At 45.7% G+C, this 288358-nt stretch overlaps 5 protein-coding genes across 6 annotated transcripts; 3 read left to right on the top strand and 2 right to left on the bottom strand.

Annotated features, from left to right (window-relative positions):
* Positions 1–26871: 26871 nt before the first annotated feature.
* Positions 26872–31785, bottom strand: LOC141271705 (posterior protein-like). The gene has a single exon (XM_073681782.1). It carries the CDS (start codon positions 28645–28647, stop codon positions 27352–27354), a length of 1296 nt encoding a protein of 431 aa, XP_073537883.1. The 5' UTR covers positions 28648–31785; the 3' UTR covers positions 26872–27351.
* A 52-nt stretch (positions 31786–31837) lies between these two features.
* Positions 31838–64519, bottom strand: LOC141271704 (uncharacterized). Its single transcript, XM_073681781.1, has 7 exons — positions 64438–64519; positions 49056–49178; positions 48747–48926; positions 48544–48664; positions 48363–48460; positions 48096–48186; positions 31838–35587 (listed from the first exon to the last, which is right to left on the bottom strand). Exons 2-7 carry the CDS (start codon positions 49131–49133, stop codon positions 34182–34184), a joined length of 1974 nt encoding a protein of 657 aa, XP_073537882.1. The 5' UTR covers positions 49134–49178; positions 64438–64519; the 3' UTR covers positions 31838–34181.
* Positions 64520–95182: 30663 nt separating this feature from the next.
* On the top strand, positions 95183–114758 carry LOC141271703 (uncharacterized). Of its 2 annotated transcripts, none has more exons than XM_073681779.1 (7): positions 95183–95264; positions 104774–104920; positions 105050–105229; positions 105368–105491; positions 105575–105672; positions 105870–105960; positions 108591–114758. In XM_073681779.1, the coding sequence occupies exons 2-7, from the start codon at positions 104828–104830 to the stop codon at positions 110120–110122; spliced, it is 2118 nt and encodes a 705-aa protein (XP_073537880.1). In that variant the 5' UTR covers positions 95183–95264; positions 104774–104827; the 3' UTR covers positions 110123–114758. The 2 variants fall into 2 exon arrangements, with proteins under 2 accessions (XP_073537880.1, XP_073537879.1); XM_073681778.1 differs by having other exon boundaries at positions 108588–114758.
* A 36892-nt stretch (positions 114759–151650) lies between these two features.
* Positions 151651–234138, top strand: LOC141271702 (uncharacterized). Its single transcript, XM_073681777.1, has 8 exons — positions 151651–151709; positions 178788–178937; positions 179067–179246; positions 179330–179453; positions 179537–179634; positions 179833–179923; positions 181505–182905; positions 230673–234138. Exons 2-8 carry the CDS (start codon positions 178860–178862, stop codon positions 231965–231967), a joined length of 3267 nt encoding a protein of 1088 aa, XP_073537878.1. The 5' UTR covers positions 151651–151709; positions 178788–178859; the 3' UTR covers positions 231968–234138.
* Positions 234139–245522: 11384 nt separating this feature from the next.
* Positions 245523–267024, top strand: LOC141270815 (uncharacterized). The gene is made up of 3 exons (XM_073680920.1): positions 245523–245547; positions 247274–247402; positions 264695–267024. Exons 1-3 carry the CDS (start codon positions 245523–245525, stop codon positions 265879–265881), a joined length of 1341 nt encoding a protein of 446 aa, XP_073537021.1. The 3' UTR covers positions 265882–267024.
* The last annotated feature ends 21334 nt before the right edge of the window (positions 267025–288358 follow it).

Raw genomic sequence — 288358 nt, 5'->3', positions numbered from 1 at the left:
AACCTTGACAAAACTGGCTCCTAAGAGCCGGGTCATTCCACTGGGTGTCAGTGGGCCACCTACGGAACTCCGAACAGAATTCCTCCGCCAGACGATCTCCCTGCTGGATCCTACGTAACTTAGATTCAGCAAGGGAGATCCGATCCGGGTCATCATATACAAGACCCAGAGCAGCAAAAAACCTATCCACTGACTGGAGAGCCGGGGAGCCCGGGGGAAGAGAGAACGCCCAAGATTGTGGGTCCCCTTGTAGGAGCGAGATGACAATTCCCACCCTTTGTTCTTCACTCCCCGATGACCGAGGCCGCAGCCGAAAGTACAACTTGCATGCCTCCCGGAAAACAAAAAACTTGTCCCGCCCCCCAGTGAACCTGTCAGGGAGAGCTACCTTAGGTTCTGGTCCGGCTTGCTCCTGGGGATACAAAACCTTGGACCTAACGTCCGCCAGCTCCATGGACAAACTCTGCAACTGCCGAGCTAGACCGGCTACTGGATCCATGGTAGCTGGAGAAAATATAAGTGGTCGGTGAAAATGTCACGCTGTCTCTGTGTACTGGAGGTAGGGGGCCTAAGCTGACCCTGAGCTGGGGCCCTGACTAATCCCTCTACCTGGAGGTACTGTTAAAGGTACAGAGGTCCAGGCCGCCAGCGTAACCCCTACCTCCTGAGGATCCCTGCACCTAAGTAATCTAGTCCTGAGAAGGACCCCGATCACAACAAAAGGGGACAGGTAATAATATGCCAACACTCAGTACTTAGACGAACGAGACAGTACAAGGGTAAAACCAAAACCACCTTGCATACAAAAACTACACAACTACAACAGAGGGAACACCAACGGGAAAGGAGATAAATGATAAAGCGAGGAAGGGAAAAATCACTCCAAATACACTTAGCTCTGAAACTCCAAATACCACGATCCGCTCTGTTAGTCTGCATGAAATGCTTTCACCGACAACTTCCCTAACAGAGCAGCAGACATATGAAGGAATCTCACTACTGCAGAATTGATTGCAGCTGGGCGAGGCTGGACCTTGTCTAGCACAGAGAGAGAGAGTTAACTCCCTCACTGCCGAAAAGCACAAAACACCAAAAACTCAGCTGCGAGAAGTCAGGCTGTGCAATCGTGACGATCTTCGTGGCGACACAACCATGACAATCTCACATTTCTCTTCCCGGACTGCTCCCATCTCTACGCTCACCCGAAAGGGAGCAAATCCTAAGGAATGGCCGTCCGAAGCGGAGGAGGCCTTCCTCTCCTTTAAACAAACCTCTTCTGTCCCTGTGCTGCACCGTCCGGATAGCAACAAACAGTTCTTTCTGGAGGTTGATGCTTCCTCTTCCGGAGCCGGAGCAGTGCTCACCCAGAAATCTCCATCCGGGAGAATGGTAACCTTCGGCTTCTTCTCCAAGCTCTTCTCCTTGTCTGAGCGCAACTACTCCACAGGAGACCGAGAACTGTTAGCCATCAAATTGGCGCTGGAGGAGTGGCGTTACCTGCTCGAGGGGACTCTGCACCCGGTGGTCATCTATACTGACCACAAAAACCTGGCATATCTACAGAATGCCCAAAGACTCAATCCGCGTCAGGCCCGGTAGTCTTTGTTCTTCGCCCGCTTTAACTTTACCCTACATTACCGCCCGGCGGACAAGAACGTTTAAGCCGACGCCTTGTCCCGATCCTTCCTGTCTTCCGATCAAGAGGAGGAGCCTATGCATATCATCGATCCCTCCAAAGTGATGAATGTGGCCCCCTTGGACTTGTCTCATCTCCCACCCGGTAAGACGTTTGTAGCGCTTACGGATCGTAAGAAGGTTCTTCACTGGGGTCATTCATCCAAACTAGCCGGCCATGCTGGCCAGAAGAAGACCTTCCTGCTCATTACCCGGCATTACTGGTGGCCTACCCTGCGCCAGGATGTGGTAGACTTCGTCACGGCCTGTTCGTCCTGTGCCTGCAACAAGGTTCCCAGACATCTTCCAGCCGGCTGTCTCCTGCCTCTTCCCGTACCTGCTGCCCCGTGGCAACACATTGCTATGGACTTTATTACTAATCTTCTTGTTTCTGCCAGTTGTACGGTCATTTGGTTGGTCGCTGACCGCTTTTCTAAAATGGCCCACTTCATCCCTCTGCCTGGTCTCCCGTCTGCATCTGTGCTGGCTAAGGATTTCATCCATCACATCTTTCGTCTCAACGGCCTACCCCTCCACATTGTGTCTGATTGAGGGGTGCAGTTAACTTCGGGCTTCTAGAGAGCTACAATGCTGGCCAAAAGTATTGGCACCCCTGCAATTCTGTCAGATAATACTCAGTTTCTTCCTGAAAATGATTGCAATCACAAATTCTTTGGTATTATTCTCTTCATTTAATTTGCTTGCAAGGAAAAAACACAAAAGGGAATGAAGCAAAAATCAAATCATTGATCATTTCACAAAAAACTCCAAAAAAGGGCCGGACAAAAGTATTGGCACCCTCAGCCTAATACTTGGTTGCACAACCTTTAGCCAAAATAACTGCGAACAACCGCTTCCGGTAACCATCAATGAGTTTCTTACAATGCTCTGCTGGAATTGTAGACCATTCTTCTTTGGCAAACTGCTCCAGGTCCCTGATATTTGAAGGGTGCCTTCTCCAAACTGCCATTTTGAGATCTCTCCACAGGTGTTCTATGGGATTTAGGTCTGGACTCATTGCTGGCCATCTTAGAAGTCTCCAGTGCTTTCTCTCAAACCATTTTATAGTGCTTTTGGAAGTGTGTTTTGGGTCATTGTCCTGCTGGAAGACCCATGACCTCTGAGGGAGACCCAGCTTTCTCACACTGGGCCCTACATTATGCTGCAAAATTTGTTGGTAGTCTTCAGACTTCATAATGCCATGCACACGGTCAAGCAGTCCAGTGCCAGAGGCAGCAAAGCAACCCCAAAACATCAGGGAACCTCTGCCATGTTTGACTGTAGGGACCGTGTTCTTTTCTTTGAATGCCTCTTTTTTTTTCCTATACACTCTACATTGATGCTTTTTCCCAAAAAGCTCTGCTTTTGTCTCATCTGTCCAGAGAACATTCTTCCAAAACGTTTTAGGCTTTCTCAGGTAAGTTTTGGCAAACTCCAGCCTTGCTTTTTTATGTCTAGGGGTAAGAAGTGGGGTCTTCCTGGGTAGCCTACCATACAGTCCCTTTTCATTCAGACACCGACGGATAATACGGGTTGACACTGCTGTACCCTCGGACTGCAGGGCAGCTTGAACTTGTTTGGATGTTAGTCGAGGTTCTTTATCCACCATCCGCACAATCTTGCATTGAAATCTCTCGTCAATTTTTCTTTTCCGTCCACATCTAGGGAGGTTAGCCACAGTGCCATGGGCTTTAAACTTCTTGATGACACTGTGCACGGAAGACACAGGAACATTCAGGTCTTTGGAGATGGACTTGTAGCCTTGAGATTGCTCATGCTTCCTCACAATTTGGTTTCTCAAGTCCTCAGACAGTTCTTTGGTCTTCTTTCTTTTCTCCATGCTCAATGTGGTACACACAAGGACACAGGACAGAGGTTGAGTCAACTTTAATCCATGTTAACTGGCTGCAAGTGTGATTTAGTTATTGACAACACCTGTTAGGTGCCACAGGTAAGTTACAGGTGCTGTTAATTACACGAATTAGAGAAGCATCACATGATTTTTCAAACAGTGCCAATACTTTTGTCCACCCCCTTTTTTAGGTTTGGTGTGGAATTATATCCAATTTGGCTTTAGGACAATTCTTTTTGTGTTTTTTCATTGAAGACAAATTAAATGAAGAGAATAATACCAAAGAATTTGTGATTGCAATCATTTTCAGGAAGAAACTGAGTATTATCTGACAGAATTGCAGGGGTGCCAATACTTTTGGCCAGCACTGTATGTGTAAGCTGCTGGATGTCACCCTGGATTTCTCCTCTGCTTACCATCCGCAGTCCAATGGCCAAGTGGAACGTATAAACCAGATCCTTACCAGCTTCCTCCTGCACTTCGTCAACGCTCACCATACCGATTGGGTGGAGCTCTTACCATGGACTGAGTTCTCCTATAACAACCATGACAGCGAATCTTCTTCCAAGTCCCCGTTCTTTGTGGTCTACGGTCAAAATCCCCGGATTCCGTTTCCGCTTCAGTGGACAACCCTGCCGCGGAGTCTCTGGTCAGCGAATTTTCCACTATTTGGGAGGACACTAGATCCGCACTTCTTCAATCCTTTGAGCGGATGAAGAAACATGCTGATAAGAGACGTCTGGATCCGCCTCAGTTCCGTCTGGGAGACAAGGTTTGGCTCTCCTCCAAACATGTTCATCTCAAAATACCCTCCTATAAGTTGGGTCCACGGTTCATCGGTCCATTTGAAGTCCTCAAGCAAATAAACCCAGTAGCCTACAAGTTAAAACTCCCGGCCACCTTACGGATTCCCAACTCCTTCATCGTATCTCTCCTCAAACCAGTTGTGCTTAATTCTTTTTCTGACAATCCAGGTACCTCCCCAGCTCCGGTCTCCGCTGAGGACGTCTATGAGGTAGCGAACATTCTGGCCACCAAGAGGGTAAGAGGACAAACCTTTTTTCTGGTGGATTGGAAGGGGTTTGGCCCAGAGGAGAGAACTTGGGAACCCAGGGAGAACATCCACGCCCCGCTTCTCCTTAAAAAATGGCCGGAGGACCTCTCATATAAAAGGCACCTCCTCCAAAATGGAGGTGCCCGTGCAAGGTTGTAGCTTCGTGTGTTAAACTCTGCTTCAGCCCTCAGGTCCCGCTGCTAGCCTGACTACCAGCCCAGTCCGCCAGCCTGACTACCAGTCCTGTCCACCAGCCTGACTACCAGTCCTGTCCGCCATCTTGTCTACTCTCCAGCCCTACAGTCTGTCTACAGTCCAGTCCGCCAGTCTGTCTATGGGCCCTGCCCACCTGCTTACCTGTAAGCACCTGCCTGTTACCTGCCGTGCCTACCAGTCAGCCTACCTGGAGGCTCCTGCTTGTTACCTGCCGTGCCTACCAGTCAGCCTACCTGGAGGCTCCTGCTTGTTACCTGCCGTGCCTACCAGCCAGCCTTCCTGGAGGCTCCAGCTTGTTACCTGCCGTGTTTGCCAGTCCGTCTAGCCAGATCACCCATCAGCCTGCCTGCCGTGCTCATCTGCTGTACCAGTCAGTCCCTGCTTTCTGACCCGTGGGAGTCACCTGCTCTCATACAAGGTTTGGCCCAGAGTAGCACCTGGTCCCTCTGCTCGGTCCTTCCCTGGTCACAGAGTCGATTGAGCCGCCGTGCAACCTTGGTCAGTCCGAGTTGATACCTAGTTACGCCCCTCTGGTCTCTCCTTGCACCGTAGCACAGAGGTTTCACCACCCGGTTCCATAACACTACCTACAGCCCTGATTTGATTTCTTTTGTTTTCATTGCCCTTGATTTCCTACTCAGACACAATTATTTTCTGTACAACAAAAAAATGTTTTTGCAGTGTAAGGCGCATCCATGGGAGCGAAATTCTCTCCTTCTTTCGCTAATTTGTGTCTTGGTGGGAGGATGCAAACATTTTCTCTGATAACAACCCATTCCTGTCAAGTATATTCAGCTATGCTAGATATATGGATGATTTGATTATTATTTGGTCTGCTGACGTTTCTGATATTTCAAAATTCATGAGTTACCTGAATAATAATAATTGTAACCTTTTTTTTACTCACACCTATAAGAAAACCAACATCTGTTTTTTGGACTTATTGATCTCTGTGGATGACAGGAATAAGGTAAATACTACAACTTTCTGCAAGGAAACTATGGGTAACACATCCCAGACATGTGAGGGTTAATATTCCAAGGGGGGATTATATACACCGCTGCAGAATTATTAGGCAAATGCGTATTTTGATCACTTCGATACTTTTTATACATGTTGTCCTACTCCAAGCTGCATAGGTTTGAGAGACAACTACCAATTAAGTAAATCTGGTGATATGCATCACTGTAATGAGGAAGGGTGTTGTCTAATGACATCAACACCCTATATAAGGTGTGCTTAATTATTAGGCAACTTCCTTTCCTTTGGCAAAATGGGTCAGAAGAGAGATTTGACAGGCTCTGAAAAGTTCAAAATTGTGAGATGTCTTGCAGAGGGAGGCAGCAGTCTTGAAATTTCCAAACTTTTGAAGCGTGATCACCGAACAATCAATTGTTTCATGGCAGATAGCCAACAGGGTCACAAGAAACGTGTTGGCCAAAAAAGACGCAAAATAACTGCCCATGAATTGAGGAAAATCAAGCGTGAAGCCGCCAAGATGCCATTCGCCACCAGTTTTGCCATATTTCAGAGGTGCAACGTTACTGGAGTATCAAAAAGCACAGGGTGTGCGATACTCAGGGACATGGCCAAGGTAAGGAAGGCTGAAAAACGACTTTTGAACAAGAAACATAAGATAAAACGTCAAGAATGGGCCAAGAAATATCTTAAGACTGATTTTCCAAAGGTTTTATGGACTGATGAAATGAGGGTGACTCTTGATGGGCCAGATGGATGGGCCAGAGGCTGGAACAATAAAGTTCAGAGAGCTCCACTCCGACTCAGACGCCAGCAAGGTGGAGGTGGGGTACTGGTATTGGCTGGTATCATCAAAGATGAACTTGCGGGACCTTTGCTGGTTGAGGATGGAGTGAAGCTCAACTCCCAGACCTACTGCCAGTTTCTGGAAGACAACTTCTTCAAGCAGTGGTATAGGAAGAAGTCGGTATCGTTCAAGAAAAACATGATTTTCATGCAGGACAATGCTCCATCACATGCATCCAACTACTCCACAGCGTGGCTGACCAGTGAAGGTCTAAAAGAAGAAAAAATAATGACATGGCCCCCTTGTTCACCTGATCTGAACCCCATAGAGAACCTGTGGTCCATCATAAAATGTGAGATCTATAGGGAGGAAAAACAATACACCTCTCGGAACAGTGTCTGGGAGGCTGTGGTGGCTGATGCACGCAATGTTGATCGAAAACAGATCAAGCAACTGACAGAATCTATGGATGGAAGGCTGTTGAGTGTCATCATAAAGAAAGGAGGCTATACTGATCACTAATTTTTTGAGTTTTTGTTTTTGCATGTCAGAAATGTTTATTTCTAAATTTTGTGCACTGATATTGGTTTACCTGGTGAAAATAAACAAGTGAGGTGGGATTATATTTGGTTTTTATTAAGTTGCCTAATAATTCTGCACAGTAATAGTTACCTGCACAAACAGATATTCTCCTAAAATAGCCAAATCTAAAAAAAAAAAACACTCCAACTTCCAAAAATATTAAGCTTCTATATTTATGAGTCTTTTGGGTTGATTGAGAACATAGTTGTTGATCAATAATAAAAATAATCCTCTAAAATACAACTTGCCTAATAATTCTGCACACAGTGTAGATCTAAAAGAAACTGCAGTGACCATGAATCCTATATATTGAAGAGAGAGGAGAAATCTGTGCACGTTTAAGGGAAAGAGGTTGTCAGAGTTGGTCTTTGGAAAAAGCAAAAAAAGCTGTGGAAAAAATCCCCAGAACAGACATGGTAAAATTCCAGAAAAAAAGACCAAAGAAACAAGAGAATCAAAACCCCATTTTTGTCACCATCTATAGCAAAGAATTTTTACCAAATGCACGGTGGTGATTTGAGCAGTTTTCAATTTTTGGAATGGAAAGCGTCAGTAAGCCCAGAAGGCAAGGAGCCTGGCGACGGAAACTGCTTAGCCGAGAAACCCACTGGATCCTGATGATGGAGACCGCCCATCCCACCGGTTTAAATAAGCGTACAGATGTAATCTTGTTTTATTAATACTTTTCACTTACCTTTTAACTGTGTATAATGTCAGCATTATATTGTTGGTTTTAAATTTGTATATTTTGTACTGGTAAAAGATTTTTAATGATTGGGTGTGGAAAAATCTGAATCATGTGACGGGGGCGATTTTTTTTTTAATACTTGGTCAATATAAAACCCTGACTCACTGGTATAAGACTAGGTTATGACTATATATTTGGCCCTGAAACGCGTAAACCGGTGTCTGGGACCTCTGCTATTTCTGCCATTTTCTCTTCTGTCGGTTGTCTATGCTTTTAATGAATATTTTGAAATTCGTTGGAGTGTAACCTTTTGGTGCTGGATTTTTTATTACTGACTGGATTATCCTGGGATGGCTGCCATGCACAAAGAGGACAGGTGAGCTGAAAAAAACCTTTTTCACTCATTTAAAGTGATATATACCAAGACACACATTTACAATATTAATCACTCTTATGATCTGAACCACTGCATAGTACTGCCTGTTAACATAGTGTATTTAGGCATTAACTGATATTCTTATATTAAGCAGTGTCCCCAATTATCTTCAATAAGGAGATCTTAAGGAGGTACTGCTGACCGGAATCTGATTGATGGGCACATATTTAAATAGACTGAGTAGATATTGTAGCACTGCCCCCTGACGAAGGTTCGCCGAAACGTGCGTTGGGGCAGGCGTGCGCCCACCCGGTCAGCAGCACCTCCTTAAGATTTCCTTATTGAAGATAATTGGGGACACTGTTTAATATATGAATATCAGTTAATGCCGAAAATACACTATGTTAGCAGGCAGTACTATGCAGTGGTTCGGATCATAGGAGTGATTAATATTGTAAATGTGTGTCTTTGTATATATGACTTTACCTTTATTGCTGTGTTCCGGGTGGACTGCATGTCCTGTCTACTGTTGCACATGGCTTTCATGCCATTCGTTCTTATATTGCCACATTACTGTTTGAATCATTTTTCTATTTTTCAATAAAGATTATATTTTTACATAAGATTCATCTTAAGGACTTCTTTGATCGTTGTTTTGGTTTGTTTCTTTGGTTTTGTCGTATTTAGCGATCTGTCCTTGTAGTAACAGTCCATAGCAGGTCTCACTGGAGACTATATGTTACAGCAGTAACTTTATGATGCTGTATATGTGTGGAAAATCACATTTATTATATCTAATCATGTAGGAGATGTAAAATACCAATGATTTGTAGAGTATCACGCCCTCAACTTCCCTTTTCAAACCAGTTTTGAGATATTTCCACTTAATCAATTTGACTATTGTTAGTTGCAGAACCGAGTGGCTTATTATAGGAACAGAAACCCTAAAAACTCACTCAACACAAACATAAAGCCATCCATGTAAGCTGGAGGGAGGAAGGCACCAGCCCACCCTGTAGCCGTGTACGAGGCAAGCAAACAACCTAAAATAAGAAAGGTAAACATTTCTGAGGGCTTGCAAGAGTAGGATGTAGTACAGGATAAGTGTGTCCACTGGGCCGTGGGTTAGATAATAAAGGATATGACCCCAACAGTCAATCAGGTACTTACCGATGGCATAAATCTTAAGTTATTCAAGTTCAACGTTGCTGACTTTGACGGATCCTCTGCTCATTTAGGTTAATCCAGTAGAGTGCATATTTCCGATGTTCAAAGAAAAAGGTCTCTCCCAGAGTCGCCACCCTAAGTTTCGCAGGGTAAAGCATGGAGTATGGTGTGTGCAAGCTACACAATCGGCGTTTTACAGCTAGAAACTGTGCCCTGCGTTTTGTAACTTCAATGGCGTAATCCAGAGAAAAGGAAATTCTTTGGCCATTGATGGAAATGTCTCCTTTATTTTGGCCAGCTTTAACGATGGCCTGTCTTTATAATGCAGCAGCTTCATTAAAACTGGACGTGGAGGAGCCCTTGGTGGCAGTGGCCAGGATGGCACTCTATGCGCCCTCTCCAAAGCAAAGAGCGGAGACAGATACTCAGTTCCAATCAGCGCAGTCATTTCTCAAAATACTCAGTAGGGTTATTGCTCTCAGTTTTTTCAGGGACACTGATCACTCTTATGTAATTTCGATTGAATCTGTTCTCCAAATCATCTGTCTTAGATAATAGGGCCAAAATTTGTTGATCATGTCTCTGGCTGTCCCAGATAATTTGAGGACGTTTATCCACCAGATCACCAATTCTGCTACTTTGGTTCGGTCATTAACTTTTTGTAGCCTTTGCCTCATATAAGAAAGTTCCTCTTTGATCTCCCCCATCTAGCTGCTGAGTGAAGATAGCGCAGATCCATACTGTGTTACAGCCATAAATACATCCTTTATCGTAGGCTCAGTTATGTGCTGATTTGTGTTATGATGGAAAGTAGCGAATTCTGACTGAGGCTGCAGGGCGCAGGAACTTTCAGTCATTTTCAGCAGTATTGTTAAATTCCTCTGAGAGTGCAGAGATGTGGTTAGACACCTCAATAATTTATATATGTGCCTCACGGCCGATGCAAACTGCTGTGCCTGGAGCTCTAGCAAAGCCAGCTAGAGCCTAAGTGCTGCGCCTGCAGCCACCGACTTTCCCGCTCTTGTACCTGCTGAAGAAGCGCCAGCACCATCTTGGATGACTCCATCCACTACTTATCCCCGGAGTTCTTCTGCCGCACGTCCACTCACATGTCCGGCCATGCCACGTCCCTGACCCACAGGGAAATTAAACCCCTTTTGGATGCAAGTTATAGCCTTTGAGGGGAAAATGTAATATCTTGTGATTATTTAAAATACAACTTCTATCTTATATGTATGGGAAGCCATGAAGGTCGACCTTAGAGGAATATTTATAACAGAAATCTCAGCAGCTAAATCCCGGAATAAGCAGCAGGATCCATTGGTGTTTCAGGAATTGGGAGATGCGGAGAATGCGATGATTACAGATCCAACGCCGGCTGCGCAAAACAGGCTGAAAGCAGCTCAGGACCTGCTGAATCAGGGAACATTGCAGCTGCAGGAAGGAAGAAGCCATTTCAAAAGATGCAATATTGTGAAGAGGGGGATAAAGCAGGTCACGTATGTTAATTATTGTAATTTACTGAGATATTGACTTTTGTGTTTTCATTGGCTGTAAGCCATAATCATCAACATTAACAGAAATAAACACTTGAAATAGATCACACTGTTTGTAATGACTCTGTATAATATATGAGTTTCACTTTTTGGATTGAAGAACTGAAATAAATTCACTTTTTGATGATATTCTAATTTAGTGAGATGCACCTGTATAATCTGTGATAGCTGCCGCCCAGAGGATCTCCACCTTTATACCTAGAATGCAGACTAGGGAGGGTAATGTGGTACAGTCCACAGTGGACATACTGAAAGTGTTGGAGGAATACTATGCAAAGCTGTACACTTCTCGGGTTCAACCCTCAGAAGAACAGACTTTCCTAGATAAAGCTCAGCTCTCTGTCCTTTCCTTAAGACTCTCGGAATTTATTAGATGAATCGCTATAGAATGGGAATGGGCACTGAGCTCAATGGCCACCGATAAAGCATCAGGAATGGACAGTGGAACTATATAAGAGATATAAGGAAGTATTACTACCAGTGTTATTGGAGGTATACAATTTATGTTTTGAGAGGGGATCATTGCCCACATCCATGCAGGAAGCCATAATTACGGTATTACCTAAACAAGGCAAGGAACCCAGCTTGCCGGCATCCCATAGACCCATCTCTCTTTTAACATTAGACATCAAACTTATTGCTAACAAACTCTCAAAAGTAATCTCAATAATACATCCCGATCAGTCTGGATTTATGCTCAATAAGTCTATTGTGATCAATCCCAGAAGGCTTTATATTAATATGCAAGGAAGGGCTGATAATATTGGTCAGAGAGTGATCCTGTCTTTGGATGCCGCTAAAGCTTTTGACAGTAGAGAATGGCAATATTTGTGGGCTACGTTGCAGAAGATGGATTTTGGTGACAAATTTATAAAATGGGTGCAATTGCTTTATTCGGACCCAAAGGCCAAAATAGGAGCAAATGGCTCTAAGTCTAAACAATTTTTGTTGCACAGAGGAACAAGACAAGAGTACACCCTGTCTCCCTTATTGATTACAATAGTGTCAGGAACTCCACAGTGACGACACCAGGGAGATCACACAATATCTTGCCGTTGCCGTCACCCTGTCAGTATTTCGTCCAGAATCGCGAGCACATGATCCAGATTATTCACTATGTGGATATCGGCAAGCGACCAGTGAGCGTATGGCGTCACACCTCTGGGTTCCAAAGCATGGAATATGTGTTTACGCCCTCGGTACGGTCATTGTCAGCTTCACGATAGCCCAATTATTATTATTCTCTGCCACCACCGGCCGAGTTTGAAATATAATGCAGGCCTGGCCGGACGCCTGAGTTTTGGTAGCGTATATGGCTTGGGGGAAGGGAACGATTACAGGACAAAAGAAACAGAACTATTATATTTTATATTTAATCCAAAATGAAGGCAGTGTTTAGGAAAAATATATACAAGGATGCTACAAAGGAGAGATTAAAATACATAAGCAGTTACATAAAATAAACAGGATAAAAGAAGATAACTTAATATACGATCACTGAGACGATTCATTATAGGTGGAGGAGGGGCTCCTCAGTTTGATTTGAGCGTTATCGAATGCGACCCGTTGCTTATAATCCTTATACCCCCTGGCAATGAATGTTCCTGTATTTTCCATGGGTTCTCTTATACCTAAGGGAAGATCTGTCCACACGGCCCTTGCGGTGACATCATGTGGGCTGGTCTCCAGCCTGCACATTTGAATTAAAAACGCTAACTTCTGCAATAACTTATTGCTCGTTGATAGCAGAAGCTTGCAAACGACACCATTTTTTCTGTTATGATTTTACCTGCATTTAGAGACCATACATCGCATAGGTGCAGTCTGCTATTCTGGTGTTTTTGCGCTACAGCTTCCTGTTCTTGCTTACAGCAATGAAAAACTATGTATATGTTCCTCGGCTGTCCCTGCCACTAAAAATATAGGTCCCGTTATTGTCGGACGTATGAAATTTACAATATTTCATATTTAGTTTCGGAGTTGAAGTGTTTATAGATTTCTGTTTGAAGCTCGGGAAACAAGCTTTCCCAGTTACACGCAAATTATGGCAATCCTGCGTTTTAATCACCCCCTGCATCATCCAGGGACAAGAGGCTCGCATTCTAAGTAGCTTCTAACACTTCTTGGCTGACAGCAGTTGGTTTAAGGCCTTACTCATGACTGTGTTAATTGGGGTTTTGTGCTGAGATTTTTATGGAGGCACCTTGGTACGGACAAAAGGGAGAAATGGTCAATATCCATGTCAGGGAAATATGGAAGAATATTTTCCTGACATCAATATCTCCCTGACATCTCCCCCTCCTTGAGGTGGCGCGGGGGCTGACTTACAGGTCACCCCTTAAGCCCATCTCCCAGCCCACCCTTCCAGCTGATTTGACCACCCTGACAGGTTTGGGATACGTTTTCCCCACACCTGACAGGCTATGGGTGCCTTCCTCCCATACTCCTAACAGATGGGGGACACACCTTCCTTTTACCTTTCCTGGTTGTGGGGCCTAACCTTCCACCCCTCATGGCTACCTGGGAGGTCAGGCTAGCTATGGAACAGCTACGACCGGCCATGTCACAGTCCGTCGTGACACTGGTCAGTGGCACAGAACCACTTTCCCTATGATTCTCGTGTTTCTCCCCATCCTTTATCATCACTTCTGGAGCCGTGCTAGTCATGGGGCAGCTACCATTGACCATCCCACTATCTGGCGTGACACTGGTCACCTGCACGGGACAACTTGCTTCCTGGTGTCTGTGCCTGCTCCCATTGCCCATAGCACTTATGCTGGCTCACTTTAGGGGATCCTCAGCCGCATCACTCCGCGGGGTGGGGTGGCTGAGTTCCCATTTACCACAACACACATTTTTATTATACATCACATTGACATTTTTGACAGTTGCATTACATGACAGATCAGATCTGGGAAAGTTGCCAGGAATGCATCGGGCAACCAACCGTCCCAGATCAGTTCCCAATAGCACATTAGTGGGGAGATTCTCCAACACCCCTACTTCCCTTACACCCCTCCCCGCACCCCAGTCCAGGAAAACTCGGGCCATCAGTATGGGATGGCGAACACCCCCAAACCTGGTGACAGTCAGGGTCTTCCCAGGAATGAATTCTTCGGGTAACACGAACTCAGGGCGGATGAGGATACATTCTGCGCCAGTGTCCTTAAGGCCAACAGTAATGGTGCTGCCCACAGTAATAGGTTGTAAGTTCTCCCGGGCCCTGCCAACCACCCCACCCACAAAAAGAATAGCTGCAGTAGACCCTGGGGCCTCAGGTGTGATGTCCATTTTCTGCCTCTCCAGGCAGACAAGACTGATGTGACCCATTTGATCACAAGTATAGCACTTACGGGAGTTAAATGCAGTCCAGGTGCTGGAAGATGGGGCAGAACCCGCTGAGGGCCGGTTGGCTGGAACACTGGGGATAGTTGTACAGTAGATTTACCCCCTTTCCCACTGGCGGCGGCTGACTTCCGCACCTCTGGAGTGCGGTTGGCCTCATAGACATCCGCGATCTGGGCTGCTTTGGTGGCTTCCTTCGGCTCCCGGTCAAACATAAACTATTGCATTTCCAGTGGGCAAAGATGAAGAAACTGGTCTTTCACCATCAGATCCTTCAGGTCCTCGAAGGTGGTGACTGACAGTCCTTGGATCCACTACTCAAAGTTGATTCTGAGCCCGTCTATCATGTCACTGTAGCTATCATGTTGTCCACGTTGGAGGGCTCTGAACTTTTTTTGGTAAACCTCTGGAGTCAGCTGGTACTTTTTTTATCAGGGCCTGCTTGACGGCCTCGTAGTCTCCATCTTGTTCTCGAGGGAGAGAAGCAAACACCTCCAGGGCTTTTCACTGAGCCCTGGAGTTAAGTACCTTGCCCACTGGTCCTTTAGCAACTGATACTGTCTGCAGGCCTTTTCAAAGCCTCGCAGAAATGTGTCCAAGTCCCCATCCATTTCCATCACAGGGAAATGCTCAGGACGGGGTTTAAAACAGTTAGCACTCTTGGATTCACAGGTCTGTGTGGAGGATGTCTGCAGTTGGATTCGGGCTAGCTCCAGCTGGTTTTGTCGGTCAGTTTCTCGGTCAGTTTTTGCCTGTTGATATGCTCGCTCCTGGAAACTTCAGGATGAGCTGCAGCAGTCCATTATGATTGTCTGCGGCGAGCGGCTCCAGGGCCATCTGCAGGTGCGGGTCCACACTACCCTGGCTGCGGGTATGGCTGGCAGTCACAGGTGGGACTCCTGCAGCAGGGGCCTTGGCTGGCCGCCCCATCACCAGGGCTCTGCTGTTGGTCAGGCTCTGCAGCACCTTGCAACAGTTCAGTAATCATTTGGTGCCTGGTTTGCCTGTGGGGTCAATCTGTCTCAGCTCACAGAGGGCAGTAAAAACGTCCTTGGACTGCTGGTGATACCAGGGCTCTCCATGTGTAGCCATTGTTGCCAAATAAAAGATAGGACAGAAAAACAAGAGAAGGGAAGGGGATGCAACAGCTACACATATAGTAATGTAGAAGAAAAGAGGAGAACAAATGAGTATTGCGGCAGTAAAAGCATCATTTTATTAAATACAAATTACATGATAAAATATACCAATAACTTCATATAAATAGGATGGGAGCTATACACTGTGTGCCGAATTATTAGGCAAATTAGTATTTCGATCACATATTTTTTATACATGTTGTCCTACTCCAAGCTGCAGAGGCTTGAGAGCCAACTAGCAATTAAGTAAATCTGGTGATGTGCATCTCTGTAATGAGGAGCGGTGTTGACTAATGACATCAACACCCTATATGATGTGTTCTTAATTATTAGGCAACTTCCTTTCCTTTGGCAAAATGGGTCAGAAGAGAGATTTGACGGGCTCTGAAAAGTCCAAAATTGTGAGATGTCTGCAGAGGGATGCAGCAGTCTTGAAATTTCCAAACTTTTGAAACGTGATCACAGAACAATCAAGCGTTTCATGGCAAATAGCCAACAGGGTCGCAAGAAGCGTGTTGGACGAAAAAGGCGCAAAATAACTGCCCATGAATTGAGGAAAATCAAGCGTGAAACGGCCAAGATGCCATTCGCCACCAGTTTTGCCATATTTCAGAGCTGCAACGTTACTGGAGTATCAAAAAGCACAAGGTGTGCGATACTCAGGGACATGGCCACTGTAAGGAAGGCTGAAAAACGACCACTTTTGAACAAGAAACATAAGATAAAATGTGAAGAATGGGCCAAGAAATATCTTAAGACTGATCTTTCAAAGGTTTTATGGACTGATGAAATGAGAGTGACTCTTGATGGGCCAGATGGATGGGCCAGAGGCTGGATCAGTAAAGGGCAGAGAGCTCCACTCCAGTGGAGTACTGGTATGGGCTGGTATCATCAAAGGTGAACTTGTGGGAACTTTTCGGGTTGAGGATGGAGTGAAGCTCAACTCCCAGACCTACTGCTAGTTTCTGGAAGACAACTTCTTCAAGCAGTGGTACAGGAAGAAGTCGGTATCGTTCAAGAAAAACATGATTTTCATGCAGGACATTGCTCCATCACATGCATCCGACTACTCCACGGCGTGGCTGGCCAGTAAAGGTCTAAAAGAAGAAAAAATAATGACGGCCCCCTTGTTCACCTGATCTGAACCCCATAGAGAACCTGTGGTCCATCATAAAATGTGAGATGTACAGGGAGGGAAAACAGTACACCTCTCAGAACAGTGTCTGGGAGGCTGTGGTGGCTGCTGCACACAATGTTGATCGAAAACAGATCAAGCAACTGGCAGAATCTATGGATGGAGGCTGCTGAGTGTCATCATATAAAGATGGCTATATTGATCACTAATTTTTTGGATTTTTGTTTTTGCATGTCAGAAATGTTTATTTCTAAATTTTGTGCACTGATATTGGTTTACCTGGTGAAAATAAACAAGTGAGATGGGATTATATTTGGTATTTATTAAGTTCCCTAATAATTCTGCACAGTAATAGTTACCTGCACAAACAGATATCCTCCTAAGATAGCCAAATCTAAAAAAAAAAACATTCCAACTTCCAAAAATATTAAGCTTGGATATTTATGAGTCTTTTGGGTTGATTGAGAACATAGTTGTTGATCAATAATAAAAATAATCCTCTAAAATACAACTTTCCTAATAATTCGGCACACAGTGTAAAATGCAGGGTTTCTAGCCCAGGGTTCCCCAACTCCAGTCCTCAAGGCCCACCAACAGGTCATGTTTTCAGGATTTCCTTAGTATTGCACAGGTGATAATTCCATCATCAGCACAGGCAATAATTCCATCACCTGTGCAATACTAAGGAAATCCTGAAAACATGACCTGTTGGTGGGCCTTGAGGACTGGAGTTGGGGAACCCTGTTCTAGCCGACCAGGGACACACAACCTGAGGTTTCAGAGATGTGTGGCAATAATTATAAATCAGTGAGGTTGTTACTGATGCAGCATCACTGGCAGGAGAATTTCCTGAAGTTGGAAAGGTCCAAATGGACCAGGGCAAATGGAAGATTCTGTTCCTTATTCTACTACTCCCAGCGCTGCCACTCACCTAAATGGTTCAAAATGTAAAGCCCTCTGATCCAGAAGGATCCCTGGTGTGCAGGTGGTGGTTGAACAGACGTGCGTTTTGTCTGCCTTCTTCAAGGTACGCGTGTGCTAGAGTGCCACAAGGACATTCCTAATGTGCTCCCCTACATGAGCATGTGACCACAATACTAACCACCTATTGGGGGATTAGCGGCGCGTGGGTCCGGAGTCCCGCCCCCCCGCCGCGCGAGTCCCGGCCGTCATGCCCACCGCACGCGCGTCGGCGAATGCATCAATGACACATCGCAGGAGCGCACTGGCAGCATTGAGACAGCCGGGCCCGGGCACAAGGGAACGGAGCACCGCCACGCACGCGCACACCCCCTCCTCCGGACACGATCGGACGTCCCGGTGGGTTGACGGTATCCTTGTGGATCTTTGGAAGCAGATAGAATGTTGCTGTCTTAGGAAAACATACGGTTAAAGCCTCAACAGTCCCTTTATCTATCGTACCCCGCTCACAGGCACGTGTCAAGATTCCCTAAAGGACAGCAGAGAAGGAGGCTGTCGGATTATAGGATAATTTAGAGTAAGTGTCTTCATCTTTGAGTTGACGCAACGCCTCTCTCTCGTACTTTTGATGAGGCCACAGAACGATGTTCCCTCCCTTGTCAGCTGGTTTTATGACGGTATTGCGGAGTGACTGTAGTTGGTATAACGCAGTCCGATGTGCATGCGACATATAGTAATGTCCCAGATAAAAAATATTAAAACACTGAGTCTGATTTCTTAAATCTTTGCACAGAATTCTCGCAAGAATCGTGCAAGTTTTTAGTGACAGGAATGATTGCTCAATCCAGCCACTGATGTTCTGTTATATCCCACCGCTTGCCACCAATTTGTCAGGAACTCCACATCGACGACACTGGGGAGATCACGCAATATTTCGCCGTTGCCGTCACGCTGTCAGTATTTCGTCCAGAATCGCGAGCACGCAATCCAGACTGCTCGCTACGTGGGTATTGGCGAGTGACCAGTGAGCATGACGTCACACCTCTGGGTTCCAAAACATGGAATACGTGTTTACGCCCTCCGTACGGTCACTATCAGCTTCACGATAGCCCAATTATTATTATTCTCTGCCACCACCGGCCGAGTTTGAAATATAATGCAGGCCTGGCCGGACGACTGTATTTTGGTAGCATATATGGCTTCGGTGAAGGGAATGATTACAGGACAAAACAAACAGAACTAATAAATTTTATATTTAATCCAAAATGGAGGCAGTGTTTAGTAAAAATATATACAAGGATTGTAGGTTGTGATTTCCCGTTCTATATCCTGTCCTGAACCTTTCCTATATAATCAATAACTCAAGTTTGGGAAAATAATACAAATGTTTAATAGCAAGAAAAATAAGATAATAATAAGGCAATTCAATCAACAATTTCACAATAGAACCTTTCTTCAATGTCCTCTAATTAGAGAAAATACAAATACAATTATAAGTATACTTAGCAATGATCCTTCATGGCAGAGAGAGAGAGATAGTCTTGACTCTACTTCATTTATACTAAAAATTTCACATCCACACCCACATACAACCCCCGACTCCGCCCTTCTTCTCCGGTATCTTCTGTGGCAAATATCCAATCATCTTCAGGGTAGTATGAGCATTGTCATTGGCTGCATTGGTCAACACCTTCCTGCAGATGGCACTCTTGTACTTCTGGAAGAAAGTCCTTGTGTAGGACAGGTTCAACTCCATTTGGGCTGGCTCCAAGATGTTCATCAAAAGCATTGTGCACCAATATACATATCCATAGGCTGGAGACAGGATGTATACCTCAGGAGCAATGGTATGCAATTCAAATCCAGAGGGGCAGTGTACATATGTAGATTACACTAGGTGACAAACAGGATCTGTATTCAAGTTCACCACAGAAGGTGTGTGTACCTGTATCATCCAAGAGGCTGGAGGGCCTATACTCATTCCATATGTAGATGCAACCTTTACTTTATCACTAAAACAAAGGACATCACACAAAGAACACCGGCCTTCTCGCCTAGCAGGTTCACAACCTTGTACCTAGTATCTCTTGATAGAGTCCTGGAAATATCCAGCACTCAAATTCAATACAGAGTTCAGTCATTCCTATGATATATATATATTGTACCTGTTGGCCTCCAACATGCCCCCCTTTGTGTCTGAATGACACATAACTTTTAAGGAGCCACAAATCCAGAATCCTCTTCGCCACTGTCGTCACTGCATTCTTGGTCTTCTATCCTTTGGATTACGATATCGGAGAGAAGAAGACACAGGACAGGATGTTTGTGTCTAAACATACTCTAAACTTTATTACAAAACACAGGGCTAATATACACCCTGAAGGCAGGAAACGGATTTGCCATATATGGTTCGATTATACAGTTTAGCTGAACAAGCGAAAAAAGCTAGTTTCTGTATGCTTTAAAATATTTAATTAGACTTATCTGGTTAGCAAGGCCATTTTATCTTCTTGCAAGAACACATTATTGCTACAAGATGAAATATCTGGCCAGGGAGTACACTTTATCTTCTTAGCAAGGACACGCTATTGATACAAGAAGGAACATTTCAGCTTGCTGTTGTTTTTACCTAAAATAACTGTCAGACTTATATAGCATAGATGGGGCCTTTAAACTTGAGAGACTCCATCTTCTGCTATAACACCACCATAGTTGATTCTTCTTCTTAGGGCAAGGAGTCTTCTAACACATTCACTCATCATTTGCCAACATTTACTCCAAAAAAAAAAAAATTAACTTTTCAATAGCTTGATTTCTAATAGGACATTGAAGGAGGCATATAAAGAAAATACACATCAAATTATACATATGATCGTCACATCACACAAAAAATCATTTAGATCAACCAACAAACAATAACATAATTTGTGATAGAATATCCATGTTTACTAGGCTTTTTCTATAGGTTTCGCTTTGGAATCAAACAATCTTTCTTACTGTGCCCTCTTCTGCCGCAGTTCTCACATATTACAATTTCTTCTAATTCAATGGGAATTTGTACATTTGTGTCACATGATGCAATTTTGACACTGGCTAGTTCTTTTATAGTTAAACTCTGTACCTTTTTATATAGGTAACGGGTTACACAGCACATGTATACTTGAAAAAGCGATAAAATTACAGAAACAACAAGTAATATGACAATTGGGTGGATTAAATAATTCAGTATGCCATTTGCCGCATTTGAATGACCAAATATTACCTCCCACCAATAACCCTTGGCATTATTTTCTAACAGATGGGTAACTTCCTTTAGTTCATTTTGGTCATGATGCAATAGAATTGTGGCATTTGCCTTTTCTTGATTAAGCTTCATCAATAAATATTCATCCTTATTGAATTTTACCAACCATTCTCCAAGTTCTTTTCCCATTCCTAGGCTTAAGGCTTGCAAATTAACTGGAGTGATATTTCAGATCAACTGACAGATTAGCAATAGTAGGAATTGCGTAAACCCAGTTGGGTGTCTTGATTTCTGTAACCCCACTAAGAGTGCACCATGCTCCCCTGGTTACAGATGTCATTACAGAACAATGTTGTGTTGTTATAGATACATTGGTGGTATTTAGGAGGAAGAAACAAACTCTTTTATGCCCTAGATAGAAGATTGGTGCTTTGTCTTTTGAGATTGATTCCTCATCTAGAATACACGTGGATGAATTACTCCAGCATTTGTCTTCAACCAACCTAAACTGTCCTGGCGTACATAGAATATTATGATTCCTTTGTATGCAAAGTGAAATGTCAACCTGTTTCCATCTTCCATTTTTCCTAATCACTTGAGGATGTTCTAATCTCGGGTGTAGTAATGTAGAATCTCCAGTTAAAATACCAATTGAACTAACTCTATGCATGAGCTCTAAAGGTGACTTAGTATATGGAATAAATTAAGCATAGCATTTCTCAAAGTCATAGTTGCTGCACCCAACCCACGTGTTCACCCACCATTTAGAATGTGTAAAGCTCATGAGTTCAGGTAACACAGTAATGGCTTGAGACAACTATTTAAATGGCTATTGTCCATCATAAATGGACTGTACCGCTAACTTGATGTTAGTTGATAAGCCATTTGTCCTTGTGAACAGACTAGAGCCCAAGACATATTTCTACCTCTAGTCAGTGTATCTTCCATTAATTCTTTAAAGTGTTGGATAAAATCTTTCGCTAACCTGATATAAGTGTTTACATGATCTTGTTGTAAATTGTTAATTATATCATTGATTTTTCTTTGTACTTCAAAACCTTTCTTGCTATTGGTTGCTATATCTACAAGTTTTGTCCTTAAACTACTGATATCAGCTTCGTTAATTACACCCATACCTGTTCCTAATCCTCCCAACAGTGTGCTGAAAGTATCCCTTTGCCCTCTGTCATTCCTCGAATTAAATAGTTTATGATGGTGTTTTATCCGATTTTCTGCATTTTTAGTAGTAAACCACCGATATAGTGCACATACATGATTTAGCGTACATCCTGCACAAATTGGATAGTAGGTCTTTATCAACCATAGAGAGATATTAACTCGCCAAGTAACAAATGCATATTGAACGTCACTAGCAATGGTTTTAGTAGAATCTAGGTTGACCTGTAAAGGGTGGCCTTCTTCTAAGTACATTGTCCGTTGATTGCTGTCAGATTCATTGGACACGCATGGTTTGATATGATCTGGAGCGGCATCAATAATGTGCATCTCACCTATTTCTATTTCTGGTGTTCCACATGCCCAATAACCAACCATTTCCCTATAGGATTTATATGGTTTAGATAGGGAACCAATTATATAATTTTGCCCTTGCTGAACTGACATCTCAACCTCTGTGGAATCTCCAATGCACGCCTTACGATATGTTAAGGTGATCCTTTTTGGCCTGAACATTGGGTGTATATTATTATGCCAATATATTCCACATACAAACAAATATTCTCCTTCTTTTAAGTTGTCACTAAAGGACCCATAATCTATCCCCTTTTGCTCATTTTTGTTGGGTAACTTAGACTCCTCCCCCAACCAGTACCCAGTTTCATTTACATATACTGTAGCCATCATAAATGGTTGCAGTGATCTTGGATCTATATTTTGTACACCTTCCATATATGTTAACCTCTGGGTACTAGAACTGTAATTGACTCTCCCAAATGAAAAGACAACACTATACTGATTGCTGGGACCCTGATAATATCTCCCAGTTACCCTTTTACCCTCTGGTATCAGTCTCACTGTCCTACTTTTAACACCATTATTTTTATAGTTAGAATCTGCATCAATGTTTATGTCTGGGTGTGTAAATATTACGTTCCCATATTTCTCGTTAGGTAATATACCCTGATCGATATCTCCAGAGTGATCAATGTGAGTTGATTCCATAGCATTGATGATCCCAATTGACAACAAAACTGCTGCAATTCTAATATCCAGAATCCAGAAATTTCCATTTTTTAATTCACGCTTCATTTAGGATCCTGGAAAACAAGAACAAGAGCGGCATCAAATTCTTATCAGTTATATCCGTTTACACTGATCTGCATGAACCCACTTTTCTATATCCCTTCTCTTCATGCATTTGACGCTTTTCTTCTCTACTCGTTTAACTTTTACCACTTGTTCACTCAGCGTCACAGTTACCACATAAGGTCCTGTCCAATTTGCATCCCATGAAGATTTGGGTACAAAATTCTTTACCATCACCCTGTCACCTAGTTGTAATTTTATTGGTGGCTTGCCTGGTTCTTCCTTTGCCTTTGGAGCCATATTGGCAGCTGCAAAATTTAAATATTTTTGCACTTGGTCCTGTAACTGAATCAGGAATTTTTCCTTCTCTGCACTTTCTCTCATGGGAGTACTAAGTTTGGGATCCGCAGGATGGCAAAGGTTCATTACTCTACCAGTCATTAATTGATATGGGGTGATTGCAGTGCTCTTTGCATCCGTGCCCCGTATTGCCAGTAGAATTGCAGGCAGGTGACTGTCACGCTGTCTCTGTGTACTGGAGGTAGGGGGCCTAAGCTGACCCTAAGCTGGGGCCCTGACTAATCCCTCTACCTGGAGGTACTGTTAAAGGTACAGAGGTCCAGGCCCCCAGCGTAACCCCTACCTCCTGAGGATCCCTGCACCTAAGTAATCTAGTCCTGAGAAGGACCCCGATCACAACAAAAGGGGGCAGGTAATAATATGCCAACACTCAGTACTTAGACGAACGAGACAGTACAAGGGTAAAACCAAAACCACCTTGCATACAAAAACTACACAACCACAACAGAGGGAACACCAACGGGAAAGGAGATAAATGATAAAGCGAGGAAGGGAAAAACCACTCCAAATACACTTAGCTCTGAAACTCCAAATACCACGATAAGCTCTGTTAGTCTGCATGAAATGCTTTCACCGACAACTTCCCTAACAGATCAGCAGACATATGAAGGAATCTCACTACTGCAGCATTGATTGCAGCTGGGCGAGGCTGGACCTTGTCTAGCACAGAGAGAGAGAGTTAACTCCCTCACTGCCGAAAAGCACAAAACACCAAAAACTCAGCTGCGAGAAGTCAGGCTGTGCAATCGTGACGATCTTCGTGGCGACACAACCATGACAGTGACACAGCCAACTATTTCCGGATTGCAACACCATTTTCTTTAATCTCTCTTTTAAAGTCCGATTCATTCTTTCTACCATCCCAGATGATTGCGGATGATATGAGACATGAAACTTCTGTTCTACATTCAACATTTCACACATATTAGTCATGATTTTGCCGGTGAAATGTGTACCTCTGTCTGATTCAATGACTTTTGGGAATCCCCATCTTGAGAAAACTTCCCTCCATAATGCAGTTGCTGTTGCGGTAGCAGTGTCCTTCCTTATGGGCAAAGCTTCCACCCATTTGGAAAAAACATCAACTATCACTAGCAGGTACCGATAACCTCCTGGAGCACTTGGCAAGGGACCAACAAAGTCAATTTGTAATCTCTCCCATGGCCCCTCAGCCAAAGGCACCCTGGAAAGCACAGGTTTTTGTCCCCTTGGCCTACGGTTCATTTGGGCACAGATTAAACATTCTTGGATAAATTTCTGTAATACTAGTTTTCATGTTCTCCCACCAGTACTTGGTTTGAATAAACTTTAAAGTGTTGTCAACCCCCATGTGTCCTGTCAATCTATGGTTTTCTTTAGCAATATCCTTTTGGTACTGAGATGGCACTACAAATTTAGGGCCTTCTGAAGTCTCTCTCAGCAATAGCTCATCTTGCAGGATATATTTTTGGGGCTTATCTGATGATTTTTCCTTAATTTTGCATTTTATTTGATTTAAAACTGGGTCTTTATCCTGCTCTGCTGCCAAACAAGATGTAGGTGTTTTAACAACAGGTAAACACTCTAATTCAACCTCATCTTTGTCCTTGTCCTCAAAATCTTGTTCTTCCCAGGCTTGCTTTCCCTCTATATCATAGGAAGTCCACTTTTCTCCTATCATTGCTACCTTTTTGGCTAATTCATCTACCTTGTTATTACCAACTGTAATTTCGTCACTGCCCTTTTGATGTGCCTTCACCTTTATTATTGCCACTCTTCGTGGTTCTGCACTAGTCCTTTCCCAAATGTTTTTCAAAACTGAACCATGTACTAGTGTCTTACCTGATGCATCACTGAATCCTCTTGTGTGCCATAAAGGCATGTACTCAGTAAGTGATCTTGTGACATATGCACTATCAGAGAAAATTGTGATAGGCCCTGTACTGAAATGCAAAATTGCTTCCCTCACAGCTTCCAGTTCAGCTCTTTGCGCTGAGAATTTCCTTGGGCATTTAATGAGAATTTGTTAATTTGCTTGAGGACACCACAGGGCATAACCTGTGTAAAATTGTCCCTCTTCCCAATACCTTGTTCCATCCACCCAAATTTTTAGATCTTCTTTTCCTGTCATTAACCTAAACACTTCCTGTGTCTTGGTCATGTGTAACTCCCCGCAGTCATGTTTTTCCCCTTTGTATTGCATCAACTGTGGCAGGATGTAGTTAGTATCGTGAGTCACTGTGATGTTCCTAGGTGTTAAATGTACAAGCCATCTTGCTACCCTTTGAGAAGATACACCACTGAGTGTTCGCTCCAAGAGCATTTTGATAGGAGTGTGGGGTGTTTGGAGTATGATTTTAGAAAATCCTACTATGTACTCTGTGGATAGTATTGCCCAATGCACTGCCAACAGATTCCTAACACAATCATCAAATCCTATTTCCACAGGACTTAACAACCTTGATAGGTATCCGAATGGAACCCATTTTCCTTGCCTCTCCTGCAGCAATACAGCCGTAATTGCTATCACAGAGGCATGAACCTGTAATGCAAAAGGTAGATCTGGGTTTGGATTGCTCAGAGCAGGTGCTTGAGTGAGGCTGATTTTAAACCTGACAAAAGCTCCTTCATGCTCTTCCATCCATTCCAGTGGGTCAGCTTCTCCCTGATCACCTTTTAGGAGTTCATAGAGGGGTTTTGCTTTCTCAGCAAATCCCTCTATGAAATCTCTGGAAAATCCGACAAGTCCCAAGAACTGTCTCATTCCTGTTTTTGTGTTTGGCCTAGGCAACTTCCTAATAGTTTCACATTTGTTGGGGTCAGGAATTCTCCCCCCTTTTGAAACTATTACTCCCAAAAATGACACAGAATCTCTCATCAGCTGGGCTTTGTTAGGATTAAGTTTGAGGCCTGCCTTCTCAAGGAGTGTTAACAGCTCATTCAACAATGTGTAGTGCTGATCTTTTGTGTCAGTTTGGAGCAGAACGTCATCTACATACTGTACAATGCAATCAGGTTCTGAAAAAGATGACAAAATTTCAACCATGCACTTATGAAAGTAAGTAGAACTGGACCTGAATCTTTGTGGTAACCGACAAAATGTTAACTGTTTCCCTTGAAATGTAAATGCAAATTTGTATTGACAGTCAGGGTGTAAAGGAATGGAGAAATATCCATTTGAGATGTCTATTGATTAATACACAGTGGAGGAGGGTTTGAGTGCTGTCATCATGTCAGGCATTTTGGCAACCACATTAGTGACAGGAGGGGTACATTTATTTAAAGCTCTGTAGTCCAATGTCGGACGCCAACCATTTGGTTTCTTAACTGGCCATAGGGGTGCATTATTAGTGGATTGGCATTCCCTGATGACATTTTGAATCAGCAAATCATCCAGTATTCTCTTAATGTAGGGGACTGACTCTGGTGGTATTTTATACTGTCTTTGGGGTGGGGGATCAGGACCCTCTACCATTACTACCATGTTGGACACCTTGCCACATTGGGTTTTTGAATTTGCCCACACATTGTTATGTTGCCACAAGATGTTGGCCAATATTTCATCATCTGTTCTCAATATCATGGCTGGATCTAAAGATTGAGCACCTTTGATGGAATCAATACCATAATTGTCAGTTACCATTTTTAAATAGCCTTTATACCGTGATCCTCTCCACAACATCCAGTTGCATAAATCAAGAATAAGTCCATATTCCTTCATAATATCTGACCCAATAATGGTACCTTCATGTGTTGGTGAAAGATATAAGCCATACTCAACACATAGATTTCCCAGGTTTATTGTCACTGGTAAAGATTGTTCTGAAGATACTAACTGTCCTCCAAATCCTCTCAGAAAAATGTGTTTACCACCAGGGTCTTTAATCAAATCCAGATTAGTCAAACTGACAGCAGCCCCTGTATCCAGTAAAATGTTTGTACGATGGCCCCCTACCGTACCCTGAATAAGGGGTCTCCCGCCCTTGTCCCTGCTAAGCTGACTCACTAGGGACAACACTGGGGCGTGACATCCCTATTGTTTTACATAAGGATTTGTTGAAGGTGGGGTCTTTAATTCCTCTGGCTTTTCTGCCATTGCCTTCCCAATCTTCCTCAGTTCATCCAGAAGTGGGCCATATAATGTAACTTCAGGAAGACTATGCTCTCCATTCCTTGCAGTATTTGGTTCTTGTCTTTGCTTCCTATTATTAAAAGGTCTATTATTGATAACTCTTTTACTACTTCTACATTCTTTCATAGTGTGACCTGTGTAACCACATTTATAACATTTTCCAATAAATCTTACTTTGCCTTCATTTTTGACTACCTCAGATATCCTCTTTTGGGGCTTGTTGTCATGACTTGTATCCTGAATCCAATCCTTTAATATATTTACAAAGGCTTGATAGGAATTTGCGTTCCTCAAGGCAACCTTTGTTGGATAATCAACAAAGGTGCAGTTGTTAGCCATTGAATATAGAAAACGGCTATCATCAGGAGACATGTCAGGGCAGTTATAGGTAGAACGATATAATGTCAAACATTCACTGCAAAAAATAATAGGATCATCTCCTCTATTTAATTTTGCATTTTCTAAGGCATTAGTACCTCTCATATCTTGTCCCCCCATAACTCTCTTTAATTCCTCCACTCTGTCACTAGCATTTCCCCAATTACATTCAAGATCTGCAGATAATCCTTTGTGAGCTCCTACAGGGGGCTGCAGTTTTTCACAAAGTTGAGATGGGAGCCATACCCGAAGTAAGGCACATGCAGCTCTATTACCCAGATTGTATTGTGTCACTACTGCCTCTAACTTATTGGAAAGACTAATGGCTGAGGCACTTGTATCAAACTTCCCTAATATCTGGCATAGATTTGTCTTATCCTGTATGGAGAGTGTTGTGGATTGGACTAAATTACTGCTGTTACTAAGCAAATTGTCTCTCCTTTGTCTGCTCCCTCCTGACTCAGGAGTAAAGAGAGAGGAACTATGATCTGGGTTATACTCAGGGTTATCAGCTGTGCACACAGGCTGCTCCTCCCCTCTTTTCCAATCTCTTTCCTCCTGATCAGCAGACTTGCACATTTGATTACAATAACTATGGTTATTCACTCTAGTACATTCTTGTGATTTCAAGGACATAATGCAATGTTCTTTTAGCTCCAATTTTACATTAGCATCATACAACTGGTTCCTAAGTATTGTCATATCATCATTATACTTCGCTTCTTTTCCTTCTAGCAAAGCAATACGCTGTTCCCTAAGTTTACATCTCTCCTTATACTCCTCCAGCTTATCTTCTAATTCACAATTTTGGTAATTCATATTGTCTACCTCATCCCTTAGATCTTCACACTCACAATTATGATCTTCAGCACTAGCAATAGCCAGACTGACTTCCTGTTCAATTTTGTCCACTTCACCTCTTAATTGAGCTTTCTCTGAATACCAGTGCAATTCCTTTCATTTTCAACAACATACACAAAACATTTGCTAACTTCTCTTTCTTTGCTTTCTTTTTCGACAATTTACTTTTGTTATCATTCTGCCCTTCACATTGTTTCATAAGGTCATTAAACTGATGTGTCAATGCATCATCTGCACAAGTACTGAACTGAGCAGAGGCATATTTTTCAATAAATTTACTGACTATTTCCATGTTAATTACTTCCAACTATTTTCACAGAAGACAACAAAAATAAACAAATCAGCTTTCCAAACAAAAATTACAAATTAACGAAACACAATACAGAAACCAGTGAATATCACTTCACTAAAACAGGGACACAGATTGAATATAATCTTTTCCCTCAGGCAATCACTGCCACAGTCTTGTCTCATGCACTTGATCAACTACAGATCCAAGATCCAGGCCAAGAGTGATCTCCTATTGAAGCATAAGGCTACTTCCCCTTAACATGAGATTTAGACTTTTAACCTCTACCTCACTTTCTTCTCAGAGATGTCTGGTTTTACCCTTTAGATCTTATGAGAACTTCAATCAACAGGGTGCTACCCTAACTTTACCGGCAACAATTCAACAAACAATCCACTAAACAAATAAGACAAACAGGCCTGAACCTAGGAGACATTAAAATACATAAGCAGTTACATAAAATAAACAGGATAAAAAAAGATAACTTACTATACGATCGCTGAAACGATTCAATATAGGTGGAGGAGTGGCTCCTCAGTTTGATTTGAGCGTTATCGAACGAGACCCGTTGCTTATAATCCTTATACCCCCCTGGAAATGAGTGGTTATGTATTTTCCATGGGTTCTCTTATACCTAAGTGGAGATCTGTCTACACACCCCTTGTGGTGACATCATGTGGGCTGGTCTCCAGCCTGCACATTTTTATTAAAAATGCTAACGTCTGCGATAACTCATTGCTCGTTGATCGCAGAAGCTTGCAAACTATGGCATTTTTTCTGTTATGATTTTACCTGCATTTAGAGACCACACATTGCATAGCTGCAGTCTGTTATTCTGGTGTTTTCGCGCTACAGCTCCCTGATCTTGCTTACAATAATGAAAAATTATGTATACGTTTCTCGGCTGTCCCTGCCACTAAAAATATAGGTCCCATTATTGTCGGAAGTATGAAACTTACAATATTTCATACTTCGTTTTGGAAGTCGAAGTGTCTATAGATTTCTGTTTGAAGCTCGGGAAACAAGCTTTCCCAGTTACACGCAAATTATGGCAATCCTGCGTTTTAATCACCCCCTGCGTCATCCAGGTACAAGAGGCTCGCATTCTAAGTAGCTTGTAACACTTCTTGGCTGACAGCAGTTGGTTTAAGGCCTTACTCATGACTGTGTTAATTGGGGCTTTGTGCTAAGATTTTTATGGAGGCAGCTTTGTACTGACAAAAGGGAGAAATGGTCAATATCCATGTCAGGGAAATATGGAAGAATATTTTCCTGATACCAATATCTCCCTGACAAATAGCAATTGAACTTCTTGTGGCAATAATTAGTAAAACCTCTGAGATTTAAATATGGGACCAAGGAAGAGAAGGCGGCATTGTATGCTTATGATTTACTTTTATTCTTAGGTGATGCTCTGGGGTTTCTAGAGAGCACGATGGTGACTATCAATAGCTGACTTATTCCATCCATAGACCATACTAAGGACTAGGGGGCACTTATTACTGGTGGAAGAATGGCCATTCCGGCAAACAGGAAAGGGTTCTTTACAGTTAGAGCAGTCAGACTGTGGAAGGCTCTACCACAAGAGGTAGTAATGGCAAACACTAACAAATTTTAAAAAAGGGCTGGATAATTTCCTCAGTACATATAACATTGTGGGTTATAGATAATTTAGTGACAAAAAATGTATAATTGGTGGAGAAGGGTTGAACTTGATGGACCTAGGTTTTTTTTTTCAACCCATGTAACATCCCCATGTTTCTCTTTGGCGTCCTCCACCTCAGTACATTCAGAACTTATCTTTGAAAATCCACCAAAATGGGGATGGAAACCATAATGAAGAAAAAACTTTTCAAGGATCCATCTTAAACCCTTCAGCTGATAAAATGAACCCCATTGTAGCATTGGCGTCTCTGCCTCCTGCCGGGCAGAGACGGCGCTCCCCTCACTGTCGTGGTCCCGGTCCGGCGCCCTCCTGCTGCTGCTGTGGCGCGCACCGCGCGCAGCTTCCCGGGCACAGTACTTAGGGTGCGCGCGCGCTTCCTTCCTCTTAAAGGGGCCGGGTGCCGTCCTAAAGAGTCCCCGGAGGACTTCCCCTTTATAAGGCACCTCCTCCAAAATGAAGGTGCCTGTGCAAGGTTGTAGTTTTGTGTGCTAACACTTTCTTCAGCCCTCAGGTCCCGCTGCGTCAGCCTTGCCCGCCAGTCTAACAATCCTGCCTGCCAGTCTATCAGCCGTGCCCGCCAGTCTGCTTATCTGGAGCACCTGCCAGTTACCTGCTGTGCCCGCCAGCCTGCCTACCTGGAGCACCTGCCAGTTACCTGACATGCCCTCCAATCTATCTACCTGGAGCACCTGCCAGTTACCTGCGTTGCCCGCCAGCTTGCCTGCCCCAAGCACCTGTCTGGCTATCTGCTGCACCCGCCTGCTTGCCTACCCGGAGCACCTGTCTGGCTATCAGCCATACCTGCCTGCTTATCTACCCGGATCACCCGCCAGCCTTCCTGCCGTGCTCATCCGCTGTACCGGTCAGCTCCTGTCATCTGACCCATGGAAGTCACCTGCTATCACACAAGGTCGGTCCTAGAGTGGCACCTGGTTCACCTGCCCGGTCCCTCCCTGGTTCACGGAGTCGACTAAGCCGCCGTGTGACTTGGGTCGGTCCGAGTAGGCACTTAGTTACGCCCCTCTGGTCCCTCCTTGCACCAAAGCACAGAGGTTCCACCACCCGGACCCGTAACACCCATGAATGAAAGTTCCTGAACAGAAAAAAAAACACATTTCTCAAGTTTAGCAAAAATTTCACAAAAAATATATATCATAGTATCGTGTTAGCCAGTAGATAGAAAAATATTAAGGTTTGAGAGTCCTCAGGGGTTGATACCCTTTAATGGCTAACTGAAAAGATGGTAACAAATTTCAAGCTTTCGAGACTACTCAGATCTCTTCATCAGGCATACTATAACACAATCTGAAGAGTCACATATTTATACGCAGCAGGGCACAGGAATAATGCAATAGATAAGACAAGTGACGTGAAGAAGAACGATCAGTATTGAAGAGGGAGAAGTCGTTGTGGCTGTAAATATTGGAACAGTTCATAGATAAGGAGTGTGAAAGTTTTACTGTCCTGTGATTGAGGTCTGGTCCATGATTGTAAAACTCCCAAAATGGTCTGAGGAGCACATTCCTTAGTTGATGTAGAAAGACATAAATCCATACGATACATTCATTGCTGCTCTGTGAGTGTGTCAAAGATTGTCATAAGCTTGTACTCCCAAATTTTTTTTGTCTTTCTGAGATTTGAAGTTACATTTTAATACAAGTAATTTCATGTCCATGATGCGGTTATCAAGGATACAAAAATGTTTGGCCATAGGTAGATCTGTTCTTTTTTCTTTTATTGTGTGGCGATGAGAATTCATCCTTGTTCTAAGTTTTTGCCCTGTTTTCCCTACATGCAGACCCCCAATTGAACATTTGGAACATATAATTAAGTACACTACATTAGATATGATGCAGCTGAAAGTACCTGGGATCTTGTGGTTGTCTCCTGATGTGAGTTGTGTATCTTCATCTTGTCTGTGTTCATTATAAATGGACAGGTTTTACATTTTTTCTGGCTGCAGGGAAAGGTACCTGAAGCTGTTGGAGAGGACAGGGAGCTTCTGACAATGAAGCTTCTTAGATTTGGTGGCTACCTAAATCACAGAAGTGGGAGGTCTCAAAATATAGATTGTAATCAGGCATCTTTTTGTAATAATAGTTGTAATTTCCGTGCAGCTCCCATTAACACCTCCAGATTTGGATTGTAAGTGACTACGAGAGGCACCCGGTTGCTCTCTTGTTTAGTTTTGAAATGTAGGACATGATTGATAGTCTGATGGCTTTTGCAATCTGGTTTTCAATTGTTGTTTGATGGTAGCCCTGCTTCAAAAAGGTGTTTCAGAGGCCACCAAGGTATTTGTCTCTGTCCATAGTATTGGAACATATCCGATTTTTTCTAATGGCTTGGCTGTAGACAGTGGAGATTGTGTGTTTTGGATGGAAACTGACCCATTTAAGGTATGTTGGAAGGTCAATTGGCTTCTGGTACACGGACGTCTCTATTTCATTGTTCTGCAACTTAATGATGGTGTCCAAAAAGTTAATTTCAGTACAGGAGTAGTTGAGTGTTAAGTTGACGGTGGGATGAAATTGATTAAATCAGATCAAGGAACATCTTTAGCTGTTGCTCAGACTCTGTCCAGATGATTAAACTATCGTCAATGTAACGGTAGTAGGCCAGAGGCCTGATGTGATGACATGAAGTCACTTTCAAGCTTGACCATGAAAATTTGCATATTGTTAAGCCATTTTACTTCCTATATCTGTACCAGTCTCATGTAGATATGTGTGGTTATCAAATTCACAGTAATTGTGGGTGAGGATGATTTTTGTAAGTTTCATCAAAGGTGAAACTATCCTCCCCATCTGTTTGCTTTCCCTCCCAGCAGCTTTTCCTTCTACCAGTTAGGCTTCTGGGAGGTTATACTTGTTCCTTTTATTTTTGATTCTCCTTAGCTTGCCTTCTTTGCCCTATATGAATGTATCTTAGTTTCTCACCCATGGTTTTTGTATCTTACTTCTCCCTTTCCTTTCCCCTTGTTGACAATGTGTTGCGACCTCTCCTCTGATTCCTCAGAAGGTACAAGAAACCCCTCAGCGGCCTATTACAGAGTTAGATCCGAGGTGGTGTTTTAAGTTGTGCAGCTAGGGCCTTTTTAGTCTATACAGAGACCAGTTGGGTGTAGTTGCGACGTTTTCCCGTGTGGGTTCTCTGGTGGCTATCAAGATGAACTTTCTGGTTAAAACATTTCCCACATTCTGAACATGAAGAAGGCTTATCCCCTATGTGAGTTCTCTGATGTCTGATAAAATTTGATTTCTCTGTAAAACATTTCCCGCATTTTAAACAAGAAAATGGCTTCTCCCCTTTGTGGCTTCTTTAGTGTATAACAACATCCTATTCATGGTAAAAACATTTTCCACATTCTGAACATGAAAAAGGCTTCTCCCTGATGTGAGTTTTCTGATGTCTGATAAGATTTGATTTCTTTGCAAAACATTTCCCACATTCTGAACATGAAAATGGCTTCTCCCCTGTGTACGTTTTCTGATGTGCGATAAGACTCGTTTTCCTTGTATAAGATTTCCCACATTCTTAACAGGAAAAAGGCTTCTCCCCTGTGTGGGTTCTCTGGTGACTGAGAAGAGATATTTTCTTCACAAAACATTTTCCACATTCTGAACATGAAAATGGCTTCTCCCCAGTGTGAGTTCTCTGGTGACTAACAAGAGATGATTTATCTACAAAACATTTCCCACATTCTGAACATGAAAAAGGCTTTTCCCCTGTGTGAGTTCTCTGATGTTTGATAAGATTTGACTTCTTTGCAAAATATTTCCCACATTCTGAACATGAAAAAGGCTTCTCCCCTGTGTGAGTTCTCTGATGTCTGATAAGATTTGACTTCTTTGCAAAATATTTCCCACATTCTGAACATGAAAAAGGCTTCTCCCCTGTGTGAGTTATCTGATGTTTGGTAAGACTTGATTTCTCTGTAAAATATTTCCCACATTCTGAACATGAAAAAGGCTTCTCCCCTGTGTGAGTTCTCTGATGTTTGATAAGACTTGATTTCTCTGTAAAACATTTCCCACATTCTGAACATGAAAAAGGCTTCTCCCCTGTGTGAGCTCTCTGATGTTTGATAAGATTTGACTTCTTTTGAAAATATTTCCCACATTCTGAACATGAAAAAGGCTTCTCCCCTGTGTGAGTTATCTGATGTTTGGTAAGACTTGATTTCTTTGTAAAACATTTCCCACATTCTGAACATGAAAAAGGCTTCTCCCCTGTGTGAGTTCTCTGATGTTTGACAAGACTTGATTTCTCTGTAAAACATTTTCTACATTCTGAACATGAAAATGGCTTCTCCCCTGTGTGAGTTCTCTGATGTGCTATAAGATTTGATTTCCTTGCAAAACATTTTCCACATTCTGAACAGGAATAAGGCTTCTCCCCTGTGTGAGTCTTCTGATGTTTGGTAAGGCTTGATTTCTCTGTAAAACATTTCCCACATTCTGAACATGAAAATGGCTTCTCCCCTGTGTGAATTCGCTGATGTGAAATAAGAGTGGATTTCTCTGTAAAACATTTCTGACACTCTGAACATGAAAATGGTTTCTCCGCTATGTGACTTCTCTGGTGACTAACAAGATTGGATTTCTGGTTAAAACATTTCCCATGCTTGAAACAAAAAAATCTATTCCCTGCTGTATACATTTTTTGATGACTATTTCCATATTCTGATAATGGCTTCTTTGCTTTAGGAGCAGTTTGTTTCTTAATGCCTCTTTTGTGGCTATGATTTTCCTTAGTAGTCAGTAATAAATCAGAAGACAGGACCTGTTTTAAAGAATCAAATGACAAATCTTTTGTGTGAAAGGATGATGGTATATCTGGAGTAATGGCATTCACTTCAGTTGTATTATGTGGGATCTCAAGATCATCTGATTTAAAAATTGAAGATGTCAGCTGTCCCTCTGATCTCTGGGTACTGTCATCTGCGAAAAATAAAACAAATTACTATTTTTGAATAAAATATCCTTGAATTTTATATTTTTGAACATATCTACTTAAAGTGTCTGTAGGAATGGCAAGTTATGTAAAAACATTGAATGATTCACCAAGACAATGACAGTTCACAGTCTAATAGAAAACCTCATAGGATGAACCAGTAGACCGTGGTGTTCAACTGTCTGTTAATTCTGCCTCCCAAATATGGAATATAAAGCCACCAAACAATGTTATGTAGGTGAAAATAACACCAATAGAAACTTCTACTCATCTCACAAAAAACAAGTCCCTACTCCGATCCATCATCTGTCAAAGGAAAAAAAGAAGTTTCCACATTATTAGGGTCTCAGACAGGGCCGTAACTACAGCCGGGGCACTGCCCCGGGGCCCCAACCTGATGGTAAAAAATTGTATTTTAATACTTTAATATCTCATAAAATACCCAGCTCCTATATTCCTGTCAGACAATGTCACCCGGAGGACAGGAGAGACTATCATTTCAATAATTTCCAGGAGCTCTGCCAGCTGTCAATGAATGGAAACCTGCACTGGCCTGGAAAGTCTCATAGCACAAGATTTGTAACAATATGTTAGTCTGGAGATCACAGAGAGTTGGCGAGGCCGGCACAGTGCACACTGACTGTAACAAACTCTCAGCATCATTGAGAGGAGACAGTCTCAGCAGACACATATCTCTGTGACAGATGTGAGAAGCCCTGCTATTTAATAAACATATACAGTTATTTTAAAATTGTGCAATATTTGGAATTATTCACCTTATTAATTTTCCAAACATATTCACTGAATATTTAACTTCTAAAACTTGCATCATAAACAACAAAATCTATTAAAGGTCTTGCGGAACGTGGTGAAGCCTGTGTGCTGTATACAGCAATGCGTAGCAGGCTTCACCACGTTACGCACAACCTCTAGTGATTGAAATGTTGAGGGACCCCACAATGAAGTTTTGCCCTGGGGCCCCGAAGTTTATAGTTACGGCACTGGTCTGAGAGGCTCTTGAAAAGCAACATGGCTTCCATAAACCAATCCAGCAATATCCACTCTCCCAAAGTCAGATCTCCCCCTTGCTTCTGAGCCTTGCAGTGTGCCCAAACCACATAGCATCCATGTATTTGGCACTACTATAGTGAGAAGAACCCACTTCATTTATGATGTCTGTGTCTCCTGGAGCACAATCTGGTATGTGTTGGGCAATAAAATAGTATATTTTCAATTTTCACGTTCCAACATCCACTGTGTGCTAATTTCCGGAAAGTGGCTGTGGAGTCAAAATAGTCACTACTCCTATAGATTATTTCACTGAGGGTTATAAAATCCAAAATGGAGTCACCTTATGGGAATTTCTACTACTCTGGTTTTCTGCCATTTTGTCATATTAGGGCGTGTGTCCCATTTCCTCTGAGATCTACTCCTGCGATGTCTACTTCTTTCACCATGTCTGTCCTCATTCATTCTGCAGAGAATCTAACGTGGTGGTATACAGTACAGACCAAAAGTTTGGACACACCTTCTCATTTAAAGATTTTTCTGTATTTTCATGACTTTGAAAATTGTACATTCACACTGAAGGCATCAAAACTATGAATTAACACATGTGGAATTATATACTTAACAAAAAAGTGTGAAACAACTGAAAATATGTCTTATATTCTTGGTTCTTCAAAGTAGCCACCTTTTGCTTTGATGACTGCTTTGCATACTCTTGGCATTCTCTTGATGAGCTTCAAGAGGTAGTCACCGGAAATGGTTTTCACTTCACAGGTGTGCCCTGTCAGGTTTAATAAGTGGGATTTCTTGCCTTTTAAATAGGGTTGGGACCATCAGTTGTGTTGTGCAGAAGTCAGGTGGATACACAGCTGATAATCATACTGAATAGACTGTTAGAATTTGTATTATGGCAAGAAAAAAGCAGCTAAGTAAAGAAAAACGAGTGGCCATCATTACTTAAAGAAATTAAGGTCAGTCCGTGTGAAAAATTGGGCAAACTTTGAAAGTGTCCCCAAGTGGAGCTTCAAAAACCTTCAAAGAAACTGGCTCACATGAGGACTGCCCCAGGAAAGGAAAACCAAGAGTCACCTCTGCTTCTGAGGATAAGTTTATCCAAGTCACCAGCCTCAGAAATCGCAGGTTAACAGCAGCTCAGATTAGAGACCAGGTCAATGCCACACAGAGTTCTAGCAGCAGACACATCTCTACAACAACTGTTAAGAGGAGACTTTGTGCAGCAGGCCTTCATGGTAAAATAGCTGCTAGGAAACCACTGCTAAGGACAGGCAACAAGCAGAAGAGACTTTTTGGGGCTAAAGAACACAAGGAATGGACATTAGACCAGTGGAAATCTGTGCTTTGGTCTGATGAGTCCAAATTTGAGATCTTTGGTTCCAACCACCGTGTCTTTGTGCGACGCAGAAAAGGTGAATGGATGGACTCTACATGCCTGGTTCCCACCGTGAAGCATGGAGGAGGAGGTTTGATGGTGTGGGGGTGCTTTGCTGGTGACACTGTTGGGGATTTATTCAAAATTGAAGGCATACTGAACCAGCATGGCTACCACAGCATCTTGCAGCGGCATGCTATTCCATCCGGTTTGCATTTAGTTGGACCATTATTTATTTTCAACAGGTCAATGACCCCAAACACACCTCCAGGCTGTGTAAGGGCTATTTGACCAAGAAGGAGAGTGATGGGGTGCTACACCAGATGACCTGGCCTCCACAGTCACCAGACCTGAACCCAATCGAGATGGTTTGGGGTGAGCTGGACCGCAGAGTGAAGGCAAAAGGGCCAACAAGTGCTAAGCATCTCTGGGAACTCCTTCAAGATTGTTGGAAGACCATTTCCGGTGACTACCTCTTGAAGCTCATCAAGAGAATGCCAAGAGTATGCAAAGCAGTCATCAAAGCAAAAGGTGGCTACTTTGAAGAACCTACAATATAAGACATATTTTCAGTTGTTTCACACTTTTTTGTTAAGTATATAATTCCACATGTGTTAATTCATAGTTTTGATGCCTTCAGTGTGAATGTACAATTTTCATAGTCATGAAAATACAGAAAAATCTTTAAATGAGAAGGTGTGTCCAAACTTTTGGTCTGTACTGTATGTAATCAAATGTTGTCTACTATACGTAGGGGAAACTACTTAACACATCAGGGACCACATTGCCAGCCATAATTCCACGATTCGTTGCGGCAAAACTTGGTTACCACTATCCCATCATTTCTCCAGCGCCAGGCATACAGTATCACAACTCAGGTTCCAGGTGATTGAAAAAGTACCCAGACGAGATGGTAACCATATCAAACACCTTAAACAACAGGAGTGGTTCTGGATACACACCCTCCAGACACTGACACAGGGACTCAACTGTGAAATAGATTGGCTAACCTGATTAATCTTTTTTCAAAACACACTAGATCAGCTCTACAACCTACTCCTATTCCTTCTCGCCAGGTGAGTTCCTCAAACCCCCTTCCCCTCTCACCTCCCCCCACCACTGATTTCCTTCTCCACCCCTTCCCTTCCTCACCTTCTCCTCACCCTCTTACACACAACTCCCATGTATTATTCTTGCAAACCTAATTACATACAAAAAAAACATGGCCTCACACTCTATAGTTTAATACAGGACTCCATACATTCCTTACACCCCCTTCCATTACTGCTTTAATCCCGGGCACCATTTGATCCAACCAGCACAAGTCGTTTTATTCTCCCACCCAGATCAACCTCCCTTTTGCCCCTCATCGATGCACCGTGATGACAACATAAAATAACTATTGCATATAACCTAGAGCTCATGCGCGGGTTTCATCTGTCGCCATGGTTACGCTACACATGTGACATGGCCCTATGGGGGACGGGCCCGCCCCAACAGACCCACTCTCCCTGCCACATCACCCGCCCTTGACGCAACTTCTGGGGGGCGGGTTTGAGCACACGCACTTCCGGTCCGGTGGTAATGGCGGAAACATACATAAACCCTTCATTCTCAACCAGAGACAGATGCACGAGCTGTTCACAGCTCCATTAAAGGTACCCACCCAGCATACTTTGTGCAGTCAAGCAAGCCACCAGGCAAGATCATACAACATGCCTCTATACTGATCTGTTTGGGCACCTGTACTCCCTATATGTCTCTAACTGTTACTTAAAAAGCTTTATTACTTATCTAAGTGGGGACCTATATTCCTCATTAGTGTTAAGCGAATTTGTTCGGCATTTCAAATTCGTGTTCGGGGTTGCGAATTATTCTCGCCAAAAAATCGGCTCCGCCCATGAACATCCCTAATTTGCCACGCTGTCACGCAGCTGTCATCTGCGTGACAGCGTGGAAAATCAGGGATGTTCATGGGTGGAGCCGATTTTTTGGCGAGAACAATTCGGAACCCCGCACACGAACACAAATTTGAAATGTCAAACAGATTCTCTCAACACTATTCCTCATATGTCTCTGCCCTATACCTAACATGCCTTTATACTCATCTATTTGGTGACCCATTTTCCTTATGTCACTGCCCTGATACCTAACTTCTTTACCATCTAAGCTCTACCATTCTACTCCTTGGTCCTCCTCCGGCTCCATTGCTCCTCCACTTAATCATTAATCTTTTTGCTTCCATTGTCCCATTTTTTACCAATGACTAACCATGCGCCCAGAATATCAGCAATACTTACCTGCAGGACGGATGTCCTAGAAGCTGCTGAAGATTGTACTTGTAACTGTCGCACATTGATGATGAACATGTGAAAGCCTTATGTATATAACTTCGGTATATAAGTAAATATGTATGCGTGTTTTGACATTTATAGATTTTTTCTCTTTTTTCACAGCGACATTATAAATAAGATTCTGGCAGGGTCAAAACATTAAAAATTATTTATTTATGTCACATGTCCCTGCACCTTTTTAGGTCAGTGCTTATGTCTGAATCAAGGAAGGAGGGGGGAGGAACGTAATTCAGCATCACCATCCAGGTAAAAATTGATTCTTTATTAGTGCATCATTAAAACCGAGTTAAAATCAAACTTCCTTATGTGTTTCTGGCACCGAGATGGGCCCTTAGTTATAGGATATCCTATGACTAAGGGCACATCTCGCTCCGTGCTTCAGCCAACTGGAAAGCACCACACCCTACTAAAGTTCGGAGTATATTGCCGGAAGCTGCCAGATACAGCCTTGTTCTCCTCTGGTTCTGTCCCCTGTGCTCATCTCCCATCTTGTGTATTTGTTTCCGGTTGTGACCTCGGCCCATTTACTGAATACTCGTGTTTTCTGATTTTTCTCTGCCCTCATGGTTCTGACCCGGCAACCTGACTATTCTTCTTGCCATCTCACAACACAGAATAGCAGGTAATACCGTGGCCCAAGCCTAGGGGTCTCTTTGTAAGTCCAGATCCATGTAAGGGGGTTAAAGAATGTTGAGCCAAGCAATCCCTGGGATCTGAAAAACGGGAGTAGATAGCACCAACCCTGTTCGTGGTAGCCATTTTCTGAGCTGTCAGGTGACCATGAACAGTGTCCCCAATACATTATGTCTGCAATCTATTCCAGCAAGATCTGCATTCAAGCAGCTAAATGGCTCTCCTCCACTTCTTAACCTGCCATGTGCCCAGACAGTAGTGTACGACCGTATATAGGGTATTGTCGGTTTCAAGAGAAGTTGGAAAAAAATTTTTAAGGTCCATTTGTTTCCTATTATCCTTTGTAAAGAATTCCAAAGTTATCACCACAAAGTGACACACGTCAGATTTGAAAAATGGAGCCTGATTAGCAACATAAAACTGTCTGCGGGAAGTGGTTAAATCAAATTATTTTGGACACTAACTACTGTAGTCAAAAAATGTGACCATAGATAATGACTAGTGTTGAGCGAGCATCCTCATTTACCCCTTTAAACAAGCACGTGCTCAGGTGCTCACCCGTGCTCAGGTGCTCTCTGAGTATTTGCAGCATGCTCGGCATCTATGTTTGAGCTGCATGTGTCACGGCTGTTAGGCAATCCCTGTGTGTGTCACAGCTGTCTAACAAACAGGAAATCCCTGCAAGTGTCACAGCTGTCTAACAGCCTCAAGACATGCAGCCGTGGCGATTCAAACATAGACGCCGAGCACGACGAAAATACTCACCGAGCACCCAAGCGTGCTCGTTTAAAGGGTTAAACAAGCATGCTCGCTTAACACTAATAATGACACGTCAACTGAAATGATCAAACTCAACAGTCTTCATCAGTAAAAATGAGTAACTAGTGGTGAAACCTCTCTGGTAATTAGAGTATGGGGCTCGGCGGCTCTTAGGAATCTAAACTATCGTAAGAGACAATATTTTCTGTCACATGGAGTTTCAAGAAGAAATGTTAGACATTTAAAGAGAACTTGTTATGATAGTGCAGAGATGAGGTGTCTTTGTAGCACCCTGAGGATTCGGCTGCTACAGGGGTATTGCACCTCAACCCAGAGGTGTGATATTCCACTCCCGGGTAAGGATGGAGTGTGGAACTGAGCTCGGTAGGCTGCATGCACTACATACATCCCATTTCCGAGGAACAGGCCGACGGTACTCCCACTTAGAAATGTGCAGGTACGACCGAGTCTGTTCCTGGCTGGAGTGGGAGGGGGGTGGTACATCCCAAGTAGTGTAGGGGCAGATAGGGGGAGCAGCCTGGGTAAAGATAGGAGCTCATTGGGTGCTGGTCACCTGAGCTCACACATAGAGGGTGTATATAAGGTGGGCACCATCAAAGAACAGGGTCAGTCAGTCAGTCTTTGCAGAGAAGTCAGAGGAAGAGGAGCAGAGCAGCCCCAGAGAGAGAGAGAGGAGAAAGCAAGAGAGACCCAGAGGGGGAAACAGAAAAGGAACTCTGAGAACCCAAAGTCCATCAGCGGGTGAAGAGTTGGCATCAGGGTACCGGAACCCAAGCTGGTGGGGGCAAAAACACACCCCAGCCAGAGACCGGAGGCCGTGGGCAGCGTCTGCCACGGCCACCCACCACATCCACCACGAAGGCAGACCACGTGGAGGGTCAGGGAACCCAAGGCCAAGGGTCTCCCAACAGAAGGCCCGAGGGAGCTGGACCTGGGTGGATCACTAGTGGGGACGGCCAGAGAAAGGACAGAAGGAGAGCTCAGGGTCACGCTCCGGACTTGCTTGGGGGTTGGCTGGATCCAGGACCTGGTGGATGCAGCACGGCTCGGGAGGTCACTTGAAGCTGGAGTGACCGGAACATCAGCAGTGAGTAAATACCCTAAACTGCATAACCCGACTCTGTCTTCATTTAACACCTATGCTGCACCACCACAACCCCCATCCTCTGCACCTGACCCCCTGAGGCTATACCCCACCCGTTGGGGGTTATACCATCAATAGCTGCACCAACACCATCAGCCTCAGCGGACCCTGCTGCAGCGGCAGCCATAGTGACCGCAATACAACGGGTGGCGTAGTCGACATTAAGAACTTATTAACATCTGTAGGACTGCCACATACAACTGAGTTTGACACCCTGGGCACGGACCGGGTCACAGCCACTCGGAAGACTACAACTCCCATCTGATCCGGCTCCGGATATCCCCCCTAAAGAATATGGCCCAGGGGGCGCGTCAACTTTGGCGTAGTCGGCAGGATTACGTGCCCGCAACACCCGGGTACTGCGTGCCTGAAGAAAAGTGCAAGTTTACCTCAAAAAGAAGTCTCCTGCCGGTTCCGGAGGGTCCCCGCCATCGGACCCCATCACCAGTCGATTCCTGCCGGTTGTCCGCCATTAACAGCGTTTTCCCGCCATCTGCAGAGTTTCCCGCCACTGGGAAGCGATTCCCGCCATTTCCAAAGGTTTCCCGCCTTGGAAGAGCGGACGCCATTATGGGCGTGCCAGAGGGTGGCAAGAGGCCACCTCCCATCGTGGGCCAGGACCGAAAATGGCGCCAAAAGTGGAAACCGCCCCCACCAACAGAGACTGTGATGCTAGAGGTGTCTGTCAGCGTGAAAGAACCGCCCCTGGAGCTGACAATCACCAAGTGGCCCCGGGACCGCCCTCGAGGTGGGAGGAGACGAAAGGAGAGAACAAAGATGGGTGCCGCCTGGAGCAGTCTAGAGCGAGCGCACCCGGAGGCAAGAAGCCTGGAGAAGAGTATCGGAGGAGCTTACCCGGAGATGGCGAGAAAGCAGAGCAGCACCGGCCCGTTGGCCAGGAGCCTGCTAGAAACCGAGGAGGGAGAGCAGAGCAGCACCGGCCCGCTGGCCAGGAGCCTGCTGGAGACGACTGTAGGAGAGCAGAGCAGCACCGACCCGTTGGTCAGGAGCCTGCTGGAAACAACGACCCCACTAGGCCTAGTGGAGGTCCTAGCACAGCTCCCCCGAGACCGGGAGTGTGCACAGACCGCTCTGGAGGGCCTCGCAAGGAGGATGGCCCGGGTGCAGCGAGAGACGTTGGCGGAGTGGAGCCGTGAGATGGCCCAGCAGACCGAGACCTGTCAGCGGAGCACGCCACCCGAGACGAGGAGACAGACCGCCTCTGAGGATGGCGCGGGAGGATTGAAGGCTGGAGACGGCGCCGAGAAGGGAGCCGAACGAGTGGAGGCAGGTAAAGGGGACGTCTATACCCCAAACCGGGAAACCGCGTACCTGCCCCAGCTCCCCGTCGCAGAGCCCGAAGTCTATCCTGCCGTGCCCGTCGCTGCAACGTCACCGCCGCCGACTAGGCCTCAAATGGGAGCCGCGACCCCTGTGACGTCACACGCCTCGACCCCGAGCGTGACCAAGCAGGAAGTACCACCAGCCTGGTCGCAAGGCCTAGTACCCCCGGGCGCCGCAATACCAACAGCGCCCCCTACCTCCGCGGAGCCCCCGGCCTGGTCGCAGGGCCAAGTAGCCCAGGGTGCCGCCGTCCTTACGGTGCCCTTTACCTTCCAGATACCCCAGGCCTGGCCGCAAGGCCCGGGCAACCCGGGCGCCACCACCACCGCGCCCATAAGACCAAGAGTGCCGCATCTGGGAGAGGATCTGTACGCCCAGCATACGTGCCCGGATGGGCAGCCATTTATATGGCCACCGGAGTTCCACCATCCCCGACTCCGGAGAGAGAGACCCCTGGATGAACCCCTGATCCCGGCTCCAAAGCCCGTAAAGAGGATCTCGCCCCCGCTAGCGGAAGCACAGTTTGAGTGGGACCCCACCGGAGAAGATCTCATGGGGTTCACTCAGGAGACTCGGGCGGCTGCAGCGGAGCGTGCAGAGTGCTGCCGCCAACAGCTCGAGGTCTTCGAGAGGGAGCGGAGAGAGAGGCGGGTCCGGGAACAGCAAGCTCAAATAAGGAGCGCGGAGCAGAAGAGCCGGGCCAGGAGAGACCCCCGTGCAGCGCATAGTCCCCGCACCACCGGGACTGTGATAAAGTTTAACCTGCAGCATGGGTGGGGCTTCATCCGAGACCATCACACCCTAGGCGACGTCTTCGTAACCAGGAGAGACGTTGAGTCCCACCTACCGGAGGGACACAGAGGTCGTGACCTTTACATCGGGGACGAGGTCACCTTCACCCGGCACAAGTGTGCCAAAGGTCCCTACGCCCTCCATGTGCATCGCCTGACGGAGGAAGAGCTGCGGTGTGAGGAGGAAGAACAAGAGGACCCGGACGGGTCTGAAGCCAAAGGTAACCATAAAGCAAGAGCAGGAGGACGCCGTCGCTAAGGACAGCGAAGCAGAAGCTGTATATAGTTGCCCGTCGGGGCACAGTAAACTGAAACCGTAAACTGAAACTGAAACTGTTGTTGTTGCTAATATAGTCCCCGTTGGGACCAGCAAGTGTGAACTGTTACCCGTATTTCCCTTAATCCCACTGACCGAGGACTGAGAGCGGTCATTCCTCCCCAATACCTGGCCGAGGACTGAGAGCGGCCATATTCCCTGTATATAGTTGCGCGTCCTAAAGCGCCCCCTACCGGTTTTATAGGAAAACCAGTTTTCCAGAGAGACTGTCGCACTTTACCCGGTCACACGTTGCACAGTGACCGGAGGAGGAGCCAGAGGCGACGAGAATGTTTTATATTGATATATATATATATATATATATATATATATATATATATAATGTTTTATATGTTTTATATGTTTATGCAAAAATTTGTATGTTTTTGGTGTTATGTCTTACAGCCCGAGGGCGTGCTGTGATTTACCAGGGGGGAATGTAGCACCCTGAGGATTCGGCTGCTACAGGGGTATTGCACCTCAACCCAGAGGTGTGATATTCCACTCCCGGGTAAGGATGGAGTGTGGAACTGAGCTCGGTAGGCTGCATGCACTACATACATCCCATTTCCGAGGAACAGGCCGACGGTACTCCCACTTAGAAATGTGCAGGTACGACCGAGTCTGTTCCTGGCTGGAGTGGGAGGGGGGTGGTACATCCCAAGTAGTGTAGGGGCAGATAGGGGGAGCAGCCTGGGTAAAGATAGGAGCTCATTGGGTGCTGGTCACCTGAGCTCACACATAGAGGGTGTATATAAGGTGGGCACCATCAAAGAACAGGGTCAGTCAGTCAGTCTTTGCAGAGAAGTCAGAGGAAGAGGAGCAGAGCAGCCCCAGAGAGAGAGAGAGGAGAAAGCAAGAGAGACCCAGAGGGGGAAACAGAAAAGGAACTCTGAGAACCCAAAGTCCATCAGCGGGTGAAGAGTTGGCATCAGGGTACCGGAACCCAAGCTGGTGGGGGCAAAAACACACCCCAGCCAGAGACCGGAGGCCGTGGGCAGCGTCTGCCACGGCCACCCACCACATCCACCACGAAGGCAGACCACGTGGAGGGTCAGGGAACCCAAGGCCAAGGGTCTCCCAACAGAAGGCCCGAGGGAGCTGGACCTGGGTGGATCACTAGTGGGGACGGCCAGAGAAAGGACAGAAGGAGAGCTCAGGGTCACGCTCCGGACTTGCTTGGGGGTTGGCTGGATCCAGGACCTGGTGGATGCAGCACGGCTCGGGAGGTCACTTGAAGCTGGAGTGACCGGAACATCAGCAGTGAGTAAATACCCTAAACTGCATAACCCGACTCTGTCTTCATTTAACACCTATGCTGCACCACCACAACCCCCATCCTCTGCACCTGACCCCCTGAGGCTATACCCCACCCGTTGGGGGTTATACCATCAATAGCTGCACCAACACCATCAGCCTCAGCGGACCCTGCTGCAGCGGCGGCCATAGTGACCGCAATACAACGGGTGGCGTAGTCGACATTAAGAACTTATTAACATCTGTAGGACTGCCACATACAACTGAGTTTGACACCCTGGGCACGGACCGGGTCACAGCCACTCGGAAGACTACAACTCCCATCTGATCCGGCTCCGGATATCCCCCCTAAAGAATATGGCCCAGGGGGCGCGTCATCTTAAATTCAGAACTCGGGCATCTGGAAGAGGTAATGGAGATCTTTTATGAAAGACTACCAGGGAGTTAAACATTAAGTGAGGCCGGCCGATCCCACTCTAAACTATCAAACAAAAGGAACCAGGGATAAAAAAGACATGAATAAAAAAATGTTACATCCTATGTATGAGGGGAGAACTCCAACACTAAACCGGAGTTGGATTCATTTATGGTGGACCATTGGCGTTACTGGGAGTCCTGACCAGAAGAGTAGAGAAAGTATTAGCGCCCCCATTTCAGGAGAGATTGTGCAGTAATCTGAATTCCTGAGGATTAAAAACATAATGGAATTTATGACGTGGAGTGAATCCATGAAACCAGGGCTGGAGCCAACACATCTCCTGCAGGCGTGAATAAATGTATATTACAGCCATCAGCCACGCACAGCTTAGAGATATATCATGGCACGGGTGTAATGTTTTTTGTATAGTTTATCACAATCCTGTTTGAAGTTAGTTGGTTTGCAATAGAAATTGTAAACTCAGGATAAAGGGAAACTCTGTTGTTATTGTACAGAAATTCACACTTGGCCCTCACTGCACATTTAATGTTGTCGATCATAAAAGTGAAGTTTGGCCAGAAAGACTGGACCTGGTCTTGTAGGGACCATATGAGCACATTCAGCAGCACAGAAGGGAGAGAAGGTAGATTCATCCAATAAGATATCAGGGATCTAGGAAGCCAACAGCATCATTACCCTCCGCTTTCTCTTACAGGCCCATCATAATATTTTTCTTCAAGTGATTTTCTCACTTGTCAGCACATTCTACGTACGCTGTCATTTGGCTTTGTAGTTCACAGATCTGGGCAGGTAACGGTCAGCGTCTTCTAAACCCAGGGGGTAGGTGGATCCTTCAGGTTGTAAGATCTATAGAAAAGGGCTTTCGCAATTTCACCAAGTAATTAGAACAATTTTTCATTTGGAGGCGAATGTTGTAGTCTAGCGGCAAAATGGTGATCACACGATTGAGATATGATTGGACTATCCGACTGATAAAGCAGCCACAGCCAGTGACTGAGAAGAATCTGTGATTTTTCTGTATTTAGTGGTTACTACTCACCTGGGTAGTCATATGTAGGAATCTCCTCTTTACACTGCTCATCATCCCTCACATATGTCTCTGTAGTATTAATATGGGTCAGATCTTCACCCTGAAACAAATAATGTAAAAGTCACAGACAGATGGAGAAGTCACATCTATGATCAGCTCTAATCCTGCCATCTCCACCGATCTCATTACACAAATATAAAAGATATAATACTGGTGGATAAAACAAGACTGAGCACAAGCATAGGGGAGATCTCATGACACCTTCTCTCCATCTACCTGATGATCCTGTGGAACATTGGGATCTTCTTGCTTACAGTCCTGTGGAAGAAGAGGACGGGGACATCTTTCTGATGTTGTCCTCTTACTGGATAGATCTGGAGGAAACACATGCAGGGACTGAATTCATTCTTTACATACAGATAATTATAGGCAGTGTGTATTTAGTCCTGTCTATTACCTGGTGATGTGAGGGGCTGGGGAACCTCCATGATGTCCTTGTACAGATCTTTGTGTCCTTCTAAATGCTCCCACTCCTCCATGGAGAAATAGACAGCAACATCCTGACACCTTATAGGAACCTGACACATACAATGATATCGTCATCCCCCCGATCCCTTCATATAATTACTAATAATGTCCCAGCATTCCCAGAAGTGTCACCTCTCCAGTCAGCAGCTCAATCATCTTGTAGGTGAGATCTAGGATCTTCTGGTCATTGATGTCCTCATGTATCAGGGGGTGAGGTGGAGGTCCCGTGATTGGGCTCAGGGGTCTTCCCCATCCCTCAGACACAGGGGCCTGGCAGCGCTCACTAGAGGTCTTCTTCACTACTGTGTAATCCTGGTTATGGAGAGACACAATAATAAATATCACTACAGACATTTCCAGAGTCCTCACCTCTCCAGTTCTGTCCATATGTTATTCCCATAGATAAGAATGATGTAATGTGACGTCATCAGAATCTCTCACCTCTCCAGTAAGCCGGAAGAGGATCTCTAGGGTGAGGTGTAATATCCTCTCCGCCATCTTGTCTCTGTCAATATCCATCCTTGATAGGTGATTCAGAAAAATTCTCTTAATATAGAAGATGTCCTAAATAGGAAAGTGATGGAACATCATAAAGAATTCTGTGTAATAATACAATTACTGGAGACAATAAGGGGAAATATATCAGGAGATAGAACGTGTAGATGTTATATTCTCTAGTCTTGTATGGATTGGAACATAAGTTGAATTGCAGAAAAGGACATCTCCTCCATGCTCCCAATCATTGGCTAAGTTGGCCACTGCTTTGGCAACTGATTAGCTGTAGGAATCACAAGTACGTTGGGATTGACCAGGAAATGAAGAGACTGGAGGAGGACCCAAGCAACCATGGTATTTTTATTAGTTTACAACATTCTACTTTTTTCCCTGTCATCTACTAATAAAACCTATATATTTTAGGCCACAGACAACAAGCAGTTTCTTCCTTGGAGTCTGCAGCTGAACACTTTTCTCATAGACTCATCTTCCATAACGCTAATTCTTGTCTCATTTACTGGCACTGGAATCGGCATTAGCAATACTGCAGGAGATATTCATTACACGTAGCTACTACCTAATTACCCAAAGGTAAATGATTCAGGGATGTGTTAAAACATGACTTTTATTTTTTCTTCTTAAAATAACTGATCAAAATTTGATAAAAACACATCAGTGTGCCAGTGCCAGTCCTATACAATGTATGATCCACTGAACTATTCAGTAAGCAATGTGCTCAGACCCTACCCTAATGAGTACTGTTTGTCACTCATTAAGTGCATGCCTCAGAGACTGCAAGCTGTTATTAAAGCCAGAGGTGGTGCAACAAAATACTAGTGATGTATTGGAGTGTTCTTTTAGGGTTTCTTAAAGCCCTAAAGTTGCCATTTGAAATGACTTTAGTTTTGTGCCATGTCTGTGATCTGCTTTTTTTTCAACAACATTAGACAACTGAATGAACATCCTCCGAGCCCGGTGATTCCATAATTTTTGCCAGGGGTTGTATATTAATGGAAAGTTGAGTGGAAGAAAAAAAGTGTGATAGAAAAAGGTGCACAAGCAACCGGGATAACCGGTTGAAAGAATTGTTAAGAAAAGGCCATTCAAAAATTTGGGGGAGATTCACAAGGAGTGGACTGCTGCTGGATTCATTGCTTCAAGAGCCACCACACAGACGTATCCAGGACATGGGCTACAAGTGTCGCATTTCTTGTCTCAAGCCACTCAAGACCAATAGACAACGCCTGAAGCGTCTTACCTGGGCCAAGGAGAAAAAGACCTGGACTGATGCTCAGTGGTCCAAGGTGTTGTTTTCAGATGAAAGTAAATTTTGCATTTCATTTGCAAATCAAGGCCCCAGAATCTGGAGGAAGAATGGAGAGGCACACAATCCAAGCTGCTTGAGGTCTAGTGTGAAGTTTCCACAATCAGTGATGTTTTGGGAAGCCATGTCATCTGCTGGTGTAGGTCCTTTGTTTTATCAAGACCAAAGTCAGCACGAAATGTTGGCCTACTGAAATGCATGTTCAGTAAATGTACTCAATACTTGGTTGGGGCTCCTTTTGCATCAATTACTGCATCAATGCGGCGTGGCATGGAGGCGATCAGACTGTGGCACTGCTGAGGTGTTATGGAAGCCCAAGTTGCTTTGATAGCAGCGTTCAGCGCATCTGCATTGTTGGGTCTGGTGTCTCTCATCTTTCTCTTCCCAATACCCCATAGATTCTCTATGGGGTTAAGGTCAGGTGAGTTTGCTGGCCAATCAAGCACAGTGATGATGTTGTTTTTAAACCAGGTATTGGTACTTTTGGCAGTGTGGACAGGTGCCAGGTCCTGCTGGAGAATGAAATTTCTTTCTCCAAAAAGCTTCTCGGCAGAGGGAAGCATGAAGTGCTTGAAGTCCACTTGACAGAGAGCGCGAGTACATATCTTGACGAAATTTTAACACCATTTGTTCATGCATTACCCTCATTTATAAGTGACACAAAAGATCTAGTCTCTAAACTAAGTGATATTACTGTATCTGATACCATCATTCTGACTAGTCTGGACGTGGAGGCCCTCTACAGTAATACCAACCATGAGCTGGGCATTGGGACAATTGCGTATTTTTTTAAATATGAAGAGTAGACAATTCTTATCACATAACTCTTGTTTTGTCACTCTTAGGATTCGTACTTACGCATTATTTTTTCACCTTTGATGATATATTTTACTACTATCAAAAGAAAGGGACCGCAATGGGAACATGTGTCCCAACCTTTGCAAATTTATTTTTGGGGTGGTGGGAGGACCAACACGTTTTCAATGAGGATTTCAGTTTTCATACTAGTCACATTTTATTTTGGGGTAAGTTCATTGACGTTTTGATTTTGTGGGATGGTGACAGATTTTTTTGGGATTTTGTATCTATTTTGAATAAGAATCGGATTGGAATGTTCTTTACCCATGAAATCGGTTTTAAGAGGATCAATTTCCTTGACCTGACAAACCAAATTGATGGGATCTGTAATATTCATATGGACATATTTCGTAAGCCGACCCCCACCAACAATCTCCTTCATTGGGATAGCTGGCACCCCAGGGTGTTGAGAGCAGGTATACCGGTAGGTCAATACCTGCGTGCGAGACATAATTGTTTGGATGAGGATACTTTTATCCAAGAGAGTAGGAATCTATTCTCAAGATTTACAGCAAGGGGATATCCGAAACAGGTGCTATACAAAGTCTTTAATAGGGCTAAGACAACTAACAGGGATTCGCTGCTATGCCCCAAGAGGAATGCACCAGAGAATAATAGAGTCTGACATATAGGAAACTATGATGATCAGACAAGCACAGTGTATAACATCATGCGGAAGTAATGGCCTATATTCTCAGCTGATGCCGATTTGAGGGCGATTGTTGGTGGACATCCGGAAATTACCTTCCATATAGGGAAAAATTTGAGGGATTTCCTCAATTACAGAAATTTTAGGAGGAGCAGGCAGTATTCTGAGTTGGCAATCGAAACATCATGGAGGCTCCGATCCTTGTAGGGGCTGCTCCTTTAGTAAATATATGACTCGGGTTACGACTTTTAAGAATCCAACTGATGGACATGAGTATTTCGTTAGGGACCAAATTAATTGCAGATCTAAGGGGATAATTTATGTAGTGAAATGTCCCTGCCCTAAATTGTATGTAGGGAAGACCATCCAGGAGGTTAGGAGGAGAATATCTAACCATCTTAGCTCTATTAATACTGGTGCAGATACGGTTCTCTCAAAGCATATGAGAGGTTTACATGCAGAAAAACCCCTGGAACTGCTATTTTGGGGCATTTGTAAAATGACCCTTGGCCCTAGGAAAGGTAACCTTGACCAATTATGTTTGAGGGAAAAAGCTAGATGGATCTATAAGCTTAATTCACGTAGTCCTATGGGGCTTAATGAAGGATTTATTTAGCTATAGTGCTTTCCTATAGGAGCATTTATATGAGTGACATGAATGAATTATGCCTATTTACACTATGAATGTTGAATAACAACATACTAGTAGATGATTAATTTATTGAGTTAATTATATATAAGTTTTTGTGATAACAAGACTTATTAGGATATATGGAAATATGTCTGATGGTTAGTGTTACAACCTTTTGAGAGTAAACCAGCAATTAATTTTTTTATGTAAATAGTAGGATTTAGACAATTTCAACTGATTAATTTATGGCTTATATGAAATTGATTTGAGTAATTAATGAGATTAGCATAGAGAATTTATTCATATTTATATAAATATTGTGTCCCTGCAACTATTCTATATAGTTCACAGACATTCGATTTGAGTAATGAATAACGCTGATAGGGAGAGATGATGATTATTTGTCTATCTCTCCTTTTCTGCATATGTGGATCATGTCTCTTTAAGAGATTTGAGGACATGCGCAGTTTGTTATTGAAACACAATGTGTCCTGAGTTTGGAATTTTGGTGAGTGCGCTGTCTGGTGATGTCACCGCATGGAGAGTGATGTCATCTGACGCGCACCTATCAGGGAGCGAGACGTGGCATGCGATGAGTGGCCGGCTCCATTACCCATGGAGAGCGATGTCATTTGACACTCACCTATCAGAGGGCGAGACATGGCATGCGATGAGTGGCTGGCTCTGTTATCCAATAGGGAAAAAGGTAAATAACCTGACATCAGCGTACACGGGCTATCGACGCTGCAAGTGGACACGGGAACACCTATCAGGTCCTAGGATATAGGTTGGTCCCCCCTTGGCATCTGATGCGGTGGTGAATCATAGGCTCTCTGAGATGAGGCATCATGGGAAAGTAATACATAACTGTCACGATTGGTCATTGTATCAGTTATGAGATTTGCTAAGCATATGCGATATATACCGTATTTTTAGGACCATAAGACGCACCTAGGTTTTAGAGGAGGAAAATAAAAAAAAATTTATAAGCAAAAAATGTGATCATGATCCACTGTTAAGGGGGAGGGGGTCTGCTGCTGACACTGTTATAGGAGTAATGTCCCCCAATTCTGTTAATATCCCCCATCCTGGTATACATGGCCCCCATCTGCATCCTGATATGCATGGCACCCCAATCCACCATCCTGGTATGCATGGCACCCCTCATCCCTCTTCCTGGTATGTATGTCACCCTTCATCCTGGCATGTATGGTCCCCCTCACACCCATCCTAGTATGTATGGCACCTTCATTCCTCTTCCTGGTATGTATGGCCCCCCTCACACCCATCCTGGTATGTATGGCACCTTCATCCCTCTTCCTGGTATGTATGGCACCCTTCATCCCTGTATGTGTGGCCCCCCTCATCCTGGTCCCTGTATGTATGGCCCCCTTCATCCCTGTATGTATGGCCCCCCTCATCCCTGTATGTATGGCCTTCTTCATCCCTGTATGTATGGCCCCCTTTATCCCGGTATGTATGGCCCCCTTCATCCCGGTATGTATGGCCCCCCTCATTCCGGTATGTACGGCCCCCCTCATTCCGCTTTGTCACGCTACACAAAAAAACCAAAAAAACAATCATACTCACCTCCTCTCTCCTCCAGCACTGCGTCCAGCTCTGTTGCCGACAGGGATCTCACTGTGTGAGCCGCGCATGGCGTAACTGCCATGCGCCCTCAAGCAGCGAGATGCTCTGCCGGAATAGTCACTGCTCCCCACACCAGGACTGTGTGCGTGGGGAGCAGTGATCATTCACTCACCTTAATAGCGCGCACACTGTAGCCGCAGCGCGGCTCCTGATGCGCTCGGTGGTCAGCGTGCCCACTATTAAAGCCCATGGATATTCATGGACTTTAATAGCAGGCACGGTGACCGCCGAGCCCAGCAGGAGCCGCGTTGTGCATACAGTGTACGCGCTATTAGGGAGAATGAATGGTCACTGCTTCCCACGCACACAGTCCCGGCATGGGGACCAGTGACTATTCCAGCAAAGAGCGGGACACAGCTCTGGACGAGAGAGGAGGGGAGTTTAATTGTTATTTTTTTTCTGTGCAGCGTGAGGGGGATCAGGGGGTGCCAAACATACCAGGATGAGGGGGGCCACACATACAGGGATGAAGGGTGCCATACATACCAGGAAGAGGGATGAAGGTGCCATACATACCAGGAGCCGCACTGCAGGCACAGTGTGACGGCTATGAAGGAAAATGAAATTCACTACTCCCCACTCCGATGAATATTCATTTCCTGTGCCCCGCTCCTCCGCCGCTGTCGCTTCCCCCACCACCCACATCCACAGTATTTATGTATATCGGACTATAACACACACCCCCCACTTTCCTACAAAATTTTGGAGGAAAAGTGCGTCTTATAGTCCGAAAAATACAGAATGTGATTGGCTGATTTGTGCTGGAAAGTCTATTGGTTCTTTGTGGACCTATGGTGCATATCCAAAGGCTTTAAAAAGGTCACAGCATATTTCTGTATTCATTATAGCTCCAGCCACCTGAGGAAGCCCTTGGGGTGGCTATGTGATTGTCTCTTAAACAGCATTGGTGGTGTCAGTGCATTAGCAACATAGGTTCAGTTCAGTTCAATAATAAGCCATGAACTGCAGTCATGATGAACAGATATATATAGCTAGGTATGATCTAAACACGTTGCTTACTGAATAGATCAGTGGATCATACATTGTATAGGACTGGCACTGGCACACCGATGTGTTTTTAAAAAATTTTGATCACAGTTATTTTAAGAAGAAAAACTAAAAGTCATGTTTCAACACATCCCTGAATTAGGGTTCATTTACCTTCGGGGAATTAGGTAGTAGCTATATGTTTTCCCTATAGGGGTGTGAACACCTTTTGTTTTTATTCATTACACATGACCCAAGAAATAACTACTTCATGATTAGGATAACATCTTCATCTTCTACTATGGCTCTAGAAACATATTTGGCCAGAGTCCTTCACTGATTACATCATCACTGGTAATCTATATGAAAGTTTTCTGTCTTACCCAGGCTGTAACCTTTTTATCACATTAGATCTCATTTATAAAAGCTTGTTAATAAGAACACCAATAAAGGAGTGACTTGATGCTAATGTCTCCAGTTACAGTGTTTGTTTTTTTTCTGGACATGTCATAGAAAATAAAAATCTCTGAAGTCAATTGTCCCCCTCCCTCCTTCCCTCTGTCATTTGCAATCTGAGTTGACACTCTTAGATGTAGGATTGAACAAATTACCTATAGTGTGAAGTGAACCAGCCTCATCAACATGCAGGCCGCCCCTTGTGAAGTAAGAGGATTAAAGCAGGCACAAGGTTTTCTAGTAAGACAAACAGCTGACAGTCTCTAAGACTTAGACAAGAAACTAATACCAGTAAAAAATTGAATGTTGCGGAACAGTGAATCAGATTAATTAACATGCAAGAGCTTCTTCTTGTAGGGGAAAGACTATGAGGGTGTGTATTGTGCATAGACAAAGAGTGCAGATTAAACTATTTGTTCAGACAGGAAAAGGTATTTTAAGGATAAAAGGGAATATCTCACACTCTTTAGAAATAGCCAAGGTCACCCAGCATACACATTCCTTTCATCAGCACAGGTTCAGCAGTCAGGATGTCTCCGAAAGAAAATATAGAATATTGGAATTTATATGAATCCAATATTAATGAGACATAATGTGAAGAAGCGGCAACGGGGTGACCCCGCAGAACCTCGCTGTTGCCGCCTCTTGTGATGGATTCACACCCCGCCTCCCACCTGACGTCACAGTTATGTCAGATGGAGCACGTGGTAAGGACCTGCCCTCTGCACCTACGTGACATTCCGCACCCCCCCGAAGGACGCGTAAGGTCAGGTTGGTACATTTTGCGCAGACACTCCCTGTCCACACGGGACAGGAAGGAACCAGGGAGTGGGTAGAGGTGGTCCACTCAGTCACTGATGTGGCACCACACTCGCCCACAACCCTGATAGGCTGAGAGGCTCCGCTCACTAGCTCCAGTGAAGCAGAGCCTAGTCAGCCTGGGAGAGCTACCATCAGTTTCTATTTGATATAATAGACTATATCGGGCTACAAACCAGTCCAGTAGCTTAAGTTTCGTGGGTCGAGATAAAAGAACAGCCCAAGATTAAGTTATATATTTAATCGCCATAAGGGCACACTAAACAATACACTATATACATAAGGGTTATACATATACAGTGGTCAGAGTTACAAGCAAAAAAGCATCGGTGCAAAAGGTATAAGGCAGTTATTACAAGTCAGTTACTGGTTTAGATGGATGACCTGTCTTTCTGGGGAAGGGCTGCCACAGGAGAGGTTTGTGGGCCTTCACTTGGTTGATGGACTTGTCCCACATGTCTTGATGGCACGACCTCCCCAGGATCAAAGACGATGATGTCAGGGTTCCAGGAGTACTTAACCCCTCTGGATCACTCCCAATCCGGCCTTGTGGCTGCGCCCAAATTTCCTCCCCTGGTCTCTCTTAGTTAAGAGACTCCCAAAACTAAAATGGGCTATACCTCCTTACTGGATAGTCCCAGGGAACCGGTTCTGGTGTCAATGGACCCAGCTAGGCCTCTGCTATACGTGGAGACCAAACACAGTGGCCCTGGGGGCTTCCGAAAGGCTGTGCTGCATATCTCTCTATCCTTGCTAGCTGGGCGGTGGAGAAAGGGCTGGTGAGATTCTCCCTTCCTTCCAGTTTCCAAAAATCTGGTTTGTTTATCACTGGGACATATCGTTCTCCCATAACTCAACATTAAATTATAGTATCTTACACAAAGAGCCTGCCTCATGGCTTGGGGGATGGGACATCCTGTGTAGCTGTCAGCTGCTGTGGGAGATCTCACTCCTCGCTTCTCAGCCCCCTCCTTTTCAAGTTGCAGTGTATTCAAAAGAGTCAGATTATACTGTGTATGGAGATCTCTGTAATCACCGTCACGTAGTACACAGTGATTGACAGGGGATTACCTTGAATATCTTCACACATACATGCTCAGCACTGGAGATAGCCAGAGAAATGATACATATTTTCTCATTACTGTAGCCCCTGCCAATGAGCCATAAATGCACACTGGCCACATAACTGACAACAGCTATGCCATGTTTGGTCTCTAAGTAAAGATAAAATCCAGATGGAAAATATGGCATCAATCTACAACTTCTGCGATCATCCGGAGTGGAATTATCACATAAGTTGGGGGTTGCATAAAATCATGAAGGACTGAGACAAGCGCACAACCTGGCCCATGTGAGGTCATCACGGGGGAGTGTATGTGTGGGATATGTTCATGTAGAGAGATACATATCGTTCACGCAGGAACCCCCGTTCACGAAACGGCCAAATTAAGTGCTCTCCTTCGGCTAAACTGAATTGTCTCTGTGATTTGGTGTAGTAAGTTTTCTTGTTTTTTTTTGTAACTGTATATGCTGTAGGTACTGTGGGAGCATTATATTTAGAAGCTTAATGACCGCAGTCACAGCTACGACTGGGCCTAGACAACGCCAGCCGTTTCAGCTAAATGTGTGTCTTCAGACTCACATTCATAGCAACATAGTAACACAGTAATGTAGGCTGACTAAAGACCTAGGTTCACCAAGTTCAACCTTCCTCCCCCAATTGTACATTTTGTCTAATTTAACTGTAACCCACAATGTTATGTGTATCGAGCAAATCATCCAGCCCTTTTTTTGAAGCTGTTATAGTGTCTGTCATTACTACCTCTTGTGGTAGGGCATTCCACAGTCTGACTGCAAAGAATCCTTTCCTGTTTAGGTGCCAAAATTGCCTTTCTTCCACCCGTAATGAGTGCCCCCTGGTCCTTAGTATGGTCTTTAGAAGGAATAGGTGATGTGGTAGTCCTTTGTACTGACCACACATATATTTATACATGTACATAAGATCCCATCTGAGGCGTTGTTTTTCTGAGCTAAACAAGCTCAACTTTTTCAACCTCTCATCATATGAGAGGCCTCCATCCCTTGTAATCTAGTTGCCCGCCTATTAACTGACTCTAACTTCTGAATATCCTTTTTAAAATGTGGAGCCCAAAACTGAATCCCATACATTGGGATCACGCAATTTTAGTTATATCTTTTATACATCCTAAAATTTTGTTTGCTTTTGCGGCTGCTTCTCGACATTGAGTATTGCTGCTCAGCTTATTTGTAGCCAGAATACCCAAGTCCTTCTCCTGTTCTGTAGTCGTGAGCATACTCCCATTTAGTGTACAGTATATGCAGCAACGGGGTTACTCCGTCCTAGGTGCATTACTCTACATTTATCTACATTAAACCTCATCTGCCAAGTGTTTGCCCTTTTAGTCACCTTATCCGTTTTGCAATATTGTAATGTCAAGATCAGATTTTAATATCCTACATAGCTTGTTGTCGTCAGCAAAGACTGACACTTTACTTACAATCCCATTCCCAAGGTCAATAATAAAGAGGTAAAAAGAATCGGTCCTAGCACAGATCCCTGCATCACACCATTGCTGACTATGTCCCAAAATGTAGTATATTCCTCTATGTTTGTCACCCAGTCATGGCTTTCATCCAGCCAGGTTTCCGTAATGCCCACCACATTGTATTCTGTGACTGATATAAGAGTTTCCAGTTCATTCATTTTGTTTGCAAGACTTCTTGCATTTGCCAGCAGACATTTAATACTATTAGCACATTTATTACTCCTACTCAGCTCCCTACTTTCTTTGCATATCCCAGCCCCCCCAGATCCTCATTAATCCCTAGTATTTCACTCACATCGGGTCCGTGTGCCACAATACACGCTGCTGACCAATCAACACTGACTTTGGCGGGCACTTGACTAGGGGCGAATGGAAGTGACATCATGCGCTCCTGTTGCATGCATGCTGAAGTCAGCTGCCAGCTCTAGAAAAATACGCTGCGCGGCGGAGTGAAGGTAATATAATGTGTTGTTTTTCAAATCAGTGAGTACATGGTACCCTAGGCCATAATACTATATGTATGACTATGGGCTGTGCATTATACTACATGTATGACTATAGGCTGTGCATTATACTACATGGATGACTATGGGCTGTGCATTATACTACATGTACGGACTACGGGCTGTGCATTATACTACATGTACGGACTATGGGTTGTGCATTATACTACATGGATGACTATGGGCTGTGCATTATACTATATGTATGATTATGGGATGTGTATTATGTGCATTATAATACATGTATGACTATGGGCTGTGCATTATACTACACGTATGACTATGGGCTGTGCATTATACTATACGTATGACTATGGGCTGTGCATTATATTACATGCATGACAATGGGCTGTACATTATACTACAGGTATGACAATGGGTTTTGAATTATACATTATGGAGGACTATGGGCTGTGCATTATACTATATGTATGACTATGGGCTGTGAATTATACTATATGGAGGACTATGGGGAGTGCCTTATACTATACGGAGGACTATGGGGAGAAACTTCTACTATATGTAGGAATTTGGGGAGTGCATTATACAACCCCTGGCAAAAATTATGGAATCACCGGGCTCGGAGGATATTCATTCGGTTGTTTAATGTTGTTGAAAAAAAGCAGATCACAGACATGGCACAAAACTAAAGTCATTTCAAATAGCAACTTTAGGGCTTTACGAAACACTAAAAGAAAACAAGATTAAAAATGTGGTACTCAGTAAGGGTAATTTTATGCAAACCAAGCAGAGGGAAAAAAATATAGAATCACTCAATTCTGAGGAAAAAATTATGGAATCACCCTGTAAATTTTCATTTCCAAAACTAACACCTGCATCAAATTAGATCTGCTCGTTAGTCTGCATCTAAAAAGGAGTGATCACACCTTGGAGAGCTGTTGCACCACGTGGACTGACATGAATCATGGCTCCAACACGAGAGATGTCAATTGAAACAAAGGAGAGGATTATCAAACTCTTCCAAGAAAGTAAATCATCATTCAATGTTGCAAAAGATGTTGGTTGTTCACAGTCAGCTGTGTCTAAAATCTGGACCAAATACAAACAACATGGGAAGGTTGTTAAAGGCAAACATACTGGTAGACCAAGGAAGACATCAAAGCGTCAAGACCGGAAACTTAAAGCAATATGTCTCCAAAACAGGAAATGCACAACAAAACAAATAAGGAAATGAGTCAATGTCTGTGACCGAACTGTAAGAAACCGCCTAAAGGAAATGGGATTTATATATAGAAAAGCTAAACATAAGCCACCATTAACACCTAAACAGTAAAAAACAAGGTTACAATGGGCTAAGGAAAAGCAATCATGGACTGTGGATGACTGGATGAAAGTCATATTCAGTGATGAATCGCGAATCTGCATTGGGCAAGGTGGTGATGCTGGAACTTTTGTTTGGTGCCGTTCCAATGAGATTTATAAAGATGACTGCATGAAGAGAACATGCAAATTTCCACAGTCATTGATGATATGGGGCTGCATGTCAGGTAAAGGCACAGGGGAGATGGCTGTCATTACATCTTCAATAAATGCCCAAGTTTACATTGATATTTTGGACAGTTTTCTTATCCCATCAATTGAAAGGATGTTTGGGGATGATGACATCATTTTTCAAGATGAAAATGCATCCTGCCATAGAGCAAAAACTGTGAAAACATTCCTTGAAAGAAGACACATAAGGTCAATGTCATGGCCTGCAAATAGTCCGGATCTCAATCCAATTGAAAATCTTTGGTGGAAGTTGAAGAAAATGGTCCATGAGAAGGCTCCAACCTGCAAAGCTGATCTGGCAACAGCAATTAGAGAAAGTTGGAGCCAGATTGATAAAGAGTACTGTTTGTCACTCATTAAGTCCATGCCTCAGAGACTGCAAGCTGTTATTAAAGCCAGAGGTGCTGCAACAAAATACTAGTGATGTATTGGCGTGTTCTTTTGTGTGTTTGTTTTTCATGATTCCATCATTTTTTCCTCAGAATTGAGTGATTCCATCATTTTTTCCCTTTGCTTGGTCTGCAAAAAATTACCCTTACTGAGTACCACATTTTTTATCTTGATTTCTTTTAGTGTTTCTTAAAGCCCTAAAGTTGCCATTTGAAATGACTTTAGTTTTGTGCCATGTCTGTGATCTACTTTTTTTCAACAACATTAAACAACTGAATGAATATCCTCCGGGGTTGTACTATACGGAGGACTATGGGGAGTTCCTTGTACTATATGGAGGACTATGGGGAGTGCCCTATACTATACGGATGACTATGGGGAGTGCCTTACACTATACGGAGGACTATGGGGAGTGCCTTATACTATACGGAGGACTATGGGGAGTGCCTTATACCACATGGAGGACTATGGGGAGTGCCTTATACCACATGGAGGACTATGGGGAGTGCCTTATACCACATGGAGGACTATGGGGAGTGCCTTATACTATATGGAGGACTATGGGCTGTGCAGTATACTATATGGACTATGGGCTGTGCAGTATACTATATGGACTATGGGCTGTGCAGTATACTATATGGAGGACTATGAGGAGTGCATTATACTATACGGAGGACTATGGGGAGCGCCTTATACTATACGGAGGACTATGGGGAGTTCCTTATACTATCTGGAGGACTATGAGGAGTGCCTTATACCATATGGAGGTCTATGGGGATATGGGGAGTGCCATATACTGTATGGAGGACTATGGGGAGTGCCTTATACTATATGGAGGAATATGGGCTGTGCAGTATACTATATGGAGGACTGTGAGGAGTGCATTATACTATATGGAGGACTATGGGGAGTGCAGTATACCATATGGAGGACTATGGATGGTATAGTATACTACATGGAGGACTATGGACGGTGAGGTATACTATATGGATGACTATAGGTTGTGCATTATACTGTATGGAGGACCTGGAGAGTGCATTATACTTCTGCTATGGGGCCCCATGACTTCTAAGTTCGCATCTGGTGAGTATAATAGTTATTTTTTTTCTATACATTAAAGAACAGCGACAGAATAAGGGGGGCATATACCTGGATAGGGCCCAGGAAAAGGGGCATACATATTTTCAACCAGATAGGGGGCGTCAGTCGAAATTTGCACAGGCGCCCATCAGATCCTAGTTTCGCAACTGATTATACTGTGTGTGGGGGGATGGTGGTACTGTGGGAACATTATACTGTGTGGGAGCATCAAACATACTGCATAAGGGGCATAATGGGGGCATTACACTGTGTGGGGGCATCATACATACTGCATAAGGGGCATAATGGGGCCATTACACTGTGTGGGGGCATCATACATCCTGCATAAGGGGCATAATGGGGGCATTACACTGTGTGGGGCATCATACATACTGCATAAGGGGCATAATGGGGGCATTACACTGTGTGGGGGCATCATACATCCTGCATAAGGGGCATAATGGAGGCATTTCACTGTGTGGGAGCATCAAACATACTGCATAAGGGGCATAATGGGGGCATTACACTGTGTGGGGGCATCATACATACTGCATAAGGGGCATAATGGGGCCATTACACTGTGTGGGGGCATCATACATCCTGCATAAGGGGCATAATGGGGGCATTACACTGTGTGGGGCATCATACATACTGCATAAGGGGCATAATGGGGGCATTACACTGTGTGGGGGCATCATACATCCTGCATAAGGGGCATAATGGAGGCATTTCACTGTGTGGGAGCATCAAACATACTGCATAAGGGGCATAATGGGGGCATTACACTGTGTGGGGGCATCATACATCCTGCATAAGGGGCATAATGGGGCCATTACACTGTGTGGGGGCATCATACATCCTGCATAAGGGGCATAATGGGGGCATTACACTGTGTGGGGCATCATACATACTGCATAAGGGGCATAATGGGGGCATTACACTGTGTGGGGGCATCATACATCCTGCATAAGGGGCATAATGGAGGCATTTCACTGTGTGGGGGCATCATACATCCTGCATAAGGGGAATAACACTGTGTGGGGGGCATCATACATCCTGCATAAGGGGCATAATGGGGGCATTACACTGTGTGGGGGCATCATACATCCTACATAAGGGGCATAATGGGGGTGTTACACTGTGGGGGGCATCATACATCCTGCATAAGGGGCATAATGGGGCCATTACACTGTGGAGGCATCATACATACTGCATAAGGGGCATAATGGGGGCATTACACTGTGGGGGGCATCATACATCCTGCATAAGGGGCATAATGGGGGCATTACACTGTGGGGGCATCATACATACTGCATAAGGGGCATAATGGGGGCATTACACTGTGTGAGGCATCATACATACAGCATAAGGGGCATAATGGGGGCATTACACTGTGTGGGGTATCATAGATCCTGCATAAGGGGCATAATGGGGGCATTACACTGTATGGGGCATCATACATACTGCATAAGAGGCATAATGGGGGCATTACACTGTGGGGGCATCATACATCCTGCATAAGGGGCATAATGGGGGCATTACACTGTGGGGGCATCATACATCCTGCATAAGGGGCATAATGGGGGCATTACACTGTGTGGGGGCATCATACATCCTGCATAAGGGGCATAATGGGGGCATTACACTGTGTGGGGGCATCATACATCCTGCATAAGGGGCATAATGGGGGCATTACACTGTGGGGCCAGTAAAGGGGTCCTGTACTATGAGAACAATACGTTTCCTCCCTTCCTGTCTCCATAGTTGGGTCGTATGTATCTATTACAGGAAACAGAACATAAACCTTATGATTTTTATAAAGGGGCAACACAAGACCCCAAAAGAGTCTCCGTGCTGAAGGGGTTAATGCCCCCTGCGCCCAGTAATGGGGTCTCCACTTACCTCCACCTGCAGAGCCGCCACCACATATATGGCTGCTCTGTGCGCACAGGAGCTGTGATGAGGTCACAGGAGGGGAGGAGTCAGGGGTCACATGATCAGGGGCCTCAGTGGATGCAGGACTCTGCTGTGCTGGTTGTCATGGTGCTGGATGAGCTGAAGTTTATGTGTGGGGTCAGGAGGGGTTTACAGTGTGGATGTAGCAGAGCCGTGTGTGTACGAGGTGTACGGAGCGGAGCCAAGTGTGTACGAGGTGTACGGAGCAGAGCCGCGTGTGTACAAGGTGTACGGAGCAGAGCCGTGTGTGTACGAGGAGTACGGAGCAGAGCCGTGTGTGTACGAGGTGTACGGAGCGGAGCCGCGTGTGTACGAGGTGTACGGAGCGGAGCCGCGTGTGTACGAGGTGTACGGAGCAGAGCCGCGTATGTACGAGGTGTACGGAGCAGAGCCGCGTGTGTACGAGGCGTACGGAGCAGAGCCGCGTGTGTACGAGGCGTACGGAGCAGAGCCGCGTGTGTACGAGGCGTACGGAGCAGAGCCGCGTGTGTACGAGGCGTACGGAGCAGAGCCGCGTGTGTACGAGGCGTACGGAGCAGAGCCGCGCGTGTACGAGGCGTACGGAGCAGAGCCGCGCGTGTACGAGGCGTACGGAGCGGAGCCGCGCGTGTACGAGGCGTACGGAGCGGAGCCGCGCGTGTACGAGGCGTACGGAGCGGAGCCGCGCGTGTACGAGGCGTACGGAGCGGAGCCGCGCGTGTACGAGGCGTACGGAGCGGAGCCGCGCGTGTACGAGGCGTACGGAGCGGAGCCGCGCGTGTACGAGGCGTACGGAGCGGAGCCGCGCGTGTACGAGGCGTACGGAGCGGAGCCGCGCGTGTACGAGGTGTACGGAGCGGAGCCGCGCATGTACGAGGTGTACGGAGCAGAGCCGCGCGTGTACGAGGTGTACAGAGCGGAGCCGCGCGTGTACGAGGTGTACGGAGCGGAGCCGCGCGTGTACGAGGTGTACGGAGCAGAGCCGTGCTTGTACGAGGCAGAGCCGCGCGTGTACGAGGTGTACGGAGCGGAGCCGCGCGTGTACGAGGTGTACGGAGCGGAGCCGCGCGTGTACGAGGTGTACGGAGCGGAGCCGCGCGTGTACGAGGTGTACAGAGCGGAGCCGCGCGTGTACGAGGTGTACAGAGCGGAGCCGCGCGTGTACGAGGTGTACGGAGCGGAGCCGCGCGTGTACGAGGTGTACGGAGCGGAGCTGTGTGTACGAGGTGTACGGAGCAGAGACGCGTGTGTACGAGGCGTATGGAGCGGAGCCGCGCGTGTACGAGGTGTACGGAGCGGAGCCGCGCGTGTACGAGGTGTACGGAGCGGAGCCGCGCGTGTACGAGGTGTACGGAGCGGAGCCGCGCGTGTACGAGGTGTACGGAGCGGAGCCGTGTGTGTACGAGGTGTACGGAGCAGAGCCATGCGTGTACGAGGTGTACGGAGCGGAGCCGCGTGTGTAAGAGGTGTACGGAGAGGAGCCGTGTGTGTACGCTGTTTATAGCTGTATACTCCCAGGTTCAGTCGCAGACACCGCGGCTCTTTATCAGACTGTAGAAGAACTGACACTGGACACTCGGTAAAGCTGCGCTCGGACGTCTCCTGTTTCTCGCACAGGTATTGATAACAAGATGGAGTCAGACGAACCCTCCTACAAAACCTGATAACAAAGTCATTACTACAGGACTGGATGAGAAAGGGATTTATTCTACAAGAAACGCTGGGGCCACAAATGAGAGAATCCGGGCCCCGTGGCTGGATACTCCGGGCCCCCGGCGTGTTAGGAGCAGACGGGGTCTTTGTCCCTGGAGCTTCTCTGCTCGGTATAATGAGACTCTGATCTTGTTCTTATAAAGAGGGTTGGAGTAAAATAGAAGCTGCCTGAATATGAGGACCTTGTCTGATCTCTATGTCCTTGTGTACAGAGCTATGGAGATAGCGCTATTCTCTGTATAATAGATGTGATGTCGCCGGAGCCCTAATATTCCTGTACAGGGGTCTCTGTAGAGATAATCTTACCCCAGCATTATGGATTGGGGGAAGGGAAAAGGGATTGGGGACATTTTATTGTAATTTCCCTGTAGTAAAAACTGTAATAAAATATAACGGATTAATAAAAAGTGGTTCGTTTTCCCACCATTTCGTCTGTAGGAGGTAAAGAGCCGAGGCTGAAGATGCTTTGTCTACAAAAGGTCACGGCCCCACTATCAGTATTTGGTCAGTATTCGGTCAGTATCTTTTCTCAAGAGTGGGAGCCAAAACCAGGAGTGGGTGATAAATGTAGAATTGGTGACTTGTTTCTATTATACCTTTTCTCTGATTGTTCCTCACCTGTTTTGGCTCCCACTCCTGAGAAAAAATACTGACCGATTACTGACCAAACACTGATAGTGGGGCCGTGGCCAAAGAGGGAGGATTGGAAACTCCGAATGTCCTTGTCTATTTGGGGATTGGGAGTTAGGAAAAGGGGAAGGAGAACATTTTGGGTTTTGTTTTGGGGGCAAGAGATGCAATATTTGTCCATATAGTGTAAATATATGAATACAGTTCGGTCCAGAAATATTTGGACAGTGAATCTTCGTGATTTCAGCTCTGCAGGCCGCTAATCTGGATTTAAAATGAAACAACTGAGATGTAATTGAAGTGGAGACTTTCAGGTTTAATTAAAAGGATTAAACAAAAATCTCCTGTGAAACGTTTAGGAATTACAACCATTTTTCTACGAAGCCTCTTCATTCCAGGGGCTGAAAAGTAATTGGAGAAATTAACTTTACCATAAATAAAATGCTCATTAATACTTTGTAGAGAATCCGTTGCAGCAATGACGGCCTGAAGTCTGGAAGCCATTGACGTCACCAAACGCCGGGTTTCCTCCTTTGTGAGGCTTTGCCGCCTTTACTGCAGTGACTTCAGTTGTTGGTTGTTTGTGGGTCTTTCTCCCTTATGTTTTGTCTTCAGCCTGTGAAATGCAGCTCGATGGGGTCGAGATCTGGTGACTGACGCGGCCATTGCGCCATTGCAGAATATTTCACTACTTTACAGTAAAAAACTCCAGGGTTGCTTTCGCACTATGTTTTGGGTCATTGTCCATCTGTATTGTGAAGAACTGATCATGTGACTGCCGTCCATGTGATCTTCTCCGCCCAGCCACATGACCGTGACTATAATGATGTGATCGTACATCACTTCCCATTCTGCCACCACATTATTCATTATCATGTGATTTTTTTTATGTGCCGAATCCGTCAGCACCTCCAGTATTGGCGCGTCACCGGTGAGATGACTGCTTCCTCTCACGTGTTGGTCGCATCACATGAAAACAGCACCATCAATCATGCGCACAGGCACCTTGTTTTCAGTGGGCGGGCCATCTGAAGATAGCGTCTGAAGTCACTACCGCTTATTGGATGATGTTCCATTGATTTTGTATGTGCAGGAATCCACATGCGTTACAACTTTTTTGATTGGGTCCTACATGTAAATAGCCTGGTTGTTCAGTCCACCATCTCCCCATGACGAAGCCAGGTGCAAAACGTGCGTCGGGTGTGTTTTTCCCTTTTGACTGGTGAGGTTACTTTATGCCACTGTGCATTTCTTACACTTTAATATTAATATAATATAATGATAGTCTGTTTTACTTCCATGAGAGCTCTTTTCCGCGTTATGGGTTCACAGCAACAGTTTCCAAATACAAATGCCACACCTGGAATCAGCTCCAGACCTTTTACCTGCTTAATTGATGATGGATTAATGAGGGAAGAGCCCATGCAGTCAATGAAAGAGCTTTTGAGATAATTGTCCAATTACTTTGGTCCCATGAAAAAGATACTGCTCCATATTAAAGAGCTGTAATTTTAAACCCTTCAATTAGGATGTGAATACCCTCAAATTAAGGCTATGGCCCCACTATCAGTTTTTGTTCAGTATTTTTTCTCAAGAATGGGAGCCAAAACCAGTTCACATGACCGTGAATCGCCAATGGGTTGGCATGACAACCTGGGGTCTGCAGGAGACCCCTGCGGTTGTCATTGCCAAGATGCTATGAACGCCGCCTAGCGGTCAGCGCTCATAGCCAGTGAGCATTTCTGCTACACACAGGTGATCTGATGATCGCAGCTTCTACTCTCCCATAGAGACTATTGAAGGAAGTGAAAAGTAAAAAAAAAATGTTTTTAAAAATATTAAAAAAATATAAAAGTTTAAATCGCCCCCTTTCACCACATTCAAAATAAAACAATAACAAAAAAAATAAAATATACAGATATTTGGTGTCGCTGCATTTAGAATCATCCAATCTATCAATATATGGGCAGCTGACCAGCGCTCAACGGCCAGTGGCGGCTGCCCCATAGTTAGCCCGGCTCCCGAAGTAACAAAGAGGGGTGGAAAGGTAGGGTAGCACGGTGGCTCAGTGGTTAGCACAGCAGCCTTGCAGCGCTGGGGTCCTGGGTTCAAATCCCACCAAGGATAACATCTGCAAGGAGTTTGTATGTTCTCCCCGTGTTTGTGTGGGTTTCTTCCTGGTTCTCCAGTTTCCTCCCACACTCCAAAAACATACTATAAAATAAGTAGAGGGGAGAGAGCGCAGATTGTAAGTGCAGTATCAAGATTCAAATATATATTAAATAAGTGCTGGTTGCACTCACCTTTATGATGTCATAATAAACTTGTCAATAATTCCAAGATAACCATAAGAAAGAAAAATGAGCTGCACTCACCAGTCCTTCAAAGCAGTATCTTTATTCCATGAGGATAAAAAGTCCGGCGAGCAGGGAGAGCGGGGAAGAAAAAAGCCGACAACAGCTGATTCACGTGAAGACGCTTCTACAGGTCTGTGTTACACACAAAACACAACATCACATCCTTTATATGCAAATACGCCGTATGCCACGCACACACACTGTATACGCCGTACGCACCACACACACTGTATACGCCGTACGCACTACACACACACTCTATACGCACCACACACACTCTATACGCACCATACGCACCACACACACTCTATACGCACCACACACACTCTATACGCACCATACGCACCACACACACTCTATACGCACCACACACACTCTATACGCACCACACACACACACACATACTGTATACACCGTACGCATCACACACACACTCTATACGCACCACACACACTCTATACGCACCACACACACTCTATACGCACCACACACACACACACATACTGTATACACCGTACGCATCACACACACACTGAATACACCGTACGCACCACACACACACTATATACGCCGTATGCCACACACACACTGTATACGCTGTACGCACCACACACACACACTGTATACACTGTAGTTTTACCCCTTAAGGACCCTGGGATTTTCCGTTTTTCATTTTCATTTTTTTGCTCCCCTTGTTCCCAGAGCCATAGCGTTTTTATTTTTTGGTCAATATGGTCGTGTGAGGGCTTATTTTTTGCGGGATGAGTTGTACTTTTGAACAACATTACTGGTTTTACCATATTGTGTACGGAAAACGGGAAAAAAAATCCAAGTACGGTGAAATTGCAAAAAAAGTGCAATACCACAGATGTTTTTTTTTTATTTTTTTTACCACGTTCACTGAAAGCTAAAACTGACCTGCCATTATTATTCTCCAGGTCATTACGAGGTTGTAGATACCAAACATGTATAGGTTCTTTTTTATTTAAGCAGTGAAAAAAAAATCTAAAAGTTTGCTAAAAAAAATAAATAAAATGGCGCCATTTTACAAGACCCGTAGCGTTTCCATTTTTCGGGATCTGGGGCCGGGTTTATTTTTTGCACGCCGAGCTGAAGTTTTCATTGATACCATTTTGGGGTAGATCCGATGTTTTGATCACCCGTTATTGCATTTTATTTCAATGTTGCGGCAACCAAAAAACATAATTCTGGCGTTTAGAATTTTTTTCTCATTACGCTGTTTACCGATCGGTTTAATTCTTTTTTTTATATTGATAGATCGGGCGATTCTGAACATGGCAATACCAAATATGTGTATGTGGGTGGTATTTTTAGAATTTTATTTTGAATGGGGCGAAAGGGGGGTGATTTAAACTTTTATATATATATTTTTTCTTTTTTTATATTTTTAAAAACATTTTTTTTTTTACACTTTTTGCTTGCTTCTATAGTCTCATTAGGAGGCTAGAAGCAGCAACTGTCCAATCACCTCTGCTACATAGAGGGAATGAGCAGATCAACTCTATGTATCAGAAATGCTCCTGTGCTATGAGCGCCGACCACTAGGTGGCGCTCATAGCGTCAGTACATGACAATCACTGGGGTCTGCTGCAGACCCAGGGTTTTCATGCCCACCCATCAGTGACCCGCGATTACATGACGGGGTCACCGATGGGCGGGGAAAGTGAAGCGCTTCCGGCGCGGTGCTGTTAAATGCCGCTGTCAGAGATTGACAGCGGCATTTAACATGTTAACAGCCGCGGGTGTATTGCGATTCCACCCGCAGCTGTTGGGGGCACATGTCAGCTGTATAAATCAGCTGACATGTGCCCGGTTCAGTGCGGGCTCAGCGCCGGAGCCCTCACTGAACCAGAGGTGATAGCCTAGTGCGTACTATTACGCCCCATGCTTTAAAGGGGTTAAATGGAGTATAATATTTGACAGCTCCCAAAAATTTCAGGATTTTTACGGCAGTGATATGGGATCACGTCTGATGACCACGGTTTTAGGCACTGGCCTTGTAGTGTGGTATTGGTCTGCGACCAAGTGTGAATAGGTTCAACAAAACACAGCTGGCAGACTTTAAATGGAGGGGAATATTTCGCACGCTCCACAAAATGTCACGATTATTAGGTAAGGTGTGTATAGGAAAATGTTATTTAAGGAAATAAAATGTACATTTTATTGGGGATTCCACCGCAGTCAGTGATTTTAGTCCAGTGTTTTCCTGTAACTCACATAGCAGTAGAAGACAAAGACAGAAACACAATACACAAATCCCCTGCAGTAAATAAACCGCAATAGTGCATGAAAATAACAAAGGGGACTTAGTTAACAGAATTTTGATCAAAATAATGCGAAAGCCATCCCGCATCATCACGACGACCCTTATGGGACAGTCCTAACTGTAATATTTAAAACCATACCGTTTGTCAAGTGGACACAGAGACAAGGGGCGCAAGATGCTTTCTGTGAGCTGGAAAGCTTATTCATCTTGCGCCCCATGTCTCCATTTCCACTGTTTTGGTTCAGTCTCTCTTACCTTATCCACATGTACGTCACTTGACAAACGGTAAAGTTTTAAATATTAGAGTTAGGACTGTCCCATAAGGGTCGCCGTGACGTGGCAGGATGGCTTTCGCATTATTTAGATCAAAATTCTGTTAACTAAGTACGCTTTATTATTTTCATGCACTATTGCGATTTATTTATTTACTGCAGGGTGTTTGTGTATTGTATTTCTGTCTTAGTTTTTTTTTCTGGTTAGTGGCCATGTGTGAACATGCTCTTACATGCTGCATGCACGACAATTTAAATTCCAGTTCAGGTCTCAAGGTTTTTTTCATATAGCAGCAGGTTATATGGATTAAAATAAAGGTTCATTTAAATAGCTGTCATGAATTATAACATGGGGCTGGGGGATATTTGCAGTCTGTGACTTTTTTGTTTAGTAATTTATTTCCTGAAGTGTAAACTTGATACATAAAACAGCAGTGTCCGTTATGATGACATCACAAAGCACATGACAGCACTGAGAACATGACATCATAGACCTCACATGAAATCATAACTGCTACAGAATGTACAAAGTTCTATTCCTGAGCCATCTTGTGTCACAGCTTGAAGAGGACCAGTCCAGGTAAGTAGCTTATCACTTAAAGGGATCACATCGGAAAGGGAGAAGGACTGGCTGCACAGCATTGTGTCACAGCACAAACAGCAGAGCAGGATCAGGAAGAGATCTGCAGTGTGCGCTGTATGGACTGTGTCCTCATCCCCATGATATTTTCACATGATTATTAGCTGCATTGTTTTCTTTCTTCCTGACCTTCCTCAAGGCAGTTCTGAGATCTGTGGAGTAACTATCATACTTCCGGCAATTATCAAGTGAGTAGACTTTTTGGGATTCAGCAAGAAGGTAGGTGTGCGTGCATGTGACTGTGTGTGTAGGCACAGCATTGAAGGTTTATGTGACCCCAGATCTAAAGGGAAGTGTGTCTGTGACCCCAGCACTAAAAAGATGTGTGTGTTAGAACCCTCCTGTTAGGTTTTTTTCTATTTTGCTGGTCACATGACCTTTTTTGCCTATTTAATCCTGCTCTGCCCTTCTGGCCTTGCTGGACTTCATTGTAATTTCTACTCTTTAGCTAGCCAGGTGCTTTGTTACCTTTCTCAGTCAGTTTAGCTTGGTCTTTTGACCTCTATGTTCTATGTTGTTTGTTTGTCTTTTTACTGCTACAATTTCTGCTAGGAGGTGTCCATCTTTCTCCCAGTCCCTAGTTCTTGTAGGGATCCCTCCCTCACATCTATAGGTCTTCGTTCAGACTAGCTGAGGACTTTAGCGGGTCTGATCGCAGGATCAGGTTCCCCGTTACATCGTAGGGATCTAGCGTAGTTCTATTGTAGGGACAGATCTCCTGTCTTTCCGTAGTGCTTGTAGCAGATCATAACAGTAAGTCCAGCCCAAAAATATCTCTAAGGAAAGACCTCTAGTTTCCATCATGGTGTCGGTTCAGGATTTGGCTCAACGCCTGCAGGGACTCTCTCTGGAGGTGGCCGAGCTCCAACAACACGTGAGTAGCTGATCTGGAGCTCATTTTGTGGAGCCAAAGGTACGATTGCCTGATTTATTTTTTGGTGAACAACAAGATTTTTTTTCCTTTAAAAATGCTTGTTTATTGTATTTTCGTTTGAGACCCAGATCCTCTGGTGATGAATCACAGCGCATAGGGTTCATAATGTCACTTTTGCGCAAAGAACCTCAGGGATGGGCCTTTTCTCTCCAACCTAGTGATCTGTGCTTTAGATTAGTGGATAGTTTTTTTTCTGCTTTGGGGATGTTGTATGATGATCCTGATCGTGTCTCATCAGCTGAGACGGAATTGAGACTTTTGAGGCAGGGATCAGGTAATGTGGAAAATTATTGTACTCACTTCCGTCGGTGGTCTGCTCAGGTGGGGTGGAACGATTCAGCTCTGAAAAGTTTGTTTCTTGCTGGGCTAGGTGAAAGGGTTAAGGATCTGCTGATTGCTTATCCTACACCTGGAAACTTGCAGGAGGCAATGCAATTAGCTATACGGGTGGACAGGAGACTGCGTGCAAGGGTTAATGAGAGTAAATCCTTTGCCATGTCAGCTCCGAGTCTTGAGAGGGTCTGTACTGACATTGGAGAGCCGATGGAGATTGGAGCGATGTCACCCCGCTCTCAGGAAAAAGACCGCAGGTTTTCTGAAGGTTTGTGCTTTTATTGCAGAAAATCTGACCATTTCATTAAGAACTGTGTGCTTCGTATGAACAAAGAAAAAAAAAAGGTCAGTTACGCCCGTATAGCCTGTTTAAACACTAAGGGGGTATTTCTTTCTGCTACTACTGCAGCTCAGGAAGAATTAATTGAATTTCGGGTATTTGTGGATTGTGGTTCTACTCTGAATGTGATTGATGGGGGATTCTTGGAAAAACCTAAATTAATACCCAAACCTTTGTCATCCCCTATTGCTGTGGTTTCTGTCGATGGCTCTCCCTTGAAATGTGTTACTCACAAGGTTTATGAATTTCCCCTCACTATTAATGGTATTCACCAAGAAAATTTAGATTTGGTGGTATTAAATAATTTGCCTTCTCTAGTAGTTTTGGGGTTACACTGGTTAAAATTGCACAATCCTGTACTGGATTGGTCAACTAATGAAATTAAGTCCTGGAGCCCTAAGTGTTATGACAAGTGTTGTAACGGGCGCATTGCTGCTGTGGATAAAGGGGAATTACCTGTACCTATTCAGGATTTTTGGAAAGTTTTTTCTGAGGAGGAGTCGCAAATTTTGCCTCCCCATAGAGACTATGATTGTACCATTGAATTTGTCCCTGGAGCGACTCTTCCTAAAAGTCGTTTATTTAATCTTACTATTCCTGAGAGAAAGGCTTTGGAGGAATACATACAGACGAGCTTGGCCGCCGGTCATATCAGACCCTCTAAGTCACCTGTGGCTGTTGGATTTTTTTTTTGTTAAAAAAAAGGACGGCGGTTTACGTCCTTGTCTGGACTTTCGCGAGATTAATAAAATTACTGTACGCAATCCCTACCCACTGCCATTGATTCCTGATTTGTTTAACTAGTTAGTGGGGGCCAAGTGGTTCTCTAAAATTGATCTCCGGGGGGCATACAATTTGTTGCGCATGAAGGAGGGTGATGAATGGAAGACTGCTTTTAACACTCCTGTGGGTCATTTTGAGAATCTGGTTATGCCTTTTGGTCTTACCAATGCACCAGCATTTTTTCAGAATCTTATAAATGACATCCTTAGACCTTTGATCGGCAAAAATGTGGGTGTGTATTTGGATGACATTTTGATTTATTCGCCTGATCTGGAGTCTCATTGGCGGAGCGTACGTGAGGTATTACAGTTATTAATTGACAATTCGCTTTTTCCTAAGCTAGAGAAATGTGAGTTCGCTGTACAGAGAATTAGTTTTTGGGCTACATTATCTCCAGCGAGGGTTTTGAGATGGACCCGGTTAAAGTTCAAGCTGTGCAGGAATGGCCTAGGCCTATTGGTTTGAAATCGATACAGAGGTTTTTGAGTTTCGCCAATTATTACAGAAAATTCATTAAAAATTTTTCTATTATTGTTAAACCACTGACCGATCTCACCAGGAAAGGTGCTAATACGGTTCAGTGGACTACTGAGGCCATTGAAGCTTTTGTGTTTCTAAAGGAGATGTTCAGCTCTGCCCCCATCCTTATGCAGCCTGATGTGACTAAGCCGTTTTTGATTGAGGTTGATGCTTCTTCTGTGGGGGTCGGTGCGGTGTTGTCTCAGGAAATCAAGGATGGAGTACATCCCTGTGCCTTTTTTTAAAAAAAAATTTCTGAGACTGAACTTAATTACGATATTGGTAATCGGGAATTGCTGGCTATTTAACTCGCATTTGAACACTGGCGTCATCTCTTGGAAGGTGCTGAATTTCCCATTCAGGTTTTCACTGATCATAAAAATCTGATCTATCTTGATGCTGCCAAGCGCTTGAATGCCCGTCAGGCTAGGTGGGCACTTTTTTTTTCGCGGTTTAATTTTTCTGTTATTTACATCCCGGGTACCAAGAATGTTAAAGCTGATGCTTTGTCTCGCAGCTTTTCTCCCATGGTCGGTGCTGAGGAGGAGAGCATTTTACAAGAAGGTGTTGTGATTGCTGCATTGGACTCCGTTTTGGAAGATGAGATTCTTAAAGTACAGGAGAATGCCCCATCTAACACTCCCCATGGGAGGTTGTTTGTGCCTAGGACCTTTAGGAGAGATTTGTTTGTTGAGTGTCATGAGTCTCGGTTGGCAGGTCATCCAGGAGTTTCTGAGACCAAGAGACTTGTGGGTCGCAGTTTTTGGTGGCCTGGATGGCAGAAGGAAGTCATTAAGTGGGTTCGTCAATGTACTGTGTGTGCTAGATCTAAGTCTTCTCATACTCCTGCTGTGGGGTTGCTTTGCCCTCTGGAGGTTCCTAGTGCACCTTGGACACATCTGGCTATGGACTTTATTACTGACCTTCCCTCCTCTGAGGGTTTCACGGTCATCTGGGTGGTCGTGAACCATTTTAGCAAGATGTGTCACTTGGTTCCCTTCATCAAACTGCCCTGCGCTAAGACACTCGCTAAGGCCTTTGTTAAGGAAATTGTCAGACTCCATGGTGTTCCTACTGACATTGTTTCTGATAGGGGACCTCAGTTGGTGGCTCGTTTTTGGCGTGCCTTTCGTGACAGGTTGGGAGTTCATTTGTCGTTTTCTTCTGGATATCATCCTGAGTCTAATGGCCAGACAGAAAGGAAGAATCAGGATGTTGAGCAGTTCTTGCGTTGTTTTGTGGCAGACAATCAAGAGGGGTGGTCTGAGTTTCTGCCGCTTGCTGAATTTGCTCTTAACAACCATACATCCTCTTCTGCTGGGTGTTCGCCTTTTTTGTTGTTCTGGGAGACATCCGTCTTTTGGGTCATTCTCCAAATTGGTATCGGCTGTGCCTGAGGAGGAGAGTTTTTCCGGTGATATGGAGAGAGTTTGGACGGATGTGCGTGTAATCTTCAGGAGGCTAACAAAAAATCTAAAAGGTACAGGAAACGTCAAGAGGTTTTGTTTACGGTTGGTGACATGGTTTGGTTGTACTCTAAGAATCTGTGGTTGAGGATTCCTTCTAAAAAATTGGGTCCCACGTTTGTAGGGCCCTTTAAGGTGCTTCAGGTAGTTAACCAATCTGCTGTTAGGTTGGAGATTCCCACCTCCTGGAAGATTAATCCGGTGTTTCATGTTTCTCTTTTGAAAAAAGCTGATGTATCAGATAGAGACGCCACTGCCACTGTTCCTCCGGTGGTGGAGCACGGGGAATATGAGATTTCCCGCATCCTTAATTCTAGACGGTATAGGGGGAGTTTGCAGTATCTCGTCGCTTGGAAGGGTTTCGGTCCCGAGGATAACTCATAGGTGAGGGCGGATGATGTTTCTGCTTCCAGACTTGTCAGAGAATTTCACAAGAGGTTTCCTGATAACCCTGGGCCTAGGGGATCTGGAGGATCCTCATAGAAGAGGGGGTACTGTTAGAACCCTCCTGTTAGTTTTTTTTCTATTTTGCTGGTCACATGACCTTTTTTGCCTATTTAATCCTGCTCCGCCCTTCTGGCCTTGCTGGCCTTCATTGTAATTTCTACTCTTTAGCTAGCCAGGTGCTTTGTTACCTTTCTCAGTCAGTTTAGCTTGGTCTTTTGACCTCTATGTTCTATGTTGTTTGTTTGTCTTTTTACTGCTACAATTTCTGCTAGGAGGTGTCCATCTTTCTCCCAGTCCCTAGTTCTTGTAGGGATCCCTCCCTCACATCTATAGGTCTTCGTTCAGACAAGCTGAGGACTTTAGCGGGTCTGATCGCAGGATCAGGTTCCCCGTTACATCGTAGGGATCTAGCATAGTTCTATTGTAGGGACAGATCTCCTGTCTTTCCTTAGTGCTTGTAGCAGATCATAACAGTGTGTCTGTGACCCCACCAATAAAGATGTGTGTCTATATGGCCCCATCAATAACAGGGAGGCTGTGTGATGGTTTGCGTGTCCCTGCACTAATGGGGTGTGGGCTTGTTTCCTCAAGACTGCAATACTGATGGGGTGTGTGCACGTGTGTTTGGCACACGTGTACATGTCCCCTGAAATGCAGCACTGAAGGGCTGTGTGTGTGGTTCCAACACTGAAGGTGTGTGTCTGTGTCTGTTTGTGTGACCTCAGCACCAAAGGGATGTGTGTCTGTGACCCCAGCAATAAAGATGTGTGTCTCTATGGCCCCATCAATAAAGGGGTGGCTGTGTGATGGTTTGTGTGTCCCTGCACTAATGGGGTGTGTGTTTGTGTCCTCAACACTGCAGCACTGAAGGGGTGTGTGCATGTGTGTTTGGCACACATGTACATGTCTCCAGAAATGCAGCACTGAAGGGCTGTGTGTGTGGTCCCAGCACTGAAAGTGTGTGTCTGTGTCTGTTTGTGTGACCTCGGCACCAAAGGGATATGTGTCTGTGACCTCAGAAATGAAGGTGTGTCTCTGTGACCCCATTAATAACGGGGTGGCAGTGTGATGGTTTGCGTGTCCCTGCACTAATGGGGTGTGTGCTTGTTTCCTCAAAACTGCAGCACTGAAGGGGTGTGTGCACGTGTGTTTGGCACACGTGTACATGTCCCATGAAATGCAGCACTGAAGGGCTGTGTGTGTGGCCCCAGCACTGAAGGTGTGTGTCTTTGTCTGTTTGTGTGACCTCAGCACCAAAGGGATGTGTGTCTGTGACCCCAGCAATGAAGGGGTTGTGTCTCTATGGCCCCATCAATAAAGGGGTGGCTGTGTGATGGTTTGTGTGTCCCTGCACTAATGGGGTGTGTGTTTGTGTCTTCAACACTGCAGCACTGAAGGGATGTGTGCACGTGTTTTTGGCACATGTGTACATGTCTCCAGAAATGCAGCACTGAAGGGCTGTGTGAGTGGCCCCAGCACTGAAAGTGTGTGTCTGTGTCTGTTTGTGTGACCTCAGCACCAAAGGGATGTGTGTCTGTGACCCCAGAAATGAAGGGGTGTCTCTGTGACCCCATCAATAAAGGGGTGGATGTGTGATGGTTTGTGTGTCCCTGCACTAATGGTGTGTGTGTTTGTGTCCTCAACACAGCAGCACTGAAGGGGTGTGTGCACGTGTGTTTGGCACACGTGTACATGTCCCCTGAAATGCAGCACTGAAGGGCTCTGTGTGTGGCCCCAGCACTGAAGGTGTGTGTCTTTCTCTGTTTGTGTGACCTCAGCAACAAAGGGATGTGTGTCTGTGACCCCAGCAATAAAGATGTGTGTCTCTATGGCCCCATCAATAACGGGGAAGCTGTGTGATGGTTTGCGTGTCCCTGCACTAATGGGGTGTGTGCTTGTTTCCTTAACACTGCAACACTGAAGGGGTGTGTGCACGTGTGTTTGGCACACGTGTACATGTCCCCTGAAATGGAGCACTGAAGGGCTGTGTGTGTGGCTCCAGCACTGAAGGTGTGTGTCTGTGTCTGTTTGTGTGACCTCAGCACCAAAGGGATGTGTGTCTGTGACCCCAGCACCAAAGGGCTGTGTCTCTATGGCCCCATCAGTAAAGGGGTGGCTGTGTGATGGTTTGTGTGTCCCTGCACTAATGGGGTGTGTGTTTGTGTCCTCAACACTGCAGCACTGAAGGGGTGTATGCACGTGTGTTTGGCACACGTGTACATGTCCCCTGAAATGCAGCACTGAAGGGCTGTGTGTGTGGTTCCAGCACTGAAGGTGTGTGTCTGTGTCTGTTTGTGTGACCTCAGCACCAAAGGGATGTGTGTCTGTGACCCCAGCACCAAAGGGCTGTGTCTCTATGGCCCCATCAATAAAGGGGTGGCTGTGTGATGGTTTGTGTGTCCCTGCACTAATGGGGTGTGTGTTTGTGTCCTCAACACTGCAGCACTGAAGGGGTGTGTGCACGTGTTTTTGTCACAGGTGTACATGTCCCCTGAAAAGCAGCACTGAAGGCTGTGTGTGTGGCCCCAGCACTGAAGGTGTGTGTCTGTGTCTGTTTGTGTGACCTCAGCACCAAAGGGATTTGTGCCTGTGACCCCAGCACTGAAGATGTGTGTTGATATGGCCCCATCAATAATGGGGTTGCTGTGTGATTGTTTGCGTGTCCCTGCACTAATCGGGTGTGTGTTTGTGTCCTCAACATTGTAGCACTGAAGGGGTGTGTGCACATGTGTTTGGCACACGTGTACATGTCCCCTGAAATGCAGCACTGAAGGGCTGTGTGTGTGGCCCCAGCACTGAAGGTGTGTGTCTGTGTCTGTTTGTGTGACCTCAGCACCAAAGGGATGTGTGTCTGTGACCCCAGCAATGAAGGGCAGTGTCTCTATGGCCCCATCAATAAAGGGGTGGCTGTGTGGTTTGTGTGTCCCTGCACTAATGGGGTGTGTGTTTGTGTCCTCAACACTGTAGCACTGAAGGGGTGTGTGCACGTGTTTTTGTCACAGGTGTACATGTCCCCTGAAATGCAGCACTGAAGGCTGTGTGTGTGGCCCCAGCACTGAAGGTGTGTGTCTGTGTCTGTTTGTGTGACCTCAGCACCAAAGGGATGTGTGTCTGTGACCCCAGAAATGAAGGGGTGTGTCTCTATGGCCTCATCAATAAAGGGGTGGCTGTGTGATGGTTTGTGTGTCCCTGCACTTATGGTGTGTGTGCTTGCTTTCTCAACACTGCAGCACTGATGGGGTGTGTGCACATGTGTTTGGCACATGTGTACATGTCCCCTGAAGTGCAGCACTGAAGGGCTCTGTGTGTGGCCCCAGCACTGAAGGTGTGTGTCTGTGTCTGTTTGTGTGACCCCAGCACCAAAGGGATGTGTGTCTATGACCCTAGCAATGAAGGGGCGTGTCTCTATGGCCCCATCAATAAAGGGGTGGCTGTGTGATGGTTTGTGTGTCCCTGCTCTAATGGGGTGTGTGTTTGTGTCTTCAACACTGCAGCACTGGAGGGGTGTGTGCACGCGTGTTTGGCACACGTGTACATGTCCCCTGAGATGCAGCACTGAAGGGCTGTGTGTGGCCTCAGCACTGAAGGTGTGTGTCTGTGTCTGTGTGACCTCAGCACCAAAGGGATGTGTGTCTGTGACCCCAGCAATGAAGGGGTGTGTCTCTATGGCCCCATCAATAAATGGGTGGCTGTGTGACGGTTTGCGTGTCCCTGCACTAATGGTGTGTGTGCTTGCTTACTCAACACTGCAGCACTGAAGGGGTGTGTGCACGTGTGTTTGGCACACGTGTACATGTCCCCTGAAATGCAGCACTGAAGCGTTCTGTGTGTGGCCCCAGCACTGAAGGTGTGTGTCGGTGTCTGTTTGTGTGACCCCAGCACCAAAGGGATGTGTGTCTATGACCCCAGCAATGAAGGGGTGTGTCTCTATGGCCCCATCAATAAAGGGGTGGTTGTGTGATGGTTTGTGTGTCCCTGCACTAATGGGGTGTGTGTTTGTGTCTTCAACACTGCAGCACTGAAGGGGTGTGTGCACGTGTGTTTGGCACAAGCGTACATGTCCCCTGAAATTCAGCACTGAAGGGCTGTGTGTGTAGCCCCATCACTGAAGGTGTGTGTCTGTGTCTGTTTGTGTGACCCCAGCACCAAAGGGTTGTGTGTCTGTGACCCCAGAAATAAAGGGGTGTGTCTCTGTGACCCCTTCAATAAAGGGTGGCTGTGTTATGGTTTGTGTGTCCCTGGACTAACGGTCTGTGTGTTTTTGTACCGAGCACTGCAGCACTGAAGGGGTGTGTGCACGTGTGTTTATTGTGTGTGTATAGAGGTGAGTATTTGAGTCTGTGTGTGTATGTATGTGTGTGTTGAAGTGAGTGTGTATGTGTGTGAATGTTCATGTATGTATTAAAGGTAACCCATCACTTCATTTCAGGCCCCTAAACCACCACCATTGTGAAATACCACTGTGTAATGAGTTTATAAAGATGCCCCTGTATAAATCATTCATTTCTGCATTGTGTAGAAAATGAGCTTATAATGAACCAACAGTTTATACAAGGACATATTTATTATTCTGTTGGTGCCTTGGTGGTGATTTCATTCCCAGTCCCCTTAAAGGGTTATTTGGGACTTAAGAATTGATGACCTATCTGTAAGATAGCTGATCAGTATGAGATCGGAGGGTCTGACACCTGGCACCCCCACGATCAGCTGAAATCTGCTCCGGCAGGTGCCAGACACATGAAAAGCATACTTGATAGGACTCTGCTTCTGGTCTATAGGACGCACCCAATACTGAGCAAGATTTTTTGTTGTTAAAAAGTGCGTCATATAGTCTAGAAAATACAGTTAATGACGGTCACTCTTTAACTAAGAAATGCATCTTAACTTATGAAGGACTATATCCGTCATAATTCTGCTCTCCGCATTTCTTGCAGGCTCACACGCCGAGTCTGCATCTTTCTCGGCAGATGATGGCTGTGTTATTCAGCAATCATATGCCTCTAACAGTTGCAGGTTGGGCGGAGCTCTGCCCACGACAGTTAGCCTATTAAATCTTGCTATCAGTGTGTGACAGCGGCATTTAATGTGCGCCAGCAGGGGGTACACCATTCCATCTCTTCATTGGCGCACCCGTGACTTGATCACTGAAGATCCCTGTGTCTGTCATCACTGGATTCCTGTGACAGCCAGCCTGTTGCTAGTGTTCATAGGAGACCGTGATTTCTGCTATATATAGCAATGCTGTATATAGCACAAGCAATCAGATGATTGCAGGTTCAAGCACCCTAAAGAGACGAACAATTACAGTGAAAAGTAAAAAAAAATGAAAAAAGTATAAAAGTTCAAATCATCCCAGTTTTCCCCCCATTAAAAATTAAGAAATATAAAACATTTAAAAAATACACATATTTGGTATCGCTGCGTTTGTAAAAGTCAGATCCATCAAAATATAAAATAAATTAATCCATTTAGTAAACGGCGTAACTAGAACATTACATAAAATGCCAGAATTACAGATTTTCAGTCGTTGCAACAAGAAAAAAATATATAATAACAGGCAATCAAAACATTGTATATACCCCAAAATGATATCAATATAACCATCAGTTTGTGGTGCAAAAAACTCGCCCTCACGCAGCCCCATTCCCGAAACATGAAAACGCCGCGGCTTTCAGATCCCGGAAAGTGGCGACACGAGCAAAATATTTTTATTATTTTTTTTTACCAATTTCTGAATTTTTTTTCATCACTTAAGTGACGATTTATAGGATTTATATTTAAGTAGAAGAGATGAAGCTTTACTACCTCCTGCTCCAGCTCCAGCACTTCACCGCTGCCGCTGATCTTTAGTCACTGGCTTCAAGGGTGACATCATGACTGCAGCTCTGCAGCCAATCACTTGGCTCAGTGGGCCACGCTGACAGAGCTTCTAAGCTCAGTGATTGGCTGCAGCAATGATGTGTGCTGAAGTTGAGCCATCACCCCTGCAGCCTGTCACAATAGAGCACAGGAAGCGCTGAAGATCCAGAGCTGGAGCAGCAGGAGAAAGTAAAGCTCTGTGTGTTTTCTCTACCACTGGGAACCTCCTATATATTACATAACAACATTCCTGAAAACCCCTTTAATCTGACTTTATAGAAAAAGTCTATATCCGGCTACTGTCCTCCCCTCATGAATCACAAAATATGCCAAGTGTGAACAACTCCTGTCCCCAAATGAGGACTTGCAGGAGATCAGTTGATAGTCGGGGGTCCGGCAGTGAACACCCTCTGCAATCAGCTGTGTTTTGCTGGACGTAGTGGCCTCTCCAGGACACATGGGGTATTACATGGTGCTCTTTCAGAATAATATGTAATATGTAATACATGATATCTTGACGTCTTCCAGAAGAAGATATTGGCAGACAGGTAATGACTTATTACCTACCAGCCATTGTCTCCTTTATCACTCGCTAGTTCTTATACACATTTGGATGATGTCACATCTTCGTTGGAAGCCGTATTAGGAACTTCCATCGCAGATTTTATCATACAGGACGAGTTCTCAGCCAACAGCTATTTGGCCATTGTTCACATGACGTAAGCCTATGTTATATACAGCAATATGCAGCAGGATACAAGAGATCCAGGGAAATATCCGATCGCCAGAAATTGGGTCAGGAAGGAATTTTTTTCCCCTCTGAATCAGAATTCTTTTGGGGGGTTTCTTTGCCTTCTTCTGGATCTTTGGGTTCCAATGACTCTCAGGTGGTCCCCAATGACCGCAGCTCGTTTTGTGGTCTCCACCGGGGCCAATCTGAGAGTGACTGTGACCATAGTTTAATTTCTTAAAGGACCAGTAATATTTTCATTACAATGTTGCTTATTGCTATTTCAATAAAAAAATTAATTATATATATATATATATTGTTTTGTGTGTTTTTCTCCTGGATTTCACCTTACTCAGTGAGAATGATAAGAGTAATCACAAAATATGGGGGCTCCAGACACAGAGAGAACTCTGGTACCAAATTCCATGACAATTGTTCTGGGGTTCAGTCTGTGATGGAGCAGTAACATTGTATCCAGGACGTCGTACACACCATGCTACAGAAAGAAGACTGAAGAACGGGACGCAGCCGCAGAATACAGGAGACACAGGGTCTTGTGTAACAGTAAAAAACAGGAAAGATGTTCAACAAGTGGCCGGGGGGCTCCAGGACCAAACCAGGAGGGAGGCCTCAGTCATCAGTGGCCAATATTCCCATGAAGTGGCCACATTTACCAACCGTTCTGCAGCCACTCGTTTACCTTTGTCCAACACCTCCGTCGCTCCTTGCAGTTATTAGGCCACCACTGAAATGCTTTTCTGACTACACACAGACACGTACATAGAAACCGTGCATGCCGCCATCACCGTCCACAACCAGAGTCCTGGTCCAGACCAGTGGCCTTTCCAATTCAAGTCTACTTGGGTTTAAACAAGGGTCCTGTCTCTAAGAGAACCATGTGCTTGCCACTTGGAACAGCAGTAATACAGTAACACCTGGTTAATATTCTTCGGGCACAGAGATGCACAGACAGTGAACCCTCTTAAAAAGAAGAATTGGACTGACATTCCCTAAGCAATAAGTACCCACACAATTGGAGGGACAGATTGCTAGCCCTTGCTGCACCATGGTGTATGCCCAGTGGTGGCCACTCTTAGTCTAAGTTGGCTCTTCAGATTGCATGGTGATAAAGAACCTGAGGGCCATATACCTTCAAGAAAAAGATCTCATAAGGACACGTTGCCTTGAATTGTGAAGAACACAATAATGTTTCCATACAATTCTATTGTGTTCTATTCAGGATATATTAAAAAAAAGTCTGGTCCTTAGAAGTTATAAAATGAGGTCAATACAACCTCAGGTGAACAACGACACATCACAAATTACACCAGGTCATCGAATATTTACCAAAAAATAGACTTAAATGCAGAAACAGTGTGTGAAAAATTAAAGGGGTTGTCCAATGAAAACAAGCTCCAATCTACAGGAACCTTCATCCCCTTTAGATTGGAACGGTGGTCCGCATGCTAAAATGCTGCTCCATTCATTCTATATGAGGCGGCCATGAAGTGCGCCCGACTTTTTTGACTGATGAGACAGAGTGGCCTTACAGAGAAGGGTCCTTGGATTGGACGCCGAGTTACGGACCCCAAAGCAGCACTGAATATGATGTACTAGTGGGAGTCACGAGTGCAAGGGTTGAAGGGCGCCAGTAGTGGAAGACATAGTGCGCGAAACCGAAGAACAAGTAAGCAGACCTGCTGATCAGCACTGCAGTGCCGAGGCCGAGTTATGGCGAAATAGGGAGCGACAGTGCGCCTCACCAGTCCTGGAGTATATTACACAGGAAGGAGACTGTGTGGAAAATGCTTCATACTGTAAAGGAAACCTCCAGAACACTTTGTGCCCATATCCCTTGTATGCCGGGACGTTGCTAGGGTCCTAAAAGATCAGGGGCCAAAGCCCCAAAGTAGGTGTTTCCCCATACAACCTCCCCGCCACTTAAAAGATTACCTATAGATATATAATTACAGTACACCATTGATGCTAACCTAAAATACACAACTGAAAGACCAATATTCCCAAAATTACTTCTATACAAGGCAATAATAATCCCGCTACACAATGCCCTCTACCATCAACACTACACAGTGAGTACATAGTATTATGATAAGACCATTGCCTCTACATAAAAAACACACTGTACAAAGACCATCTGACTTCTCACATTTCCAGCACCGTCCCCATCTATTCCCACCCTGCACAACCTCCCCATGCTGCCTGCTCCTCCGACATGGAATAGGAACCTCAATACTTCAAAAATTATGTCATTACTATGATTACCCTCCACCCATTAATGCTACAAAGACTGTGTGCCAGATAGAGGGGACCTATAAAAATAATAGCGTCCCATAGAAAGTAGTAAAGACCCCACTGTGCTACCTAGCAAGTAATAATGCCAGATATGCTCTTATGAAAGTTTCAATATCTGAAGTGTTCCCTCCAAGCAACAAATACCGTTGAGTATCCCCTTTAAGTAATAATGCCCCCTTAAAGCCACAATCAAACTACACCCAACTACAAAGTTCTTCTTCAAGTCTATGGACGATGATTTCGGGGTGGTGAAAGAAGAAATTTCTGATGATGCACCCATTTAAAAGAAATAATGTCCTGAGTGCCCCCATAGCACCCTGTATATTGTATGATAGTCCCACAGCTCACTACACACTGTATGATGGTCCCCACAGCTCCCTATGCACTGTATGATGGTCCCCACAGATCCCTATACACTGTATGATGTTCCCCACAGCTCCCTACGCACTATATGATGGTCCCCACAGATCCCTATACACTGTATGATAATCCCCATAGCTACCTATACCCTGTATGATGGTCCCCACAGCTCCGTATGCACTGCATAATGGTCCCCACAGCTCCCTATGCCCTGTATGATGGTACCCACAGTTCCATATGCACTGTATCATGGTCCCCACAGCTACCTATGCACTGTATGATGGTCCCCACAGCTATCTACGCTCTGCATGATGGAACCCACAGCTACCTATGCACTGTATGATGGTCCCCACAGCTATCTACGCTCTGTATAATGGTCCCCACAGCTCACTATGCTCTGTATGATGGTCCCCACAGCTCCTTAGATACTGTATGATGGTCCTCATACTTCCCTATACACTGTATGATGGTCCCCACAGCTCCCTACACACTGCATGATGGTCCCCACAGCTCCTTAGATACTGTATGAGGTCCCCACAGCTCCCTAGACACTGTATGATGGTCCCCACAGCTCCCTAGACACTGTATGATGGTCCCCACAGCTCCCTATGCTCTGTATGATGGTCCCCACAGCTCCCTACGCTCTGTATGATGGTCCCCACAGCTCCCTACGCTCTGTATGATGGTCCCCACAGTGCCCTATGCACTGTATGATGGTCTTCACAGCTCCCTAAGCATTGTATGATGGTCCTCATAGCTCTCTACGCACTGTATGATGGTCCCCGCAGCTCCTTAAGCACTGTATGATGGTACCCACGGCTCCTTATACACTGTATGATGGTCCCCACGGCTCTTTATGTACTGTATGATGGTCCCTGCAGCTCCCTACGCTCGGTATGATGGTCCCCACAGCTCCCTATGCACTGCATAATGGTCCCCACACCTCCCTATGCCTGTATGATGGTCCCCACATCTCCCTATGCACTGTATGATGGTCCCCACAGCTCCTTAGGCACTGTATGATGGTCCCCACAGCTATCTATGCACTGCATAATGGTCCCCACAGCTCCCTATGCACTGCATAATGGTCCCCACAGCTCCCTATGCACTGCATAATGGTCCCCACAGCTCCCTATGCCCTGTATGATGGTCCCCACATCTCCCTATGCACTGCATAATGATCCCCACAGCTCCCTATGCACTGTATGATGGTCCCCACATCTCCCTATGCACTGCATAATGGTCCCCACAGCTCCCTATGCACTGTATGACGGTCTCCACAGCTCCCTATGCATTGTCTGATGGTCCCCACAGCTCCCTATGCCCTGTATGATGGTCTCCACAGCTCCCTATGCATTGTCTGATGGTCCCCACAGCTCCCTATGCCCTGTATGATGGTCCCCACAGCTCCCTATGCACTGTATGATGGTCTCCACAGCTCCCTATGCATTGTCTGATGGTCCCCACAGCTCCCTATGCACTGTATGATGGTCTCTACAACTCTTTATAACTGGCATGATGGTCCCTACAACTCCCTATATCCTGTATAATGGCACTCACAGCCCCATATATACAGTGCTGTATGATGGCCCCCGCAGCTCAATATATACTGTATGATGGCCCCCACACCCACTTGTACACTATATTATGGCCCCTACAGCTCCCTTTATACTGTATGATGGCCCCACAGCCCCTTATAAACTGTATTCTGGCACCCACTCCCCATTTTATATAATATGATGGCCCCACTGCCCCTCATATATAGCATGATGACTCCCATAGCCCCTTATAGTATGATGGCACCCACACCCCTTATATATACAGGTGCATCTCACTAAATTACAATATCATCAAAAAGTTTATTTATTTTAGTTCTTCAATGCAGAAAATGAAACTCATATATTATATAAAGTCATTACAATCAAAGTGATCTATTTCAAGTGTTTATTTCTGTTAATGTTGATGATTATGGCCAGGGGCGCACATAGAAATCATGAGACCCCATAGCAGAAGCTCTAATTGGACCCCCCCCACCAAAAAAATAAAGAAATATTTGTCTGTGTCACAGAAGAGCCGATCTCACAACTTTCCAGCCTTTACTTCGCTTTTTCTAATTTTCCTCCTACTGAAGTCCTACATCCCTCTTTCATTGCCCCCATGAAGTATGATGCCAATAAAAGTGTCCCCCAAACACAGTATGATACCCCCATGGTGCATTCCTCCACATTAGCCTCTACATGAACAGTATAATGACCTTATTGTACCCCACTTCAACTCCCAAGGCAAAGTATGGTGACCCTAACACAGTATGATTCCTCCAACTGTGACTCCCACACAGCCCTCCATACAGTATAATGGCCTACATACAGTACAATGGCCCACACTAGCCCTCCAAACAGTATAATGGCCCCACACAGCCCTCCATACAGTATAATGGGCCTACATACAGTATAATGGCCCACACTAGCCCTCCAAACAGTATAATGACCCCACACAGCCCTCCAAATAGTATAATGACCCCACACAGCCCTCCATACAGTATAATGGGCCTACATACAGTATAATGGCCCACACTAGCCCTCCAAACAGTATAATGGCCCCACACAGCCCTCCAAACAGTATGATGGACCACACACAAACCTTCACACCGTATAATTGCTTTCATACAGTATAACGGCCCCCCCGTATAGCCCTCAAAATATCATAATGGCCCCACATAGACTTCCATATAGTATAATATGCCACCGATAATCCTCCATATTGTATAATGCACCCTCCAAAATCCTCCATATAGTATAATGCACCCCCCCATAATCCTCCATATAGTATAATGAACTTCCCATGGTCCTTGATAGAATATAATGCACTCCCCATAGTCCTCCATACAGTATATTTCACACCCCAAAGGGTAAAATGCAGCCCCCATATAGTATAATGCACCACACAGTCCTGCAGTATTATGGGAACCACGTACTCACTGATTTTAAAATACCGTATGTTTTAAATAAGACGACCCGAGTATAAGCCGAGGCCCTTAATTTTACCACAAAAAAACTGGGAAAACGTATTGAGTTGAGTATAAGCCTAGGGTGGGAAATGCAGCAGCTAGTGGAAAATTTCACCATCCTGGTATGTATGGCTCCCTCATCACCAATCCTGGTATGTATGGCACCCCTCATCCCCCAATCCTGGTACATATGGCACCCCTCATCCCCCAATCCTGGTATGCATGGCCACCCCTCATCCACCAATCGTGGTATACATAGCACCCCTCATCCCCCAATCCTGGCATGCATGGCCCCCCCCTCATCCCCCAATTCTGGTATGCATGGTCTCCTCATCCCACAATCCTAATATGAATGGTCTCCTCATCCCCCAATCCTGGTATGTATGGCCTCTTCATCCCCCAATCCTGGTATGCATGGCCTCTTCATCTCCCATTCCTGGTATATATGGCTCAGCCAACAGCTATTTGGCCATTGTTCACATGACGTAAGCCTATGTTATATACAGCAATATGCAGCAGGATACACGAGATCCAGGGAAATATCCGACCACCAAAAATGGGGTCAGGAATGGTATGTGTGGCCTTCTCATCCCCCAATCCGGGTATGTGTGGCCTCCTCATCCCCCAATCCTGGTATGCATGGCCCCCTCATCCCGCAATCCTGGTATGCATAGCCCCCTCATCCCCCAATCCTGATATGGCCTCCTCACCCCCCAATCCTGGTATGTGTGGCCTCCTCATCCCCCACTCCTGGTATGTGTGGCCTTCTCATCCCCCAATCCTGGTATGTGTGGCCCCCTAATCCCCCAATCCTGGTATGCATGGCCCCCTCATCCCCCAATCCTGGTATGTATAGCCTCCTCACCCACCAATCCTGGTATGTGTGGCCCCATCACTGCACACACAAAAAATAAACACTTATACTCACCTTCCTTCCTCACCTCTGCTCCAGAGCTGCTGTGTTCTGTCTGCCAGCAGCTCATGTTGGTATCTGAGCAGCGCAAGCTCTCTGTTGTCGAGGTGAGCTGCTGCTGCTGCCGGCATATTCACTCCTCTCCACGCCGGGACTATGAGCGTTGACAAGCGTGAATATGCATTCTCTTTAGTAGCGGGCACTGTAAGCAGGAGCCACGGCTCAGCGCTTCTCCGTGCCCGCTACTAAAGAGAATGAATATTCCCTCTTCTCCACGCCCATGGAAGTGGAGAAGAGGGAATATTCATGTCCCTTTAGCAGCGGGCACACGTGGTAGCTACAGCAGCCGCTACTGCGTGTGCCCGCTCCTCCGCCGCAACCTCCCACCCCCCCAATACTCACCTATCCTCCTCGCTCCCCCGAGGCTCACGGGCCCCATAGCAGTGGTGTGGCCTGCCACCATTGGCGGTACACCACTAATTATGGCATACAGCCAATGAAATCACAAAAGTCATTATCTCAGTAAATTAAAATACTTTATAACATCAGCTTGAAAAATGTTTTTAAAATCCGAAATGTTGTCCTCCTGAAATGTATGTTCAGTAAATGCACTCAATACTTGGTCAGGGTTCCTTTTGCATCAATTTCTGCATCAATGCGGCGTGGCATGGAGGCGATCAGCCTGTGGCTGCTGAGGAGTTATGGAAGCCCAGGTTGCTTTGATAGCAGCCTTCAGCTCGTCTGCTTTGTTGGGTCTGGTGTCTCTTATCTTCCTCTTGACAATACCCCATAGATTCTCTATAATAGATTCTCTATGGGGTTAAGGTCATGTGAGTTTGCTGACCAATTAAGCAGAGTCATACTGTTGTTTTTAAACCAGGTATTGGTACTTTTGGCAGTGTGGACAGGTGCCAAGTCCTGCTGGAGAATGAAATTTCCATCTCCAAAAAGCTTGTCGGCAGAGGGAAGCATGAAGTGCTGTAAAATGTCCTGGTAGACGGCTGCGCTGACTTTGGTGTTGATAAAACACAGTGGACCTACACCATGGCTCCCCAAACCATCACTGATTGTGGAAACTTCACACTACACCTCAAGCAGCTTGGATTGTGGCCTCTTCACTCTTCCTCCAGACTCTGGGACCTTGATTTCCAAAGGAAAATTGGAACTCTGGGACCTTGTGGATGGTGTCAATGACTGCCTTCTTGACATTTGTCAAGTCAGCAGTCTTCCCCATGATTGTGGAGCCTACTGAAACAGACTATGGGACATTTTTAAACACTTAGGAAGCCGTTGCAGGTGTTTTTTGTTAATTATTCTAATTTACTGAGATAATGACTTTTGTGTTTTCATTGGCTGTAAGCCATAATCATCAACATTAACAGAAATAAACACTTGAAATAGATCCCTCTGTCTGTAATGACTCTATATAATATATCAGTTTCACTTTTTGCATTGAAGAACTCAAATAAATTAACTTTTTGATGATATTGTAATTTAGTGAGATGCACCTGCATATGATGACTGTTGCCCCCAGTGGAATATATGCGGTGTCTATTTTGGGATATTTTAGTACACCCATGATGATACTATAGACAGCCATTATACCTGGAATGGCCTCTTCCTTGCGTGCCTTGCTTTTTGTCGCTTACATGTCTAACAATCACATATGTGTTGTGTCCCTTCCCCCATCATCCTATTGTTCTATTGCTGAATAAATAGGATAGATTTTATACTCCCTGGACTCCTTTGATGGTCTTTTACCCTGCGGGGTTTTCTTTCATATATGGACTCGCTGTGTGGTGGTGAGGGTAGAGGACATTGTGTAGCAGGATCATTTTGGCCTTGTATAGTAGTAATTTTGGGAATATTGGTCTTTGTATAGTGTATTTTAGATTAGTAACAGTGGTGTACTGTAATTATATATGTATAAATCCTCTTTTAAGTGGCAGGGAGGTTATATGGGGAAACATGTACTTTGGGGCTGGGGTCCCTGATCTCTTAGGACCCCAGCAACGCTCCTGCACTGGGGAAAAGCAGGGTCTGGAGGCCACTTTAATATGATCATTTTATGGATATGACGCCAAAGAAACTAACGAAGTGCTTTGCAAAGTGCCATAATTTTCACAATTCTGAAAAAAAATTGTAAGTTTAGTTCCACTATAAGTGATGTTAATTCTCTTATGAGAGCTAACCTGAGACAATTTATCAATGCGGTGTGTGAATTGTCACATTAAGCTTTGCTACATCTATACATAGTGAAGTTCAGGATCAAAATGCTGCAGGTCCCATCTCTTCTACAGAACAATCCCATGGAAATAAAGCCGATCATTTTATCAGATGGGATCATTAGAACTTACCTGGTTGGATCCTTTGTTTCTGGTGGTTTCTTTCCCAGGTCGTCATTAAGGCCCTTTACAATAAGCTTCAAAAACTCATCGGACTTTCTGAATCTTTCAAGCGTTTTCTCCATCACAGAAAGGACAGAAAGGAGGCGCTTATCCTGGCAGAAGAGAATCACAGATATATTGTTCTACATCTCCCAGATGTTTGGATTTATCTACAGACTAATGATTAATCTCGCATGAAGAATGAGAATATTATAACAGATCACAATTTTGGGGTAAAATTATTCAATTTAAAAAAAAAAAATATATAGTAATTACATTATTCTGACAAGACCAATTTTTTGTTTTTTTCCTCCCCTTTTTCCCAAAAAATATAACTTTGTTTCTTCATTCACAAAGACGGAGGGCTTGTGTTTTGTGGGACTAGTTGTTGTTTGGAACGACAACATTCAATTTAGCACATAAAGTATTGAAAAATGGGGAAAAAAATCAAAGTAAGGTTATTATTTTTGTTTGTTTGGGGTTTTTTTATGAACATTTAAAATAAAATGTGGTTTGTGAGACCATTTTCATCTTGCGAAGACCTAATTTTATAAAATGATCCCATTGATGGAGTTGTCGGCTTCTTCTTGTGGAGAGATCAGTAGTTACAAGTTTCTGATTGCATTTTTGGGAGGGTAGTAGAGTGACCCCAAAAACCACAACCACAACCATGGCACTTTACTGTCCTTTACAGCATTGACCCGACGTGTAATAGATTTATATATAATGAAAGATTGTACTTATGTCAATGCAGCAGAAACAAATATTGTTTCACGCTTTTTCTTTTTTATAGTTGGCCAGAAAACTGCAGAACCTTAAGCAGAAAATGACATGAATGAGAACATCTGCCCGGCTTGTACCGGATCCGGGGGTGTTACGTACAAGGCGAAGGTCCCAGAATAAGGATTTGCTTCATTTTGGTGCAGAGTTTCTAGTAGGTTCTGGTTACTACTGTTACAGGCAGATGCCGTCTGCATAATACAGCCAGCACCGCCTCAACCCCCTCCATGCATGTGGACCCCGGCACAAACACTCAGGTACATCCTTTTATGCTAAGACATTAATAATTCTACAGTTATCACACACAACTTATATACAGAAACCTCCCAACCGTCCCCGATCCAATGGGACTGTCCGGCTGTCGCTGGAGGTCGGGGCTATGTCCTGACGAGCTGTGTTCTGTCAGGACAGTTTGTGTAGTACAAGAACGTCTCATGCCGTGCTGCTGTGATCGCTCCTGGAGAGGGGCAGCATCCGCTCCGCACGCCTCGTACACGCCCGGCTCCGCACGCCTCGTACACACACGGCTCCGCTCCCTACTCCTCGCACACACGCGGCTCCGCTCCGCACGCCTCGTAAACACGCGGCTCCGCTCCATACACACACGGCTCAGCTCCGTACGCCTCGTACACGCCCGGCTCCGCTCCGTACGCCTCGTACACGCGCGGCTCCGCTCCGTACGCCTCGTACACGCGCGGCTCCGCTCGCCTCGTACACGCGCGGCTCCGCACACCTCGTACACGCGCGGCTCCGCTCCGTACACACACGGCTCTGCTCCGTACACCTCGTACACGCGCGGCTCCGCTCCGTACACCTCGTACACGCGCGGCTCCGCTCCGTACACCTCGTACACGCGCGGCTCCGCTCCGTACACCTCGTACACGCGCGGCTCCTCTCCGTACACCTCGTACACGCGCGGCTCCTCTCCGTACACCTCGTACACGCGCGGCTCCTCTCCGTACACCTCGTACACGCGCGGCTCCGCTCCGTACACCTCGTACACGCGCGGCTCCGCTCCGTACACCTCGTACACGCGCGGCTCCGCTCCGTACACCTCGTACACGCGCGGCTCCGCCCCGTACACCTCGTACACGCGCGGCTCCGCCCCGTACACCTCGTACACGCGCGGCTCCGCCCCGTACACCTCGTACACGCGCGGCTCCGCCCCGTACACCTCGTACACGCGCGGCTCCGCTCCGTACACCTCGTACATGCGCGGCTCCGCTCCGTACACCTCGTACACACGCGGCTCCGCTCCGTACACCTCGTACACACACGGCTCCGCTCCCTACGCCTCGTACACACGCGGCTCCGCTCCCTACGCCTCGTACACACGCGGCTCCGCTCCGTACACCTCGTACACGTGCGGCTCCGCTCCGTACACCTCGTACACGCATGGCTCCGCTCCGTACACCTCGTACACGCGCGGCTCCGCTCCGTACACCTCGTACACGCGTGGCTCTGCTCCGTACACCTCGTACACACGCGGCTCTGCTCCGTACACCTCGTACACACGCGGCTCTGCTACATCCACACTGTAAACCCCTCCTGACCCCACACATAAACTTCAGCTCATCCAGCACCATGACAACCAGCACAGCAGAGTCCTGCATCCACTGAGGCCCCTGATCATGTGACCCCTGACTCCTCCCCTCCTGTGACCTCATCACAGCTCCTGTGCGCACAGAGCAGCCATATATGTGGTGGCGGCTCTGCAGGTGGAGGTATGTGGAGACCCCCATTACTGGGCGCAGGGGGCATTAACCCCTTCAGCACGGAGACTCTTTTGGGGTCTTGTGTTGCCCCTTTATAAGAATCATAAGGTGTTTGTTCTGTTTCCTGTAATACATACATACGACCCAACTATGGAGACAGGAAGGGAGGAAATGTATTGTTCTCATAGTACAGGACCCCTTTACTGGCCCCACAGTGTAATGCCCCCATTATGCCCCTTATGCAGGATGTATGATGCCCCCCACAGTGTAATGCCCCCATTATGCCCCTTATGCAGGATGTATGATGCCCCCCACACAGTGTAATGCCCCCATTATGCCCCTTATGCAGGATGTATGATGACCCCACAGTGTAATTCCCCCATTATGCCCCTTATGCAGTATGTATGATGCCCCCACACAGTGTTTTGCCCCCATTATGCCCCTTATGCAGGATGTATGATCCCCCCCCCCACAGTGTAATGCCCCCATTATACCCCTTATGCAGGATGTATGATGACCCCACAGTGTAATGCCCCCATTATGCCCCTTATGCCGTATGTATGATGGCCCCACACAGTGTAATGCCCCCATTATGCCCCTTATGCAGTATGTATGATGCCCCCACACAGTGTTTTGCCCCCATTATGCCCCTTATGCAGTATGTATGATGCCCCCCACACAGTGTAATGCCCCCATTATACCCCTTATGCAGGATGCATGATCCCCCCCCCACAGTGTAATGCTCCATTATACCCCTTATGCAGGATGTATGATGCCCCCCACAGTGTAATGCCCCCATTATGGCCCTTATGCAGGATGTATGATGCCCCACACAGTGTAATGCCCCCATTATGGCCCTTATGCAGGATGTATGATGCCCCACACAGTGTAATGCCCCCATTATGCCCCTTTAGCAGTATCAAAAAAGAAGCAAGACAAAAATATATCTCATACCCTACCATAATTATATATAAATGTAAAGCAAAATTGCATAATAAATATAGGGTACTTAGTGAACTATTTTTGATCAAAAAAAGTATACAAGCCGTCCCACCAGCGGCAAGGTGACCCTAAATTGGGACGGTACCTATACTGCCTATATTAAAAACCTTACTGTATATCAAAGTTGAAGTAATGCATATAAAAGGGTAGACAAATAGGACCGGGTCCCAACTCCAGACCACCTAGGCCCGTGGTAAGCTACATATATACCAATCAGCTCAACAAAGGGCATGCCACACCCTTAAATTGCACAGAATGCAAACAAGTCAAAAAACCAGACAATGTGAACTGAGGTCTAAGATGGCAGACATACAAGAAACAGAGGCATGTTCACACTAGCAAAAAAGAAGCAAGACAAAAATATATCCCATACCCTACCATAATTATATATAAATGTAAAGCAAAATTGCATAATAAATATAGGGTACTTAGTGAACTATTTTTGATCAAAAAAAGTATACAAGCCGTCCCACCAGCGGCAAGGTGACCCTAAATTGGGACGGTACCTATACTGCCTATATTAAAAACCTTACTGTATATCAGTATACCCGGTCCTATTTGTCTACCCTTTTATATGCATTACTTCAACTTTGATATACAGTAAGGTTTTTAATATAGGCAGTATAGGTACCGTCCCAATTTAGGGTCACCTTGCCGCTGGTGGGACGGCTTGTATACTTTTTTTGATCAAAAATAGTTCACTAAGTACCCTATATTTATTATGCAATTTTGCTTTACATTTATATATAATTATGGTAGGGTATGAGATATATTTTTGTCTTGCTTCTTTTTTGCTAGTGTGAACATGCCTCTGTTTCTTGTATGTCTGCCATCTTAGACCTCAGTTCACATTGTCTGGCCCTTTAGCAGTATGTATGATGCCCCCACACAGTGTAATGCCCCCATTATACCCCTTATGCAGGATGTATGATGCCCCCCACACAGTTTAATGTTCTGGGACGTACTAAAAAGAATGAAAATCAGGAATAAATAAAAATAATGAACATAAAAACTTACAGGTCTAAACATATGGAGAGATATTATGGATTTCTTGTGTATCTTGCACATGGGATGAACATGAAATATATGAAGATTACAAGGGAATGAACACATTCCATATAAACAGGTGTATATTATATTCCTACACTACCACCATCCCCCACACACACAGTATGATGCCCCCACACACAGTATAATGTTCCCGCAGTATCACCTGAGGTCCTGTAGTTGGAATACTCCCTCCGGCAATGGTCTTCCCTTTGCCTGCTCCCCTACATGTAGACCCTCGAGCATGTATACATGCATGTAGGGGAGCAGGCCTTACTAGATATCGAGGCTTTGTACAGTAATATACCACATGAGGATGGTATCAGAGGAGTAAGACATTTCTTGAAATCGAGGTCAATAGAGTGTAGCAGACATAATGACTTCATGGAGGATCTTCTAAAACTCACTTTTACTCACAACATATATCTTTTTGACAGGAAGTACTTCCACCAGCTCAGGGGTACTGCGATGGGGAGCCCCTGTGCCCCCTCGTATGCTAAACTATTCCTGGGCTCATAGGAGGAAACCACACTATTCAGGGATGATAAGTGATGGCATCCATATATTGGGGTATGATATAGATAGTTTGACAATATTTTTATCATCTGGTCAGAGACGAGTGAGCAATTTCTTGAATTTGTCAGGGAACTCAATATCCATAGAGTCGTCCTTAGATTTATATCAGAGTTTAATTATTACCAGTTGCCTTTCCTGGATGTACCAATCAAGAAAGAACGGGATGGGACCCTAGGGACACTCATCTATCATAAACCTACAAGCACTAATAAACTATTAAATTACTAAAAAAAAAAAAACCAAGCAATATCCAAGGGCCAATGTTTACAGTTGAGTAGAAACTGCTCTAATGTCACAGATATTAATATACAGGCAATAGACACGAACACCAGATTCAAGGAAAAAGGTACCCACAGTACATTTTGGATTCCGCACAATTGTTTGCAGAAAAACAGGATAGACAGACACTCCTCCATACCTAACCAAGACACCAAGAAAAATATGGGGTAACACGAGTAATAGGAACTTGTCACAATCAGAGTGACCTTATCTTTAATATCCTCAGAAAACACTAGGATGTACTTGTGGCCGACCTGGACCTGAGGGTGCTGTCTGATTTACTCCCACAATAACTTTCAGAAAGGGTTGGTCAATTAGGGACCGTTTAGTGCATAGTTTCTATAAAAACCTGCACCCAAGTGGACTTGGCTAGATAGAAGAATCTGTGGTTTCTTTAGTTGTGGAGAATGTTGTGGACGTAATTGGATGAGACCATGTAAATCTTTCTCTAGTTCATCTACGGTTGAAGCCTTTTTCCAGAGGGATTATTCCAACTGTAAAACCTCAGGACTTGTATATGTGGCCACATGCACCTGCCCCCTAGATTATGTATGCACGACCAAGAGGATTGTGGGGGGGCATTTGGGCGAAATACGCCATGGTCGGGACAACCCATTAGTGAGACACATGAACAGTGTACATCGAGGTGAAACCGGAGACATCTCCTTTTGCATCATTTAGGTGGTTAAACCCAATGTGAGAGGAGGTGATCACAATAGATGTATCCTCAAAAAGGAAAGTGAGTGGATTTCCAGACTGGATTCACTAGGCCCTAAGGGACTCAATGAGCAAATTTCTTATGCCTGTTTTGTATGAATACAGCCCCATTCTGGATTACATTTTGGATTTTATACTCTACCCATTGCTACTCAGTTCCCTGTGAATGGGGTTCACATATTGTTTTACTTCATCAAGATATCTGAGCTTCTATATCAGAATTATTTCTTATCAGTTATATCCCACTTATACTATTAAGTAACTAACACAAGTGTGGTGATCATTGTATATCTCTAATTATGCAATAGGGGTCAAATTTGACCATTTAGGAATATACTGTGGGCCATCATCCCATATATTTTGTGATAAAGTAGATCTACATGCCTATTGCATGATGGGAGGATGTGCAATACTTGTTTTTAGTCTCCCATGACGCTGATCTCAGAGAGAGGATTTTTCTGTTGGTGGAATGCAATCCAATACCATATGCGCTCCGGCGTGGAACGCAGACATCTGGGCATGCGCATTCTTGACAATGATCCTAGATGCGCTCCAGTGTGGAATGATAACTATGGGCATGCGCAGGTACGAGTGGCGCGGCGTCAATCAGTTTATCTGGCGTTTCAGTATAATACACGTCACTTCCGGACATGCACACTAGGGGATGGACATTATCGGACTTCTAGCTCATGAGAAGTAGCGTAGGTGCAGTACATTATTGTAGACAGACTCCATTCTGTATATCCTGTGACAATTCACCTCTAGGAATGGGAATGGGCCTCCATGATGAACTGGAATATTTAACCATGGACACCTGGCTATTAGGCACACCATGCAGAACCTGTTGGGAAAACGCGTTAAGGCGAATTATTGAAACATTCTCTGCATACCATACCCTTTTCTTTATACATATTGTAGGGGTTTTACTCACTTGCATGCGATGGGAAGAAAACAGGAGACATGTTCCTTTAAAAGTTCATGTTGGTTTATTGCTTCATAAACCCAGAAGCCAAACAGAAAAGCAAATGGCCTTTAGATCAAGCAAACAAAGTAAATGTCCTTAGCAGGTCTCTGCTCAGCCAGGCCTGTGTGGCACACAAGTTGGGGTAGCGTCCAGTGTCCTGGCTTGGTCTGAAGACAAACATACACAGGAGGCCTTCTCCCTCCAAACACACAGACCATGTGCCAAACAACAGACTCCATTTTATAGGCTGATAACCACACCTAGAGATGAGTTATGTGGGTAGCTGGACTTGCCCATTCTCTCCTACCCGTAAATCGGCCCCCAGGTGCACCAAACGATCCTCTTAGTGCTTATGTGCCCTAGAGAAACACTCTGGGTTACATCACAGAGACAGGTCATCTCTGTGACACATACCTCCTATGCGACCATTAACCACCTTACAATACCTTGATACATATCTGAGTTTATGACTACCTCACGGCTGATTAAAAGGAATCTGTCATCCCCTGGATCTTATCTGACCTCGAATATAGGCATACTTGTGTTAGAAATGTTAAGCTATACATACCTGTATGCAGGGTCGGACTGGCCTGGCGGGGTACCGGCAAAATTCCCAGTGGGCCATGGCCCCGCCGCCCCAGCGACAAATAGTAAAAAAAAATTAGGGACATGGGCCCTTTAAAAGCGCGGGAGGCAGGGGCGCATGCACGCGAACCTGACCCGCCACAATGCTCATGGCCGTCGGCCGCGTCACCATCCGGCCCACCGAGGTAAGAGCCCCCTCCCCTCCTCAAATACATACCTCTCCTCGTTCCCCGCAGCTCCAGTGACATCACTACCGCTCTCTGCTCTGAGCACTGCAGAGTCAAGACTCTGACTACACCAGACCTGCCGGGAACGGGAGAGGTTAGGATTTGATTTTTTTTTTATGTATACAGCAACATGAGGGGCCATATATTGTATGGAGCAGCATGGGGGCACTGATACTGTATGGAGCAACATGGGGGCCCGTATACTGTATGAAGCAACATGGGGGCCCGTATACTGTATAGAGCAGCATGGGGGCCCGTATACTGTATAGAGCAGCATGGGGGCACTTATACTGTATGGAGCAACATGGGGGCCCATATACTGTATGAAGCAGCATGGGGGTCCATATACTGTATGGAGCAGCATCATGGGGGCTCATATGCTGTATGGAGCAACATCATGGGGGCTCATATGCTGTATGGAGCAACATCATGGGGGCTCATATGCTGTATGGAGCAACATCATGGGGGCTCATATGCTGTATGGAGCAACATCATGGGGGCTCATATGCTATATGGAGCAACATCATGGGGGCTCATATGCTATATGGAGCAACATCATGGGGGCTCATATGCTTTATGGAGCAACATCATGGGGGCCCATATGCTGTGTGGAGCAGCATCATGGGGGCTCATATGCTGTATGGAGCAACATCATGGAGGCCCATATGCTGTATGGAGCAACATCATGGGGGCCCATATGCTGTATGGAGCAACATCATGGGGGCCCATATGCTGTATGGAGCAACATCATGGGGGCCCATATGCTGTATGGAGCAACATCATGGGGGCCCATACTCTGTATGGAGCAACATCATGGGGGCCCATACGCTGTATGGAGCAACATCATGGGGGCCCATACGCTGTATGGAGCAACATCATGGGGGCCCATACGCTGTATGGAGCAACATCATGGGGGCCCATACGCTGTATGGAGCAACATCATGGGGGCCCATACGCTGTATGGAGCAACATCATGGGGGCCCATACGCTGTATGGGGCAACATAATGGGGGCCCATACGCTGTATGGGGCAACATAATGGGGGCCCATACGCTGTATGGGGCAACATCATGGGGGCCCATACGCTGTATGGGGCAACATCATGGGGGCCCATACGCTGTATGGAGCAACATCATGGGGGCCCATACGCTGTATGGACCAGCATTACATGGGGCCCATAATTCTGTATGGAGATGGTCATTGTATCACCTGTATATACCTGTATTACAGCGTTTTTGGGTACTCTGTATATGCTGTAATGTCACAGGTGATCACTGTATTACCTGTACACTATATACAGGGCTCCTGTGTATAATGTCACCGATGATCCCTGTATTACCTCTACACTGACACTATATACAGAGCTACTGTGTATGTCACCAATGATAATATTAGTGTTATTAGCATTGTGTTTTTTATTAATGATCAGTATTGTATTATTCGGTCACTGTGTGGTGGTAATATATGATCTCGTCATGATGTGACAGTATTATTCAGTCTCTATGTGGTCTGGTAATGGTGTGACGGTATTATTCAGTCACTATGTGGAGGTAATATGTGGTCTTGTCATGGTGTGACTGTATTAATCGCCTGTATGTGGTATTCGATCACTATGTGGTCTGGTCATAGTGTGACGGTATTTGTTCCTTGTATGTGGTATTATTCGGTCACAATGTGGTGTTAATATGTAGTCTGGTCACGGTGTGGCAGTATTTCTCCCTTGTATGTGGCATTATTGGTCTTGGTATAGTGGATTGTATTGTGTATGGCGGCCCTTTGTTCTCTCTGACATCAATAAGGGTAAGACTCTTGATTTCCAAAAGAGATTAAATACTTGGATGTTTAACCCCTCCCTGTCTTGTGACTATTACACAGTAGCTAATATGCACTTACAGGTGTTATATGGTGAAAACAAGTAATCGCCTATCCTATGGCCCCATTCACACATTCATTATTTGGTCAGTATTTTACATCCGTATTTGTAAGCTAAAACTAGGAGTGGGTGATAAATGCAGACATGGTGACGTGTTTCTATTATAATTTTCCTCTGATTGTTCCACTCCTGGTTTTGGGTTACTAATACTGATGTAAAATACAGACCAAATACTGAACGTGTGAACAAGGCCAAAGGATAAGTTATTGATTGGTGTGGGTCTGACTGCTGGGACCTGCACCGATCTTCAGAATGTGGAGCTTTTATCCCCATTAGTATGGAGCAGCATGTGCGACTCGACCACTGATCCATTCATTATCTAAGGGGCTGCACTTGGCTTTATCTGGAAGACCCCAAAGATGATGAATGTAGCTACGGTCAGACATCCCACCTGCTGCTGCATTTTAAAATGAGGATAAAAATTCCCCATTCTTCCAATCGGTGCGGTTTCCAATGCTTGGATTCCACCGATCAATAAGATATCACCTATCTAACCTGTGGATCGATGATGATTTGTTTTCATCAAAGAACCCTTTAAAGAACCGTAATTTTGTGTACATCCCAGTTATAGTATGCGCACAGTAGATGTGCAGGAGCCGCCTGTGCTTTACAGTCAACGCTCCACTATTACGGGAATAATGGCTAACAGGTATTTACATATAGCTGTAGGGTGGGCCCCTAGAGTAAATTTTCCCTGTGGGCCCCAGACACCCCAGTCTGACCCTGCCTGTATGCCTCATATTAGAGGTCTGTTTGCTGTGAAATGGCTTTTTATTCTTTGAAGATTACGATGCTTGCGGGCCAGGGGATGGGAAGAAATCCCCGCCTACTGTGTTGATTAAAATATTTCCCCCCTTTCCTGCATGTCACAGTGCCCTGTGACATGCAGTCGCCATGTCCAGATCCCGCGCCTACACGCTTTTTACGGTAGTAAAGCACTTGTTTTGTGTACTATACAGTTATAGTACTGAAGGGATCTTGTGCCCAGGCATCGGGAAGTCACAGTGACTCACTGGCACCTGCACACAAGATCCCTGCAGTACTATGACTGCACAGTACACAGTACAACTGTGCCTTCCATAAAAAGTGAAGTGCGCGGGACCTGGACATGGTAACTGCACGTCACAGGGCATTTCTTCCCGTCCACCGGCCCGCAAACATCGGAATCTTCACTGAATAAAAAGCTATTTCACAGCAAACAGACCTCTGATTGAGGCATACAGGTAAGTATAGATTCACATTTCTATCACCTGTATGCCCATATTAGAGGTCAGATAAGTCCCAGCGGGTGACAGGTTCCCTTTCATCAGCCGTGGAGTGGATTCCCATTAATAAATACTCACTTGGCCTCATTCCTAGTGCAGATACTAATGAATTCAGAACCTATGAGATTTGTACCTCATAATAGTTGGATAGTTAGGGGTGTATCATCCATAGCAGCAGCTCACACGGCCACTATAGTGCCCGTGAAAAAACACAGAATTTGAGCTTGGTTTAAGTTGGTATCCATGCAGCACAAAAATGCATGTTTACAATGGCCATAAATCAGAAAAAAACTATAAAAAGAAAAATGATCATAAACCCTGCTGTAAATAAATAAAAAGGAAAAGTGCATTTAAATAAAATGGGGTTCTTAGCGACACTGTTTTTGATAAAAAATAGCATGAAAGCTATCCCACCATGGCATGGTGAACCCATTCGGAATAGTCCTACTCTGTATAATAATAAAAACCTTACCATGTGTCAAAGCCTCAAACTTCTGTGTGTGAATCACACATGAGATCTAACGAGATAGAAAATTACAGTCAGGGGAAGACGGAAAACATTCATATAGACGACCAGTGAAGATGAATGTCATACTCATCATGAAGTAGTTATTTCTCATGTTACTTGTAATGAATATCTCCTGCAGTATTGCTAATACCGATTCCAGTGTTGGTAAATGAGACGAGAATTAGCTTCATGGAAGATGAGTCTATGAGAAACGTGTTCAGCTGCAGACTCCGAGGAAGAAACTGCTTGTTGTCTGTGGCCTAAAATATATAGGTTTTATTAGTAGATGTAAAGAAGAAAACTAAATACTGTAAAATAATATATCTCCTCATATGTTTCCCCTTATTATCTCCAGTAATTGTATTATTACACAGGATTTTTATGATGTTACATCGGCTCATCATCTTCTCATTCAGGTCCCTACAATATCAGATCTTCTCAGTGAAGATCTATTAAAGAGAATTTTCCTTATGGAATCATCAAAGTTGGATTTGGACAGAGACAAGATTGCGGAGAGAATATTACACCTCACCCTAGAGATCCTCTTCCGGCTTACTGGAGAGGTGAGAGATTCTGATGACGTCACATTACATCATTCTTATGTATGGGAATAACAGATGGACAGAACTGGAGAGGTGAGGACTCTGGAAATGTCTGTAGTGAGATTTATTAATGTGTCTCTCCATAACCAGGATTACACAGTAGTGAAGAAGACCTCTAGCGATCGCTGTCAGGCCCCTGTGACTGAGGGATGGGGAAGACCTCTGAGCCCAATCACAGAGCTTCCATCTCACCCCCTGATACATGAGGACATCAATGACCAGAAGATCCTAGAACTCACCTACAAGATGATTGAGCTGCTTACTGGAGAGGTGAGAGATTCTGATGACTTCACATTACATCATTCTTACCTATGGGAATAACAGATGGACAATACTGGGAATACTGGGATATTATACAGTAGCACAACGAAAGCATCTGGGGGATGACTGTATCATTGTATGTTTCAGGTTCCTATAAGGTGTCAGGATGTCGCTGTCTATTTCTCCATGGAGGAGTGGGAGTATTTAGAAGAACACAAAGATTTGTATAAAGACGTCATGATGGAGGTTCCCCAGCCCCTCACATCACCAGGTAATAGACAGGACTAAATACACATGGACTATAATTATCTGTATGTAAAGAATGAATTCAGTCCCTATATGTGTTTCCTCCAGTTCTATCCAGTAAGAGGACAACACCAGAGAGATGTCCCCGTCCTCCTCTTCCACAGGACTGTAAGCAAGAAGATCCCAATGTTCCTCAGGATCATCAGGTAGATGGAGAGAAGGTGTCATGAGATCTCGCCTATGATATGTAGAGGGCTGTGAAGGTCTTGTGTTCAGTCTTGTTTTATCCACCAGTATTATATGTTTTCTATTTGTGTAATGAGAACGGTGGAGATGGCAGGATTAGAGCTGATCATAGACGTGACTTGTCATCTATTTGTGACTTTTACAATATTTGTTTCAGGGTGAAGATCTGACCCATATTAATACTACAGAGACATATGTGAGGGGTGATGAGTGGTGTAAAGAGGAGATTCCTACAGATGACCTCCCAGGTGAGTAGTAACCACTAAATGCAGAGAAGTCACAGATTCTTCTCAGTCACCGGCTGTGGCTGTTTTATCAGTGGTGTAGTCCGGCTATATCACAATCGTGTGATCACCATTTTGCTTCTAGACCACAACATTCTCTTCCACCGAAAACTGTTCAAATGATTTTGGGCATTGAAACCCTTTTCCATAGAACTTACAACCTGGAGGCTCCACCTACCCCCTGGGATAACGAGACGATGTCCGTTACCTGCCCAAATCTGTAAACCACAAAGCCAAATGACCGCATACGTAGAATGTGCTGACAAGTTAGAAAATCACTTTAAGAAAAATATTTTGATGGGCCTGTAAGAGAAAGCGGAGGGTAATGATGTTGTTGGCTTCCTAGATCCCTGATATCTTATTGGATGAATCTACCTTCTCTCCCTTCTGTGCTGCTGAATGTCCTCATATGGTCCCTACAAGACCAGGTCCAGTCTTTTTGACCAACATTCACTCTTACTATGATTGATAACATTAAATGTGCAGTGAGGGCAAAGTGTGAATTTCTGTACAATAATAACAGAGTTTCCCTTTATCCTGACTTTTCAATTTCTTTTAAAACCAACTAACTTCAAACAGGATTGTGATAAACTATACAGAAAACATTACACCTGTGCCATGATACATCTCTAAGCTAAACACCTCAGGTCTGCACTATTATAAAAAGTTCTCTTTAAACGTCTAATATTTCTTCTTGAAACTCATCTGACAGAAAATATTGTCCCTTACGATAGTTTAGATTGCCAAGAGCCACAGAGCCCCATGCTCTAATTACCCCAGAGAGGTTTCACCGCTAGTTACTCACTTATTACTGATGGAGACTGTTGAGTTTGATCATTTCAGTAGATGTGTTATTGTCTATACTCACAGTTTTGACCACAGTAGTTAGTGCCCAAAATACTCTGATTTAACCCCTTCCTGCAGCCTATTTTGTGTTGCTAATCAGGCCCCATTTTTCAAATCTGACGTGTGTCACTTTATGTGGTGATAATTTTGGAATTTTTCACAAAGGATAATAGGAAACAAATGGACCTTACAAATTATTTTCCAACTTCTCTTGAATCCGACAATCCCCTATATACGGTTGTACACTACTGTTTGGGCACATGGAAGGAATAAGAAGGGAAGGAGCGACATTTAGCTATTTGAATACAGATCTTGCTGGAATAGTTTGCAGACACAATGTATTGGGGGCACTGTTCATAGTTACCTGGGAGCTGAAAAGATGGCCACCGCGAACAGGCTTGCACCATCTACTCCGTTTTCCACATCCCAGGGATTGCCTTGCTCATCACCCTTTAACCAATCCTTACCATGGATTTGGACTTACACAGAGATCCCTAGGCTTGGGCCACGGTGTTACCTGCTGTTCTGTGGTGTGACATGGCAAGAAGAATAGTCAGGTATATGGGTCAGAACCAGGAGGGCAGAGAAAATACAAAATCAGAAGACAGAAGAGTAGTCCGTAAATGGGTCGGAGTCACAGCAGGAAACAAATACACAAGCCGGGGGCTGAGCACAGAGGACTGAACCAGAGGAGAACAAGGCTGTATCTGGCCGCTTCCGGCAATATGCTTCCAGCTTTAGTAGGGTGTGGTGCTTTCCAAATTGCTGAAGCAGGGAGCAGATTACTCCAGCTGGACAACACACACCCATACTGTCAGACTGGATGGTACTACTGGTCCCAGCAACCCTAATCTTAGTGGCTGGACAGAGCCTGCGCCGCCCAGAGCTTCTGGTTCTATCGTCTGCTCCATCACCAGCGCCACCTGCAGAATGAATAAGGGGTCTCCTGGTGACTGAAGCAGACGTCGCAGGAGCAGATCCCAGAGGAGATGGGATACGCCATTTGCAGAAGCCCTAATATAACAAAATGGTAGAAAACCAGAGCAGTATAAATCCCCATAAAGTGACTCCATTTTGGAGATTATAGCCCTCAATGAATAGTAGTGACTATTTTGACTCCACAGCCTCTTTCCAGAAATTAGCACGCAGTGGATGTTGAAGAGGGAAAATTGCACATTTGCCATTTTATTACCCAACACATAGTGTCCAGATTGTGCTCCAGGAGACCCACACCGTAAATTAAGTGGGTTCTTCTCACTATAGTATTGCCAAATACATGGATGCTAAATGTGGTTTGAACACACTGCAAGGCTCAGAAGCGAGGGGGAGATCTGACTTTGGGAGAGCGGATATTACTGGATCGGTTTATGGAAGCCATGCTGCTTTTCAAGAGCCTTTGAGCCACTAATAATGTGGTAACGTCTGTTTTTCCACTGACAGATGATGGACCTGAGTGGGGACTTTTTTTGTGAGATGAGTAGAAGTTTTTATTGGTATTATTTTTCCTACATAACATTGTTTGGCTTTTTATTCCATAATTTGGAGGCAGAATGAACAAACAGTTGAACACCACTGGTTCATCCTTTGAGGTTTTCCATTAGACTGTGAACTGTCATTGTCTTGGTGAATAATTCAATATTTTTACATAACTTGCCATTTTTATGGAAAGTTTAAGTAGAAATGTTCAAAAATATTAATTAAAAAAATATTGTATTCAAAATAATAATAATTGGTTTTATTCTTAGCAGATGACTGTACCAGGAGATCAGAGGGACAGCCGACATCTTCAATTTTTAAATCAGATGATCTTGAGATTCCACAGGATACAATTGAAGTGAATGTCATTACTCCAGATATACTATCATTCCTTCACAGCAAAGATCTGTCATCTGATCCTTTGAAACACGTCCTGTCTTCTGATTCATTACCGACTACTAAGGAAAATCATAGTCACAAAATAAGCATTAAAAAACTAACTGCTCCTAAAGCAAAGAAGCCATTTTCATGTTCAGAATATGGAAATTGTTTTCCCCTTGAAAAGTCTTTTCTTAAACATCAAAAAATTCACACAGTAGAGAATAGATTTTCTTGTTCCAAGTGTGGGAAATGTTTTAACCAGAAATCAAATTTTGTTAGTCACCAGAGAACTCACACAGGGGAGAAGCTATTTTCATGTTCAGAATGTGGGAAATGTTTTGGGAATAAATCATCTCTTCTTAGACACCAGAGACTTCACACAGGGGAGAAGCCATATTCATGTTCTGAATGTGAGAAATGTTTTGGTAATAAATCATCTCTTCTTAGACACCAGAGCAGTCACACAGGGGAGAAGCCTTTTTCATGTTTAGAATGTGGAAAATGTTTTGTAGTGAAGTCACACCTTGTTAGACACCAGAGCCTTCACACAGGGGAGAAGCCATATTCATGTTCAGAATGTGGGAAATGTTTTGGAAATAAATCATCTCTTCTTAGACACCAGAGCAGTCACACAGGGGAGAAACCTTTTTACTGTTCGGAATGTGGGAAATATCTTACACAGAAATCAAGTTTTGTTAGGCACCAGAGAATCCACACAGGGGAGAAGCCTTTTTCATGTTCAGAATGTGGGAAATGTTTTACTCACAAAGCACATCTTGATAGCCACCAGAGAACCCACAGAGGGGAGAATCCTTTTTCATGTTCAGAATGTGGGAAATATTTTACACAGAAATCAAGTTTTGTTAAGCACCAGAAAAGTCACACAGGAAATAAGCCTTTTTCCTGTTCAGAATGTGGGAAATGTTTTAACCAAAAATGGAATCTTGTTATACACCAGAGAATCCACACAGGGGAGAAGTCTTTTTCATGTTCAGAATGTGGAAAATGTTTTCGAGCTAAATCAACTCTTTTTACACATCAAAGAACTCATACAGGGGAGAAACCTTTTTCATGTTCAGAATGTGGAAAATTCTTTAACACTGGATCGGCTCTTGTTAGGCACCAAAGAATCCACACAGGGGAGAAGCCTTTTTCGTGTTCAGAATGTGGGAAATGTTTTACTCACAAAGCACATCTTGATAGCCACCAGAGAATCCACACAGGGGAGAAGCCTTTTTCCTGTTCAGAATGTGGGAAATGTTTTAACCGGAAAGCGCATCTTGATAGCCACCAAAGAACCCACAGAGGGGAGAAGCCTTTTTCCTGTTCAGAATGTGGAAAATGTTTTGTACACAAATCATCTCTTCTTTATCACCAAAGAACTCACACAGGGGAGAAGCCTTTTTCATGTTCAGAATGTTAAAAATGTTTTAACCTAAAATTGTATCATCTTAACCCTTTCACCTCCGAGCTTGTTTTTTTCTTTCCTGACCAGGCCAAATTTTACAATTCTGACCAGTGTAATTTTCTGTGGCAATAACTCTGTAACGCTTTAACGAATTACAGTTATTCGGAGATAGTTTTTTCATGACACATTGTACTTTACGTTTCCCTTAAATTTAGGTCAGTTTGTTTATTTGTGAAAATATCAGAATTTTGGTGAAAATGTTGAAAATTTAGCAATTTATTTAACACCTTGGTTGCATAAGCGAATATCTATCATGTTTTTTTCTGTTGTTTTTTTTTAAAAGGTGCTGCTGAAGATATATCTCGCAGACAATTTTTCTATATATTAACTATCTATCATATCTATCTATCTATCATATAACTATCCACGGTATCTATGCATATCTATCTATCCATACAGCTATCTATTTTTTATGTACTTTGCCCTCACAGGGTGTTGCTGCACTTTCTTTATATACATTGTGCAGTTATTGCAGCTGGCACCTGTTCACACTTAGGAGGTGCTGGTCAGGTTTTCTTACTATTTATCACTATAGGAGGTTTGTAACTGCCTCCTCCCTGACTCGGCACTCCTCCCATTAACCAGCAGTTGATGTATAGCCAGTTCTACCAGCCCATTAAATTGTAGGCGTTTTAGCCCAGAATTGACATGTATTGTCAAAAGTTGTAGGCTTGTAGCCCAAAAGTGGCATGTAGTGTAGAGCAGGACCCATCAGATGGGAGGTCTCCTTGCTGCGGTTGATGGGCACACACGAATTGGCTAATTTATGCGCTAAGAACCTTTTGTTTTTTGTAAGTACAGCTTACTGAGTAATACAGTTTAGATCTAATGTTTCCATTGTTTTTATGTATCTTGGCCCTCACAGGGTGCTGCTGCACTTTCTTTAAATACATAGGTAGATAGATATATCTATCCTCATATCTATCTATCATATATCTATCTACAATATCTACCCATATCTATCATATATCTATCTCTGTATCTAATGAAGATAAAGGCAGCGCTCCAGTCTTCAATAGAAATCCAGTGGTTTATTGACACAGTCATGGTGGTAATCGCAGTGGAAACGTTTCGTTCCTATTGAGGAACTTGTTCGAGCAGTGCATAATCCATCTAGTGAACCATATAAAGGTGCAGCAATTAGAATTATAACAATTACATTTATCATAAAATCATGAAAAGTGCTTAGAGACAGTGCATAAATATACATAGACTCATCCACATATACATAGTAATTCATAATAGACCACTCCATTAATGTGTACCTTTTTGTATAAAGTGCCAGCAATGTCATAGTTATATTAATTGATAATGTGATTTCACCTGTGTAAGATTTAACCCCTTAGTGACCAGACCAGTTTTTTTTTTAATCTGACCAGTGTCACTTTATGTAGTAATAACTCTGGAACGCTTCTACATATCCCATTGATTTTGAGATTTTTTTTGTGACGCATGATACTTTATAATAATGGTAAATTTAGGTTGATATGTTTTGCTTTTATTTATAAAAATATCAGAAAAATGTTTTAAAAATTGCAATTTTCAAACTTTGAATGATTATCACTTTAATCCAGATAGTCAGACCACACAAAACCATTAATAAATAACATTTCCCTCATGTCTGCCTTACATCAGCACCATTTGTAAAGCGTTGTTTTACTTTGTTAGCATTTTAGAAGGTTTAAAAATGTAGCAGTAATTTTTCATTTTTTTCAAGGAAATTAAAAAAAAATTTGTTTATAGGAACCTGTCCAGTTTTGAAGTGACTTTGGGGGTCCTATATGTTGGAAACCACCCAAAAGTGATACCATTTTAAAAATTGCACCCCTCAACATATTTAAAATTGCTTTCAGGTAGTTCATTAACCCTTCTGGTTCTTTTCAGGAAGTAATGGGAAGTGGCATGACAAGAATGAAAAAATTTATTTTTACCACCTATATTTTGATAACTTCTGAACAGGCTGCTATAGCTGGCTGACTCTAAGGCCGTTATTTGACCGTTACCTGCCATGGCAAACATCAGGACCACACAATCAAGATCTCAGGGTGTCGATGAGGTTAAAGAGGGAGCCCAAACACTCTGTTAACTATTTAGATTCTGTAGTCACTATTGACAGCAGAATCTAAGGAGTTAAACGTTCATGGTCGGTACTAACACTGATCTAGGCTGATGCAGCAAGTTGTCAGCTATAGTGTACAGGTGACCGTTACAGGATTGTCACCTGTCATGGAACGCTAGTCTCTTATATCGCAGGTCAGTAAAAAGATATCTTATGGTCACTAAGGGGTTGTAGCGTCAGCGTCTCTGTCTCCTGCTCGGCAGAGACGCCGATCCCCTTACCGCTGAAGCCCCAGAACGGCTTCCACTGCTCCTCCTCCTGGCTCCCATGCTGTGATGGCCCAGGTTACGCGCACCACACGCAGATTCCCGAACACTGTGCTTAGGGCGTGCGCTCCCTGCTTCTTAAAGGGGCTGTGCGCACCGTCTTAACATGTCCCCAGCCAATGGCCGGAGGACATCTGTTGTTTAAGGCACCTCCTCCAAAATGGAGGTGCCTGTGCAATGCTGAAGTTTGTTTGCTAAAACACTCTCTCCGGCCCTCAGGTCCTTGTGCTGTTCACCAGCCTGTCTATCAGCCATGTCCACCATCCGAACTACCAGCCGTGTCTGCCTACCAGCCGTGCCCGCCTTCCATCCATGCCTATCTGCCGTGCCAGTTGGCGACCTGTCACCAGTCCTGTGGAACCCTGGGTCTTTTGAGAGGAGGACACGGGCTGCTTGGAATGGTGGAGACCCTCATCCCCTCTTTTAGTCTCCCCTGATGAATCAACGCGTTGGGAGCAGGATACCTCCAATATGTTTTGGTCATGAATAATAGGATGACATTACACCAGGATGAATCAAGCCATGATGCACTTTAGGATTGGGTGAGATTGTTTCATTTTGCTTGGTATAACAACAACCCGAAGGATTCTTTCAGTGAGGCTTTGTTGATTTTCCCTGACATAGTCCACGGTACCTTTTTGAATAGAGGTCAAGTGGGATTTTACTGTATAGTCCATGGTACCCCTTTTTTTTTGCTTAAGGGCATGTGGGATTTCATTGTATACCCTATTATCTGAGCACATACATGGTATCTCTATATGATTGTTATTAATAAATGTCAACCAATACTAGTAAGGGTAATATTTAATTGTATGATCCTCAATGCTCTGGATGAATTGAGGTTATCTTTTCTAAACCCTACATACTTGGTATTTGGCATTTTGAGGTGTGGTTTGCATGTATACACAATTCTAAACTAACTATGGTAATTCAGAAGACCCAGGGTTCATAATTTGGCCCATTAGGGTTTTTTTTACTCAAAAATATTTTTTTTTAATACATATGTAATAAATGTTATATTTTAACTATCTTGCTTAATATTAGTCCTGTGGGAATCGCCTGCTCTCACACGAGGTCGGTCCCAGAGTAGCACCTGGTCCACCTTGCCGGTCCCTCCTTGGCTCACGGAATCAACTAAGCCACTGTATTGCCAAGGTTGGTCCATGTGAGGTCCCTAGTTACGCCCCTCCGGTCCCTCCTTGTACCATGGCACAGTGGTTCCACCACCTCGCATCGTAACAGGGGTTAAACATAAAGTCTCACCCATTGATGTGACTAATATCCCCCTGACCGGCTGTATGCGGCATCACTGCAATGTCCGCAACTCTTGGAAACATGGGAGTGATGCATAAGTCTATTGCGCGTGCGGCCATATTGGAGACCATTCTCTACAATATGAAGACATACAACTACTGCGCCTGTCAATGTAATGAGACATAGGAATGACTCAAACTCATAGCACATGAGTGCAGCCATATTGAAGTCTATTCTGCATAATACAAGAACATTTAACTACTGCGCACATCTATGCAATTGAACCCATACAACTGTGCTAAAGTATGTTGTGCTACTAACTCTATCCAATCACTAGAATACTAATATTCTAAAACAAAATACATCATAAGCGCCATGTCTCTTATATTATAAATTATATTGGGCATCTAATCTTTACACATATTGGTCAATCTATTGTTTAAAGGGACAGCATACATAAAACTAACCAAAGATATACCAGTGAAAAAATCACTTCTATATATACTAAACAATCTCAGATATTAGATGTACATCATAATTTGGTGAAGTCCATTGAGTGTAAAGGCGAGTCCTATTATCTATCACTCATCTGTGAAGATAAAAATAAAGTGCAAAATAGTGTAGAAAAAATGAAGAGAAGTCTATACAGTTAATTTTGAAGAAAGTCATATATGGGACATATATACATCAAATTAAACTGTGTAACGTAAAATCCACATTGAGATCATTTGGTTTTAATGCATTCAACTTATAAATCCATTTTAATTCCTTCTTTTTCAGTATCTTTTCTCTATCTCCTCCTCTCTTTGGCATGGGGGCATGATCTAGAATACAGAATTTCAGATCCCTCTCTTTATGTCCCATTTCAAAAAAATGTTTGGAAACTGGTAGATCCATTTTTTTCTTCCTGATGGTATAGGGATGATGATTAAATCTCGTTTTAAAATCACAAGTTGTTTCGCCTACGTGTATTAATTTGAACGGACATTGTAAAGTATAGATAACGTATTCACTCTGAAGTCAGAATTTTATGTCATACTGTTTTTTAGTAATTGGATGTATAAAATATTCCAGAACTCTGTATAGAAGATTTAAATGGTCCATCTTTTTATCTTTCAAATTATTTGCTCTTTTATATGGGAATAAAGGGGATCCCTAAATTCTTCAACTTCAGTAATATATTTCCCTAACATTATCCAATGTCACTTAATTATCTTAGAAATCTCCCCACTTTCTTCACTAAGATTGGTGACCAATGAAATTCTTTTGGACTTTGTTTCATGTCTTTTTTTATCTTTTAGGAGATTACGATGAGCCATCTTCGCTCTGTTTTTGCTTTTCTCCAGAACAGCCTTTGGTTAATTTCATGTCAAAAATGTAATTTATTTAAATTTATCAAATTCTGGTTGTATCAAAAAATAATTGCTTATAATCCTCTTAAGTCTTAAATATTTACTGCAATGTAAAGATTCTACTAATTGTCTCAGGTGATGGCTCTCAAATTTTAATAAATTGTTCCTATCTGTCAATTTGGGGTATAGAGTAGTAGATAGCCTCTTTATCACCTTGGACCAAAACATCTAAAAATTGGATTTCTGTTTCATGGAATACAAGAGTAAACTTAATGTCCTCCTCTATCTGATTTAAAAAGACCTCAAACTCTAATAATCCCTCAACTTGTCCTGTCCATAGGATGAGGACGTCGTCTATGTATATCCACCACCACAGAACATACCGGAAGTGGTGGGACACATAGAAGACATCCTCCTCCAATGCCATCATCATCAAATTAGTGTAAGCGGGCACCATATTGGTGCCCATGGCCCATGACAATCTCCCTTATCTTCAGTCTCAGCTACCTCAGCCTTTACTGAATCCTCTTTTTTAGAGAGCTGGGATGTACGCTATCATTTGCGAGGCTGAACTGTAACACACAACAATTGAGTCTCCCCAATCTAGGGGCTCCTAAGAATGAGGGAGGATATGATTCAAGCAAACAAAATAATCGGATCATCAGCTTGTCTTCAGACATCTTGACAAACGTATAACGGAAAGTTTTAGGGAGTGGTTTGTCATTTGTACCCACAATCTGTTTTGATCCCTTTGTGTGGATTAAGGATATTAATCTCTTCCTCAGGAAATTCAAATGGAAATTTTTTTGCCTATACTGATAGATCTAAGTGCCAGCAGTTGGGGATATCATTGGAGGATCTTCCTGATGTAATGCACACGCCCGGGCTGAGCAGCGTGTGCGTGTGATTCCACTGGACCGTGCCGGAGAGTGAATGCCTGGAGGGGCGTAACTAGGTATTCACCCGATCCGACCAGGGTCGCACGACGGCATACGACGCCAGTGCACCAAGGAGGAACCGAGCAGAGGGACCAGGTGCTACTCCAGGACAGACCCCGGACACGGCTGTTGACCCACACAGGGGAATACAGGAACAGACTGGTTAGGCTTTCGCACAGACTGGTGGGTATAGGCAGGCACGACTGGTATGCAGGCAGGCGGGTATGCAGGCAGGGGGGTACAGGCAAGCACAGCTAGAGTGCAGACAGGGAGGCACTAGCAGGTAGGAACACAGGCGGGATAGGACCCAGTACACACTGGGACTCAGGAACAGAACCACAGATGTGGCGGACAAACACAGCAGAGTGAGGCCGCCCAGAGAGGTGAGCGAGAGCAGGGCAGGACGAGACCGCCTGGAGCGGTGAGCAAGAGTAGAGCAGGACGAGGCCGCCTGGGGCGGTGAGCAAGAGTAGAGCAGGACAAGGCCGCCTGGAGCAGTGAGCAAGAGGTCAGAGCAGAGCGAGACTGCCGGGGCAGTGAGCAAAGGAGTCAGCGGAGCGAGACTGCCGGAGCAGTGAGCAAAGGAGTCAGAGCGGAGCGATACTGCCGGAGCAGTGAGCAAAGGAGTCAGAGAGGAGCGAGACTGCCGGGGCAGTGAGCAAAGGAGTCAGAGCGGAGCGAGGCTGCCGGAGCAGTGAGCAAAAGGGTCAGAGCAGGCTAGAACCGCCGGAGCGGTGAGCAAGGCAGAGCAGGGGGGACAAGGCTCTGTTCCCACGGAACAGACAGGAAGGGAAAGGCAGAGCCAGATACCCACAGGGTACTTGCAGTGAAGTAGCGAGTGGACCACAAACTCACAAACGGGAGTACAGAGACAACAAGCAGGAGTTAGGTACGAGTTCAGACTCTGCAGAAAAAGGAAAGGAACGGACATAGAGGCAAAACAGGTAAAAGATAGGAGAGAGTTCAGACTGGAACTGAGTGTACGGAGGAGACCAACACTGCAGCGGGATACAGGAGCGGGTCTGGGAATACGGCCCCCAGAGAGGCGGGACGAACAGGCAAGGAGCGTGTTCAGACTGGCCTGGAAATACAGCCTCCAGGAAGGCAGAACGAACAGGCAAGGAACGTGTACAGACTGCAGGTTAGGGTACACAGATAGGACACAATACAGACATGGGAACAGATACTGCAAGACAGGTAACATAGACAGGACCTGGCATGTCAGAGACAAAAGCTAACAGACAGGGCAAGATGCTCAGGCAGGGATTGATTGGAGCAGCTGGGTTAAATACCAGGTGACAGACAGCAATAGGCTGAGGACGCACAAGGGGTGTGACCCACAGCAGGTACAAAAAGCAGGAAGTGATCGGGCGCCGCCCTTAAGCAGCAGAAACAGACACAAACAGACAGCATGGAGGGAAGCCAGAGAGACATTCTGGACTGGAGATCAAGTGCGCGCTCTTGCACAGTGGGAGATGGACCACTATGCAAGGACGCCGCCAGGTATGTTACAGTACCCCCCTATGCCCCCTCTTCTTCAGGCCTGCCAGAATCTTCCACAGGGAATTCGAGGGCCAATCCTTCACTTCAAGGAGATCACTTCCACTGTCCACAGGAAAAACTGGTCTCATCTGGTTAGCTAGGATGCTACCTTCTATCCAGCCATCCTCAGCAACAGACGAAACGGGTGGAGTACCAGGAACAGCACACAAGGAAATCTCTCTCCACATATTTTCAGGTGGCACCCCAGAGGGTACAGGAGACAACTGGAAGTCCTCCACCGGGTTGGAGGGGAGCAGAGACTTGGGGGTAATCTCTGCTTCGAGGTACATCTTGTCAAACTCACAGGAAGAAATAGACGGGTTATCAGGTACAGGGTGAGAAAAAGTCACTGTCTCTTTGTTATCTGGTGGTACCCCGGAGGATTCAGGAAACAACTGGAGGACCTCCGCCGGGTCAGAAAAGTGCAGAGGCTCGGGGAAAATATCTGCTTCAGAGTACACTAGGTCGGACACACTGGACGAAGCAGGCGAGGTATCGGGTGCCGAGTATAGGAAAGTCTCTGTCCATTCACCACCAGGTGGCACCCCAAAGGGTTCTGGAGACAACTGGAGGTCCTCCGCATGGTCGGAGGGGTGTAGAGACTCAAGAATAATCTCTGCTTCGGAGTACACTAGGTTAGACTCACTAGGCGAAGCGAGCGAGGTATCAGATCCAGGATATAGGAAAGTCTCCGTCCATTCACCACCAGGTGGCACCCCGAAGGGTTCTGGAGACAACTGGAGGTCCTCCGCCTGATCGGGGGGGTGTAGAGACTCGGGAGTAACCTCTGCTTCGGAGTACACTAGGTTGGACTCACTGGAAGAAGCGAGCAAGGTATCAGGTACAGAGTATAGGAGAGTCTCTGTCCTTTCGCTACCAGGTAGCACCCCGAAGGGCTCAGGAGACAACTGGAGGTCCTCCGCCAGGTCGGAGGGGTGAAGAGACTCATGGGTAACCTCTGCATCGGAGTACACTAGGTCGGACTCACTGGATGAAGCAGCCGAGGTATCAGGTACCGAGTATAGGAAAGTCTCTGTCCATTCGCTACCAGGTAGCACCCCGAAGGGTTCAGGAGACAACTGGAGATCCTCCGCCTGATCGGAGGGGTGTAGAGACTCGGGGGTAACCTCTGCTTCGGAGAACACTAGGTCGGACTCACTGGACGAAGCGGGCGAGGTATCAGGTGCAGAGTATAGGGAAGTCTCTCTCCAATTGTCATCAAGTGGTATCCCGGGGGATTCAGGAGGCAACGGGGTCCTCCGGTGTGGATTCTGGGTGGGCAGCAGTCTCTTCGGGCAGGAGAACTGGTGCACTACCCACGCACATTACCCGTTGGGGCTTCTCCGGGATACAGGGAGATGAAGCTTCAGTAGGGACTTCAAGGTTGGGGTCAGGAGGTCTCAGGGAGGACAGACCCTGGCTTGACGGCTTGCCTCTACGTCTAGCGCGTCTGGACTGCCTCTTGAGGTTGGGAGCAGTATCCCGGAGAGTGTAGTCACCCTGTGAGGATTCTGGGTGGGCAGTAGTCTCATTGGGCTGGAGGACTATTGCGCTACCCACACACATTACCCATCGGGGCTGCTCCGGGATGCTGGGAAGTGAAGCTTCAGCAGGAGCCTCCGGGTTAGGATCATCGAAGACCATTAGAAAGGCCACCAGGAAGGCCATTATGTCCAGGACGATAGGATCCTGTGCGTCCCATAGGGGGGTGATCCAATTCAAGGCATCACCCGCTAGGTAAGACTTCATGAATCCCACCTTAGCCCGATCTGTGGGAAAACATAGAGGGTAGAACTTGAAGTGTAGCATGCATTGCTCCACAAATGCACAACTCTGTCTTGGATCCCCATAGTAACGTGGCGGATCCGCAGGAACGAGAGCTGATAGATCCATCTGGACGGGTGCGTAATTCGCCTGGAACTCAGCTAAGGAAAAAAATATATATTTATTTATTTTTAATGCATGTATTCACTGGAAAACATCTCAGAGAGCGAAGGCCGTGGGGCTCAACGGGAACCATGGCCTGAGCATGCTGTAATGCACACGCCCGGGCTGAGCGGCGTGTGCGTGTGATTCCACTGGACCGTGCCGGAGAGTGAATGCCTGGAGGGGCGTAACTAGGTATTCACCCGATCCGACCAGGGTCGCACGACGGCATACGACACCAGTGCACCAAGGAGGAACCGAGCAGAGGGACCAGGTGCTACTCCAGGACAGACCCCGGACACGGCTGTTGACCCACACAGGGGAATACAGGAACAGACTGGTTAGGCTGGCGCACAGACTGGTGGGTATAGGCAGGCACGACTGGTATGCAGGCAGGCGGGTATGCAGGCAGGGGGGTACAGGCAAGCACAGCTAGAGTGCAGACAGGGAGGCACTAGCAGGTAGGAACACAGGCAGGATAGGACCCAGTACACACTGGGACTCAGGAACAGAACCACAGATGTGGCGGACAAACACAGCAGAGTGAGGCCGCACAGAGAGGTGAGCGAGAGCAGGGCAGGACGAGACCGCCTGGAGCGGTGAGCAAGAGTAGAGCAGGACGAGGCCGCCTGGGGCGGTGAGCAAGAGCAGAGCAGGACAAGGCCACCTGGAACAGTGAGCAAGAGGTCAGAGCAGAGCGAGACTGCCGGGGCAGTGAGCAAAGGAGTCAGAGCGGAGCGAGACTGCCGGAGCAGTGAGCAAAGGAGTCAGAGCGGAGCGAGACTGCCGGAGCAGTGAGCAAAGGAGTCAGAGCGCAGCGAGACTGCCGGAGCAGTGAGCAAAGGAGTCAGAGCGGAGCGAGACTGCCGGAGCAGTGAGCAAAGGAGTCAGAGCGGAGTGAGACTGCCGGAGCAGTGAGCAAAGGAGTCAGAGCGGAGCGAGACTGACGGGGCAGTGAGCAAAGGAGTCAGAGCGGAGCGAGGCTGCCGGAGCAGTGAGCAAAAGGGTCAGAGCAGGCTAGAACCGCCGGAGCGGTGAGCAAGGCAGAGCAGGGGGGACAAGGCTCTGTTCCCACGGAACAGACAGGAAGGGAAAGGCAGAGCCAGATACCCACAGGGTACTTGCAGTGAAGTAGCGAGTGGACCACAAACTCACAAACGGGAGTACAGAGACAACAAGCAGGAGTTAGGTACGAGTTCAGACTCTGCAGAAAAAGGAAAGGAACGGACATAGAGGCAAAACAGGTAAAAGATAGGAGAGAGTTTAGACTGGAACTGAGTGTACGGAGGAGACCAACACTGCAGCGGGATACAGGAGCGGGTCTGGAAATACAGCCTCCAGGAAGGCGGAACGAACAGGCAAGGAACGTGTACAGACTGCAGGTTAGGGTACACAGATAGGACACAGTACAGACATGGGAACAGATACTGCAAGACAGGTAACATAGACAGGACCTGGCATGTCAGAGACAAAAGCTAACAGACAGGGCAAGATGCTCAGGCAGGGATTGATTGGAGCAGCTGGGTTAAATACCAGGTGACAGACAGCAATAGGCTGAGGACGCACAAGGGGTGTGACCCACAGCAGGTACAAAAAGCAGGAAGTGATCGGGCGCCGCCCTTAAGCAGCAGAAACAGACACAAACAGACAGCATGGAGGGAAGCCAGAGAGACATTCTGGACTGGAGATCAAGTGCGCGCTCTTGCACAGTGGGAGATGGACCACTATGCAAGGACGCCGCCAGGTATGTTACACCTGACATCCAAGTACTTACCGACATGGCTGAGGAAGGAGCAAGACGAGTAAGGGAAGGCCCCTTCACTAACCTTAAACCTAAAAGCGTCAAAATGCCACCGATTGGCGATGTTAGTAGTGTGGATATCTTCTCTAAATTAGTAACAGAAGAGATTAAAAAGATTAATCTTAAGGTACAAACCCCCCTCTGAATTTGTCCCTCGCAGAACATAGAGCCTTAGATTGCCTCAATAAGGACCCCTCCCTGGTTATAAAACCATCGGACAAGGGGGGAATTTGGTGCTTTTAGATAGAAGCCAGTAAGTTGAAATATGCTTGGCAATTCTGTCTGATTTAACAACTTATCAGATTCTATGGGGGACCCTACTTCCGACTACAAAAGATCTCTATCAAATGTTTTATGTTATGCCAGATCATAGAATTTGATCTCAACCAGTGAGTTTAATTTCTTACTCCCCAAGCATCCTGTCATTACTACCTTTTATGCACTCCCAAAGGTGCATAAGGGGTACCCGCCATTGAAAGGGAGACTGATAGTGTCCGGGTGGATGCCCGGAGTCAAAACTAGTGTATATCTCGAACAAGTACTTCGACCATTCGTTATTGCCTTACCCTCGTACTTGAGGGACACTACAGATCTTCTCACCAAACTTGATGGCATATCAGTTGACCTGGAGAATATTTTAATGTCCATAAATGTTGAAGCATTATAGTCTAGCATCCATCATATGGTGGGCTTATTAGTGTTGAGTATTTTCTCAATTCTAGAAGTGTCCATCTTATTCCTCATAATAAGTTTATCTTACAGCTACTTGAGTTTGTCCTTTGGCACAATTATTTTTTGTTTAACGGTAAATACCACCACCAGCTCAGGGGCACAGCAATGGGGAGCCCCTATGCCCCCACCTATGTCAATTTGCTCCTGGGCTGGTGGGAGGATAATGTGGGTTTTGGGTATGGGGATTTTGTCTTTTGCCTCCAGTTCTGGGGTCGCTACATCGGCGACATCCTCGTCCTCTGGGCCGGTGATACAACTTATTTTTTTAATTTATTCAACGGTTGAACATAAATGATTTGGGCCTTAAATTTACCTCTGAAGGGGGGTGGGGTAACAAGTTAGCCTTTTTGGACGTCATGTTAACTATTGACCAGTATGGTTCTTTGAAGTCATCAATCTATCGGAAACCCATGGCGGCGAATAACCTGCTTATGTGGAAAAGTTTCCATCCTGCCCCCATTAGACAAAGGATCTCAAAGGGGCAATTCCTAAGATTAAGGAGGAATTGCTCCTCCACTCTTGATTTCCGTAAACAGGCAAACAATCTCAAAAAGAGGTTTTTAGATTGGGGATATCTGGCTACTGTGGTCAATCAGGCGTATAGACACGCATTGGGGTAAGATAGATCTAGACTCCTGATACCACGTGACGAATCTGATGCCGGTTCTATTATCAGACTTATTGGCACCTACGATGACCAACAAACAAGGATGATGGGGATCCTGCGTAAATATTGGGGAATACTAAAATCTGACGAGGACATCAATAAATGGATTTCACCATCCATACTCTTCTGTTAAATACAGGAGGGGGAAATCAGTCAAAGACTATCTTATACATAGTCCCTACACTCACGCCCCCCCCTTCCCTTCCCTCCCAAGGAGAGGGCACTTGGCTTTGACTTGACAGGAGATCTTTGGGCACATTTAGGTGTGGCCACTGTAGCTTCAGCCAATATGTTACACCATCTGATAGATTCTCCAGTGCAGTCACCAGTAGGTTCTATAAGAACAGAACATTTGCCAACTGTAAAACCACTGGTGTCATTCACATATGCGCTTGCTCTTGTCCGAAGGACTATGTTGGCAAGACGAAGTGGCAGCTACGGACTCGTATTGGGGAACATTTGGGGTACATTAGGAATGGCATCTAAACACCACTGGTAAAACATGTTAACTCGGTCCATCAAGGTGACCTTAAATCCATCATATTTAAATCAGTGGAAGTAGTCCCACCCTCTATTCATCAGGGGGATTGGGACAGGAGGATTCTCCAGCGGAAATGTAGATGGATATTTTGGCTCGAATCTATGAGCCCAGGAGGCATCAATGAGCAGCTTAACTTTTCTAGTTTTATCTAATCTACTCACTTTAGTCCATACGGCAGTTAATCATTATCGGCCTTGTTTTTGTCATTTTTTGACCATTTATTTATTGATCCTTTTTCCAAGGGATCAATATTGTGTTCCCCTGATGGTATTTTTCCAGAGAAGCTTTCCTTTTATAGATAGTGTATCTACGTATTCATAGGGAGAAGTTTTTTTCACTGTTTGCCAGTGTATTTTGTTTAATTTTATGGGTGGTCACGCTACTGTATATGTGCACATATTGGCTTACATACACTGTGTTCCAAATTATTATGCAAATAATATTTTCTCAGATTTTCCCAAATTACCTATATGAATTGCAGTCATGGTAATTTTCCAGTCAAATAACTATTAGAGTACAATTGAAAGGTTTTTGTACAAACTGTCTATGATAACAGTATATTTTTAAAAAAATAAAACACTCAAGCTGCACTCAAAATGCATGTTCCAAATTATTATGCACAGCAGAGTTTTCAACCTTTTCATTTTAATAAAGAACAAAAAAATTGTCATTTTTGAAATTATAAGCATTAGCAGGTTATTACAAACTGAAATCAAACAGTTTTCAACTCAAAACTTTATTCTAGGTGATGTTACATTTGCACATAGGACCCCTTGTTCGAAAGGAGCTTCTGAACTCTCTCGTCCATGGAATTTGTCAGGTTTTGGATGGTTTCTGCTTCAATTGTTTTGCATGAGGACAGAATACCCTCCCAGAGCTGTTGCTTAGATGTGAACTGCCTCCCGCCATCATAGACACTCCTTTTGATGATGCTCCAGAGGTTCTCAATGGGGTTGAGGTCAGGGGAGCATGGATGCTACACCATAAGTTTGTCCCCTTTTATGCCCATAGCAGCCAGAGATGCAGATGTGTTATCTGCAGCATGAGATGGGGCATTATCATGCATGAAATGATCTCGATGGTCCAGATCAATGGAGTGGAGGATGGCTGGTTGATGGACTCCCCATGCAAACACGGCTACGGCGCTAACAAGGAGGAGGTGGAGTAATGTTTTGGGCTGGAATCATGGGGAGAGAGATTGTCGGCCCTTTTAGGATCCCTGAAGGGGTAAAGATGAACTCCATAATGTATGTTGAGTTTCTCAAACAGCACTTCCTTCCATAGTTCAAGACGAAGAACCGTACATTCCGCAGCAAGATCATTTTCATGCATGATAATGCACCATCTCATGCTGCACATAACACATCTGCATCTCTGGCTGCTATGGGCATAAAAGGGGACAAACTTATGGTGTGGCCCCCATGCTCCCCTGACCTCAACCCCATTGAGAACCTCTGGAGCATCATCAAAAGGAGTGTCTATGATGGCGGGAGGCAGTTCACATCTAAGCAACAGCTCTGGGAGGGTATTCTGTCCTCATGCAAAACAATTGAAGTAGAAACAATCCAAAACCTGACAAATTCAATGGACGAGAGAGTTCAGAAGCTCCTTTCGAACAAGGGGTCCTATGTGCAAATGTAACATCACCTAGAATAAAGTTTGGAGTTGAAAACTGTTTGATTTCAGTTTGTAATAACCTGCTAATGCTTATAATTTCACAAATGACCATTTTTTTGTTCTTTATTAAAATGAAAAGGTTGAAAACTCTGCTGTGCATAATAATTTGGAACATGCATTTTGAGTGCAGTTTGAGTTTTTTATTTTTTTTTTAAATATCCTGTTATCATAGGCAGTTTGTACAAAAACCTTTCAGTTGTACTCTAATAGTTACTTGACTGGAAAATTACAATGACTGCAATTCATATAGGTAATTTGGGAAAATCTGAGAAAATATTATTTGCATAATAATTTGGAACACAGTGTATACATCTTTATATGTTTGTGTTAAACTAATGAGGGCATTCTCAGTTCTAATAAGTATGGGCATAATAGTAGCCCCACTCTCCCCGTATGTGTTTGGGCATGTATTATGTTATGCTTTATGCCTGGTTTATAATTAAGGTTTTGTGAGTGCATTACTCTTCATCATGTAACCATCATGTTACCATGTAACTCATGTGCTTGTGGATATGGAGGGCGCGTCCTACTTTGTGACACATTGGATACTTCGCCCCCTTGAGAGCATCTTGCGCTCTGTCGATGTCTGCACTGTAAGTGACCGCCCTCTGATGTGCGCGTCGGTATAGCGATATTTGGACTCTGTGGAACGACCTTGCGTTCTTCATGAACATGTGCACCGGAAGTGATGCCTTTGGAACGCTCGATGTGTGTCACGGCATTAGGTGCATCCATTTAATGAAATCCTAATCAATGATTCCACTGTCACGGGGTTATCGCAACAGTTTGGAACTCGAAGACCTCAGCGTCAGTGGGCTCCTACTTCTGCTCCAAGAATAAGCACTTCACCTTCATTTTAAATGTGTTGGTTTCTTTTAGCAGAACAGGGGTTAAGCGGCCATCTTGGATTTCCCTGTGCTCACAGATGAGCTCAGTTAACCACTCCCGCTCCCTTTATAATCTGGGCTCTGACTCGGTTCCTTCTCAGAGCTAGCATTTGTTGCATGGCTAAGGAGAGTGAGAAGATCTATGACAAGGAGTGTTGGAGGATTGTGACTGTTGCTTGGTTTGTATGCGTGGTTATTCCTTATCCTCCTCCATTTTGGTTTATCCCCCCTACATTCACACCTCGGTGCTTCCCTCTGTTATATGTGTGAGAGTATTTTGTGTGCCTGGAGTTTTCTGTTTTACCCCTGTCTGGGTTGCCCTGTTTGTGGGGTGGATGTACTTCGGTGCACAGTAGTGCCCCTCTTCCCCGTGTGGGGGAGGAGATCAATTGGAGGGCTAACTCAGGAGGTAGGGTGAGGGTGGAGGCCTTCAGAGGTAGTCCGTGGAATAGGGCGAGCTAGGGCGCACCCTAGTGTTAGGGTCAGGGTAGGAGCCCCTGACCCCTCGTAACCTGACAGCTGTGTCGCGACATCCACCTTGTTTAGCCTCCTACAAAATAATTTGAATCTTCCTCAGGATATCAAACTTTGAGTCACAAGTTCCCTGTACACCTGTCGATCTTCCAACTGTATCAAAATTTCAGAAATGTATTTCCCCATGTCCAAGACGATGATGGCACCCTTGTGTCATCGTCATGGACCAGGGACATCAAGGACTCATATTCTTCACTCTTCAGATTAAGATACTTAAATAAACTTTTGTCCATTTGTTTCAATTTAGAAATATCATTATTAACCCTGCTGTTCTGTTCGGGTCTACTATACACTCATAATGTTCCAGTCATTTTTGACCTGACCTATTAAAGTCTTGATTTTTAGCTAATTTAAGTGTTTTATTTGAATACTTGTTGCATTATTATACTGTATGTGAACATGGTTGTTCATAAACAAATGAAAAATGAAATAAAAAACTTAATTTTTATTTTTTGTATCAAAAAATGTTACATGGCCTTATTGCAATATTCATGCATATTGCACATTTGCACATAAAAAAATATTCTTTCTATAACTGTAAACTATAACTAATAACATCAAACTGTATGTAAGTATATATATTTTTTTTAAAAAAATTAAAAAAATAAAAAGCTCAGTTTTTTCTATATAAAATGGTAAATAAGGTTCACGGTGCTAAATTTACTGGTTGCATTCGTCACATGTACAATTTGCATAAATACTTTGCACAACTGCAACATATCACATTTGTTTTGTGATTACTTAATGTTGGACAGAAGGCGCATTGCTTCCGTTTTAGGCTGGTTGCGTTGTTGGTGGAGGCCGTGGGTATCGTAGCAGTGCCGTTGGAGACTGTGGGTATTGTAGCAGTGCTGGTTGAAGCCGTTGGTTCACTTTCTTTAGCATGCTGTTGGATCCTGTGGACAATGGCTACTGCTCCATCATTTCTCGGTGTTACTTTTATTTCTTCAATATATGGGCTAACCAGTGATTTTCCCAACTCCTCTATAAAAATTCTTCTTTTATATAGTTTATTTTTGTTCCAATTTGGGTGTATTTCACGCCATAACACGAATGCATTGTATGCCGACACATCAAGAATGTTGTAAAATACAACTATTGGCCACCGATTTGTTTTGCGTTTACAGGTTTAAGTGCCTATGAGTTGATCTAGAGCATCAACTGCCCCTTTTGTGGCATTGTAATGTAAAATCATGTCCAGCTTTCTGTCGTCTCGATTACTGATTGCACTTTCATGGTGCATTGTGCTCATCAGAATGACCTGTTTGTGTTTTTTGGGAACGTAAGAAACTACTGTTGTATCCTTAGTAAAATAATACATATAACTATAAACGTCTCTCTTGCTGAGGATACCTTGCGGCAGTTCTGGCTTATTTTTTCTAACCGTACCCAGCATGGTCATTTTTCTTTTCAGCAACATCTGCCCCAGTTGGTATGATGTGAAAAAATAGTCGCATTTAACATTTTGTCCTTTGAGACCATGTGTCAAATCCAAAAATACTCGCATACCTTGATTTTTTTCAGCTCTTTCTCCAGTGTTTTTCCCTATGTATACCTGAGCGTTTACAGCGTATGAACTTTTACTGTCGCAGAGTCCATATTTTGATGCAGTACTTTGCAGGCTTACTTGGAATATACTGTGTGAATAGGCTCCTACCTCTGAATGACACCAGCTGTTCATCTACAGTCACATTTTCACCAGTATTATAAAATGCTTTTCAGGTCAACATTACACAGTAACAGAACCAGCTAACACAAGGAAAATAAGAAAATCTTTTCATTTACAATGTGAAATGTTGACAACTGAATTGAACTATTTCTGTATGACATCCACAGTCATTCACATTCAGGTCCGGACCTGGCAAACGTTTTCTGACAGCCATACATTTATACCTGTCTCCCATGATCTTTAAATTACTCAGAACCCCCCACCACACAGAGGAGAGCGACAAAGCAAAATGTTCCTCCTCAGGAACACCCGAAGCCCCTCCATCACTAAAAGTACCAAAGTGTGGATAGGAACCGTATGCACCAAAGAACGGTGACCTGCCAGTGGATTGTTGATGATGATTATTAATGGCAAATACTGCCAGCGGTAAGTAGGATGCCCAATCCTACTGATTTCCGTAGATGAAACACCTGAGGTTGGTCTCCAAATTCTGAATAATGCACTCGGTCTGTCCATTCAACTGAGAGTGGAAGGCAGAGGAATAGGACAGCTGCAGCCCCAGTCGAGAACAGAATGTTTTCCAGAGCTTGGAGACAACTGGGAATCGGAGGGAACCCTGTGAAGCTTCACTATCTCATTTATAAACACCTGACGTCTTGGCATTTGGAAGTGCAGGCTATGCGACAAAGTGAACCATTTTACTGAACTTATCTACAACCACCAAAACCATCATTTTGCCTGCAGAAATGGGTAAATCAGTAATAAAATCCATGGCCAATACTACAATCAGTAACAGACTTACCCTTGAGAAAGCAAGTGTTTAACACGCGAAACGCGCTCTGCACTTTCTACTTGCACGTTCCCTGGGGGGCTGGGGGGCTTCACCTGCCAAATGGATAAGGTTTATTTTATTGAAATATTTGATGGTGGTTTTTTTACATACTTTCATTGACACATGTGTGACATAGGTGGAACCTTGACATGTATACAATCAATCTTATCAGTCAATTTAATACCCTCTACACTTGCATGCTACATGTGTTTTCCCTACCCCAGGGTTTTGCTTGTTGATATTTTGCCTGTCTTGGTTATTTGTAAGATTGAATCTTTTTAACTATAATTTAATAAAAATTTATATTTTATACACACTCCCTTTTGCTCCTCCTCTTTTCAAAAACTACAAACCGATACGTGTTCAATCACATCCCGATGCAACCCTGGCTACCTAAAACGACGAGAGAGGAGGTCCGTGGTTGCCTTACCACCTGGATGACCAGCAAGCACAGAGTTATGATGTTCCTTAATTACTTTGCAGCACAGACTAGATGGTATGAGTAACTTTCGTGAAGGGCAGGAGGCAGGAGCGTTCCCCTTATAGACGCCTCTCCATTACTAACCTGGGCTTGATGTCAGCTGTCATTATAAGCTGACATCAACCCCAGCCCTATAACCCCACTCGCCACCGCTACACGGCAGTGGGCAGAGTGAGGCTAAGTGCCAGAATTAACGCGTCCTATGGATGCGCCATTTTTGGGGTGGCTGAGCGCTGGTGTTTCTAGCCTGGGAGGGGGCCAATATTCATGGCCTTTTCTAGGCTATTAATATCAGTCCCCAGCTGTCTGCCTAGCCTTTGCTAGCTGTTAAAATAGGGGGACCCCATGTCATTTTTTGGGGGGATCCCCCACTGTAATAGCCAGTAAAGGCTAGTTATTCAGCTGGGGGTTGATATTAGTAGCCTCTGTTAAATTAAAGATTTTATTAAAAAAAAATTGGCATGGGGTCCACCGTAATTTTATAGTCTAGCAGAGGTTAAGCAGACAGCTGGGGCAGATGTTTGAAGCCTGGTAAGCTCAGTGGGTATTACCCCCTTCCCGGGGTTCAAAAATCTGCCCCAGCCGTCTGCTTAACCTATAAAATTACGGTGGACCCCATGCCAATTTTTTTTAATAAAATCTTTAATTTAACAATAAATGACAAGTACAGTAACCAACACAGTCACTGTACTAATATATATGTGACTGACATCTTTCTGTCTATCTATTCTATGTGTGTAGATCTATTCTTTCTATTCTAAATTGTCGGGTACCGCTGTGTTGTAACTCTACGGGGCTGATGAATTGCCGGCTTTTAAAGAGACGGTGCGTGAAAATCGCATAGCACTTGCATGACACTCGTCCGTTTTTTCGGTCCAGAAAACTGAACTTTTTTTTTCACACAGATGGGTATTTATTTATTTATTAATTTTACATACTTATATAGAGCCATTAATTCCACATCGCTTTACAGACATTATGGGCACTGTCCCCATTGGGGCTCACAATCTAAGTTCCCTATCAGTTTGTCTTTGGAGTGTGGGAGGAAACTGGAGAACCCGGAGGAAACCCACACAAATACGTACAATGCATACAAACTCTTTGCAGATGTTGTCCTTGGTGGGATTTGAACCCAGGACCCCAGTACTGCAAGGCTGCAGTGCCAACCACTGAGCGACCATGCGTAGCCCAAAGAGGGAGGATTGGGAACTCCCACTGTCCTTGTCTATATTGTGGGATGGGAGCAAGAGATGCAATAGTTGTCCATATAGTGTAAATATATGAATACAGTTAGGTCTAGGAATATTTGGACAGTGAATCTTTGTGATTTCAGCTCTGCAGGCCACTGATTTGGATTTAAAATGAAACAACTGAGATGCAATTGAAGTGGAGACTTTCAGGTTTAATTAAAGGGGAAGAAGAAAAACATCCTGTGAAACGTTTAGGAATTACAACCATTTTTATACCAAGCTTTCTCATTTCAGGGGCTCAAAATTAATTGGACAAATTAACTTTACCATAAATAAAATGTTCATGTTTAATACTTTGTAGAGAATCCTTTGCAGCAATAACGGCTTGAAGTCTGGAAGCCATGGACCTCACCAAACGCTGGGTTCCCTCCTTTTTGAGGGTTTGCCACCTTTACTGCATTGACTTCAGTTGTTGCTTGTTTGTGGGTCTTTCTTTTCAGCCTGTGAAATTCAGCCTGGCTCTTTGTCCCGGCATCCCTCTAACTTCCCTTATGGGCACTTCTAGACAGGTTTTTTAGGGCTCCACATCAGCCAAACTTTGGCCTTGATGCTTTGCTGCCACTGTAGGTATACCACGGGATTTCCCTACAAAACAATCCTTTTGAATTATGATTCACTAATCATTCATTGGGCAATGCCCTATTGTGTATTTGGTGGTCTCTAGGGACATTGAAGGTTTTCTTTATATGTTGTTATATGGTATTTACTTCTGCCACATAGACGTTTATTTTACGTCTTATGAGGGGTGTTTGCCATTGCTTGTTCTGTACTTACCTGCATGCTCTTATATAATTCTTTATTTAGGGGAGCTTGGATTGTGCAATATGTAGACAAGGTCTTCTGGTTTGTTGTTTTTAAATGTTTTTAAATTGTCTCCATGTGTGTGTAACAGTTTTTTTTTAATAAATTTGTAGTTGTTCTGTCATTTTTGGTGTGCATATCAATTGTGCATTGTTTCTTTTTCTCTTCTCGTCATTGTTTGATTGTTATCAATGCAGGATATAGCACCCCTACCTTGATTATATAATATAATGCATATCGGGTATTTTGGTGCACCTCACCATTTCTTGATTAAGCCTGTGAAATTCAGCGCAATGGGATTGAGATCTGGTGACTTACTAATAATGCTGTTCAAAACAGTCAGCTTGGGGCAATCAATATCAATCACAATTTGCTATAGGCAACCAAAACCACAACTAAAGACCATAAAATGTAACTTTTATTTATACTATCTAAAGGATTATAAATTTAAAATTCACAACAGTCAATAAACAACCATCAGTTGCCCCATCAAACCCTTCTTCTGCTTCTTCCTCCTCCTCTGTTACCGTGCCAAGTAGTCACGCAGCTCTCCCACCTCAGACCGGTTGCATAATCGCTCCAGTCAGGCTGAGTAAGAGCCCGTCAGCTGTAACAGATGCGGACATGCCTGCTGTGTTTGTTTCACTAAGCACACCACAAATTTCTCAATCCACCGTAACATCTCCGCCTGCACCTTACTCAGGGTCTAGCAGTTTGCCTGTTTCATCGTACTCTGTCCTCTCTCAGCACTGCAGCCAGCCCTCGGTCCCACAGTTGTGGTCATGTAAAAGATTGTTTATACCTACACATGACAAAGCTAAGAGGTTGAACTACACCATCTCCAATCTGTAGGCCACGGAAAGGGTGGTCTTAGGCCCTAATTTTTTTTTAAATGTGAACAGTTCTGATTGTGTCTCCAACTGCTGGGTTGGCTGTAGTGGAAGTGGTGTCGGTCCCCATTATACTACTTAAACTCTAGTGAAATTGATGCCACTTTTGTGGTTTTAGGCCCTAATTTATTAAAAAGTTAACACTCCTGATTGAGGCTCAATCTATTGGGTTGGCTGTAGGGGAAGAGGTTTCTGTCTCCATTATACTACTTCTACTCTGGTGAAATTGATGCCACTTTGCTGGTGTCTTCCACTAATTTTTGGAAATGTGGAGAATCCTGATTGGGTCTCCATCTATTGGGTTTAGCTGTATTGGAAGAGGTTTCTGTCTCCATTAAACTACCTCTACTCTGGGGAAATTGATGCCACTTTGCTAGTGTTAGGCCCTAATTTATTAAAATATCAACACTCCTGATTGGGGCGCTATCTACTGGGTTGGCTGTAGGGGAAGAGGTGTCGTTCCTAATTCTACAATTTTTACTGTAGTGAAATTGATGCCACTTTGTTGGTGTCTGCTACTAATTTTTGGAAATCTGGAGAATACTGATTGGGTCTCCATCTATTGGGTTTGGCTGTAGTGGAAGAGTTGTTGGTCACCATTATACTACTGTAGTTCTACTCTAGTGAAATTAATTATTTGGTGCAGATATTTTAGTCACAAGGGTACACAAGATATAATCGAAATTGGTTTTCTTAGTACCGTGGTATATAAAGCAGGCTATATTTAATCTTTTAAATTTTCGGTGCTGATATTGTTCTCCATACGGGGTACACATTAGTAATGAGAGAGCACTAAATGTGCTTAACTTAGTGGTTCAGCGGTTTCTCAAAACCTACCCAGCTCTGTCAGAGCTGCTTGAGAAAGTACAACGCGTGTGTGTCCATTTCAGAAAGTCAGCTACAGCTTCCGCCACCCTGGCAGTGCTTCAGTAGCGTTTGCAGCTCACTGACTGTTGTGCGATGTCACTACATGTTGGAACTTAACGTTGCAGATGTTGGGAAGGATTTGTGAGCAGCAGAGGGCAGTTGTTGAGTACCAGTTTCAACACGCCCGTCGGCATTCAGGTCAGCCTCCCTCCGCACATAAGAACTGATGAGTGGGCATGGATGTCTGACATCTGTGCCATCCTTCAAAACTTTGAGGACTCCACCAAGATGGTGAACGGCGATGACGCCATAATTAGCGTCACCATCCCCCTTCTCTGTCTACTGAAACGCTCAGTGCTCGCGGTTAAAGAGGAGGCATTGCAGGCGGAGCAAGGAACTATGCAACCCAGTCTCATCTCATCTCAATGCGGATTGAGTGATAATGAGGAGGATAAGGATGAGAACATAGACAGTCGTCCTCTTGGGGAGGACAGGGAGCTCTTGGCTGTCTTGGAAGTCTTGTTACCCCTCTTTCAGTCTGTGGGAAAGCTGTATGAGTTTCGCTTAATGACCTTCACTGGCCTAAACCGTGCCTTTGCTTATGCACGTTATTTCTCAAAACACATTGCAGATCAGGCCATTGTCTAACTCTGTAGTGATTAAATTCAAGGTGTAAAGAAAGATTTTTGCCTGTGACTAAGCACCACCGGGAAGTGCGAGCTGATGTTGGACTGGCTGCCATTGCTTATGCAACAAGCTGCATTAGAGGACTTCCTGGGAGAAATGACAGCCAGAGTAGATACGGTTTTCCTCTATGTCAGTCCTTTCACCGAGTTAAAGAATATGGCTGTGGTGAAATACAACTCTCACCGAGAAGCAGTATCAGACTGAAGAACATTGGGCCCATCAGAGGATTTGATTCTAAGGGACCACCTTTCTCCCCCACTAAAGAGCCCTTAGCAGCTGCACGGTTTGCGCTTTAAACTCCTGAAGGAGAAGCCAGGGCCCGACGTAGGAGTTTCTGGTTCTCTGGCCCGTCCAACCCTGCTGAGAAGCAGACCTGGCTAAGAAAAGTCTGTGGGAAGGTTCCCGGACACTTTGTCTACTTTTTTTTTTACTGTGTACTGGCTCCAGTGAGATGTATCGTCCCTGGCCACATTCACTTGTCCACATATTTGTGGTTAGGCGGTCCTTCCCACTAAGTGCACTGGGGAGGGCACGGGTAATGTTCTGGGACCCATGCTTGTGGAAGGTGGGGATGACATTGAGAGAAATAGTGGCGGCTGGGGACAGAGTATGGAGACCCAGCCACCACCATGAGGTTGTGAAAAGTTTCTGCGTCCACGAGCGTAAAAGTCAACATTTCAAGTGCAAGCAGCTTACCAGAAATGTGGCAGTTTAGTATTGCGGCCTGTGGGTGGATGGGTGGCTGGCTGCATACTTGCGCTTGCATTCCATGTAACAGAAAACTAAGGAGATAGATGGCCTCATCATCATCACAACCTGCAGAAGCCAGGACCCACAGGAGGAGTCTCCGGTTCTCTGGTAGGCGCGTCCAACCCTGCAGCCCTGGCTAAGAAAAGTCTGTGTGAAGGTTCCCGGACACTCTATGGCTGCTTTTTTATTGTGGACTGGCTCCAGCAATTTATAAGATTGCAATCTGTAAGATTCCTTCACTGGCTCCCAATTGCCCAGCGTATCCAGTTCTAACTACTAACTCTGACGTACAAAGCCATCCATAACCTTTCTTCTCTGTACATCTCTGAACTAATCTCCCGATATATTCCCTTACGTAATCTCCAGTCCTCCCAAGACCTCCTTCTCTTTACACTTATTTGTTCCTCACCCAATCGCCTCCAATACTTCTACTAAATATCCCCCATCCTCTGGAATCCTGTGCCTCAACACGTCCAATTAGCCACCACATTCGAATCCTTCAGAAACAACCTGAAAGCCCATCTCTTCAAGACAGCCTACAGCCTGCCATTGGCCTCGCTGCCACCTCAACACCACCGGAGCTAATGCAACTCCACAACCTACTGTCTCCTTCCCTACCATCCTGTAGAATGTAAGTATGCAAGTGCAGGGTCTATGAGACTTAAGATGCAATATGGCACCTTGGTAAAGCCCAGTTATGTTCTCCCTCTGATATCTAACAATGACAAACAGGTCATGCTGGAGAAACTTGCACCTACTGCCATTCAGTGTCTTCAGCTCCTTTGTGAGAAACTAATGTTTGCTCAGCCAGTCTACCAAATAAAATTCCTGAGGTATGGAAATTGTGGATGGCTTTGCTTCTGGTACTGGGTGCTAATACCAAACCGTGGCATGCCATTCACTAGATATTCCTGGCTGGTTGTAGACAAGCTCATTCCCACAGAAATGTAGGCCAGGTGCTGAATGGGCCGGCTGGCTGGAGCGCTGGGAATGGTTATCAGTTTACCCCCTCTCCAGCTGGCGACGGCTGATTTCTGCACCTCTGGTGCGAGGTTGGCCTCATATGCATCTGCTATCTGGGCCGTTTTGGCGGCCTCCTTTGTCACCGGTCCTTCACCATCAGATCCTTCAGGTCCTCGAAAGTGATGACTGACAGTCCTTGGACCCACTACTCAAAGTTGATCCTGAGCCCATCCATCACATTACCATAGCTGTCATGTGGTCCATGCTGAAGGGCTCTGAATTTTTTCCGGTAAACCTCCGGAGTAAGTTGATACTTTATCAGGGCCTGCTTGATGGCCTCATAGTCTCCATCTTGGTCTCGAGGGAGCCCACTGGTCCTCGAGCAGCTGGTACTGGCTGCAGGCTTTTTCAAATCCTCGCACAAATATGTCCAAGACCTCGTCCTTTTCCATTATAGGAAAATGCTCAGGATGGGGTTTAAAGCGGTTGGTGTTGCCGGACTCACTTGTCGATGGTGTGGATCTCTGAAGCTGGATTCGGGCTAACTCCAACTGGTACTGTCGCTCCCGCTTGGCAGCCTCTCGTTGCTCTGCTCGCTCCCGCTCGGTAGCCTTTCGGTCAGCTTGAACCCGTCACTCAGCAGTCTCTCGGTCAGCTTTTGCCTGTTGCTCTGCTCCCTCTTGGAATTTCAGGATCAGCTTCAGTCGTCCATTACGATTGTCTGTGGTGAGCTGCTCCTAGGGCATCTGCATGTGGGTTCCACACTACCCTGGCTCCGGGCATGGCTGGCAATCACAGGTGGGACCCCTGCAGCAGTGCCATCTGGGGTCTGCTGTCGGACTGGCTCTGCAGCACTTTGCAACAGTTCAGCAATCAATTGGGCCTTGATTTTGCCCGTGGGGTCAATCTGTCCCAGCTCACAGAGGGCAGTGAGAGTGTCCTTTGACTGCTGGTGATACCAGGGCTCTCCACGCATAGCCAGCATTGCCAAACAAAAGATAGGACTGAAAAACAAGAGAAGGGGGATGCAACTGCTACACGTACTGTAATGTCCCAGATAAAAATATTAAAAACTTAGTCCGATTCCTTAAAACTTTGCACAGAATTCTCGCAAGAACCGTGCAAGTTTTCAGTGACAGGAATGATTGCACAATCTAGCCACTAATGTCTGTAATATCCCACTGCTTGCCACCAATTGTGAAGGAACGACATGGGAGGGATCATACAATATCCCACTACTGCCGTCAATTTGTCAGGGATTCGCACACACATAATTTCGATTACTGACTACGTAGTTACCAACAAGCGAGCAGTGAGCATATGGCGTACACACCTCTGAATTCCAGGACATGAAATATGTGTATATGCCCCAGTACAATCACTGCCAGCTTCACGATAACCTAATTAATATTATTCACTGCCACCACCAATCCGTTTTTAAAGGCAGGCTTATTGGACGCCTGCTTTCTGGTAGCATATTGCTTCGGGGGTGGGACGATTGCAGAGCACAAGAAACAGGACTATTACATTTTATATTTAATCCAAAGGGAGGCAGTGTTTATCAAAAATATACAAAAGGTTTTACAAAGGAGGAAAATACAGTACATATACAGTTACACCAAAATAAATGGGATTAATAGAAGACTTACTAAACAGATCGCAGAGACCATTCAGTTTAGCTAGGGGGGGAGTGGAAAGGAACAGTTGTCGAATGGGACCCCTGCTTATAAAATATATAACTCCCTGCATGAGTCTAGACTAATGGGCAGCTGGATCTTTTATGCCTAAGGGGGGCCCGGCACACACACTCCCCAGTGGTGGCCTCACTGTGGGCTGGTCTCCACCCTTCATGGTTTTATTGAAATCTCTAACTTCTGCTATAACTTCTCGCTGGTTGATCGCAGAAGTTCGCAAGTGATACCATATTTTTTGTTACAAATTTATCTTTCTTTAGAGACTAGACATGTCATGGCTGCAGCCCGTTATTTTTGTACTTTTGCATTATAGCTCACCTGTAGGGCTCTCGGATAAGGAAAAATATGTTGTTTCTTAGCTAACCCTGCCGCTAAAAATGTGTCCCATCACAATCGGAGTTACAGAAACTCCAATATTCCATATTTCCTGTGGATTCCTCAAAGACTGCAAATGGGGATGTGATAGATTTCCTTTGAAGCTTAAGAGTTGTATCCTCTTCACTCAGGAGTCTATTCATCACAGGTCTCTTCTATTAAGAGCTCCATTTGTATGGTAATTAGCCTGAGGGGAATTCAGTTTGCCACCTCCTGTGTACTGCTATTTGCATAAAGCTAGCTTTCTAGAGTGTAACCTCTTATTCCATTGACAAGTGGTAGATAGGGGAGTGGGGGGGATTTCAGAGGGAGAGAGAGACTTCTTAATATTTTCTATGACACTTGGGTACTCGCCGAGTAGTTTTGGCGTACTTGGTATTTCAGTTGCAGTCGCCGCAGCTGTTAGGTAATTCCTGCATGTGTCACAGATGTGTAACAGCAGCGACACATGCAGCTGCAGCAGCTGCAACTGGAAGGCCGAGCACGCCGAAACTACGAGTACCCAAGTGTGCTTGTTTAAAGGGTTAAACGAGCCTGCTCACTCATCACTAATGTCAGATATTGAGGAAAAACATGCATATGTGTCTTTTTATATAGTATAGGCTCAGAGGGGCCACCCGGAGCTACCACTACTCTAAACTATCTTTTTGTGTGCTGTGCGCTGATACAGTTAAACTCTGCGGTGGAGCAGGGAGACATTGTCTCTCTGCATTTCCGCTTCACATTTTATAGACCGCAGTTTGATTTAACAATTAAACCTGTGGTCTACCGAAAAGCAGGGAGACATACGGACAAGGCGGACTCTGCATGCCCCAGAGCGATGATATCACCACGTTGGTCTACCCACGCCTTGGTCCTGTCTGCCGGCGGACTCCTCAGGATCCATGGTTAGGTGAGTATAAGATGTTTTCAATTTATTTTAATAGTGCTCGTGGAGGACTACTGGGGGCCATCCACGCGGCGCGATGGGACCTACTGGGGGCCATCCACGCAGCGCGAGGGGACCTACTGGGGGCCATCCACGCGGCACGAGGGGGAAGACTAGGGGTAATCCATACAGTGTAGGGGGCTACTGGACTACTGAAGGCCATCCATACAGTGTGGGAACTACTTGGGACAATCAACAAAGTGTACGGGGAACATTGGGGGACATTCGTACCGTGTGGGGGGAATACTGAAGGCCATCCATACAGTGTGGGGGGACTACTGAGGACCATCATACAGTGGGGATCCTACTGGAGGCAATCATACAGTGCAGGGGTTACTGTGGAGCCTTTCATGCTGTGTATAGGAAGCTAAGGGCCCAACATGCTGTGTATGTGGGAGCTGTGGACGTTATCATGCTGTATATATAGGGGGACTCAGGACATTAATAAATTTTAAGTGGGCACCTAAGATGCATAATTGTTATAGGGGCACTCAGGGTATTGTGACTGTCAAATAGGCCCACTGGGGGCGGGCATTATTACTTTCTAGGGGCAAAATATGTGCATTGTTTTCTAGGGCATTTGCACAGGGCATTAATGTTTTCTAGGGCACAATTTTACCATCTAAGGGCACAAAGGAGGCATTTTACTTTGTAAGAGGCACAGTGGTGGCATTATTATATGAGGCATTAAGAGGATCAGTAATAGGGACACAGCAGCGGCTCAGCATTGGGGTGAAAGCAGGATGAGGAGTTAGTGCCGGTTGGGAATAGATGGGGACTGGGCTGGAAACGTCAGAAGTCAGATGTGTCTGTGCTGGAGAAGTCGTGATATCGACCTGGACCAGATGTAAAAGGCGGGACCCTGAGCTGAACCCCCTCGCTGCGCCTCAGAATAAATGTAATATTATTATCACACTGCGAAATGGTTAAGAAATCAGTGAAACACCTGTGGGATAAGAGCGCTCAATACAACCTTAGGCCCCGGCCCCACTATCAGTATTCAGTCAGTATTTTTTCTCAGAAGTGGGAGCCAAAACCAGGAGTGGGTGATAAATGCAGAATTGGTGACTTGTTTCTATTATACCTTTTCTCTGATTTCCTCACCTGGTTTTGGCTCCCACTCCTGATAAAAAATACTGACCGAATACTGATAGTGGGGCCGTGGCCTTACACCGCTTGCCGAATTATTAGGCAAATGAGTATTTTGATCACATGATACTTTTTATACATGTTGTCCTACTCCAAGCTGCTTAGGCTTGAGAGCCAACTACCAATTAAGTAAATCTGGTGATGTGCATCTCTGTAATGAGGAGGGGTGTTGTCTAATAACATCAACACCCTATATAAGGTGTGCTTAATTATTAGGCAACTTCCTTTCCTTTGGCAAAATGGGTCAGAAGAGAGATATGACGGGCTCTGAAAAGTCCAACATTGTGAGATGTCTTGCAGAGGGATGCACCAGTCTTGAAATTTCCAAACTTTTGAAGCATGATCACCGAACAATCAAGTGTTTCATGGCAAATGGTCAACAAGGTCGCACGAAGCGTGTTGGCCAAAAAAGGCGCAAAATAACTGCTCATGAATTGAGGAAAATCAAGCGTGAAGCTGCCAAGATGCCATTCGCCACCAGTTTTGCCATATTTCAGAGCTGCAACGTTACTGGATATCAAAAAGCACAAGGTGTGCGATACTCAGGGACATGGCCTAGGTAAGGAAGGCTGAAAAACAACCACCTTTGAACAAGAAACATAAGATAAAACGTCAAGAATGGGCCAAGAAATATCTTTAGACTGATTTTTCAAAGGTTTTATGGACTGATGAAATGAGAGTGACTCTTGATGGGCCAGATGGATGGGCCAGAGGCTGGATCAGTAAAGGGCAGAGAGCTCCACGCCGACTCAGACGCCAGCAAGGTGGAGGTGGGGTACTGGTATGGGCAGGTATCATCAAAGATGAACTTGTGGGACCTTTTCGGGTTCAAGATGGAGTGAAGCTCAACTCCCAGACCTACTGCCAGTTTCTGGAAGACAACTTCTTCAAGCAGTGGTACAGGAAGAAGTCGGTATCATTCAAGAAAAACATGATTTTCATGCAGGACAATGCTCCATCACATGCATCCAACTACTGCACAGCGTGGCTGGCCAGTAAAGGTCTAAAATAAGAAAAATAATGACATGGTCCCCTTGCTCACCTGATCTGAACCCCATAGAGAACCTGTGGTCCATCATAAAATGTGAGATCTACAGGGAGTGAAAACAGTACACCTCTCGGAACAGTGTCTGGGAGGCTGTGGTGGCTGCTGCATGCAATGTTGATCGAAAACAGATCAAGCAACTGACAGAATCTATGGATGGAAGGCTGTTGAGTGTCATCCTAAAGAAAGGTGGTTATATTCATCACTAATTTTTTGGTTTTTGCATGTCAGAAATGTTTATTTCTAAATTTTGTGCACCGATATTGGTTTACCTGGTGAAAATAAACAAGTGAGAGGGGATTATATTTGTTTTTTATTAAGTTGCCTAATAATTCGGGATAGTAATAGTTACCTGCACAAACAGATATCCTCCTAAGATAGCCAAATCTAAAAAAAAAAACACTCCAACTTCCAAAAATATTAAGCTTGGATATTTATGAGTCTTTTGGGTTGATTGAGAACATAGTTGTTGATCAATAATAAAAATAATCCTCTAAAATACAACTTGCGTAATAATTCTGCACACAGTGTAGATGTCTTCCCTGATGGGTACAGTGTCCGAAATGAGGTCACTTTAGGGGGTTGTATGTTGTTTACACCTCGTACACGAGCGGCTCCGCTCCTTACACCTCGTACACTCCCTACACCTCGTACACACGCGGCTCCGCTCCGTACACCTCGTACACACGCGGCTCTGCTCCGTACACCTCGTACACACGCGGCTCTGCTCCGTACACCTCGTACACACACGGCTCCGCTCCGTACACCTCGTACACATGCGGCTCCACTCCGTACACCTCGCACACGCGCGGCTCCGCTCCGTACACCTCGTGCACACGCGGCTCCGCTCCGTACACCTCGTACACGCGTGGCTCCGCTCCGTACACCTCGTACACACGCGGCTCCGCACACCTCGTACATGCGCGGCTCCGTTCCGTACACCTCGCACATGCGGCTCTGCTCCGTACACCTCGTACACGCATGGCTCCGCTCCGTACACCTCGTACACACACGGCTCCGCTCCGTACACCTCGTACACGCGCGGCTCCGTTCCGTACACCTTGTACACACGCGGCTCTGCTCCGTACACCTCGTACACACGGCTCCGCTCCGTACACCTCGTACACACGCGGCTCCGCTCCGTACACCTCGTACACACGCGGCTCCGCTCCGTACACCTCGTACACTCGCGGCTCCGCTCCGTACACCTCGTACACACGCGGCTCTGCTCCGTACACCTCGTACACACGCGGCTCTGCTACATCCACACTGTAAACCCCTCCTGACCCCACACATAAGCTTCAGCTCATCCAGCACCATGACAACCAGCACAGCAGAGTCCTGCATCCACTGAGGCCCCTGATCATGTGACCCCTGACTCCTCCCCTCCTGTGACCTCATCACAGCTCCTGTGCGCACAGAGCAGCCATATATGTGGTGGCGGCTCTGCAGGTGGAGGTATGTGGAGACCCCATTACTGGGCGCAGGGGGCATTAACCCCTTCAGCACGGAGACTCTTTTGGGGTCTTGTGTTGCCCCTTTATAAGAATCATAAGGTTTTTGTTCTGTTTCCTGTAATAGATACATACGACCCAACTATGGAGACAGGAAGGGAGGAAACGTATTGTTCTCATAGTACAGGGTCCCTTTACTGGCCCCACAGTGTAATGCCCCCATTATGCCCCTTATGCAGTATGTATGATGCCCCCACACAGTGTAATGCCCCCATTATGCCCCTTATGTAGTATGTATGATGCCCCGACACACAGTGTAATGCCCCCATTATGCCCCTTATGTAGTATGTATGATGCCCCCACACAGTGTAATGCCCCCATTATGCCCCTTATGCAGGATGTATGATGCCCCCACACAGTGTAATGCCCCCATTATGCCACTTATGCAGGATGTATGATGCCCCCACACAGTGTAATCCCCCCATTATACCCCTTATGCAGGATGTATGATGCCCTCACACAGTGTAATGCCCCCATTATGCCACTTATGCAGGATGTATGATGCCCCTACACAGTGTAATCCCCCCATTATGCCCCTTATGCAGGATGTATGATTCTGTACCAAAAGAGCGGTTCGGCTACACAGTTATAGGGCATACAGTGAGTGCAATGCCTACCAAAAATTTCGAGGCACTCCAATGCCCCTTGGAAGTGACATGGAAGTCAGAGGGCCTTAACTAAACCGTTTTTCCATTTATAGCAATTGGGTTTCCTGTACACTGTTGGCCTAAGCAGTGAATGGAAGGTTTTCCAAAATTTATGAGGAACTGCAATGCCCCTTGAAACAGACGTGGATTACAGCGTACTAAAAACCTTCTACCCATTATTGGGGAGTGGGTTTCCCTTAGTGTTCGCCTATGCATTGAAAAGCAAAAGCTGACTAAAATTAGGAGGAAATGCAATGACCGTTGGAAGAGTCGTGAAGGTTAGAGTTAATTAAAAACAACATTTCAATGCACCTTGGAAGAGCTGTGGAGTTAAGAGTGGTTTAACAAGACGGTTTTAATGCCCCTTGGAAGAGTGGTGGAGGTCGCAGTGGAATAAAAAGACAATATCAATGCCCCTTGGAAGAGTGGTGGAGGTCGCAGTAGCTTAACAGACTGTTTTAATGCCCCTTGGAAGAGTGGTGGAGGTCGCAGTGGAATAAAAAGACAATATCAATGCCTCTTGGAAGAGTGGTGGAGGTCGCAGTGGAATAAAAAGACAATATCAATGCCCCGTGGAAGAGACGTGGAGGTCACAGTAGCTTAACAAGACGGTTTTAATGCCCCTTGGAAGAGACGTGGACGTCACAATAGCTTAACAAAATGGTTTTAATGCCCCTTGGAAGAGACGTGGAGGTCACAGTAGCTTAACAAGACAGTTTTGATGCCCCTTGGAAGAGTGGTGGAGGTCGCAGCGGAATTAAAAGACAATATCAATGCCCGTTGGAAGAGACATGGAGGTCACAGTAGCTTAACAAGACGGTTTTAATGCCCCTTGGAAGAGACGTGGAGGTCACAGTAGCTTAACAAGACGGTTTTGATGCCCCTTGGAAGAGTGGTGGAGGTTACAGTGGAATAAAAAGACAATATCAATGCCTTGTGGAAGAGACATGGAGGTCACAGTAGCTTAACAAGACGGTTTTAATGCCCCTTGGAAGAGACGTGGAGGTCACAGTAGCTAAACAAGACGGTTTTAATGCCCCTTGGAAGAGACGTGGAGGTCACGGTAGCTTAACAAGACGGTTTTAATTCCCCTTGGAAGAGTGGAGGAGGTTATAGTGGAATAAAAAGACAATATCAATGCCCCTTGGAAGAGACGTGGAGGTTGAAGTAGAATAAAAAGACAATATCAATGCCCCTTGGAAGAGTGGTGGTCGCAGTGGAATAAAAAGACAATATCAATGCCCGTTGGAAGAGACGTGGAGATCACAGTAGCTTAACAAGACGGTTTTAATGCCCCTTTGAAGAGACGTGGAGGTCACAGTAGCTTAACAAGACGGTTTTGATGCCCCTTGGAAGAGTGGTGGAGGTTACAGTGGAATAAAAAGACAATATCAATGCCCCGTGGAAGAGACATGGAAGTCACAGTAGCTTAACAAGACTGTTTTAATGCCCCTTGGAAGAGTGGTGGAGGTCACAGTAGCTTAACAAGATGGTTTTAATGCCCCTTGGAAGAGACGTGGAGGTCGCAGTAGCTTAACAAGACTGTTTTAATGCCCCTTGGAAGAGACGTGGAGGTCACAGTAGCTTAACAAGAGGCATGCAGCACAGAATATTAAAAACATTATTTCCATTATTGGGGAGTGAGTCTTCCATAGTCTTTGCCTATGCCTTCCAAGCAAAAGCTGCCAAAAATTAGGACGGAGGAACTTGCAATGCTGGCAACACGGACCACGGTCACCTTGGTGATATAGTGGTGGTGGAGGCTGAGGATAAGGAGAAGAGCAAAAAACAGCCGAAATCAGGAAGCGTATACCCATGTGTGGGTGTGAAGCGGTGCATGGGAATACACCTCCCGAAACAACACAGTGGATTTGACTTTATGTTACTCTGCTGTCATTTGGTGGTGATGAGAAGTCTGTCCCAATCCAGCCCTTGTTCATTTTGATAAGGGTCAGCTTGTCAGCATTGTCAGTTGACAGGCGAGTGCGCTTATCAGTTATAATTCCCCCAGCCGCACTAAAAATACTCTCCGATAACACGCTAGCGGCAGGGCAGGTCAGGAACTACAAGGCGTACAGAGCGAGTTCATTCCAAGTGTCCAGCTTGGATACCCAATAATTAAAAGGCACAGAGGAATCACGGAGAACGCTGGTGCGGTCGGCAAGGTACTCCCTCACCATCTTTTGAAACTTTCCACTCTTTGTGAGAGTACCCCGCGCCTCAGTAAGCTGGGCGGGTCTCAGAAAACTGTCCCAGAATGTTGACAGTGTTCCCCTGCCTCTGCTGGATTGGAGTTGTGTCTCTCTCGTGTTACGGGGCCGGGTGGTGGAACCTCTGTGCCGAGGGGCAAGGAGGGACCCAGAGGGGCGTGACTAAGTATCCACCCGAACCGACCCTGGTCGTACGGCAGCTAACGACACCGTGACCAGGGAGGATCCGGACTGAGGGACCAGGTGCTACTCTGGGGACGACCTTGTAAGAGAGCAGGTGGCTCCCACGGGTCAGATGGCTGGGACTGACCGGTATGGCGGATGGACACGGCAAGCAGGCGGAAGTCTCTGGTAGCTGGCAGGTGGACACAGTTCGAGAAAGCAGGGCAGGTAGCAGTCTATAGGTTTTACCAGGAAGGTGGTCACAACAAGTGACGGCAGGGTCTCCAGGCAGGCTGGCAGGAAACAGGCAGGTGCTTCCAGGTGAGCGGGCAGACAGACGAGGCGGGTAACTGGCAGGTAACTGGTGGGCGCTCCCAGGTGAACGGTCAGACAGACGCGGCAGGTAACAGGCAGGTAAGTGGTGGACATTCCCAGGTGAGCGATCTGACAGACGAGGCAGGTAACAGTCAGGTAACTGGTGGACGCTCCCAGGTGAGCGGTCAAACAGACAAGGCAAGTAACAGGCTGGCAGGCAGAATGAGGAGTCAGGCTAGCAGCGGAACCTGAGGGCTAAAGCACAGGTGAGACACAGTGCAAACAACTTTGCTCGGGCACCTCCATTTTGGAGGAGGTGCCTTATATATGGGAAGTCTTCCGGCAATTGACCGGCGACCCCTTAGGACGATGCGCGCGGCCCCTTTAAGAGAGGGGGAGCGAGCGCGCGCCCTAAGCACAGTGCCGGGGAAGGAGCGCGCACCGGCAGCAGCGAGGGAAGGAGCGCAGGAGGACGCCGCGCGCTGAACAGGAGGGTGAGAGGGACGGCGTCTTTGCCTAGCGGGAGGCAGAGACGCCGATGCTACATCTCGCCTGTACGCCTTGGTTGGTCAACGAACTGTAACCTCTGCCGCTATCATGTTCAGATGGGAATTTTTTTAACAGCTCTGCAGCAAGGGCCTTCTGGTACTGCCCCATTTTTGTAGACCTCTCCACCTCAGGAATAAGAGAGTGAAAGTTCTCCTTGTAGCAGGGGTCTAAAAGTGTCACCAACCAGTAATGACTGTCACCCAACATTTTGACAACGCGAGGGTCACGGTTAAGGCAGCGTAACATAAAGTCAGCCATGCGTGCCAGACTGGTAACGGGCAAGACTTCGGTGTCCTCACCAAGATGACGACTGACCATGCTCTCCTCCTCCTTCTCCTCCTCCTCCCCCCTGTCCTCAAGCCACCCACGCTGAACCGACGGTATGACAGTTGTACAGGTACTACCGTCTACAGCGCATGATATCATCTCCTGTTCTTCCTCCTCCTCTCCCTCATTGTCCCCCAATGCACGTTGGGATTGGATGAGATGAGGCTGGGCTGTGTGTAATCGCCCGCTACGGCTTCTTGATCCATCTCATCATACTCTGGCTGCAATGCCTCCTCTTTAATTCTCTGCAGAGAGCGTTGCAAAATACAGACAAGTGGGATGCTGACGCTAATGATGGCGTCATCGCCACTCACCATCTTAGTGGACTCCTCAAAGTTTGTCAGGATGGTACATATGTCAGACATCTAGGTCCACTCCTGAGGGCTTATGTGTGGAGTCTGACCTGAATATTGATGGCCTTGTTGCAGCTGGTACTCCACAACTGCTCTCTTCTGCTCACAAATCCTTTGCAACATGTGGAGGGTAGAGTTCCAACGTGTGGGGACATCACACACCAGTCAGTGTGCCGGAAGCTGCAAATGCTGCTGCAACACAGCAAGGGCGGTGGAAGCTGTAGCCGATTTCCGAAAATGAGCTGACAGGCGGCATACTTTGACGAGCAGATCTGGCAAATCGGGGTACAATTTAAGAAACCGCTGAACAACGAGGTAAAGCACATGAGCCAGGCATGGTACGTGTGTGATCTCGCCTCGCCTCAGAGCCGCCACCAGGTTACGGCCATTGTCACACACGACCATGCCTGGATGTAGGTTCAGAGGTCTCAGCCACAGATCTGCCTGCTCTTTCACAGCTGTCCACAACTCACAAGCAGTGTGAGGTTTATCACCTAAGCTTATGAGTTTCAGCACAGCCTTTTGCCGCTTGGCTGAGGCAGTACTGCAGTGCTTCCAGCTTGTAACTGATGTGGTGATATCTCAGATGGAGGCTGAACATGAGGAGGATGATGCGCAGGAGCTGTACACTGTGAGGGCAACTCTAACTGACATAGGGCCTGCAATCCTCAGTGTGGGGAGAATGTGTTCTGTCCCAAGGTCCAACTCGGTCCCGGCTTCCACTATGTTTACCCAGTGTGCCGTCAGGGAGATGTACCGTCCCTGGCCACAAGCACTTGTCCACGTGTCCTTTGTCAGGTGGACTCTCCCAATAACTGCGTTGTTGAGGGCACGGCAGATGTTTTGGGACACATGCTTTTGTAGTGCGGGATGGTGCACCGGGCAAAATAGTGTCGGCTGGGGACCAAGTACCGAGGGATGGCCACCGCCATAAGGTTGCGGAAGGATTCCGTCTCCACCAGCCTAAAAGTCGTGAAATGTGCGAATTTAGGACTGTGGCCTGTGAGGCGTTGGCTGCGAATTTGCACTTTCGTTCAAAGCTCTGGGATATGGACAATTGAATGTTGCTTTGGGACTTGGACGTTGATGCTGTTTCTTGAGAAACTGCCATAACAAGTGAAGACTGAGAGGAGGGGGCATCTTTGCATGCAGTATGGACAGGGGATAGCCTTACACGCACAACAGGGGGTTCTCTTAAACACACAGCAGCTGAAGAAGCTGTGGTGACTCCCGCTGACACTGGTCGTGGACCCTGGGGTTCGCCCCACAAAGTCAGCTGCTTTGCTGCCATGTGCCTGATCATGCTGGTGGTGGTCAGGCTGGCAGTTTTGTCACCCCTGCTGATGCTGGCCTGGCAGGTGGTACAAATGGCCTTTTTGGGGTTATCAGCAGAGTCCTACAGGTTGTACTGGCAACGTCCCTTGTGTTGGTGTTACGGGGAACTGTTGCCCGCCTTCTGTGTGCGGCCACCACACTGCTTCATCCTGCCTGTTGGGGTACTCGGCCTCCCTCCCCCTGTGTGCTGCTGGCCTCGCTCTGCATGTCCTACTGCCACGTTGGGTCAGTTACTAGATCATCCACCACCTCCTCCTCTTCCACTTCCGCACCACGGTCCTCCTCCTCACTTCGTGGCAATTGTGTCTCGTCATCGTCCACCTCTTGTGACAAATTGCCAGCGTCGCCTTCCTGTGGCCATGCCTGTTAAAACATTTGGCTATCGCTACATGGGATCTCCTCTTCCACCACTTCAAGCGGAGCAGGCGAGGGGCACAAATATGGAAATGGACCAGTGAACAGCTCTTCAGAGTGTCCAACTGGATCAGTTGCTGTCTGATGACACTCGGCATGGTGGGAGGAAGGAGCATCAGGGTGAGGAGGAGTATGCAGTCGAGACTCACGGCTACTAAGACTTGACCGTGTGGAAGACAGACCGGAGGTGGTGGCGCCCAGGTGACTGGAAGTATTAACTGCTATCCAATTAATAACCTGTTCACACTGATCAGTTCGCAATAGTGGTGCTGTTGTGTGCTTCCCTAGTAATTCGGTCAAGAACTGGCAGCGGGAAGATGTGGCTGTTGGTTGTGGCACATTTTCACCTTGGCCACGGCCCCATCCTCTGCACGCACCATCACCAGAACGTCCAGTTCCACGTCCCTTGCCACGTGCCTTGCCCATTGTAAATGAAGTAAAATAGCTTACACTCGCACTATCAATGGCAAAAGGGTAATAGAAAGGAGATTTGAACCGTGGAAGAGGCAAACCACAGTTCTATTTCTCTGGCCTACACCAGACTCTTTTAAACAGATATATTTGCGTCTGAACAGTCAGCGAGAAACTGAAAATGTTTTTTTTTATGCAAAAAAGACAAAAAAGTGGATAATACAGAGATTTGAACCATGGAACTGCAAAACCACAGTTATAATTTCATACCAGACTTGGTAAAATAGATATATTTGTGTCTGAACAGTCAGCAACACAAACTGTTTTTTTTTATGGAAAAAAGGCAAGCAGGTTGATAACACCCAGATGTGAACCTTGGAAGAGGAAAAACACAGTTATAGTTCTCTGGCCTACACCAGACTCTTTTAAACAGATATATTGTTGTCTGAACAGTCAGCGAGACACTCAATTTTTTTTTTGGGGGGGGGATACCAAAAGGTTAATAAGATGGGTATTTGTACAGTCTGACTGAGGAAAAAAAACAAAACAGGATTTAGATGAAAAAAAAAGGATTTTTCCTGGCCCCCGAGACTTGGGGATAAGTCTAGCAATTTGACCAGCAGGAGCACACAGGACTGTAATGCAGCGTTTGCTGGTATAACCACTGCGTTTCCTATACAGCCTGCCTGCCTGCCTGCCTGCCTGATAACTGGGATGGATATTAGTCCTGAGAAGGACTGTTTGTTTGATTTGGCAGGCTTTAGAGACCCTACACTAACTATTTCACAGTATAAATCTCTCCCTAGCTCTGCAGCACTGACCCTACACTGTCTGTCTGATCTGGAGCGACAGTGTCCAAGATGGCGGTGCCCGGTTTTAAATACTCGAGGTGACGCTGTGCGGCCAGCCAATCACTGTAATGCCCACAAACAACATGGCTGCGGCATTACAGTGACTGGCTGACAAACCCTGCCTGTTCATTGGCTCTGTAAAGAGCGCCAAACGTGCAGGAAATGCTCGGTGCTCGCCGAACATCCCGAGTAGTGAGATGCTCGGGCGAGTACCGAGCAGTGTCGAGCATGCTCGCTCAACACTAGCGTTCATTCAAAATGTAAATGCATGTTTACATAAGGCCATTAGACAGAAATAAAACAAAGACAATACACAAATACCCAAAGGTAAATGGATAAATCGCCAAGTGCATAAAAATAATGATAAATAATAAAGGGTATTTAGTTAAAAAATTTTGATCAAAATAATGTAAAAGCCATCCCACCACGTCACGGCAACCCTTATGGGACAGTCCTAACTCTAATATTAAAATCTTACCATTTGTCAAGTGACATACATATGGATAAGGGCTGAGAGACTGAACCCTTAGTAGAAGTATGAACCTGAGAGGCAGAATGAACCTTCCAGCTCAGAAAAAGGGCGGCCACACCCTTATATTCACTAAAGTACATTAAACTACAAAGAAAAAACCTGAGAGTCTGAACAGAAACGTAAATTGGTATGCATGCAAAATGTCATGCTGTGTAGAAGGGAGCTATATATGGTGGGGACTCGGGACATTATTACATTTTAAGTGGGCACCTAAGATGCATAATTGTTATAGGGGCACTCAGGGTATTGTGCACTTTTTTCTAGGGTATTTGCACAGGGCATTAATGTTTTCTAGGGCACAATTTTACCATCTAAGGCACAAAGGAGGCATTTTACTTTATAAGAGGCACAGTGGTGGCATTATTATATGAGGCATTAAGAGGATCAGTAATAGGGACACAGCAGCGGCTCAGCATTGGGGTGAAAGCAGGATGAGGAGTTAGTGCCGGTTGGGAATAGATGGGGACTGGGCTGGAAACGTCAGAAGTCAGATGTGTCTGTGCTGGAGAAGTCGTGATATCGACCTGGACCAGATGTAAAAGACGGGACCCTGAGCTGAACCCCCTCGCTGCGCCTCAGAATAAATGTAATATTATTATCACACAGCGAAATGGTAAAGAAATCAGTGACACACCTTTGGGATAATAATTCTCAATACACCCTCAGGCCACGACCCCACTATCAGTATTTGGTCAGTATTTTTTCTCAGGAGTGGGAGCCAAAACCAGGAGTGGGTGATAAATGCAGAATTGGTGACTTGTTTCTATTATACCTTTTCTCTGATTGTTCCTCACATGGTTCTTGTGCCCACTCCTGATAAAAATACTGACCGAATACTGACCAAATACTGATAGTGGGGCCGTGGCCTTAGATGTCTTCCCTGATGGGTAGTGTCCGAAATGAGGTCACTTTAGGGGGTTGTATGTTGTCTACATCTCATACACACGCGGCTCTGCTCCGTACGCCTCGTACACACGCTGCTCCGCTCCGTACACCTCGTACACACACGGCTCCGCTCCGTACACCTCGTACACACGCGGCTCTGCTCCGTACACCTCGTACACACTTGGCTCCGCTCCGTACACCTCGTACACACACGGCTCTGTTACATCCACACTGTAAACCCCTCCTGACCCCACACATAAACTTCAGCTCATCCAGCACCATGACAACCAGCACAGCAGAGTCCTGCATCCACTGAGGCCCCTGATCATGTGACCCCTGACTCCTCCCCTCCTGTGACCTCATCACAGGTCCTGTGCGCACAGAGCAGCCATATATGTGGTAGCGGCTCTGCAGGTGGAGGTATGTGGAGATCCCCCATTACTGGGCGCAGGGGGCTGTAACCCCTTCAGCACGGAGACTCTTTTGGGGTTTTGTGTTTCCTGTAATAGTGATATAGTGATATAGTTTTTAAGGTTGAAGGAAGACTAGGTCCATCTAGTTCAACCCATAGCCTAACATGTTGATCCAGAGGAAGGCAAAAAAAAACCATGTGGCAAACACTAAGCTCCACATTGGGGAAAAAAATTCCTTCCCGACTCCATATGACAATCAGACTAGTTCCCTGGATCAACGCCCTATCAAGGAATCTAGTATATATAACCTGTAATATTATACTTTTCAAGAAAGGCATCTATGCCCTTCTTAAATTTTAACAATGAATCACTCATTACAACATCATGCGGCAGAGAGCTCCATAGTCTCACTGCTCTTACAGTAAAGAATCCGCGTCTGTGATTATGTTTAAACCTTCTTTCCTCCAGACGTAGAAGATGCCCCCTTGTCCCCGTCTCAGGCCTCAGAGTAAAAAGATCAGTAGAAAGGTCTTTGTACTGTCCCCTCATATACTTGTACATAGTAATAAGATCACCCCTAAGCCTTCTTTTTTCCACAGTAAATAACCCCAAGTGTAATAACCTGTCTTGGTATTGCAGACCCCCCAGTCCTCTAATAACCTTGGTCGCTCTTCTCTGCACCCGCTCTAGTTCAGCTATGTCTTTCTTATACACCGGAGACCAGAACTGTACACAGTATTCTAAGTGTGGTCGCACTAGTGACTTGTATAGAGGTAAAATTATGTTCTCCTCATGAGCATCTATGCTTCTTTTAATGCATCCCATTATTTTATTTGCCTTTGCAACAGCTGCCTGACACTGGCCACCAAACGTGAGCTTGTCGTCCACCAATACACCCAGGTCTTTTTCAGTTACAGTTTTGCCCAGTGTTTTACAATTAAGCATATAATTATACATTTTATTTCCTCTGCCCAAGTGCATTACCTTACATTTATCCCCATTAAAGTTCATTTGCCATTTATCAGCCCAAGCTTCTAGTTTACATAGATCCTCCTGTAATATAAAATTGTCCTCCTTTGTATTGATTACCCTGCAGAGTTTAGTGTCATCTGCAAATATTGAAATATTACTCTTTATGCCCCCTACAAGGTCATTAATAAATATGTTAAAAAGAAGGGGGCCCAATACTGACCCCTGTGGTACCCCACTGTTAACTGAGACCCAGTCTGAGTGTTTTCCATTAATAACAACCCTTTGTTTCCTATCACTGAGCCAATTCTTAACCCACACACATATATTTTCCCCTATCCCCATTGTTCTCATTTTATGTATCAACCTTTTGTGTGGAACCGTATCAAAAGCTTTTGAAAAGTCCATATACACAACATCCACTGCATTTCCTTGGTCCAGTCCCGAACTTGCCTTCTCATAAAAGCTGATCAGATTAGTTTGACAGGAACGGTCCCTCGTAAACCCATGTTGATATTGGGTCATGAGGTTATTCTTCTTCAGATACTCTATTATAGCATCTCTTAGGAAACCCTCCAGGATTTTACCCACAGTAGAGGTTAAGCTTACCGGCCTATAATTTCCAAGTTCAGTTTTTGTCCCCTTTTTGAATATTGGCACCACATTTGCTATACGCCAGTCCTGTGGTACAGACCCTGTTATTATGGAATCTTTAAAGATTAAAAATAATGGTCTATCTATGACGTTACTTAATTTCTGCAGTACTCGCGGGTGTATCCCATCTGGGCCCGGGATTTGTCAACTTTAGTGATTTTTAGACGCCGCCGTACTTCCTGCTGGGTTAAACAAGTGACATTTAATGGAGAATTTTTGTTATCACTAATAATGTTTTCTGTCATGCGATTTTCTTGTGTAAATACGGTTGAAAAAAAATCATTTAGCATATTGGCTTTTTCCTCAGCCTCATCCACCATTTCACCCAGACTATTTTTAAGGGGGCCAACACTATCATTTTTTAGTTTTTTACTATTTATATAGTTAAAGAATATTTTGGGGTTATTTTTACTTTCTCTGGCAATGATTCTCTCTGCCTCAATCTTTGCTGCCTTGATTTGTTTTTTACAGAATGTATTTAATTTTCTATATTTATTTAATGCCTCATCACTACCTACTTGCTTTAGTTCTATGAATGCTTTCTTTTTGTCACTTATTGCGCCCCTTACAGCTCTATTTAGCCATAGTGGTTTCCTCCTATTTCTAGCATGTTTATTCCCAAAGGGTATATATTGTGCACAGGTACTATTCAGGATGTTAATAAATGTCTCCCATTTTCTCTGTGTAGCTTTATGTCTCAGGATATCGTCCCAGTTTATTGCACTAAGATCATCTCTCAACCGTTGGAAATTAGCCTTCCTGAAGTGTAATGTCCTTGTAACCCCTCTACTACACATCTTATTAAAGGTTACATGAAAACATATTATTTTGTGATCACTATTACCCAAGTGACCCCCAACTCGTATATTTGATATGCGGTCTGGCCTATTGGTTAATATTAGGTCTAGCAGTGCCCCCCTTCTTGTTGGGTCCTGAACCAGTTGTGAAAGGTAATTGTCTCTCATAGTTGTCAAAAACCTATTACCTTTGCTTGAACTACATGTTTCTGTCCCCCAATGTATTTCAGGGTAGTTGAAGTCTCCCATAATAATGACTTCTCCTACATACGACCCAACTATGGAGACAGGAAGGGAGCAAACGTATTGTTCTCATAGTACAGGGCCCCTTTACTGACCCCACAGTGTAATGCCCCCATTATGCCCCTTATGCAGGATGTATGATACCCCCACACAGTGTAATGCCCCCATTATGCCCCTTATGCAGTATGTAAGTATGTATGATGCCCCCACACAGTGTAATGCCCCCATTATGCACCTCATGCAGTATGTATGATGCCCCACACAGTTTAATACCTCCATTATGCCCCTTAAGCAGGATGTATGATGCCCCCACACAGTGTAATGCCCCCATTATGCCCCTTATGCAGGATGTATTATGCCCCCACACAGTGTAATGCCCCATTATGCCCCTGTAATCATGTGATCGGATGCAAAGCACGGACAAACACAAACCCTCTAACCGTATGTTATTTTATCTACTGACAAGGGTGTTGGTCCAGACACATATAGGCCATTATACTCTGCGGTGTGAAACACATAACTACAACCATGCACAGTCATGGGTACGAGTGGCACGGCAGCAATCAGTTTATCCGGCGTTTCAGTGTACAGCACTTCACTTCTGGACATGCACACTAGGGGATGGACATTATCGGACCTCTAGCGCATGAGAAGTAGCACAGGCACAGTACATTATTGTAGACAGACTCTAATCTGTATATCCTGTGACAATTCACCTCTAGGAATGGGAATGGGTCTCCTAGACTGGGGAGGGGTTTTGGATGAAGTGGGATATTTATACATGGACACCTGGCTATTAGGCACACTATGCTGAACATCATGAATTAACACCCCTGTAACAAGCCTCCTGTTGAAGCTGTTGGGGAAACTCGTTGAGGTGGATTATTGAAACATTCTCTGTTGAGTACCCTACCCTTTCCTTTATTCATTGAGACATACAGTGCTTTGTGAAAGTATTTGGCCCCCTTGAACTTTTTTACCTTTTGCCACATTTCTGGCTTCAAACATAACAATATAAAATTCTAATTTTTGGGGGAGAATCAACAACAAGTGGGACACAATCGTGAACAAGACAATGATCTCAAGCATAAAGCAAAATCTACAATGGAATGGTTCAAAAATAAACGTATCCAGGTGTTAGAATGGCCAAGTCAAAGTCCAGACTTGAATCCAATCGAGAATCTGTGGAAAGAGCTGAAAACTGCTGTTCACAAACGCCCTCCATCCAACCTCAATGAGCTCGAGCTGTTTTGCAAGGAAGAATGGCCAAGAATTTCAGCCTCTCGATGTGCAAAACTGATAGAGACATACCCCAAGCGACTTGCAGCTGTAATCTCAGCAAAAGGTGGCGCTATAAAGTATTAACTCAAGGGGGCCAAATAATATTGCACGCCCCACTTTTCAGTTTTAAATTTGTTAAAAAAGTTTAAAATATCTTGTAAATTTCGTTCCACTTCACGATTGTGTCCCACTTGTTGTTGATTTTTCCCCTGAAAAATAGAATTTTATATCTTTATGTTTGAAGCCAGAAATGTGGCAAAAGGTAGAAAAGTTCAAGGGGGCCAAATGCTTTCACAATGCACTGTAGTGTATTTTTCTGATATATATACCAAAGTTAACTAGGGCTTCTGAGGGACACCCACTGGTGAGCAGTGGCGCCATTATTGTCCCTTAGGGTGCTAACCTCCGCAGCTAGGCAGTATCAGCTTTGTTTAGGTACAAGGCAGGGTAAGGTAGTGACTGTATCAATTATTCAGCAGCATCATTGTTTACATCTGTTTATATACAACCACAGAACCCATTGAGCTTGTAATTTTGCTAGTATATATATATTTATATAATAATGTTGTTAGTCCAGTTTTCAATACATATATGTAAAAAAGGTTTAAGATTTCATTTAGAGGGGTTTTCCCACAGTATTGCCCCCTACACACACAATATGGTACTATCCACCCCACGGCTAATGAATGAATTCTCACTGAGCCCCATTCTTGGTGCAGATACTAATGAACCCAGGACCTATGAGATATTTGCCACACAATAGTTAGCAGGGCCATATCATCCATAGTGGCAGTCCTTGCAGCCGCTATGGTGCCCATGAATTGAGAGGACTCGGCACCGAGCACGCTCTCCCTACCCATCATCACAATTTCAGTGATATCCACATTCCCATGATGGGGATACCATTGAATAAATAGTGAATCAGGGAGTTGAAAGCTCCCCAATCCGCCATACACCCTTTTCCTGTGAGTCTGCGACTCCGTGCACTGCAGGCACAATGGCGTCACTACATCACACCTGTAGTATGGAGCCTCAGTACTCACACTGCACAGACCAGAGCAGCACACCTCCGGAACAGAGTTGGTTGAGTAATGTGTGTTTTTTTTTTTTTAACCCCTTAACAACATTTGACGTACTAATACACGTCTGTGCCCTGGGACTTAAGAGCCAGACCCGTATTAGTACATCATGGCGATCGCGCGCGCACACAGGCTGTGCGGGCGCGATCGCCACCAGGTGTCAGCTGATTGTCACAGCTGACACCCGGTACTATGTGCAGGGAGTGGTCACGCACCGCTCCCAGCACATTAACCCCCGCGATGCTGCGATCGAAGTCGATCGCAGCATTGCGGCGGCAAGGGGAGTTGATCGCAGATACTCACCTCCTCTTCCGGCTTCCAGCGCTGTCTGCCGTGGCTTCCAGGATGTTGCCATGACGACCCGATGTCGTCATGACAACATCCGGGTCACCAGACAGCAGGAAGATTTTTTGGACATGCGCAGTGCATCTCCAAACAATCTTCTCCCTGTCCAGCGCTGACAGCCTGCATGGCACAGGGATGGTGCTGCATTCCTGTGCCATGCAGGCAATCAGAGAAAAAAAAGTGAAAGGCCCATAGTGGGACAAAGTAATAAAGTATAAAAACTTTCAGAAAGTGAAAAAAAAATAAAAAAAAAATTGCAAAAATATAAAAAAAAAAATAAAAAAAATAATCCACCAAAAATAAAAATATAATGTACCCATCAATAAATATTATTATAAAAAAAAAAAAAAAAAACAATAAAAGTACACATAAGTGTCTCCACCCCATATGCTTCGCGGCCAAAAAACTTTGCGGGGATTGCCTGCCATGCACGAGCGATCCCCGCATGTTTTTTTTGGGGTGTCCAATAACCGTGAAACATGCGGAGCAGGGACTCGAGCATGTCACTCGAGCACACGCTGTATATGGTGCATACCTGAGTACCCGATGCAAACTCAAGTAGCGAGCACTTGCGCTCAAGACTAATGACAACTTATTCAATATGATGACCTAATGTTATCAAATTCTGTGTCGTACCTCTGGGTTCAAAATGTTCACTATACACCTTAATAAAATCCTTGAGGGGTATAGTTTCCAAAATGGGGTCACTTGTTGGGGAGCTCCACTGTTTAGGCACATCAGGGGCTCTCCAAATGCGACATGGTGTCCGCTAACAAATTGAATGGAAAATCAGCTCAAATTGTTAGCGGACGCCATGTTGCGTTTGGAGAGCCCCTGCGTGCCTAAACATTGGAGCTCCCCCACAAGTGACCCCATTTTGGAAACTAGACCCCCCAAGGCACCTATCTAGATGCTTAGTGAGCACTTGGAACCACCAGGTGCTTCAGAAATTGAACTGAAGATGTAGTGCCATAGAAAGGAGTGTGTGGACTTTGAGACTAATATTGAGAAGTTGTACCGATGCACCTCAGCCAGTGAGGTCCTCACAAATCAACTGGGAGCTGAGAGTAGGTCTGAGGGGCCGTAGCGACACATCTCAACCTGTATGGTCCCCACAGGGGATGATGGGCCTTCCCATAATAGTTTACTGGACTGTTGTAGCTTGTAACAAATGTTATGTACTGCTACATGTAACTGTAAAGTTCCTGACTCTGCGTAATGCAGGAGAATCGTTCATAAAGTGTTGAAAAGTTTAGTTTTGAACTTTGGTCTCCCTCATTCATCTCCATACTGTTTGGTCAGGGCCTGCCAAGTACAAAAGCAGCATGCGGTCTGCAGAGTTGGAGATATGACAAATATATATGACCTCCCTACAACGCCTGGGCATGCTCATGATGAGGTTGCGGATGGTCTCCTGTGGTATCTCCTCTCAGACCTGCACTAAAGCATCCGCCAACTCCTGGACAGTCTGTGGTGCAACGTGACGTTGTTGGATGGAGCGAGCCAAGATGTCCCAGATGTGCTCAATCGGATTCAGGTCTGGGAAACGGGTGGGCCAGTCCATAGCTTCAATGCCTTCATCTTGCAGGAACTGCTGACACATTCCAGCCACATGAGGTCTGGCATTGTCCTGCATTAGGAGAAACCCAGGGCCAACCGCACCTGCATATGGTCTCACAAGGGGTCTGAGGATGTCATCTCGGTACCTAATGGCAGTCAGGCTACCTCTGGCGAGCACATGGAGGGTTGTGCGGCCCTCCAAAGAAATGCCACCCCACACCATTACTGACCCACTGCCAAACCGGTCATGCTGAAGGATGTTGCAGGCAGCAGATCGCTCTCCACGGCATCTCCAGACTCTGTCATGTCTGTCACATGTGTATAGGATAATATAATAGTATAATAAAGTTGTTGTTATGGACGTGACTTATCATCGTGCAGTGAGTCTGTTTTCCCTATAGTGATGGATATTTCTTGTTGCTAAAAATGATATTTTTTTCACGTTAATCCTTTTTGTTTAAAAAAATTTTTTATCCCCTTAACGACCGTTGATCCGCATTAAAACGGCTGTCGTTAAGGGGCCGTATTCCCTCATTGCCGTTTTAAAACTGCAATCGGGAATAAGGGAATATTGCCGCCTGGAGGTGGCAATTCCCGCAGATATCAACTGTATGTGACAGCTCACACCCTGTAGTATCGGCCCCAGACAGTTTAGGGCCGATTAAACCCTTAAATGCCGCTGTCAATTGCAACAGCAGTATTTAAGTTGTTACAAGGGGGTCACAAGACTCCCTCTGTAACCATCGGACCCCAGTGATGAGAATTGCGGGTCCCGATGGTTACCATGGTACATTGGGGTCATGTGATGACCCCAGGGTTACGTGGCCTGTGAGCTCTAGCTATAAGCTGACTATCATTCACTGCAGTACACGAGTACTGCAGTGTATGAGACCAGTGATAAAATTAAAAATTATACATGTCCCTCAGTGAAAAAAGTAAAATTAAATATGTAAAAAAGTGAAAAAAAAACCTGCACAGTAATCACGAAAAGCCGTTTCGCCATTCAAAACACAGCATTTGTGATAACAAAACTGAAAAAAAAGTACACATAATTGGTATCGCCGCATCCGGAACTGCCTGCTCTATAAAACTGTCATGTTATTTATTGCGTTTGGTGAACACCATAAAAAAAAAAAATAAAACATTGCTTTTTCATCATACTGACTCACAAAAAAGTGAATAAAAGCTATCTAAAATGGTAAAAGTGAAAATGCCTAACCGCAAAAAACAAGCCCTAATATAGCTAATTTGGCAAAAAAAAAAAAAATAGTTACAGCTCTCAGAATATGGCGATGCAAAAACAAATTCATTTTTGTAAAATATTATTTTTAGTCTGTAAAAATAGCAAAGCACAAAAAATATAAATCTGGTATTGCTTTAATTGTACAGGCCCAACGAACAGATTGGTCTGATCACTGTTACCACATGGCGCAAAAAAAAAAAGAAAAAAATACAGTATTGCTGGTTTTTGTTCATTCTATGACTGAAAAATCTACATAAAATGCAAACAAAAAATATGTGAAAATGGTGCAAAAAAAATCTGCAGCTCGTCCCGCAAATAATAAGCTGTCATACAGCTCTGTTCACCAAAAAATAAAAAAGTTACAGCTCCCAGAATATGGCAACGAAAATAACTTTTTATAAAAAAAAAAAGCATTTTTATTGTGTGATGGCAGCAAAACCTAAAAGACCCCATATAAATATGGTATTGCTGTAATCGCACTGACCAGAAGAATAAATCCACCTTATCACTTATACCACACAGAAAACGGTGCAAAAATAAAAATAAGATCTATTCTTGTACTACTGTCTTTGTTCATTCTACCTTACAAAAATCGGAATAAGGCTCAACTCAGATTTATCCTGCGCTCTCCACTGAGACCTTATGTCGGGGTTTCCGTGTAAATTCCCCAAAACCGAGATTCAGACAAAACCCCGGACGGATCCACTCACTTATGAGGCCGATGGAGTCACTTTGGACTGGTCTCTGTTCCAGCGGTCTCCCATTATTTTAGGCATCTTTTTAGCGCACAAGTGTGGGCAACCACAGATCTGTGCATGCCTAAAAAGATGGATACCACCGTAGCAGATGCGCCAAACGGAGCCCAAAGTGTCTCCATCTGCCTCGTTATGGTGGGTGGTTCTATTGGGGGTTTCGTTTGAATCACATTTTTGTGGACTTTACATGGAAACCCCGCGGTAAGTGCTCAGCGTTGAACACAAGAATGAGATCCTAGCCTTATTCTGGAAGTGATCAAAAAATGTGTCCCAAAATGTTACCAATAAAAACCCCTAATTTTTTCCCCACAAAACCAGACCCCACTCAGGTCCGTCATGTGTCATTGGAACTTAGGGGGTTCCCACGTTACTGGTAGAACAAACTCTGAAAAGAGACATGGCTATCTTCCCCCTCAAATTAAATTGTTTGGATTCTGCTCTCCCAAATCCAAATGCTCTCCTCCTTCTGAGTCCCAAAATGCCTAAACCACAATGAGCGGCCACATGTTTGGCATTGTCATAGTGAGGGGAGAGCACTTAACAGTTTATGGAGTGCGTGTCGCCAGAAGCACAAGCTGGGCACAATGTATGGGGGCACTACACTGTATAGGGGCACAGTGTGTGGGCACTAAAATGGCTGTTTTGCAATTCTCCAGAAAAAGCCTGGCGTGGATGTTACAAAATAGTCACTGCAGCCGTAGATGAATTAATTGAGAGGTGCAATTTCTACAGTGGGGTTACTTTTGTTTTCTTTCTGCTGTTCTGACACCTTTGGGGCTCTGCAAATGTCACCCACAAACTACCTTATTTTTCAGACTATAAGACGCACTTTTTCCTCCAAAATTTTGGAGGAAAGTGGGGGGTGCGTCTTATAGTCCAAACATGTATGGCTGTGGGTGATGGGGGGGGGCGGGGGAGGAGCAGCAGCGGGGGATGAGCAGCAGCGGGGGATGAGCTGGGCACAGGAAGCAGCAGCCGCCTGCTGCAGCCTACACTGTCCCTGCTGCTAAAGAAAATGAATATTCTCCTTATAAGCCAGTTCATTGTAGCCGCAGCGCGGCTTCTGCTGCCCCACTGCGGTCTATGTGCCCATTATTAAAGTCCATGAATATTGGCTACAACCCACTCCCATTGGTTATAGTGAATATTCATGGTCTTTAATAGACTTTAATAGCGGGCACACTGACCGCAGAGGGGCAGCAGGAGCCTTGCTGCGGCTGCAGTGTGCCGGCTATTGAAGAGAGTGAATGGTCACTGCTCCCCACACACACAGTCCCAACGCGGGGAGCAGTGACTATTCCGGCACAGCACTTCCCTGCCATGCGCTGCTCACACAGTGAGAATGTCTGCAGTAGTGTGGGACACAGCGCTAAAGGAGAGAGTAGGTGAGTATAATTGTTTATTTTTTTTGTGGGCAGCGTGATGGGGCTCAGAGGGTGCCATGCATACCAGGATGGAGGGATGCCAAGCATACCAGGATCAAGGAGTGCCATGCATACTAGGATGGGGGAATCAAGGGGTGCCATGCCATGCATACCAGGATGGGGGAATTAAGGGGTTCCATGCATACCAGGATGGGGATATCAAGGGGTGCCAAGCATACCAGGATAGGGGAATCAAGGGGTGCCATGCATACCAGGATCAAGGGGTGCCATGCATACAAGGATGAGGGATCAAGGGTCCCCATGTATGCCAGGATGGGGGATCAAGGGGTGACATGCATACCAGGATGGAGGATTGGGGTGCCATGGATGGGGATGAGGGCCACATACAGTACAGACCAAAGGTTTGGACACACCTCATTTAAAGATTTTTCTGTATTTTCATGACTTTGAAAATTGTACATTCACACTGAAGGCGTCAAAACTATGAATTAACACATGTGGAATTATATACTTAACAAAAAAGTGTGAAACAACTGAAAATATGTCTTATATTCTAGGTTCTTCAAAGTAGCCACCTTTTGCTTTGATGACTGCTTTGCACACTCTTGGCATTTTCTTGATGAGCTTCAAGAGGTAGTCACCGGAAATGGTTTTCACTTCACAGGTGTGCGCTGTCAGGTTTAATAAGTGGGATTTCTTGCCTTATAAATGGAGTTGGGACCATCAGTTGTGTTGTGCAGAAGTCAGGAGGATACACAGCTGATAGTCCTACTGAATAGACTGTTAGAATTTGTATTATGGCAAGAAAAAAGCAGCTAAGTAAAGAAAAACGAGTGGCCATCATTACTTTAAGAAATTAAGGTCAGTCAGTGCGAAAAATTGGGCAAACTTTGAATGTGTCCCCAAGTGCAGTTGCAAAAACCATCAAGCGCTACAAAGAAACTGACTCACATGAGGACCGCCCCAGGAAAGGAAGACCAAGAGTCACCTCTGCTTCTGAGGATAAGTTTATTCGAGTCACCAGCCTCAGAAATCGCAGGTTAACAGCAGCTCAGCTTAGAGACCAGGTCAATGCCCCACAGAGTTCTAGCAGCAGACACATCTCTACAACAACTGTTAAGAGGAGACTTTGTGCAGCAGGCCTTCATGGTAAAATAGTTGCTAGGAAACCACTGCTAAGGACAGGCAACAAGCAGAAGAGACTTGTTTGGGCTAAAGAACACAAGGAATGGACATTAGACCAGTGGAAACCTGTGCTTTGGTCTGATGAGTCCAAATTTGAGATCTTTGGTTCCAACCACCGTGTCTTTGTGCGACGCAGAAAAGGTGAACGGATGGACTCTACATGCCTGGTTCCCACCGTGAAGCATGGAGGAGGAGGTGTGATGGTGTGTGGGTGCTTTGCTGGTGACACTGTTGGGAATTTATTCAAAATTGAAGGCATACTGAACCAGCATGGCTACCACAGCATCTTGCAGCGGCATGCTATTCCATCCAGTTTGTGTTTAGTTGGACCATCATTTATTTTTCAACAGGACATTGACCCCAAACACACCTCCAGGCTGTGTAAGGGCTATTTGACCAAGAAGGAGAGTGATGGGTTGCTACGCGAGAAGACCTGGCCTCCACAGTCACCAGACCTGAACCCAATCGAGATGGTTTGGGGTGAGCTGGACCGCAGAGTGAAGGCAAAAGGGCCAACAAGTGCTAAGCATCTCTGGGAACTCCTTCAAGATTGTTGGAAGACCATTTCCGGTGACTACCTCTTGAAGCTCATCAAGAGAATGCTAAGAGTGTGCAAAGCAGTCATCAAAGCAAAAGGTGGCTACTTTGAAGAACCTAGAATATAAGACATATTTTCAGTTGTTTCACACTTTTTTGTTAAGTATATAATTCCACATGTGTTGATTCATAGTTTTGATGCCTTTAGTGTGAATGTACAATTTTCATAGTCATGAAAATACAGAAAAATCTTTAAATGAGAAGGTGTGTCCAAACTTTTGGTCTGTACTGTACTTCTGGAGTAAGCATAATATAATATACTCTGCTTATAACATTACAAAATGAGCCGAGGGAAAAACTCGAGTAAAGCAGATAAATTGAAAGACTTTACCAGAGGGGACCTCCAGGAAAATTCTCGGTTGAGGAAGGGGCCAACATCCTTGTCAAATAAAACAATGGATCAACTTAAGAGTCATGTATCTGATGAGAAGGAGGGGGGGGGGGGCATGAAGAAATGACCTTGAAGCAAGTTGCTGATCAACTCTTAGAAGCTACACTACCGTTCAAAAGTTTGGGGTCATTTAGAAATTTCATTACTTTTGAATGAAAAGCACATATTTTTTCAATGAAGCTGTAACGGGTCTGGGAGGTGGAACCTCTGAGCTACAATACAAAAGGGCAGTCCTTGTAAGGAAGCGGGTGGCTCCCAGGGAAGGTGGGCAGGTAGTCACGGCAAGTGACAGGGACAGTCTCTGGGTAGAAGGGCAGGAGGATACGGCAAATGACAGGGACAGTCTCTGGGTAGAAGGGCAGGGGGATATGGCAAGTGACAGGGACAGTCTCTAGACAGACGGGTGGTCACGGCAAGTGACGGCAGAGCCTCCAGGTAGGCTAGCAGGCAGGTAGCAGATGTGCGCTCCCAGGTGAGCGTGCAAGAGTCTCTGGACAAGCAGGTGGTCACGGCAGTGACGGCAGAGCCTTCAGGTAGGCTAGCAGGCAGGTAGCAGATGTGCGCTCCCAGATGAGCGGGCAAGAGTCTCTGGACAGGCAGGTGGTCACAGCACGTGACAGCTTAGCCTCCAGGTAGGCTAGCAGGCAGGTAGCAGATGTGCGCTCCCAGGTGAACGGGCAAGAGTCTCTGGACAGGCAGGTGGTCACAGCACGTGATGGCAGAGCCTCCAGGTAGGCTAGCAGGCAGGTAACAGGTGAGCGCTCCCAGGTGAGCGGGCAGACTGATCCATAGACAGACTGGCAGGGCTGGTAGGCAGACTGTCGGACCGCAGATAGATAAGTATCAGGCAGGTATCAAGCAGGAATCTGTCAGGTGACTGGCAGGTAACTGGTAACGGGACCTGAGGGCTGAAGCAGAGTTGAAAGGCTTTGCAACAACATTGCTCGGGCACCTCCATTTTGGAGGAGGTGCCTTATATATGGAGAGGTCCTCCGGCCATTTGCCGGGGACTCCTTAGGACGGCGCGCGCGGCCCCTTTAAGAGAGGGCGAGCGCACGCACGCCCTAAGCACAGTGGCCGGGAAGGAGCGCGCGCTGCCAGCAGAGCGGGAGGAAGACGCCGGGCACGGAGCGGAGAGGTGAGGGGAACGGCGTCCCTGCCTAGCAGGAGGCAGGGACGCCGACGCTACAGAAGCTAACATTAAATGAATCAGAAATACACTCTATACTTTGTTAATGTGGTAAATGACTATTCTAGCTGCAAACGTTTTGTTTTTATTGCAATATCTAAATAGGTGTATAGAAGCTCATTTCCAACAACCACCACTCCAGTGTTTTAATGGTACATTGTGTTTGCTAACTGTGTAAGAAGGCTAATGGATGTTTAGAAAACCCTAGAAAACCCTTGCACAAGTATGTTAGCCCAGCTGAAAACGGTTTGGCTGATTTGAGAAGCTATAAAATTTACCTTCCTTTGAGCTAGTTGAGAATCTGGAGCATTACATTTGTTTGTTTAATGAAACTCTCAAAATGGCCAAAAAAAGAGAACTTTCATGTGAAACTCGATAGTCTATACTTGTTCTTAGAAATGAAGGCTATTCCATGCGAGAAGTTGCCAAGAAACTGAAGATTTCCTACAACGGTGTGTACTACTCCCTTCAGAGGAGAGCTCAAACAGGCTCTAACCAGAGTAGAAAGAGAAGTGAGAGGCTCCGCTGTACAACTGAGCAACAAGACAAGTACATTAGAGTCTCTAGTATTAGAAATCGATGCCTCACAGCTCATCAACTGGCAGCTTCATTAAATAGTACTCGCAAAACGCCAGTGTCAATATCTACAGTGAAGAGGCGACTCCGGGATGCTGGCCTTCAGGGCAAAGTGGCCATATCTGAGACTGGCTGATAAAAGGAAAAGATTAATATGGGCAAAAGAACACAGACATTGGACAGAGGAAGATTGGAAAAAAGTTTTATGGACAGACGAATCAAGGTTTAGGTGGAAGATGCTTGAAGAGTGCCTGACGCCATCTGTCAAGCATGGTGGAGGTAATGTGATGGTCTGGGGTTGCTTTGGTGCTGGAAAGTGGGAGATTTGTACAAGGTAAATGGGATTTTGAATAAGGAAGGCTATCACTCCATTTTGCAACGCCATGCCATACCCTGTGGACAGCGCTTGATTGGAGCCAATTTCATCCTACAACCGGACAATGACCCAAAGCACACCTCCAAATTTTGCATGAACTATTTAGGGAAGAAGCAGGCAGCTGGTATTCTATCTGTAATGGAGTGGCGAGAGCAGTCACCAGATTTCAACCCCACTGAACTGTTGGAGCAGCTTGACCGTATGGTACGCAAAAAGTGCCCATCAAGCCAATCCAACTTGTGAGAGGGGCTTCAGGAAGCATGGGGGTGAAATGTCTCAAGATTACCTCAGCAAATTAACAGCTAGAATGCCAAAGGTCTGCAATGTTGTAATTGCTGTAAAGGGAGCATTCTTTGACGAAAGCAAAGTTTGAAGGAGAAAATTATTCTTTCTAATAAAAATCATTATTTCTAACCTTGTCAATGTCTGGACCATATTTTCTAATCATTTCACAAGTCATTTGATAAATAAAAGTATGAATTTTCATGGAAAGCACAAAATTGTCTGGATGGCCCCAAACTTTTGAATGGTAGTGTATATCCACTTGCAAGAACTCTCTGACCAGGAAGATAGAGGAGGTTCATTCAGATGTGGGCCTACTCCGCCAAGACATGCAAACCATGAAGAAACGTGTCACTGAGGCTGAGACAAGGGTATCAGAACTGGAAGATAAACTGCTGCCTATTGTTAACAAGTTGACCAAAGTGGCTGGCTCCATAAACGTCTGGCGCCAAAAAGCTGATGAACTAGAAAATCGAATGCAAAGAAATAATATACAAATTATTGGCCTACCAGAACGAACAGAGGGTCAGCATCCTGAAATCTATTTGGAAAATTGGCTTAAATCTACCTTAGGAGATGAATACTCCCTGGTCTTTGCTGTGGAAAGGGCCCACAGAGTTCCAGAAAATCCCCCCCCCCTCCTGGGGCCCCTCCTAGACCCCTTCTTGCTAGACTGTTGAATTCTAAGGCTAGAGATACCACCCTGAGATTGGCAAGACAAAAAGGCTCTATTAAATACAACAATTCTACAATTTCTATCTTCACTGATTTTTCCGTGGAACTACAGAAACAGAGAGCCCAATTTATGGATGTCAAGAAGAAACTTAAAGACAAAGGGATTATCTATGCAATGGCTTATCCTGCTCGTCTCCGAATTGTTTCTGGAAACTCTACTATTTTCTTTGCTACCCCGGAGGAAGCGTTGGAGTGGCTCCAGTTGCACCCAAAGCCTGGAAAAGGGTGACCGACACCCTTTATGTCGCCATTCCTATATTGAACATTGGGTTTGATTTCATTTGATGCACCTTTTTCATATGCGGGAGTTCAGACTTTGCATCGTCAAAGACAACATAATACCTCACACTGGGATCAGTGATGGTATTCCCCGAAAGGAAGCGGCATAAGAAATGTTCAAGTCTACTTCTTGTTTTGGTTGTGTTTAGGATTGTTGTTTACAAGTTGAACGCTGTCAAAGTGATCAGTTCTTTCTACTTTGTCTCCATGCAATATGATCTATTGGGTCTTACAGAGGCGATAGATCAACCTGGTGAGCCCCATAAATATGTAAATTGGGTGGAAATGATTGGATACATCATAAGGGAAATAATGATTATGAGCAGTAATAGTGCAAGGGTCTCTTGCTTCTACCCCTCATATCTATTTTCATCTTTCTTATATTAGATACATGGCGTCACAACTGAAATGTATGACATGGAATTTAAGAGGTCTGAAATCCCCTAAGAAGAGGGTTAAAGTATTCTCGCAAATCAAAACTTGCCAGCCACGTATCCTGGCTTTAGTCGAAAAACACTTCACTAGAGATTCAGCTAGTTGGCTAAATAAACCCTGGGTGCAATGGTCGTTACACTCTTACCATACAAGCTATTCAAGAGGAGTTTTGTTTTTAATCCATAAGGCCATTAGCTGGGAGGTTAGGGAGGCTCGCAGAGATTCAGAGGGAAGATTTGTTTTATAAATGCTATAATTGATTCCAGAGAGTATGTAATACTATGTATATATAACCCACCTCCTGCTAATCTAATTATTATCCAAAAGGCAGTAAGCTTCGCACTAAACTACCCGGATGCTCAGATCTTGTGTATGGGGGAATTCAACTTGATTATGGACGAAAATTTAGATAGATTGAGAATTGGTGACAACACCAGAAGGACAACAATACCATCGTCTAATTTGTTTTCAACTTATATGGTTGGATAGATTTGTGGAGATTACATCACCCCGGAACTAAAGAATACACTTGTCACTCCTCAACTAAATCTACGTTATCACGGTTAGATTATATTTTCAGTTCTAGTAATACTGCGATGTGGGTACATAGTATTGAACAAGGGGTAAGAGGGATTTCAGACCATAGCCCGGTGATACTAACGCTTAAATTTGACCAGTTACGGGACAGATCCGCATGGAAACTTAATCACTTTTGGTTAAAATTAATTTGTCCTAATGATAGAATACCGGATCAAATTGACTGTTTCATGGAAGTACATCCGTTGCCAAGGAACACTAAGATTTTTTGGGGATACACTGAAGGCATACCTTAGAGGATGCCTCTCCTCCGCTATCTCTTACATGAAGAGAACGACTGCACATGTTGATACCGAGTTTGAACATAAGTTAAAAGAAGCTGAAGTCTTATGTTTCAGACCCGTCTGATGTGAATAGAATAAACTGGCTACACTCTTATAGAATGTACACACAAAACGTTGACACTAAATCTAAACGTAAACTATTCTTCACTAGACAATCATATTTTGAATTGGAGAACCAATCAAGTAAGTTGTTGGCCTTTATGGTCCGCAAACATAATGACTCTAGTGCTATTCACAGGATTCGAACATTAGGGGGCCAGATAGTCACTGCGGCAGAAGAAATTCTAAATGGCTTTCATAACTTTTATAAATCGTTATATAAATCCCAAAGTGCCCATAATAAATTAGAATGTCTCTCTTATTTGGCAGATCTTGATTTTCCCAAATTAAATAACACACAACAATCCCTTTTGGATGCAGATATCACTTTAGAGGAAATAAATGCAGCCCTGGCAGATATGGCATTGGGTAAAGCTTCGGGCCCTGATCACCTACCACTAGAACTCAACCTTAGATATCAAAAGGGCTTGATGCAGCACCTTTTAGAGACTTTCTCAGAGGCGATGCAAAGTGGTTGCTTGTCTGATTCCTTTTATGATGCCAATATTATTGTTCTTAAAAAGGAGGGGAAGGATCCTCTGGAATGTGGATCATATCGCCCTATTTCACTATTAAATGTGGATTACAAAATTCTTACAAAAATTCTAGCCATGAAACATAATAAGGTGATACTATCAGTTGTCCACCCGAACCAAACAGGCTTTATGCCAGGAAAAAATACTTCTATTAACATTAGAAGGGTACAATCAATAACTCAATATAGCTCTCTGATACCGGGAAATGATTGGGCCTTGGCTTCACTGGATGCGGCCAAGGCTTTTGACTCGTAGGAGTGGCCGTTTTTATTTGCTTGTCTAGAGAAATTTGGTTTTGGCCCTAAATTTCGGGCCTGGATTCAAATATTGTACGCGGCCCCAAAAGCTAAGATAGTGATAAATAATATATCATCCACATCTCTTTCATTTTAAAGGGGAACCCGCCAGGGATGCCCTTTGTCTCCAGCTTTGTTCGCTCTGGCAATTGAAGCATTAGCTATAAGAATACGATCATCTGAGGATATTAGTGGAATTACAATTGCAGACAGAAGTGATAAAATTGGTTTAGATGCAGATGACATGATAATTTTTATGGACAAGGTTAAAGATACTCTTCCATATGTTATATCTACTATTGATAAATTTAGTGAATATTCGGGCCTCTTTATAAATTGGGATAAATCTTCTCTTATGTTTTTGTCGCCCACTCCAAATACTGATTTGGAAGTGTTATCTCCTTTACCTGTAGTGTCATGTTTCAAATACTTGGGAATTATGATTGTTAGAAATGATAGAGAGGACCTCTCGAGTAATATTCTCCCTTTATTAGAATATGCTAAATGCAAATTTTCCTTGTGGGGGAGATTACCGCTATCCGTGTCAGGAAGGATTAACTTAATTTAGATGATCTTACTCCCTAAATTTAATTATATATTACAACATGGTGCAGTACTGGTCCCTAAAAAATTCTTTACATCTCTTAACTCTTTGATGTCCACATTTATTTGGGGGAACTCCAGACCTAAACTCAGGTTATCTACCCTTCAAAGGCCTAAAGATATGGGAGGAGCAGCTCTGCCTGACTTCCATCTATACTATTTAGCAGGTCAGCTAAAAGCGATCCGTGGTTGGATGTCTGACTCCCAGTTACCGAATTATGAGAACCATTTGGCACACGTTTTAGGCACAGTTTGTTTATTGGGTTTTCTATAATTGAATAAAGCTTCTCCCATTAAGTTGTTACCCCTACATAGATTGGTGAGAACGGTATGGAAGCAAGCAAAGAAAAGAATTGACTTTACACATGTTATAGCTGAAATGCCTATATGGGGGAATCTGTATTTTGCGACATTAATGGAACATCCATCTGCCCCCTTTTGGATAGCTAGTGGGGTCTATTTGTTAAGAGATATTTATGAAAGATCTATACTGATGTCATTTGAACAGGTGAAAAATAAATTCAAGGTTCCAAGATCTCAATTCTTCAGGTACCTCCAACTTAGAAATGGGCTCAGATCTCACTTACAAAACTGTGAATTAAATCAAACTATTTCCTCATTTCCCTTAATAGGAATATTTAAATCTCAAGGTCCACAAGGTCTTTTATCTAGCTTATATACATATTTGCTATCAGCAGGCTTAGATTGCAACGCTTTGCCAGCAAAAAACATGGAGACTTCTAATCCCGAATAGTGGGATGAAATTTTAGAGTCCCCGTCCTTTGTCTCTCCCTCCGTTAAAAATAAGCTGATTCAGCTTTATATTGTTCATCAGTCATATCTCACACCCCTCAGACTATATCAAATGGAGCGCTCCTCTAATTCAGAATGTTTACGAAGTCATACCATGGATGCCAACTTTGTTCATTTAATCTGGGACTGCTCCATTATTAGGTCTTTCTGGCAGATGTTACCTCCTTACTATCCTCTTTAATATCCATCCCCATTCCATGTGATCCACTGATTTGCCTTTTTGGGGTAATGGAGGATGATGTCTGCGATCACTATACTAAGATTTTTTTGAGAGAAACCTTATTCTTGGCCAGGAAATTGTTGGCTCTAAGATGGATGGGCAATACACAACCAACATAGCGTTCCTGGATCGCACTGGTTAATTCAATCATTTCATTTGAAAAGATAGTATACCAAAATAGAGGTTGTCCATTAAAATTTTCCAAAATATGGAACTATTGGAATTTTTCGTGTGTTACAATCTCTACTCATGCAAAGGGTTTGAGCTGGAAAGTAAATATGTAAGGGATGTGAGAATAAATAGTAAATCACGTGTTATAAATGACAACTATTGCTTATGGGGGCAAGCATTTAGATCCATATACACTATGATGTGAGTCAATCTGAGCATGGAAAGGATAAAGACAGCACAAGTTTGATAAGTTGTGGTTGAGAGTTCAAGGTTTGGATTGTATCCTAATTGGGTAAATACTCTTTTTTTTTTCTCTTTTTTTATATATATACCGTTTTTTTCGGACCATAAGACACACTTTTTTCCCCCAGATTTGGAAGGAAAATGGGGTGCGTCTTATGGTCCGAACTTTACCAGTTGTTGTGGAGCGGGGATCGCAGGGTCCGGCGGCGGCAGTGGTGCCATGTGGCTGGAGCCAGGGTCTGTACCTGTGCTGGAGTGGCTGATGAAGCAGAGGAGCCGGGGCATGTGCCGGGCTGTGAGCAGCGTCCGGCGGTGAGACAGAAGAACGTGTGCGGCTTCCGGGAGCTACAGCGACCATTTTCCTGTAGATCATGGCTTCAGGAAGATGACCACCGGTAGCCGCACTCGCTCTTCTGCTTCAGGCTGGGCGTGAGGACACTGCTCACAGCCTGGCACAGGCCCCGGCTCCTCTGCCTCACCGCCGGACGCTGCTCACATTCCGAAATAGGCCTCGGCTCCTCTGCCTCACCGCCAGACCCGCTTTTTGCCAGGTGACAGGCCCCAGCAGGTGACTGGGCCCCAGCAGGTGACAGGGCCCCTGACTTCAGACAGGCCCCAGCAGGTGACAGGGCCCCTGACTTCAGACAGGCCCCTGCAGGCGACAGGGCCCCTAATTTCAGACTGGCCCCAGCAGGCAACAGGGCCCCTGACTTCAGACTGGGCCCCAGCAGGAGACAGGTCCCCAGCAGGAGACAGGGCCCCAGCAGGAAACAGGGCCCCAGCAGGAGACAGGGCCCCAGCAGGCGACAGGGCCCCTGACTTCAGACTGGCCCCAGCAGGTGACAGGGCCCCTGACTTCAGACTAGCCCCAACAGGTGACAGGGCCCCTAACTTCAGACTGGCCCCAGAAGGTGACAGGGCCCCTAACTTCAGACTGGCCCCAGCAGGTGACAGGGCCCCTGACTTCAGACTGGCCCCAGCAGGCGACAGGGCCCCCTGACTTCAGACTGGCCCCAGAAGGCGACAGGGCCCCTGACTTCAGACTGGCCCCAGCAGGCAACAGGGCCCCTAACTTCAGACTGGCCCCAGAAGGCAACAGGGCCCCTGACTTCAGACTGGCCCCAGCAGGCAACAGGGCCCCTAACTTCAGACTGGCCCCAGCAGGCGACAGGGACCCTAACTTCAGACTGTCCCCAGCAGGTGACAGGGCCCCTGACTTCAGACTGGCCCCAGCAGGTGACAGAGCCCCTAATTTCAGACTGGCCCCTGCAGGCAACAGGGCCCCTGACTTCAGACTGGGCCCCAGCAGGAGACAGGGCCCCAGCAGGAGACAGGGCCCCAGCAGGAAACAGGGCCCCAGCAGGAGACAGGGCCCCAGCAGGCGACAGGGCCCCTAACTTCAGACTGGCCCCAGCAGGCGACAGGACCCCTAACTTCAGACTGGCCCCAGCAGGTGACAGAGCCCCTGACTTCAGACAGGCCCCTGCAGGTGACAGGGCCCCTAATTTCAGACTGGCCCCAGCAGGCAACAGGGCCCCTGACTTCAGACTGGCCCCAGCAGGCGACAGGGCCCCTGACTTCAGACTGGCCCCAGCAGGTGACAGGGCCCCTGACTTCAGACTGGCCCTAGCAGGTGACAGGGCCCTGACTTCAGACTGGCCCCAGCAGGTGACAGGGCCCCTGACTTCAGACTGGCCCCAGCAGGTGACAGGGCCCCTGACTTCAGACTGGCCCCTTCAGGCGACAGGGCCCCTAATTTCAGACTGGCCCCAGCAGGCGACAGGACCCCTGACTTCAGACTGGCCCCTGCAGGCGACAGGGCCCCGGACTTCAGACTGGCCCCAGCAGGCGACAGGGCCCCTGACTTCAGACTGACCCCAGCAGGCGACAGGGCCCCTGACTTCAGACTGGCCCCAGCAGGTGACAGGGCCCCTGACTTCAGACTGGCCCCAGCAGGTGACAGGGTCCCTAACTTCAGACTGGCCCCAGCAGGTGACAGGGCCCCTGACTTCAGACTGGCCCCTGCAGGCAACAGGGCCCCTAATTTCAGACTGGCCCCAGCAGGCAACAGGGCCCCTGACTTCAGACTGGCCCCAGCAGGCGACAGGGCCCCTGACTTCAGACTGGCCCCTGCAGGCGACAGGGCCCAAGCAGGTGATAGGGCCCCTAACTTCAGACTGGCCCCTGCAGGCGACAGGGCCCCTAACTTCAGACTGGCCCCAGCAGGCAACAGGGCCCCTGACTTCAGACTGGCCCCAGCAGGAGACAGGGCCCCAGCAGGAAACAGGGCCCCAGCAGGAGACAGGGCCCCAGCAGGCGACAGGGCCCCTGACTTCAGACTGGCCCCAGCAGGTGACAGGGCCCCTGACTTCAGACTAGCCCCAACAGGTGACAGGGCCCCTAACTTCAGACTGGCCGCAGCAGGTGACAGGGCCCCTAACTTCAGACTGGCCCCAGCAGGTGACAGGGCCCCTGACTTCAGACTGGCCCCAGCAGGCGACAGGGCCCCCTGACTTCAGACTGGCCCCAGAAGGCGACAGGGCCCCTGATTTAAGACTGGCCCCAGCAGGCAACAGGGCCCCTAACTTCAGACTGGCCCCAGCAGGCGACAGGGCCCCTAACTTCAGACTGGCCCCAGCAGGCGACAGGGCCCCTAACTTCAGACTGGCCCCAGCAGGCGACAGGGACCCTAACTTCAGACTGTCCCCAGCAAGTGACAGGGCCCCTGACTTCAGACTGGCCTCAGCAGGTGACAGAGCCCCTGACTTCAGACAGGCCCCTGCAGGCGACAGGGCCCCTAATTTCAGACTGGCCCCTGCAGGCAACAGGGCCCCTGACTTCAGACTGGGCCCCAGCAGGAGACAGGGCCCCAGCAGGAGACAGGGCCCCAGCAGGAAACAGGGCCCCAGCAGGAGACAGGGCCCCAGCAGGCGACAGGGCCCCTAACTTCAGACTGGCCCCAGCAGGCGACAGGACCCCTAACTTCAGACTGGCCCCAGCAGGTGACAGGGCCCCTAATTTCAGACTGGCCCCAGCAGGCAACAGGGCCCCTGACTTCAGACTGGGCCCCAGCAGGAGACAGGGCCCCAGCAGGAGACAGGGCCCCAGCAGGAAACAGGGCCCCAGCAGGAGACAGGGCCCCAGCAGGCGACAGAGCCCCTAACTTCAGACTGGCCCCAGCAGGCGACAGGACCCCTAACTTCAGACTGGCCCCAGCAGGTGACAGGGCCCCTGACTTCAGACAGGCCCCTGCAGGCGACAGGGCCCCTAATTTCAGACTGGCCCCAGCAGGCAACAGGGCCCCTGACTTCAGACTGGCCCCAGCAGGCGACAGGGCCCCTGACTTCAGACTGGCCCCAGCAGGTGACAGGGCCCCTGACTTCAGACTGGCCCCAGCAGGTGACAGGGCCCTGACTTCAGACTGGCCCCAGCAGGTGACAGGGCCCCTGACTTTAGACTGGCCCCTTCAGGCGACAGGGCCCCTAATTTCAGACTGGCCCCAGCAGGCGACAGGACCCCTAACTTCAGACTGGCCCCAGCAGGTGACAGGGCCCCTGACTTCAGACAGGCCCCTGCAGGCGACAGGGCCCCTAATTTCACACTGGCCCCAGCAGGCGCCAGGGCCCCTGACTTCAGACTGGCCCCAGCAGGCGACAGGGCCCCTGACTTCAGACTGGCCCCAGCAGGTGACAGGGCCCTGACTTCAGACTGGCCCCAGCAGGTGACAGGGCCCCTGACTTTAGACTGGCCCCTTCAGGCGACAGGGCCCCTAATTTCAGACTGGCCCCAGCAGGCAACAGGACCCCTGACTTCAGACTGGCCCCAGCAGGCGACAGGGCCCCTGACTTCAGACTGGCCCCAGCAGGCGACAGGGCCCCTGACTTCAGACTGACCCCAGCAGGCGACAGGGCCCCTGACTTCAGACTGGCCCCAGCAGGCGACAGGGCCCCTGACTTCAGACTGGCCCCAGCAGGTGACAGGGTCCCTAACTTCAGACTAGCCCCAGCAGGTGACAGGGCCCCTGACTTCAGACTGGCCCCTGCAGGCGACAGGTCCCCTAATTTCAGACTGGCCCCAGCAGGCAACAGGGCCCCTGACTTCAGACTGGCCCCAGCAGGCGACAGGGCCCCTGACTTCAGACTGGCCCCTGCAGGCGACAGGGCCCAAGCAGGTGACAGGGCCCCTAACTTCAGACTGGCCTCTGCAGGCGACAGGGCCCCTAACTTCAGACTGGCCCCAGCAGGCAACAGGGCCCCTGACTTCAGACTGGCCCCAGCAGGCGCCAGGGCCCCTGACTTCAGACTAGCCCCAGCAGGCGACAGGGCCCCTGACTTCAGACTGTCCCCGGCAGGTGACAGGGCCCCAGCAGATGACAGGGTTCCTGACTTCAGACAGCCCCCAGCAGTTGACAGGCCCCTGACCTCAGACAGGTCCCCAGCAGGAGACAGGTCCCCAGCAGGAGACAGGGCCCCAGCAGGAAACAGGGCCCCAGCAGGAGACAGGGCCCCAGACTTCAGACCGGCCCCAGCAGGTGACAGGGCCCCAGCAGGTGACAGACCCCAGTCAGACACCGGCCCCGCAGCATTTAACCTCTTCTGCTGCCGCCGCCGGGTTCCTGAGGCAGGGAACAGAGGGACCTGCAATCCTGCTGCACCACCACCTCATCTCACAGCTGCTGGAGCACTGGCTTCTGCCGGGCCGGTTTCCTGAAGGACCCTGCCTCCTGTGACCCCCTGCTCCACCACCCCCCAGATAAGATACCGTACCTATTCAGACTATAAGATGGACCCCATCTTATAAAAAACATTATTTTTCCCTATTTTCCACCCCAAAATTTGGGGTGCGTCTTATGGTCCGGTGCATGTTGTAGTCCGAAAAATACGGTAATTTCAGAAGATGTGACATTTGCAGGGCAAAGAAATTATTTGTATGCATGCGATAACCCATCTGACCAGTTTTTTTTAATATGTCCTCATCGATGTAAATTTATGTTGATGTGATGTCTCTGGATGTTTTCTACTACCAAATGCAATGTATAATTATTTCTAAAACTGTTTAATAAAACAAATCAAGTTTAAAAAGTCAAACAATGCTCCTTCCCTTCCGAGCCCTGCAGTGCGCCTAAACAGTGGTTTTCCCCCACATATGGGATATCGGCATGCTCAGGAGAAATTGCACAACACAGTTTGTTGTCCATTTTCTATTGTTACCCTTGTGAAAATGAAAAAAAATTGGGTCTGAAGTAAAATGTTTGAGAAAAAAGTTAAATGTTTATTTTTTTCCTTCTCTTTGCTTCAGTTCCTGTGAAGCACGTGACATAACTCTGATTTAAGGGCATAAGAATTCAAAGTTTGAAAATTGCAAAATTTTCCAAATTTCTGTTTCTTTGCTCCATCACTAAGGGGTTAAACAACTCTCCTTAGTGCGATCATAAAACATACAAGCCTCTGATTGCTCAGATGATGCACTGTACTACTGTAGTGTATTATTACTGCTTGTCAGTGTAATACTAACTGACCCATACACATGAGATAAGTGTTGGCTGAACGGTCATTTGGCAGACGGCTATCTCTCCCGACTCCCCCCATACAGACACATATTCCAGCTTTCTTGTGATCTGTATGAGAGTCTCCTCCAGACTCCTCTAGCGGAGGATTATCTACAGGAAAAATAAATGGATTAGCCTGAAATTCAGGATCCCAGATCCTTCTCTGCCCTGACATCATCTGTCAGGAGGTCCCCAAATACATTATATAGTTGACCAAATGCCCCAAAATCAGTGCTTTCATGCAACTTTAGTCTAATGTGTATGGGGGCATTAAAAAGTAACTTATTGTATGCTGCCTCTGGTCCAGCATAATAGACTAATAGACTTTTGTACATTGCAGGCCCAAACACCATTATTGGTCATTTAAGTATCATAGTAACTAGTCAGCCCCATACTATTGAGTACTTGGGGGAGGAGGGGCACTGAGCCGAACTCTGTCAAACCTTCTTAGATGCCATGTTTGCTTTTGACAGCAACAAGTGGTTAGACTGCCAGGGTTGGTGTAGCAGCCGTACCTGTGCCATCCCTGTGGTGTACATCTGTTCTGGCGCCCAAAAGAGTTATTTTTTTTAAAACAAATGTTTAACATGTTAAAAAGTAACAAAATGTGTCTTATGCTTTTTGCAGGTTTTTTTCTTATTACAAGAATTGTTAATGCCAATTTTCTTTGGAAACATTTTAATATCTGCTTTTTTATGGAGTTTTTCTTGTAATATAGGAAAGCCTAAGGTCAGAAATAAACCCCATCAAACACTGTACCCCCATAAAACACTGTACATGGAGACTTTGGTATCAAATAACTCCTGTCTTGGTGTTCTTACAAACAAGCTTTTATAAAAGTCTCAAACTTCTGGGTGTGAATCAGACCTGAGATCTAACGTGATGGATGACAGTCCGGTGAAGACCGGAAACATATAGACGGCCGGTGGTGATGTAGTCAGTGACGGACTCTGGCCAAATACTTTTATAGAGCCGTAGTAGAAGATGAAGATTTCGTCCTCATCATGAAGTAGTTATTTCTCATGTTACGTGTAATGAATATCTCCTGCAGTCTTGCTAGTGCCAATTCAAGTAAATGAGATGAGAATTAGCAATAAGGAAGATGAGTCTATGAGAAACGTCTTCAGCTGCAGACTCTGAGGAAGAAACTGCTTGTTGTCTGTGGCCTAAGATATATAGGTTTTATTAGTAGGTGTAAAGAAGAAAACTAAATACTGTAAAATAATATATGTCCTCATATGTTTCACCTTATTATCTCCAGTAATTGTATTATTACACAGGATTTTTATTATGTTCCATCGATTCATCTTCTCATTCAGGTCTCTACAATTTTGGATCCTCTCAGTGAATATCTTCTATATAAGAGAATTTTCCTGATTTACCCATCAAAGATGGATATGGACAGAGACAAGATGGCGGAGAGGATATTACACCTCACCCTAGAGATCCTCTTCCGGCTTACTGGAGAGGTGAGAGATTCTGATGACGTCACATTACATCATTCTTATCTATGGGAATAACAGATGGACAGAACTGGAGAGGTGAGGACTCTGGAAATGTCTGTAGTGAGATGTATTAATGTGTCTCTCCATAACCAGGATTACACAGTAGTGAAGAAGACCTCTAGTGAGCGCTGTCAGGACCCTGTATCTGAGGGATGGGAAAGACCCCTGAGCCCAATCACGGAGCTTCCACCTCACCCCCTGATACATGAGGACATCAATGACCAAAAGATCCTAGATCTCACCTACAAGATGATTGAGCTGCTGACTGGGGAGGTGACACTGCTGGGAATGCTGGGACATTTTCTAGTAAAGCTATGAAGGGATTGGGGGTATAACTCTATCATTGTATGTGTCAGGTTCCTATAAGGTGTCAGGACGTAACTGTCTATTTCTCCATGGAGGAGTGGGAGTATTTAGAAGGACACAAAGATCTGTACAAGGACATCATGATGGAGCTTCCCCAGCCTCTCACATCACCAGGTAATAGACAGGACTAAATACACACAGCCTATAATTATCTCTATGTAAAGAATGAATTCAGTCCCTGTATGTGTTTTTTCCAGATCTATCCAGTAAGAGGATAACACCAGAAAGATGTCCCCGTCCTCTTCTTCCACAGGACTGTATAGAAGAAGATCCCAATGTTCCTCAGGATCATCAGGTAGATGGATAGAAGGTGTCATGAGATCTCCCCTATGATGTGTAGACGGCTGTGAAGGTCTTGTGCTCAGTCTTGCTTCATCCACCAATATTATATGTTTTATACTTGTGTAATGAGAACGGTGGAGATGGCTGGATTGGAGCTGTTCATAGATGGGACTTCTCCATCTGTCTGTGACTTGTACTATATTTGTTTCAGGGTGAAGATCTGACCCATATTAATACTACGGAGACATATGTAAGGGGTGATGAGCGATGTAAAGAGGAGATTCCTACAGATAATTGTGGAGGTGAGTAGTAACCACTAAATGCAGAGAAGTCACAGATTCTTCTCAGTTACAGGCTGTGGCTGGTTTACCGGTCATGTAGTCCAGCTGTATCACAATCGTGTGATCACCATTTTGCATCTTTACCAAAACATTCTCCTCCACCAAAAACTGTTCAAATGACTTTGGACATTGAAAGCCCTTTTCTATAGAACTTACAACCTGGAAGATCCACCTACCAACTGAAATTAGAAGATCCTGACTCTTACCTGCCCAGGTCTCTAAACTAATCCAAATGACAGCATATGTAGAAAGTGCTGACAAGTTAGAAAATCACTTGAAGAAACATATTATGATTGGCCTGTGAGAGAAAGCGGAGGTAATGATGCTGTTGGCTTCCTAGATCCCTGATATCTTATTAGATGAATCTACCTTCTCTCCCTTCTGTGCTGCTGAATGTCCTCATATGGTCCCTACAAGACCAGGTCCAGTCTTTATGACCAAACCTCGCTTTTATGATTGACAATATTAAACGTGCAGTGAGGGGCAAGAGTGAATTTCTGTACAATAACAAAAGAGTTTCCTTTTATCCTGACTTTTCAATTTCTTTTTAAACCAAATAACTTCAAAAATAATCGTGATAAAGTGTACAAAAAACATAACACCTGTGCCATGATATATCTATAAGCTGTGCGTGGCTGATGGCTGTAATATACATTTATTCATGCCTGCAGGAGATATGTTGGCATGACTTGAGCCAAGAAACATACTCTAATTACCCCAGAGAGGTTTCACCACTAGTTACATTTTATTATTTTTTTTTGGATCTTTTCATTAGATGTGTTATTATCTATAGTCAAAGTTTTGCCCATCACCCTTTATCCCCTCTACATGGATCTGTTCTTGCACAAAAAGACCCCTAGACTTGGGCCACGGTGTTGCCTGCTGTTCTGTGGTGTGAGATGACAAGAAGAATAGTCAGGTAGCCGGATTAGAACCAGGAGGGCAGAGAAAATACAAAATCAGAAGACACAATAGTAGTCAGTAAATGGGCTGGGATCACAAGAAGAAACTAAGAAGAAAATACACAACACGGGAGCTGAACACAGAAGACTTAACCAGCGGAGAACAAGACTGTATCTGGCAGCTTCCGGAATTATGCGTGAGCTTTAGTAGGGTGTGATGCTTTCCATTTGAGTTAAGTAGGGAGCATATGTGACTTTGGAAGAGTGGATTTTGCTGGATTGGTTTATGGACGTCATGTTGCTTTTCAAGAGCCTTTGAGCCACTAATGATGTAGAAACCTCTGTTGACAGATGATGGACCTGAGTGGGAGCTTATTTTTTTGTGAAATGAGTAGAAAGTTTTATTGGTATCATTTTCACATATTTCATATTTGGGAGGCAGAATGAACAAACAGTTGAACACCACACTCTACTGTTTCATGCTATGAGGTTTTATATTATACTGTGAACTGTCATTGTCTTGGTGAATAATTCAATCTTTTTCCATAGCTTGCCATTTGTACCATTAGTTTAAGTAGAAATGTTCAAAAATATAAATTTCAAGAATATTTCATTCAAATATAATATTTTTTTTACTTAGCAGATGACTGTACCAGGAGATCAGAGGGACAGCTGACATCTTCAATTTTCAAATCAGATGATCTTGAGATCCCACAGGATACAATTGAAGGAAATGCCATTACTCCAGATATACCATCATCCCTTCACAGCAAAGATGTGTCATCTGATCCTTTGAAACAGGTCCTTTCTTCTGATTCATTACCTACTACTAAGGAAAATCAAAGTCACAAAATAAGCATTAAAAATCTAACTGCTCCTAAAGCTAAAAAATCATTTTCACAGTCAGAATATGGAAATAGTTTTCCCGTCAAAATGTTTTTTCTTAAACATCAAAAAATTGACACAGCAAAGAATAGATTTTCTTGTTCCAAGTGTATGAGATGTTTTAACAAGAAATCAAGTCTTCTTAGTCACCAGAGAACTCACACAGGGGAGAAGGCTTTTTCCTGTTCAGAATGTGGGAAATGTTTTAACCAGAAATCAGTTGCTGTTATACATCAAAGAACTCACACAGGGGAGAAGACTTTTTCCTGTTCAGAATGTGGGAAATGTTTTAACCAGAAATCAGATCTTGTTACACATCAGAGAACTCACACAGGGGAGAAGCCTTTTTCCTGTTCAGAATGTGGGAAATGTTTTAACAATAGATCAAATCTTCTTCGTCACCAGAGAACTCATACAGGGGAGAAGCCTTTTTCATGTTCAGAATGTGGGAAATGTTTTAACCAGAAATCAGCTTTTGCTACACATCAAAGAACTCACACAGGGGAGAAGACTTTTTCCTGTTCAGAATGTGGAAAATGTTTTAATCAGAAATCAACTCTTGTTATACATCAAAGAACTCACACAGGGGAGAAGGTTTTTTCCTGTTCAGAATGTGGGAAATGTTTTAACCAGAAATCAATTCTTCTTAGTCACCAGAGAACTCACACAGGGGAGAAGCCTTTTTCCTGTTCAGAATGTGGGAAATGTTTTAACCAGAAATCAGATCTTGTTACACATCAGAGAATTCACCCAGGTGAGAAGCCTTTTTCCTGTTCAGAATGTGGGAAATGTTTTATCCGAAAATGGAATCTTGTTATACACCAGAGAACTCACACAGGGGAGAAGCCTTTTTCCTGTTCACAATGTGGGAAATGTTTTAACACAAAATCATATTTTCTTAGTCACCAGAGAACTCACACAGGAGAGAAGCCTTTTTCCTGTTCAGAATGTGGGAAATGTTTTAACCAGAAATCAGATCTTGTTAAACATCAGAGAATTCACACAGGGGAGAAGCCTTTTTCCTGTTCAGAATGTGGGAAATGTTTTAACCGGAAATGGAATCTTGTTATACACCAGAGAACTCACACAGGGGAGAAGCCTTTTTCCTGTTCAGAATGTGGGAAATGTTTTAACAATGAATCAGATCTTGTTATACATCAGAGAAGTCACACAGGGGAGAAGCCTTTTTATATCCTTAATGTGGAAAATGTTTTACTTGAAAAGACACACTTTTAGCAAGAAAAAATGTTGCTAATAAGTGAGTGTGTTCTATAGACTGGAGGTAGCTTCCTGTGACTGAGGACAATGAGACAGTGTCCTTCCTGATCAGTGAGAGAACTGCTCTCTCCTCCAGCACCACACTTATCTAAATGATTGGTGCAGAGCAGGAGAGGGAAGGTACCGGGACCTGTACAGAGGCAGCACATCCTGACTGAGCAGCTGAAGAACCTTTCACGTGACTATCTCAAGGACCTTTCAGATCATGTAACACTGTTTTGCATAGTTTTAAAAATTGTCAGGTTCTGTTATTAACTGAGCCATTTCTTAATGAGTTTGACCTCTTGAATTCAAATTGGACAATGAGTTTTCCTTTTACTGCTACATATAATTAATGATAAAAGTTTCAGTACTTTGAAACATTATTTTTGTAAATATACAGATGCAGAATATTTTGTTATGCCTATTTTCTGATAGAGTTGTGCTCAAAAGATTACATACCCAGGCAGAATTTTTGCTTTCTTGGCCTTGTTTCAGAGAATATGAATGATAACAAAAACCTTTTTCTCCACTCATGGTTATTGGTTGGGTGAAGCCATTTATTGTCAAACTACTTTGTTTTCTCTTTTTAAATCATAATGACTTCCAAAAACATCCAAATGACCCTCATCAAAAGTTCACATACCCTGGTGATTTTGGCCTGATAACATGTACAGAATTTGACACAAATGGGTTTGAATGGCTACTAAAGGTAACATCCTCACCTGTGACCTGTTTGCTTGTAATCAGTGTCTGTGCATAATATTGAATGAGTTTGTGGGATCCATACAGACTTGCATCTTTCATCCAGCCACTGATGTTTCTGGATTGTGAGTCAAGGAATTGATAATGCCAGTCAGCAGCGTTAAATCTGTGATTAACAACTGGAAAATCAGGGTCTCTGTAAAAACCAAACCACAGTCAGGTAGACCAACAATCTCGGCCACAACTGCCAGGAAAATTGTTCGGGATGCAAAGAAAAACCCACAAATAACATCCAGCTAAAATTCAGGACTCTCTGAAAACTAGCGGTGTGGCTGTTTCAAGATAAGCAGGCACTTAAAGAAAAATGGTCTTCATGGTCGAGTCGCCAGAAGAAAGCCATTACTGCGCAAATGCCACAAAGTATCTCGCGTACAATACGCCAAACAGCACAGACACAAGCCTCAAAACTTCTGGAACAAGGTAATTTGGAGTGATGAGACCAAAATTGAACTTTTTTGCCACAACCATAAACATTACATTTGGAGAGAGGTCAACCAGGCCTATGATGCCAGGAACACCATTCCTACTATAAAGCAGTAATTTTAGGACCTCTGCAGACTGCCCCCCCCCCCTTGGCAGTCTGCAGAGGTCCTAAAAATTTCCCAAATCAATGGGAACAGTGCTCAAATGTCATGCGAACAGTATGGGGAAGACCCCTGGAAGCATTTCTGACTCCCAGGTCACTGCTGTAAACAGTGTTGTCAGAGTATTACGCTACTTTTACGGACTCACAATAAAACATACAAAAATAAAACCAAAATGGAATTTCCTGGCAAATATGTTAAGGAACATCCTTTCCAGGGTAATGACTTGTATATATGGCAAAATAAATAACCAAAAATAAAAATGCTCCTCCACACCTTGGGCTATGTTCACACATAGCTTTTTTTGCAGTTTTGCATTGCTGTCAACAGTGACAAATGCATTCACCGTGAAATGTAATTTAAATTTTACAACCTTATCTGGCCATGTGGTGTGTGACACATCATCAGGCACATCCTGTTTCATTTATGAAGGAGGGACTCTGAAAGTCACAAAGCCTATTTTTATAGGGCCATCAGGAAGCGCCTTACTATTCTTAAAGGGCCAGCAGTCATTCCTCGCTATTGTTAGAGAGCCATCAGCTGGCTATGCTTTGTTGTTCCCATTATTAACAAGTGGGTCTCCTATACTGTTATTGCCTATGCAGTGACTGCAAGGGCTGACAAAAATTTGGACGCAACACCATACCCCTTTGAAGAGACATATAGGAGGGTCTCAGTAACAAAAAATGTTTCCATTATAAAGGAGTGGGTCTCCTATAGTGAAAATGCCCATGTTGTGACTGCAAAGGCTGCCAAAAGTTGAGAAAAACCCCACTAACAGTTTAAAAACACATAGAGCAGGGCCACAGTAATGGCATGTTCCCATTAGAAAGGAGCGGGTCTGGTATCCAGTTACAGGGTATGCAGTGAGTCCAACAGCTGCCAAAATTTGGCAAAAATCCCACTAACAATTTAAAGACACATAGAGCTGGGTCACAGTAACGGCATGTTCCCAGTAGAAAGAAGAGGGTCTGCTATACAGATACAGGGTATGCAGTGAATGCAACGGCTCCCAAAAATTTGGAGGAACTTCAATACCCCTTGCAAGAGTTGTAGATTTGGTGATATGGTGGTGATATGGTGGTGGAGAAGGAGGACAAGATCAAATAGACAAAATCAGGAAGTGTATACCCAATGTCTGGGTGTGAAGACAGAGGTGCATGGGAATAGAATTAGACATCCCAAAAAAAACACTGTTTTTGAGTTTGTCATACTGCTATCATTCGGGGATGTTGAGAAATCTGGCCCAATCCAGCCCTTGTTCATTTTTATAAGAGTCAGCCTGTCAGCATTTTCAGTGGACAGGCGGATGCGTCTATCGGTTATAATTCCACCAGCGGCACTAAAAACCCGTTCTAATAAAATGCTAGTGGCAGAGCAGACCAGGACCTCCAAAGCGTAGAGAGCCAGTTCATCCCACTGAGTCCAGCTTGGATACTCAATAATTATAAGGCACAAAGGAATCACGGAGGATGTTGGTATGGTCAGCAAGGTACTCCCTCAACATCCTCCAAAACTTTTCCCTCCTTGTGAGAGTACCTTACACCTCAGGGCCTGTGCAATGGGAGGGTCTGAGAAAACTGTCCCAGAACTTAGACAGTATTCCCCTGCCTCTGCTGTATTGCATTTGTGTCTCCCTCGCCTGTACGCCTTGGTTGTCCAACGAACTGTGACCTCTGCTGCCAGCGTTTTAAGACGGGAATTTTTTTTAATCATTCTGCAACAAGGGCATTCTGGTACTGCCCCATTTTATGAGCCCTGTCCAGCGTAGGAATAAGAGACAGAAAGTTCTCCTTGTATCGTGGGTCTAGAAGTGTCACCAACCAGTAATGACTGTCACCCAAAATTTGGACAATGCAAGGGTGATGGGAAAGGCAGCGTAACATAAACTCAGCCATGTGTGCCAGACTGCAAAGAGGTAAGACTTCCGAGTCCTCACCAAGAGGACGACTAACCATGTTCTCCTCATCCCTGTCCTCAGGCCATCCACGCTGTACAGATGATATGACAGTAGTACCGTCTATAGCGCAGGAAATTAGCTCCTGTTCTTCCTCCTCCTCCTCATTGTCACCCAATGCACTTTGGGATGAGATGAGGCTGGGCTGTGTGAAATCACCCTGTATGGTTCCTTGCTCCATCTCATCGTGCTCCACCTGCAATGCATCCTCTTTAATTGTGAGCACAGAGCATTTCAGAAGACAGAGAAGCGGGATGGTGATGCTAATTATGACAACATCTACGCTCACCATGTTTGTGGAGTCCTCAAACTTTTGGAGGAAGGTACAGATGTCTGATATCCACGCCCACTCCTCAGGTGTTATGTGTGGAGTCTGAACTGAATACTGACCGCCTTGTTGATGCTGGTAGTCAACAACTGCCCTCTTCTGCTCACAAATCCTTCCCAACGTCTATAATGTAGAGTTCCAACGTGTGGGGACATTGCAGATCTGTCGGTGAGCTGGAAGTTGCAAACGCTGCTGAAGCACGGCAAAGGCAGCGGAAGCTGGAGGTGACTTTCTAAAATGGGCATACACGCGGCGTACTTTGACAAGCAGATCCAGGTCAGTTTTGAGAAACCGCTGAACCACGAGGTTATGCATATGGGCCAGGCATGGTACGTGTGTGAGCTCGCCTCACCTCAGAGCCGCCACCAGATTCCGGCCGGCCATTGTCACACACGACCATGCCTGGCTGTAGGTTCAGTGGTGTCAGCCATAGATCTGCCTGCTCTTTCAGAGCTGCCCACAACTTTTCAGCATTGTGCGATTTGTCACCTAAGCATATTAGCTTCAGCACAGCCTGTTGCCGCTTGGCCGAGGCAGTGTTGCAGTGCTTCCAGTTTGCGACTAATGTGGTCATTTCGGAGATGGAGACTGAAGAGGAGGAGGAGGTGCAGGAGCTGTAGAATGGAATGTGGGGGCAACCCTGATTGATCCAGGGCCCGCAGTACTCGGCGTCAGGAGGACGTGTTCCGTCCCAAAATCTGACTGGGTCCCGGCTTCCACTATATTAGCCCAGTGTGCCGTCAGAGAGATGTACCGTCCCTGACCACAAGCATTTGTCCATGTGTCCGTGGTTAGGTGGGATTCCCAGTAACTGCATTGTTGAGGGCACGGCTAATGTTGTGGGACACCTGCTCGTGTAATGCGGGAACGGCACACCAGGAGAAATAGTGTTGGCTGGGGACCAAGTACCGCCGCCATCAGGTTGTGAAAAGCTTCCGTCTCCACGAGCCTAAAAGGCAACATTTCGAGCGCAAGCATTCGCGAAATGTGAGAATTTAGTAGTGTGTCCTGTGGGGCGTTGGCTGCGTATTTGTCTTGCGTTCCAAGGACTGGGGTTGGGAAAACTGAATGCTGCGCTGGGACAAGGACGTGGACGTGCTTGCTGATGGTACTAGTTGAGAGTGTGCAATGACAGGTGCAGGGCGGGAGGCATCTTGGCATGAGCCATGGACAGGGGATTGGTGTGCATGCACAACAGCGGAAGGAGCAGTGGTGTCAGACGCTGTTGCTGGACCCTGGGGTTCGGCCACTTAGGTGCTTTGCTGCCATGTGCCTGATCATGCTGGTGGTGGTCAGGCTGCTACTTTTGCTACCCCTACTGATGGTGGCCTGGCAGGTGGTGCAAATGGCCTTTTTGGGGTTATCTGCGGAGTCTTTAATGATAACCAGACTCGGGAAGACCTAACAGTTGTACTGGCAACTTCCGTCGTGTTGGTGTTACGAGGAGTGCTTTCCCGCCTTGTGTCTGCGGCCACCACACTGCTTCTTCCTGCCTGTTGTGGTGCTACGCCTCCCTCCCCCTGTGTGCTGCTGTCCTCGCTCTCTATGTCCCCCTGCCAGGTTGGGTCAGTTATTATATCATCCACCACCTCCTCTTACACTTACGCACCCTAGTCCTCCTCCTGACTTTCTGGCAATTGTGTCTCATCAACATCGTCCACCTCCTGCGGCAGTAATTGCACTTTCCATCATTGCCTTCATGTGACCGTGGTTGCTCCAATATTTGGGCATCGCTACACGTGTTCTCCTCTTGACTGGTCGGGCAAGAGGCCCGAATCTACAAATGGAAAAGTGAACAGCTCTTCTGAGTGTCCAAGTGTGGCATCAGTTATTTCCAGGCACTCGACATGGTGGGAGGAAGGAGATTCAGGGTGAGAAATATGAGGTCCAGATTCACGGCTACTGACACTTGACCGTGTGGAAGCCAGGGTGGTGGGGGTGTCAAAGTGACTGGAAGCATTATCTGCTATCCAGCCAAGAACCTTTTGACACTGCTCTGGGTTCAATAGTGTTGTGCTGCAGTCCCCTAGTAATTAAGACAGGAAGGTTGAGCGACAATATGTGGGTCTTTGTTGTGGCACAATTTCAGCTTGCCCACGGCCACATCCTCGGCCTCTGCATGCACCATCATGTCCACTTCCCCGTTCCTTGATACGCACCTTGCCCATTTTAAATGGAGAACAATTTTTTCCACGTTCACGAGAAATGGCTGATTTTGGAAAGCAGTTATATGTGATACGTGTGACAGAGAACCATGGTTTTAAATAGCAGGCCTGTAATTCACTGATACTATTCTTCACAAATACCTAGTGTGAATAGCTTGACTGACACACTGCAACAGAATCTAAAAGGAGGCCAGTATATTCCACGTTCAGTTCAAATTTCTGAAATTTTATTGCTCGAATATTGAACAGATCTGGCTGTATTCTGTAGTGCAAACAAGCTAATAGACCACAAAAATGGTGTACCCTGGATTGCTTTTTAAGCAAATAATGAGGACTAAAATAAAAAAAAAATTGCCCTGGCCCCTGATATCTGGGGTTATGTCTACAAATATCTGAAATTATTACAGCAGCAGCAGACAGGACGTTCAATGGACCCTTTTGTGCTATATGCACTGCAGTCTGCCACATACACTGCCTGCCTGCCTAACTCCTGCCTAGCACTGATTATATGGAGCTGGATTAGTCCTCAGAAGGACTGTTAGTTCAGATATATATATATATATATATATATATATATATATATATATATATATATATATATATATATATAGTGGTGGCCAAAAGTATTGGCACCCCTGCAATTCTGTCAGATAATACTCAGTTTCTTCCTGAAAATGATTGCAATCACAAATTCTTTGGTATTATTATCTTCATTTAATTTGCTTGCAAGGAAAAAACACAAAAGAGAATGAAGCAAAAATCAAATCATTGATCATTTCACACAAAACTCCAAAAATGGGCCGGACAAAAGTATTGGCATCCTCAGCCTAATACTTGGTTGCACAACCTTTAGCCAAAATAACTGCGAACAACCGCTTCCGGTAACCATCAATGAGTTTCTTGCAATGCTCTGCTGGAATTGTAGACCATTCTTCTTTGGCAAACTGCTCCAGGTCCCTGATATTTGAAGGGTGCCTTCTCCAAACTGCCATTTTGAGATCTCTCCACAGGTGTTCTATGGGATTCAGGTCTGGACTCATTGCTGGCCACCTTAGAAGTCTCCAGTGCTTTCTCTCAAACCATTTTATAGTGCTTTTGGAAGTGTGTTTTGGGTCATTGTCCTGCTGGAAGACCCATGACCTCTGAGGGAGACCCAGCTTTCTCACAGTGGGCCCTACATTATGGTGCAAAATTTGTTGGTAGTCTTCAGACTTCATAATGCCATGCACACGGTCAAGCAGTCCAGTGCCAGAGGCAGCAAAGCAACCCCAAAACATCAGGGAACCTCCGCCATGTTTGACTGTAGGGACCGTGTTCTTTTCTTTGAATGCCTCTTTTTTTTCCTGTACACTCTATGTTGATGCTTTTTCCCAAAAAGCTCTACTTTTGTCTCATCTGACCAGAGAACATTCTTCCAAAACGTTTTAGGCTTTCTCAGGTAAGTTTTGGCAAACTTCAGCCTGGCTTTTTTATGTCTCGGGGTAAGAAGTGGGGTCTTCCTGGATATCCTACCATACAGTCCCTTTTCATTCAGACGCCGACAGATAGTACGGGTTGACACTGTTGTACCCTCGGACTGCAGGGCAGCTTGAACTTGTTTGGATGTTAGTCGAGGTTCTTTATCCACCATCCGCATAATCTTGCGTTGAAATCTCTCGTCAATTTTTCTTTTCCGTCCATATCTAGGGAGGATAGCCACAGTGCCATGGGCTTTAAACTTCTTGATGACACTGCGCACGGAAGACACAGGAACATTCAGGTCTTTGGAGATGGACTTGTAGCCTTGAGATTGCTCATGCTTCCTCACAATTTGGTTTCTCAAGTCCTCAGACAGTTCTTTGGTCTTCTTTTTTTTCTCCATGCTCAATGTGATACACACAAGGACACAGGACAGAGGTTGTGTCAACTTTAATCCATGTTAACTGGCTGCAAGTGTGATTTAGTTATTGCCAACACCTGTTAGGTGCCACAGGTAAGTTACAGGTGCTGTTAATTACACGAATTAGAGAAGCATCACATGATTTTTTAAACAGTGCCAATACTTTTGTCCACCCCCTTTTTTAGGTTTGGTGTGGAATTGTATCCAATTTGGCTTTAGGACAATTCTTTTTGTGTTTTTTCATTGAAGACAAATTAAATGAAGATAATAATACCAAAGAATTTGTGATTGCAATCATTTTCAGGAAGAAACTGAGTATTATCTGACAGAATTGCAGGGGTGCCAATACTTTTGGCCACCACTGTATATATATATATCTTGTGGAATACTTTTACTAAATATACACAAGCAAATCTCTCCCTCACACAAAAGCAACTCATCCTACTCTGCCTGGTTCCAAGGTAGACGTTGACGGGCATAGCGGCGCCAGGTCTTATATAGACCTGATGATGCTGTGCGACCAGCCAATCACTGTAATGCCCACGACCAACATGGCTACGGCATTACAGTGCGTGGCAGGCAATCCCTGCATGTTTACTGGCTCTCTAAAGAGTGCCAAACATGCACGGAGGGGACCCGAGTTCCCGCCTGAGCAACCCGGAAATACTCGTCGAGCACAGTGATGCTCGGGCAAGTACCAAACAGTGGCGAGTATGTTCGCTCCTCACTAGTTATCAGCAAATACTGGGGGCAAATTTGCACTCATCAGCCCAAAAGCTGCGCATGGGACGTACTTGGACATTCCAACATGACAACGATCCAAAACACAAGGCCAAGTTGACCTGCCATTGGCTACAGCAGAACAAAGTGAAGGTTCTGAGTGGCCATCTCAGTCTCCTGACCTCAATATCATTGAGACACTCTGGGGAGATCTCAAGTGTGCAGTTCATGCTAGACAGCCCAGGAATTTACAGGAACTGGAGGCTTTTTGCCCAGAAGAATAGGCAGATTTACCATCTGAGAAAATAAAGAACCTCATCCACAACTACCACAAAAGACTTAAAGCTGTCATTGATGTTAGAGGGGGCAATACACTGTATTAAGAACTGGGGTATGTGAACTTTTGATCAGGGTCATTTGGATGTTTATGGTTGTCATTAAGATTTAAAAAGAGAAAACACAGTAGTTTGACAATAAATGGCTTCACCCAACCAATAACCATGAGTGGAGAAAAAGTTTTTTGTTATCATTCATATTCTCTGACCCAAGGCCAAAAAAGCAAAAATTCTGCTGGGTGGGCCAAAAAAGCAAAAATTCTGCCGGGGTATGTAAACTTTTGAGCACAACTGTATCTGCACTGGTGAGAGTGCTTGTTTGTAAAGACTATGAAAATAAATGAAGATTAAAATACAAAATTTATTTCGATAAAATGCTAAAAAGGTGGATTTGGCTGGTTAAAAAATACTGATAAAATATATCGTGCTGAAGTGAATTAGGTCATAGAGGTCCTTTATCTGTCCCGTTTAGGATGACTGTTACGGTTAGGGAGATATGGAGGTAGAATGGAGATTCCTGTGGGGGAATACAGGAAGAGGAGGGTTAGTTGTGGTGTAAAGAGAACGAATGAGACTGGGTACGATACACACATCCTCTGTCTATTCAAAGGGGTATTGGGGTACGTCTAAATTTTTGGCAGCTCTTGCAGTCATTGCATACACATTAACAGTGTAGGAGACTCACTCTTTAATAATGGGAACAACAAAGCATAGCCGGCTGATGGCTGTCTAACTATAGTGAGGGCCGACTGCTGACCCTTTAAGAATAGTAAGGGCTGCCTGATGGCACTATAAAAATAGTGTTTGTGACTTTGAGTCCCTCCTTCATAAATGAAGCAGGATGTGTCTGATCATGTCTCACACACCACATGAGAAGATAAGGTAGTTAAATGTTAAAATGACATTTACCGGTAAATGTATTTTTTGTATACCAGTAAATGTATATATGTGTGAACATAGCCCAAAGTGTGGAGGAGCATTGTTGTTTTTGGTTATTTATTTTTCCTTATATACAAGTCATTACCCTGGAAAGGGTGTTCCTTAACATCTTTCAAAGGAAAATCCAGTTTGGTTCCGTTTTTGTAAGTTTTATTGTGAGTCCGTAAAGGAAGCGTAATACTCTGACAACATTTTTCACAGCAGTGACCTGGGAGTCAGAAATGCTTCCAGGGGTCTTCCTCATGCTGTTCCCATGTCATTTGAGCACTGTTCTCTTCGATTTTGACAATTTTTAGGCCCTCTGCAGACCTCTGGGGGGAGCCGCCTGAAAAATGCTTGAGTTTCCCATAGACTTACATTGGGCTCGTTACTCAGACCGAGCACTCGAGCATTCCAATATACTCGACTTGAACAACAAGTACCCGTGCATTTTAGTGCTCACTCCTCACTAATGAGGAAGTATTACTATCAGTGTTATTGGAGGTATATAATACATGTTTTGGAGGGGGATCATTGCCCACATCCTTGGAGGAAGCTGTATTTACGGTGTTGCCTAAACAAGGCAAGGACCACAGCTTGCGGGCATCCTATAGACCCATCTATCTTTTATCGGTAAATGTCAACTTCTTCCCAAATGTGGTGGATGCAAGAAAGTGCCAGAAAATCCACGTTCCTCTGGGTCCAAAAAAGGATGCAATACCCAGTGCTTAAATATAAGTCCATCTACTGAAGCTAAAATCAGACACGTTTCGTGGATGTCCTGTCCACTTCATCAAGTGCATAGCTTATACCAGGTATAACAAGGTGTGGACATAAATATATACAAGTCAAAAAGAAAAAAATGTGAAAAAAACTTCTGCCAAACCAGAGTGGCCGTTGGGGAAGAAAAGTTCGTTCAATATGAGAAAAGCATAAATTTGAGTCTCCATCAATGTATATATGGGTCAAGAATAAAATAATGTTAGCATGATTAAAAAATAAATAATTAAGAACCGGTATATAGTATTTCAGTGCATATTGCTTAAATAAAAAATAATTCCGAATTGGGAATCGAACCTGTTGTATTGCGATCAACTGGATCATGTTTAGATCCTAAACAGCCCTCTATGCTATGGGTGCATATGTATGTATCGAGAAATTATAAAAAAAAAAAATTAAAAATGTATTTAACTTATATATACATATGAAAATAAAAATAAATAAAACACTCTTGAACAAGGCACCGTCTCTTGGATCTTGATATACATTTTCCCTTTTTATTTTTATTTTCATATGTGTATATATAAGTTTAAATGCATTTTTAAATATTCTTTTATAATTTCCTATCGGAACAAATCAGTCTCGATACATATATATGTACCCATAGCATAGAGGGCTGCACCACGATTAGGATCTAAACATGATCCAGCTGATCGCAATACAACAGGTTTTATTCCCATTTCGGAATTATTTTTTATTTAAGCAATATGCACTGAAATATACCGGTTTCTAATTATTTATTTTTTAATTATGCTAATATTTTATTCTTGACACATATATACATTGATGGAGACTCAAATTTATGCTTTTCTCATATTGAAGAAACTGTTCTTCCCTAACGGCCACTCTAGTTTGGCGGCAGTTTTTTTCACATTTTTTTCTTTTTGACTTGTATATATTTATGTCCACTCCTTGTTATACCCAGTATAAGCTATGCACTTGATGAAGTGGACAGGACATCCACGAAACGCGTCTGATTTTAGCTTCAATAAATGGACTCATAACTAAGTACTGGATATTGCATCCTTTTTTGGACCCGGAGGAGCGTGGATTTTCTGGCACTTTCTTGCATCCACAACTTATGGTACTCGGACCCTTGAGGTTTGGTGTCTCCTGCAGCACTCCATTTTACCATCATATGAGTTGTGCATTCTCACAACTCACCAAGGTGAGCGTCTTCTTTCTTTTAACCACTAGTTGTCTGGGTAACAGCTCTATTGGCGCCCCCTCTCCATATTATTGCAAATTCTTCCAAAAGTGCTAGCCAGGGCCAGCATCAGCACCCGGCACATATGGGCAAGTGTCGTGGCCTTGAGCCAGTGGGGGGGCCCACTCGCCTTTAGGGGCCAGTGAGTCGAGGGCACTTGGAATACTTACCTCTCCCCGTTCCCCGCAGCTCCAGCTTCTTCTTCTGTGTCTGCTGACTTGTGACATCTCAGGTCAGAGGGAGCGATGACATCACTACAGTGCGCCCTCTGCTTTTTTTTATGTACACAGCATTATATGCTGTAGAATGTAAGCGCGCAAGGGCAGGGTCCTCTTTCCTCTGTACCAGTCTATCACTGTTTGTTCAATTACTGTAAGTGATATCTGTATTTTGTATGTAACCCCTTCTTATGTACAGCACCATGGAATCAATGGCACTATATAAATAATTAATTAAAAATTATATGGGGCCCATCTTGTTTGGAGCATTATATGGGGCCCATCATGTATGGAGCATTATATTGTTCCCATCTTGTATGGAGTATTATATGGGGCCCATCATGTAGGGAGCATTATTTGGGGCCTACTCTGTATGGAGCATTATATGGAGTCCATTATACTGTATGGAGCATTATATGGGGTCCATTATTCTGTATGGAGCAATATATGAGGTCCATTATTCTGGATGGAAATTATATGGGGTCCATTATTCTGTATTGAGCAATATATGAGGCCCATTATTCTGTATGGAGCAATATATGGGGTCCATTTTTCTGTATGGAGGATTACATGGGGTCCATTATTCTGTATGGAGCAATATATGGGGTCCATTATTCAGTATGGAGCAATATTTGGGGTCCATTATTCTGTATGGAGCATTATATGGGGCCCACTATTTTGTATGGAGCACTATATGGGGTCTATTATTCTGTATGGAGCATTATATGGGGCCCATTATTCTGTATGGAGCATTATGTGGGGTCCATCACTCTATATGGAGCAATATATGGGGTTCACTATTCTGTATGGAGCAATATATCGGGCCCACTTTTTTGTATGGAGCAATATATGGGATATATTATTCTGTATGGAGAAATATATGGGGTCCATTATTCTGTATGGAGCAATATATGGGGTCCATTATTCTGTATGGAGCAATATATGGGGTCCATTATTCTGTATGCAGAAATATATGAGGTCCATTATTCTGTATAGACCATTATATGGGGTCCATCACTCTGTATGGAGCAATATATGGGGTCCATCACTCTGTATGGAGCAATATATGGGGTCCACTATTCTGTATGGAGCATTATATGGGGCCCACTCTTGTATGGAGCAATATATTGGGTCCATTCTGTATGGAGAAATACATGGGGTCCGTCCATTATTCTGTATGGAGCAATATATGGGGTCCATTATTCTGTATGGAGCAATATATGAGGCCCATTATTCTGTATGGAGCAATATATGAGGCCCATTATTCTGTATGGAGCAATACTGTATATGGGGTCCATTTTTCTGTATGGGCATTATATGAGGCCCATTATTCTGTATGGAGCAATATATGGGGTCCATTATTTATGTAGCATTATATGGGGTCCATTATTCTGTATGGAGCATTATATGAGGCCCATTATTCTGTATGGAGCATTATATGGGGCCCATTATTATGTATGGAGAAATATATGGGGTCCATTATTTTGTATGGAGCAATATATGGGGTCCATTATTTTGTATGGAGCAATATATGGCGTCCATTATTTTGTATGGAGCATATATGGGGGCCATTATTTATGGAGCATTATATGGAGTCCATTATTCTGAATGGAGCATTATATGGGAGCCATTATTCTGTATAGAGCATTATATGGGGTCCGTTATTCTGTGTAGAGCATTATATGGGGTCCATTATTCTGTATGGAGCATTATATGGGGTCCGTTAATCTGTATGGAGCATTATATGGGGTCAGTTATTCTGTATGGAGCATTATATGGGGTCAGTTATTCTGTATGGAGCATTATATGGGGTCCGTTATTCTGTATGGAGCAATATTTGGGGTCCATTATTCTGTATGGAGCAATACTGTATATGGGGTCCATTTTTCTGTATGGGCATTATATGAGGCCCATTATTCTGTATGGAGCAATATATGGGGTCCATTATTTATGTAGCATTATATGGGGTCCATTATTCTGTATGGAGCATTATATGAGGCCCATTATTCTGTATGGAGCATTATATGGGGCCCATTATTATGTATGGAGAAATATATGGGGTCCATTATTTTGTATGGAGCAATATATGGGGTCCATTATTTTGTATGGAGCAATATATGGCGTCCATTATTTTGTATGGAGCATATATGGGGGCCATTATTCTGTATGGAGCATTATATGGAGTCCATTATTCTGAATGGAGCATTATATGGGAGCCATTATTCTGTATAGAGCATTATATGGGGTCCGTTATTCTGTGTAGAGCATTATATGGGGTCCATTATTCTGTATGGAGCATTATATGGGGTCCGTTAATCTGTATGGAGCATTATATGGGGTCAGTTATTCTGTATGGAGCATTATATGGGGTCAGTTATTCTGTATGGAGCATTATATGGGGTCCGTTATTCTGTATGGAGCAATATTTGGGGTCCATTATTCTGTATGGAGCATTATATGGGGTCCATTAATCTATATGGAGCATTATATGGGGCCCACTATTCTGTATGGAGAAATATATGGGGTCCATTATTCTGTATGGAGCAATATATGGGGTCCATTATTCTGTATGGAGCAATATATGAGGCCCATTATTCTGTACGGAGCATTATATGGGGTCCATTATTCTGTATGGAGCATTATATGAGGTCAATTATTCTGGATGGAAAATATATGGGGTCCATTATTCTGTATTGAGCAATATATGAGGCCCATTATTCTGTATGGAGCAATATATGGGGTCCATTTTTCTGTATGGAGGATTACATGGGGTCCATTATTCTGTATGGAGCAATATATGGGGTCCATTATTCAGTATGGAGCATTACATGGGGTCCATTATTCAGTATGGAGCAATATTTGGGGTCCATTATTCTGTATGAAGCATTATGTGGGGCCCACTATTTTGTATGGAGCACTATATGGGGTCTATTATTCTGTATGTAAAATTATATTGGGCACATTATTCTGTATGGAGCATTATATGGGGTCCATCACTCTATATGGAGCAATATATGGGGTTCACTATTCTGTATGGAGGAATATATGGGGCCCACTTTTTTTGTATGGAGCAATATATGGGGTCTATTATTCTGTGAGGAGAAATATATGGGGTCCATTATTCTGTATGGAGCAATATATGGGGTCCATTATTCTGTATGGAGCAATATATGAGGCCCATTATTCTGTATAGAGCATTATATGGTGTCCATTATTCTGTATGGAGCAATATATGGGGTCCGTTATTCTGTATGGAGCAGTATATGAGGCCCATTATTCTGTATGGAGCAATATATGGGGTCCAATATTCTGTATGGAGCATTATATGGGGTCCATTATTCTGTATGGAGCATTATATGGGGTCCATTATTCTGTATGGAGCATTATATGGGGTCCATTAATCTGTATGGAGCATTATATGGGGTCAGTTATTCTGTATGGAGCATTATATGGGGTCCATTATTCTGTATGGAGCAATATTTGGGGTCCATTATTCTGTATGGAGCATTATATGGGGTCCATTAATCTATATGGAGCATTATATGGGGCCCACTATTCTGTATGGAGAAATATATGGGGTCCATTATTCTGTATGGAGCAATATATGAAGTCCATTATACTGTATGGAGCAATATACTGTATGGAGTCCATTATTCTGTATGGAGCATTATATGGGGTCCATTATTCTGTATGGAACATTATATGGGGACCATTATATGATCTTTTTTCAACCTATGTAAATATTTAACATCCCCATGTTTCTGTATGGTGATCTCCATCCCAGGACATTCAGAACTTATCTTAGAAAATTCACCAAATTGGAGATGAAAACCATAATTACAAAAAACAGCCAGGCTCCAGTGGACTGATTGATCTGTCTATTAAAGGTGAAATCAGCAAGAGGTAAGAATGAAGACCAATCCTCCTGCTGAGCTGCAACAAAACACCTGAAAATTTGTTCCAAAGATTGATTTATCCTTTCTGCCTGACCGTTGGTCTCAGGGTGGTAGACACAGGAACATGACAAGTCAATCCCCAGTTTACTACAAAACGCTCTCCAGAATTTGGAGACAAATTACGCTCCCCTATCAGACACAGTGTTATGAGGAATTCCATGTAATCTCACCACATGACAAATAAACAACCTGGAGAGGGTCTCCCATCAGGTAACCCTGACAAAGGAACAAAATAAGCCAGTTTACTTAATCAGCCAACCACCCAAACAACAGTCTTCTCACCTGACAAAGGCAAATCTGTGATGAAATCCATGGACCGATGCGTCCACTGTCTTTCTGGAAATGCCAATGTAGCCAATACACCGGCCGGCCGGTTGTGACAGACTTTAGCGTGTGCACAATCTTCACAAGCAGGTACAAAATCTTTAGGCCGGTTTCACACGTCCATTTTTTTCCGGTTCCGTTGCTATCTGTGTTACATGTTGCATCCGTTTGCTGTCCGTGTTTACCATCTGTGTGCTTTCCGTGGAAGTTACTATTTGTTTCAGAAATGAAAGGGTTTTATCTATAATTAAATGGTTTGATATGGAAAAGGTGCGCCAATTTAGTAATTAGCTATTAAAATCCTTAAAAACACAATTAGCTCACACATTTATGATTTGTCTCGTGTGTTAGTTCTGTGGTTTGCCAAATATGTGTGTTTCCAATGAGGCATTGTTGTGTTGGCCTGGCTTGTGTCCCGTCACTTTGGAGTTTGGCGCCATATGCTTGGTGAAGAACCACGGCGTCCCAAACACTATGGGTTGACCCGCTCCTCTTGCAACGTGGGGCATATGGACATTTTCATACATTGTAAAATGAACTTCGCAAGTATCCTGCACAGTTTATTGCTTTCTGTCGCCTGTCCATGTGTTGTTTAGACAAACGTCTGGAGGATTTGGGTCCTTTCCTAATTAAAAAAGACATCTGCATGTGTAGCGCCCCGAGGGTTCGGTTGCTACAGGGGTATTGCACCTCAACCAGAGGTGTGATATTCCACTCCCAGGTAAGGATGGAGTGTGGACTAGGGCTCAGTTAGCTGCACGCACATACACTCCTCATTTCTGGGGGACAGCTCGACGGTGCTCCCAGCTGCGGGCACAACTGACCATGTCCCTGGCTGGAGTGGGGAGGGGGGAGAGAACCCAGTGGTGTAGGAGCAGAAAGGGGACGGTTTCTGGAGCACAGGAAGGAGCTCATTGGGTGCAGGTCACCTGAGCTCAGACACTGAGAAGTAGATAAAAGGTGGGAGCCATCTTAAGTCAGTGAGAAAGAGAGAAGTAGTTCAGTCAGAGCTGACAGGGAGCCATGGCTCAGCCTGAGCTCAGCTCCACGAGGCAGGCCTAGAGAGAAGGCCGGGGCCAGAGAGGAGAAGAGAAGAAGGAGAAGGAAGGAAGGAGAAGAGAAAGAGGAGTGGAAGGGCTCCAGAAACAAGAAGGCAGAAGGGACCCTAAGAGTGCAGAACGGCCAGCAACCATTGCATACCCCATTATATCGGGTGGAAGGGTCAAGCTATGGAAAGGTACCGGATCCCTAAGTTGGTGGAGGCGAATCTACCCTCAGCCAAGAACCGGAGATTGTGACCATTTATTGGTGCGACCCCCCGCTAAACCTGCTAGGAAGGCACCATATAGGATAGCGGGAAGTGAAGGCCAACGCTTACCCGACACGGTCCGCGGTAGCCGGACAGAAGTCAGGACACTGGTGGGGCACGAGAGGCCAGACAAAGGACAAAAGGGGGTCCTGTGCCATACTCCTGAATTGCCTGGGGGTTGACCGAGCTCCTCACCTGGTGGACGCAGCACGGCTCGGGCAGTCCTTGCTGACAGAAGTGACTTGGATAACACTGTGAGTAAAAGACCCTGGACTGCATCATTGGACTCTGTGTGATTTCTGCTGCGCCGTCACCATCACCCCCAGCATCCACTTACACTGCCCTGAGGCTACACTCTTCCTGTGGGGAGTTATCCTACCCCTGTGCTGCACACCAACACCAGCCTCAGTGGTCTGCCTCTCAGCGGTGGTTATCTCTGACTGCAATCCACGGGTGGCGTAGTCGGACATTCAAAACACTGATTGATAGACTGCCACAATTTGGTCTGACCACCCTGAGCCACGGGATCGGGTTGCCACTACTACCCCCATCAGCCCCGTACACCAGAAGGCCCGGTTCTGGGTACCTCACGGCCCAGGGGGCGAGTCACATGTGACTAAGCATTTCTCCAGAGGAGCGTTTGCTAGTAACCGAGGTAAGATTGTTTCTTGGTCATTTTTTGATAACCCCTTAACTATGTTTGCCACTGATCAATATTTATAAGCACTGCACTGTTTTATTAATGTCCAAGTATACATTTCTCAAGTGCAAACAATCATTTTGGCATATGTGAAATTATAGCGAAACGAAGACCATTCCCCTCCCCAACATGTGTTGTCCAGCATTTGCCAGCTCTCCAGTATATGTAACACCTGTGTGCTTCAGTCATAGTTGTGGTTTATACTTCACCCAACACATTTGCCATGTATTAGCTATGGATATATATGAAACGAGTTATTGAACCCGTTCTACGCCCGGGTGGCGAGCATTTTTATTGGTTTATGGTCTCCCATGCTGGTATTTGTGCTGCCCTCCTCCTGGTATTTGTGCTACCCGCATCCTGTCATGGCATGGCACCCCTCATCCCCAATCCTGGTATGCATGGCACCCCTCATTCCAAATCTGGTACACATGGCACCCCTCATCTCAATTCTGGCAACTATGGCACTCCTCATCCCCCAATCCTGGTATGCATCCCAGAAACCTGGTATGCATGATACCCAATCCCTCATCCTGGTATGCATGGCTCCCTCATCCCCAATCCTGGTATGTATTGCCCCCTCATCCCTATCCTGGTTTGCATGGCACTCCTCATCCCCCAATCCTGGTATGCATGGTACCCCTCATCCCTATTCTGGTATGCATGGTACCCCTCATCCTGATATGCATGGCACCCCATCCCTCATCCTGGTGTGCATGGTACCCTGCATTCCTATCCTGGTATGCATGATAACCCTCATCCCCCAATCCTGGTATGTATGGTACACAATCCCTCATCCTGGTATGCATGGCACCACTCATCCCCCAATCTTGGTATGCATGGCACCCCATCCCCATTCTGGTATGTATGGTACCCCTCATCCTGGTATGCATGGCACCCCATCCCTCATCCTGCTATGCATTGTACCTCTCATCACTATTTTAGTATGTATGGTACTCTCATCCCCCAATCCTGGTATGTATGGCCTCCTCATCCCCCAATCCTGATAACCATAGCACCCCATCCCTCATCCTGGTATGTAGGGTATCCTTCATCCTGGTATACATGGCACCCCTCATCCCAATTCTGGTATGTATGGCGTCCTCATACCAGAAACTTGGCATGCTTGGCACCCAATCCCTCATCCTGGTATGCATGGCATCCCTCATCCCCAATGCTGGTATGCATGGCATCCCTCATCCCCAATCCAGGTATGTATGGCTCCCTCATCCCTATAATGGTATGCATGGCACCCCTTCCCTCATCCTGGTATGCATGGTACCCCTCATCCCTATTCTGGTATGCATGGCCCCCTCATCCCCTATCCTGGTATGCATGGCACCCTTCACTCCCAATCCTGGTATGCATGACAACCCTTACCCCCAATCCTGGTATGCATGGCACCCCTCACCCACAATCCTGGTATGCATGGCACCCCTCACCCCCAATCTTGGTATGCATGGCGCCCCTAATTCCCAATCCTTTTATGCATGGCACCCCATATCACCAATCCTGGTATGCATGGCACCCTTCACACCCAATTCTGGTATGCATGGCGCCCCTCACACCCAATCCTGGTATGCATGGCACCCCTCATTCCCAATCCTGGTATGCATGGCACCCCTCATTCCCAATTCTGGTATGCATGGCACCCCTCATTCCCAATCCTGGTATGTATGGCACCCATCATTCCAAATCCTGGTATGTATGGTACCCCACATCCAAATCCTGTTATATATGGTACCCCTCATCCTGGTACGCATGGTACCTCTCATCCCTATTCTGGTATGTATGGTACCCCTCATCCCCCAATCCTGATATGCATAGCACCCCATCCCTCATCCTGGTATGTATGGTACCCCGCATCCCTATTCTGGTATGCATGGCACCCAATCCCTCATCCTGGTATGCATGGCACCCCTCATCCCCAATCCTGGTATGCATGGCACCCCTCATCCCCAATCTTGGTATGTATGGCTCCCTCATCCCTATTCTGGTATGCATGGTATCCCTCATCCCTATTCTGGTATGCATGGTACTCCTCATCCTGGTGTGCATGGCTCCCCTAACCTCATCCTGGTATGCATGGTACCCCTTATCTCTATCCTGGTATGCATGGCACCCCTCATCCCTATCCTGGTATGCATGGCACCCCTCATCCCTATCCTGGTATGCATGGCACCCCTGACCCCCAATCCTGGTATGCATGGCACCTTTCATCCATATCCTGGTATGCATGGCACCCCTCATCCCCATCCTGGTATGCATGGCCCTCTCATCCGTAATCCTGGTATGCATGGCACCCCTCATCCCCATGCTGGTATGCATGGCCCCCTCATTCCCAATCCTGGTATGCATGGCACCCTTTACCCCCAATCCTAGTATGCATGGCACCCCTCACCCCCAATCCTGGTATGCATGGCACCCCTTACCCCCAATCCTGGTATGCATGGCACACCTCATTCCTATCCTGGTATGCATGGCACCCCTCACCCCCAATCCTGGTATGCTTGGCACCCCTCACCGCCAATCCTGGTATGCATAGCACCCCTCATCCCTATCCTGGTATGCATGGCACCCCTCATCCTTATCCTGGTATTCATGGCACCCCTCATCCCCAATCCTGGTACGCATGGCACACCTCATCCTTGTATGCATGGCCCCCTCAGCCTTATCCTGGTATGCATGGGCCCCTCACCCCCATCCTGGTATGCATGGCACTCTTCATCCCTATCCTGGTATGCATGGTACCCCGCATCCCTATTCTGGTATGCATGGTACCCCTCATCCCTATTCTGGTATGCATGGTACCCCTCATCCTGGTGTGCATGGTACCCCTTACCCCCAATCCTGGTATGCATGGCACCCCTCATCCTGGTATGCATGGCACGCCTCATCCCTATCCTGGTATGCATGGCACCCCTTACCCCCAATCCTGGTATGCATGGCACCCCTCATCCTTGTATGCATGGCCCCCTCAGCCTTATCCTGGTATACATGGGCCCCTCACCCCCTTCATGGAATGCATGGCACTCCTCATCCCTATCCTGGTATGCATGGTACCCCGTATCCCTATTCTGTATGTATGGTACCCCTCATCCTGGTATACATGGCACCCCTCATCCCAATTCTGGTATGTATGGCCTCCTCATCCTAGAAACCTGGTATGCATGGCAACCAATCCCTCATCCTGGTATGCATGGCACCCCTCATCCCCAATCCTGGTATGTATGGCTCCCTCATCCCTATCCTGGTATGCATGGCACCCATCCCTTATTCTGGTATGCATGGTACCCCTCATCCCTATTCTGATATGCATGGTATCTCTCATCCCTATTCTGGTATGCATGGTACCCCTCATCCTGGTGTGCAGGGCACCCCTTCCCTCATCCTGGTATCCATGGTACCCATCATCCCTATTCTGGTATTCATGGCACCCCTCATCCCCAATCCTGGTATACATGGCACCCTTCACTTCCAATCCTGGTATGCATGGCACCCCTCACCCCAATCCTGATATGCATGGCACCCCTTACCCCCGATCCTGGTATGTATGGCACCCCTTATCCTGGTGTGCATGGTACCCCTCATCCTGGTGTGCAGGGCACCCCTTCTTTCATCCTGGTATCCATGGTACCCCTCATCCCTATTCTGGTATTCATGGCACCCCTCATCCCCAATCCTGGTATGCATGGAACCCTTCACTCCCAATCCTGGTATGCATGCCACCCCTTACCCCCAATCCTGGTATACATGGAACACCTCACCCCCAATCCTGGTTTGCATGGCACCCCTCATACCCAATCCTGGTATGCATGTCATGCCTCATCCCTATCCTTGTATGCATGACACCCCTCACCTCCAATCCTGGTATGCATGGCACCCCTCACCCCCAATCCTGGTATGCATGGCACCCCTCATCCCCATTCCTGGTATGCATGGCCCTCATCCTTGTATGCATGCCCCCCTCAGCCTTATTCTGGTATGCATGGGTCCCTCACCCCCATCCTGGTATGCATGGCACTCCTCATCCCTATCCTGGTATGCATGGTACCCCACATCCCTATTCTGGTATGTATGGTACCCCTCATCCTGGTATACATGGCACCCCTCATCCCAATTATGGTATGTATGGCCTCCTCATCCCAGAAACCTGGTATGCATGGCACCCAATCCATCATCCTGGTATGCATGGCACCCCGCATCCACAATCCTGGTATGTATGGCACCCCATCCCTTATCCTGGTATGCATGGTACCCCTCATCCCTATCCTGGTATGCTTGGTACCCCTCATCCGGGTGTGCATGGCACCCCTTACCCCCAATCCTGGTATGCATGGCACCCCTCATCCTCGTATGCATGACCCCCTCACCCTCATCCTGGTATGCATGGCATGCCTCATCCCTATCCTGGTATGCATGGCACCCCTCACCCTCAATCCTGGTATGCATGGCACCCCTCATCCCTATCCTAGTATGCATGGCACCCCTCATCCCTATCCTGGTATTCATGGCACCCCTCATCCCCAATCCTGGTATGCATGGCACCCCTCATCCTTGTATGCATGGCCCCATCAGCCTTATCCTGGCATGCATGGGCCCCTCACCCCCATCCTGGTATGCATGGCACTCCTCATCCCTATCCTGGTATGCATGGTACCCCGCATCCCTATTCTGTATGTATGGTACCCCTCATCCTGGTATACATGGCACCCCTCATCCCAATTCTGGTATGTATGGTCTCCTCATCCCAGAAACCTGGTATGCATTGCACCCAATCCCTCATCCTGGTATGCATGGCACCCCTCATCCCCAATCCTGGTATGTATGGCTCCCTCATCCCTATCCTGGTATGCATGGCACCCATCCCTTATTCTGGTATGCATGGTACCCCTCATCCCTATTCTGGTATGCATGGTATCTCTCATCCCTATTCTGGTATGCATGGTACCCCTCATCCTGGTGTGCATGGCACCCCTTCCCTCATCCTGGTATGCATGGTAACCCTCATCCCTATTCTGGTATGCATGGCACCCCTCATCCCCAATCCTGGTATGCATGGCACCCCTTACCCCCAATCGTTGTATACATGGTACGCCTCACCCCCAATCCTGGTATGCATGGCACCCCTCATACCCAATCCTGGTATGCATGGCACCACTCATCTCTATCCTGGTATGCATGGCACCCCTCATGCCTATTCTGGTATGCATGGCACCCCTCACCCCCAATCCTGGTATGCATGGCACCTTTCATCCATATCCTGGTATTCATGGCACCCCTCATCCCCATCCTGGTATGCATGGTCCCCTCATCCCCAATCCTGGTATGCATGGCACCCCTCATCCCCAATCCTGGTATGTATGGCTCCCTCATCCCTATCCTCACAACAAAGAGAAAGGTAGACAGAGAGCGCACCAATCTAAGTGTAGTATATGGCGGTAATATGAATATTTTCATTTGCACTCACCTTTGTTTGGTCTTTCAGTTCAGCTTACGGATTTCTAAGGATCACAAAGGGATTTTCTCCTTTCAGTTGGTTTGCTGCATACACCTGGTGGCTATTCGATAGCTCTGCTCGGGTTATCATAGGAAAGAGATTTTGACAATAATGTTCATCCAGGTCAAATGCGCTCCACCATAATCATCCCCTTCCTGGTATGCATGGCACCCTTCATCCCCAATCCTAGTATGCATGGCACGCATCTCCCCCAATCCTGGTATGCATGGCATCCCTCACCCCCAATCCTGGTATTCATGGCACCCCTCAACCTGGTATGCATGGCCCTTTCACCCCCATCCTGGTATGCATGGCAAGCCTCATCTCTATCCTGGTATACATGGCTTGCCTCATCTCCAATCCTGGTATGCATGGACCCCTCATTTCCATCCTGTTATGCATGCCCCCCTCATCCCCAATCCTGGTATTCATGGCACCCCTCATCCCCATCCTGGTATGCATGGCCCCCTTCATACCCAATCCTGGTATGCATGGCACCCTTCACCCCCAATCCTGGTATGCATGGCACCCTTCACCCCCAATCCTGGTATGCATGGCACCCCTCACCCCCAATCCTAGAATGCATGTCACCCTCACCCCCAATCCTGGTATGCATGGCACCCCTCACCCTCAATCCTGGTATGCATGGCACCCCTCACCCCCAATCCTGTTATGCTTGGCACCCCTCATCCTTGTATGCATGGCCCCCTCAGCCTTATCCTGGTATGCATGGCACTCCTAATTCCTTTCCTGGTATGCATGGCACGTCTCATCCCTATCCTGGTATACATGGCACGCCTCATCTGCAATCCTGGTATGCATGGCAACCCTCACCCCCGATCCTGGTATGCATGGAACCCCTCATCCCTATCCTGGTATGCATGGCACCCCTCACCCCCAATCCTGGTATGCATGGCACCTTTCATCCATATCCTGGTATTCATGGCCCCCTCATCCCCATCTTGGTATGCATGGCCCCCTCATCCCCATCCTGGTATGCATGCCCCCCTCATCCCCAATCCTGGTATGCATGGCACCCTTCATCCCCAATCCTGGTATGCATGACACCCTTCAGCCCCAATCCTGGTCTGCATCATACCCCTCACCCCCAATCCTAGTATTCATGTCACCCTCACCCCCAATCCTGGTATGCATGGCACCTCTCACCCCCAATCCTGGTATGCATGGCACCTCTCACCCCCAATCCTGGTATACATGGCACCCCTCACCCCCAATCCTGGTATGCATGGCACCCCTCATCCTTGTATGCAAGGCCCCCTCAGCCTTATCCTGGTATGCATGGGCCCCTCACCCCCATCCTGGTATGCATGGCACTCCTCATCCCTATCCTGGTATGCATGGCTCCCTCATCCCTATCCTCACAACAAAGAGAAAGGTAGACAGAGAGCGCACCAATCTAAGTGTAGTATATGGCGGTAATATGAATATTTTCATTTGCACTCACCTTTGTTTGGTCTTTCAGTTCAGCTTACGGATTTCTAAGGATCACAAAGGGATTTTCTCCTTTCAGTTGGTTTGCTGCATACACCTGGTGGCTATTCGATAGCTCTGCTCGGGTTATCATAGGAAAGAGATTTTGACAATAATGTTCATCCAGGTCAAATGCGCTCCACCATAATCATCCCCTTCCTGGTATGCATGGCACCCTTCATCCCCAATCCTAGTATGCATGGCACGCATCTCCCCCAATCCTGGTATGCATGGCATCCCTCACCCCCAATCCTGGTATTCATGGCACCCCTCAACCTGGTATGCATGGCCCTTTCACCCCCATCCTGGTATGCATGGCAAGCCTCATCTCTATCCTGGTATACATGGCTTGCCTCATCTCCAATCCTGGTATGCATGGACCCCTCATTTCCATCCTGTTATGCATGCCCCCCTCATCCCCAATCCTGGTATTCATGGCACCCCTCATCCCCATCCTGGTATGCATGGCCCCCTTCATACCCAATCCTGGTATGCATGGCACCCTTCACCCCCAATCCTGGTATGCATGGCACCCTTCACCCCCAATCCTGGTATGCATGGCACCCCTCACCCCCAATCCTAGAATGCATGTCACCCTCACCCCCAATCCTGGTATGCATGGCACCCCTCACCCTCAATCCTGGTATGCATGGCACCCCTCACCCCCAATCCTGTTATGCTTGGCACCCCTCATCCTTGTATGCATGGCCCCCTCAGCCTTATCCTGGTATGCATGGCACTCCTAATTCCTTTCCTGGTATGCATGGCACGTCTCATCCCTATCCTGGTATACATGGCACGCCTCATCTGCAATCCTGGTATGCATGGCAACCCTCACCCCCGATCCTGGTATGCATGGAACCCCTCATCCCTATCCTGGTATGCATGGCACCCCTCACCCCCAATCCTGGTATGCATGGCACCTTTCATCCATATCCTGGTATTCATGGCCCCCTCATCCCCATCTTGGTATGCATGGCCCCCTCATCCCCATCCTGGTATGCATGCCCCCCTCATCCCCAATCCTGGTATGCATGGCACCCTTCATCCCCAATCCTGGTATGCATGACACCCTTCAGCCCCAATCCTGGTCTGCATCATACCCCTCACCCCCAATCCTAGTATTCATGTCACCCTCACCCCCAATCCTGGTATGCATGGCACCTCTCACCCCCAATCCTGGTATGCATGGCACCTCTCACCCCCAATCCTGGTATACATGGCACCCCTCACCCCCAATCCTGGTATGCATGGCACCCCTCATCCTTGTATGCAAGGCCCCCTCAGCCTTATCCTGGTATGCATGGGCCCCTCACCCCCATCCTGGTATGCATGGCACTCCTCATCCCTATCCTGGTATGCATGGTACACCATCCCTCATCCATATCCTGGTATGTATGGTACCCCTCATCCTGGTATGCATGGTACCCCTCATTCCTATCCTGGTATGCATGGCACCCCTCACATCCAATCCTGGTATGCATGGCGCCCCTCATCCTCAATCCTGGTATGCATGGCACCCCTCATTCCAATCCTGTTATGCATGTCACCCCTCATCCCCAATCCTGGTATGCATGACCCCCTTATCCCTATCCTGGTATGCATGGCACCCTTCACCCCCAATACTGGTATGCATGGCACCCTTCACCCCCAATTCTGGTATGCATGGTACCCCTCACCCTCAATCCTGGTATGCATGGCACCCCTCACCCCCAATCCTGTTATGCTTGGCACCCCTCATCCTTGTATGCATGGCCCCCTCAGCCTTATCCTGGTATGCATGGCACTCCTAATTCCTTTCCTGGTATGCATGGCACGTCTCATCCCTATCCTGGTATACATGGCACGCCTCATCTGCAATCCTGGTATGCATGGCAACCCTCAACCCCGATCCTGGTATGCATGGAACCCCTCATCCCTATCCTGGTATGCATGGCACCCCTCACCCCCAATCCTAGTATGCATGGCACCTTTTATCCATATCCTGGTATTCATGGCCCCCTCATCCCCATCTTGGTATGCATGGCCCCCTCATCCCCAATCCTGGAATGCATGGCACCCCTCATCCCCATCCTGGTATGCATGGCCCCCTCATCCCCAATCCTGGTATGCATGGCACCCTTCATCCCCAATCCTGGTATGCATGGCACCCTTCAGCCCCAATCCTGGTCTGCATCGTACCCCTCACCCCCAATCCTAGTATTCATGTCACCCTCACCCCCAATCCTGGTATGCATGGCACCTCTCACCCCCAATCCTGGTATACATGGCACCCCTCACCCCCAATCCTGGTATGCATGGCACCCGTCATCCTTGTATGCATGGCCCCCTCAGCCTTATCCTGGTATGCATGGGCCCCTCACCCCCATCCTGGTATGCATGGCACTCCTCATCCCTATCCTGGTATGCATGGTACACCATCCCTCATCCATATCCTGGTATGTATGTTACCCCTCAACCTGGTATGCATGGTACCCCTCATTCCTATCCTGGTATGCATGGCACCCCTCACATCCAATCCTGGTATGCATGGCGCCCCTCATCCTCAATCCTGGTATGCATGGCACCCCTCATTCCAATCCTGTTATGCATATCACCCCTCATCCCCAATCCTGGTATGCATGGCCCCCTTATCCCTATCCTGGTATGCATGGCACCCTTCACCCCCAATACTGGTATGCATGGCACCCCTCACCCCCAATTCTGGTATGCATGGCACCCCTCTCCCCCAATCCTGGTATGCATGGCACCCCTCGCCCCCAGTTCTGGTAAGCATGGCACCCCTCTCCCCCAATCCTGGTATGCATGGCACCCCTCGCCCTCAATCCTGGTATTCATGGCACCCCATCCCTTATCCTGGTATGCATGGCACCCCTCATCCTATTCTGGTATGCATGGTACCCCTCATACCTATTCTGGCATGCATGGCACCACTTCCCTTATCCTGGTATGCATGGTACCCCGCATTCCTATCCTGGTATGTATGGTACCCCTCATCCCTATTCTGGTATGCATGGCACCCTTCACCCCCCAATCCTGGTATGCATAGTCCCCTCACCCCCCCAATCCTGGTATGGATGGTCCCCTCACCTCCCAATCCTGGTATGTATGGTCTCCTCACCCCCCCAATCCTGGTATGTGTAGTACCCCTCATCCTGGTATACATGACCCCTTGTATGCATGGTCTCCTCACCCCACAATCCTGGTATGCTTGGTACCCCTCACCCCCCCCCCAATCCTGGTATGTATGACCCTCCTCATTTCCCAATCCTGGTATGTATGGTACCCCTCATCCCCCAATCCTGGTATGTGTGGCCCCCTCACCTCCCAATCCTGGTATGCTTGGTACCCCTCATCCCCCAATTCTGGTATGTGTGGCCCCCTCACCTCCCAATCCTGGTATGTGTGGCCCCCTCACCTCCCAATCCTGGTATGCTTGGTACTCCTCATCCCCCAATCCTGGTATGCATGGTACCCCTCAACCCCAAATCCTGGTATGCATGGTACCCTTCAACCCCCAATCCTGGTATGTGTGGCCCTCTCATCCCCCAATCCTTGTATGTATGGCACCCTTCATCCCTTTCACGCTGCACACATACAAAAAAATAAACACTTATACCTTTCTTCCTTGTGCTCCAGTGCTGCTGTCTCCTGTTCTGCCGGAGGGAGGAGTGCGGCGCCGGAGTGCGTGCATGCGCATACCGTGCTGTCCGGCGCCATTTTGCTGAAGACACACTGAAAATGTGTCTTCAGTAAAATGGCGCCAGATAGCGCTATGTGCATGCGCCGATTCCTGCTCCGGTCTGCGGCGAAGAGAGGAGCAGCGGCAACGCTCCTCTAGGTGAGTTAAGTATGGCCGTATGCGTTCAGTTCCTACGCATATCGTGATGTCCGGCGCCATACACATTCCTCTAACCTGTAACGGCTCCATGTGTGCTTCTGTCTGGAGCCAGACTGCGCAGGCGTGTCCTTCTTGCGCAGTCTATTAAGGCTTCAGACAGAGATGCGCATCTCTGGTTATATTATAAATGTTGTGGTTGAAATTTCGGCCTATAAAGTGTTTGCACTCTATTCCCCATTTTAAACATCAATATATAGACATTGTTTTTTTTTTGCATTTTTAACATCATGGCTGTCTTTTTGTGTTAACATTTTTGGCATTTCTAATTTCAGATTCCTGGCTACTGGCAATTCATTTAGTTCACACCATTTCCAGTTCCTCCTTGGCACGTCGATGATATCCCAGATTGTACGCTCAACCTGTGATATTATTTGGGACAAGCTGAAGAGCCGGTTGATGCCTCAGCCAAGCACACATGACTGGGTGAGGATTGCCCAGGGTTCATGGAAGCAGCACAGTTTCCCAATTGTATCGGTGCACTAGATGGGAAGCACATTCGTGTCAAGAAGCCGCCAAACTCATGCTCATGATTCTTTAATAAATTACATTTTTTTCTCAGTAGAGCTGCTGGCTTTAGCTGACAGTAACTACTGTTCTGTAATTGCTGACATTGGTGCCTATGGGAGTGTGTCGGATGCTCGTATCCTTCGCTCCTCCAGATTTGCTAGGCGGCTTGCTGAAACGAATGTAAACCTTCCCCAGCCATGTGCACTTCCAGGAGCCTCTGGTTCACCTGCACCATTTATTATGGTTGCTGATGAGGGTTTTGCACTCTCAAGCCATATTTTGAGGCCATTTGCGCAGAGAGGTTTGGATACACAGAGGCGCATTTTTAACATGCAACTGACAAAATCCCGTTGTTTTGTTGAGTGTGCTTTTGGATTGTTAACCTCTAAGTGGCGTATATTTCAGAGTCCTATACAAATCCATCCAGCCAATGTTAAGGCAGCCATAAAGCCAAGCATCCTCTTGCATAATTTTGCAAGAACACATGAAGCATTCTTGGAAGATGTTGAGGATGTGACAATGTTAGGCGTGCCAAGACCACAGGACATTCCGCGTAGTCCACAAGCAGGTACTTCTGGCCTTCGAGTCAGGAATATTTTTTGTGATTATTTTAGGTCACCAGATGGTAGTGTCCCATGGCAAATGGAGTGATTCAAAGCATGCCATCATTAGATAGAATTGTAGGGTTTGATTTTTTGAATTGACAATGAGGATCTGTCACGTGGGTTGCGACCTTATTTTTGTTTGCGGAAAATGTTACACACCCTTCGCAAAGGCTTCCTCTTTCCCTGACAAAATAACAAATACCTCATTTTTCAATTTTCCATAAGTTTACCGTTGTTTGATTCAAACTCATTTTGTTTAAAAAGAAGCCTCCTCTATTTTTAATTTTGCAAGATTTATGTGATTTCATCCTGTTTTACATATAAAAACAAAAACACATTCTGATGTTGTACTTTTATTGTTGCTTTTAGTCAATATCTTGCCATAAATTATTCCATGTCTGCTTACTGGACCACTGTTAGCACACAATTCTTCTTATTGCTGCATATGTCGTCAATGAGCACAGAAACTTTAAGTTCACACTCTGTATACAACATCACACACATTGTGTTGTGAGGTTAGTGTAATTATACTTGCTTAAATAAGGCCCGAGTGGCAACACATTCTGGGCCCATGAATGTACCACGTTTTCTCACATTAGGTGTAATGTCATGTAAGTTGTTGAGCATGTGAGTTATTTTGACACCCGTTGTATGTTAATGAAACCTTAGATTTGTTTTTGATATTTTTCAGGCTGACATTATATTATACATCCACACAACACTAACAAACACACTGTCACCAATGCTATTTTATGTTTGTTTGTTTTTGGCGTTTCTTTTATAATGTATGTATGAAAATAAAAACTAACCATCTGAACAAATGAACAAGTTCTTTTATTATGCAGCCAACACATGTGATTCTGTTATTGTTGCAAGAACATTAATAAATATATAATATATACAGCAGATTTAGGATCATTAGTTATAAATCCACATAATCACCCTGACTCGACAATGATTCCTCTGTGGGGTTTTGTGTGCTTCCCCATTCAGGGCTGGAGGAGTGTGTCAGTTTGGCCGGTAGATGTTTGGGGGTGGAGTGAGGGTGTTTGCCCGTGTGTGTATGGCTGCATGTGTCACAGATGTGTCTGTAGGATAATGTTCTTGTGTCAAAGAGGCTGAATACCTTGTTTGGTCTGTGGTTTGTGTGTGATGTGAGTAATTATGAGGGGCTGCGTATTGGTGAGCTGCCACACCAGGCTGTGTATAATTTTGTGTGGTTGTAATGTGGCTGACATGTTTGAGATGGATTAGCTTGTTGGGATCTTGGCAGAGGCTTGTGAAGTCCAAATTGTTGGGGCACAGGTGTCTGATGCCTTGCAGGCAGAGTGTAGGGCTGAGGCTCACAAAATGTTGGCCCACCAGTAGCCTCCACAGGCATGAGGGTAGTCATATGTGAATGTTGCTGGATGGATGGTGGTGTTGGACGAACAGAGGAAGGGCCAGGCATGTGCTGGTACTGATGGGTGTAAACGGTGTTCAAGAACATTTGAGTCTAAAAAGTTTGAGAGATACACTCCTCTTTATGCACCTGATGAAGGTTTTTTTTTAAGCAGAAACGCATGGTGATTTGTGCATTAAGATATCCGGTATATGTGATAATTTCTTCACGATATCTTGTTTTTAAATATATACATTTTTTTTTTAAGAAAATAAAACCACCCCATTTTTTAAAGAAAAAGTAGGTCATAAGGTGGTTCTTTTCAAACTCACAAGGATTCCCATAATATCCACAGGAGCGCCAGCAGGGTCTAGAAATAAACACTTGAAATAGATCACTCTGTGTGTAATGACTCTATATAATATGAGTTTCACTTTTTGTATTGAAGAACTGAAATAAATTAACTTTTTGATGATATTCTAATTTTACACACGCAGCTCCACTCCGTACACCTCGTACAGGCGCGGCTCCGCACTGTACCCCTCAAACACATGCGGTTCCGCTCTGTACCCCTCGAACACATGCGGCTGCGCTCTGTACGCCTCAAACACATGCGGTTCCGCTCTGTACGCCTCCTACGCACGCGGCTGCGCTCTGTACGCCTCCTACGCACGCGGCTGCGCTCTGTACGCCTCCTACGCACGCGGCTGCGCTCTGTACGCCTCCTACGCACGCGGCTGCGCTCTGTACGCCTCCTACGCACGCGGCTGCGCTCTGTACGCCTCCTACGCACGCGGCTGCGCTCTGTACGCCTCCTACGCACGCGGCTCCGCTCTGTACGCCTCGTACGCACGCGGCTCCGCTCTGTACGCCTCGTACGCACGCGGCTCCGCTCTGTACGCCTCGTACGCACGCGGCTCCGCTCTGTACGCCTCGTACGCACGCGGCTCCGCTCTGTACGCCTCGTACGCACGCGGCTCCGCTCTGTACGCCTCGTACGCACGCGGCTCCGCTCTGTACGCCTCGTACGCACGCGGTTCCGCTCTGTACGCCTCGTACGCACGCGGCTCCGCTCTGTACGCCTCGTACGCACGCGGCTCCGCTCCGTACGCCTCGTACGCACGCGGCTCCGCTCCGTACGCCTCGTACGCACGCGGCTCCGCTCCGTACGCCTCGTACGCACGCGGCTCCGCTCTGTACGCCTCGTACGCACGCGGCTCCGCTCCGTACGCCTCGTACGCACGCGGCTCCGCTCCGTACGCCTCATACACACGCGGCTCTGCTCCGTACACCTCGTACACACGCGGCTCTGCTCCATACGCCGCGTACACAAGCGGCTCTGCTCCGTACATCTCGTACACACGCGGCTCCGCTCCGTACACCTCGTACACACACGGCTCTGCTCCGTACACTTCGTACACACGCGGCTCTGCTCCGTACACCTCATACACACGCGGCTCTGCTCCGTACACCTCGTACACACGCGGCTCTGCTCCGTACACCTCGTACACACGCGGCTCCGCTTCGTACACCTCGTACACACGCGGCTCCGCTCCGTACACCTCGTACACACGCGGCTCCGCTCCGTACACCTCGTACACACGCGGCTTTGCTCCGTACACCTCGTACACACGCGGCTCTGCTCCGTACACCTCGTACACACGCGGCTCTGCTCCGTACACCTCGTACACACGCGGCTCTGCTCCATACGCCGCGTACACAAGCGGCTCTGCTCCGTACACCTCGTACACACGCGGCTCCGCTCCGTACACCTCGTACACACACGGCTCTGCTCCGTACACTTCGTACACACGCGGCTCTGCTCCGTACACCTCATACACACGCGGCTCTGCTCCGTACACCTCGTACACACACGGCTCTGCTCCGTACACCTCGTACACACGCGGCTCTGCTACATCCACACTGTAAACCCCTCCTGACCCCACACATAAACTTCAGCTCATCCAGGTCCCTGATCATGTGACCCCTGACTCCTCCCCCTCCTGTGACCTCATCACAGGTCCTGTGCGCACAGAGCAGCCATATATGTGGTGGCGGCTCTGCAGGTGGAGGTATGTGCCGTCTCCATTACTCCCTATCAGGATTAGCCATTATTCACACTCGTGTGTCTATTTTGTGTCTGTTTTTCTTGCATGGTGAAATAAATCATCCCTCTGATTGACCGCTGGCTGCTTGCAGGGAGGCAGCTGACAATCAGTGTGATGGCGTCAGTCACTTCCCATCAAGAAAGCAGAGCCAAAGAGAAACCGCTGCTCCGTCTACGTGACTCATCAGGAGCCGCAGAGTCACTGGCAGGAGCAGTCCGTCACCGCTCTGCTCAGACACCGGCTCAGATATGGTCCGTGGACAGTCCGTTCTTTTTCTTGGACCTGTTCTCTTGAATGAACGAGTTTAGTCCACAAATCACCGGAGGGAAGAACAAGAGAATATCCCTAAATAATCGACTATGTCCGTGTTCACACCACGAGTGCAGCGCTCAGGCCGAACCTCCTCCGGTCCTCAGAGCAAAGGTCATTAATGGCCGCCATAAAAATCCACTTCTTCTTCCGGCATCATCCAGGATCAGATCCACAGATTACTGCTTTATACCAGAATCAGTAATTGTATTATTACATAGAATTATTGATGACGTTACATCTTCTCATCTTCTCATTCAGGTCTCTACAATATCAGATCCCCTCAGTGAAGAGCTTCTATAGAAGAGAATTTTCCTGTCAAAGATGGATATGGACAGAGACAAGATGGCGGAGAGGATATTACACCTCACCCTAGAGATCCTCTTCCGGCTTACTGGAGAGGTGAGAGATTCTGATGACGTCACATTACATCATTCTTATCTATGGGAATAACAGATGGACAGAACTGGAGAGGTGAGGACTCTGGAGATGTCTGTAATGAGATTTATGAATGTGTATCTCCATAACCAGAGATTAATCACGAGGCCTCCACCTCACCCCCTGATACATGATGACATCAATGACCAGAAGATCCTAGAACTCACCTACAAGATGATTGAGCTGCTGACTGGAGAGGTGACACTGCTGGGAATGCTGGGACATTATACAGTAACGCTATGAAGGGATCGGGGGGATGATGGTATCATTGTATGTGTCAGGTTCCTATAAGGTGTCAGGATGTCGCTGTCTATTTCTCCATGGAGGAGTGGGAGTATTTAGAAGGACACAAAGATCTGTACAAGGACGTCATGATGGAGGTTCCCCAGCCCCTCACATCACCAGGTAATAGACAGGACTAAATACACACGGCCTATAATTATCTGTAAGTAAAGAATGAATTCAGTCCCTGTATGTGTTTCCTCCAGATCTATCCAGTAAGAGGACAACACCAGAGAGATGTCCCCGTCCTCTTCTTCCACAGGACTGTAAACAAGAAGACCCCAATGTTCCTCAGGATCATCAGGTAGATGGAGAGAAGGTGTCATGAGATCTCCCCTATGATGTGTAGACGGCTGTGAGGGTCTTGTGCTCAGTCTTGTTTTATCCACCAGTATTATATGTTTTCTATTTGTGTAATGAGAACGGTGGAGATGGCAGGATTAGAGCTGATCATAGATGGGACTTCTCCATCTGTCTGTGACTTCTACAATATTTGTTTCAGGGTGAAGATCTGACCTATATTAATACTACAGAGACATATGTGAGGGGTGATGAGTGGTGTAAAGAGGAGATTCCCACATATGACCACCCAGGTGAGTAGTAACCACTAAATGCAGAGAAGTCTCAGATTTAAAAAAATTGTATTACATGTAAGAATCTGTGTCCTGTCCGGATTTGTAATCTTTATATTAATTGTTTATTAACCCCTTACTGACAATGTCAGTAATAGTACATCTCTGTGCCCTGGGCCTTATGGCTAACCCCCGATAATATGTGCCAGGAGCGATCCCACAGCGGTACATTAACCCCCAAAATGCTGCGATCTAAGTCGATTGCTGCATTCCGGGAGCAAGGGGAGGTAACCCCTCTTACCTTGTATCCAGGATCCCGTGCTGTGTCTGCTGGGTCCGGTAGTTGCCATGGTCATGACGACATCCGGGTCACCAGGCATCAGCAAGTTAGTTAGATCGTTCTCAGTGCACGTTCTAACTAACTTGTGCCAGTGCAGGACTGACAGCCTGCATAGCGCAGAGATGCTCCTGCATCTCTATGCTATGCAAGTGATCAGGCTTCAAGAAGTGAAAGTCCCATAGCGGGACAAATTGTAAAAGTAATTAAAAAAGTGCCAGAAAGTGGGTAAAAATTGTAAAAATATTAAAAAAAATTAAAAATAATGAAAATATAAAAATACTGTACCCATAAATAAATATTATTATAAAAAAAAAAAACATTAAAAGTACACACATTTGGTATCGCCACATCCAGAACGACCTGACCTATAAAACTGTCCCACTAGTTAACCCCTTTAGTGAACACGGTAAAAAAATAAAAAGCAAAGAAAAACTGCCAAACAAAAAATGAAATAAAACGCGATCATAAAGACGAATGTTTGTCCTGCAAAAAACAAGCCACGATACAGCTCCATCAGCCGAAAAATAAAAAAGTTATAACCCTCTGAATAAAGTGATACAAAACAATTTTTTTTTATATAAAATAGTTTTTATTGTATAAAAGCCCCAAACCATAAAAAAAAAAAAAAAAAAAGTGGTACCGCTGTAAACGTACTGACCCGAAGAATAAATTTTACCACACGCGGAATGGCTTAAAAAAAAAAAAAAAAAAAAAAAAAAAAAAGCAATTCCTGAATTGTTGGTTTTTGTTTATTCTGCCTCCCAAAAATCAGAATAGAAAGTGATCAGAAAATGTCACATGCTCGAAAACGGAACCAAGAAAAGCGTCAACTTGTGCCGCAAAAAACAAGCCCTTACATGACTCTTCAGCCGAAATATGGAAAAATTATTTTTCTGCCTTTTAGGGTGTGACAGCTGCCAAATATAGAAATCCGATATGAATCTGGTATCGCTGTAATCGCACCGACCTGAAGAATAAAGTTGTCTAATCACTTATACCGCACGAGGAACGGTGAAAAAAATAAACTCTAGAGTTAGGGTTGTGCTAGAGTTAGGGTTGTGCTAGGGTTAGGTTTGTGTTAGGGTTAGGTTTGTGTTAGGGTTAGGGTTGTGCTAGGTTTAGGGTTGTGTTAGGGTTGGGGTTAGGGTTGTGTTGGGGTTATGATTTTTTTAAAAGTAAAGAAAAAAATGATGACTAGTGTTGAGCACAAGTGCTCGCTACTTGAGTTTGCATCAGGTGCTCGAGTATACACCGAGTATCGCGGGTGCTCTAGTAACATGCTCGAGTTTCTGCCCCATATGCTTCGCGGCCAAAAAAACCTTGCGGGGATTGCCTGCCATGCACGAGCGATCCCCACATGTTTTTTTTGGGTATCTTAACAACCGTGAAACATGCGGGGCGGAGACTCGCACATGTCACTCGAGCACCCGCGATACATGGTGCATACTCTAGTACCCGATGCAAACTCAAGTAGCGAGCACTTGCACTCAAGACTAATGACAACTTATTCAATATGATGACCTAATGTTATCAAATTCTGTGTCGTACCTCTGGGTTCAAAATGTTCACTATACCCCTTGATAAAATCCTTAAGGGTTCTAGTTTTCAAAATGGGGTCACTTGGGGGGTTTCCACTATATAGGCGCATCAGGGGCTCCCCAAACGCTACATGGCGTCCCCTCTTGATTCCAGACAATTTTGAGTTCAAAAAGTCACACAGTGATCCTCTCCTTCTGAACCCTGCCGTGCGCCCAGTGTATTTTCCCCATATATGGGGTATCTGCGTACTCAGAAGAAATTGCACAACAGGTTTTGGGGTCAATTTTCTCCTCTTACCCCTGTGAAAATAAAAAAATTGGGGCTAAAATATAATTTTTGTGGAAAAAGTTAATTTTTTTTTATTTTCACGGCTCTACGTTATAAACTTCTGTGAAGCACCTGGGGGTTTAGGGTGCTCACCACACATCTAGAGAAGTTCCTTGAGGGGGTCTAGTTTCCAAAATGGTGTCCGTTGTGGGCAGTTTCCACTGTTTCGACACTTCAGGGACTCTCCAAACGCGACATGTCATCTGCTAATTATTTAAGCAAATTTTACGTTCAAGAAGTCAAATGGCGCATCTTCCCTTCGTGCGCTCAAACAGTGGTTTTCCCCCACCTATGTGGTATCGGCGTGCTCAGGAAAAATTGCACAACAAATTTTGCGGTCAATTTTTTCCAGTCACCCTTGCGAAAATAAATAAATTTGGGTCTAAATTAACATTTTTGTGAAAAAAAGTTAAATGTTCATTGTTTTCTTCCACATTCCTAAAATTCCTGTGAAGCACCTGAAGGGTTAATAAACTTTTTGAATATGGTTTTGAGCACCTTGAGGGGTGCAGTTTTTAGAATGGTGTCACTTTTGGGTATTTTCTGTCATAAAGGCCCCTCAAAATCACTTTAAATGTGATGTGGGCCCTAAAAAAAAAGTAGTTTTGTAAATTTTGTTGGAAAAATGAGAAATTGCTGGTCAACTATTAACCCTTATAACTTCCTAACAAAAAAAAAATTGGGTTCCAAAATTGTGCTGATGTAAAGTTGACATGTGCCAACTTTTATTTATTAACTATTTTGTGTAACATATTTCTCTGATTTAAGGGCATGAAAATTCAAATTTAGAAAATTGCGAAATTATCAAAATTTTCTGACTTATTTTCAGATTTTTTTTCACAAATAAACGCAGGTCATATCGAATAAATGTTGCCACTATCATGAAGTACAATATGTCATGAAAAAACAATATTGGAATCAGTCTGATCCGTTGAAGAGTTCCAGAGTTATTACCTCATAAAGTGGCACTGGTCAGAACTGTAAAAATTTGCCCGTCATTAACGTGCAAACAGCCTTCGGGAGTAAAGGGGTTAAAGAATACTGCCACTTAAATGATTTTTATGTTACACCGACATGGATACTGTTCTTGTGGCAAGTGCTGCAGGTCAAAAATATCTGGAATGAGTTCGTAAACTTAAAGCGCACCTGTCAGCAGGATTGTGCTCAGTAAACTACATACACTGTCTGGTGGGTGACATTACACTGGTTAATACGATACCTTGTTTGATGAAATCCGTTTTGTGGTTCTTGTGTAATCTTTACTTTCAATTTGGAGATAATAATATGCTTCGGGGCGGCCTGTGGGGGGCGCTTATCTGGTGCGCTGCTTACATATTCATCTGTATGCTCTTATGACAGCTCACTGTGCCGTCACTGACCTGCCTCCTATTTTACCTAGGACCCGCACTACTAGATGCATTATGTAAAATAAAATATGAATTATATAAAATGAATTTTATCGATCACCCATGACAGCACCACGAGAGAGGCGATTCATCCTTCCAGAACAGGATACCCACAGGCTTAAAAGGGCAGCACCTCTCCCACAGATCAGTTGTTTTCCTGTCCTTGATGAGTGAACCTTTGTACCGGAAGATCATTCTCCCAGGCCCAGACGGACGGTTCAGGCAGCAGTATTTTTCCTGCCTCGGCCAGTGCAGGGTCCCTAGAAGCTCCACAGTGGGTCCAGGAGGACTTTCACGGTTGTGTGCGGGTGCAGGTGAGCAGCATCCCGGGCGAGGATGGCTTGGCTCATCGGGTGTTGGCACGCACCTAGAAGCGAGATACAGGGCAGCAGCATGTGCAGTGCTTACTTGGAATTCATGCCAGCTGGCGTTTTCCGGTCTGAAGGCGCGCCTCTCTGATGCGAAGAAGGCGTGTTTGATGCCAGGATGTGCCAGAACAGCATGTTAGCAGCGGCCGAGGCGTGCCCAGATAGCGCAGCCACTTGACCGGAAGTGTGTGGGCCTGTAGAGGTGGGGAATAGCGTTTCTCCAGCTTCTAAATGACGGCAGGAGCATGGATCGGTGCTTCCTTGCTCATTGTTCCCTCCAGAATAATAGATATCACTGAGCCGCAGCAGCCGCCTGATAAGAAGCCCCAGAAGCAGGCGGAACAGCGTCGACCCCGTAGCAGTAGTTTTGGTGGCAGTGTCTGTGAGAGACGGAGGTCTGCGGGCAGTGGCAGATCCAGTCAGAGGAGCTCCAGGAAAGTAAACGAGTTTTCGGCCTCTAGAGATGGTCTTTTGGCTGAGGTGGGTTCCCCTCTAAATCTCGTACTATTTGATTGCCTCACACTGGTAAGTGATCTTTGTGAAAGTTCACTCAGTGATGTAGCCTTTCCCTTTTTTGTCAGTTATTGCCAGGGAAAGAAGTGTACAGCAAAGTCTAACCGCAAAGAGTGTGCGCTTTGCAGAAATCTATTGCCTGACTCCAACCAAAAAAAAACGTTGCCAGTCTTGTATAGAGCAGACAGTAGCGGAGGAGACCACTAACTCTGCCACCGATTTAAGATCAATTATCATGGCGGAAGTCCCTTAAATCTCTTTCCCAGGAAGAGGTTCATAGAGGTAAGAAGAGCCAAAAGGGCTAGCCAGTGGTCCCGGGGTTACATGTGTCTAGCGTTTCAAATAATGATGACGAATCCTCCTCAGACGGTATCGCTGGCATTCTTTGTTTTCCTATAGATGAGATGGACAAACTCGTAAAGGCAGTTTGGACCACAATGGGGATAGTCGAGTCAAAACTCGAGAAATCAGTTCAGAACATTATGTTTGAAGGCTTGGACCAAAAAAAGCATAGGTCATTTCTTATGAATGAAAAAATCTGCCCCATAATTTAGAGGGAATGGAAAAGATCTGAAAAGAGAGGCTCCCTTCCCCCATCAATTAAGAGGAGATATCCCTTGGATGAGCCTTCCTTGTCAAACAAGGACAAAGTCCCAAAACTGGATGCGGCCATAGTAAAGGCGGCTTAGATGTACATGGGAGATGTTGACTGGTGCTCTAGAGCCAACAATGGCTGTTACATGTACAGCCAGATCCTTAATCATCTGGTTGGATCATCTGGAAACCCAGTTAAAAGACACAATGTCAAGACACAATATCTTGGCCACTGTCCCACTTATGCGAGGGGCTGCAGCTTTTCTATCTTCGCTTCGGCGGATTCAAGTTTGTTTAGCTGCAAGGTCAGCAGCCATTTCAAACACTGAGGCTGCGTGCCCACGTTGCGGATTACAAGCATTTTTGATGCGGAATTTACGCAGCGTAAACGCTTGTAAAACGCTTGTTAATCCGCACCCCATGGTCCCCAATGAGAATCCGCAAGTCCTATGCCCATGCTGCGGATTTTTCCGCAGCGTTTATGCTGCGTTCAAAAATCCGCAGCATGTTCATTAATTCCGCATGCGGAATTGCCTTGTGCAATGCATTAAAAACGCAAGGCAATTCCGCATGTGGAAAACGCACGATAAACGCGCAATAAACGCATGCGGAATTCCGCATGCGTTTTTCCGGGAGAGGACTTGCAGAAATGAAGCAGAAATTTTCTGCTTCATTTCTGCAACGTGGGCACATAGCCTTATGGTTAAAATGTTGGCCAGGGAAACTCCAGGCTAGAATGAGACTGTGTGCCATTCCGTGTGAGGGGGAACACCTATTTGGCCCAGCTTTAGAAAAGGCTGGCAATGCTAAAAAGGGATATCCTAACTTGTCCATTCCAGCCTACAAGCGATCCTTCCGGAAAAGAAGGTTCACTCGCAGGAAGACCTCCACAGATCAAGACAAATGGAAAGATCAAAGAAGAAAAGGTAACAGCTTCATGTTCGGAACCTCTTCCCAGGATTACAAAAAGTTAGTGATTTCCAGCCCAGGTGGGGGGAGACTTTCGTCCTTCTTCCCGGCCTGGGAAAAAATATTGGGAAACAGTTGGATTCTCGGCCTGATAAAATCCGGTCTAGAAATGGAGTTCCACTCAATCCCGCATGGAAGATTCGTGGTAATACCCTCTAGGTCTTTGTCAGCAGAGCAACGGGCCCCAGAGGCCGAAGTCTCAGCTGGTACAGAAGGCTGTCCTATTAGAAGTTTCAGTGTCAGAAAGAGGGAAGGGGTTTTAATCCCCTCTCTTTCTAATCAAGAAACCAGACTGCTCTTTCAGGATGATAATAAATTTGAAGGGCTTTATTCAATTCCTGAGAATCCTTTCATTCAAAATGGAATGTGTAAAATCTGCAATTCCCAGAAGAGGTGATGGCCCATCTCCGGGAGAAGAATGTATTGATTATCCTGTATTTGTATAATTTTCTGGTTGTATTCAATTCGACCCGGCATTGCACTAGTCAGTTACAGGAGGTGATATCCACCTAAGAATGTTTAGGTTTCCTATTGAACCTTAAAAAGTCAAAGATAGAGCCCCTAAAAATACAGGACTATTTTGGGTTTCTACTGGTGCAGGAGTATCATTTCCCAGGCGATAGAAAAGATCCGAGGCCGGATGTTAAGGGCCCTGAAATTCCCCATCCTGTCCCTTAGAAGCGCTGTGTCCCTTCTAGGTTTCTAACTTCATGCATTCCGGCAGTCTTGTGAGCCCAGTTCCATACTAGAGCCTTGCAGTAGGATGTGTTAAGAAATGACATTTCCTTTAGAGGACACCTGGAATGAAGGATGACGCTATCCCCAATGTCAATGCAGTCCCTCCTTTGGTGGCTGGATGTCACTAATCTGTCCAGGTGGGCTCCCTGGGTAAATAAAGTCACACAGTTGTTCACCACGGATGTGAGTCACAGGGATTGGGGGGCTCATCCAGAAGACGTAGTAAACCAGGGCTTTTGGACAAGGGGACGAGAGAGTTTTTTCCTCAAACTTGAAGGAATTACTTGCAGTTGAGTTGGCAGTAAGAAGACTCCTTGTGTTCCTACAGAGTCATCATGTCAGGGGCTTTTCATGGTTGAGGACAATGTCTGTCACTGACTCGTGGGTCCTCCCGCAGATTCCAAATCTCCTCTCTGGGGCCAATTCACCATCCACAAGTAGCCAATCTTCATTTGATGGCGTGGCCTCACCTTTGAAAGAAGGGTGCTCCAGGCTGTGGTCAATCCCTAAATTCTTAATTTTCTCTATAATTCTGTCATGGTGCTGTCATGGGTGAGTCTTAGTTACTTACCAGTAATGTGTTTTTTTTCGGAACCCATGACAGCACCCTTATAATCCCTCCCGTCATGTGTGTGTGAGCACTTCTTTCACTAGTGTTATAAGTTCACAGTTTTAGTTGTGATTTGTGGTGCGGGTAAGATTTGTGTTTTGGCAACAACCAATGGAGGTCCTATCGTGCTCTGTAATCCAACTGATGCGGAGGAGAGGTGCCAACCTTTTAAGCCTGTAGGTTTCCTGTCCTTGAAGTGCGGATCCCCTCGCTCATGGTGCGGTCATAATCCTGTTATCGGTAAGACTTTATAATGAAAAATCTGAGAACAAAAATCGAAATGCTGGGTGAAATTTTCTGGTTCTGCACTGTATTATCTCAATAATTAATTATATTATTCTGAAAATAAAGTCTAAAAAAAGTGTTAAACAATGCAAGAAAAAAATCCCCAAATGCCCAATTCTGCCCATAAAAAATAGCTTAATTTGAAAGAAGAAAAACAAACCTGGCATATTTGGTATCACCATTTCCATAACAACTTGTATGTATAAAACTATTTCAATATTTATGTAGCATGATGAACAGACTTAAAAAAAGACTATGTCTGAATTGCAGCTTTTGCTTATTCTGCATAATAAAAAAAAAATCAAAAAGTGACCAAAACACAAAAAAACACCATTAACCCCTTTAGCCCCGAGGGTGGTTTGCACGTTAATGACCAGGCCAATTTTTACAATTCTGACCACTGTCACTTTATGAGGTAATTACTCTGGAACGCTTCAACGGATCTCCCTGATTCTGAGATTGTTTTTTCGTGACATATTGTACTTCATGATTGTGGTAAAATTTCTTCGATATCACTTGCGTTTATTTGTGAAAAAAACAGAAATTTGGCGAAAATTTTGAAAATTTTGCAATTTTCAAAATTTGAATTTTTATGCCCTTAAATCAGAGAGATATGTCACACAAAATACTTAATAAATAACATTTCCCACATGTTTACTTTACATCAGCACAATTTTGGAGCCCCAATTTTTTTTTGTTATGGCGCTATAAGGGTTAAAAGTTGACCAGCGATTTCTCATTTTCAACAAAATTTACAAAACCATTTTTCTAGGGACCACATCACATTTGAAGTCACTTTGAGAGGTCTTTATGACAGAAAATACCCAAAAGTGACACCATTCTAAAAACTGCACCCCTCAAGGTGCTCAAAACCACATTCAAGAACTTTATTAACCCTTCAGGTGCTTCACAGGAATTTTTGGAATGTGGAAGAAAAAAATGAACATTTAACTTTTTTCACAAAAATGTTACTTTAGACCCAATTTTTTTATTTTCGCAGGGGTAACAAGAAAAAATGGACCCCAAAATTTGTTGTGCAATTTCCCCTGGGCACGCAGATACACCATATGTGGGGAAAAAACACTGTTTGGGCGCACGGCAGGGCTCGGAAGGGAAGGAGCGCCATTTGACTTTTTGATTGTAAAATTTGCTTGAATAATTAGCGGACACCATGTTGCATTTGGAGAGCCCCTGTGTGCCTAAACATTGGAGCTCCCCCACAAGTGACCCCATTTTGGAAACTAGACCCCCCAAGGCACCTATCTAGATGCATAGTGAGCACTTGGAACCCCCAGGTGCTTCACAAATTGATTCGTAAAAATGAGAAAGTGGAAAAAAAAACACATTTTTTCATTTTTACGAATCAATTTGTGAAGCACCTGGGGGTTCTAAGTGCTCACTATGCATCTAGATAGGTGCCTTGGGTGGTCTAGTTTCCAAAATGGGGTCACTTGTCAGGGAAATCCAATGTTTAGGCACACAGGGGCTCTCCAAACGCAACATGGTGTCCGCTAACAATTTGAGCCGATTTTCCATTCAATTTGTTAGCGGACACCATGTCGCATTTGGAGAGCCCCTGATGTGCCTAAACAGTGAAGCTCCCCCACAAGTGACCCCATTTTGGAAACTATACCCCTCAAGGATTTTATTAAGGTGTATAGTGAACATTTTGAACCCAGAGGTACGACACAGAATTTGATAACATTAGGTCATCATATTGAATAAGTTGTCATTACTCTTGAGCGCAAGTGCTCGCTACTTGAGTTTGCATCGGGTACTCAGGTATGCACCATGTATCACGGGTGCTCAAGTGAAATGCTCGTGTCCCCGCCCGCATGATTCACGGTTATTAGACACCCCAATAAAAACATTTGGGGATCGCTCGTGCATGGCAAGCAATCCCCGCAAGGTTTTTTTGGCCACGAAGCATATGGGGCGGAGACTCGAGCACCCGCGATACTCAGTGCATACTCGAGCACCCGATTCAAATTCAAGTAGCGAGCACTTGCGTTCAACACTAGTTGCCATATCATTATCTTTTTTTTTTTTTTTTTTACTTTTGAAAAAAAAACAACACCAACCATAACATTAGCACAACCCTAACCCCAGCCCTAGCGTTTATTTTTTACGCCGTTCCTCATGCGGTATAAGTGATGAGCTGTCACACACTAAAAGATTTGTAAAATCTAGTTTTTGCATCGCCATATTTTGGCCTACAGAGTCATGTGACGGCTTGTTTTTTGCGGGATGAGTTGACGTTTTTATAGGTGCCATTTTCGGGCATGTGACATTTTTTGATCGCTTTCTATTCCAGCTTTTGGGAGGCAGAATAAACAAAAAACAACAATTCAGGAATTGATCTTTTACATTTTTTTATGCTGTTCCGCGTGTGGTAAAATTGATAAGGCAGCTTTATTCTTCGGGTCAGTACGTTTACAGCGGTACCACATTTATATTGTTTTTTATGTTTTGGCGCTTTTACACAATAAAAGCTATTTTATAGAAAAAAATATTTTTTTGCATTGCTTTATTCTGAGAGCTATAACTTTTTTATTTTTCGGCTGATGGAGCCGTATGGCAGCTTGTTTTTTGCGGGACGAGATGACGTTTTCAGCGGTACCATTTTTATTTTTTTTATATTCGTCTTTTTGATCGCGTTTTATTCCATTTTTTGTTTGGCGGTATGATGATAAAGCATTGTTTTTTGCTTTGTTTATTATTTATTTTTTTTTCTGATTGCCTGCATAGCATAGGGATGGAGCACCATCCCTGTGCCATGCAGGCAGTCAGCGCTGGACAGGGAGAAGATAGTTTGGAGATGCACTGCGCATGTCCAAAAAATCTTCCTGCTGTTTGGTGACCCGGATGTTGTCATGACAACATCGGGTCCCCATGGCAACATCCTGGAAGCCACGGCAGACAGCGCTGGAGGCCGGAAGAGGAGGTGAGTATACCGATCACCTCCTCTTAGCCACTGCAATGCTGCAATCGACTTCGATTTCAGCATTGCGGGGGTTAATGTGCTGGGAGCGGTGCGGGACCGCTCCCTGCACATAGTACCGGGTGTCAGCTGTGACAATCAGCTGACACCCGGCGGCGATCGCGAACGCACAGCCTGTGTGCGCGCGCAATCGCGATGACGTACTAATACGGGTCAGGCTCTTAAAGCCCAGGGCACTGACGCGTATTAGTACGTCTTGGGCTTTAAAGGGGTTAAAAACCACAGCTCGTTATGCAAAAATAATTCCCCATATACAAGTAATAGATCACGTTGTCAGAGGCCTGTCAATCTAAGACAGTGGGCGGAGAGAAACCGCCGGGAACCCGCCAGTCCGACTAGTCTGTTAAAGTATGTATTTCTCTAAAACGCCGCAGAGTTTCAGAATGAAACTTACCTGGCTGACATCATACAGTCAGTGTCTTCTGTACGCAGTCCGCGCATTGGGAGCCACTGGGGACCAACATGGCGGCCACGGGGGACTTTACCAGATCCACAGCTGCAATAATAACTCATGGGGGGAAAGCGATGTGTACCTAACTATTTAAATGCCACTCAGCCACTGCTGCTAAAGGCAGATGCAGCCTGTGTAACAAAATTCCTACACCGCTTCAACTGAATGACATAATTTTAGATTATGTCATTGCACATAGATTAATAAATTCAGGCTTGCATCTGGTTTAATGGCAGGGCTTCAACGTTCATTACCATACAGCTCCACCGCGCTGCTCTGCTCCACCGCGCTGCCCTGCCCCTCCGTGCTGCCCTGCTCCACCGCGCTGCCCTGCCCCTCCGCGCTGCTCTGCTCCACCGTGCTGCCCTGCACCATCGCACTGCCCTGCCCCATTGCGCTGCCCTGCCCCATCGCGCTGCCCGCCCCTCCGCACTGCCGTGCCCCACCGTGCTGCCCTGCCCCATCGCGCTGCCCTGCCCCATCGAGCTGCCCTGCCCCATCGAGCTGCCCTGCTCCACCGCGCTGCCCTGCTCCACCGCGCTGCCCTGCTGCACTGCTCTGCCCTGCTCCACCACGCTGCCCTGCTCCACTGTGCTGTCCTGCCCCATCGCGCTGTCCTGCCCCATCGCGCTGCCCTGCTCCATCGCGCTGCCCTGCTCCATCGCGCTGCCCTGCTCTGTGCTAAAGTGCATTTAAGGATCAACACTGAAATCAGAAAACTGCTGAAAAACTGTGTAGTGCCCTAATATCAGTATCTTTCTCTATCGATAGATTGAGATCTATTTTGGCATCACACTTTTAGTTGGTTAATAACTGAATTTTGCTATTTCATATAGAACTCCTAATAAATATAACATTAACAATATAAAGATACAGTTACATTATTACAAATATATTTGTTTTATTGTTGGCAGACGTCTTTACCAGGAACTCAGAAAGACATATGATATCCTCAGGTTTGAAAGCAGATGATCATGGTATCGCACCAGATACATATGAAGAGCATGCCTTTCCTTCAGATATAACATCAGCCCTTCACAGCAAAGATCTATTTTATGATCAAGTGGTCCTATCTTCTGATTCATTACAGAATGTTGAGCACAGAAAGGGAGCTAAGAAGCGGAGCGCTCACTCAGGGGTGAAGCCATTTTCATGTTCAGAATGTTGTAAACGTTTTAATTATAAATCAGATCTTGTTATACATCAGAGAATTCACACAGGGGAGAAGCCATATTCATGTTCAGAATGTTGTAAACGTTTTAATCATAAATCAGATCTTGTTATACATCAGAGAATTCACACAGGGGAGAAGCCATATTCATGTTCAGAATGTGGGAAATGTTTTACAGACAAATCAAATCTTCTCAAACATCAGAGAACCCACACCGGGGAGAAGCCTTTTTCATGTTCAGAATGTGGGAAATGTTTTATTCGGAAAGAGTATCTTGATAGCCACCAGAAAACCCACACAGGGAAGGAGCCTTTTTCATGTTCAGAATGTGGGAAATGTTTTAATTGGAAAGCGCATCTTTATATCCACCAGAGAACCCACACAGGGATGAAGCCTTTTTCATGTTCAGAATGTGGGAAATGTTTTATTAGGAAAGAGCACCTTGATAACCACCAGAAAACCCACTCAGGGGAGAAGCCTTTTTCATGCTCAGAATGTGGAAAATGTTTTATTCAGAAAGAGCATCTTGATAACCACCAGAAAACCCACACAGGGGAGAAGCCTTTTTCATGTTCAGAATGTGGGAAATGTTTTATTCGGAAAGCGGATTTTGATCGACACCAGAGAACCCACACAGGGGTGAAGCCATTATCATGTTCAGAATGCTGTAAACGTTTTAATTATAAATCAGATCTTGTTATGCATCAGAGAATTCACACAGGGGAGAAGCCATATTCATGTTCAGAATGTGGGAAATGTTTTATGCGGAAAGCGCATCTTTATAACCACCAGAAAACCCACACAGGGGAGAAGCCTTTTTCATGTTCAGAATGTGGGAAATGTTTTACAGACAAATCAAATCTTCTCAAACATCAGAGAACCCACACCGGGGAGAAGCCTTTTTCATGTTCAGAATGTGGGAAATGTTTTATTCGGAAAGAGTATCTTGATAGCCACCAGAAAGCCCACACAGGGAAGAAGCCTTTTTCATGTTCAGAATGTGGGAAATGTTTTAATTGGAAAGCGCATCTTGATATCCACCAGAGAACCCACACAGGGATGAAGCCTTTTTCATGTTCAGAATGTGGGAAATGTTTTATTCGGAAAGAGCACCTTGATTATCACCAGAAAACCCACACAGGGGTGAAGCCTTTTTCATGTTCAGAATGTGGGAAATGTTTTATTCAGAAACAGCATCTTGATAACCACCAGAAAACCCACACAGGGGAGAAGCCTTTTTCATGTTCAGAATGTGGAAAATGTTTTATTCGGAAAGCGGATCTTGATCGACACCAGAGAACCCACACAGAGGAGAAGCCTTTTTCATGTTCAGAATGTGGGAAATGTTTTTATCAGAGATCAAATCTTATTGAGCATGTGAAAACTCACACAGGGGAGAAGCCATATTGATGATCAGAATGTGGAGAATGTTACAGGGGTAAAGTAGATCTCGTTAGACATTAAAGAAGCCACACAAGGGAAAAGCTATTTTAATGCCCAGATTGTGAGAAATGTTTTAGTAAGAGATCAAGTCTTATAGACCATCTTAAAAACTCACATTAAAATCATAAATCATAATTATTTTTAGTATGTTGGAAATTTTTACCCACACAACTTCATAGTATTCAAACTGCTCTCAAGGGGAAATAATCATTTTTATTTTTTAAACGTACTTATTTGACATCATACAAAAAATACAATAGTTACCGGCATATGCCAAAAAGGTTCTTTAACTGCAGAAGTCTAGAGGAACTGAAGAGGAGACAGGCTGGTATGCAGGGCTGGTATTGGAGGGAAGGGGGAGGGCAAACTGGGCAATTTATCAAGGCTCTCACTCTTTTAGGACCCCTTAGTATTTCTATTCTGAGGTTAAGACTGCTTAAAGACCTTTGGTGACATCACGGTCATGTTACCATAATGTCACCAAAGGTCCTTTAACAGCAGGAGTCTATAGGAACTGAAGAGGAGATGGGCTGGATTGTGCTGTATGTGTGTACCATGGGGAAAATAAGTATTTGATACATTTCCGATTTTGCAAGTTTTCCAACCTCCAAAGAATGGAGAGGTCTGTAATTTTTATTGTAGGTACACTTCATCTGTGAGAGACAGAATCTAAAAATAAAAACCAGAAAATCACATTGTATGATTTTTTACATAATTAATTAGCATTTTATTGTATGAAATGAGTATTTGATACAATAGAAAAACAGAACTTAATATTTGATCCAGAAACCTTTGTTACAATTACAGAGCTCAGATGTTTCCTGTAGTTCTTGACCAAGTTTGCACACACTGCAGCAGGGATTTTGGCCCCCTCCTCCATACAGATCTTCTCCAGATCTTTCAGGTTTCGGGGCTGTCGCTGAGCAACATTGAATTTCAGCTCCCTCCAAAGATTTTCTATTGGGTTCAGGTCTGGAGACTGGCTAAGTCACTCCAGGACCTTGAAATGCTTCTTGCGGAGCCACTCCTTAGTTGCCCTGGCTATGTGTTTCGGGTCATTGTCATGCAGAAAGAGGAGGGAAGGAGGTTTTTGGCCAAAATCTTGCAATACATGACCTCATCCATCCTCCCTTCAATACAGTGCAGTCGTGCTGTCCCCTTTGCAGAGGAGTACCCCCAAAGTATGGTGTTTCCCCCACCATACTTCCCGGTTGGGACGGTGTTCTTGGGGTTGTACTCGTCCTTCTTCCCTCAAACATGGCGAGTGGAGTTGATACCAAAAAGTTCTATTTTGGTTTCATCTGACCATATGACCTTCTCCCATGCCTCCTCTGGATCATCTATACGGTCATTGGTGAACTTCACACAGGTCTGAACATGTGCTGACGTGACCAGGGGGATCTTGCGTGCCCTGCAGTATTTTAATTTTAATCCACGACCACGTAGTGTGTTACTAACGGTAATGTTTGAGACAGTGGTCCCAGCTCTCTTCAGGTCATTGACCAGATCCTCCCGTGTATTTCTGCGCTGATTACTGACATCTCTCAGAATAATACTTACTCCACGAGGTGAGTCCCAGACCGAGGAAGATTGAGGTCATCTTGTGTTTCTTCCATTTTCTAATAATTGTGCCAAAAATTGTTGCCTTCTCACCAAGCTGCTTGCCTATTGTCCTGTAGTCCAACCCAGCCTTGTGCAGTTCTACAATTTTGTCCCTGGTGTCCTTACACAACTCTTTGGTCTTGGCCATGGAGGAGAGGTTGGAGTATGATTGAGTGGACAGGTGTCTTTTATACAGGTAACGAGTTCAAACAGGTGTAATTAATACAGGTAATGAATGCAGAGTAGGAGGGCTTCTTAAACAAAAAAAAAAAAAAGAATTCTTTCTGGTTGGTAGTTGATCAAATACTTATATCATTCAATAAAATGCAAATTAATTATGCAAAAATCATACAATGGGATTTTCTGTTTTTTATTTTTAGATTCTGTCTCTACCATTTTATGAGCTGCCTTGAATAATAACCAAGCGTATTCTATGGAAAAGTCTTATTTGTACAAGTACCCTGTGAATTGTAAAGTGCTACCAAATATAAAAGTAATTATTATACATACAGTTGCAATAAAAATTATTCAACTTCCTTTCCAAATTCCGTTTATTTCCAAAATTTACAAACGTTTTGCTGTTTGCAATAAACTAATGAAACAAGAACAATATAAAAAGCTCAACACAACTAATATAACATGTGGTTTCTCTAAATTCACCACAAAATTGCACGTTTAATGACTCCTGCCATCCAAGAATGATTCCATCCCTTCATGAGCTGCATCTTGAGTACTTAGTAGAACCCTTTCACTGCTACATTCAGAAACCCTGCTAACCTCATTAATATTCCTTGCATGCCTTCTGTCTCTTTCAATTGTGCCCTTTGAAACGTGCAGTCAGCATGTAATAAACTCTCCTACATCCATGACTTTTTCCTCTCAATTCCCTCAACCTTCTGGTTCTCACTGAAACATAGATCCAGCAGTCGGATACCACGGCCGCTGTTGCTCTCTCTCATATGGTGGCCTACACTTCTCTCATACCCCGAGAACCGACAACAGATCAGGTGGAGGTGTTGGTCTGCTCCTTTCAACAAAATGTACTTTTTCCCCCCAGTACCCTCCCTTATCTTCCCTTCTTTTGAGGTCCAGACTGTCAGACTCTACCGGCCTTTCTCCCTGTGAGTGGCGGTTCTGTATCACCCTCCGGGCACCTCCTGTCAGTTTCTGGATCACTTTTCCACTTGGCTTCCAAATTTTCTATCTTGCGACATCCCCACTCTCATCGTGAGTGACTTTAGCATCCCAATTGGCGATCCCCTTTCCCCATCTGTCGCTCATCTTTTATCGCTAACCTTCTCCTTCGGCCTTTCACAACTTACTAATTCTCCAACACATGAAGACGGGAACACACTGGACCTGATCTTCTCCCGGCTATGCTCAGTACATGACTTTACTAACTCTCCTCTTGCGCTCTCTGACCACAACCTTCTTTCATTCTCTGTCAAGAACTGTAACCCTACTCATGACACCCCCACTTTCCACACTTATAGAAATATATGCGCCATTAACACCCAGAGATTTATGAAAACGTTGCAATCATCATTGGCCCCAATCTCCTCCCTCTCATGTCCTGACCCTGCACTGATGCACTATAACGAAATATTGCAATGCGTCCTGAATGAAGCCGCACTTCCTACACATAGAACAACTCGGCACAGACGATGACAACCCTGGCACACACCGCAAACACGTTTTCTCCAGCGGTGCTCCAGGTGTGCCGAACAGCTGTGGAGAATATCTAATCTGGCCAAAGATTTCATACAGTCTAAATTTATGCTTAAAACATATAACTCTGCCCTTCACCTCTCCAAACAAACCTACTTTAATAATTTCATCATCTTACTGTCCAATAATCCTGAACACCTCTATGACACTTTTCATTCTCTCCTTAATCAAACAGCACAGGCCCCGACCACCGACCTCAGCGCTGACAATCTGGCCAACTATTTCAAAGAAAAATTTGACCATATCCGAAAGGAAATTTTCTCCCAATCCCCAAATGTTATGCATGCTCCTCCCTCCAACATTGGTTTGAAGTCAGAAAATGAGCAAGATGCAGTCACGGAAAAAGAAGTGACCAGGCTCCTTGCATCTTCTCGCCCTACCACCTGCACCAGTGACCCTATTCCCTCACATCTCCTTCAGTCCCTTTCTCCAGCTGTCGCCACTCACCTACCTAAAATATTCAACCTCTCCCTCTCATCTGTTATTTTTCCCCTCCTCTTTTAAACACGCCAGCATACATCCATTACTTAAAAAAACTATCCCTTGACCAGAACTGCGCTGCTAACTACAGACCTGTTTCCAATCTTCCCTTTATCTCTAAACTCCTGGAATGCCTGGTCCACTCCCGTCTAATCCACTATCTCTCAGATAACTCTCTTCTTGACCCTTACCAATCTGGTTTCCACTCTTTAGACTCTATTGAAACTGCACTCCCTAAAGTCTCTAATGATCTACTAACAGCTAAATCTAATGGTCACTACTCCCTGCTGATTCTCCTGGATCTCTTTGCAGCATTCAACACTGTGGATCACCAGCTCCTGCTCACTATGCTCTATTGGCCTCAACGACACTGTTGTCTCCTGGTTCTCCTACCTCTCTGACTGCTCCTTCACTGTATCTTTTGCTGGCTCCTCCTCCTCTCTCCCTCCCCTTACTATTGGTGGTCCTCAAGGATCAGTGCTAGGCCCCCTTCTTTTCTCCTTATACACTGCTCCTATTGGACAAACAATCAGCAGATTCGGTTTTCAGTACCATCTCTATGCTGATGACACACATTTATAAACCTCTGCTCAAGACATCACCCCTGCATTATTACAAAATACCAGTGATTGTCTTTCCGCTGTCTCTAACAGTATGCCCTCCCTCTATCTAAAACTGAATCTGTCAAAAACTGAACTACTTATATTTCCTCCCTCCACTAACCTACCTATGCCCGATATTGCTATTTCCGTTTGTGGCTCCACCATTACTCCCCAGCAACATGCCCGCGGTCTTGGGGTCATATTTGATTCAGATTTTTCCTTCGCTCCTCACATCAAATCACTCGTTCATTCATGTAATCTACACCTCAAAAACATCTCTAGACTCAGAACTTTTCTTACCTTTGACTCGGCAAAAACTGTTACTGTAGCTCTTTTTCATTCTCGCCTGGACTACTGCAACTCTTTACTAACCGGTCTCCCTCTTTCTAAACTTTCCCGTCTCCAATCCGTCCTTAACGTAGCAGCAAGGATCATATTCCTCTCCAACCGTGTAATGCACACGCCCGGGCTGAGCGGCGTGTGCGTGTGATTCCACTGGACCGTGCCGGAGAGTGAATGCCTGGAGGGGCGTAACTAGGTATTCACCCGATCCGACCAGGGTCGCACGACGGCATACGACGCCAGTGCACCAAGGAGGAACCGAGCAGAGGGACCAGGTGCTACTCCAGGACAGACCACGGACACGGCTGTTGACCCACACAGGGGAATACAGGAACAGACTGGTAGGAATAGGCAGGCACGACTGGTATGCAGGCAGGCGGGTATGCAGGCAGGGGGGTACAGGCAAGCACGGCTAGAGTGCAGACAGGGAGGCACTAGCAGGTAGGAACACAGGGGGAATAGGACCCAGTACACACTGGGACTCAGGAACAGAACCACAGATGTGGCGGACAAACACAGCAGAGTGAGGCCGCCCAGAGAGGTGAGCGAGAGCAGGGCAGGACAAGGCCGCCTGGAGGGGTGAGCAAAGGGTCAGAGCTGAGCGAGACTGCCGGAGCAGTGAGCAAGGAGTAAGAGCAGGACGAGGCCGCCTGGAGCAGTGAGCAAAGGAGTCAGAGCGGGCTAGAACCGCCAGAGCGGTGAGCAAAGGAGTCAGAGCAGGCTAGAACCGCCGGAGCGGTGAGCAAAGGAGTCAGAGCAGGCTAGAACCGCCGGAGCGGTGAGCAAAGGAGTCAGAGCAGGCTAGAACCGCCGGAGCGGTGAGCAAAGGAGTCAGAGCAGGCTAGAACTGCCGGAGCGGTGAGCAAAGGAGTCAGAGCAGGCTAGAACCGCCGGAGCGGTGAGCAAAGGAGTCAGAGCAGGCTAGAACTGCCGGAGCAGTGAGCGAAGGAGTCAGAGCAGGCTAGAACCGCCGGAGCGGTGAGCGAAGGAGTCAGAGCAGGCTAGAACCGCCGGAGCAGTGAGCAAAGGAGTCAGAGCAGGCTAGAACTGCCGGAGCGGTGAGCAAAGGAGTCAGAGCAGGCTAGAACCGCCGGAGCGGTGAGCAAAGGAGTCAGAGCAGGCTAGAACCGCCGGAGCGGTGAGCGAAGGAGTCAGAGCAGGCTAGAACCGCCGGAGCGGTGAGCGAAGGAGTCAGAGCAGGCTAGAACCGCCGGAGCCGTGAGCAAAGGAGTCAGAGCAGGCTAGAACTGCCGGAGCGGTGAGCAAAGGAGTCAGAGCAGGCTAGAACCGCCGGAGCGGTGAGCAAAGGAGTCAGAGCAGGCTAGAACTGCCGGAGCAGTGAGCAAAGGAGTCAGAGCAGGCAAGGCTGAGCAGGGGGGACAGGGCTCTTTTCACACAGAACAGACAGGAAGGGAAAGGCAGAGCCAGATACCCACAGGGTACTTGCAGTGAAGTAGCGAGTGGACCACAAACTCACAAACGGGAGTACAGAGACAACAAGCAGGAGTTAGGTACGAGTTCAGACTCTGCAGAAAAAGGAAGGGAACGGACATAGAGGCAAAACAGGTAAAGGATAGGAGAGAGTTCAGACTGGAACTGAGTGTATGGAGGAGACCGACACTGCAGCGGAATACAGGAGCGGGTCTGGGAATACGGCCCCCAGAGAGGCGGGACGAACAGGCAAGGAGCGTGTTCAGACAGGACAGACAAGATACAGGAGCGGGTCTAGGTAATCGGCCCCTAGAAGGCGGGAGGAACAGGCTAGGAGCGTGTTCAGACAGGACAGACAAGATACAGGAGCGGGTCTAGGTAATCGGCCCCTAGAAGGCGGGAGGAACAGGCTAGGAGCATGTTCAGACAGGACAGACAAGATACAGGAGCGGGTCTAGGTAATCGGCCCCTAGAAGGCGGGAGGAACAGGCTAGGAGCGTGTTCAGACAGGACAGACAAGATACAGGAGCTGGTCTAGGTAATCGGCCCCTAGAAGGCGGGAGGAACAGGCTAGGAGCGTGTTCAGACAGGCCTGGAAATACAGCCTCCAGGATAGGCAGACAAGAGAACACAGAACGGGACCTGGCACCTTCAGAGTGCAAGCACACACTGAATGAAACACAATGCTCAGGCAGGGATTGATTGGAGCAGCTGAGTTATATACCAGGTGACAGACAGCAATAGGCTGAGGACGCACAAGGGGTGTGACCCACAGCAGGTACAAAAAGCAGGAAGTGATCGGGCGCCGCCCTTAAGCAGCAGAAACAGACACAAACAGACAGCATGGAGGGAAGCCAGAGAGACATTCTGGACTGGAGAACAAGTGCGCGCCCCTGCACAGTGGGAGATGGACCACTATGCAAGGACGCCGCCAGGTATGTTACAAACCGCTACACCGATGCCTCTTCCTTATGCCCATCTAATACAGAGTTCAAAATAAACTTATCACGCTTACTCACAAAGCGCTCCATGCTTCAGCACCGCCCTACATCTCCTCCCTCGTCACAGTCTACCACCCTACCCGTGCCCTCCGTTCTGCCAATGACTTTAAACTAAAATCCTCCATAATACGAACTTTCCACTCTCGTCTCCAAGATTTCTCATGTGCTGCGCCAATTCTTTGGAATGCACTACCGAGGACAATTCGATTAATTCCCAATACCCACAGTTTTAAGCGTGCACTAAAAACCCATTTCTTTAGACTGGCCTATCGCCTCAATATACTTATCTAACTGTCCTAGTTTAGCCCATATTAAAATTTTCTTCAAATTCATGTTCATACCATCCATGCACATAATAGTCTGGAATGTACACGTACTGACTGGTGAACAGTTCATGTAGTGTTATGTACATACCCTATTTAGTATATTATGGCTACATTATATAACATACGTACATGATACCTTTTGTGTCCCCCCTATTTCCTCATAGACTGTAAGCTTGTGAGCAGGGCCCTCACTCCTTTTGATATGAGTTATGCTTATTCTGTAACTTCTGTATTGTCTGTATAGGTCCCCCCTAAAATTGTAAAGTGCTGCGGAACATGTTGGAGCTATAAAAATAAAAATTATTATTATGGCCGCTATCACCAGCTGTAAACATTGCTACATACCCAGACATCGGTTTTGCCTCATTCCTGAGGAATCTTAGCCCAGTCTTTATGGTTATCTCCCTTTGGTTCATTAATATTCTTGTGTTCTCGAGAGTGGTTGAAAAAGTTGTGAAGAGACCATTGCTGATTGGAAACAAGGAAAAGAATACAAAGGGATTGCAAAGACATTGAACTTGTAAAGACTACTTCCAGCTGTAACTCTAAGAACATTCAAAGTCCCAGGAACACTGGCTACACTACCTGGACTTGAAGGAAACATGACCCATCTCCAAGAAGTACACCTTCACTGACCAGAGTTGTCAGCTCTAACAGTGTCAAAATCATGTCAATAAGTCACAGGAATTTTGGGATTCTCTCCTGTCGAGCGATGAAACAAAACTGAACATTTTCAGTCCTATGGATAAAAGTATTATTGAAAGAGGATGAATGAAGCAAATGCTAAAAAGAACACCCTGCCTACGGTGAAGCATAGTGGTGGCTGGGGGGCACTTCCAAAGATTTTACAGTACCAACCTTCAAAAATGATGGACACCTAGTAACTGTTGTGGAGTCATTCCCATTAAACCATGAGGAACTGTATGTGGAATGACTCTTTTGGTTTTACTTCATAAATAGCTGTCTTTGTGGGAGTCAAAGCAGGATTTTGCCAACTCCCTTCTCAGATTCACAGATTTACCATTCCAAATTAATTTGATTCAGGTTTCCTCTCATCCCATAGTACTAGATTTCACCTCTGCGAAGCATCAGAAATGAAAGTTACAATCTTAGCTATGACTACTTTCTGCTCTCTTGTATATGTTCTTGCCTCCTCTTGACGTACCATCCTACTCAAGTGAATGAGATAACCATTACTATGAGAGAGAGTTCCACTGAGCAGCTGATTCACTTAACCCTAATCAACATCTTCAATGGATATCGCGCTTTTCGCAAGGATTTTGTGAAGGAACAGATTCCATTCTTATATTAATTGTGTGATGTGTTTGAATTCTATAAGACTTTGTGCTAAGAAGAATTTCGGCTGCAACATACAGATATCCAAGATGGTGATTAAGAGTTTCATATAACTTTAAGAACAAGAATGACTTTTCCTAAAGTGAACTTGAGATGACGATGGCCGCCTGCCAAGAGTATTATGTTAAAGTAGATAAGTAATAGATGTAATGTTGCATAACTGGGTGTAACCAATTAAGTAAGACTACTGGATTAATTAGACAATTGAGTGTCTTTGTAGAGGGGCCCCAATTCTGTAAACCCCCTTGGAAAACCTATAAAAATATACTCTTGACCCTCTCACAGTGAGGGACTCTTGCTGAGCATCACCGGGTTGTGGTCTCCTTTATTCCCTCCCATCGCGACGCCTGGGCGCAATGGCACCCCCTCCTGTTGGCAGATTGCCATAACAGATTTTATGAACAAGTTTATTCGACCTGTACAGGCATTCGCACAATTTCTCCCTCTACATTTCTGCCCTCTGTCAGTCACTGCAATGGAGCTGAGCTGCAGGGGCCGCAAAGAATAGTAGCCGAACTTAAGTAGCTGGTGTTATATAGATTGTTAGAAAAAAGACTCCGGTCCATCAAGTTCAACCTTCCTCCACCAGTTATACATTCTCTATCGCTAGATTATTTAAAACCCACAATGCCATTTGTTGTGATAAAAATATCCAGCCATTTTTTAAAAACTGTTCTAGTGTCTGCCATTACTACCTCTTGTGGTCGGCATTCCACAGTCTGAGTGCTCTAACTGTAAAGAACCCTTTCCTATTTAGCTGCCAAAATCTCCTTTCCTCCAAACGTAATGAGCGCCCCTGGTTCTTGAAAGGAATAAGTCATGTGCAAGTTGTAGCGCCTGCGTCTCTTCCTCCTGCTCCTCTCCCGCGGCAGAGACGCCGACCCCCTTACCGCCACGGCCCCCGGCTAGAGTGTCCCACTCCTCCGTCCTCTTTACACACTGACACTGCCCGGGGTACACGCACAACTAACAGATCCCCGAGTACTGTGCTTGGGGGGGCACGCGCACTTCCTGCCTCTTAAGGGGCCGCATGCCATTCTGAATGTCCCTGGCCAATGGTTGGATTACACTAAAAGGACAACATCTGCAAGGGGTTTGTGTGGGTTTCCTCCTGGTTCTCCGGTTTCCTCCCATACTCCAAAAGACATAATTATAGGGAATGTAGATTGTGAGCCCCAATGGGGACAGTGCCCATAATGTCTGTAAAACGCTGTGGAATTAATGGCGCTATGTAAGTGAGTAAAATAAATAAATAAAATAAACTACTTAAGGCACCTCCTCCAACATGGAGGTGCCTGTGCAACGTTGTAAATTTGTTTGCTAAACACTCTTGTTAGTTCTCAGGTCCCAGTGCATGTATCTCCATTTACCTGCCTGTCCATCAACCTGTCTACCCGCCGTGCCCGCCTGTTCCTGCCTCCTGTCCCTTGGGGGTCAGTTGCTATCTTCCCGAATTCAGACCCGGATTAGCACCTGGTCCACCTTCCTCACCCCTCCTTGGGTCATGGAGTAGTAAAGCCCCTGTACATCTGAAGTCGAATTTCTTGAGGTTCCTAGTTATTTTCCCGAGTCTCTCCTTGCACCACGGCACAGTGGTTCCACCACCCATCTCGTTACACAAGTCCTTTGTATTGATCTCACATGTATTTATACATATACGCGAGATCTCCTCTGAGGCTTCGTTTTTCTAAGCTAAAAAAGCCCAACTTTTCCAACCTCTCATCATATGAGGCCTCCGTCCCTTGTAATAATCTAGCTGCCGCCTTTGAACTGACTCTAACTTCCGAATATGTTTTAAAATGTGAAGCCCAAAACTGGATCCCGCATTCTAGATGTGGCCTCACAAGTAATTTGTAGTGACTACTACAGATTAAATGCAGCTATACTTTGCAGCTTTGTTCTTAGTGTTTCTAACCTGCATACACCAGAACAAATAACAGTTGATTGCGGGGTTGTTAGATGTTGGACCCTACCGATCTCCTATGGATGACCGATCCAATTAATCAGTATTCCGTGACCAAACAACCACTTTAATCATCTGTACTCCCCAGCATGCTGAGTCTTCACAAGTTGATTCACAAGCTTGTTTATAATGGTGATGAACATCATCTGAGCTTGCCGATCATCTGAAGCCTCAGTTTTCCGCCACTGGATACAACTCTCCATATTGACCCCAGTTCTTTTGACACAGAGGTAACTTGAACATTCTTCAGTCTTGTAGACATAGTGCAGGTTTGAGTCCTCTATCGGGGTCATTTCAGGAGAACCACTAAAGCTTATCTGAAGGTTTTATTATGGAAGGTATATGGTACAAGAAAACAAACTGGGACTCTTATTGTTTTAACCCCTTCTTGTGATGTGTATTACCAAATAAAGACAGTTTGGCAAAGTACACTGTTCAAAAAAATAAAGGGAACACTTAAACAACACAATGTAACTCCAAGTCAATAACACTGAAATCAACCTGTCCAGTTATGAAGCAACACTGAATCAATTTCTCCTGCAGTTGTGCAAATGGAACAGACAACTGGTAGAAATGATCGGCAATTAGCAAGATACCCCCTATAAAGGAGTGCTTCTGCAGGTGGTGACCACAGACCATCTCTCTGTTCTCATCATTTTTGGCTGTTGTTTTGGTCACTTTTTCATTTTGCCATTGCTCTCACCCCTAGAGGTACAGTAGCATGAGGCGGTGTCTACAGCACAACCCACAGAAGTTGCTCAGATAGTGCAGCTCATCCAGGATGGCACATCAGTGCGAGCTGTGGCAAGAAGGGTAGCTGTGTCTGTCAGCACAGTGTCCAGAGCATGGAGCAGATGCCAAGAGATGTGGAGGGAGCCATAGGAGGGCAACAACCCAGCAGCAGGACCGTTACCTCCTCCTTTGTGCAAGGAGGAACAGGAGGAGCACTGCCAGAGCCCTGCAAAATGACCTCCAGCAGGCCACAAATGTGCATGTGTCTGCACAAACAGTTGAAAACCGACTCCATGAGGGTGGTATGAGGGCCCGACGTCCACAGATGGGGGTTGTGCTCACAGCCCAACACCGTGCAGGATGATTGGCATTTGCCACAGAACACCAGGATTGGCAAAGTTGCCACTGGCACCCTTTGCTCTTCTCAGATGAAAGCAGGTTCACATTGAGCACATGTGACAGACGTGACAGAGTCTGGAGACGCCGTGGAGACCGATCTGCTCCCTGCAACATCCTTCAGCATGACCGATTTGGCATTGGGTCAGAAATGGTGTGGGGTGGCATTTCTTTGGAGGGCCGCACAGCCCTCCATGTGCTCGCCAGAGGTAGCCTGACTGCCATTAGGTACCGAGATGAGATCCTCAGACCCCTTGTGAGACCATATGCTGGTACGATTGGCCCTGGGTTCCTCTTAATGCAGGACAATGCCAGACCTCATGTGGCTGGAGTGTGTCAGCAGTTCCTGCAAGATGAAGTCATTGAAGCTATGGACTGGCCCGCCTGTTCCCCAGACCTGAATCCGATTGAGGACATCTGGGACATCATGTCTTACTCCCTCCACCAATGTCGCGTTGCACCACAGACTGTCCAGGAGTTGGCGGATGCTTTAGTCCAGGTCTGGGAGGAGATCCCACAGGAGACCATCCGCAACCTCATCAGGAGCATGCCCAGGTGTGGTAGGGAGATCATACAGACAAGTGGAGGCCACATACAATACTGAGCCTCATCAGGAGCATGCCCAGGCATTGTAGGGAGGTCATACAGGCACGTGGAGGCCACACACAATACTCAGCCTCATTTTGACTTGTTTTAAGGACATTATATCAAACTTGGATCAGCCTGTAGTGTGTTTTTCCACTTTAATTTTAGGGGTGACTCCAAATCCAGGCCTCCATTGGTTAATAAATGTGATTTCCATTGATGATTTTTGTGTGATTTTGTTGTCTGAACATTCAACTTTGTACAGAACAAAGTATTCAATGAGAATATTTCACTCATTCAGATCTAGGATGTGTTATTTGAGTGTTCTCTTTATTTTTTTGAGCAGTGTATATAATCCTGAGAACATAAGGCAGGGATGTCAAGCTCCAACACACAGAGGGTCAAAATGAAAAACTTGGACAAAGTCACGGGTCAACCAGTATACAGTATGATGGGCCCCACCTAGTCCTCCATACAAATAATGGCCACACATGGGGGTGGCGGTTCTGGTGTTGCGGGCCAAATATAACAACCCTGCAGGCCAGATTTGGCCCTCAAGCCAGAGTTTGACATGTATGCTGTAAGGCATATAATATTCACGGAGTATGGATGGTACGATACAAGCTCATGCAACAATGTCAGATGTGGTTGGGCTTTTCAGATTTACAAAACAGGTCTACGGGGTAACATTTCTGCTTGTGGAGAGTGACAAGCCAAGCCTGGCATGTCAGAGTGAGGAGACTTATAAGCCATGCATGCTCCTCTGGGAAATTGTGGAGCTAGAGCTCTAGTCCTCTTCCTCTCTGAAGAGGCGGCTTTACAAAAGTAATTGATAAGTAACATCAGAACTTTCCTGGCACAGTCAAAAGTGTTTAATCCATGAAAATGTGTAAAATGACCAGACCGTGCTCCTAAAGTTAACTTACACCCAGCTCACTTCAAGAGGTTGCACTAAATTGCGAAGGAGCCATCATCAAAATGATTGGGGCGACTATAGACTACCGTAAGTGTGTTGTGCATCATTTGATGATACAGGGGCAAGTAAACAGAAGACCCGACCAGAAGCGCACTAATGCTTAAGAAACAAGCATTCCTTACATTTATTAAAGCTGTCAAACAGTCGCAAATCATGCACACGGGAGTGATTCAAACATATCACCGAGTACGCTGAAAATACTCGGTACTCGCCCGAGCATACTCGCCGAAAGGGTTAACCGAACATACTCATCACTAGTCAGCACACTATGGCCCCCTCCAGGGCTCAACACCCTTATCCACCCATCTTTCCAACACAAGGTTTGGCACATAGAGAGGTAGGACATATAGTTGTTAGGGACCATTCACATTAAAAGGTCACCTTGACGTGGTTGGAGGCTTTGTGCTTGTTGATCAAAAAACGCTAACAAAGCACCTAATGTTTACAGCAATATTGGAGTTCATGTAATCAGTAGTCGCAGTGCGCTGACACATCGAGTATTAGTATGTTAGTATATTGGCCATATAGAGGATTAATTAAATACTAAAGGTGTGCGAGTCCTATTTTTTTTGTATTATCCATTGTACAATATTCCACAGCTACGACTCTCTCATTTTATTCAACAGAAGCCGCCTATGTGGTCAACTTGTTTCATCATTTATACCTTATTCAGGACATTCTGCAACAACTGGGCGTCGTCTTACTGGAAAGGGGCGTGGTCTAGAGCAAGGCACCGCACACTGAAAAATGCTGCAAAACGGAAGCACAGATTCCTGGCACAAAGGAAGCGCCACCTAGTAGTTTGTGTAAACTTAGCCTAAACACGTGCACATAGATCAAACAGCATGAACCTGCGATAAATCTGCCCCATCGTCTCCACAGCCTCAATGAAGAGCTCAGCATGGATGAAATAGAGGAGGCGCAGTGTCAGTCCTAGGCCTCATTCACACCTCTGCTTTTCACGTTCATGTTCTATCCATGTTTTTGACAGACAGAATATAAACACACACGGCTCCGCTCCGTACACCTCGTAGACAGCTCCGGTCCGTACCTCGTACACACGCGGCTCTGCTCCGTACACCTCATACACGACTCCACTCCAAACACCTCGTAGACAGCACCGGTCCATAAACCTCGTACACACGCGGCTCCGCTCCGTACACCTCATACACGGCTCTGCTCCGTACACCTCGTACACACGTGGCTCCGCTCCGTACACCTCATACACGGCTCTGCTCCGTACACCTCGTACACAAACGGCTCCGCTCCGTACACCTCATACACGGCTCTGCTCCGTACACCTCGTACACAAACGGCTCTGCTCCGTACACCTCGTACACACGCGGCTCCGCTCCGTACACCTCGTACACACGCGGCTCCACTCTGTACACCTCGTACACACACAGCTCTGCTCCGTACACCTCATACACGGCTCCGCTCCGTATACCTTGTATACCTGCGGCTCCACTCCGTACACCTCATACACGGCTCCGCTCCGTATACCTTGTATACCTGCGGCTCCACTCCGTACACCTCATACACGGCTCAGCTCCGTACGCCTCGTAGACACACGGCTCTGCTCTGTACATCTCATAAACACGCGGCTCTGCTCCGTACACCTCGTACACGCGGCTCTGCTCCGTACACCTCGTACACACGCGGCTCTGCTCCGTACACCTCGTACACACGCGGCTCTGCTCCGTACACCTAGTACACACATAAACTTCAGCTCATCCAGCACCATGACAACCAGCACAGCAGAGTCCTGCATCCACTGAGGCCCCTGATCATGTGACCCCTGACTCCTCCCCTCCTGTGACCTCATCACAGCTCCTGTGCGCACAGAGCAGCCATATATGTGGTGGCGGCTCTGCAGGTGGAGGTATGTGGAGACCCCCATTACTGGGCGCAGGGGGCATTAACCCCTTCAGCACAGAGACGCTTTTGGGGTCTTGTGTTGCCCCTTTATAAGAATCATAAGGTTTTTGTTCTGTTTCCTGTAATAGATACATACGACCCAACTATGGAGACAGGAAGGGAGGAAACGTATTGTTCTCATAGTACAGGGCCCCTTTACTGGCCCCACAGCGTAATGTCCCCATTATGCCCCTTATGCAGGATGTATGATGCCCCCACACAGTGAAATGCCCCCATTGTGCCCCTTATGCAGTATGTATGATGCCCCACACAGTGTAATGCCTCATTATGCCCCTTATGCAGGATGTATGATGCCCCCACACAGTGTAATGCCCCCATTATGCCCCTTATGCAGGATGTATGATGCCCCCACACAGTGTAATGCCCCCATTATGCCCCTTATGCAGGATGTATGATGCCCCCACACAGTGTAATGCCCCCATTATACCCCTTATGCAGTATGTATGATGCCCCCACACAGTGTAATGCCCCCATTATGCCCCCTATGCAGTATGTATGATGCCCCCACACAGTGTAATGCCCCCATTATGCCCCTTATGCAGGATGTATGATGCCCCCACACAGTGTAATGCCCCCATTATGCCCCTTATGCAGGATGTATGATGCCCCACACAGTGTAATGCCCCCATTATGCCCCTTATACAGTATGTATGATGCCCCCCACACAGTGTAATGCCCCCATTATGCCCCTTATGCAGTATGTATGATGCCCCCCACACAGTGTAATTCCCCCATTATACCCTTTATGCAGGATGTATGATTCCCCACACAGTGTAATGCCCCCATTATGCCCCTTATGCAGGATGTATGATGCCCCCACACAGTGTAATGCCCCCATTATGCCCCTTATGCAGTATGTATGATTCCCCCACACAGTGTAATGCCCCCATTATGCCCCTTATGCAGGATGTATGATGCCCCCACACAGTGTAATGCCCCCATTATGCCCCTTATGCAGGATGTATGATGCCCCCACACAGTGTAATGCCCCCATTATGCCCCTTATGCAGTATGTATGATGCCCCACACAGTGTAATGCCCCTTATGCAAGATGTGTGATGCCCCCACACAGTGTAATGCCCCTTATACAGTATGTATGATGCCCCCACACAGTGTAATGCCCCCATTATGCCCCTTATACAGTATGTATGATGCCCCCCACACAGTGTAATGCCCCCATTGTGCCCCTTATGCAGTATGTATGATGCCCCCCACACAGTGTAATGCCCCCATTATGCCCCTTATACAGTATGTATGATGCCCCCCACACAGTGTAATGCCCCCATTATGCCCCTTAGGCAGTATGTATGATGCCCCCCACACAGTGTAATGCCCCCATTATGCCCCTTAGGCAGTATGTATGATGCCACCCACACAGTGTAATTCCCCCATTATGCCCTTTATGCAGGATGTATGATTCCCCCACACAGTGTAATGCCCCCATTATGCCCCTTATGCAGTATGTATGATTCCCCCACACAGTGTAATGCCCCCATTATGCCCCTTATGCAGGATGTATGATGACCCCCTCACAGTGTAATGCCCCCATTATGCTCCTTATACAGTATGTATGATGCCCCCACACAGTGTAATGCCCCTTATGCAGGATGTATGATGCCCCCACACAGTGTAATGCCCCCATTATGCCCCTTATGCAGGATGTATGATGCCCCCACACAGTGTAATGCCCCTTATGCAGTAGTTATGATGCCCCCACAGTGTAATGCCCCCATTATGCCCCTTATGCAGTATGTATGATGCCCCACACAGTGTGATGCCCCCATTATGCCCCTTATACAGTATGTATGATGCCCCCACACAGTGTAATGCCCCTTATGCAGTAGTTATGATGCCCCCACAGTGTAATGCCCCCATTATGCCCCTTATGCAGTATGTATGATGCCCCACACAGTGTGATGCCCCCATTATGCCCCTTATACAGTATGTATGATGTCCCCACACAGTGTAATGCCCCCATTATGCCCCTTATGCAGTATGTATGATGCCCCCACACAGTGTAATGCCCCCATTATGCCCCTTATACAGGATGTATGATGCCCCCACAGTGTGTAATGCCCTCATTATGCCCCTTATGCAGGATGTATGATGCCCCCACAGTGTAATGCCCCCATTATGCCCCTTATGCAGTATGTATGATGCCCCACACAGTGTGATGCCCTCTTTATGCCCCTTATGCAGGATGTATGATGTCCCCACACAGTGTAATGCCCCCATTATGCCCCTTATGCAGTATGTATGATGCCCCCACTCAGTGTAATGCCCCCATTATGCCCCTTATGCAGTATGTATGATGCCCCCACACAGTGTAATGCCCCCCATTATGCCCCTTATGCAGGATGTATGATGCCCCCACACAGTGTAATGCCCCCATTATGCCCCTTATGCAGGATGTATGATGCCCCTTATGCAGGATGTATGATGACCCCCTCACAGTGTAATGTCCCCATTATGCTCCTTATACAGTATGCATGATGCCCCCACACAGTGTAATGCCCCTTATGCAGGATGTATGATGCCCCCACACAGTGTAATGCCCCCATTATGCCCCTTATACAGGATGTATGATGCCCCCACACTGTGTAATGCCCTCATTATGCCCTTGTGCAGGATGTATGATGCCCCCACACAGTGTAATATCCCCATTATGCCCCTTATGCAGTATGTATGATGCCCCCACACAGTGTGATGCCCCCATTATGCCCCTTATACAGTATGTATGATGTCCCCACACAGTGTAATGCCCCCATTATGCCCCTTATGCATTATGTATGATGCCCCCCACAGTGTAATGCCCCCATTATGCCCCTTATGCATTATGTATGATACCCCACACAGTGTAATGCCCCCATTATGCCCCTTCTGCAGTATGTATGATGCCCCCACAGTGTAATGCCCCCATTATGCCCCTTATGCAGTATGTATGATGCCCCCACAGTGTAATGCCCCCATTATGCCCCTTATACAGTATGTATGATGCCCCCACAGTGTAATGCCCCCATTATGCCCCTTATGCAGGATGTATGATGCCCCTACACAGTATAATGTTCCCCCAGTACCGCCTGAGGTCCTGCAGTTGGAATAATCCCTCTGGGATTGGTTTTCCCTTTGGCTGCTCCCCTACATGTAGACCCTCGAGCATGTATACATGCATGTAGGGGAGCAAACCTTACTAGATATCGAGGCTTTGTACAGTAATATACCGCATGAGGATGGTATCAGAGGAGTAAGACATTTCTTGAAATCGAGGTCAATAGAGTGTAGCAGACATAATGACTTCATGGAGGATCTTCTAAAACTCACTCTTACTCATAACTTCTTTCTTTTTGACAGGAAATACTTCCACCAGCTCAGTGGTACTGCGATGGGGAGCCCCTGTGCCCCCTCATATGCTAACTTATCCCTGGACTGGTGGGAGGAATCCACAATATTCAGGGATGATCATAAGTGGTGGCATCCATATATTGGGGTGTGGTACAAATATATTGATGACATTTTTATCATCTGGTCAGGGACGAGTGAACAATCTTTTGAATTTGTCAGGGAACTCAACATCAATAGAGTGGGCCTGAGATTTACATCTGAATTTAATTATAATAATAATTTATATTTTTATAGTTCCAACATATTCCACAGCACTTTACAATTTTAGGGGGGACTTATACAGACAATACAGACTTTACAGAATAAGCATAACTCAGATATTAAATGGAGTGAGGGCCCTGCTCACAAGCTTACAGTCTGTAAGGAAATAGGGGAGACACAAAAGGTAAAATGTACATATATTGTATAATACAGCCTTAATATACTAAATAGGGTAAGTATATAACACTACATGAACTGGTCTCCAGCCAGTATGTGTACAGTACAGACAGAGGCTATGCAGTCCATGGATGGTATGAGCATGATTTTGAAGAAAATTTTAATATGGGCCAAACTGGGACAGTTAGATAAGTATGTTGAGATTGGGAATTAATCAAATTGTTCTGGGTAGTGCATTCCAAAGAATTGGAGCAGCATGCAAGAAATCTTGGAGACTGGAGTGGGAGGTTCGGATTACGGAGGATTTTAGTTTTAAGTCATTAGCAGAACGGAGGGCACGGGTAGGGTGGTAGACTGAGATGAGGGAGGAGATGTAGAGTGGTGCTGAATCGTCGAGAGCTTTGTGGGTAAGAGCGATAAGTTTATATTGAACTCTGTATTGGATGAGCAATCAGTGCAATGACTGGCACAGGGAAGAGGCATCGTTGTGTCGGTTGGCAAGGAATATGACCCTGACAGCTGCGTTCAGGACGGATTGGAGAGGGGAAAGTTTAGAAAGAGGGAGATCGATAAGTAAAGAGTTGCAGTAGTCCAGACGAGAATGAATAAGAGCTACATAAGAGTTTTTACAGAGTCAAAGGTAAGAAAAGTTCTGATTCTAGAGATGTTTTTGAGGTGTAGATGACACGAGAGAGCGAGTGATTTGATGTGAGGAGTGAAGGAAAGATCTGACTCAAGCATGACCCCAAGACAGCCGGCATGTTGCTGGCGAGTAATGATGGAGTCACAAACAGAAATGGCAATATCAGGCACAGATAGGTTAGTGGAGGGAGGAAATAGGAGTAGTTTAGTTTTTGACAGATTCAATTTTAGATAGAGGGAAGACATAGTGTTAGAGACAGCGGAAAGACAATCACTGGTATTTTGTAATAATGCAGGGGTGATGTCCGGAGAAGAGGTGTATAATTGGGTGTCATCAGCATAGAGATGGTACTAAAAACCGAATCTGCTGATTGTTTGTCCAATAGGAGCGATATATAAGTAGAAAAGAAGGGAGCCTAGGACTGATCCTTGAGGAACCCCGACAATAAGGGGGAGGGGAGAAGAAGAGGAGCCAGCAAAAGACACAGTGAAGGAGCGGTCAGAGAGGTAGATCCACAGTGTCGAATGCTGCGGAGAGATCCAGGAGAATCAGCAGGGAGTAGTGACCACTAGATTTGGCTGTTAGTAGATCATTAGAAACTTTACTGAGTTCAGTTTCAGTAGAATGTAAAGAGCGGAAACCAGATTGTAAAGGGTCAAGAAGGGAGTTATCTGAGAGATAGCGTATTATACAGGAGTGGACCAGTCGTTCCAGGAGTTTAGATATAAAGGGAAGATTGGAAACAGGTCTGTAGTTAGCAGCACAGTTCTGGTCGAGGGATCTTTTTTTAAGTAATGGATGTATGCTGGAGTGTTTAAAAAAGGAGGGAAAAATATAAGATGAGAGGTAGAGGTTGAATATTTTGGTTAGGTGAGTGGTGACAGCTGGAGAAAGGGACTGAAGGAGATGTGAAGGAATAGGGTCACTGGTGCAGGTGGTAGAGCGAGAGGAAGCAAGGAGCCTTGTCACTTCTTCTTCCGTGACTGGTTCGAAGTCAGAAAATGATCAAGATACAATGTGGGAGGGAGGAGCATGCATAACATTTGGGGATTGAGAGAAAATTTCCTGTCGGATATGGTAAATTTTTTCTTTGAAATAATTGGCCAGATCGTCACTGCTGAGGTTGGTGGTTGGGGCCTGTGCTGTTTGATTAAGGAGAGAATAAAAAGTGTCAAACAGGTGTTTAGGATTATTGGGCCATGAGATGATGAGGTTGTTAGGCTGCGTGCACACGATGCGTTTTTCTTGCATTTCCGCTGCGGAATTTCCGCAGCGGAAACGCATCAAAAACGCATGGTAATCCGCACCCCATGGTCCCCAATGGCATTCCGCAATGTCAATGCACATGCTGCGGATTTTTCCGCAGCTTTTCTGCAGCGCTCCTAAATCCGCAGCATGAACATTAATTTTGCGGAAGCGCAGCGGAAGCCACGCCATTGACTTGCATTGAGACGCATATAATCCGTGTCTGTACATTAGTACATGCGGATTATATGCGTTTCAATGTGCGGATGGTACCCAGGTCTGGAGGAGAGAAGACTCTCATCCAGACCTGGGTACCATTGTACCTGTAAAAAAAAGAATAAAATAAAAAATAAAGTTTATATTCATCTGTCCGGCGGCCCCCGCAGCGCTTCTCCTTCCAGGACCTGAGATGACGTCGCGGTCATGTGACCGCAGGCTGTCTCGCGAGATGCCGGCAAGCCAGGAAGAAGCCAGGACGAGCGCGACAGCACACACGGCGGCATCGGAGGTAAGTATAGCTTTATTTTTTTATTTTTACAGACACACTGTATAAATCCATGCCGTTTGCATGGATTTATACAGTGTGACCTAGTTGTCAAACACTTTCCAAGTGATGCTATCGCCTGGAAAGTGCTTGTCAGTCCGCATGCGGAAACACATGCGTTAACTCATGTGGAAACGCATGTGAATCCGCATGTATTCTGCAGGAAAAACGCATGCACAATCTGCATGCGTTTTTCTGCCAGGGAGATGCATAAATGCTGCAGAAATTTTCTGCTTCATTTCTGCATCGTGGGCACATAGCCTCAAAGTAGGTTTGTTTGGAGAGGTGAAGGGCGGAGTTATAGGTTTTAAGCATAAATTTATAATGGAGGAAATCTTCGGCCAGATTAGATTTTGTCCACAGCCGTTCGGCACACCTGGAGCACCACTGGAGAAAGTGTATTTGCAGTGTGTTCCAGGGTTGTCGCCGTCTGTGCCGAGTTGTTCTCTGTGTAGGAGGTGCGCCTTCATCCAGGGCGCATTGCAATGTTTCGTTATAATGCTTCAGTGCAGAGGCAGGGCATGAGAGGGAGGAGATTGGGGCCAATGATGATTGCAACGTTTTCATAAATTTCTGGGTGTTAATGCCATGTATATTTCTATAAGTGTGGAAAGTGGGGGTGTCTTGAGCAGGGTGACAGTTCTTGACAGAGAATGAAAGAAGGTTGTGATCAGAGAGTGGAAGAGGAGAGTTAGTAAAGTCATGTATTGAACAGAGCCGGGCGAAGATCAGGTCAAAGAGTATTTCCATCTTCATGTGTAGGAGAATTAGTAAGCTGTGAAAGGCCGAAGGAGGAAGTTAGCGATAAAAGATGAGCGCCAGATGGGAAGAGGGAATCGCCTATTGGGATGTTAAAATCTCCCATGATGAGGGTGGGGATGTCATAAGATAGAAAGTTTGGAAGCCAAGTGGCAAAGTGATCCACAAACTGACGGGAGGGGCCCGGAGGGCGATACACAACCGCCACTCGCAGGGAGAAGGGCCGGTAGAGTCTGACTGTGTGGGCCTCAAAAGAAGGGTTGAAAAATGAGGGTATTGAGGATATAACCTGAAAAGTACATTTTGTTTAAAGGAGCAGACCAACACCAATTATTACCAGTTGCCTTTCCTGTATGTACTGATCAAGAAGGATTGTAATGGGACCCTAGGGACACTCATCTACCATAAACCTTCAAGCACTAATAAACTATTGAAATGGGATAACCACCACCCCATCCCCATAAAAAGAGGAAAATCCAAGGGCCAATTTTTATGATTGAGAAGATACTGCTCAAATGTCACAGATTTTAATATACAGGCAATAGATCTGAACACCAGATTAAGGAATGAAGGGTACTCGTGGTACATTTTGGATTCCGCATCGTTTGCAGAAAAATGGTCTTATCCATCAGCTTATCTTTTCCTCATTCAGATCTCTAAAATACCGGATCCTCTCAGTAAAGATCGTCTATATAAGAAAATTTTCCTGATTTATCCAGGAAAATGATGGACAAGATGGTGGAGGGGATATTACACCTCACCCTAGAGATCCTCTTCCGGCTTACTGGAGAGGTGAGAGATTCTGATGACGTCACATTACATCATTCTTGGAAATAACAGATGGACAGAACTAGAGAGGTGAGGACTCTGGAAATGTCTGTAGTGAGATTTATTAATCTTTCTCTCCATAACCAGAGATTAATCACGGGGCCTCCACCTCACCCCGTAATACATGAGGATATCAATGACCAGAAGATTCTAGAACTCGCCTACAACATAATTGAGCTGCTGACTGGAGAGGTGACACTGCTGGGAATGCTGGGACATTATACAGTAACGCTGTGAAGGGATTGGGGGATGACGGTATCATTGTATGTGTAACGGGTCTGGGAGGCGGAACCTCTGAGCTACTATACAAGGGGGCAGTCCTTGTAAGGGAGCGGGTGGCGACCAGGGAAGACGAGCAGGAGGTCACAGCAGGTGACCGGGACAGTCTCTGAGTGAACGGGCTGGAGGTCACGGCAAGTGACCGGGGCAGTCTCTGGATGAACGGGCTGATGGTCACGGCAAGTGACCGGGGCAGTCTCTGGATGAACGGGCAGATGGTCACGGCAAGTGACCGGGGCAGTCTCTGGATGAACGGGCAGATGGTCACGGCAAGTGACCGGGGCAGTCTCTGGATGAACGGGCAGATGGTCACGGCAAGTGACCGGGGCAGTCTCTGGATGAACGGGCAGATGGTCACGGCAAGTGACCGGGGCAGTCTCTGGATGAACGGGCAGATGGTCACGGCAAGTGACCGGGGCAGTCTCTGGATGAACGGGCAGATGGTCACGGCAAGTGACCGGGGCAGTCTCTGGATGAACGGGCAGATGGTCACGGCAAGTGACCGGGGCAGTCTCTGGATGAACGGGCAGATGGTCACGGCAAGTGACCGGGGCAGTCTCTAGGTAAAGGATTGGTACGACCTGTGGCGGCTGATGATAGACGTGAGCTCCCAGGCGAGCAGGCGAGAGTCTCTGGATGAACGGGTGGTCACAGCATGTGACGACGGAGCCTCCAGGAAGACCAACAGACAGGCGGCAGAGGAGCGCTCCCAGGTGAGCGGGCAGAAGTCTCTGGACAGGCGGGTGGTCACAGCACGTGACGGCAGAGCCTCCAGGTAGGCTAGCAGACAGGCAGCAGATGAGCGCTCCCAGGTGAGCGAGCAGGAGTCACTGGACAGGCAGGTGGTCACAGCACGTGACGGCGGAGCCTCCAGGTAGACTAGCAGGCAGGTAGCTGGTGTGTGCTCCCAGGTGAGCGGGCAAGCTGGTCCATAGACAGACTGACAGGAGTTGGAAGGCAGACCGTCGGACCTCAGGCAAGCAGGCAGGTGGCTGATGTGTGCTCCCAGGTGAGCGGGCAGGCTGGTCCTTAGACAGACTGACAGGAGTAGTAAGGCAGACCGTCGGACCTCAGACTAGCAGGCAGGTAGCAGGAATCTGGCAGGTAACTGGCAGGTAACTGGCAACGGGACCTGAGGGCTGAAGCAGAGTAGAACAGTGCAACAACATTGCTCGGGCACTTCCATTTTGGAGGAGGTGCCTTATATATGGTGAAGTCCTCTGGCCATTGGCCGGGGACTCCTTAGGACTGCGCGCGCGGCCCCTTTAAGAGGGAGGGAGAGCGCGCGCGCGCGCCCTAAGCACAGTGGCCGGGAAGGAGCGCGCGCTGCCAGCAGAGCGGGAGGAGGACGCCGGGCACGGAGCAGGGAGGTGAGGGGAACAGCGTCCCTGCCTGGCAGAGGGCAGGGACGCCGGCGCTACAGTACTCCCCCCTTTAGACCCCCCCTTTTTTAGGCCAGACAGAAATTTAGCTAGGATAAGAGGGGCATGGATGTTCTCCCGGGGCTCCCACGTTCTCTCCTCAGGACCAAACCCCCTCCAATCTACTAGAAAAAAGATCTTTCCTCTTACCCTTTTGGTGGCAAGAATGTTCTCTACCTCAAACTCGTCCTCAGCAGAAACCGGAGCAGGAGGCGTACCTGTAGACTTGGAAAAAGAGTTAAGTACCACAGGTTTGAGGAGAGATACATGGAAGGAGTTAGGGATCCGTAAGTTGGCCGGGAGTTTTAATTTATAGGCCACCGGGTTGATCTGACTGATGACCTCCAGAGGACCGATGAACAGAGGCCCTAACTTGTAAGAAGGTATCTTGAGTCGGACATATTTAGATGAGAGCCAGACTTTATCTCCAGGACGAAATTGTGGAGGATCCAGGCTTTTTTTGTCAGCGTGTCTTTTCATCCGTTCGGACGACTGAAGGAGTGCGGATCGGGTACTCTCCCAAATGGAGGAAAATTTGCTAACGAGAGATTCCGCAGCCGGGTTGTCCACAGAGGTGGAGACAGGGAAAGGAATCCGAGGATGCTGACCGAAGACTACAAAAAACGGGGATTTGGAGGAGGATTCGCTCTCGTGATTGTTATAGGAGAACTCGGCCCATGGTAGGAGATCCACCCAGTCAGAATGATGGGCATTAACGAACTGCCGGAGGTAACTGGTCAGGTTCTGATTGATCCGCTCCACTTGACCATTGGACTGTGGGTGGTAAGCGGAAGAGAAGTCCAGGGTGACGTCTAGCAGTTTACAAGTGGCTCTCCAGAAACGTGAGGTGAACTGTACCCCACGATCCGACACGATGTGGAGGGGCAGGCCATGAAGACGGAAGATGTGGCGGATAAAGTCTTTAGCCAGCTCGGGTGCAGACGGGAGACCAGGCAGGGGAATAAAGTGAGCCATCTTGGAAAAGCGGTCAGCGACCACCCAAATGACCGTACAACCGGCAGAGACGGGGAGATCAGTTATGAAGTCCATAGCAATATGCTGCCAGGGGGCAGCAGGCACAGGAAGCGGAAGAAGGCGACCGGCTGGCAGGTGTCTCGGGATTTTGTTGCGGGCGCAGGACACACAGGCAGAAACAAAGTCTATTACGTCCTTGTGCAGGGTAGGCCACCAGTAGTGCCGGGCAATAAGCTGGAGGGTCTTTTTCTGACCGGCGTGGCCAGCTAGTTTAGACGAGTGACCCCAGTGTAGGATCTTCTCCCGATCAGGTACTGATACGAACGTCTTACCGGGAGGGAGACGATTTAGGCTCACGGGAGCCACCTGCATTACTCTGGCGGGATCGATGATATGTTTAGGTTCCTCCTCGAGATCGGACACCAGAAAGGATCGGGACAAGGCATCTGCTTTGACGTTTTTGTCAGCCGGGCGAAAATGAAGAACAAAATCAAAGCGAGCAAAAAACAAGGACCACCGGGCTTGGCGCGGGTTAAGTCTCTGGGCATGCTGGAGGTAAGCCAAGTTCTTGTGGTCAGTGTAAATTATTACCGGGTGAAGAGCCCCCTCGAGTAGGTAACGCCACTCCTCCAATGCCAGTTTGATGGCCAATAACTCTCGGTCTCCTATGGAATAGTTGCGCTCAGAAGAGGAGAAGAGTTTGGAGAAGAAGCCACAAGTTACCATTCTCCCGGAAGATGATTTTTGAGTAAGTACCGCTCCGGCTCCAGAGGAGGAGGCGTCAACTTCCAGGAAGAACTGCTTGTTGCCGTCCGGGCGATGCAGCACCGGGGCGGAAGAGAAGGCCTGTTTTAGGGAAAGAAAGGCCTCCTCTGCTTCGGGCGGCCACTCTTTGGGATTAGTACCCTTACGGGTGAGCGCGGAAATTGGGGCAGTCCGGGAAGAGAAGTGTGGTATGAAGAGGCGGTAGTAGTTGGCGAAGCCCAGGAATCGCTGGATGGCCTTCAACCCCTCCGGTCGAGGCCATTTCTCGATGGCAGACAGTTTCTCTGGATCCATTCGTAGGCCGGTCTGAGAAATAATGTAGCCCAAAAACGGAAGCGAGGTCTGCTCAAAGAGGCACTTCTCGTATTTAGCGAAGAGATGATTCTGCCTGAGCCTGAGCAGGACCTGACGAACGTCCCTCCGGTGAGTCTGGAGATCCGGAGAGAAGACCAAGATGTCGTCCAGGTACACCACTACGCAGGAGTAGAGAAGGTCCCGGAAGATGTCATTGACCAACTCTTGAAAGACGGCAGGAGCGTTACAGAGACCAAAGGGCATTACCAGATATTCATAGTGGCCGTCTCGGGTGTTGAATGCCGTCTTCCATTCATCCCCCCTGACTGATACGAACCAGGTTGTACGCCCCACGGAGGTCCAGTTTGGTGAAGATTCTAGCCCCCCTCAGACGATCAAATAACTCCGGAATGAGCGGAAGGGGGTACTTATTCTTCACCGTGATCTGGTTAAGGCCTCTATAGTCTATACAGGGACGGAGAGAGCCGTCCTTCTTTTTGACGAAAAAGAAGCCTGCTCCCGCCGGGGAGGTAGATTTCAGGATGAATCCCCTGGCCAGATTCTCCTCAATATATTCGGACATCGACCGGGTCTCAGCAGCGGATAAAGGATAAATACGCCCACGGGGAGGAGTAGTACCAGGTAACAGGTCGATAGGGCAGTCGTATGGTCTATGAGGAGGTAGTGTCTCTGCTTCCTTTTTATTAAAGACATCAGCATAAGACCAATAAGGAATCGGAAGTCCAGGTAGATTAGCTGGGGTAGGAGAAGGACGGACGGGATGGACGGGAACCAGACAGGTCTTATGGCAGTCCTGTCCCCAGCGAAGGACTTCTCCGGTCTGCCAGTCAAGCACGGGTGCATGTCTCTGGAGCCAAGGTAGGCCTAGCAAGAGGGCGTGAGAGAGTCCAGGCAGAACATGAAAGGAGATACTCTCAGAATGCAGCATTCCCACCTGCAGAGTAATGGATTCGGTGATGAGTTGGATGGGGCGTGGTAAGAGGCCCCCATCCACGGCAGCAACAGACAAGGGTACAGCCAGAGGTTTGGTGGGGATGCGGTATTTCTCTACCAGGGACTGTGAAATAAGATTCCCGGCTGCTCCAGAGTCAAGTTGGGCTAGTTCGAAATAACAGTTCTCCCCGCAGACGATTGAGACTGACAGCAGCAGAGATGGAGAGGATTTATTCTTGTCTAGGTTGACCTCTCTGAGCGAACCTAGACACAGGCGTTTCCCGACCTCTCCGGGCAGGCACGGATCCGGTGCTCCTTACTGCCACAGTAGAAGCAGCTCCCCTCGGCACGGCGTAAGTCCTGACGGGTTTTGACCATCTTGGTCTGGTCGACCTGCATAGACTCAGGAGAGTGTACCTGGGTAGAGACGGAGGGAGTGACGGGTTTCTGAAAAGTAGGAGCTAGACATGGTAACCTCCTCTTTGGCACGCTCCTGGAACCGTAGGTCAATCCGGGTGGCAAGAGTTATTAGGTCATCGAGAGTGGTAGGAATGTCCCGACCGGCAAGTTCATCTTTAATACGGCCGGACAGACCCTCCCAGAAGACGGATACCAGAGCGTCGTTATCCCAGGCCAGCTCCGAGGCAAGGGTACGGAACCGTATGGCATATTGGCCCACGGTGAGACTTCCCTGACGGAGGCGTAGCAGTGATGATGCGGATGAGTTCTTCCGTCCGGGTTCGTCGAAGACTTTCCGGAAAGCCGTGAGAAAAGCAGGCAAGTTGGACACCAGGGGGTCTCCTCTCTCCCATAGAGGATTTAGCCAGGCCAGGGCCTCCCCGGTGAGATGGGACATGATGAATGCAATTTTGGCTCGGTCGGAGTTAAACTGGTGGGACAATAGTTCAAAGTGCAGGGTGCACTGATTTATGAAGCCCCGAGCCTGGGCGGAGTCACCTCCGAAGCGAGGAGGTGCAGAAAGCCGGGGTCCGGGGTAGGATACCATGGTATTAGTGGGCAGTGGAGCTGCCGGATTGCGAGACATGGCACTGGCGGAGGTTGCTGGTGGAGCAGTCAGAGTGTCCAGGCGAGTATTGACATTCCGCAGGTGACCCAGGATGGACTCCTGTTGGGACCTTTGACGGGACAGTTCATGACACAGGTCCGAGAGCGAGGGAGCTTGGGTGCCACCGGGTTCCATGGCCCGAGCAAACTGTAACGGGTCTGGGAGGCGGAACCTCTGAGCTACTATACAAGGGGGCAGTCCTTGTAAGGGAGCGGGTGGCGACCAGGGAAGACGGGCAGGAGGTCACAGCAGGTGACCGGGACAGTCTCTGGATGAACGGGCTGGAGGTCACGGCAAGTGACCGGGGCAGTCTCTGGATGAACGGGCTGATGGTCACGGCAAGTGACCGGGGCAGTCTCTGGATGAACGGGCTGATGGTCACGGCAAGTGACCGGGGCAGTCTCTGGATGAACGGGCTGATGGTCACGGCAAGTGACCGGGGCAGTCTCTGGATGAACGGGCAGATGGTCACGGCAAGTGACCGGGGCAGTCTCTGGATGAACGGGCAGATGGTCGCGGCAAGTGACCGGGGCAGTCTCTGGATGAACGGGCAGATGGTCACGGCAAGTGACCGGGGCAGTCTCTGGATGAACGGGCAGATGGTCACGGCAAGTGACCGGGGCAGTCTCTAGGTAAAGGGTTGGTACGACCTGTGGCGGCTGATGATAGACGTGAGCTCCCAGGCGAGCAGGCGAGAGTCTCTGGATGAACGGGTGGTCACAGCATGTGACGACGGAGCCTCCAGGAAGACCAACAGACAGGCGGCAGAGGAGCGCTCCCAGGTGAGCGGGCAGAAGTCTCTGGACAGGCGGGTGGTCACAGCACATGACGGCAGAGCCTCCAGGTAGGCTAGCAGACAGGCAGCAGATGAGCGCTCCCAGGTGAGCGAGCAGGAGTCACTGGACAGGCAGGTGGTCACAGCACGTGACGGCGGAGCCTCCAGGTAGACTAGCAGGCAGGTAGCTGGTGTGTGCTCCCAGTTGAGCGGGCAAGCTGGTCCATAGACAGACTGACAGGAGTTGGAAGGCAGACCGTCGGACCTCAGGCAAGCAGGCAGGTGGCTGATGTGCGCTCCCAGGTGAGCGGGCAGGCTGGTCCTTAGACAGACTGACAGGAGTAGTAAGGCAGACCGTCGGACCTCAGACTAGCAGGCAGGTAGCAGATAATCAGGCAGGAATCTGGCAGGTAACTGGCAGGTAACTGGCAACGGGACCTGAGGGCTGAAGCAGAGTAGAACAGTGGAACAACATTGCTCGGGCACCTCCATTTTGGAGGAGGTGCCTTATATATGGTGAAGTCCTCCGGCCATTGGCCGGGGACTCCTTAGGACGGCGCGCGCGGCCCCTTTAAGAGGGAGGGAGAGCGCGCGCGCCCTAAGCACAGTGGCCGGGAAGGAGCGCGCGCTGCCAGCAGAGCGGGAGGAGGACGCCGGGCACGGAGCAGGGAGGTGAGGGGAACAGCGTCCCTGCCTGGCAGAGGGCAGGGACGCCGGCGCTACAGTATGTGTCAGGTTCCTATAAGATGTCAGGATGTCGCTGTCTATTTCTCCATGGAGGAGTGGGAGTATTTAGAAGGACACAAAGATCTGTACAAGGACATCATGATGGAGGTTCCCCAGCCTCTCACATCACCAGGTAATAGACAGGACTAAATACACACGGCCCATAATTATCTGTATGTAAAGAATGAATTCAGTCCCTGTATGTGTTTCCTCCAGATCTATCCAGTAAGAGGACAACACCAGAGAGATGTCCCCGTCCTCTTCTTCTACAGGACTGTAAACAAGAAAATCCAAATGTTCCTCAGGTAGATAGAGAGAAGGTGTCATGAGATCTCCCCTATGATGTGTAGACGGCTGTGAAGGTCTTGTGCTCAGTCTTGTTTTATCCCCCAGTATTATATGTTTTATACTTGTGTAATGAGAACGGTGGAGATGGCAGGATTAGAGCTGATCATAGATGTGACTTCTCCATCTGTCTTTGAATCTTAAGCTTAATGTTTTATAAAAATTGGTGTTTTTGCAAGAGCTATTTCAGTTTGATATATGTAATAACTGTTGGACACAGTAATGTTTCTGCTTGGAAATGAGGTTTATTGTACTAACAGAAAATGTGCAATCTGAATTCAAACAAAATTTGACAGGCGCATAAGTATGGGCACCCTTATCATTTTCTTGTTTTAAATACTCCTACCTACTTTTTACTGACTTACTAAAGCACTTTTTTTGGTTTTGTAACCTCATTGAGTTTTGAACTTAATAGCCAGGTGTATGCAATCATGAGAAAAGCTACTTAAAGTGGCCACTTGCAAGTTGTTCTCCTGTTTGAATCTCCTCTGAAGAGTGGCATCATGGGCTCCTCAAAACAACTGTCAAATGATCTGAAAACAAAGATTATTCAACATAGTTGTTCAGGGGAAGGATACAAAAAGCTGTCTCGGAGATTTAACCTGTCCGTTTCCACTGTGACGAACATAGTAAAGAAATGGAAGAACAGGGACAGTTCTTGTTAAGGCCAGAAGTGTCAGGCCAAGAAAAACATCAGAAAGGCAGAGAAGAAGAATGGTGAGATCAGTCAAGGACAATCCTCAGACCACCTCCAGAGAGCTGCAGCATCAACCTGCTGCAGATGGTGTCACTGTGCATCGGTCAACTATACAACGCTCTTTGCACAAGGAGAAGCTGTATGGGAGAGTGATGCGAAAGAAGCCGTTTCTGCAAGCACGCCACAAACAGAGTCGGCTGAGGTAAGCAAAAGCACATTTGGAGAAGCCAATTTTTTTTTTGGAAGAAGTTCCTGTGGACTGATGAAACCAAGATTGAGTTGTTTGGTCATACAAAAAGGAGTTATGCATGACGGCAAAGAAACACAGCATTCCAAGAAAAACACTTGCTACCCACAGTAAAATTTGGTGGAGGTTCCATCATGCTTTGGGGCTGTGTGGCCCATGCGGGCACCGGGAATCTTGTTAAAGTTGAGGGACGCATGGATTCCACTCAGTATCAGCAGATTCTTGTCAATAAAGTTGAAGTTACGCAGGGGATGGATCTTTCTGCAAGACAATGATCCAAAACACCGCTCCAAATCTACTCAGGCATTCATGCAGAGGAACAATTACAATGTTCTGGAATGGCCATCCCAGTCCCCAGACCTGAATATCATTGAACATCTGTGGGATCATTTGAAGAGGGCTGTCCATGCTCGGCGACCATCAAACTTAACTGAACTGGAATTGTTTTGTAAAGAGGAATGGTCAAAAATACCTTCATCCAGGATCCAGGAACTCATTAAAAGCTACAGGAAGCGACTAGAGGCTGTTATTTTTGCAAAAGGAGGATCTACTAAATATTAATGTCACTTTTCTGGTGAGGTGCCCATACTTATGCACCTGTCAAATTTTGTTTGAATGCAGAATGCACATTTTCTGTTAGTACAATAAACCTCATTTCAAGGCAGAAACATTACTGTGTCAAACAGTTATTACATAGATCAAACTGAAATAGCTGTTGCTAAAACACCAATTTTTATAAAACATTAAGCTTAAGATTAATAGGGGTGCCCAAACTTTTTCATATAACTGTATATAACTTGCCTTTTTTACAGACATTTTAAGTAGAAATGTTCAAAAATATAAAATTCAAGGATTCTTTATTAAAAAATAATAATTGTTTTTATTCTTGGCAGATGTCTGTACCAGGAGATCAGAGGGACAGCTGACATCTTCAATTTTCAAATCAGATAATTTTCAGATTCCACAGGATACAATTGAAGTGAATGCCATTTCTCCAGACTTACCATCATCCCTTCACAGAAAAGATCCGTCATCTGATCCTTTGAAACAGGTCCTGTCTTCTGATTCATTACTGACTAATAAGGAAAATCAAAGTCACAAAATAAGTATTAAAAAACAAACTGCTCCTGAAGCAAAGAAGCCATTTTCACATTCAGAATATGGAAATAGTTTTTCCCTCCAAAAGTCTTTTCTTAAACATCAAAAAATTCACACAGCGAAGAATAGATTTTATTGCTCCAAGTGTGGGAGATGTTTTAATCAGAAATCAAGTCTTGTTAGGCACCAGATAACTCACACAGGAGAGAAGCCATTTTCCTGTTCAGAATGTGGGAATTTTTTTACAGAGAAATCAAATCTTATCAACCATCAGAGAACCCACACAGGGGAGAAGCCATTTTCATGTTCAGAATGTGGGAAATGTTTTACAGAGAAATCAACTCTTATCAACCATCAGAGAACACACACAGGAGAGAAGCCATTTTCATGTTCAGAATGTGGGAAATATTTTACAGAGAAATCTACTCTTATTAAACATCAGACAACTCACACAGGGGAGAAGCCTTTTCCATGTTCAGAATGTGGAAAATGTTATAACCATAAATCTAGTTTTCTTAAGCACCAGAGAACCCACACAGTGGAGAAGCCATTTTCATGTTCAGATTGTGGGAAATGTTTTGTACAAAAAGCATGTCTTAATATACATCAGAGAACTCACACAGGGGAGAAGCCATTTTCATGTTCAGAATGTGGGAAATGTTTTGCAAAGAAATCAAATCTTTTCAAACATCAGAGAACTCACACAGGGGAGAAGCCTTTCCCATGTTCAGAATGTGGGAAATGTTTTACAGAGAAATCAACTCTTATCATCCATCAGAGAACTCACACAGGAGAGAAGCCATTTTCATGTTCAGAATGTGGGAAATATTTTACAGAGAAATCAACTCTTATCATCCATCAGAGAACCCACACAGGGGCAAAGCCTTTTTCATGTGCAGATTGTGGGAAATGTTTTGGACAGAAATCACATCTTAATAAACATCAGAGAATTCACACAGGGAAGAAGCCTTTTTCATGTTGAAAATGTGGGAAATGTTTTAAACAGAAAGCGCATCTTGATAACCACCAGAGAACCCACACAGGGGAGAATGCCGCAACTACACCCAACTAGTCTCTGTACAGACAAGAAAGGCCCTAGCTGTACAACTAAAAACGCCACCACAGACCTAACTCCCTAATAAGTCGTTGAGGAGTTTCTCATACCTCCTGAGGAACCAGAGGGGAGGCCACAACACACTGTCAACAAGGGGAATGGAAAGTATGAAGTAAAATACGAAAACCCTGAATGAGAAACAAAAACACATTGATAGAGGGCAAAGAAGGCAAGCTAAGGAGAACCAAAAATAAAACGAACAAGTATAATCTCCCAGAAACCTAACATTGTTAGAATTAGAAGGTACTGGGAGGGTAAGCAAACTGACCGGGAGGATAGTTTCACCTTTGTGGTGAAACTTATACAATTCATCCTCACCAACTGTAAATGTAAACCTGTCCATTTATAATGACCACGGACAAGATAAAGATTCCCAACTCACATCAGGATTACAAGATCCCAGGGACTTTCAGCTGCATCACAATGAACTTAATTATATGTACCAATTGTCCAACTGGGGGTCTGTATGTAGGGGAGACAAGGCAAAAACTTAAAACAAGGATGAATTCTCATCGCCACCCAAAAAAAAGAAAAAAAGAATAGATCTACTTGTGGCCACACATTTTTACGGCCACAACTGCTTATCCTTTTCCGAAACTGATAGTTCTGCTTCACATCACTTGTCTTATCTATTGCATTATTCCTGTGCCGTTATGTATAAATATGTGACTCTTCAGATTTTGTGTTATACTATGTCTCATGAAGAGACCTGAGTAGTCTCGAAAGCTTACTGACTAATGGCTAACTGAAAAGATGGTATCAACTACTGAGGACTCTCAAATTTTAATATTTTTCTCCATAAAGCAATTTTAAGATCTCTCCACAGGTGTTCAATGGGATTTAGATCCAGACTCATTGCTGGTCAGAACGCTCCAGCACTTTGTTTCTATCTAATTTCTAGGTGCTTCTTGAAGTCTGTTTGGGCTCACTGTCATGCTGGAAGACCCATGACCTAGGACTAGTGTTGAGCGAGTATGTTCTGTTCCAAATATGCGCGGGCGAGCTCCGAGTATTTACAGCTGCTCAGTGATATGTTTGAATCACTCCCGTGTGCATGATTTGCGACTGTTTGACAGCTTTATTACATGTGAGGAATGTGTAAGAAATAGACATTCCTCACATGTAATAAAGCTGTCAAACAGTTGCAAATCATGCACATGGGAGTGATTCAAACATATCACTGAGCAGCTGTAAATTCTCGGAGCTCGGCCCGAGCATACTCGGCGAAAGGGTTAATGGAACATACTTGTTCAACACTACCTAGGACGCAAACCCAGCTTTCTGACACTAGGCACTAGATTGTGAACCAAAATCCTTTGCTAATATTCAGATTTCATGATGCCTTGCACACAGTCAGAGGCAGCAAAGCAACCCCAAAACACCTTTGAACCTCCACCATATTTGACTGTATGGCTTGTAAATTTATTGATTATGCTGTGCACCTTGGACAAAGGAACATGCGGATCTCTAAAGATGGACTTATAACCTTGAAATTGTTGATATTTTTCAACAATTTTGGTTCTCAAGTCCTCAGACAGTTCTCCTTTTTCTGCTTTCTCCATGCTTAGTGTAGCACACATATGCACACAATGCAAAGATTGAATCAACTTCTCCCTTTTTTATCTGGTTTTAGTTGTGATTTTCATATTGCCCATACCTGTTACTTGCCACAATTGCGTTTGAACAAGCTTCACATGCTTGAAACAAAGTTGTTTACACACAATTTTCGCAAGGTGTCAACAATTTTTTTCGGCCTATTTTGTGTGAAATTACAGTACAGACCAAAAGTTTGGACACACCTTCTCATTTAAAGATTTTTCTGTATTTTCATGACTATGAAAATTGTGCATTCACACTGAAGGCATCAAAACTATGAATTAACACATGTGGACTTATATACTTAGCAAAAAAGTGTGAAACAACTGAAAATATGTCTTATATTCTAGGTTCTTCAAAGTAGCCACCTTTTGCTTTGATGACTGCTTTGCACACTCTTGGCATTCTCTTGATGAGCTTCAAGAGGTAGTCACCGGAAATGGTTTTCACTTCACAGATGTGCCCTGTCAGGTTTAATAAGTGGGATTTCTTGCCTTATAAATGGGGTTAGGACCATCAGTTGTGTTGTGCAGAAGTCTGGTGGATACACAGCTGATAGTCCTACTGAATAGACTGTTAGAATTTGTATTATGGCAAGAAAAAAGCAGCTAAGTAAAGAAAAACGAGTGGCCATCATTACTTTAAGAAATGAAGGTCAGTCAGTCCGAAAAATTGGGAAAACTTTGAAAGTGTCCCCAAGTGCAGTTGCAAAAACCATCAAGCGCTACAAAGAAACTGGCTCACATGAGGACCGCCCCAGGAAAGGAAGACCAAGACTCACCTCTGCTTCTGAGGATAAGTTTATCCGAGTCACCAGCCTCAGAAATCGCAGGTTAACAGCAGCTCAGATTAGAGACCAGGTCAATGCCACACAGAGTTCTAGCAGCAGACACATCTCTTCAACAACTGTTAAGAAGAGACTTTGTGCAGCAGGCCTTCATGGTAAAATAGCTGCTAGGAAACCACTGCTAAGGACAGGCAACAAGCAGAAGAGACTTGTTTGGGCTAAGGAACACAAGGAATGGACATTAGACCAGTGGAAATCTATGCTTTGGTCTGATGAGTCCAAATTTGAGATCTTTGGTTCCAACCACCGTGTCTTTGTGCGACGCAGAAAAGGTGAACGGATGGACTCTACATGCCTGGTTCCCACCGTGAAGCATGGAGGAGATGGTGTGGGGGTGCTTTGCTGGTGACACTGTTGGGAATTTATTCAAAATTGAAGGCATACTGAACCAGCATGGCTACCACAGCATCTTGCAGCGGCATGCTATTCCATCCGGTTTGCGTTTAGTTGGACCATCATTTATTTTTCAACAGGACAATGACCCCATACACACCTCCAGGCTGTGTAAGGGCTATTTGACCAAGAAGGAGAGTGATGGGGTGCTACGCCAGATGACCTGGCCTCCACAGTCACCAGACCTGAACCCAATCGAGATGGTTTGGGGTGAGCTGGACCGCAGAGTGAAGGCAAAAGGGCCAACAAGTGCTAAGCATCTCAAGGAACTCCTTCAAGATTGTTGGAAGACCATTTCCGCTGACTACCTCTTGAATCTCATCAAGAGAATGCCAAGAGTGTTCAAAGCAGTCATCAAAGCAAAAGGTGGCTATTTTGAAGAACCTAGAATATAAGACATTTTCAGTTGTTTCACACTTTTTTGTTAAGTATATAATTCCACATGTGTTAATTCATAGTTTTGATGCCTTCAGTGTGAATGTACAATTTTCATAGCCATGAAAATACAGAAAAATCTTTAAATGAGGTGTGTCCAAACTTTTGGTCTGTACTGTATGTTCAATTTGCCTTTTTTTCTATGTTTTCTTGTGTTTTTCCAATACACACAAAGGAAACAAACGTGTATAACAAAACTTGTAATTTCAATAATTTTCTGGGAGAATGACTTCATTTTCTGGAACAATTTCAAGGGATCCAACACTTTTGAACATGACTTGTTTTTGTTGCCTTTTTAATATGTTGCAGCATATCATCCTCTACGTGTTCAACTATATTAGGAAGCTTTTAGCAAAGTCCAATTAGCAGCTTTCCATTATTGCCATTTCCATGTACATTACCCAAACTGATTTTACATCAGGGATGTAAAGCTCAAAACATGTAGAGGGCCAAAATGAAAAACTTTGACAAAGTCGTGGGCCGACCAGTATATAGTATAATGGGCGCCACATAGTCCTCCATACAGAATAATTGCCCCACATAGTCCTCCATACAGTATAATGGGCCCCACATAGTCCTCCATACATAAGAAACAAGAGGAAAAAACTTCAAGTCAGAGTCCCATATAACAGTGAAAAAATTACAAAATTTTATTAATTATAATTTATACAGGAAAAAGATATGAATCACAGAGACAGTTAATAGTAAAACAATTCAAATGCAAGAGAAACATTCTGGCACCATGCTGTTTTTTCAAAGGATCAATCACCAGGGCATAATTCAGACTGTGTGGTTCAAGACTTAAACGGTGGTGCACATCCAAGAAATATTTCAATCACAAGCAAGAATAGAAGGAAAGGCAGCATTCACCCAGTCTTCTTTAAAACGTTCCTTTATTTTTGTGTGCGGAGCATTTCAGCGTGCAGCATTGGACTGAGACCCCGAAGGGTATGTGGGGGAGAGGAAAAAAGGGACAACGGCCGTTTCGCTGCCTTCCGGCGCTTGAACGGGTCCAAAGTAAGTGACACACCTGTTCACTTCCTTTTAAACCAGTACAAACACATGTGTGAATAAATTAAAACATAATGATATGCATAAAAACATTTTCCATCATTAAGCTGAAAAAAACATTATAAGATGAAGCAAACAAGTAAATAGCGGTATCATAAGAAAACTGACAGATCTACCTTCTCATTCAACCCTAATGGACCCTGGGCTTCAGAATTTAATATCCATCTAGCTTCATGTTGCAATAGTATTTTTTTGCGGTCTCCTCCTTCCCTTGGCAGTCTAACATGTTCTAACCCTGTAAAACGTAACACGGTCGGGTCGGCATTATGACATTCAGAGATATGTTGAATTAATCTAGGGGAACCGTTCTTTGATACTATAGAATTATAGTGTTCCCTGAACCGAATAAATAAAGGTCTGATAGTTTTGCCAATATAATAAAACTGGCAGGGACATGTAATTATGTAAACTACATAATTAGTTCTACAAGAAATAAAGTCCTTGACTGTGTGTGTTAAAGGTCCTATTCTAAAGGACTTATCGATTCTATGAAATTTACAAAAGGAGCATTGCCCACACTTAAAATTCCCCTTTGGAGTACCACTTTCTAACCAGTTAACAGAATCCTCTTGAAATCTGTTGTGCACCAAGATGTCTTTAGATCACCAATCAACATGCAGGGATTTTCTGCCACACATTGTAATGCCGCAGCCATGTTGGTTGTGGCATTACAGTGATTGGCTGGCCGCACAGCGTCATCAGGTCTATATCAGACCTGGCGCCGCCATGCTAAGCAGGCAGGCAGGGTATATAGCAGACTGCAGTGCACATAGCAAGAGGGTCCATTCCAGTTCTGTCTGCTGGTACGTTTACAGATATTTGTAGAAATAGGCCCAGGTATCAGGGGCCAGGAATAATTTATTTTTTATCTTAATCTTGATTATTTGCTTAAAAAGCAATCCAGAGAACACCGTTTATCTGCACCATTTGCTTGTTGGCACTGCAGAATACAGCCAGGTCCTTTCCATATTAAAGCGCTAAAAATCCAGCTATTTAAAACTGTGGTTTGTCCATCACACGGATCACATATAATTGCGCTGAAAATACTGCCATTTCTGGCCTCCATTGAAATTTTGTTGCAGTGTGTCAGTGAACTTATTGACACGAGGTCGACGCTGTTAAAAATAGTTACCTACAGGCCAGCAATTTAAAACTGTGGTTTGTCCGTCACACGGATCACATATAAGTTTGCTCCAAATTCAGCCATTTGTAGTGAGCGTGGAAGATATTGTCCTCCATTTAAAATGGGCAAGGCACGTGAGAAGGGATGGGGAACTGGACGTGATGTTGCATGCCGAGGCCGTGGGCAATGTGAAATTGTGCCACAACAAACACCCACATCTTCTCGCTCGACCTTCCTGTCCCAATTAATAGGGGACCGCAATACACCACTATTGAACACAGAGCAGTGTGAAAAGGCTATTGGTTGGATAGCAGATAATGCTTCCATCACTTAGCCACCACCACCACCCTGTCTTCCACACGGTCAAGTCTCAGTAGCTGTGAGTCTAGACCGCATAGTCCTCACCCTGAACCTCCTTCCTCCCACCATGCCGAGTGCCCAGAGACAACTGATCCCACACTTGGACACGCCGAAGAGTTGTTCACTTTTCCATTTATAGATTTTGACGTCTCGCCTGGTCCACTTTAAGCAGGGCAAGAGGAGATCGCATGTAGCAATGCCCAAATATTTGAGCAGCCACGGTCATACGAAGGTGACGGTGGGAAAGTGTCACAAGAGGTGGACGATGATGAGGCACAATTGCCAGAAAGTCAGAAGGAAGACCAGGGTGCGGAAGTGGAAGACAAGGTGGTGAATGATATAGTAACTGACCTAACCTGGCAGGAGGACATGCAGAGCAAGGACAGCAGCACACAGGAGGAGGGAGGCAGAGCACTCCAACAGGCAGGAAGAAGCAGTGTGGTGACCACAGACAGAAGACGAGCAACCGTTCCCCGTAACACCAACACGACTGAAGTTGCCAGTACAACTGTTAAGTCTTCCCGAGACTGGTTGTTTTTTAAATACTCCCCAAAAAGGCCATTTGCACCACCTGCCTGGCCAGCATCAGCAGGGGTAGCAAAACTACCAGCCTGAGCACCACCAGCATGATCAGGCACATGGCAGCAAAGCACCCGACATTGTGGACCGAATCCCAGGGTCCAGGAACAGTGTCTGCGGGTGACACCACTGCTTCTTCTGCTGTTGTGCGTGCAAGCCAATCCCCTGCCCATGGCGCATGCCATGCGAAGATGCCTCCTGCCCTGCACCTGTCGTTGCACACTCTCAACTAGCACCATCAGCAAGCATGTCCTTGTCCCAGAGCAGCGTTCAGTTGTCCATACCCCAGTCCTTGGAATGTAAGCGCAAATACGCAGCCGAAGCCCCACAGGCCACACTACTAAATTCCCACATTTCACGATTGCTTGCGCTCGAAATGTTGCATTTTAGGCTCATGGAGACGGAAGCTTTCCGCAACCTGATTGCAGTGGCCGTCCCTCGGTACTCGGTCCCCAGCCGCCTCTATTTTTCCCGGTGTGCCGTCACCACAAGCACGTGTCCCACAACATTAGCAGAGCCCTCAACAATGCAGATACAGGGAAAATCCACCTAACCACGGACACGTGGAAAAATGCTTGTGGGCAGTGACAGTACATGTCGCTGACGGCACACTGGGTTAACATAGTGGAAGCCAGGACCCAGCCAGACCTTGGGACGGAACACATCCTCCCGACACCGCGGATTGTGGGCCCTAGGTCAATCAGGGTTGCCCCCACAGTCTACAGCTCCTGTACCTCAGCCTCCTCCTACTCTTCAGCCTCCATCTCCGAAATGACCACATCAGTCACAAGCTGGAAGCACTGCCTCGGCCAAGCGGCAACAGGCTGTGCTGAAGATAATATGCTTAGGTGACAAACCGCACAATGCTGAAGAGTTGTGGACAGCTCTGAAAGAGCAAGCAGATCTGTGGCTGACACCGCTGAACCTACAGCCAGGCATGGTCGTGTGTGACAATGGCCGGAACCTGGTGGCGGCTCTGAGGCGAGGCGTGCTCACACATGTACAATCCCTGGCCCATGTGCTTAACCTCGTGTTTCAGCAGTTTCTCAAAAGCTACCCGGATCTGCCAGATCTGCTTGTCAAAGTACGCCGCCTGTGTGCCCATTTTAGAAAGTCGGCTACAGCTTCCGCCGCCCTTGCCGTGCTTCAGCAGCGTTTGCAGCTTCCGGTTCACTGATTGGTGTGTGATGTCCCAACGCGTTGGAACTCTACACTGCAGATGTTGGGAAGGATTTGTGAGGAAAAGAGGGCAGTTGTTGACTACCTGCATCAACAAGGCCGTCGGTATTCAGTTCAGACTCCACACATAAGACCTCAGGAGTGGACATGGATGTCAGACATCTGTACCATCCTCCAAAACTTTGAGGATTCCACCAAGATGGTGAGCACAATGACGCCATAATTAGCTTCACCATCCCACTTCTCTGTCTTCTGAAACGCTCTCTGCTCACAATCAAAGAGGATGCATTGCAGGCGAAACATGATAAAATGGAGCAAGGAACTATACAGGGTGATTACACACAGCCCAGCCTCATCTCGTCCCAATGTCGATTGGGTGACAATGAGGAAGAGGAGGAGGAAGAGCAGGAGCTAGTTTCATGCGCTATAGACGGTACTACCTGTACAACTGTCATACCGTCTGTTCAGCGTGGATGGCCTGAGGACAGGGAGGAGGAGGAGGAGAGCATGGTCAGTCGTCCTCTTGGTGAGGACATGGAAGTCTTGCCTGTTAGCAATCTGGCACGCATGGCTGAGTTTATGTTATGCTGCCTTTCCCGTGACCCTCGCATTCTCAAAATTTTGGGTGACAGTCATTACTGGTTGGTGACACTTCTAGACCCACGCTACAAGGAGAACTTTACAGTCATATGAAAAAGTTTGGGCACCCCTATTAATCTTAAGCTTAATGTTTTATAAAAATTGGTGTTTTTGCAGCAGCTATTTCAGTTTGATATATGTAATAACTGTTGGACACAGTAATGTTTCTGCCTTGAAATGAGGTTTATTGTACTAACAGAAAATGTGCAATCTGCATTCAAACAAAATTTGACAGGTGCATAAGTATGGGCACCTCACCAGAAAAGTGACATTAATATTTAGTAGATCCTCCTTTTGCAAAAATAACAGCCTCTAGTCGCTTCCTGTAACTTTTAATGAGTTCCTAGATGAAGGTATTTTTGACCATTCCTCTTTACAAAACAATTCCAGTTCAGTTAAGTTTGCTGGTCGCCGAGCATGGACAGCCCTCTTCAAATGATCCCACAGATGTTCAATGATTTTCAGGTCTGGGGACTGGGATGGCCATTCCAGAACATTGTAATTGTTCCTCTGCATGAATGCCTTAGTAGATTTGGAGCGGTGTTTTGGATCATTGTCTTGCTGAAAGATCCATCCCCTGCGTAACTTCAACTTTGTCACTGATTCTTGAACATTATTGTCAAGAATCTGCTGATAATGAGTGGAAACCATGCATCCCTCAACTTTAACAAGATTCCCGGTGCCGGCATTGGCCACACAGCCCAAAAGCATGATAGAACCTCCACCAAATTTTACTGTGGGTAGCAAGTGTTTTTCTTGGAATGTTGTGTTTTTTTTTGCCGCCATGCATAATGCCTTTTTGTATGACCAAACAACTCAATCTTGGTTTCATCAGTCCACAGGACCTTCTTCCAAATAGAAATTGGCTTCTCCAAATGTGCTTTTGCATACCTCAGCCGACTCTGTTTGTGGCGTGCTTGCAGAAACGGCTTCTTTCGCATCACTCTCCCATACAGCTTCTCCTTGTGCAAAGTGTGTTGTATAGTTGACCGATGCACAGTGACACCATCTGCAGCAAGTTGATACTGCAGCTCTCTGGAGGTGGTCTGAGGATTGTCCTTGACTGATCTCACCATTCTTCTTCTCTGCCTTTCTGATGTTTTTCTTGGCCTGACACTTCTGGCCTTAACAAGAACTGTCCCTGTGTTCTTCCATTTCCTTACTATGTTCCTCACAGTGGAAACTGACAGGTTAAATCTCTGAGACAACTTTTTGTATCCTTCCTCTGAACAACTATGTTGAATAATCTTTGTTTTCAGATCATTTGACAGTTGTTTTGAGGAGCCCATGATGCCACTCTTCAGAGGAGATTCAAACAGGAGAACAACTTGCAAGTGGCCACTTTAAGTAGTTTTTCTCATGATTGCATACACCTGGCTATGAAGTTCAAAGCTCAATGAGGTTACAAAACCCAAAAAAGGGCTTTAGTAAGTCAGTAAAAAGTAGGTAGGAGTATTTAAAACAAGAAAATGATAAGGGTGCCCATACTTATGCACCTGTCAAATTTTGTTTGAATGCAGATTGCACATTTTCTGTTAGTACAATAAACCTCATTTCAAGGCAGAAACATTACTGTGTCCAACAGTTATTACATATATCAAACTGAAAAAGCTGTTGCAAAAACACCAATTTTTATAAAACATTAAGCTTAAGATTAATAGGGGTGCCCAAACTTTTTCATATAACTGTATATCTCTTATTCCTGAGGCGGACAGATCTACAAAAATGGGACAGTACCAGAAGGCCCTAGTTGCGGAACTATTAAAAAAAATTCCCATCTGAAAACGCTGGCGGCAGAGGTCACAGTTCGTTGGACAACCAAGGAGTACAGTCGAGAGAGACACAACTCCAACAGAGGGAGGGGAACACTGTCAAAGTTCTGGGAGAGTTTTCTCAGCCCCTCCCATCGCACAGGCCCTGAGGCGCTGGTTACTCTCAGAAGGAGTGCAAAGTTTGGGAAGATGCTGAGGAAGTACCTTGCCAACCGTACCAACGTCCTCCATAATTCCTCTGTGCCTTATAATTATTGGGTATCCAAGCTGGACACGTGGAATGAACTGGCTCTCTACGCCTTGGAGGTCCTGGCCTGCCTGCAGCTAGCGCTTTATCAGAGCGGGTTTTTAGTGCCTCTGGTGGAATTATAACTGATAAGCGCATCCGCCTGTCAACTGAAAATGCTGACAGGCTGACACTTATAAAAATGAACAAGGGCTGGATTGGGCCAGACTTCTCAACACCACCGAATGATAGCAGCGTAACATAAACTCAAATCCAGTGTCTTTTTTTGGAGGTGTATTCCCATGCACTTTTTCACACCCACTTCCTGATTTTGGCTATTTGCTCTTGTTCTCTTCCTTCTCCACCACATATAACCTGGGTGACTGTGGTCCGTGATGATACACACCCACCCAATTTTTTTAAAGGGTGTTTATGATGCCTGTAAAAATTTTTTTTTTATACAGTATATTCATGTATACTCCCAAGGGGTAAATGTTTGTCAGCCCATACACTCATACACTTAGTGCATGGGCATTACAAGTATAGGAGACCACTCCATTCTAATGGGAACATTTTTTTTTATGAGGCCCTCCTCTGCGTCTTTTCCAAGAGGCATTGGAGTGCCTCCCAATTTTTAGCAGCCCTTGCATTCACTGCATAGGCAAACACAATGGGAAACCCACTTCCTAACAATGGGAACATTGTTTTGAGGAGGCCCTCTGACCTCTGCGTCTCTTCCAAGAGGCATTGGAGAGCCTCCAAATTTTTGACAACCCTTGCATTCACTGCATAGGTAAACAGTATGGGAGACACACTTCCTAATAATGGGAACATTGTTTTCAGGAGGCCCTCCTCTAAGTTGCTTCAAAGGTGTATTGGGGTGCATCCAAATTTTCAAAGGGGTATTGGGGTGCGTCCAAATTTTGGGCAGCCCTGCCACTCACTGCATATGCAATAACACTATAGGAGACCCACTCTTTAGTAATGGGAACAACAAAGCATAGCCGGCTGATGGCTCTCTAAGAATAGTGAGGGCCGACTGCTGGCCCTTTAAGAATAGTAAACGCCACCTGATGGCCCTATAAAAATAGGCTTTGTGACTTTCAGAGTCCCTCCTTCATAAATGAAACAGGATGTGTCTGATCATGTCTCACACACCACATGGCCAGATAATGTTGTAAAATGTTAAAATGACATTTACTGGTGCATACATATGTCAAGGTTGAAAGCAATACAAAAGTGCAAAAACGCATCAAAAACGCTACTTGTGAACATAGCCTATGGTGTGGAGTAGTATTTTTGTTTATGGTTATTTATTTTTTATCCTTATATACAAGTCATTACCCTGGAAAGGATGTTCCTTAACATATTTCCCAGGAAAATCCATTTTGGTTTCGTTTTTGTATGTTTTATTGTGAGTCTGTAAAAGTGGCGTAATACCTTTGACAACATTGTTGACAGCAGTGACCTGGGAGTTAGAAATGCTTCCAGGGGTCTTCTCCATGCTGTTCCCTTGTTATTTGAGCACTGTTCCCATCGATTTGGGCAATTTTTAGGCCCTCTGCAGACCACTGGGGGGAGCCGCCTAAAAAATGCTCAAGTTTCCCATAGACTTACATTGGGCTCGTTGCTCAGGTCGAGCACCCGAGCATTCCAATGTGCTCGACCCGAGCAACGAGCACCCGAGCATTTTAGTGCTCGCTCATCACTAATATTCATGTCTATTAATTTCCAAGAAATTTTAACTTTAAAGGGATCCGGTCAGGATCTCCAATCTGTAACCACGTATTTATTGATCCCTTTATACCCTTCTTACAAGGCTTTTTTTGGGCTTATTAATTGCTGCCTATGCATAAAATCAGTTTTATAACAGGGCTTGCAATTTGATAAGTAGTGGGGGACTAGTTGTGGGGGTGTTGTTTTCTCAGACTAATTGTCCCACTAATCGTGTTATGCCCCTGTGAGCATGAGTCACATTATTTACAAGAGCATTGTTACCACTGGCTCTTTGACATTGCGCAGTCAGCCAGGCGTATGCACCCCAACTTTATCGGGGCACAGTGTATTAACTGCAGGCAATGATGACAGGACACAGCCAGCCTTCACAGATGGTTCTCTGCAAATTCCGCAGCTGGCTGTGTCCTTCGTCCGTGCTGCATACCCGGCATGCTCAGTGTTCCGATGAAGCCAAGGTAGACACCTGGCTTATTGTGCATTATCAGGGATGCTGACATTTACAAAGAGCTGTTAGTGGCACCGCTCTTGCAAATAATGTCACTCAAACCCACAGGGCATGGTAACATGATTAGTGGGACTGTGCAACAATTAGTCTAAGAAAAACAACGCCCACCAGACCAGTCACCCATTAGTTATCATATTTCTAGTCCAATTACAAAACTGATTTCTTGAGTATGCATCAATAGATAAAATATATAAAGGTGTCATTGAATTTAGGTTTCAAGGACCTGCATGTCTATATATGTGGTTTGGGCCAGGTTCATATTATTAAACGATTCCCTTTAAAGAGGAACTAGTTACTTTACATTCAAGTGACTGAAGATATGAATACAACATGGTTTCTTTTATTTCTCATCTCCATTGCAGAGATATTTACTTGTAAACTTTACTCCAATTTCCCCTTCAACTAAGGGGGCATTTACTTTTCCCCTGTATGACGTTGTCCAATAATATGCAGGAGGTGTCAGGCAGAGGATAAAGAGCACACCCCCAGAGAATATCAGAACTGGATTTCTCTGTATCTGATATAATACACGTCTAACTAGTTAAAAAAAATCTCACTTCCAGCGATTACTATGCAGAGATGTGAGATTCCATATACTGCTCTGCATCCGTCCCAGGCTTTGGGGAATAACTTCCCGGTACCTGGGATAAATGCTGATCGCACACTACAGCTCTAGTCTCACAGCAGCAGGACAGGACTGAGATGAGAGCTGCAGTGTCCGATCAGCACGTGTCACATACAGCGCTCAGCGTTTACCCCAGGTCCCAGGACATTACTCCACACAGCCTGGGATAGATACAGAGCAGTACATGGAATCACACTCCTCCGCTCTCCTCCCCTGCACAGTAATCACCGCTAGTGAGAGTTTTGTGACCTGGTTAAAGCTACGGTCTAATGTTTTGTTTTTTTATTATTTCAGTGCTGGAATGGTGCAACTAAACGAAGTTCCTGGAGTAGTGCTTCAAACACGAGTCTTCTATTACACAGAAAAGGTCAGGTCTTACCTAATCTGGGGGTGTTTTCTTTTTTTCCCTCCATGTTGCCTCCAGTTTATGATTGGTCAGCATCATACAGGGGAAAAGGGTAACGCGTCCAGAGACAAATCTCTACTAAGTCCCCTTGGTTGAAGGTCAAATTAACCTATAAAATGTAACAAGCAACAAACCCCAAACTATCTGGTGTGCTTGAGCTTAGGCTTAGTGAGAGGACACTTTCTACAGTTTATGGTCCTGGCAGCTTTATGAAATATATATAGATTTATTTTACATTATACATTTGACACTTTATTATTGGTATAATGACTGATGTTTCTATTGTAATGGAAATGTGATGCTGTAAATGTTTTCTACAGTATTCTGTGTTTGTGCTGCACTATTGATATGAAAAGCTTGTGACAATTGGAAAGAGACTTGTTACATATTACAATTGGTCTGTTCAATACTATGGCTTAAACAATCTTTTAACTGTAGGTAAATTTTATATTAATTGATGTTTTTTTTGGTTATAGTTTCACTCAGCAGCTATTTTTTTCAGAAATAATCTGTTTCAGGTATATGATGACCCGTCACGTGACCCGTCGGGGGTCCACACAGTCTGAACTGCCCGGGGTCTGGCTATCCTTAACCCACCCCTGGATATATACATTTGAAACCAGAAGTTTCCAGACACTATGTAAAAAGACACATCTGCATGTTTTACTCAATATCTGACATGAAATCAGAATAAACCTTTCCAGTTTTAGGTCAATTAGGATTATCATCATTTTTAACCCCTTTACAACCCGAGGTGGTTTGCACGTTAATGACCAGGCCAATTTTTACAATTCTGACCACTGTCACTTTATGAGGTAATTACTCTGGAACGCTTCAAAGGATCCCCCTAATTCTGAGATTATTTTTTCGTGACATATTGTACTTCATGATTGTGGTAAAAATTTCTTCGATATCACTTGTGTTTATTTGTGAAAAAAACGGAAATTTGGTGAAAATTTAGAAAATTTTGCAATTTTCAAAATTTGAATTTTTATGCCCTTAAATAAGAGAGATATGTCACACAAAATAATTAATAAATAACATTTCCCACATGTCTACTTTACATCAGCACAATTTTGGAACCAAAAAGAAGGGTTAAAAGTTGACCAGAGATTTCTGATTTTTCCAACAAAATTTACAAAACCATTTTTTTAGGGACCACATCATATGTAAAGTCACTTTGAGGGATCTTTATGACAGAAAATACCCAAAAGTGACACCATTCTAAAAACTGCACCCCTCAAGGTGCTCAAAACCACATTCAAAAACTTTATTATCCCTTCAGGTGCTTCACAGGAATATTTAACTTTTTTCTCAAAAATGTTACTTTAGACCCATTTTTTTTTTTTTTTTTGCAGGGGTAACAGGAAAAAATGGACCCCAAAATTTGTTGTGCAATTTACCCTGAGCATGCAGATACCCCATATGTGGGGAAAAACCACTGTTTGGGCGCACAGCAGGGTTCGGAAGGGAAGGAGCGTCATTTGACTTTTTTAATGTAAAATTTGCTTGAATAATTAGCGGACGCCATGTTGCATTTGGGGAGCCCCTGATGTGCCTAAACAAGTGACAGCATTTTGGAAACTAGACCCCTCAGGGAACTTATCTAGATGTGTGGTGAGCACCTTGAACGCCCAGGTGCTTCACAGAAGTTTATAATATTGAGCCGTAAAAATAAAATTTTCACATTTTTCCCACAAAAATGTTTTTCAGCCCCCACTTTTGCATTTTCATAAGGGTAACAGGAGAAATTGCACCATGCAGTTTGTTGTGCAATTTCTCCTGAGTTAGAAGATACCCCCGTATGTTGGGGAAAACCACTGTTTGGGCGCGCGGCAGGGTTCGGAAGGGAAGGAGCGCCATTTGACTTTTTGATTGTAAAATTTGCTTGAATAATTAGCGGAAGTGCCCCTGATGTGCCTAAACAGTGGAAACCCCCCGCAAGTGACACCATTTTGGAAACTATACAGCTCAGGTAACTTATCTAGTTGTGTGGTGAGTACCTTGAACCCCCAGGTGCTTCACAGAAGTTTATAACATGGAGCCGTGAAAATAAAAAAATCTAACTTTTTCCGCAAAAATGATGTTTTAGCCCCAATTTTTTTATTTTCACAAGGGTAACAGGAAAAAATAGACCCCAAAAACTTTTGTGCAATTTCTCCCGAGTACGCCAATACCCCATATGTGGGGAAAATACAGTGTTTGGGCGCACGGCAGAGTTCAGAAGGGAAGGAGCACTGTGTAACTTTTTGAACGCAAAATCGGCTGGAATCGAGAGCGGACGCCATGTCGCGTTTGGAGAGCCCCTGATGTGCCTAAATAGTGGAAACACCCAACAAGTGACCCCATTTTGGAAACTACACCCCTCAAGGATTTTATCAAGGGGTATAGTGAACATTTTGAACCCAGAGGTACAACACAGAATTTGATGACATTAGGTCATCATATTGAATAAGTTGTCATTAGTCTTGAGCGCAAGTGCTCACTACTTGAGTCTACATCAGGTACATCGGTATGCACCATGTATCGTGCATGCTCGAGTGACATGCTCGAGTCCCCGCTCGCATGCTTCACGGTTATTAGACACTCCAAAAAAAACATGCGGGGATCGCTCGTGCATGGCAGGCAATCCCCGCGAGGTTTTTTTGGCCGCGAAGCATATGGGGCGGAGACTCGAGCACCCGCAATACTCAATGCATACCCGAGCACCCGATGCAAACTCAAGTAGCGAGCACTTGCGTTCAACACTAGTAACCATATCATCATCTCTTTTTTTTTTTTTTTTTTAAAAAAAAAACAACCCTAACCCCAACCCCAGCCCTAGCGTTTATTTTTTACGCCGTTCCTAGTGCGGTATAAGTGATTAGACAACCTTATTCTTCGGGTCGGTGCGACTATAGAGATACCAGAATCATATCGGGTTTTTATGATTGACAGCTGTCACACACTAAAAGACACATATTTTGTAAAATCTAGTATTTGCATCGCCATATTTTGAGAGCTATAATTTTTCCATATTTTGGCAGACAGTCATGTAACAGCTTGATTTTTGCGGGATGAGTTGACGTTGTTATTGGTGCCATTTTCAGGCATGTGACATGTTTTGATCGCTTTCTATTCCAGCTTTTGGGAGGCAGAATAAACAAAAACCAACAATTCAGGAATTGTTTTTTTTTTTTTTTTTTTTTATTCTACGCCGCGTGTGGTAAAATTGATGAGGTAGCTTTATTCTTCGGGTCAGTACGTTTACAGCGGTACCACATTTATATCATTTTTCTATGTTTTGGCGCTTTTACACAATAAAAGCTATTTTATAGAAAAAAAATATTTTTTTGCATCGCTTTATTCTGAGAGCCATAACTTTTTGATTTTTCGGATGATGGAGCTGTATGGTGGCTTGTTTTTTGCAGGACAAGATGACGTTTTCAGCGGTACCATTTTTATTTATATTCGTCTTTTTGATCGTGTGTTATTCCATTTTTTGTTTGGCGGTATGATAATAAAAAATGAAGCAAAAAACAATGCTTTATTTATTTTTTTTACCGTGTTCACTGAAGGGGTTAACTAGTGGGACAATTTTATAGGTCAGGTCGTTCCGGACGCGGCGATACAAAATATGTGTACTTTTATTGTTTTTTTTTATTTTCATAATAATATTTATTGATGGGTACATTATATTTTTTATTTTTGGTGGATTATTATTATTTTTTTTTTTTTATATTTTTACAATTTTTAAAAAAAAAATTTTCACTTTCTGACAGTTTTTTTATTTGTTTACTTTGCCCAACTATGAGACTTTCACTTTTTTTATTCTGATCGCCAGCATAGCACAGGAATGGAGCACCATCCCTGTTCTATACAGGCTGTCAGCGCTGCACAGTGAGAAGATAGTTTGGTCATGTACTGAGCATGACCAAAAAATCTTCCTGCTGTCTGGTGACCCGGATGTTGTCAGACCAAGCAGAGGGAAAAAAAATTATGGAATCACTCAATTCTGAGGAAAAAATTATGGAATCATGAAAAACAAACACACAAAAGAACACTCCAATACATCACTAGTATTTTGTTGCACCACCTCTGGCTTTAATAACAGCTTGCAGTCTCTGAGGCATGGACTTAATGAGTGACAAACAGTACTCTTCATCAATCTGGCTCCAACTTTCTCTGATTGCTCTTGCCAGATCAGCTTTGCAGGTTGGAGCCTTGTCATGGACCATTTTCTTCAACTTCCACCAAAGATTTTCAATTGGATTGAGATCCGGACTATTTGCAGGATATGACATTGACCTTATGTGTCTTCTTTCAAGGAATGTTTTCACAGTTTTTGCTCTATGGCAGGATGCATTATCATCTTGAAAAATGTTCTATCAAGACACCCTCAATAAAGGAGCCCGGCCAGTACACCAGGAGACATGGAGGGGGCCGTAGGAGGGCAACAACCCAGCAGCAGGACCACTACCCCCACCTTTGTGCAAGGAGGAACAGGAGGAGCACTGCCAGAGCCCTGCAAAATGACCTCCAGCAGGCCACAAATGTGCATGTGTCTGCACAAACGGTTAGAAACTGACTCCATGAGGGTGGTATGAGGGCCCGACGTCCACAGATGGGGATTGTGCTCACAGCCCAAAACCGTGCAGGACACTTGGCATTTGCCACAGAACACCAGGATTGGCAAAGTCGCCACTGGCGCCCTGCGCTCTTCACAGATGAAAGCAGGTTCACACTGAGTACATGTGACAGACGTGACAGAGTCTGGAGACGCCGCGGAGAGCGATCTGCTGCCTGCAACATCCTTCAGCATGACCGTTTTGGCAGTGGGTCAGTAATGGTGTGGGGGTGGCATTTCTTTGGAGGGCCGCACAGCCCTCCATATGCTCGCCAGAGGTAGCCTGACTGCCATTAGGTACCGAGATGAGATCCTCAGACCCCTTGTGAGACCATATGCTGGTGCGGTTGGCCCTGGGTTCCTCCTAATGCAGGACAATGCCAGACCTCATGTGGCTGGAGTGTGTCAGCAGTTCCTGCAAGATGAAGGCATTGAAGCTATGGACTGGCCCGCCCGTTCCCCAGACCTGAATCCGATTGTGCATATCTGGGACATCATGTCTCGCTCCATCCACCAACGTCACGTTGCACCACAGACTGTACAGGAGTTGGCGGATGCTTTAGTCCGGCTCTGGGAGGAGATCCCACCATCCGCAACCTTATTAGGAGCATGCCCAGGCATTGTAGGGAGGTCATACAGGCACGTGGAGGCCACACACAATACTGAACCTCATTTTGACTTGTTTTAAGGACATTACATCAAAGTTGGATCAGCCTGTAGTGTGTTTTTTCACATTAATTTTGGGGGTGACTCCAAATCCAGGCCTCCATTGGTTAATAAATTTGATTTCCATTGATGATTTTTGTGTGATTTTGTTGTCAGCACATTCAACTTTATACAGAACAAAGTATTCAATGAGAATATTTCATTCATTCAGATCTAGGATGTGTTATTTGAGTGTTCCCTTTATTTTTTTGAGCAGTGTATATACACAGACACACACACACATATATATTTGTCATATCTCCAACTCTGCAGACCGCATGCTGCTTTTGTACCTGGCAGGCCCTGACCAGACAGTATGGAGATGAATGAGGGAGACCAAAGTTCAAAACTAAACTTTTCAACACTTTATGAATGCTTCTTCTGCATTATGCAGAGTCAGGAACTTTACGGTTACATGTAGCGGTACATAACTTTGTTATGTAGCACCCTGAGGATTCGGCTGCTACAGGGGTATTACACCTCATGCCAGAGGTGTGGTATTCCACTCGCGGGTAAGGATGGAGTGTGGAACTGAGCTAGTAGGCTGCATGCACTACATACATCCCATTTCCGGGGGACAGAACGACGGTACTCCCACCAGTTTATGTGCAGGTACGACAGCGTCTGTCCCTGGCTGGAGTGGGAGGGGGGGTGGAACATCCCAGTAGTGTAGGGGCAGATAGGGGGAGTAGTCTGGGTAAAGATAGGAGCTCATTGGGTGCTGGTCACCTGAGCTCACACATAGAGGGAGTATATAAGGTGGGCACCATCTTAGAACAGGGTCAGTCAGTCAGTGAGTCTTTAGCCTGAGGAGCAGAGCAGAGGAGCTCAGCCAGGAGGGCTGACAGGGAGCTGTGGCTCCGGCTGGGCCCAGCTCCAGAACAGAGCCTGCTGAGAGAGAGAGAGAGGAGTCAGAAGGACCCAGAGAGGAAACAAGAAAGAACCCCAAGATCCCAGAATAAGGACAGAAGGGTGAAGGGTTGGCGCACAAGGGTACCGGAACCCAAGCTGGCAGAGGCCAAAACGAACCTTAACCAGGAACCGGAGGTTGTGGGCAGGATCTGCCACGACCCTCACCAAATCCACTAGAAAGGCACACCGAGCATAGGGTCAGGGAGCCCAGAGGAGGCTTGACCACCAAGAGACCCGAGGGAGCCGGCCAAAAGTGGATCCCTGGTGGGAACGGCCAGAGGAAGGGAGAGTCAGAAAGGAGCTCAGGACCACGCTCCAGAATTGCCTGGGGGTTGGCCGAGTCCAGGACCTGGTGGACGCAGCACGGCTCGGGTGGTCACTCAAGGCCAGAGTGACCAAAAGAACACCAGTAAGTAAAAGCCCTGAACTGCATCTCCTGACTCTGAGTCTTCCCTTCTGCATCTTCACAACCCCCATCATCTACACCTTCTGCCCTGAGGCCATACCCCTCCCGTTGGGGGTTATACCATCACTGCTGCACATATACCACCGGCCTCAGTGGACTGCTCTGCAGCGGCGGCTTCAAAGCCGCACTCAACGGGTGGCGTAGTCGACAATCAAGTTAACATCTGTTGCCATAGACTGCCACTTAGTTTGACACCCTGGGCACGGACCGGGTCACCGCCACAAGGACTACTACCCCCATCGAGATCCGGCTCCGGGTATCCCCTACAGCACTGGCCCAGGGGGCGCGTCAACTTTGGCGTAGTCGGCAGGATAACGTGCCCGCAACCACCGGGTACTGCGTGCCTGAAGAAAAGTTCACATTTACCTCAAAAAGAAGTCTCTCGCCAATTCCGGAGGGTCCCCGCCATCGGACGCCATCTCGGATCGTTTCCCGCCATTTGCCCGTCATCTGCAGTCTTTTCCCGCCATCCACGGAGTTTCCCGCCACTGGGAAGCGGTTCCCGCCATTTCAGAAGATTTCCCGCCCTGGCAGAGCGGACGCCATTATGGGCGTGTCGGAGGGTGGCAAGAGGCCACCTCCCATCGTGGGCCAGGTCAAGGAATGGCGCCAAAAGCGGAAACCGCCCCCACCAGCAGAGACTGTGATGTTAGAGATGTCCATCAGCGTGAGGGGTCTGCCCCTGGAACTGACAATCACCAAGTTGCCCCAGGACCGCCCTCAATGTGGGCGGAGACAGAACAAAAGAGAGAAGATGGGAGCAGCCTGGAGGAGTCTGGAGGAGCCGTACCCGGAGATGGAGGGAGAGGCAGGCAGCACCGACCCAGTGGTCAGGAGCCTGTTGCAAGCGACAACCCCAGAAGGCCTGGTGGAGATCCTGGCGCAGCTCCCCAGAGATCGGGAGCATGCACGGACCGCACTGGAGGGCTTGGCTCAGAGGATGGCCCGAGTGCAGCGGGACGTACTGGCCGCATGGAGCAGAGAGATGGCCCAGCAGGCTGGAACCCGCCAGCGGAGCACACCACCTGCAACGAGGAGCACGCCTGCCCCTGAAGAGGATGCAGAAGGGACGGAGGCCGGAGACGACGCCGCAGAGGGAGCTGAAGAGACGGAGGCAAGTAAAGGGGACGTCACTACCCCAAGCCCAGCCACCGTAAGCCTACCCCCGCTCCCCGTCGCAGAGCCCGAAGTCCCACTGATCGTGCCCGTTGCCGCACCGCTACCGCTCCAGACTCGGCCCCAAGCAGAAGCCGCGGCCGCGCTCCCCGTGACGTCACGCGCCTCAAATCAGAGTGCGACCAAACAGGAAGCGCCATCGGCCTGGTCGCAAGGCCGAGTACCCCCGGGCGCCGCAGTACCAACAGCGCCCTCTACCTCCACTGAGCCACCGGCCTGGTCGCTGGGCCAAGTGACCCCGGGCGCCGCCGTCTTCACGGTGCCCTTTACATTCAGGGTGCCCCAAGCCTGGTCGCAAGGCCTGGTGAACCCGGGCGCCGCCACCAAAACAGCGCCCTCAACGTCCACAGCGCCACACCTGGGTGAAGACCTATTTGCCCAGCACATATGCCCGGATGGGCAGCCCTTTGTGTGGCCACCGGAGTTCCACCATCCCCGACTCCGGAAAGAAAGACCCCTGGATGAGCCCCTAATCCCGGTTCCGGCGCCCGTCAAGATGACCCCGCTCTCGCTGGAGGAAGCGCAGTTTGAGTGGGACCCCGCAGGAGGAGACCTCATCGGGTTCACTCAAGAAACCCGGGCGGCTGCAGCGGAGCGTGCAGAGTGCTGCCGCCAGCAGTTGGAAGCCTTTGACCGAGAAAGAAGAGAGAGGCGGGTCCGCGAGCAGCGGCTGCAAATAAAAAGTGCAGAACAGAAGAGCCGGACCAGGAGGAACCCCCGTGCAGCCCACGGTCCCCGTGCCACCGGGACTGTAATTAAATTCCAGTTGCAGCACGGTTGGGGCTTCATTCGAGATCATCACACCCCCGGCGACGTCTTCGTGACCAGAAGAGATGTCGAGTCCCACCTACCGGAGGGACACAGAGGTCGTGATCTTTACCTGGGTGATGAGGTCACCTTCACCCGGCACCAATGTGCCAAAGGACCCTATGCCCTTCATGTGCACCGACTGACAGAGAAAGAGCTGAGGTGTCAGGAGGAGCAAGA

This window comes from Phyllobates terribilis, unplaced genomic scaffold (genome assembly GCF_046119375.1).
Source record: "Phyllobates terribilis strain yellow unplaced genomic scaffold, ASM4611937v1 Scaffold_5__5_contigs__length_657084704, whole genome shotgun sequence".
Lineage (NCBI taxonomy): Eukaryota > Metazoa > Chordata > Amphibia > Anura > Dendrobatidae > Phyllobates > Phyllobates terribilis.
The sequence above is the reverse complement of the archived record's forward strand: the minus strand, read 5'-3'. Positions and strand labels throughout refer to the sequence as shown.

Coding starts and splice junctions, on each gene's coding strand:
- LOC141271705 (XM_073681782.1), bottom strand. CDS start 28,647: ATGAATTACCAAAATTGTGAATTAGAAGATAAGCTGGAGGAGTATAAG.
- LOC141271704 (XM_073681781.1), bottom strand. CDS start 49,133: ATGGATATTGACAGAGACAAGATGGCGGAGAGGATATTACACCTCACC. Junction 48,665..48,746: donor TTGAGCTGCTGACTGGAGAG/GTGACACTTCTG, acceptor TGTATGTGTCAG/GTTCCTATAAGGTGTCAGGA. Junction 48,461..48,543: donor CCAGCCCCTCACATCACCAG/GTAATAGACAGG, acceptor TGTTTCCTCCAG/ATCTATCCAGTAAGAGGACA.
- LOC141271703 (XM_073681778.1), top strand. CDS start 104,828: ATGGAATCATCAAAGTTGGATTTGGACAGAGACAAGATTGCGGAGAGA. Junction 105,230..105,367: donor TTGAGCTGCTTACTGGAGAG/GTGAGAGATTCT, acceptor TGTATGTTTCAG/GTTCCTATAAGGTGTCAGGA. Junction 105,961..108,587: donor TCCTACAGATGACCTCCCAG/GTGAGTAGTAAC, acceptor TTTTATTCTTAG/CAGATGACTGTACCAGGAGA.
- LOC141271702 (XM_073681777.1), top strand. CDS start 178,860: ATGGATATGGACAGAGACAAGATGGCGGAGAGGATATTACACCTCACC. Junction 178,938..179,066: donor TCTTCCGGCTTACTGGAGAG/GTGAGAGATTCT, acceptor CTCCATAACCAG/GATTACACAGTAGTGAAGAA. Junction 179,635..179,832: donor ATGTTCCTCAGGATCATCAG/GTAGATGGATAG, acceptor TATTTGTTTCAG/GGTGAAGATCTGACCCATAT.
- LOC141270815 (XM_073680920.1), top strand. CDS start 245,523: ATGATTGGGGCGACTATAGACTACC. Junction 245,548..247,273: donor TGGGGCGACTATAGACTACC/GTAAGTGTGTTG, acceptor CATGACAACCAG/CACAGCAGAGTCCTGCATCC. Junction 247,403..264,694: donor TGGCGGCTCTGCAGGTGGAG/GTATGTGGAGAC, acceptor TATTCTTGGCAG/ATGTCTGTACCAGGAGATCA.